The sequence below is a fragment of the Schistocerca serialis genome, chromosome 1, assembly GCF_023864345.2.
Source record: "Schistocerca serialis cubense isolate TAMUIC-IGC-003099 chromosome 1, iqSchSeri2.2, whole genome shotgun sequence".
NCBI lineage: Eukaryota > Metazoa > Arthropoda > Insecta > Orthoptera > Acrididae > Schistocerca > Schistocerca serialis.
Genome location: NC_064638.1, coordinates 244,298,107 through 244,512,780, shown reverse-complemented (window position 1 = coordinate 244,512,780; position 214,674 = coordinate 244,298,107). Strand labels below are relative to the sequence as shown.

Genomic DNA, 214,674 nt, shown 5'->3' with positions numbered 1-214,674 from the left:
TAATATTTTAATTTTGAAAAGGCTAGATTACAACTCACCTCATGGAGGAGATATTGAGTCACAGACAAGCACAACAAAAAAACTGCTACACATGTGAGCTTTTGGCCAAAAAGTCTTGTTCGTGGCCAGACACAGTGCTTATTTGTGAGAGAGTTGTGGTTGCATGAATATGTGTGTGTATTTTCTATGAGAGAAGAAGGCCTTTTGGCCACAAGCTCACATGTATAACAGTATTTCTGTTGTACCTTCCAGTGACTCAACACCTTATCTATATGTTATCAATCTACCCGTTTCTTAATATCATTGTTATTTCATCCTGAATTTTCCATTCTTTGATTTCAATTTTGAAAGTATTTTCACACTGTGGTGCATGTTTGACTAAACAGAAAGAATCCTTGTGATGAAATCATCTTAGCTGTTCAGAACTACACGTTAAGAACAATGTCCAGTAAAGACATAATGAGATAGCTCTGAAAGTTGTCAACACTAGTTGACAACTCAGGCAACCACTGGTACTGTGAAGGATATAGGCAGTACATTATAATAGAGCCAGATTTTTGTGATGGGTGAGAGCCGAGACCATACATTCTGCACATTAATAGAGAAGCAACACAACATAAAATTGCTAGGATGACAATTTCATTAATAAATACTTATCAATCTTCATAGATGATGAGTTTTCCATGGTACCACTTCATATTTCCAATTGGTAATTATTTATTATGTAAAGTGGGCAAAGTATCAACAAGATACAAATTCTGTAAGAACATACCTTTATTGACTCAGTAATATTCTTATAACTACTAAAGACTTCTGAGTAAAACAAATGTGGGAATAAGTTGTGTGTGACCTACTATCAGACGTCTGTAGTTCAAAATAGGCAATCAGCTGGCTTTTTTAGGACGATACACTCAACAATTTATTAATGACAAAGTTTAATAGTTGGGAATGATTTCATTCCTGAATGTGATAGAGGAATTAAAATGCTTACTAAAATGAAATATTAAACTCTGAAAATTTCACGAAAACAAAATCGTTTTTCCTAGTGCATCCAAAATTTAAATTTCTCAAAAGCTTTGAAACACATAAGACAGTTTCGTGGGATTACTCTTTAAGGGAGCCAAGTATTTTAATTGGTGAAACACAATTAATAGTGTGGTTGAAACAAATTACATTACCTGCCAATGCAATTATCTAAAACTGAAAATAAGTGTTTGCTTAGTAAAGGTCACACAAAACAAAAAAGTATCAGGCAAATGCAAAAAATTAAAAAAAAGAATGTACTGTGTGGATTAAATTACACTCTGCTTTAGATGTCAAAATATAATAGATTAGGCTAGGGACGTGAGATCGCATGGACATTACACAAATCAAATCAAAAAACTGGACACCAGAAATATAATAAATTGGGAATAGAACATGCAAATACCATTGATCAAAATATAAGAAATGAGTTATTACATTAACATTGATTCAGATACACTGAAATACATAGGCTGCAAGGTCTAACCTCTCACAGGGATCAGAGTATATGCATAGTTTTAGTTCCATATACATACATATACTGTGAGGAGAACCTCATAGATGTAGACTTCTGCAGAGAACAAATACATAATACATAGATGATTTCTTCTGGATTGTCACAACAGCCTCAATAGATCTGAAGGAGAACATTATTCCACCAGGTTACATTTCAAACTACATTGAGGGACAGCGCAACTCCTGCGAATGTACTGCAATTTGACAGTATCAGCTCTTCAGACCAAAGAAAATAACGCATGACAGCAATGTTAATAATTCAATAGTGCTAAGCTACTTTCAGTGTGGCTACACAAACTCGGAAAAAAAATTCCAGACATGCTGATAAAGTAATGGTAAGAGGGGATGGGGAGAGGGGTGGGCAGAATACCACAATAATGGCTTTTCTTTTATTTCAGTTGCACTATATAGCAACCATAAGCAGTAATTTAGCCACAGTTTTTAAACATCAATAATTTGTATAGAATAATATTCATATCGTTAACACACTTAGGAATATTAAGTATTTTAAAATTTGCAATTTATAAAATTCAATTTCAATGATAAACTGAAATGCAGAATTTCCTTGGATTTTATAAAATTCCTGCAATTCCCTGATTTTTTCCAGGAAAAATTTAATTCCATGAGATTTTCCAGAAGAATCACCACCCTGTACTTCTTAGCAGTTCTATTTTTGTTTATCGTATTGCATACATCACAATCCTTATACATTCTATACATAGAGTAATTACAGATCAACATCAAGACATTTAATATAATCAGTTGCTTCCTCTGTTGCAGTGAGGAAATCGTTGAATGTTCCCTAGTAGGCTCGAACTGGGCATTCTTCCACTATGTGCTGGACTGTTTGTTTTCCAGCATTGCAGTCGCAAGTTGGTGTTGGTATCATTCCCCATTTGTAGAGGACGTCAGCACATCTTCCGTGGCCCGTACATATGCGGTTTAGAGTTGTCCACACTTTGTGTGACTGGTTGAAGCCAGGTGGTTTCTCAGCTGTCATGAGACTTTGGAATTTTGGTGGGCAGTGTTCTTGCCAGTGTTGTTTTCACAGATTTTCGACATCAGACTTGGAGTTCGTCATCTCTTTAGCTCATAGTAATGCTGGTCTTCTTGATTTAAGTCTTCTGCTCTCCAAGTCAGCTATGTCGCTGTGTATGGGCATATATGGGTTATTAATTATCTTATTGAACTCACTGAGAATATCGTTTTTTCGCCGCATTCCGGGGGTGGTATGTGGCTCATTGTTGACAGCCATACAGTGGGCATAGATTTTATTGTGCCACTGATGATGTGCATGGTGTCAATTAGTACCACATCAATCCTACTTGTATGCGGGCTGTTAATCCACACAGGAGCACAGTATTCTGCCACCGATTAGACAAGCCCAACTGCTGAGGTGTGCTGCTGTGGAGTCCCAAGTGGTGCCACACAGTTTATAAATGATGATGTTTCTTGTCCTCATTTTATCTGCAGTCTTGGTCAGGTGCTCCTTGTAAGAGAGTGTCCTGTCCAATGTGACTCCTAGGTGTTTGGGGTAGTTGTTATGGCTAAGACATTTCCCTTCAAAGATGACATTAAGCTCTCTTCTTGCTCAGTGGTTGCAAAGGTGGAAGCATCATATTTCAGTCTTACATTCGGCTGCAGTCTCCGTTTGCGGAAATAGCCACTCAGCAGCTTCAAGTCAGAGCACAAGGTGTCTTCAGTAGCCTCGAGTGATTCATGCTGCACAACTATAGCCCATTCGTCTGCATAATCAAATTTCCTAGATTGTGTGTTTGGGATGTCAGAAGCATAAAGATTGAAGAACAATGGAGCAAGGACTGAGCCTTGTGGTAGCCTATTCTTGAGAATTTTGGTAGAGCTCATTTTTTCTACAGTAATCACTTGAAGAACTCTCCCGGCAAGCATGTTATCGACGAGTCTGATGATATTTCTGCATGGGATTAGTTGTATGACTTTTTACAGCAGACCTTGTCTCCAGACAGTGTCATAGGCTGCGCACAAGTCTATGAATGCAACTGATGTATTTTACTTTTTCCGGTAGCCTGGCTCCATATGTGACGTCAGGCAAAGTGCTCTATTAGTACAGCTTCTATTAGGGCGAAATCTTGATTGTTCATCTAAGATTTGATTCCAGTAATTTTGGGCTGAGTCTGTTATACAGGAGTCTCTTGAGTAGCTTGTATATGACATTGAGCAGTTTTGTGTAGTTAAAAGTATTTAAAACGTGTGCTTTTAAGTGTGAAATTTGTAGAAACTAGTACAATTATCGCAAGATTCTGGGACCAAAGTGGACCCACAGCAGCTGAACGAAAATATAACTCATGTTACAAATAATGGATCTTCATGTTCCTTACAAGTTCTGTGTATTCGACAAGAATTTTACTTCTAAAAGAAAGTAAAACACAACCAATGAAACACTCATGGCATAGTGTGACAGAAAACATTGAACTGTATGATGTGTATATTTTAAGCTGTTTCTAAAAATTTTTGGTTTGATTGTGAGTTGAAAGAGGAAAGGGAATGCACTTCATAACCCAAATTCGTCAAACACCATGCTGCTAAATTTATTGACGATTGCTCAACTTTTAAGTATGTTTGCCTATTTGGGTCAATTTATCTGCAAAGGTAAAGGGACAAAACACCAAATATTGTAGGAAGAAACAAAATCAATGGAAAATGTCCTGCAGAGATGAAAGTCCTCTATTAGGAAGGAAAGTGCCTTGTTAATTTTTGGTTGACTCATGTTGGACACAATTTAGACTTAAGTATCTAAATGTGACACCACAAGAACCAGAGAGCATTTCTGCACACTTTTGTGTGAGACTCCTGTTTTCCATTGTTCTTGACAAATTTTGATCAACAATGCAGGATTCAAATATGGAGATATTACATCTCACAATGCTGTAGGGCTTGCATAATGTTGTAGCTTCTTATAATTTGGCTTCATAGTCAGTCTCACACGAATTATGCAATCACCATTGAAGCTTAAGTACACAAAGTTAAGCAAAGCAGTAATCCATATGTACTGCTTTTATAAGCCATAGTAATCTGTATGTGGAATTAATAAGCAAATTTTCAAGTTACCTGCACCTGGAATTAACAAGGGAAGATTTCATGCAAGTAACAATTAATAATGCACATGGTGAATTATTGGCAAAAATATGGAAATAATTATATTTGTGTTGATGTGACTCTCAGTCTAAATGGCTGTGATTTTCAATTTACGATGATAACAGTACTGGATGATATAAAGTCTCCCTTTTATTACTAGGCTAATTACTATTTAGCTCTACAGGGCCTTTATACTGAAATGGTTCCCCACACTACCTAGTATTGTCTTTCTATGTGTGTGAGTAACTGTATGTTCACTGTTGCGGGTAAATACATACAGCGTACACAGGGCGGTGTGTGCAACTGATAGCGATTACACGCTTCCGCTGTTGTAGAAATCTGCTCCAGATGCTGCAGAAACCGTGTTGAGCTGAAAGTGGTAACCAAAGTACGGAGAAATATTCTTCGGGGCTCTGTTGCATAGCAATCAGATTGCTTTCAGTTCTGAAAAATGTCCAGTTACTATTGTGGATTCGAATGATCCATGAAGTGACTTCTTTTCCGAAGAAAACATCGAACTATTTCACTAGAACTGAACGCTCCCGTCGGAACTGTTCTCAGCTGGTGTTTATTAGTAAATCACAATAGCAGTACATCGTTGGGTGTATAATAAGACGTACCTTCTTGAAATGAACAATATTTTATTGTTCTATTAACTGATTTCCTTCCATATGCACTTATATTTTACAATGTGAATCAAAAACTCGCAACGGCGTCGATTTTTTACATCACAAGAATGGCTCTCATCCCCTAAAATTACTCTTAACAAGAACAAACAAAAACTATCTATCCTAAGAATAATTATGTGAGCACTGACCGCCACAGAGTGATGAACAATATCTTTGTCTCTCTCTCTCGCACTGTCACAGCAAGTTACGCTGCATGATACATCATATATCCCCCTCTTGTGGACGAACGTTTTTGGGCAAAAACAAACACGAGCGTTCACACAACACTATATCGGTGATTGCTTATGACGCTGTATTAAAGTCCACTAGAGTATTAATGTCCACTGTATTTCTTATGATATTTTGGTATTAGTGAATGACTATCTAAACGTAAATTGTAGATTTGGGTGCATATACTGCTGACAAAGCCTGTGCTGAATTCCTGATGCAGCTTATATGCATAGCTTACATGCTTGCTTTTATTCATTTGTCGAGGATGGCATGAGATGTGATCAGAAACCTTTTTCATCATCACTCAAAGCTTCTGTCACTAGCCTTGGGATGTCTCAAATGGATAATCTAGCCATTCGGCCAAGCCCCACAAAGGAAAACCTCGGGGTAGATTTACCATCCTCGTATTTCTCATTTGCAAAGAAAATTAATTGAATTACAATGGAAAATAAAAAAAATATTTACAATATGGATTTCACAAAAGAAACACAACACTGTTAATCTTCTGTGTCTTGAGGTGAACCGTCGACGCGTTGGTTTACGCCCATCTATGATTCCCTTCTATCAGTCATCTCTGGGTAACTGATTGAATTCTATTCCCATTTCACCATCTCCTCGTGGGTATTATGGGTTTCCGCATATGGTTAACATGAAAATAAGAGTCAGTGTAAGTTCCGTGGAAAAGGTGTTTGATCTATGCTGAGCTGAAATAGAATGTAATCTAAAGTTCTTTCTAATTCTCTGTCCTGAATTCGAAATATTCGGAAGTCGTAAGCTGTTCTTCATTTCTATCAACAACCCTAGAATGCACTATACACAAATCCAACTGGTGCTGCCATGTCAACTTATGCTCGTCATGTTTCAGATGGACTTTAACACTTGTTGATATGCTTATAACTGAAAGGCATTCGCTCAGTTGGTAACTTTGCGAGCAACAATTGATATAACATAATTTACATACACAGGTATGTTACAACAATAGTACAATTCTAAAGACAATGTTCATCACAAAAGATTGAAACAAAGTAATAGGCGTCCTTTTAAAACTGAGAACGGGTTACCCCTTCTGAACAGCATGACTTCAGCGCAGCGAGTAAAAAAGCAAATACAAACATACATTGTCATTGTTAAATTGACATAAGGAAAAATATCTTGCCATAGACCAGATTCATTTGAGTCACCATCCCATGGTCATTATGCATTGTGAAACCTCATTGAAGTTATTATCTACAAAATAAAAAAAATTTTTAAAAGAAATCATTCATACTATAGCTAATTCTCTGCATACTGAAAAGAAAACAAGTGATGAGGATACATTCCTTTCACCTTTCCATTCTTCACATCCTTCAAAACATAAGTTCCTGGATGGGGTATTTTGGTAATCACAAATGGTCCTTGATACAATAATTGCCATTTTGTGTTCTTCTTCTGTATAAGTGAAGCCTTAGTATGAGTTTTTACTAAAACTTGGTCTTTCACTTTATATGTTTTTATTTTTCCAAGTCGATTGTCAAAATATATTTTCCTTTTTCTTGCCTTGTCCATTATATTGAGTAAGGATTGTCGTACTTTATTTTGTAGGTCTATTTTGTTAATAGCTACTTTAGGAATTGGTCAAATCGAGTCATTCTGTTCCTGTTTTCCAAACATCAGTTCGTATGGGGTGTATTCTGTCGTAGTATGTGGCATATTGTTTACAATTTCCTGAAAATCGTGAAGATAATCGAACCATTTGGGTTGCTGGTTGTGGCAATATGTTCTCATGAACCGGTTTAATTCACAAAAATTCGTTCCACGGGATTCGCCGGAGGGTGGTACACTGATGTTAGAATTTGTTTTATACCACAGCTGGCTAATGTTTGCCTCCAACGAAATCCAGTGAACATTGACCCATTGTCAGAAAGAATAGCCTCTGGTTTGCCTACTTTGACTATATAATCCTTGAGCAGCTTCTTGGCTATGGATGCAGCAGTAGCTGATTTTAATGGATAAAGTTTGACATACTTAGTGAATATATCAAGAAAAGCTACAATATATTTGCATCCTCCCCTTGATGATGGTACAGGAACACAGACGTCGACCGAAATGATTGACAGCGGTTTAGTGGGTATAATAGGATGTAGGAAATCTTTCACACAAAAATTTCCTGGTTTGGCTAGTTGACAAATTTTACATTTCCTTAACTGTCTGTGCACTTTCCTGCGAATGTTTGGGAAGTAGCAATATGCTTGAATCTTCCGAGCACACTTTAATACTCCAAAATGTCCCCAAGTGATGTGTGTGTACAAAATTAAGTCATTCTCATTCTTCTCGGGAATACACACCTTCCAATTATCTGAATCAAGATGCCCTTTGAAAAATAAGACGTCGTCCTCAACTTTGTACAGTCTCTTCAGATCATCGTTTCCAGGCTTTGCTAAAGTTTCCTTTATTGAATGCCAACGAGGATCTTCATTCTGAAGTTTTTCCATGTTCTTACACATGTCAAGAAAATGTTTCCTATATATTCTATCAGTCATTATAATAATATTAAATTCAGACGGATTGTCCGTGATGTTGATAGTTGACAAATCTCCATCTGGCATTCTAGACAGTGCATCAGCGATGAAATTATCCTGTCGACTTAGGTATTTAATTTCAAATTGAAACTCTTGGAGTGAGAACGTCCATCTTGCTAATCTTGGCTGTAATAATTTACACGTTTGCAAAAAACTTAACGCTTTGTGGTCACAGTATACTGTTGTCTTTGCTCCATATAAGTAATAGTAAAATTTCTTAAATGACCAGACTACGGCCAATGCTTCCCTTTCGGTAGTCGTATATGTTCTTTCACGAGCAGTTAAGAGTCGGCTAGCAAAGGCTATTGGACAGAAAGTTGATTTTCTGTCTATCATCTTTACTTGGAAGAGGCATGAACCTATTCCAATTTCCGAAGCATCTACCATTAAACCGAATTGTTGGCTCATATCTGGATGATATAATATTTGTGAATTGACTAAGGCATGTTTTATTGCTTCAAATGCATTCTGACATTGTTGTGTCCACACCCACAGAGTATTTTTTCGCAACAAGCTGTACAACGGTTCTGCATTAATAGAGTGGTCGTGAATGAAACGCCTGAAAAAAACAGACAACTCCGAGGAAGCCCTTTAACTGTCTTTTTGTTGTTGGAACTGCAAAGTTTTTGATTGCCTTTAGTTTCTCGGAGTCCGGTAAGATGCCTTTTCCATTTATAAGATGACCCAAAAATTTGATTTTATCTCGAGCAAAATGGGACTTTTGCAGATTTGCGGTTATGCCTGCTTCCTTGAAACGTTCTAACACTCTTTTCAATAAATCAACGTGCTCCTCCCATGTGGTCGTAGCTATGAGCATGTCGTCCACAAACAAAGTTAAATTGCTTCGAAGTGCAGGTCCCAATGCATAATCTAGAGCATCTATAAAAAACTCCTGAGCTCACGTTTAGCCCGAAAGGTAAAACCTTAAATTGATAGCTTCTACCCCGCATGTACAAATGCGGTGTACCTTTTTGATGGTTCGTCTAGAGCCACCTGCCAAAATGAACTTCTCAAATCAATATTTGTTAAGTATTTCATCCCCTCGAACTTTTGAATTAGCTCATCGATATTTTCCGGATGAGTTCGCACGGGCACAATAATCTTATTTATCTGCCGTGTGTCTAGCACGAGACGAACTTTTCCTCCCTTTCTCGAGACAACATGAAGCGGACTACAGTATGGACTCGTCGAAGGTTCGATCAGATCCCATTCAAGCATCTGGTGGATTTCCGCATCAACCGCCTTTCGTTGGTGTCACGGTACTGGATAAAAATTACGGCAGAGAACTTGGTGTGGTATCACATCTAAATGGCATGTGTACCCCTGGATTACACCAGGTCTTTCTTGAAAGACTTCATGATATTCCTGTAGATCATATAATTGCTTTCTTTGGTGTTGTTGCAAATATTCAGGTTCTTGTACCTTTTCATATACCATATCTTCAGGGTTTAAAACTGGTTGCAAGTAATTAATTTGGTAATACCGTACAGGTTTGTTATGTATCCACTTTATTTGCAGCTTTCGTCCCTGACAATACTTTCCATGGGTACTATATTCCCTGAGAAGATTCACTTGATGTTTCTGATCCATTATTGTAAAACTGGCACGGCCTAGAGAAAAATCGATATGCCAATTTCTCTCTCTAAATTCATCTATACCCAGGATACAGTCCTCAACCAATTTTTCTATTACAAGGAACGTGCAATTTAAAGCTACATTTCCTATATCTAACTGGAGTTGAGTCTGCACTTTAACCTGAGAAGACTTATGACCAGTAGGACCTACAATTCTACAACATTGAACAGGAAAAATCGGTGGATTTGCTTTCTGAAGTATTCTTTGAAATAACTTCTCAGAAACGACATTTACTGCTGCTCCTGTATCTAAAGTAACTTGCACAGTAATGTCTTCAATTGCCGCCTGAATTTTCGCAACAGGTTCAGTGATATGTTCCTCTTGACAAGGCATCATATACTGCTGAAGTTCTTCTATTAATAATTTGCCATCATTGTACCGAAAAAAATTGACGCTTGAATTTTCGCCCCTGAAAAGTTCCTCGACTGCACCGTCGGGGCTTCTGACAGTCGAGTTTAGTTTGACGATTGTCCATTATTAGTAGATGTCTGCTCCGTTACGTCGGTTATTATTGGTGGTTGATTTCTCCATTCATTTGCATTATCATTTGGTACCCAACCTGAAGTTTGTGGTTGGTTGTGATATTCTTGGGTTGGTTGCTGATATCGGCGTTTTTGCTGATAATTCCCTTCTTGATAGTATCCTTTCCTCTTCTTATTATTCTTCCTCCATTTCTGTTTATATGTTTGTTCACATTGTTGGTCATGATTACACTGGTCGGGATTTTCGTTACCAAATTTCACGTTTTTCTGGAAATAATTCACCTGTGGGTTTGGTGAATTGTGTGCAAAAGGTTTGTTTCCATACTGTTTGTTGTTACTATTGTATATAGCGCACACGTGATTCTTCGAACAGAATGTCTATTGAATCCAATGTGGCTAGAAAATCTTCCACATGTTGTTCAGGCACATGTAGAAGGTTTTCCTTAACTTCAAGTGGAAGTTTGCCCTTTAATATTCGAATGATATCCTGTGTCGGGATTGGTTCATTCCAGTATTTGCTTTTATTTATATACTTCTCGAAATACTTTCTTAAAGACTCATTTTTGAAAGACAAAGGTTGTGGGTCAAAAACTTCCTTACGTAGTCTTTCTTGTACTCCCTTATTCCAGTATTTCTGCAAGAAAGCGCGTTCAAATTGGTCATAATCTTGACACCAATCGGATGCTTCTGACGCCCACATCGATTCATCTCCATGTATGAATCCTGTAACGTACATAATTTTTTGTTGCTCAGTCCACATTCGCGGCAATATCTCTTTAAATTGCTTGATAAATACCACGGGATTGATCGACTTCCTTTCGGGAATAAATATCTGGAATTGACGATATTTAAGCATTTTTTCTTCATTCATAGTCACAGGTGTATTCTGGTGGCTACTTCGTGGCGAATGATAATCTCGATAATTTGTTTCTGGTTGATTACGTAAATATGCACCAATACATGGATATTGTTGCACGGATTCGGTTTCACTGGTTTCATCAGGAATAATGTCTGCTTTTGATAAACTGCAAGTAGTATGTGCCCCTCTAGTATTAACTAGACCTTGCTGGCATGCTTTTAATGTATTTTCTATCTTTGCTTTCCAAGCAGGAAATTCATCTCCTATATTCTCCTTAATCTCTTTAACTTCTGCTTTAAGTTGTTTTTGTGCAGCTTCGTTGTTAACTTGCAAGTTAGAAACCGTTTCTTTCAAGGTTTTGTCAACATAATTTCGCACTGTCTCGGTTTGCTCTTTCGCCCAATCTTCAATGTCCTTAGAGAATGCGATCTTATGTTCATTGAAAAGTTTCTCTATGTGTTTCTCGCCTTCGAGACTGAGAGTGTCTATCCTCCGACTAAACTCAATGACAGCTTGCTCTTCCCTAAATCGCTTCAGGCAAATGCCGGGATGGTTCCTTTTAAAGGGCACGGCCGATTTCCTTCCCCATCCTTCCCTCACCCGAGCTTGCGCTCCGTCTCTAATGACCTCGTTGTCGACGGGACGTTAAACACTAATCTCCTCCTCCTCCACAGCTTGCTCGTTATCGTGCTTAATTGTATTCACGTCTTGCGCAATAGTGTTCTGTACATGAATAACTTCCTGCACTTGATGATTTAGTGTATCTTGACGACATAAGATGTCTTTGTATTTGTTTGTTAATTCCTGATACTGTTGTTCTTGTGTAACTATGAGTTGTGCCTGACTGGTAATCAAGTCACTCCGCTTTGTTTCCAAACTCTGGAATTTTTCAGTAATCTTATCATTTATTTCTTTTAGTTTATTAGATTGCTCCTGAGCCAAATTAAATTGCGCACTCTCCAATACTTGGAATCTACGATTCATATCGTTTGCAAACGTGGATTGTGCCGTTGCAAGATTAGATTGCGATGTTTCCAATGCCTTAATCCCTTGTGTTATGACAGTCAAACTTGACATCAGCTGGGATAACAAATCGGTATTCTCAGCAATTGGGCTTAATGAGGATTGTACCGACACAATTTTCGGTACAGTCATTTCATTTTCGCACGCGTCTGTGTCAGAGATGAAATTCATGTTGTTTGTTGGTTGCTGCATATTTCTCTGGACTTCTTTCGACATATGAATGTCGGAACTAGCAACCGTTTGTGTGGACGGCATGAGCGCATTAATTATTGCTGGTTGCTCAGCCGTAATCGACATATCGCTAACTACGGCGGTATTAAATTATGTGGCACTAGTTGACGATGCATTCACACTATTTAATTCATTTTGTGGCATTGTGATGCGTGCTTGCTTACTGGCTTTGAACGTAGATCTAGTTATCACCATGTAAATGAGCAATTGACAGTTTCTCCTCTAAATAAGTCCTACAAAAGTGACTACTGAACTTTTACACACGCAAAAAAACGTTAATGTCCTAATGCTGTTAATGTACACTTTGCAATGTGACACAAACACAGTACATGGATAACACATAAAATATTGTCTTACTATATCTACTGAAATACTGGATTTCTAGTAAAAGTAATATAGCAACACTATTTATACTTAGAAAATTAATAGATGAAAGGTCACTAAATGCATAAATGCTCCAGAAAGCTAGTAACTCAAATGTTCTGGCCTTTTTGAAGTTTCTGCTCGGCTGCTGGGACGGCGTACTCGTTCTCTTCACAAGATACTCCCGCGCGTTCAGTTAGCATGAAACATACAAAGGACCATAATGTAGTTACTCTATAAAACTAGACATATATACACACACAATGAAACATTAATTACTAAATTACTAACATGGTTATATTTCATGTTCACTATGAGTGTTGTATCAGGATCGTGTCCTGTCTAACGGTAGACATATATAAAGACTCCATTTATTACTCGGCTAATTACTATTTCGCTCTACAGGGCCTTTATACTGAAATGGTTCCCCACACTACCTAGTATTGTCTTTCTATGTGTGTGAGTAACTGTATGTTCACTGTTGTGGGTAAATACATACAGCGTACACAGGGCGGTGTGTGAAACTGATAGCGATTACACGCTTCCGCTGTTGTAGAAATCTGCTCCAGATGCTGCAGAAACCGTGTTGAGCTGAAAGTGGTAACCAAAGTACGGAGAAATATTCTTCGGGGCTCTGTTGCATAGCAATCAGATTGCTTTCAGTTCTGAGAAATGTCCAGTTACTATTGTGGATTCGAATGATCCATGAAGTGACTTCTTTTCCGAAGAAAACATCGAACTATTTCACTAGAACTGAACGCTCCCGTCGGAACTGTTCTCAGCTGGTGTTTATTAGTAAATCACAATAGCAGTACATCGTTGGGTGTATAATAAGACGTACCTTCTTGAAATGAACAATATTTTATTGTTCTATTAACTGATTTCCTTCCATATGCACTTATATTTTACAATGTGAATCAAAAACTCGCAATGGCGTCGATTTTTTACATCACAAGAATGGCTCTCATCCCCTAAAATTACTCTTAACAAGAACAAACAAAAACTATCTATCCTAAGAATAATTATGTGAGCGCTGACCGCCACAGAGTAATAAACAATATCTTTGTCTCTCTCTCGCACTGTCACAGCAAGTTATGCTGCATGATACATCATAATGATACGAGGCAAGGATTTCCATGCACTTTCCTCATTTGTGACAGAATTGACAGTGATGTGTTGCCTGTATTTTTCAACTATATAAAGTCACTGGTTGGACAGTTTTTCCCCAAGGTATTAATGTCAGATCCGTCGGAGTCATACAGTATTGCTTGGAACAGAATAATAGGAGCTCCTAAAATGAGACTTTTCTTTACTTGGCATGTGGATAGAACATGGAGGAACAACACCAAGAGTAAAATTCTTCACAAGGAAAACAGAAAAGAGGTATACAAGCTTGTTAAAATATTAATGCATATGGGAGAAGTTGCTATGTTCGAAGAATGGCTGCAAAAAGCACTCCAGAAGCTGTGTGGTGATCCAAATACATCCGAATTTGGTCATTAATCCAAAATCTACTATGAAAAAAAAAAAGGGAAGTGTTGGGCATATTGCCACAGGATACAAGCTGCAGTCAATAGTGTTTGAGGAATCTGAATTGTGTAATGCATTCCATTTCCTCTTTCCACTTCAAAAATTCTCCTTCATTAGAGAACTCCAGATTTCATACTATTTGCTAAGCAGATTGGAAATGATCGATCCAAAACTCGGCTTCAAATGTACCCATAACACACTACAACTTCTTCTCCTGCTGCGTTACGCCATGAATGTTTTGTTTGTGGCGTTTTAAAGATCTTTTGTGAGTAAAACTCTTGTCGCCTTTGTGGCACTGGTAGGAACATGGAGGTTCATTATTTCTAACATGAGGTACGAAATCGTTCAGATGCTGTGGGTGCGCTTTGTAAATATGCCGCCTCAGAGTCTCCAGGTAATTATATTCGTTTACACAGAATTCACACTTACATGCACTCATTTTAAATACCTTTAACTACACAACACTCCTTGTACAAGCAACCGCAGTAAAATAAGTGGACTGCAAAAAGGCGAGGAAAAAGCAAATTCTTTCTCTGCAACACACTAAAAAAGGCGACGAACAAACGCTCACGCTGTCAAACACGGCACACAAGCAAAAGCTCAGTCAACAAATCACTACAAAAAGCGCACAATAAATAAATGCTCTCGCAATAAAACTAACTTAATAAAAACCGGTGCCCCGCACAGTGACAACGGCCAAATACCATACGATGTGCACTACACGGCCTGGACCAAAGTCTTTACCCTCGACATTTCTAGTTAGCATATGGGACAGGACTTGTTCCATGTCCGGGACTGTCGATAACGTTTCCTCATGCATAGATGGGACTTGCGCAATTATGATTGAACCATCAACTCCGATTCCACCACATTTAATATCTGTGTATCTGCTACAATCTCTCTGCACTGATGTTGTGCCCATTCATGTATGATATGTGCACACATATCGTTGCGTGTGTACCGTGATTTTAGATCGATAATCCATCGTACGTCCTTCCAGTTCGAAAGAAGTATTGCCTATCAATATTTTGTATCGCAGTGCGAAATGAATGCATGAAATTCTATAAAAAAGGTGGTGTGTTAATGTTGTGTACATGTGACAGTGAAAGCTATTACACAAAAGTTATTCACAAAAGTGAGTTCCTTTCGTGCTTTTTCTGATTGAGAGATTCATGAATGACAGATAGTAATTAAGTCTTGAGGAACACTTGTAGCTGTATGAAAATTATTAAGCTTGGAAATAGTTGTTGTTCTGCTAGGAGACTCTGAATACAAAAAGATATTAGGACGATATGTGGCGATGCCTCATTGCTTGCTTGTGAAGACACAGCTTCGTATTCTGTTTGTTCATCTAATGTTTACCTGTAAATATTGTTATCCCACAGGTACTTACTGACTAACTGAATTTTCTTAATTCCAAGTTTCCTTGGTGTGATACAGTGTTGTATAGTTGTTTATGGCCTTCATCCCTATTCGGCAGATGTGTCTGAACGTTTATTCTGGATTATTTGCCCAAATCACTTGAGCATAGTGCTGGAATCATATCCGAAGCAGGACATGGACGATTTATTCTCGCAACCAAGCTGAAATTTATTCCGTATCAGTTATACGTCAGCTATCTATTTTGCAATGGCAAATGGAAGAAATGTGAATTTTTTATAATCTGAGCAACATCCTGAACCCTGACCCTCCAAAAAGATAAAAGGTGGGGTCAACTTATAATGTAGCCCTACAAACTAAAATTAAATCTGAATCATACAGTTCAGTCGACCTGTACAGCTCAAACGAAGCCCACAATACCAAAAAAGCAATAACCCCAACCATGAAAAGTGGAGTAGGACATTTCCCTTAACATACTGTATATAGTTCAAATGAAGCCCTCGATACCAATAAACCAATGCCTACAACTCCTAAAAGCTGAAACGGAAATTTCAAATAAAAAACCACAACCACAAACTACACACTTACATAGCTCACAAAACACCACCAAAACCAAAATCCCAAAGAACTCAAAAACCCAAAAAGCCCCATGTTCACGAGATCAGTTAAATGATAAATGAAATACCATAATTATAAAGCAGACAGAACGTCACATTTATGAAAACACATACACACAAATTCTCCAGAAACACACACAGCCTCCCACCTATAAATGAACACAAAACCAGCTGTTACCGCTCCCCAGAAACAAAAGCAACAAAATAAAAGAACAAATGAAAATAAAAATCAATCACACCTTTAAAAAAGCAAATAAATTGATCCTTTCCTAAATAACCTCTAAACAACCCCCCCTCCCCAAACCATAACTTGCGCCATCAACCCCACAAACAATACCCACAATCTCCCTCCACTCCCCACAAATACACACAAAAAGCCCCTCAAATCAACACACTCAGCCCATACATTCTCATTGCAGGTTGGAGGAGCACCACTTTTCACGCACTAAAACATATTTAATTGCACCCCAAACCCCCTCTATGTATTAAGTCAAGCCTCCAACGTCATTGTCTTTAAATTGAATACTATGGTCAACTGCTAAGTGTTCATAGCTCCTCTTTCTCTAACCCCTATGCAATGAAAATGTGTCTGAAGTAACAATTCTACCCCTCTTAGTGAACCTCGCAAGTTCCCTGCTACTATGACTCCACAAAACCCTAAAAACACAATCAGCATACCCACCTCCCGAAATAACAACTCCCTCCCACACCCACAAACGAAACTGATAACCACCCCTTCCATGCTTTCTCTTACTGAACTGCGACCCATCAATTTTAACAATGACCCCTGGCACACACAACTTCCCCCTACACTTTACATACTTTGAAAACATCTCAACAAAAACAAAACCAACTAAAACGGTTCTAACACTCCCCTCTGTCTCATGCACCTATAACAAAAGTAATATGTACGCAAAAGAATCCCTCTTATGGTCAACCTAGATGTAACATAACATACTGAATGACAGATAATGTTACGCTGACAATGCCGTCTGTATAGCTCTCTGGTCTAAGGTGCCAGATCTCTTGTCAACTTCATGCACTGCCCACAGGCATGGCACCTAAGATATTGTGCTATTAATCCTCAGAGGTTGCAGAAACTTTATTATCAACAACACGTTACCACCCGGAGTGCCATGTAATGAAATGCTGGTAAAGAGAGAGAGAGAAACATATAATAACTCACTGAAAACAAACCAATCACTTCCAAATCCACATTATTGCACTGACTACCTAGACTCAAATAAGCCGATGTTACCACAGTGATAACCAAGACTCAGATGAACCCCATAGCACATGCTAAACTCCACACGTAGCACACACCAGCAGGAGGCACTGTAATATACAACAACACGTCATCTACAAACATGACCAACTCAAAAACATTGCACCATAGTGATGTCACACAGGACAACACCATTCCATCATGGGTCGAAAGTTGTCAACTTCACTCGTTTACCATTATTGAGAAAAGAAAAAAATAATTTAAATCTTCCTAACATGGAAACAGAAATTAATATTAAGATTGGTGATGGTTGGATTCGCCCTAATAGTACACTACTTTATAAGATGGTTAATCAAATATTAAACTAATTGATAATTATGTTTTAAAATTGTGTGGTATTATTAAAATTAAAAAAGGAAATAATATTTTAACTAGAATTGAACATCATTTTATTTCTTATTCAACTCTTATTAAAGTAAAACTAAACAGAATGAAATAATTTATCTTTTAGAATTGTTTGGTGGATATTTTAAAGATTATAAAGAAATTGTTTTTGGAGGTGATTTAACTTGGAGTTCGACAAAAGAATCAAGAAAAGTCGGACTACTGAGAATGATGATTCTACACTTCCAAAAGAAGGTAAAATTGTTATAAAAAGTGTGGAAATTCTTGTTTCTGTTGTTAAATATGAATCAGAATATTCACCTGAATTAGAACAAGAAAGACTCCAAAATCCAAAACTTCCAGTTCTTTTTTCAAACTACAAACAATCGAATTTGCTGGTTAACAGGGAAAATGAAATTTCGAACCAGATATTACTAATTGTTATAATTCTGCAGTATTTCATATGCCTTACTTTACTTTTGTTGCTTTCCAAACTCTGTTTTATTCAAAATGATCTTATTTATGTATTTCATATGTCTAGAAGAATGAATGTTTTAATTACTCAAAAACAACAATGAAAGTATTTGCGTCCTTTAAGGGAAATATCCCAAATGATACAACTGCATATGTTAGTATGTACAGTAAAAAGAAAATTTATAATTATGTAATATTAGAAAAATTAAAGAACTTTTAACTACTTGTTTTCATTTCATTTTGAAATATTTTAGAAAACTAGAGAAGATAAAAACAGAAAACTTTAGTTTTTCAAAAATTAAAACATTCCTGAAACGAAAACATTTGGAATTTATATTTATTATTTTTTTCTATATAAATAGAAAATCACTCAAATGGTAGCATTGAATAATTATTAACTAAACTTAACCATTAGAGCTAAATTATCAGCACTTGAACAAATATAAAACATGTTTCAAAAGCAGAAATTTTACCAACTACATTTGGAGAAAAAGTTTTATTACTTTTAGAAGATAAATTTATTATTACTCTTTCAGATCGTAATATTAAAATCTTTTCAAATTGTGACGATAAATTAGATAAAATTATAGGATTAGAATTTATTTATTGTGGTAAAATAAAACAAATAAAGATAGACCTTTTCATGTTATTGAATTTAAATAAGTTTTTAAATTTTTGTATTTATCCTTTAATTAAATTAAAATTTCCTTAAGCTTTTTTAAATAGCTTAGTTCTGTTGTTCATTTTGTTTTGGTTGTATTTATATAGAATTAGATTGGTATATACTGCAATTGCAACCTGGAATTTTTACTACAAAATGCTTTTTGGCCCAGAACTCTCGTCAATATACTACTAACTAAGATTCGAGTTAAATTTGCAATTTTGTGTGGCTTTGAGAATTTGATCCATTTCATTGACCTCAATTTCAAGATCAGAACACTGTAACTGTACAGTTAAGCTAACTGAAGATCTAAATTTTTATTTTCTTATCATGATTTTCACACCATAATATTGACATACTGAAATTTTCAATTAGAGGAACTTCACTTTGATTTTACGGTTTGGGCATCCACAGCTTCGACACATGATAGAAATGATTTAAATTTTTTTTACGATTATTATACGTTCTAAATCAGTTACCTTTTTCATAGATGTATGCATCTGAGCATACGATTAAATCATCACAAAATCGTTTGTGTATGATCCAGTAATAAAGGAACTGCTATTAAGTACTGCAGCTCCCAAAAATGCATTTCATAAGGTTTTACTAGTTTTTTTAAAAAAATATTTCTAAATAACTTCATTTTGCTGTTGTATTCATGGGACTAACTTTAGCCATCTCAGGTTACATCTGTTTATATTGTTCCACTTCTTTCCCAAGCGACCAATATTAATTACTTAATTAGTCTCACTGATGCAATTTATTAACTTAGTCCAATAACAATTTCGAGCACTTTAAGAAGTGAATTGTGGCATGGACACAAAAGGATTAATTGAAAAAAATTAAGCATTAATGACAAAATATGTTCTCCAAAAGTTTAGAATACACTTAAATTTATTAAAAAAAAGAAAAAAATCGCGCTTGCCACAAACAATTTGTTACCGTCAATCTCTCACTGATGTTTATATCGAAAATCCGTCGAAAGTTCCATCACTTCGGAACGTATATCGACTATCGATATATTTTAATGACACCCGGTACGAAGCTGCGAAGAAGTGCCATGCTTAAATTATGTGTATGCGACAGTGAAAATTTTGCTGTTGTTATAAACTATTTCATCTCATTGAATTGCTTTACATAAGTAAGTTCCTTACGTAATTTTTCCTGTTTGTCAGATTGTAATAAAGTCTTTCCAGAGCTGTAGAACTATTATAGTGGAACCACTTCTGCATGTTTGAAAATTAACTATGAGATAGTTGTTTTTTCGCTAGGAGATAATATAATCTGAATAGAAGAAAATGTGTCGATGGTTTATGGCGAGATGCTTGGTTACTTGCTTGTGAACACGCAAACGTATGTTGTCAAGTCATATCGTTTTACCGAAGGATTACCAATGAATATCGTCATCCACCACCTTCTTCTTAACTAACTGCATTTCCTAATTTGCACGTTTCTTCATCGACGTCGAAAAATGTTGTTCAGGTATGCAGTCGTATTTGGAAGGTGTATCCGCAAAGTTTGTTTCGGATTATTACTCCAGATCACTTAAACGTAGTACTAGTATAATTCCTGAAGCAGGTCATACGCGATTACCTCCAGCAACCAGTCTGTTATTTTCTTGTGTTCGGATACTGTTGTGTAGGTGAAACTTAACATTTTATTTTCGGTCCTCTTTATTGTTTCAGTAGAGTTTCGTAAACGTAATTGTGGTTTGACATGCTGCAATATAAATTTCCCAAAGTGTGTCGCCCATCATTTTCTTTTATGAGGATAAGATTATCCATGCAGTAGAATGGTGCCATTAATACTGCAATACGGATGTGCGCAGTTCGTCCTGTCTGCTTTAACCCGTGACGTCATCAAGATGGCGGACACCCATATTCCCAGCGCATGCGGTATGGCAACAATCAATACACTAACCCCACACGCGGTACGAAGCTGTGAAGAAGTGCCGTGCTTAAATTACGTGTATGCGACAGTGAAAATTTTGCTGTAGTTATAAACTATATAATCTCATTGAATTGCTTCTCAAAAGTAAGTTCTTTACGTAATTTTTCTGTTAGCCAGATTGTAATGAAGTCTTTCCAGAGCTGGAGAACTATTGTAGAGGAACCACTTCTGGATGTTTGAAAATTAACTATGAGATAATCGTTTTTTCCCTAGGAGATAATATAATCTGAGTAGAAGAAAATGTGTCGATGGGTTATGGCGAGATGCTTAAACGTTTCGGATTACCAATGAATATCGTCATCCAACACCCTCTTCTTAACTAACTGCATTTCCTAAATTGCACGTTTCTTCATCGACGTCGAAAAATGTTGTTCAGGTCTGCAGTCGTATTTGGAAGGTGTATCCCCAACTTTTGTTTCGGATTATTACCCCAGATCACTTAAACGTAGTACTGGGATGATTCCTGAAGCAGGTCATACGCGATTACCTCCAGCAACCAGTCTGTTATTTTCTTGTGTTCGGATACTGTTGTTTAGGTGAAACTTAACATTTATTTTCCGTCCTTTTTATTGTTTCAGTAGAGTTCCGTAAACGTAATTGTGGTTTGACATGCTGCAATATAAATTTCCCAAAGTGTGACGCCCATCATTTTCTTTTATGAGGATAAGATTATCCATGCAGTAGAACGGTGCCATTAATATTGCAGTACAAAAGTGCGCAGTTCGGCCTGTCTGCTTTAACCCGTGACGTCATCAGGATGGCGGACACCCATATACCCAGCGTATACGATATGGCAACAATCAATACACTAACACCACCGAGGAACAAAGACATAAACCGCGCGAAATATTTCACTCCAGCAATAATACGAAACTGACGGGCAGAAAGTAGAGGGCTTTTGGCAGGGACGAGCTTAATATAGAACAATAAGAATAGTGTCATTCAAAAACTAACAGAAAATCGAATATTTCATTTTACCTTTATAGCTCAAAGAACGTACCGATACCAGGCACCTCCTCCTCCCTCCACTCCCCCCCCCCCCCCCATCCTCACAAACCCCACAACGTGAAATAACAAATACTGAAACCCACTCCAAACAATACCGCATACACTCATCCCTAGTTTGAGTGACAGAGACATGGCTCAGATCCATAATTTCCATGCACTGCTGACACTTAATACATTCCACCAACTGGTCATATAACTGTAGAACTTTGATTGTATACGCCATATTGTTGCCAATAGCAGCAACCAACCAATTAAATTTCGTTGTTACATCATACATAGCACCAACAGAAATCCTAAAATATGGTTTTCAGACTATTAACAACTCGAACTGACAGTTACAAAATCAAAAATAAATCACTTGCTAGTAACTAACAATACTAAAATAACACACTGCCAAGGCAGCAAATAACTCCCACAATATCGAGTAACACACAGTACTAAGTCCAATGCACCCTGTCACAATTTAGAAACATGAACATCCCACACTGGAGTGCACAAACGCTTACTCTAACACACCCTTTGCAAACACAGACCATTTAGATCACACTGTGCCTCAGTGATATGACACAACACACCACAGTTATGTCAAGAGTCAAAGCAGGTGGGCGGAATCGGACCCTTCCATTGGTTTAACAAATAGAATTTTTTGTGCTGTACAATCAAATGTTTTGGCAAGGGCACAGAATAAATTAACAGAAGACTATAATATTTTGTAATAAGCTCTGCCAGGACTTATGTTTGGTTTTCACCATGCAGTGGCTGATAGGAGATACTGTAAAGGCATTCTCCACTTATGGTTACACCTATCAGCCACTGCACTGACTGTCAACTTAATTTGTGTGGACAGTATAACATTCCCATTGGTGTCACCGGCTAGTGAGAATGTCACATCTTTTGATAATACAAATGTCTGCTCTGGCAGTAAACACAAATGTTGGAGATGGTCTGTGTGGATACAACAAGCTGGACTTTACCTCATTTTTTTTCACAAGATTATAAGGCCAACCACGAATGACTGTAATGCATTCAGGCAACAAATACATGTAAATCTGCTAGCAGCATTTTATTCACTTTAGCAGTCTCTGACTCTTCACTGTCCACTGACGAAGTAGAATAGGTCGTTATCTTTGTTATAGCCATTTCTGTCAACAAGTGTTACACACTGAAGCTAATAGAGACGTGGGATCATCCTTGTATTCGTGAAACAGTTTCAGCTTGGTATTGTCTTCATCATAAGGGGAAGCCAATGTATAGTGGGAATCAGCTCTGAAACAACTGTTGTGATGTCAAAATATGATTTTCAAGAAGTCACGTGAAAAGTGTTACTGACCTCTTTAGCCCCTACAACCTCATCACATGGTCCTTTACCATGCACAGTAGCAAAAAAAATAACGTTCCAATATAACATCAGAATCTTCCTGTTGGTGGGACACATTCATGAAATTCTTTCTCTTTTTGTATTGGGCAGCATATCCATCCAAAATGTGATAAATATGCTTTGGGGTTCGGAAAATGGTGTTTTAAGAAATTGTGCAGGTAAGAATGTACACACCTTGTATCTTGCTGGAGACAGATATTTCCACATATTACACAAGGGGTATTGCATTAGCATTTGAATCTCTGTAGTAAGCTACAAATGGTTGAATTTTAACCCAAGAATTATTCCAATAGAATCTGTGTTCCTTGTCATGGATGATGGAGAAACTCTGCAAAATCTCAAGAAACAAAATATTCATTTATTTTTTCTTTAGTGAATTTAAAGAGGCATGATTGTTGCTGTGTGATAAGTGAGTGTGGTGGGAGCTGTTGTAAACTTGGGCCAAAGTCATGTATTGGACTGCCCCTGAAATCTTTGTTGTGGTGACACTGAGCTGTAGCACTGCCGAATGTCTAGGTTAGGTTGGAAGTTGTCAATTTGTTTGTGTGTTGGTGAAGCCAATGAAAGTGAAAGCAGACAATCTGGTTGTGGTAACTATTTGACCTGTAGTGAAGCCTGATGTTTACGTTCATGCCATATTGAAAATAGAAGGGAGATCCAATGCGTAACTTTTACCCTAAACTTTATGTAAGCATTTCAGTGAAATCATCTGTTGCTGTTGTTATCATCTCTAAAACTAATCTACCTGTAGTTAGCCATCACTTACACTGATCATCCAGAACACTATGACCACCTACGTAATATCCGGTATGTCTACCTTTTGCACAGATAACAACAGCGACATGTTGTGTCATGGAAGCAAGGCTTTGGAGGGAGTCGGCTCCATATCTGCACACATAAGTCACCTAATCCCCATAAATTCCAGGAAGTTGTGATTAGCTTTGATGCAACACTCAATCGCATCCTGGATGTGTTTTATTGGATTCAGATCTGGCAAGTTGGGGGCCAGCACATCAATTGGAACACAGTGGTGTGTTCCTCAAATCATTCCAATCACTCTCCTGGACTTGTGACATGCTGCATTATCTTGTTTATAAATGCCAGTTTCATCATGAGACATGATTGTTGTGAAGAGGTGTAAGTGGTCTGCAACCAGTATACAAAACACCGTGGCCATCGTGGTGGCTTGCATGAGCTCCAATGAACCCATTGATGCCCACATGAATGTTCCCTAGAGCACAATGGAACTGCCACCAGCTTGTCTCTTATCGTGCAGGACAGGTGTCAAGGAGCTGTTGCCCTGGAAGACGACAGATTCATGCTCTCCCATTGGCATGATGATGAAGGTGTCAGGATTCATCAGACCATGCCACAGTGCCAACGTGCAGTGCCAATGGTGATGTGTCCATTTCGGTCGAGGGGTGAACATTGGCACATGTGTGGGTCACCAGTTGCGAAGACCCATCAGTAGGAGTGTTCAGTGCACTGTGTGTTCAGACACACTTTTATTCTGCCTAGCATTAAAGTCTGGTATAAGTGACAGTACATTTCACTCCCTATCCTGTGTTACCAGTCTGCCCAGCCTACAACGTCCGACATCACAATCTCACCTTGTTCAAACTCAGATAGATCGTGTGCCATTCCAATTCTACACACAGACAGCATGCTCAGGGATACTGTATGAACCATGCATGCACCTGACTAGCTGTCATTCCTTTTCAGGTAACGGCACTATCACCTGGACGAGTTATATCAGTAGTAGGTCAGTCATCATAATGTTCTGGCTGATCAGTGTACCTATGTGTAATTTTGTCAATGCCATTCATACTTAACAGTTCAGATAGGTAGACTGATATGATTATTCAGTCATCCTAGAGCAGTACAAGCTGTATGGATGTCATCTAATTGTTGGTACAATGTTCCTTATTAAATAAACATTCATGGATTCTTGCAATTTTGACACTTCTTATAATTAGCCTTAGAATATTTATAATTATGCCATACAGCCCAGTGAAAGAAGACCAAAAAATGTTGGTTTGGTGGGTGGGGTGGGGGGGTAGAGATCGAGGAGTAGTCACAAATTTTTGCACATTACTAGGAGGGAGTGACACAAACAACATACTAAAAATCTAGTGTGGTGTGATCATTGGGATGGGGTTGGGTTTAAACGTAACTTGTTTTATACATATTATTCTCAAATACTCAAAAATTGTAGTTCCTAGCAAAAATGTTTACTTATACAAAATCAGACTACATTCAATTTTCTACAAAATAAACCCTATTCAGTTTTTCCCTAGTTTCCACATTCAGGAGATATAAAAATTGCAATTATTAAAAATATCATTCTGACAGTATAAAAGTAATGTATATCTTTAAATTAAGTGGGTTAGAAACAAATATGAAATGTGTGTACAACACCAAAAATGCAGTAGAGCCATATTGAAGGATAAATTGTGTTCCAGGGTGTAGCAAGGTAGGGGGGAGGGGGGATGTGGGTTGGAAGTGCGAGGGAAGGTAGGTCACCAGATTGTGTTCGTGCAGTTCCCTTCTTCATAATCCTGCTAACTGAAGGTCAAGCAGGAGATTCTCCAAAAAGTTCAAATGGCTCTGAGCACTATGGGACTTAACTTCTTAGGTCATCAGTCCCCTAGAACTTAGAACTACTTAAACCTAACTAACCTAAGGACATCACACACATCTATGCCCGAGGCAGGATTCGAACCTGCGACTGTAGCGGTCGCGCGGTTCCAGACTGTAGCGCCTAGAACAACTCGGCCACTCCGGCCGGCTGTGATTCTCCACTCCACCTACCACACTACATCACAAGAAGCAACTACAGCGTATTTCATGAAGTGATACAGGCTCTCCAAAGAATACTTTATGAATCATTGGCCAAGCAGTGTGCAGACATACCCAGGGAGTGTTTATTTTGCTTAAAATGCATGGACATTACATGGAATGTAGATTTGATAACTAATAACACTAAGACGGGTAATGCAAAATGACAGAATCTGTGTAAATCTCTGCACACAGTTCTACACTGCTAGAAGGAAAAATGATTCTTAGTCATCCATAAGTGTGGTGCTGACAGTAACCTTTGAAAGTGTTGGTGGTAAAGGGATTACATTGGTAAATGTGACACTTCGCTGTTGTGCATCATTGGCAGCATATTGTGAAGCTATGTAATTATGTTGTAGTCATATGTTAGTAAGTTAGAGAATGACCAAAAAGTTACTACACTTCTCTCACCATCAGTTGTGTAACTGGTAGACTGCATAAATCTTTTCCATTCAGGAATTACTGGCACTTGTCGAGTGTACTGAAATGAGTGGAGCCACTTACCACACATCCATAGTGTATCGTCTAAGATGGGCGTGAATATGTCTGATCGAATGGGACTGATCATGTTCAAGTCTAGAACAGTAATCTGCTGTAATGCATTGCTTGGCTTATGTTGGAAATTCTGACATTAGATAACACTTAGAAGACCTACTTCTGTTGCAGAGGGAGACAATTTAAGCCTCTGGGCCTCTTCAGATTTTGGGAGAGCTGATGAGGCTGGATGATGCATTTGCTGTGAAAAGTATTCTAGACAGTGATATTGGGTGACAATGTAATTGACATTATTGGGCACATATTGATGGCTTGCTACAATTGGAAAATTCTCTGCATTGTAGTAGACACTCGACAGCTCCAGCTGTTGAGCTTTTTTACATAGTAGCTCATTTAGCAACAGCAAATAGGTATTCCCGTAATAAACTGAAAATAATTCCACTAGATATATGCGAGCTAAGTGAAATTATTTTGTCTACTCACATAAGAGAACTGGACTGGAAATGCTGGGGCGCTATAGTTCGTCTGTAAACTGAAAAACGAGTAGTGCTCATGGTTGAGGAAGTTCTCTTTATCGGAAGAACACTGCCCCTGGTGCACAGGATAACTAAGAATCAATTTCCCCTCTAGAAATGTAGAACTGCGTGCAGAGATTTATGTAGATTCTGTCCATATGCATTACCTGCATTGTTGTTGTTAGGAACTCAAATCTGCGTTCCATGTACTGTTAACATGTTTTGAGTAAAAAAAACACTTGCCCAGCATGCCTGTGCACTGCATGGCCAGTGATTCACAGAACATGCTGTAGTTGCTTCTTGTGATGTAGTGGAGTAGATAGAGTGGGGAATCACCTGCTTGACCTTCAGTGTCCAGATCTATGAAGGAGGGAAGAGCATGAACACAACACCATGACACATCTTCCCTCAGGCTTCTACCCCACTCACCTCCCCCATCTACCCTGTTATATCCTCGGAACACAGTTTATACCTTACTACAGCTCTGCCACACTTATATGTGGTATGCACATTTGATATTTGTTTTTAGCCTACTAATTTAAAGATAAACATTAATTTTATACCGTTAGAACAACTTTTTTAATAACTGCGATTTTTCCATCGCCTGAACGCAGGAACTACTAGTCCTACAGAAAAAAACGAATAGGCTCACTTTTGAAGTAAATTTAATGTACTTTAATTTTGTACTGGGAAACATTTTCGCGGTTTTTGGGTTATTCGTGAAAAACATGAAGAAGTCACCTTCTGACTTCCCCCACCCCAACACTCACATCTCACTGAATTTTTAGTATGACACTTCCTCCAAACACTGTGCAAAGATTTGTGACTGCACAATTTTTCCTCCAATTTTTCTTCATTGAGTGGACTATTGTTGCTTAATACATGGGGTATTCATGAATATTAAGTAGCTGTCTATAATTATTTTAAATATTCACATACAGTGTAATAGATTTTACGTAATAAATAAATTTTTAGCCTTTGGTTGAAGATATAAAATTCATTTACATCTTTAATTTCTTGTGGTAGCCTGTTGCACAGTTTTAGGCTGTTATGTAGTGTATTATTGTGTTTTTATGACTTGCTTTTCCTGTTTAGGTATAAGTAGCGACTGGATTTAGTTTCATGGTCGTGTTTTGAGCTGTTTGTAATACAAGGGTGAGTATACTCTTTGTGTACATTACAGTGTGGAAAAAATATTCACCTGGGACAATCAGAATTGCTAGCTTTTAGAATTAATTGGTACAATGGGTCCTATTGCTACCATTTGTAACTATTCATACAGCCCTTTTCCATACCTTGAAGACAGTCTGAAAGTTCACACTGAGGACTGAATGTATGTATCCAAAATATGTCACTATGGTGCAAGAATTCGCAAAGCATAACATACTGTGGATAGTCTCTTTGCCAAATATTTTATGTGCTCTGTCCATTACGGCTGACAATCTACATTTAACCCCAATTCTAATACATCATCATTAATTTTTAATCTAGCATCATTGCGTTTTCTGTTTAGTTGGAAGTAAAGCTATTAGTTTTCTTTAATTCTAAAGTTACTTTGTTTTTCAGTGACCCATTGTTTGAGGACTGCATTAGCCTTTTCTTTCACCTGTGTTGGAGTTTTAGCTCTGATCACTATGTTACTGTCATCAGCAAACAATTTCTCCATATCTGACACTCTGTGAGAAATAATTGATATAAATAAGAAAAAGGTTTGGGCCCAATACGCTCCCTGTGGGACACCTATATTAATATATTTTTTAATCTGGTTGCTGTTTTACTAGAAATCCCTGGAAATTCTTTGAAGTACATTAGATCTCAATTCATTGCACCCAGTTTTCTACGTATGACTAACATCACTTCTTAGCCACACCTTATTCCTACCGTTTTTCCAGCTTTTAGGTTTGGTCTCACCTTTTATGCCTTTTACTGTTTGTGTTTAATGTTCATTATTTTATAATTTGACTCTCCTGACTGGATCCATCCACTTTTAGTGGACCCTCTTTCTTCTGTGACTAACTTCGGAATCGTGGGACTGATGACCTCACTGTTTGGTCCCATAATCCCTCTCAATCAATCAATCAGTCAATCAGTCTTATTCCTAGAAACTCTAATTTATGCAATAATATTCTGTACTCAGCTGCGTTGAATGGCTTTGATAAGTCCAAGAAAATTCCATTCACATGACCACCTTTGTCTAGTGCCTCAAGAATGAGTTTTGTAAACTGTCCAAAAGCAGATTCTGTAATTCTTCTGTGCCTGAAATCTTGTTCTTTATTGCAAAGAAGTTTAAATTTGTTTAGGTACTTCATTAATCTGTTTTTCATTAGTTTTTCAATAATTTTGAAAATGGTGATTAGTTAAGAGATTGGTCTGTAGTTGTCTACATTTTCCACATAACCACTATTAAATATGGGTATTACTTTTGCTTGGTTTAGGTACTTGGAAAAACAGCCGGATGAGAATGCTTCATTGATTATTTTTGTCAGTGGAGTTTTTATGGTATTTATACATTCATTAAAGACAAAGGCTGGGATTTCATCTGGACCAGTTGATTTTTTATTTTTCAATTGGTATATAATATGTGCCACCTCTCTGTTGCTGGATAGGGTACCACTGAGTTTGGTGATTGATCGTGGGTGAGTAAGACATATGCATCTGAATTTTTTTTTTTTTTTTAATTTCTTGACAGTCTTGTTGAAGTAAACAATCACAAAGTTTGCTGTTTATTTTTTGTGGCTTCTTTGACTATCTCTTTTTAATAAAGGTAATCGGTCAATCTTGTCACACTTGGACAATAAGGGCGTGCATGTAAGCATTATGCTGGAAAAACAGGACTACACATAACAAATGTTGAAATGAAAGTGTCTAGGGCTGTTCACAGCAAGAAATGTTCACCAATTGGTCAAACCAATAATGACGCTGTTGTCAACCTTTGAGTGTGCAGAGTCAAATGTGACAAGATTTTGAATGTTTGATTGTGCTACTTGAGAGTCAGTTCCAGTGTGTGGTCAAATTGAAACTAACAAGTGGCCCCATGGTTGAGGCTGATTGCAAGAAGTTTTATACAAATATTGGGTTTTATGACATTTGTTTGACTAAGGTGTGAAATAAAACTCAAGACAAATAGTTGTGAAACAATATTTTCTATAATAATTAACAATGGAAATTATAATTAACAGAAATGCCCTGCCCTGAGTGACTATAGTGTAAAATTAGTGTATAGTGAACTACAGTCTGAAGGACGGTAAAACTGGATACATAGCTGCTTACTGTATTTTTTTACTGTTAGTGATGAAGGTGAAATCATTTTTTTGGATATTATGTCTTTGGTGTGTCACTTTGATATTGACTGTGTTTATAGTAACTTACTAAAGCAACAATTCTTTCCAAAAACATTGGAGGTAGGGTGATTAAGATATTCAGGGTCACTCAGTGAAAATTCTTATAAAGAAGCCATGTTGCATCTCAGCGTGAAACTCTACCCATTAGGTTTTCAGTCATATAAATTTCATCGCTGTATATGGAGTAGGAATAGGATAGACATTTAGATTGTGGCAAGGCAGAGGCAGGACAAACGAAATGTGTAACAATTCCGATAAAGACATTCCAAAACAAATACTGATGTAAAAGTCAAGCAAACTCAGTCCTCAGCAGTCAACAAACTCAAAATGAAAAAGTTCTGGCGTCAGAAATTTCACTTGACCTATATAGCTCGAACGAAATCCACAATACCAAAAACCCACAACTTATACTGATACTTGTTATCTAAACCTAACATGACCAAAATATCTGCGTAACAATCAATAACATTATGCAGAGGATACATCACTACCCATCATACAGAGAAGATGTTGAGTCGCAGACAGGTGCAGTGAAGAGACTGCTGTACATTCAAGCTTTCAGCTAAAAGGCTTTCTTCTGAACTAGAAAACATGCACACATCCACACAAACACAACTCACACACACATGACCACAGTCTCTGGATGCTGTGACCAGACCACAGACAGCAACTGTGCCTGATGGGAGCAGCAATCCGACATGGGCGATGGGGCTAAGGCGTAGGTATGAGGCAGGAAGGGGGAGGAATAGCAGAGTAGGGGTGGAGGAAGGTGTAATGCTGCCTATGGGAGCATACAGGGACTTAGTGGGAGCAGGTTAGGACTGCTAGGTGAAGTCGAGGTATTTTTTGGGTTTGGAGGGAGGGGGAGGGGGGTTGGAGGAGTTTGTGGAGACAGAAAAGGAGAGAATTAGAGAAGGGGAAAAAGAATGGGGTGCGACCATAGGTGACAAGGTTGTATGGAAGGGACTTCTTGGTATGGAATGGGTGGCAGCTGTCACAGTTGAGGTATTGCTGGTGGTTTTTAGGTCGGGTATGTCTGGAGGTACTGATGTAGCTATCCTTGAGGTGGTCAGTGTTGAAGAAGATGGCTTGTTGGCTTGAGGAGGACCAGTTAAGCAAATGGGTTAAAAAGGATTGAGGTTCCGGAGAAACATGGGGTAGGGTGTCCTCATCCTCAGTCCAGATCAGGCGCGGCTCGTAATTGAAGGCTCTGAGGCGGAGCCGCCCCAAAATATATGCTAAAGTAAATTTTGCAAGAAGTATTACATAATTTAAATTATCAGGACGAATTTCGCATATTTCCCATTCCGATTAAAATAACGGCGGTCAACGTTTTTGGAACTGTTTGTATCGACAGATGTTTTCCGAACGGTTAGTAGTGTTTAGGCTGCGCCTTGGAACATCTGTAAGCTGCATGTAGTAGCGGTTTGGGGGCATGGCTTCTACATAGTACTGCTCTTTATGGGCGACCCGAAGGCTCAGAGCTTGCAGCCTAAGGGTGTCATACCAACCACCACACATTTTTCAGGTTTCACTATCTATGTAATAAAGGAATGTAGAGTGGCCGAAACTTCGCTATCCAATCTCTGTCTCTGCACATCTCTACTACGCTTCGATGCGCCATTAATCGACGTTTAGTATTATTGTTTTGATAATGTTTTACATAGTTGTTTTGTTTCAGCCATTGGCTATTTTATCTACATTTAGAATAAGTTTGCAAATATCTCGCCAGAGTGCACTACACTACAGTAACATACCAGTACTGCCATCTAGCGAGAGTTTCCTAAGTGGTTAGAGGACAAAGCGCGCGAAATTTGTCCCGTTACTTTACTTTCCTTGCTTGCTGATGCTGACTGCTTTTGTTGATACCGTTTAATATTAGCAAGTTTCTTTTTCGGAATATATTTTGCAAGATTTTAGTGAGTTTTACTTGCTGGTGAATATCTGCGACATACCGCGAGTGTGAAACAAGCGCAATATGAATTCAGTGTGCAATTTAATAGGTAAAAACTTGGAACATGGCCATAGAATGAAAGTGAAAGAACTTTGTGCATCCAGACCCGCATTAAAGATCTCTCCGAAACGTGTCTTTACATATGATTTGCTGCAAAGTGTCAGAAAATGTAATGATGACGTATAAAAACACTTACCAAAGATTTTAACTTGAAGTTAGCTTCTAATGATATTTATTACCTGATTATAGAAGATACAGTATGTAAAATTATGGATAGAGAGTGATCTGCCCACCCCGTCCACCTGAATTCTTAGTTGTTTATGTCAGACTAATCTGTAGCATAACCCGAGGTCTATGTTGGCTCCGATTGATAAATGCTGCAGCCTTCCCCAGTATAGAAACCACGAGCCGCGCCTTGTCCAGATCATGATGTCTTCAGCGAATCTGGAGTAGGTGAGGGGTTTGGGATTCTCTGTCGTTAGAAAGGATTCTTGTAGATCAAGGGTTCCCAAACTTTTCCTCTGACAAAACACTTCGAGAATCCTGGTACTTTGATGGAACACTTGGTTTATTTTGAAGGTTAATAAAATTTTAAAAAATGAGAAAAACTTTTTTACTCAGTGATCACTTCAATTTTAAATACTAACAGACAACTTAGAAATTATTTTAAAAAAATAAAAAATAATTAGAACCCTCAAAACGTTAAAAAAGTTGCCACATTGTTCAAAGCTTTTCATGGAGCACTAACTCAGTTCTTGCAGAACAGCAGCATTCCATGGAACATAATTTGGGAAACCCTGCTCTAGATGGCCCCTGAGTAGGTTGGTATAGGATAGTACCATGTCGGTACTCATTGATGTGCCATAGGTTTGTTCGTAAGTGGTGCCTCCAAAGGAGGCGGGTAAGGTAGTGTTCAAATAACAGCTGCATCATTGTCATTGGAGATGTTAGTGTAGAGGGAGGTGGTATCAACAGTGATGAGGAGGGGTCCTTGTGGTAAAGGAACAGGTACTGTGGAGAGTCAGTGGAGGAAATGGTTGATTTATTACGTATAGGAGTATGGGTTACGGGTAATAGGCTGAAGATTTTGGTCCATAAGAACAGAGAGGGCATGCAGCTTTACTGTATGGTTAAATGATGATGGCGTCCTCTTGGGTAAAATATTCCGGAGGTAAAATAGTCCCCCATTCGGATCTCCGGGCGGGCACTACTCAAGAGGACGTCGTTATCAGGAGAAAGAAAACTGGCGTTCTACGGATCGGAGCGTGGATGTCAGCTCCCTTAATTGGGAGGGTAGGATAGAAAATTTAAAAAGGGAAATGGATAGGTTAAAGTTAGATATAGTGGGAATTAGTGAAGTCTGGTGGCAGGAGGAACAAGACTTCTGGTCAGGTGAATACAGGGTTATAAATACAAAATCAAATAAGGGTAATGCAGGAGTAGGTTTAATAATGAATAAAAAAATAGGAGTGCGGGTAAGCTACTACAGACAGCATAGTGAACGCATTATTGTGGCCAAGATAGACACGAAGCCCACGCCTACTACAGTAGTACAAGTTTATATGCCAACTAGCTCTGCAGATGACGAAGAAATTGAAGAAATGTATGATGAGATAAAAGAAATTATTCAGGTAGTGAAGGGAGACGAAAATTTAATAGTCATGGGTGACTGGAACTCGACAGTAGGAAAAGGGAGAGAAGGAAACATAGTAGGTGAATATGGATTGGGGGTAAGAAATGAAAGAGGAAGCCGTCTGTTAGAATTTTGCACAGAGCAAAACTTAATCATAGCTAACACTTGGTTCAAGAATCATAAAAGAAGGTTGTATACATGGAAGAATCCTGGAGATACTAAAAGGTATCAGATAGATTATATAATGGTAAGACAGAGATTTAGGAACCAGGTTTTAAATTGTAGGACATTTCCAGGGGCAGATGTGGACTCTGACCACAATCTATTGGTTATGAACTGTAGATTAAAACTGAAGAAATTGCAGAAAGGTGGGAATTTAAGGAGATGGGACCTGGATAAACTGAAAGAACCAGAGGTTGTCCAGAGTTTCAGGGAGAGCATAAGGGAACAATTGACAGGAATGGGGGATAAGAAATACAGTAGAAGACTGAGGGATGAAGTAGTGAAGGCAGCAGAGGATCAAGTAGGTAAAAAGATGAGGGCTAGTTGAAATCCTTGGGTAACAGAAGAAATATTGAATTTAATTGAGGAAAGGAGAAAATATAAAAATGCAGTAAATGAAGCAGGCAAAAAGAAATACAAACGTCTCAAAAATGAGATCGACAGGAAGTGCAAAATGGCTAAGCAGGCATGGCTAGAGGACAAATGTAAGGATGTGGAGGCTTATCTCACTAGGTGTAAGATAGGTACATCCTACAGGAAAATTAAAGAGACCTTTGGAGAAAAGAGAGCCACTTGTATGAATATCAAGAGCTCAGATGGAAACCCAGTTCTAAGCAAAGAGTGGAAAGCAGAAAGATGGAAGGAGTATATAGAGGGTCTATACAAGGGCGATGTACTTGACGACAATATTATGGAAATGGAAGAGGATGTAGATGAAGATGAAATGGGAGATATGATACTGCGTGAAGAGTTTGACAGAGCACTGAAAGACCTGAGTCGAAACAAGGCCCCGGGAGTAGACAACATTCCATTAGAACTACTGTCGGCCTTGGGAGAGCCAGTCCTGACAAAACTCTACCATCTGGTGAGCAAGATGTACGAGACAGGTGAAATACCCTCAGACTTCAAGAAGAATATAATAATTCCAATCCCAAAGAAAGCAGGTGTTGACAGATGTGAAAATTACCGAACTATCAGTTTAATAAGTCACAGCTGCAAAATGCTAACACGAATTATTTACAGACGAATGGAAAAACTGGTAGAAGCCGACCTCGGGGAGATCAGTTTGGATTCCCTAGAAATATTGGAACACATGAGGCAATACTGACCTTACGACTTATCTTAGAAGAAGGATTAAGGAAAGGCAGACCAACGTTTCTAGCATTTGTAGACTTAGAGAAAGCTTTTGACAATGTTGACTGGAATACTCTCTTTCAAATTCTAAAGGTGGCAGGGGTAAAATACAGGGAGCGAAAGGCTATTTACAATTTGTACAGAAACCAGATGGCAGTTATAAGAGTCGAGGTACATGAAAGGGAAGCAGTGGTTGGGAAGGGAGTGAGACAGGGTTGTAGCCTCTCCCCTGTGTTATTCAATCTGTATATTGAGCAAGCAGTAAAGGAAACAAAAGAAAAGTTCGGAGTAGGTATTAAAATCCATGGAGAAGAAATAAAAACTTTGAGGTTCACCGATGACATTGTAATTCTGTCAGAGACAGCAAAGGACTTGGAAGAGCAGTTGAACAGAATGGACAGTCTTGAAAGGAGGATATAAGATGAACATCAACAGAAGCAAAACAAGGATAATGGAATGTAGTTGAATTAAGTCGGGTGATGCTGAGGGAATTAGATTAGGAAATGAGACACTTAAAGTAGTAAAGGAGGTTTGCTATTTGGGGAGCAAAATAACTGATGAAGGTCGAAGTAGAGAGGATATAAAATGTAGACTGGCAATGGCAAGGAAAGCGTTTCTGAAGAAGAGAAATTTGTTTACATCGAGTATAGATTTAAGTGTCAGGAAGTCATTTCTGAAAGTATTTGTATGGAGTGTAGCCATGTATGGAAGTGAAACATGGACGATAAATAGTTTGGACAAGAAGAGAATAGAAGCTTTTGAAATGTGATGCTACAGAAGAATGCTGAAGATTAGATGGGTAGATCACATAACTAATGAGGAAGTATTGAATAGGATTGGGGAGAAGAGAAGTTTGTGGCACAACTTGACTAGAAGAATGGATCGGTTGGTAGGACATGTCCTGAGGCAACAAGGGATCACAAATTTAGCATTGGAGGGCAGCGTGGAGGGTAAAAATCGTAGAGGGAGACCAAGAGATGAATACACTAAACAGATTCAGAAGGATGTAGGTTGCAGTAGGTACTGGGAGATGAAGGAGCTTGCACAGGATAGATTAGCATGGAGAGCTGCATCAAACCAGTCTCAGGATGGAAGACCACAACAACAACAACAACAACAAGAGCAGAGATTCTCTCGGTGGGAGCACAGTAACTGGCCACAATAGGGCATCTTGAGTGGTTGGGTTTACGGACTTAAGGCAGCATGGAGAAGGTGGGGGTGATAGGAGTGAGGAGAGGTTCTGTAACGAGCCTAAGGATTTGGGACTGGAGATCCCGTTGGGTTTCTGGAATGGAGTCACTGTGGCAGGGTTAGTAGGCGGACAGATTTGGCAACTGGTATAGTCCCTCTGCAGTTCAATCACAGTGCTTGTAAAAATTTGTAAAATAGGTAAAAAACAGAAAATGTATTTTTGTGCATTTTTGTCTTCCATTATGGATCCTAGATACCCTATCCCTAGCCAGAACCCAGCCCCACATATCATTCCTAATATATTTTTGTGCCTTTCTGTCTTCCGCTATGCATCCTAGTTAACCTATCGGATAGCCAGAACCCAGCCCCACATATTGTTCGCGCATTGGAACCTACCTCATGTATTCCCACACAGACTGCCTGACCATCAGATTACAACCCCTCCTTTGCCAGTGACATCTATCTGTTCATATTCCATCAGTCCATAGCCCTCACCAACTCAGTCTTGCAAAACCATGTAAATCCACCCCTAACCTCCTTGCAACACCTATCCACCATCCGTGTTATTCTCCTGCTGTGCAGTCCCAAAAGGAGAGGAGGTCTTTAATAAGTCCAGCATGATTGAATTTGGGAGTGGGGCAAAGGTAAGGCTTTTGGAAAGGACTGATACTTCTGTGGGACTAAGGCATTTGGAGGAAAGGCTCGCGACTGTTTGAGGTCTGTTTATGTTCTCAACGCTGTATGGTGGGTGACATACACGTAGCAGGTCTGCAAGGCATGGTTTGTCGGCTATGGGGTGATGTGACGGAGATTTGGAGGCTCTTGCAGAGGTGGCGGATAGTGGTAATCCAAGATGGCAGTTGAAACTCTTGCCCTCGAGGAAGTAGAGCAGCATGCACATTGCGGCCTCAAAGAACTCTCCAACCTGTAAACCACCTACTGCCACCTTGGATTACCACTCTCTGCCACCTCTGCAAGAGCCTCCAAATCTCCCTCACATCACCTCATAGCCAACAAACCCTGCCTTGCAGACCTGCTACATGTACGTCACCGTAGAGACTTCTTCCCACCACCATACAGCACTGAGAACATAAACAGACATGAAACAGTTGTGAGCCTTTCTCCAAATGCCTTAGTCCCACAGAAGTATCAGTCTTTTCCAAAAGCCTCACCTTTGCCCCACTCCCAAATTAAATCATGCTGGACTTGTTAAAGACCTCCTCTCCTTTTCACAGTCCGTACAGTGAAAAAACGTTTTTGCCACCAACTCTACCAATAAGACCCAACACGAAACCAATATTGGACCCTGCCTGACTCAGATCATTCTTCCATTCAACTGTGATCCACCCCCACTGACCTCAAACCATCCCTGTTAGCATTTCAGAATTTCTTAACCTTGGACCCTGCCTCACCATCATTTCCTAGATCCTACAACATGGAAACCAACTTAACATCTACAGTAGGAACCAAAATCCACCACCTAACAATTGATCCTGACCTGCCAACAAAGGCTCCACCAATGTGGTTTGAATTGCAGATATTATGAGGTGGAGGGACTCCACCAGCTGTCTGATTCATCCACCTTTAAAGCCTGCCACAGTGACCCAATCCCACAAATCCAACAGGATATCCATTCGCTCCTCAAATCCTTGGGCTGCTCCCAAAACATCTCCCCTGAGTCTCTCTCCCTCAACCCTATCACTCCCCACACTCTTGTCTTCTACATGCTGCTTATAGTCCATAAATGCAACCACCTAGGATTCCCGATTGTGGCTGGTTATTGTGCCCCCATGGAGAGAATCTCTTCTCTCATAGACCAAAAACCTTCAGTCTATTACCCATAACATCCTCTCCTACCATTTCCTCCACCAGCTCTTCACAGTTGCTGTCCTATACCACATTGTGCTCAGCTCATCACAGTTGATGCCACCTCCATCTACATTAAGATCACCAAAGCCCATGGCCTTGCTGCTATTGTACACTACCTTTCTCGACACTTAACTAACTTCAGACCCATAATTCCTTCCTGGTCACCATGACCAACTACATCCTTACCCTCACTTGCTTCGCATTTGAAGATGTTACCTACAAACAAATCGGTACAGAAATTGTCACCTGCATGGCACTATCCTAGCCAACCAATTATGGGGTATCTAGAGGAGTGCTTCCTAACCACCCACAATCACAGATCCCTTATTTGGTTCATATTCATTGATGACACCTTCGTGATCTTCAGAACATCGACTCAACACCTTCTCCCCCATTCACTTCACCTGGTTCTCCTCAACCCAACAAGCCACCTTCCTTGATGTTGACCTCCACCACAATGATGGCTATATCAGTGCCTGTCCGTTTCAAATCTACCAACCACCAGCAATACCTCCACTTTGACAGCTGCTACCCATTCCATGCTGAAAAGTACCTTCCACACTGCCACCTGTGGTCATCACATCTGTAGTGGCGAGCAGTCCCTCTCCCGATAAACTGAGGATTTCTCTGAGACCTTCACAGACCAGAATCACCCTTCCAACCGTGTACAGAAATAGATCTCCCTTGCCTTGCCCCTCCAGTCACCTACCATCTCCCACATACCCACCATCTAGCCACAATAGAGCACTCCTCTTGTGACTAAGTACCACCCAGGACTGGAGCAGCTGAATCACATTCTCCACCAGGGTTTTGACTAACTCTAATGATGCCCTGAATTGAGAAATATCCTACTAACTATCATCCCCATCCTTCTCACAGTGCTGTTCCACTACCCATAGAACCTGTGCATTACCCTTGTCTATCCCTACTCCAGTCCTGCTCCCTGTCCCTCGCCTCATGGCTCATCCTTGCAATAGACCTAGATATAAGGACTGTTCCATACATTCCCCACCAACATCTACTCTAATCTGATCACAGGCATCTCCTGCCCCATCAAATGAAGGGCTACCTGTGAAAGCAAGTATGTTATCCACAATCTAAGCTGCTACTGTTGTGCTGCTTCCTACATGGGCATGACAACTAACAAGCTGTTTGTCATTGTGAATGGTTAGCGATGAATTGTGGCCAAGACACAGCTGGACCACCCAGTTACTGAACATGCTGCCCAACATGATGCACTTCTCTTCAGTGACTGCTTCACAGCCTGTGCCATGTGGATCCATCCCACCAACACTAGGTTTTCTGAATTGCATAGTTGGAAACCGCTCTCTACAGTGTATCCTACGCTTCCATAACCCATTGGCCTCAGCCTGCACTAGTCCCTGTCCTCCATTTACCTAGTCACTTACCTGCTCTCACTCCGACACTACACAGTGTTTGATTTCACTAGCGCATCCTCTAGTCTTTTTCAACTCCTCTACTACATCTCTCCTTTTCCGTGCTCCCCACCCCTCACCATCAAACCTCCCAACTGACTTAGCAGCCTTACCCTGTCCCCACCATGCCCCTGCATGCTCCCATAAGTAGCACTACACTTTCCCCAACTCATACCCTACTATCCTTCCCCTGCCCCATCCCATGCCTCTTCCTTACCCCCACCACCAATGCTAGGCTGCTGCTCCCGTAAGGCACAACTGCAGTCCACAGTCTAGCCACAGTGGCCAGACCCTGTGGTCATTATTGTGTGAAACTCACCCTACTGTTGATACTTCACACATTTTGCCGTGAGGCTACATAACTGCAGGAACTGGATTGTAGTGGCCATGTCATTGACCAAAACGGCAACCAGCATATGACTCATAAATGTATTTATAAGATTCATAACTAGTAACAAACTGAAAACAAAAACTTATATGTGCAACATGAACTAAGTGGTGAACTAACAGTTCCAAAACTGAAAACAGATGTGTAGCCAATTACTAACAACTATAAAATAACTCACTGAAAAGCCAACAAAAGCAAACTTCCAGAACACTGCCTCACTTACATCACTCATATACAACTTGTAAACATAGATACTCAAACCAAGAGAGCATCACTACAGATGACAAAATGCCATCTCCAGACACAATGCATTCCAAATATGTTGCACAAGCATGACATCATGTAACGCAACATATCTGTGTCGTGGGTCACAGCCTAAGGATGGTACTGCAGACTTTGTGTGACCTGGTCCCTATGGCACACTGTTCTTAAATTTATTCACAATTTGCTCCAGACGACACATAATATAAAATGCAGTTATGCATTTCATCACTGGCCACTCTACAGTGACTGCCAGACCATGAACATGTTGCTACGCTCCTTGCACTAATCGCTGTCTATTTGGAAAACTGACTCCGTGTTCATAAATGTGCAATTACACTCCATGCACATCTTCATGTTCTCCCATCTGCCAGAAAAAACTGTGTCAGTGTTCACCCATGATGAGTGAGATGTTGAGCTCAGAAAAATCATTAATGTCATCCTCTACAGATACTGGCACATGATTTTCTTGTAAAACATTATGATTATGATCATGTATTGTAATGTGATAGGTGTTCCTGTTATCACCTTTCCTTATTAACCACCACTCTGAGTTCTTTAAGTAATCTTTAATTGTGTAGTATGCATTACTTATGAAGAATGTTTTGGCTGCCTTTTAGGACAGATATATTTTAGTAACCTTTTTCATTTCGTATTATATAATAAATTGTATTCCTTGATAGAAAATGCTGTTTTGAGTTTTTGTTTGTTTTTCCCTGGTAAACGTAAGTCCGATTCCTTGGTATTTGCCCAACAGATTGGTAGATGTGCTCACTTGGTGCAGTAAGGATATCCAGTTTTTTAAATAGCTATTTACAATAAGCCCTTCTACTACTTTTAGTTGCTATTCTTATAGTCCTTATCTGCAGTTTAAAATGTTTTTGCCATCAGTGCCTAGAAAAGGATCCTGTAGCAAAGAATATAATGTATGTAGGAATAGTATGTCACCACAAGTCATTGATTGCTACAAACTGATGATAGTATCCTTTTTGCCGGTGTCTTTGTGTTCGTTCCACAGTAATTGACACTCAGTATTCACCTCAAAAAAAAAAAAAATTGTGTGTCTGATTCAATCCACAGATTTGTTATCTATTGATAATACCAAATGAGGTGGCGCAGTGTTTAGCACATTGGACTCGCATTTGGGAGGACGATGGTGCAAACCTGTATCCAGCCATCCTGATTAGCCTAAATCGCTTCAGGCAAATGCCGAGATGGTTTCTTCGAAAAGGGCATGGCCAACTTCCTTCCCCACCCTTCCCTAATCCAATGGGACCGATGATCACACTGTTTGGTCTCGTCCCCCACATCAGTCAACCACCCTATTTATAATGCGACAGAATTGTTTTCCCTGAAGTGCATATTCTTTGTTTTCTTTATGTTCAATGTTAATTTTTTGCATATTGCCTAAACATAAATATCTTTGAGTGGTTCATTTGCTTTCCCTAATAGGCATTCAGTTGTTTTGTTAGCAACTATAAAATTACTATCATCAACAAAGATCTCTTTTTTTGGTGTAGATTACAGTGTCTGGAAAGTTGGTGATATGTATAAAGAACAGACTTGAGTCCAGCGCACTAGCATAAGAGATTTTCTTCTCTAACTACTATTTTACTAAAAATTTGTTGATGATAGACATGAACTATCTCTACCTTTTGCATCCTGTTTTTCAGGTAAGACTGGAGCCAACTTTTGCTGTTCTTCTTACGTTTAGTGATTCCAGCTTATTTAGTAGTGTTTTATGGTCAACAGTGTTAAAAGTCTTGGACGAGTCTAAAAATATGCCTGTAACACTGTCATCCTTGTCAAGACCCCCCAGAGGGCTCACAGCTCTTTTGTGAGTTACGTGCTGGGCTACCACATAGCCCCAGCCTTTGCAGCATTACTTCCTTTCTGTGCTGCAAGCTGTCCTTTTCCCATTCTGCCCCTCCATTAGCTGGTTTTCTGGTGCAGATCCCGTGTGGATCTGATTATGATTTGGGACTCAAGTTTCCACTTCTGAAGTTTTCTACAACTTTTCATTACACACACTTGGTCCCCGTTGTTGGGTTTGACCTGCCACCAATTTTCAAAATCATCCAGAAGTATAGATCTTGCAGAGAACATCACCCAATGCAGTGTATGTGCCACCTTTGTGCCTTTCAATATTTGCATCCTTCCCTTTAATAAGGTAATATACCCAAAACCCTGCATGGTAGCCATCCTGTCGTGGGACAGTTGTCAAATACCTGCGCAATGGTAGCCACCTGACTACGCAAGGATCACACTGTTGTTGCCTGAGCTGAAAACTCCCCATGTATGCCAAAGCAGTATATCTCTGTTGTGACTGGAGCATGGGGGATTCCAAGCAATGGATTAGTAGTGAGGTGGTCGCTGTTGGGGCCAAGGGGCTCCCATGGGGGAGAGCCCCCATGTGGAGTGGATGGGACCATGCCGAATGAGCCACAGATGAAGTGCAAGAAGCTATCTCTCACTCGTGGCCATGCGGCCTCAACACTCTATGGAACAAAAGTCCTCTTTTAATGCAAAGAGACCTGACCCTAAAGTTTTCCCTTCCCAGGCTATGCTATGGAAGGAATGTAATGGCCACAAAGCCCTTATTCTCTGTGGAGAACTTAGACAACAAGTTTGGAGAAGTGGCAGCCATCTCTAAAATGAAAAAGGGGCCAATTTTGATCAAAACAGCATCCCCTGCACAGTTGTGGGCACTGCTCACTTGTAACTCTCTGTGTGACATACTGGTGATTGTCATTTCCCATAATAGACTAAATGTGGTTCAGGGCATCATTTGCCACTGAGACCTGCTCTTGCAATCTGATGATGAGCTACCCGCCAACTTGGAATGATGGGGTGTACACTTTGTCCATCATGTACGTAGGGGGTCAAAGGACAAAGGGTCACTACCAATGCCTTCATCTTGGCCTTTGAGGGCGATTCATTGTGTGAAAATGTTAAGATGATGGTATACCAGTGTGATGTGAAACATTATGCACTCTCCACTCCTCACCCCCCTCCCCTATTCAGTGCTTCAAATGTTCGAAATTCGGGCACATGTCTTGGCATTGCTATGCTAGCCCCATCTGTAGAGATTGTGGACAGTTGTTGCATGCGAATGCTCCTTGTGCCCAACTCCCACCCCCAAGTATGTGTGTCAACTGTGGGAAGCACCATTCTCCCTGCTCATCAGATTGCCCTGTTTTCCAAAGAGAGGAGAAAATAGAAGAATATAAGACTTTGGACAAACTTACAAGAATACAAGACTCTGGGCACACTAACTTACCAAGAGGCCAAGAAGTAGTATGAGCCATTGTACCCAGCACGTAAAACACCCACACACCAGGGACATTGGTCCACACCTCCCAGTTGGAGATGAAACACCTTCCTGTGGCTTGGTTTTCACTGGTCTAACACCGGACACCAGCCAGTGGCTGAAGGAGCCACAGTCTGCTGGTCGCAGAGTTTGCAATTATCATCTTTACATGAAACTTATTCAGAGGAGCCCTTGTATTTATTGAAAGGAGAGGAAAGACAAGAAAAAGTCATCCAAGTAAAAGAACATTGCTGTGGCCTCTGCACCACCAGATCTCACCTCTTTCACTCCTGTGGCCAAGGCGGAGGTTCTGGCAGCCTCTGAGGTCCCAGTACACGCCACATGACAGAACCCGGAACCTATTTATATTGATGCTGAAATCCCTCAGCCAGTTGCAGCAGGTGACGTAGGGTTTAACCTATCTCTTTGGTCCCTACATAGTGTCACAGTACATTGACAACATTGTTCTTGAGTAGAATTGTAGTGTTTTTTTTTACCGCCTGCCTGAGCTACGACATCTTTTAAGCATTTCTCCTGCCTTCTGTGTTGCCCTGCAGGAGACTTGATTTCCAGAATGTGGACCCTAGCCCTTTGTGGATACTGAGAATATTAAAAGAATTGTGCCACCTATAACAGGGTGTCAAGTGGAGGACGTTGCACATATATTCTGGACACACTGTATGATGAACTTGTGTCTTTTGATATATGTTCGGAGGCTGTGGCTGTTTGGTTAGGGGCATTTACCATCTGCAGTGTTTATCTCCCTCCTGCTGGTGAAGAACATATTGTTTGCATTGGTTTCTCAGCTCCTCCCACCTTTCGTAATCTTGGGTGATTTCAATGTCTATTACCCTTTGTGGGATAGAACCACGATTACCGGCTGCAGTCAAGACATGCGGAAAGACCTCTGGCACAACTTGACGTTTACCTCTTGAGTATTGGTACCACCGCACATACTTCAGTGTGGCACACACAACCTTCTTGGCCATTGACCATTCCATTTGCAGTCCTTGTCTTCTCCCATCCATTCACTGGAGAGTCCAGTGACCTTTGAGGTAGTGACCATTTCCCAGTCTCTCTGTCCTTCCCTCATCATCACTTCCATGGATGCCAGCCCAGGTGGGCTCTCAACAGTGTTGCTGGGGTATTTTCACCTCTGCTGTTGCCCCGCCGCATGGAGATGTCGATGAAGCAGGTGCAGTAACTACAACCATTCCTTCAGCAGCAGATTTGGCGATCTCCTGTTCCTCGGGCCCAGCCCAATGGAAGACAGTACCTTGGAGGCTCTCCAGTGCCATAAGCGGCACCAATTGATGGAGCACCTCATTGCCTTTAAATGGCTTGATGTCCGGGTCTGCCACCTAATAAAATGATGGAAGTGAGAATGCAGGGAACAGTATGTATCAACGTCGGACCACGTATCTCCCCTTTGTAGGTTTGGGCAAAGGTCACATGTCTTAGGGTACCAGACATCTGCAGACAAAACTGGTACAGTAGAGCGTCGATTATCCGAACGTCGGTCAACCGAACGACCGCTTAACTGAACTGTGTACTCGCTCGCACCTGTTACTCTCTTAAGAAATCATAAGAATATTGACTTGAAAGACGCGTCCTACATGATCAGCGCAGCATGGAATAGTGTAAAGGAAGAGAATTTGAAGAAAGCCTGGAATAAAATTTTTTACACAGAAGAAAATTCACAAGGTACGATTGAAAATGACGAACAGAATATGTCCGAAATTCTCGGTATGCTAAAAGAAATAGATTGCCGCGAATGTGATGAAGAAGAGGTTCATGAATGGATGAATATCGATGATGCAGATCCAGGACACCAAATCATGCAGGACAACGAGATTGTAAACGTCATCACTGATAAAGATGACGCCGCCAGTATCTCATCAATCAGTGCTCCAGAAAGTGAAGATGAAAGTATACCAACCGCTTCTGAGGCATTCACTTGTTTAGATAATGCCTTGCAATGGTTTGAAGCCCAAGATGAAAGTGACCAGTTTCAGATATCTGTAATGAAAAAAGTACGTGACTTAGCTGCTCGTAAGCATGTAGGCTTGCTTAGACAGACCAAAATAAAGGATTTTTTTTAAACGTTAATTTTGTATACTGTGTATTGTTCATGCAAAATGCGTATGTAATATGTATATATTTTTGTTTAATAAATTGTGCCACATACTATATATTCCTACTGAAATTGCCTTTGTATGTTACTTTGTATGTTACTAAAAGAGATGCCTGTTTTTATGAATAAATTTACTGTACAGTACTTCTTTTTGGCAAATAAACATGTACAGTTCGATTATCCGAACAAACCAGTTTTCCGAACACCCATGTCCCCCAATTACTTTGGATAATCGACGCTCTACTGTATTACCTTAAATGTCACTGTCTACACAACCTAGATGCCATAGCCAAACATTTTACTCTGCATTATGCACAAGCCTCTGCATCTCAAAATTATAAAACCTGCCTTTAGTGTCCTGAAACAGTGGGTGGAACAAAAGCAATGACCTTTTACTATATGCCACATGAGCCATATAATTCATCAGTGTTCTAGCCCACTGCCCTGATACAACCCCGTGGCATCCACAATCAATTGATCAAGTACATACCAGTGGATTGTCAACGTCATATCCTTGCCATCTTTAACTGCATCTGGAGTGAAGGAAAGTTCCCATTGCAGTGGAAGGCAGCATCATCATCCCAGTACTGAACCTGAGTAAGCACCCTTTAGAGGTGGACAGTTATTGCCCACTAAATCTCAGAAATGTTCTTTGTAAGTTGCTTGAATGCATCATGAGCCGGCAGCTGTGTTGGCTTCTTGAGCCTTGGGGTCTTCTGGCTCCATCCTAGGGTGATTTGCCGAGGCAGCTCCACTACTGATAATCTGATTTATCTGGAATCTGCCATCTGAACAGCTTTTGCTCAACGTGAACACCTTATGGTCACCTTCTTTGACCTGTAAAAGGCTTATGACGTAACATAGTGACACCACATGTGGGCTACCGTACACGAGTGGCGTCTCCAGGGTCCGATCCTGATTTTTATCCAAAACTTCCTGTTGCATTGCCCTGTATGTTCCAGTTCAAGTTGGTGCTTTCCACAGTCTACCCCCCCACCCCACACCATCGCCAAGAGAATGGGGTCCCAGAGGGCCATCAGTGGTGTAGCAGTAGCCGCGGAGTCCACAGTATCACTCTCTATGTATACTGACGACTTTTTCCTCTGCCATTGCTCCTCTAGTGTGGCTGTCACTGAACATCAGTGGATCAATGGCAAGGTGCTATACAAAAGATACAGCCATGGGCTCTCATCCATGGCTTTAGATTTTCAGCTGCCGAGACTTGCATCATGCACTTCTGTTGACAATGTACTGTTCATCCACAACCAGAAATTTAGCATGATGACCAGCTTCTCAGTGTGGTGGAGACTCATTGCTTTTTAGGACTGGTCTTTGATTCTCAGTTGACATGGATTCCCCATCTTGACAAGCTTAAGCGAAAGTGCTGGCTGCACCTTAATACATTTTGTTGCTTGAGTGACACCAGCTGGGGTTCATACTGCACTACTCTTCCGCAGCTTTACAATACCCTGTTGTAATCCCATTTCAATTATGCGAGTCTGGCATATGGTTTGGTATCGCCCTCAGGACTGTGGATACTGGATCTGATACACAACTGTGGTGTTTGACTTGCAGCAAGAGCCTTTTGAACTAGCCTTGCGAATAGTTTACTCGAGGAGGCTGGGGTTCCTCCATTTTGGATCAGGTACCACCAAGAGCTTGTCAGTTATGCTACACATGTTCGCAGCTCACCTAAGCATCCAAACTACCATCTCCTCTTTCCAACAACAGAAATCCATCTCCTGCATAGTGGCCAAGATCAGGGATTACGATCGAGGTCTGCATCCAGTCCCTCTTCTCTAAACTCCAGTACCTCTTCCACCTCCCCTCTGGGTCCACTCACATACACCTCCATGGTGCATCCCTCAGCCACAGCTTCATCTTGACTATCACAAGGTCTGAATGACTTGGTCCCTCCGGAGGCCCTCTGCCACCAATTTTTCTCCATCCTTTGTGCATCCCGGGGCTCAGAAGTAGTCTTTACTGATGGCTCGACGGTTACTGTCCACATGGGCTTTCCTTATACCCACACGGGGCATACTGAACTTACTGGATGGCTGTAGTGTTTTCACTGCAGAGTTGGTAGCCATCTCTTGTGCTCTTGTGCATATCTGTTCTTGCTTCAGTGGGTCCTTCATCATCTCCAGTGACTCCTTGAGCAGTTTGCAAGCTCTTGACCAATGTTACCTTTGTCATCCCTAGGTCATTGCTATCCAGGATTCCCCGTATGCCCTCAAGCAATGTGGACACTCAGTGACCTTTGTCTGGATGCCGGGCCATGTCGGGATCCTGGGTATGAACTTGCTGATAGCCTGGCCAGACTGGCTACCAGTAGACTGACTCTTGGGATTAATATTCTGGAAGCAGACTTCAATGGTGTTACCTTGTGAAGTTTTAGGAACCTGGAATAAGGAATGGCTCACTCTGACTTCACCAAGCAAACTATGGGTGATAAAAATGACTACGAATCTGTGGAGGTCCTCCACGCAGGCCTCTTGCAAGGACTTTACCATTCCTTACTGGGTCCACATCAGCCCTGCTTGGCTGACTCATGGTCGTCTCCTCTGCTGTGAGGACCTACCCCACTGTTGTTGTGGCACTTGTCTGATGGTGGTCCACATTTTGCTGGACTGTCCCAATGTAGCCACCCTGTGGAGGACTCTTAATCTCCCTGACTTGCTACCACATGGTGTTAGGAGATGATGCCTCAGTGGCTGACTTAGCTTTACATTTTATTTGTGAAGGGGCCTTTACCACTCTTTTTAGGGAAGGGCCACTTAACCTTATCAGCCTATTGAGGTATTGGCAGAAAACTCTGTTGCCTCCTCTTACCAGACTGGGTGCAGCTGTCTGGGCATGGTGGTCCAATACAGTCTTCACCCAACCGGCTCTTCGTACTCTTCTTCCTTACTGTCAGATTTGCTTATCTTTTGTGTCTCTGTTCTTCCCTTGCTCTGTATGTATTGCTAGTCTTTCCTAGGCAATTTCTGAGTGGAGTACCTGTGATATGTTGCAGTGTTGCAGGGGCTGGGGAATGTATGTCTAATGAGTACCTCTGGTAAGTGGCAGGGGCTGGGGGATGTGCCCGCCCCCTCATTGTACTCTGCTTTCGGAGGCTTCCAGCTGCTCCCTCAATGCGGTACCTTGCCTGCCTTTCGTCCTTGTCTCCATTTCTTCTTTGTGTCCTTTATCTTGCCTTCATTGACATTTCATAGACCTGCGTGTTTTCTACCCCTGGGTTTTTTTGCGGTAGGCTATCTCTGATCTGCAGTCATGGATACCTGTATGTCTGAGGAAAAAGGGATTGATAACATAGTATTTTGTTTCCTTTTATAATTCTACCAACAAACCATGCTTGTCAAGAGCTTCAAGTGCCAGTTTTGTGAACTCTGTAATGACTGATGTCATGCTTCTCCTACTTCAGAAAACAAATTGTGCTTTGTTTAGAAGATTGTTTCTATTCGTGTAGCTTTTTAGTCTATCTTTCATGTTTGATTCAGTTAGTTCTGAGAATGCACACAGTGATAAAACTAGCATACAGTTTATTACAATACTACCCATATTGCTTCCTTGCTCCCTTAGCAAGGGCAAAGCTTCTGTGTGGTTTTGGCACTCTGGAAAATACGTGATCTAGAGGACTCATTTATTACATTTGTTAATGAGGCTTGGATACTCTCTATGCATGTCTTCGGCACAGAGACTGGAACCTCATCTATGCTAGCTGAGTTCTTATTTTTTAATTTCTGTATTGTCTTTGTGACTTAAAGCTCTGTTGTGGAAAACAATAATGTTTTGCTTACTATGTGTCATTGTGGATGCTTCATGTATTTTAGTAAGATTTTGCTGCAACTTCTCTGCTTTACCAGAGAAATAGCCACATATAAAATTTGCCAATACTATAGGATTTTCTGTTATTCCACCCCCATTGTCTTTCATTTGCATGTTGTTGTACTAGCATCTGCCTTTTCCTGTTTCGTGTTCTGTGTCATCCCAAATTTCTACACTACTGTTTGTGGAAATTGCAACACCAAGAAGGAAACGCACGAATTCAATTAATTTAATACCACAGGTTAGGTAGATGACAAGTAACAAATGATTACCTTTTCAAATCTGTACATGTTCTTTGAGCTCTACTATTAATATGTTGTGTGGCTTGTATCTGAGCCCACAGATCCGTGACACCAGTTAGTGGAGGACCGTGACGCACCAGGTGCCGTTCAAAGTGCGCACAATATGTACAAGACAAGATCGCTTGTTGTAACCAGTGGCACCCCAAACCATCACACCTGGTGTTTGTCCTCTATGTCGCTCCACAATGCAGCCCTCCAGGTTGTGCTCACCACAGTACCGTAGACACGTATGCGGAAATCACTGTAGGACACATTGAAGCGGGACTCATCTGAAAAGATTACTTGTTGCCACTCAGCATCCCAGTGACAGCGTTTGTGTGCCCATTGCAGTTGGAGGAGTTCATGATTTCTGGACAATGGAAGCCGACATAATGGTATGTGTGCAACCATTCCAACCTGCAGCAGATGGCAATGAACCGTCAATGCAAACAAGTTCACACCTGTTGCAGTGCTTCAGCGACAAGCCAACACTGTGGATGACACTGTACAGTCCGTAATGGCCATGTGGACAAGATGACGGTCATCCCTTGTCGTGCTCATGTTCCATGTCCAGTTCCCACTCGTTGCTGCTTATGACCTTCCTCTATCCACTGTTTCCACACACCTATCACTGTCATAGCGTCATTCTCTGTGCGAGCTGAAATGTCATGGTATGACAACCTTGTTTCCTGGGGACCAATCATTCTGACCCATTCAAACTCACTCACATGCTGACACGGCTCCCTTTGATGTTGGCGAAGCATACTGGCACTCACTGTATTGTTTCCACTTTGTGTGACAGCTCTGCACCGAATGCACTAGACGCAACACCAACCCTGTTGGACCAACTTGAGAGGGCTCTGCTGGGCCTACATGTACCCCATCTTGCTGCAAAATGTATTACGTATTGCATGCACACCTGTCGCCACTTCCACCAAGTGTGACACTATTCGGGTAATTCCTTCTTGGTGTTGCACTTTTCACAAAAAGCAATGTATGTTTTTATTTTCTGCATTATACAGTGTCCCAGGAGGAATGGTCAATATTCAGGGATGTGACAGATATAATCATTTGAAGCAAAAAACTTCATATGGACATATACCTGTTCCCGAACATCTTCCTAAATAGAACTTATTTAATGTACATTGTTATTTATTTTCTGTATTATTCAATACTTCGGCAGGTTTACACATGTACAACAGTTAGTAAATATTACAATATGCAAAGTACATTACACCTGCTGTACAGTTCACCATAAATGTTTGAATATTCCACTGTCAACTTTATGCATTTGTGCACTTTTGGGAGGAAATGTTGTGCTGCTTGTCTTGAGGCTTCTTCATGTTCCCTATTGACAGCAGTAGTGTCCGTGAGGCAACCAAGCAGTTCATCTCAAGTATTTAGCTTTTGTTTGTACATCTCAGTCTTCATCCACCCCCATAAACAGAAATTTAATGATGTAAGGTCTGGCAATCTTGATGGCTGGTTAATTGTAGTACCGTGACCGATCTAGCGATTATGGTAATTGCGGTTGATACACTATGTGATCAAAAGTATCTGGATACCCCCAAAAACATACATTTTTCATATTAGGTGCATTGTGCTGCCACCTACTGCCAGATACTCTATATCAGCGACCTCAGTAGTCATTAGACATCATGAGAGAGCAGAATGGGGGCGCTCTACAGAACTCACTGACTTCGAACATGGTCAGGTGATTGTGTGTCACTCATGTCATATGTCTGTACGCGAGATGTCCACACTCCTAAACATCCATAGATCCACTGTTTCCGATGTGATAGTGAAGAGAAATGTACACCACAAAAGCGTACAGGCCGACCTTGCCTGTTGACTGACAGAGACAGCTGACAGTTGAAGAGGGTCGTAATGTGTAATAGGCAGACATCTATAGAAAACTTAGATTTCATGGATGAGCGGCTGCTCATAAGCCACACATCATGCCGGTAAACGCCAAATGATGCCTCGCTTGATGTAAGGAGCATAAACGTTGGACAATTGAACAGTGGAAAAACGTCTGTGGAGTGATGAATCACTGTACACAATGTGGAAATCCGATGGTAGGGTGTGAGTATGGCAAATGCCTAGTGAACATCATCTACCAGCGTGTGTAGTGCCAACAGTAAAATTCAGAGACAGTGGTGTTATGGTGCAGTCACGCTTTTAATGGAGGGGGCTTGTACCCCTTGTTTTGCATGTCACTATCACAGCACAGGCCTACATTGATGTTTTAAGCACCTTCTTGCTTCCCACTGTTGAAGAGCAATTCGGGGTGGCGATTGCATCTTTCAATATGATTGAGGACCTGTTCGTAATGTACGGTCTGTGGCAGAGTGGTTACAAGACAGTAACATCCCTGTAATGCACTGGCCTGCACAGAGCCCTGACCTGAATCCTACAGAACACCTTTGGGATGTTTTGGAATGCCGATTTCGTGCCAGGCCTCATCGACCGACATCGATACCTTTTGTCAGTGCAGCACTCCGTGAAGAATGGGCTGCCATTCCCCAAGAAACCTTCTAGCACTGACTGATCGTATGCCTGCAGGAGCGGAATCTGTCATCAGGGCTAAGAGTTGGCCATCACCATATTGAATTCCAGCATTACCGATGGAGGGCGCCACAAACTTGTAAGTCATTTTCAGCCAGGTGTCCAGATACTTGTGATCAGATGGTGTATGTTCCCTCACGTGTCTGGTAAAGTGTAGAGGGGCTCAGTCATCCTGGATGTACATTGCAGTCCACATTCAACAAACGAATTTTCCAAAAAATGCGAATAATTCTTGTCTCATCATTCGCTCTTCTAAAATGACTGGCCCTATCAACACGTCACCAATCATGTCGCACCAATCATTGATTGATAAATGAACTTGTTTCCACTGTAGTGTGTGGGTCTCCCTGTGAGTATTGATGATTATTACTTAAGTTGTTTCCATGCTGTGTAAATTTGACTTGATCGGTGGTAGTATTAAAGAAAGCAAATCACAGTTGTCATTTAAGCAGTGACAAAATTCAAGTTTTGTGGCATAGCCTCCAAAGTCAAGATTTTGCATACACTGTATGTTTAATGAACAAGTTTTCTGCATTTAATGTTCACCATACTTATGTTTGTGATATATTGATACATGCAGAAAATTACCATGTGCTGGTAGTAGGACAACACTGCACCATTTCAACACATTTAAACAATGCTTTTCTCTCATACACTCTCAATCCCTCACCCTACTTCACTGACAACACACCATGGACAGCTGTGCCCTCAGCAGGCTAGTTTAATGGCAGAAAGACATCCTGGGCAAAAAGGTTGAAAGGAATGAGGTAGATTGGGCTAGAATAAAATGTCAGAAATTGGTGGGTAAGACTCATACATGTGTGTCCCTCGCCAAGAAAACAAATGTACTTTAAATGTGTTATATCTCAGAAACCATTTGGAATGAGGCATATGTCTATGTGAAGTTTTTTGCTTCAAATGAGAGTTTCCGTGATATCCCTGAATATTGACCATTCCTTCTGGGGCAACCTATATATTATTTTATCAGTGAATAAGTTTTTGCAACAAGCAATAAACTCCTGTATATTTTCATATCCATGATATTAATCTAGGAACTGTGGATTAGTGTAGTGCTTTTGCAAAGAACTGAGAAATTTAAGTGTTTAGAAGGACTTCCTTTCCTAAGCTGCTGTTGGGGAAACTTTTGAAAACATCTCAAAAATGAAACACTTTGAGGAATTTAGAGAACTTAGTATCTACTTTGTTTTCCATACTCACTTAATCCCAGCAGATATGGAGAAAATGTTGACAATGACCAACACAGACCTCGCCCTGCTACATATTGGTTTGTTTAAAAACAATCTTGTTTTGTATTCGCAAGTGTTCCTTCACCAACTCACAATTAAATTGCCACAGTTGTATATAGTGAATTCCACTGACATGTAAACCTATCAATTACTCTTATTCAGGAATAGCAATTTATTAAAAAATTTTCCTTAATGGAACACTAACACATTTTTGAAAGTGAACCAGTCTCTGGTGCATATTCGTACAGTGATGTGATGGTTTATGTAATAAAATAATAAGTTATCCAACATTTGATTAAAATAACATTGTACTACAGGAACCAACTGGGCAGCACAGCTTTTGAGACACTGAACTCATATTTGGGAGGATGCAGTTTGCTCTTTTTGGCCATCCTGATTTAATTTTTCGTAAATCCTTGCTTGCAGATGCCAAATGGTTCTTCAGCAATGCCACGGCCAATTACTTACCCTATCCTTGTAAAAACCTGGGGTACTTATGTATTCTGTTTGTTACTACATTTGAGCATCTGTTTTCGTTGTATTAGTATGACAGCTCCTATATCATTGTAAGATGACCACTGGATGAATAAATTAATAAATAGTTACAGTGACTGATTGCTGTGGTTTAGATGGGTAGCAGTTTCCCTCTCCCCCAAAATAGAAAAACCTTGCTTATTGTCCAAGTTTTACGTGAATACAAAGCTGCACTCCAGGCAAATACCTCCAGAAAAGTCTTCCTAACTTTGAAATTTATATTTGATATTAACAAATTCTCTTCTTCAGAGATGCTTTTCTTGTTGTTGCAAGTCTGCATTTTATATCCTCTCTACTTTGACCATCATATGATATTTTGCTGCTGAAATAGCAAAACTCATCTACGATGTTGTGGTCTCTCATAATCTACTCCTATTCCCTTAGCATTGTCTGTTTTAATATGAATACAGTCCATTTTTGTTCCTCTTAAAACCTGTTTTCAATACACTATCCATTCCATTAAACTGTTCTTCTTAGTCCTTTATCATCTCTGACAGAATTAGAAAGTCATTGGCAAACTTCAAAGTTTTTATTTCTTCTTCCTGCATTTTTTTATTCAAAATATATTTTTGGTTTTCTTCTCAGCTGGTTCAGTGTACAGATTGAATAACATAGATTGGGTTAGATTATATTAGTACTTGTTCCATAGATCATGAATATGACACTTTGCAGTGATGTGGAACACGTGTCAGGTTAATAAAAGGTGTCTATACAAGATATTACATTACACAAAATATTACATGACACTTGATATTTTTATTTTATTTATTTATTTATTTATTTTTTGGTGGGGAAATTACCCACTTACTATATCCAAAAATTCATCTAATGAGTAGAAGGAGTTGCCATTAAGAAATTCTTTTAATTTCCTTTTAAATGCTAATGGCTATCTGTCAGACTTTTGATGCTATTAGGTAAGTGACCAAAGACTTTCGTAGCAGTATAATTTACCCCCTTCTGAGCCAAAATTAGATTTAACCTTGAGTAGTGAAGATCATCCTTTCTCCTAGTGTTGTAGCCATGTACACTGCTATTACTTTTGAATTCATTCAGATTGTTAATAACAAATTTTATAAATGAATATATGTACTGTGAGGCTACAGTGAAGATCTCTAGCTCTTTAAATAAGTGTCTGCAGGATTAGCTCCAGCAATTATTCTGATTACACACTTTTGTGCAATGAACACTCTTTTACTCAACGATGAGTTACCCCAGAATATGATGCCATACAAAGGCAGAGAATGAAAATAGGCATGGTAAGCTAATTTACTGAGATGTATATTGCCAAAATTTGCAATGACCCTAATAGCATAAGTAGCTGAACTCAAACGTTTCAGCAGATCTTCAGTGCGTTTTTTCTAGTTCAACCCCTCATCAATGCATACACCTAGGAATTTTGAATATTCTAACTTAGCTACCAAGATAAAGGATAGGTACAACCCTGTCTCACTCCATTCTCAAATACTGCTTCCCTTTATACGTCCTTCAGTTCTTATAACTGCAGTATGTTTTCTGTACAAGTTGTGCATAACCTTTCACTCTCTGTATTTTATTCCCAATTGCTACTTTCGGAAAGTAAAGAAGTGTTGTCAAGTCAACACAATCAGAAAATTTCTCAAGACCTACGAATGCTATAAATGAAACTTTGCCTCTTTTCTACCTGTCTTCTAAAATAGGTCATAGTCAGTATTGCCTCATGTGTGCCTACATTTCTATGGAACTCAAACTAATTTTCTCCGAGGCAGCCTCTAGCAGTTTTTCATTCTTCTGTCAGCATTTTGCTACCATGAATTACAAAACTGATAGTTCAGTGATATTCACAACTTTTTATAAATAATTACAACTTCAAACAAAATTAAGATATGTTGAACTATGAACTATTGGTACTACACATACATTTAAAAATAGGGAGTGAGGTTGTAACACAATATTACTATATTTATAAGATTGTAGAGAGACAGAATGACTCGCCAAACATATCTTCATGAGGTGAAATTGCAGTCAGCCCTGCAGTTAATAGGCACTAGGCACAGAACACAACAGGTGTAAAACAAAGCCTAAAAATCTAGCTAGGGAGCTGGTAACATAAACACAATAGGCTGTCAGAAGGGCACTACATGAACCCTTCCATGACTACTGTAACAAACTGTAACTAAAATCTCTCTCACAGGACCCAAAGAAATTGTAGCCACAGATGAAGACTAGGGGTGGCATTAAAGTAAGATTCTGCACACTCATAGATTCGGGGTAACTCAGGGGCTGAGATTGAGGATAGCAAAAGCAGAAGTGCTGGGCTCAATTTTAGAATGTTTCTTTACAAAGGAAAGGAATCCAGGAGTACTCCTGCAGTTTTTAATTCTTGTGCTATTGCAAAGATGAGCGATGAAGACATTAGTCTCAGTGGGGTTGAGAAATATCTGAAATCTAAAATTGGACAAGACTGCATGCCCTGATGTAATTCCCATCAGATTCTGTTCAGAATTTGCAGCTGATAGCTCTTTCAACCATAACATATCTGATATCCTCAAACAAAAAACTGTTCCCAGTATTTAAAAATCTACAAGTGACACCTGTCTTCTATAAAGGCAGCAGAAGAGAGTTACAAAACTACTATCAGTTGCATTGCCATCCATCTGTTGCAGAATCATGGAACACATTCCAAGCTCAAATGTAATGAGGTGTCTAGAGGAGAATGACCTTGTCCATGCCATCCAGTATAGATTCCGATACCATTAGTCTTGTGAAACTTACCTCATGCTTTTTTCGCATCATTGTGACAGCCATATATTGAGGTGTGCAGGTTGTAATCTCCCCCTCCTTGCTACTTTCATTGTCCACATTAAACAATAAACTAAGTCTTTTATGAGGATTTGAGAGAAGCAAAGATTACAGTAATCTTTCTAGTTTACTTAGCTTGTCATGTTGAATTGGGTCCAGTTCTTCTTGTCCTAGGGTCTGATTCTTGAAGCTGAAAATCTCACATTTTTGGTCCTCACAGTTGGATTGAACTAAATAAGTTTGAAGATTGTTGTTACAGAATTTTTTTTACATTAATATATTTTCTCACATCTTAGTATATCATACAGTATTTTGATTTTTTGTGTTAGTAAAGCCAAAATTACATTGTTCGCTCAAAAATACACCTGATCACATCAGAGGCATGCTAACAAATCCTACACTGCGAAAGTAATAATGTTCCAAAAAGTTTACAGTTTTTCTTAACAAATGAAGTTCTACCAGTTTCTGTTACCATATTAATTTCAATTATTATATCATAAATGATTACAGAAATAAACGTAGTAAACAGTACAGGATTGTGTAATTAATAAAAGAAATTTTAAATGTGCCAGTAATTCGTAATTTCAAATGTTTGTAAAAAAAAATAATTTTATCTGTACATTCAGAACCAGTACTTATTGATTATAACATCGAAAATGAAATATTTTATAAAATAATTCCTTTTCATAAATTTTAGCTGGAAAATAACATACTATGTATAAAATTCTATGAACGTCTTCAGAAAAGCAACTGATATAATATTGACCTGTCCAAAATTTGAAAAATAATACTGGTATCGACAACTACTGTTGAGGGAAAGTAATGCTAGAGGAGGATGTCCCATTAGAAGGTGGATGCATTATTTGCTGACTTCAAAAAATCATTAACTCATTATTACCACACCAACATTTTCAAGGTGTATTCGTAAAGTTTTGATTGTCACATTGGAAAGAATCAAATGTGTGACCATGGAACTCAGGGTTAGCTTTTGTTCTCCTTTACATAGTCACCCTTCAAATGTCTAAAATTTTTCCTAATGATGGATGACTTGGTGGAGACCTTAGGTGTAGAACTCTGCATTTTGGCTCTTTACGAAATGCTCCAACTCAAGACTCACCTCATTGTTGTTCTCAACATATGTGGCAGGCAGTTGTTTCTTCATCTGAGACACCTGAAGAATTTGCTAGGTAAAAATGGAAATGCTGTTTGGCTGGGGCTTCATGTCGGGTAGACCGTTCACCTGGTGCGAGTCTTTCGAGTTGACGCCACTTTGTAGACTTGCGTGTTGATGGGGATCAAATGGTGATGATTAGGACAACACAACACTCAGTCCCTGAGCGCAGAAAATCTCTGACCCATCTGGGAATCAAACCCGGGCCATTAGGTATGACATTTCATTGCGCTGACCACTCAGCTACCAGGGGCAGACATTTACTGGGTGCCAGCAGGTGTGGAACCTAGTGGCTGGTGAAGTTCGTCGTTTTCAAAATGTTTTGCAAGATGCCGAAAACTGATGCAGCATGAATTTTCACATTTCACAATCACCTTCATTACCAGTATCATAGTCATCCTTCAAATGTCTCACATTTTTTCTAATGTTGGATGACGTGGTGGAGTCCGTGGGTCTTTGAGTGATTCGTGGCTCTTCTCAGAGAGGGCATTTGAAACTTCTTTCATCGTTGTTCAGCCCACACTGGAAACATCTACATGCCTGACCACTGTGTAATTTGACAGTGCGTTATAGCCTTAGACTTTGAACAACTCAGTAGGGGTTGTTGCAGTATTTTTCCCTTTTCAGAGCAACAAATGAATTACATAGTTCTACTGGGGAGAATTTACTTGCAGAAGAGAAGGGTTTAGGTTTGACTCCCAGTTTAATCTTCTGGGAAGTTTCAGAACACTATATATCACACAACAAGGAAAGATTTATTCTTCAAGGAAAGCTAATGTTTGAAGGTTGAAATTAGGAGACACGGAGTAATTTACTTTGTTTTGTTTCCAGGAAATCATCTTAATCTGCATGCTCAGAAAGCATGTTTAATAGGGTAGTCAATCTACTGCCCATTTCCACAGAAAGGATGATTTATAAGGCAGAGAAGTAACTTCAGTTTTATAAAAGCAAAGTTACAGCAATTAAAGCATAAAATAATAATCACTTACCAATACTTTACCAAACTTTCGGTAAGTTTGGCAGAATAAATTTTTATAAAATGACTTACTTTAGTTAAATCTAACTTTTAGCTATACTTTGCATAATTAGTTATGTAATTAAATTATTAATAGGTTCCCATAGGGTGATGCTGCAAAACTAAATACTGTATATCTGGCTCAAATTGTGTAAGGAATGAACAAAGATCTTCTCTTTTGGAATCATTCAGACAGTTTCTTTATTCATATATAATATGATTAACAGCAATAAATAAAGCTTGATTCCACGAGATGTGATGTAGGAAAAGGTATCAATAAACTGAATGTTGTTTTCGACATATAAGATAAGCTTCTTTTTCTGTAGATTTTCGTATCCACCACTACTGAATTTATGTTTACCTTCTTTATCAAATCTCATTTCTAAAACGTCTTCTTGGCAAGTTATATCAGCCTCTTCAATATTTATGATAAAAGGGGTTTTCAACCAGTTACACACTTTCAGTTACAAAATATCTTCAAATTCTTTTTCCGTGCCCAATTTAAGTTTATTGAGGTGGCTAGTAAATCTATCCATATCCTCTGCATCTGAACATATCTTCTAAGATTATAATGCAGGAATCGTGCAAAATTCCATCTTCAACAGATAATAATGAAGTGGTTCAAATTTGTCGATAAAAATGAGAATACTTTGGCAATCTGTAAGAGCTCTTGACTCTGCAGGCTGTCATAATTAAATCTATCGGAAATACCTGCCAAATAAAAGGCATCATTCTATACTGTTTTTAACTATTGACACAGATTAGTCTCTATTGCTTTCAAAAATTGTATGAGCCTATCATAAATGTTACAAAATGAACCAAAAATGTACCCTTTGCCAGACACCAATCTTCTGTGTGCAAAAGTTACCTATTGAAATCTTTGTTACATTGTTGACAAAGCTATCAAAACATTCTATCTGTTTTTGAGTTGGATTTGATCTTGTTTCTGACTCAAAATCATATTAATGATGAATGGTGCCATGAACATAGATGTTTTTCTACAAGATTTTGTCCTTTCACCACAAAATGAACACACAGAACATTTGACACGTCTTCTTCCAAATAAGCAACAAATCCACCATAGTGATGTACCATCGTTATGCTCTATCAGCAGCATTTGCAACAATATTATTCAGAGGAAACAATATTATATACTGATAATCCTGTTGTATCTGTAATGAGGTTTATTGTGAATAGCATTTCTTCTCGTAATATGTTTTCATCATAATAATGCACATGTTGTTGTTGTTGTGGTCTTCAGTCCTGAGACTGGTTTGATGCAGCTCTCCATGCTACTCTATCCTGTGCAAGCTTCTTCGTCTCCCAGTACCTATTGCAACCTACATCCTTCTGAATCGGCTTGGTGTATTCATCTCTTGATCTCCCTCTACGATTTTTACCCTCCACGCTGCCCTCCAATACTAAATTGGTGATCCCTTGATGCCTCAGAACATGTCCTACCAACTGATCCCTTCTTCTAGTTAAGTTGTGCCACAAACTTCTCTTCTCCCCAATCCTCTTCAACAAATCCTCATTAGTTATGTGATCTACCCAACTAATATTCAGCATTCTTCTGTAGCGCCACATTTCGAAAGCTTCTATTCTCTTCTTGTCTAAACTATTTATTGTCCATGTTTCACTTCCATACATGTCTACACTCCATACAAATACTTTCAGAAACGACTTCCTGACGCTTAAATCAATACTCGATGTTAACAAATTTCTCTTCTTCAGAAACGCTTTACTTGCTATTGCCAGTCTACATTTTATATCCTCTCCACTTCGACCATCATCAGTTATTTTGCTCCCCAAATAGCAAAACTCCTTTACTACTTTAAGTGTCTCATTTCCTAATCTAATTCCCTCAGCATCACCCTATTTAATTTGACTACATTCCATTATCCTCGTTTTGCTTTTGTTGATGTTCATCTTATATCCTCCTTCCAAGACATTGTCCATTCCGTTCAACTGCTCTTCCAAGTCCTTTGCTGTCGCTGACAGAATTACAATGTCATCTGTGAACCTCAAAGTTTTTATTTCTTCTCCATGGATTTTAATACCTACTCCGATTTTTTTCTTTTGTTTCCTTCACTGCTTGCTCAATATACAGATTGAATAACATCGGGGAGAGGCTACAACCCTGTCTCACTTCCTTCCCAACCACTGCTTCCCTTTCATGCCCCTCAACTCTTATAACTGCCATTTGGTTTGTATACAAATTGTAAATAGCCTTTCGCTCCTTGTATTTTACCCCTGCTACCTTCAGAATTTGAAAGAGAGTATTCCAGTCAATATTGTCAAAAGCTTTCTCTAAGTCTACAAATGCTAGAAACGTAGGTTTGGCTTTCCTTAATCTAGCTTCTAAGATAAGTCGTAGGGTCAGCATTGCCTCATGTGTTCCAATATTTCTATGGAATCCAAACTGATCTTCGCCGAGGTCGGCTTCTACCAGTTTTTCCATTCATCTGTAAAGAATTCGCGTTAGTGTTTTGCAGCCGTGACTTATTAAACTGATAGTTCGGTAATTTTCACATCTGTCAACACCTGCTTTCTTCGGGATTGGAATTATTATATTCTTCTTGAAGTCTGAGGGTATTTCGCCTGTCTCATACATCTTGCTCACCAGATGGTAGAGTTTTGTCAGGACTAGCTCTCCCAAGGCCGTCAGTAGTTCTAATGGAATGTTGTCTTACTCCCAGGGCCTTGTTTCAACTCAGGTCTTTCAGTGCTCTGTCAAACTCTTCACACAGTATCATATCTCCCATTTCATCTTCATCTACATCCTCTTCCATTTCCATAATATTGCCCTCAAGTACATCGCCCTTGTATAGACCCTCTATATACTCCTTCCACCTTTCTGCTTTCCCTTCTTTGCTTAGAACTGGGTTTCCATCTGAGCTCTTGATATTCATACAAGTGGCTCTCTTTTCTCTAAAGGTCTCTTTAATTTTCCTGTAGGCAGTATCTATCTTACCCCTAGTGAGATAAGCCTCTACATCCTTACATTTATCCTCTAGCCTTCCCTGCTTAGCCATTTTGCACTTCCTGTCGATCTCATTTTTGAGACGTTTGTATAATGCACATTAGCCATCAATAAAGCATTACTATTTGCAGTGTTAGACTCATCCAGTTTCATGGAAAATGATGAGTTCTGGACAATACTTGAAAGTTTTTTTTTCCTTTCCTTTTTTCAATCATTATCTGCTATTTCTTCTATTTGTCACTTTATTATGCTATTGCTTAGGGACAACATTTTTAAACTTTGTGTATATCCTTATGCACTGTCACTGACATAAATGCTTTTACAGAGGGTATTATAACACGTTCTCCAATATAACATTTTGCATTTAATTATGAATTGTGATTGTCGGCAGTCAATCTATCTTCGTTCACTGTATGTTGATTTTTAAATGATGCATTGATTGTTGAACAATTTTTAAATTTTTGTATTTTTTCTGAAAATGTTCAATGGGTTTGTGTGTAATTTGGATGCTTTATAGAAAGATGTTCTCGCAGTTGACTTCATTGCCTAATTGTATAATGTTTATTGTTGCAATAAACATGTTGGATGTTGTTTATAATTTACAAGATTCTGTAAAGTTGCCTTCAGATACTCTTGACAAATAGCCAGGTGTCCACATTATTTTGTATGAAGCTAAAGGCTCACGTTCATTCTCACAAATCTAATTGCATACGACCAGTGTGACCATGTACAAGAGCCTGTGCTGTGAATCTAAGGAGGCTAGAGTAAATGGAGATGGCATTATGTTTGTTGAGAAAAGACATTGGGTGAAGCCAGAGGGTGTGGCAGTCTGCTATGTTGTAAGATCAGGACAAAATTTTCCATTAAAATCCTTTGTGAAAATTGCATTTTTCTACTTAAAGCCACAGTCATAGCTGAGTATGTGCTGAGATATGACATATAGGACTACTCACAATCAGATAGTTGATAAATTAATTTGTTGATGCAAAATTTGATTCGTTAAGCATGGACCACATTATGGCAAAATAGACAATCATTTTAAGTCAAACAATTAGTTGTAATAGTTAATAGTACAAAAGGCACAAGATCCTTCCAGTCGTTTCACTACTAGCATGTATGATTTTCAGAATGTAAGCACAGAAATGGTTCTTTTTAGTCAGAGAAACACGGCAGTATTATAAGAAAATTACTGATTGAGCGTAGGTGCAATTAACCATTACAACTAAAATGAAAAGCGTACTCTTAATGTCAGATGTCTCTTACACTTTTTCATTTTTTTCCACCTTCTAAGAATAGTTATGCCATTCTACACACTGTAAATTTCATTTGAAAATTTTGGACAGTAAGAAATATATATTTCAGTCTAATTCTAACTTACCATTACTATCACTAGTGCACATAATGTGTTATCTGTAAAAAGGAAAATTTATAGACTTAAATAATCATGCTATATGCAACAGAACACAATACTCCTGCACTGTATGAAATGAAATTTTTATTTCACTTTTACAAAAAAAATTAACTTAAAACTTATTAACCCGTGATCATGTTCACAATTTCAGTTCACTGTACTTCAGAGGTAATTACATTACTGTGTTTGCATTTATTTTTGTGCATTCAAGAAAAGACTTTCAGCATTCTCACCGCATTCACTAAATTTCAGGAATAGTCATGTTTATAAACTCTTATTCATAACTTCACTAACCATTAAAGTAATGGAATTCTGTCAGTGTGCATATTGCATCATATGTGGAAGTAAGTGCACCACTTTACCACCAGTTACTTCTTGTGCTGAGACGTGACAAGCAAATATCAAATATAACCCTGATAGAGTCATATGCTCTTGTACAATAAAACGTAAGTGTTGATGGAACAAACTTCAAAGTTGAGCCACATTCCGTAAAAACTGCAGCACATGTCTTGGCAAACTAACATGATAACTCCTCATTCACATGAGACATACTGTTAAACACTGAAGTACTCTCTTCATCCATGAAGTTCTTCTTCTGCAAGACCTTTGTCATATGATTCAAATGACTGTTTCTACACCTGAAATGAGAGTTCGTCGGCTGAGGAAGTGTGATTTTCTTTCTGCATTGGATATTCACTTCATCAACGGGAGAAGACAGATTGCTACGTGCTGTAAAGAAGACACGTCAAGTTGCAGACAGGCACAATAAAAAGACACTTGCATAAAGCCTTCATCAGTAAAAGACAGGCACACACCATTGACACATACAAGCAAGTACACCTCACATATACACGACCACCAACTCCAACATCTCGGGCTGGAATGCAAGTGTCTCATGGGATGCAAGCAGCAATCTGAAGGGGGAGGAGGGGGGAAGGGACAATAGTATGTGGGAGGGGAGAGAGAGGAACACTGCCTGGTGGAGTGGGCAGGGACTAGACTGTCAACAGATGCAGTGTCAGGAGGTTGTGGGGCAAAGAGGTGGGGAAAAAAGGAAAGGAGTGGGGAAAGGCACGATAATGCATTGGCAGAGGGCTGCAAATAAACAGGGTAGGAGATGAGAATGGGGAGAAGATGATGGACAGAGCAGGTGGAAACTGTTGGATGGAGGATGTAGGGACAGTTTGTTACCAAAGGTTGAAGCCAGGATAATTACGGGAGTGGAGAATGTGTTGTAAGTATTGCTCCCATCTGTGCAGTTCAGAAAAGCCGGTGGTGGTGGGAAGGACCCAGATGGCTTGGGTAGTGAATTAACCATTGAAATAAAGTGTGTTATGTTGAGATGCATGTTGGGCCACAGGGTGGTCTACTTTGCTCTTGGCTACAGTTTGGCAGTGGCTGGTTGCTTGTCATATCAATATAAAAAGCTGTGCAATGATTGGAGCAGAGCTGGTAAATGACATGGCTGCTTTCACAGGTGTTGTTAGCCTCTCCATCAAAATCCTCAGATCCACAGAAAATTTGCCCTATCTAGAGGTCTCATCTTTAGCCCTACACCAAAATTTAAGCATGCTGGGCTTGTCAAAGACCTACTCCACTTTTCCCGATCCCTGCTGTGGAAACACTTCTTTGCCACCAATCCCTCCAACTCAAACCATGTTAATTCCAACTCTGCATCTTCCAGTTTGTACCACCATCCAACCGTAGTCCTCCCGCTTCCCACCTAACCACCTGCTGGTCACATTCCAGGAATTCCTTACCTCCAACATAGCCTCACCATCCTTCCCCAAGCCCCTTCCTCAGAACACAAGCCTTTCTATAGAAGAAAGAACAGCCACACACAAACTCAAAACAAATCAGGAACTAATCATGCTACCTGCAGTGAAAGGTTTTCACCACTGTTGTTACGAACTGCAATGACTATGGCAGAAGGCCTCTGAAAATCATCTGACTCCTCCCTCCACCTACAAACTCTGCCAGCATGATCCCATCACAGAAGTCCAATACAAACTCCAATCCATGCTCAAAGCCTTAGGCCCTTCCCAGAACATCTCCCCTGAATCTATTTCCCTCCTCACTCACACACCCACATTCCACATGCTCCCCAAAATCCACAAACCCAACAATCCTGGATGCCCCATTGTAGCTGGTTATTGTGCCCCCACTGAAAGAACAGCAGCCCTCACTCACAAACACATCCAACCAATTTCATGTAATCTAGCCTCGCACATCAAAGACACCAACCATTTCCTTCACCAACTCTCCACCATCCCCACCCCTTCACCTGCTGGATCCCTACTCATCTCTGTTAATGCCACTTCCCCGTACATGAACATCTCTCATCCCTCATGCCCATGGTCTTACCGTTATTGAACACTAACCTTCCCCACATCCTTCAGACTCCAAATCCACTACCCCATTCCTCATACACCTTATTAACTTTATCCTAACCGATAACTACTACTCATTTGAAGGGAAGGTATATAAACAAATCTGCAGCACATACATGGGCATCCACATGGCACCCTCCTATGCCAGCCTTTTTATGGGCCATCTAGAGGAGACCTTCCTAGCCTTCCAATACACCAAACCCTTAGTCTGGTTCAGGTTCATTGATGATATCTTCATGATTTGGACTCAGGAGCAAGACATCCTATCTTCATTCCTTCACAGCCTCAACACCTTCTCCCCCATCCACTTCACATGGTCTCCTCAATCCAGTGTGTCACCTTCCACCTTTCTATATATTGACCTCCTCATCTCTGATGGCTCCATGCACACCTCTGTTCACATTCAACCCATCAAACACCAACATTACCTTTATTTTGACAGCTATCCTCCCTTTCGCACCAAAAAATCCCTCCCATACAGCCTGGGCACCTGCTAATGGCATATATGCAGTGACAAAAGCTCCCTTTTTCTGTATGCTAAGGATCTCACCAAGGCCTTCACAGTCAGGCACCGTCCCCCAGACCTAGTATGCAAAACAAATCTCCTGTGCCACTTTCCTTCACACCTCAATTCTCTCACCACCCCCATGAACCAGCCACAAAGGAGTGTTCCCTTCATCACCAAGTACCACCCCAGATTGGTACAACTGAACCACATCCTATGCCAAGGCTTTGATTATATATTACCATGCCCTGAAATCAGGGATATCCTACCTGAGATACTTCTCACTCCTCGTGAAGTGGTGTTCCATTGCCCGCCCAACCCCCACAAAATGCTAGTGTATTGGTATGCCACTACCAATTCCAGCCCTTCCCACAAGGATCATATCCCTGCGGAAGACCCAGGTGCTGAACCTGCCCATTCCACCCTCTCAGCACTTCCCATTCCAGTCCTGTCACATGTTTATCCTACCTCATCAGGGGCTGGGCCACCTCTGCAAGCAGCCATGACATTTACCAGCTCTGCTGCAATCATTGCACTGCTTTGTATATTGCTGTGACAACCAACCAGCTGTCCACCAGGATGAACGGCCACTGCCAAACTGTGGCAAAAAGCATGTTGTGGTACAACATGAAGCTGAACATTACACACTTGCTTCCCTCCACCACTAGTTTTTCTGAACTGCACTGATGGGAATCATCCTTACAACACATTCTACACTCCCGTAATCACCCAAGGCTCATCCTACAGCAACATACTGTCCCCACACCCTCCACTCAACAGTTTCCACCACTTCTGTCCATCATCTCCTCCCCATTCTTATCTTCCACCCTGTTTATTTGCATCCATCTGCCAAAGCACTGCCCATCTTTCCCCTCTCCTCTCCTCTCCTTTTTTGCTCCTTTTTTCCTCACCTCCCTGCCCCACAACCTCCTGATGCTGCACTTTTTGGCAGTCTAGTCCCTGCACACACCACCAGGCAGCATTAGATCTCTCCCCACCCATACACTACTGTCTCTTCCGCTTCCCCGCCCCCTCCAGATTGCTGTTTGCATCCCACATGGTAGTTGTATTCTGGTCCAAGATGCTGGAGCTGGCAGTCTTGTGTGTGCGAGGTGTGCTTGTTTGTGTTTGTGTGCGTGTGTGTGTGCATGTGTGTGAGTTACTGATGAAAGCTATGGCCAGGTGCCAGGAACTTAACATGTCTTCTTTACAGTAAGTAGTACTCTGTCTTTTCCTACATGTTTGATATTCCTGCCTAATGTTTCCCTTGTTTGATTTTTGCATGTTGACTTCAGACACTTGGAACAACTTTTTCTCAGTATGAACAATAATAGTATCATGAGATGGTGCATTTGGATTGAGGGGACATCCTTTGGCAACACTAGAATACAAACAGCTGCATAACATAACAAAATCAGCATTACATGAAAGTTTTTGGTCCACAGTTATTATTACTACTTTTCTGAGCAACAGTTTGCAAAATAAAGAAAATTTTTTGAACATAACAGTTATCACAGAGGAGAATAATCATATATGCAGGGGAGAGAGAGAGGGAGAGAGAGGAGAGAGAGAGAGAGAGAGAGAGAGAGAGAGAGAGAGAGAGAGAGAGAGAGAGAGGAATTAATGTGTTGAAAGCTATAATCAATAATTTGTTGCCTAGTCACTCACTCAGTTAACTCAAACATAAACATTCATGGACAGCTGATCTGACACCAGCTGTCAACAGCAAAGGAAAAAAAAATTAACACTAAATTCTGACAAATAAATAGGTATCATACAGTGCAGCATTAGTCATTTATGAAGAATCTAGCATTAATTACATTCTGCATGTAAGAGAGAAATGATGAAAAAAATTGCAAAGCTGTGATGCAAACACATCAAATTGAGCTTTGCAGAAACACTTTGAACAAGTACATTATGATGTATTTGGATAGATAAGAAAACTACTTACCAAGCAGTGACAGGAGAAAACACACACAAGGGTTAAAGAAATGTTCAAGCTTTTCAAGCCAGTGGCTTCTTCTGGTGAAAGGGTTGAAGGGGAAGGAAGAGGAATGAAGGAACAGTATTGGTGAAGTTTGGGAAAGGGGGAGAGTTTGTAAAAGTTGCCCAGAACCCCAGGTTGGGCAGACTTACCTGATGGGATGAGCAGGAAAAACTGATTGTTGGGGACACCACTGGATGAGATTTGAAAACCTAAGAGCTTAAAGAATGAAGATAGGGTAATAAGCAACACAGAGATTACTGACAAGACATTGTGGAAGAGTTATGAAGAGTGGAAAGCTAAGTGCATGTGGTAAGAGGTGGGGTGCAGGGAAAAATAGATAGATCAATAAATAAGAGAGATAAAAAACAAAAAGGGAATATGAAAGAAATTAAAGAAAGTAGTTAATGTAAATTAAGGTCAGGTGGATGGCGAGCATCAAGGACATGCTGTGATGGCAGTTCCCACATGCGGAGCTCCGAGAAACTGGTACCGGAGGATGATTCCAGATGACAAATGTGGTGTAACAGGCACCAAGGTCACGACTATCATGTTACAAAGCATAATCTATAAAAGGATATTGTGTGTTGCCAGTATACATCCTCTTCCTAAGCCCGTCCATCCAAACTGAACTGATAAAATGGCGGTAGTCGTGTGAGTGTAAAAATCTGAATAGTGTATACATAACATCTGGTACATGATATCTCACTTAACAGGTGGCTCCCTATTTGATAGCATGTTTTGCCTGATGCAGAGCTGTTATATAGGTTGTGGTAGGAGGCTGCATAGGGCAAGTCTTAGGCAGGGGTGGTCACAGGGGTAGGGCCATAGGGGAAGGAAATGAGTGCAGTAAGGAAATGAGTGCAGAAGGATCATAGTGTCTGATAAGGATATTGTGGAGATTGGAGGGAGGGGGGACGGGGAGGACAATGAAAAACTATTCTAGGTGTGGTGGGAAAAATATGATATGAGATGTGACTTCGTTTCAGGGCATGCTTATAAGAAGCCATAGCCTTGTCGTAATATCTGATTGATACATTAAAGACCAGGATAATACTGAGTGGCAAGAGGTGTAATTACGTCCAGTGAAGGCTGAGGTGAGAATGGAGGTGTATTGCTGTATAGAATCTGCACTGAGCAAATAAGTTTGCCTTGAATGCCAAGGCTGCATGGGAGAGAACGTTGGACATGGAAAGGATGGCAACTCTCAAAATGTAAGTATTGTTGTTTGTTAGTAGATTTAATGTGGACAGAAGTCTGTAACTGATTAGCAGTGAGGATGAAGTCAACATCAAGGAAAGTGGCATGGGATTCGGAATAGGGCCGTGTGAATATTTTTTTTTTTTTTTTTTTTTTTTTTTTTTTTTTTTTTTTTTTTTTTTTTTTTTTTGAGAGTATGTTACGAGATTAGAGATTCCTAAAGTTTTAACAGGTTAGCCTCACCATGAATCCTTATGGCAAAGATATCATCATTATATCTAAACCAAACTTGGGGCTGGAGGCTTACGGGTGTTAGGAAAGCCCCTCCAAGCGATCCATGAAAAGGTTGTCATCGGAAGAAGCCATCCTGGTTCCCATGGCCATGTCCCTGATCTGTGTTTGGGTCTGCCCCTCAAAGGTAAAGTAGTTGTTGGTAAATATAAAGTTGATTAAGATGAGCAGGAAGGACATGACAGGTCTGGAATGAGGTGGGTGTTCAGCAGCAGACGTACTATGTACATATGGGACGTTGGTATAGAGGGTGTGGCGTGAATGGTGACAAGCAGTGTGATGGGAGTGGAACGAGCACAGCTTTCAGGTGATCTAGGAAATGGTTATCTTTAATGTTGGAGGAGAGTCTTTGCACTACAGTTTGCAGGCTTTGATCAGCTAAGCATGTACGAGATCTGTTAAAAAAATTCCGGAACTATTTCCACAGTGTCCTTCCAGCTACTCTCCTCCAAAATTGAGACTCCACTCCCAATAACATTTCCACTTCCCAAAGCAGTCTTGGTTGTTGGATCACGCAGTGCGCCATCTGCGAATGGTCTTTTATCGCAAATCTTCGTCTTTTCAGGGGGTTTTCAGCTTTGGAAATAAAGAAAAAGTCCGCAGGGGTCAGGTCTGAAGAGTACGGACGATGAGGCAGCATTGTGATTTCGTTTCTTTGTGCAATAGTTACACACCAACAGGGATGCATGTGCGGGTGCGTTATCGCGATGCAAGAGCCATGAACTGTCTACATTACACTCCGCAAGCCACCTAATGGTGTGTGGCGGAGGGTACTTTTGGTACCACTATCTGATTCCTCCAATCCTGTTCCATTCACAAATAGTGCATGGGAAGAATGATTGTCGGTAAGCCTCTGAATTGGCTGTAATTTCTCGAATTTTCTCCTCGTGGTCAATACGCGAGATGTATGTGGTGGGAAGTAATATGTTGTCTGACTCCTGAAAAGTGCTGTCCCAAAATTTCCATAGTAAATCTCTCCGTGATGCACAATGTCTCTCTTGTAACGTCTGCCTGTGGAGGTTTTTTTTTTTTTTTTTTAGCATCTACGTAAAGCTCTCACGCCAGCTAAACGATCCCGTGATGAAACGTGCCGCTCTTCGTTGGATCTTCTCTATCTCCTCTATCAGTCCTACCTGATAGGGATCTCAGATATATGAACAGTGCTCAAGAATCAGGCAAACAAGCTCCTTATAAGACATTTCTTTCGTGGATGAGTTACATTTCCTTAAGATTCTTCCGATGAATCTGAGTCTGGTGTCCGCTTTTCTCACTAACTGTTTTGTATGGTCATTCCACTTAATGTCGCTCTGGGTAATTGTGCCTAGATATTTTACGGCAGACGCTGTCTCCAGCTGTTAGTCATCAAGAGTGTAACTGTACAGTAGTGGATTTCTTTCCCTATGTATGCACAATATGTTACATTTATTTATGTTCTGAGTCAACTGCCAGAGTCTGCAACATTCATCAATTCTCTGCAGGACGTTCTGCAAATTCTTACTACCTTCTGGCGTTGCTACTTTGGTATAAACAACTGCATCATCTGCGAATAACCTTAAAGAGCATCCTACGCTTTCTACTATATCATTTAAATACACTCCTGGAAATTGAAATAAGAACACCGTGAATTCATTGTCCCAGGAAGGGGAAACTTTATTGACACATTCCTGGGGTCAGATACATCACATGATCACACTGACAGAACCACAGGCACATAGACACAGGCAACAGAGCATGCACAATGTCGGCACTAGTACAGTGTACATCCACCTTTCGCAGCAATGCAGGCCGCTATTCTCCCATGGAGACGATCGTAGAGATGCTGGATGTAGTCCTGTGGAATGGCTTGCCATGCCATTTCCACCTGGCGCCTCAGTTGGACCAGCGTTCGTGCTGGACGTGCAGACCGCGTGAGACGACGCTTCATCCAGTCCCAAACATGCTCAATGGGGGACAGATCCAGAGATCTTGCTGGCCAGGGTAGTTGACTTACTCCTTCTAGAGCACGTTGGGTGGCACGGGATACATGCGGACGTGCATTGTCCTGTTGGAACAGCAAGTTCCCTTGCTGGTCTAGGAATTGTAGAACGATGGGTTCGATGACGGTTTGGATGTACCGTGCACTATTCAGTGTCCCCTCGACGATCACCAGTGGTGTACGGCCAGTGTAGGAGATCGCTCCCCACACCATGATGCCGGGTGTTGGCCCTGTGTGCCTCGGTCATATGCAGTCCAGATTGTGGCGCTCACCTGCACGGCGCCAAACACGCATACGACCATCATTGGCACCAAGGCAGAAGCGACTCTCATCGCTGAAGACGACACGTCTCCATTCGTCCCTCCATTCACGCCTGTCGCGACACCACTGGAGGCGGGCTGCACGATGTTGGGACGTGAGCGGAAGACGGCCTAACGGTGTGCGGGACCGTAGCCCAGCTTCATGGAGACGGTTGCAAATGGTCCTCGCCGATACCCCAGGAGCAACAGTGTCCCTAATTTGCTGGGAAGTGGCGGTGCGGTCCCTTACGGCACTGCGTAGGATCCTACGGTCTTGGCGTGCATCCGTGCGTCGCTGCGGTCCGGTCCCAGGTCGACGGGCACGTGCACCTTCCGCCGACCACTGGCGACAACATCGATGTACTGTGGAGACCTCACGCCCCACGTGTTGAGCAATTCGGCGGTACGTCCACCCGGCCTCTCGCATGCCCACTATACGCCCTCGCTCAAAGTCCGTCAACTGCACATACGGTTCACGTCCACACTGTCGCGGCATGCTACCAGTGTTAAAGACTGCGATGGAGCTCCGTATGCCACGGCAAACTGGCTGACACTGACGGCGGCGGTGCACAAATGCTGCGCAGCTAGCGCCATTCGACGGCCAACACCGCGGTTCCTGGTGTGTCCGCTGTGCCGTGCGTGTGATCATTGCTTGTACAGCCCTCTCGCAGTGTCCGGAGCAAGTATGGTGGGTCTGACACACCGGTGTCAATGTGTTCTTTTTTCCATTTCCAGGAGTGTATATTGTGAACAGCAACGGTTCTATTACACTTCCCTGTGGTACATCGGATACTACCTTTACATTTGTTAATTTAGTTCCGTTAAGAGCGACGTGTTGAGTTCTTTCTGCAAGAAAGTCTTCAATCCAATTGCAGGTCTGCTCCGATACTCCGTAAGCTCATATTTTTTTCATTAACCGGCAATGCGGGACTTTACCAAATGGCTTACTGAAATCAAGGAACATGACATCAACCTGGGCGCCGTTGTCCACTGCGCTGTGAATCTCATGGAGGAACAGAGCGAGCTGAATTTCGCAGAATCTCTGTTTGCGGAATCCATGTTGATTTTTATAGAGGAGCTTTTCATTTTTCAAGAACGTCATAATTCTTGAACATAAAACATGTTCGATAACTCTACAACAAATTGACGTCAACGATATAGGTCTATAATTGTGTGGATCTGTCTGACGGCCTTTCTTAAAAACGGGAATGACCTGCGCTTTTTTCCAGTCATTAGGTACCTTTCGTTGCTCAAGCGATCTACGATAAATTACTGCTAGAAGGGGAGCAAGTTCTTTCGCGTAATCTTTGTAGAATCTTATAGGTATCCCATCTGGTCCTGAAGTCTTTCCACTACTAAGCGATTGTAGCTGCTTTTCAGTTCCGCGATCATCTCAGTATCTGCCATTTCGACGTTCGCACAACGATTGAAAGGAGTGACAGTGTTACGATCTTCCGCGGTTAAACAACTTCGCAAGACCGAATTCAGCATTTCGTCCTTCTCTCTGATCTCCAGTTTTGGTGCCGGTGTGGTCGCTGGGAGAATGAATAGATGATTTTGACCCACCTACTGATTTTACATATGACCAAAATCTCTTAGGGTTTTTACTCAGTTCGGTTGACAACCTCTTACTTTCAAAATCATTGAACGCTTCTCTCATTGCTCTCCTTACTCTCATTTTCGCTTCGTTCTGCATTTGTTTGTCAGCTAGGTTTTTACTTCTCTTGGATCTTAGATGAAGTGCTCATTGTTTACGTTAATAAACATCTCGTTCTCATTTGCACGATCCAAAACCCCTTCACAGATTACGAGGCAAAGATCTTTCTTGTCTTGACTCAGGAGCCGTGGAACGAACTTGACGGCAACAGAATGCATTCCAAAGACACTGTGTCAGGATTTCATGACATGATCCACTGAAATGTTACATTCTTATGCAGTGTCTCGGCCAATCAGCCTTTGATTGGCACACACAACTTCGTTGACGTTCCTGACATGAGCGTTGTCGGTACACGTCGAAGGGCGTCGCGAACGAGAAACACCTTTAACTTCCGTCTGGGCATTTTTAAGTCGCCAGGCTTCCTGCATCACTTGGTGTGTCTCTGTAAATGTTTTCTTGAGTTTCTCGGAAAAGTTGATGCAGATGCGTTGCTTCTCTAACTTGGACATCGCGAAATTCGCAAACTGGGCAACACAACGTTCTACCCAACACAGCACTGAACAAAACTAAGATATACAACAATGAAACTTCCGGCAGTTACATATTGAACACAGGTGTATGCAGGGGTGCCAACCGCATTTTGCACCAACCACGGCCGCCTGTATGGCAGCCGTGCTCCAACACGCCACTACCGCAAAATTACGAATGTTCCTGTGGTTTTTTTTTTTTTAACAGACCTCGTATACGTTCGGTGAGTAATTTGAAGTCAGCAACTATAGTGCTACCAGGGCGACTGGGTTTGTGGATGTTAGGAAAAAGTTAAAAGATGAAAGTATTTGGTTTGTGTGGGATAAGAAGTTCTAGGTTTGAGCTATTAGTCGTTGTGAAGGAACTGAGATTTTAATGAGGGGCTGTAGGTCAGTTTGTATTGACCATATTGTGCTATATTTAACTGGTGTTCCATATTTCGACGTAATGCCTCAATTCACTAGCTTTTCTTTGCACTGTCCTTCCTGGCCCTACAAGCAACCATTTTTACACAAATTTACGTTTGTATTTCGACGCCTAACACTACACCACTGATCACAATTTTCTGGGATTTGTGGCCGGCCGGCGTGGCCGGGCGGCTCTAGACGCTTCAGTCCGGAACCACGCTGCTGCTACGGACGCAGGTTCGAATCCTGCCTCGGGCATGGATGTGTGTGCAGGTTAGATGTTAAGTCCCATAGTGCTTAGAGCCATTTGAACCATTTTTTTCGGATTTGTGACTGCATCAGTCACTGGCTTGTTTATGGCATTAGGGTATCGCCATAGATTTTAACGTCCTTGCTTTTATCGTCATCTGCTCATGTGTCGCACTCATCATGGACCTTTTTCCTTTTTTTTGGGGGAGGGGGGGGGGGGCGTGGTAAGTTAATGATATATCAGTAGTAAAAGCATTCAGTTGATTGTAACAGGAAAGACAATGTCAGATGCCGTACGTGTTCACTCACCTTAATGTAGTGGATAGAAGCATGGAGCTATGAAGCAGAGATAAACATCTTCCCAACCTGCAATATGCTAAAATTTGATTAATACATTTTCATATTTGTAACATATTTCGGACTTTCTTATTCTATTATAAGCATGTTCTGCAGTATTCGATCTCATTCACATAAAGAATTCTCTCCCTCAAGAGTGAGTTTGTTCGATTTTGTGATCTCACTCTAATTCAAAAATAAAAGACGAATAGCAGTGATATTTATATTTTTGCTTGTTACAAATATTTGGCTGTTTTTTCTGAACATGTCACGATTCCTGAGGGTGTGTTTAGTGTAAGCTCTCACATCTTCATAATTTCAAGAGAACTGACCATGATCCTAATGGAGAATGACTGACTTAACCCTCGATCACATAGAAATTTATATGAAAACCTAACTATATTTGACATTACTTATCATTTGCTGCCCAATTTACTTTAAATTTTGGCAATGCCCTTCTTACTTTTTATTTTTATTCAATGTGCTTGTTCAACTTTCAACGATAGGAAACATGCCTATCTGTTTCACATTCATTCACTTTTATGAAACTGACAAATTCTAAAAAGATACTCACTCTAAAAAGTCATGTACGATTCAGCATTTCTATTCCAGTGCAATATTTCTTTCAAGGCACTCTTAAACTCTTTATAATTCAACTTAGCATATTTCTGATTCACGATTCTTTCACTACATATTCACACGACCGCCCCAACTCCATTGCCTACGCATCGTCTCCACTAAATGACATTGTCGACGCAACACAACAAAGCCCTATTCAACGGAAAAGATGGGACACTACAGAAAGTTCTAGAAAAAAATCGTTCAAATGGCTCTGAGCACTATGGGACTTAACATCTATGGTCATCAGTCCCCTAGAACTTAGAACTACTTAAACCTAACTAACCTAAGGACATCACACATATCCATGCCCGAGCAGGATTCGAACCTGCGACCGTAGCGGTCACGCGGTTCCAGACTGAAGCGCCTAGAACCGCACGGCCACACCGGACAGCAAAGTTCTAGAAGCTATAGCTTGCCAACTAACGCCAGCTGCTGGGTAGCCCTGTGGGAAGGGTATCGATCATGGTATCCTTATGTTGTTTTGAAAAATGCAAATTTTAGCCAAAATTACAACTCAAAATCCTATGACATTTACAAACATCTAATTTAGATTAAAAACGACAATTAAAACCGATACACTCGCACAAATGTCTATGGCTTTACTACATTTTTCAATAGAACGACACTCCAATTCATTCATATACCAAAAGCTTACTGAAATTAACGACTTTGACTTGCATTGATTTAAGTTATTGATATCCGGTGGGCTATGTGATGGTAGATATCAAGCAATTATTGAACACAAAAACTGCGCCAAAATTAGATAAATGACAATCATACAGAAAGATTTACCATTCAGTAAAAACTCAGACTGTATTGGCCCCGTGGTGTTGAGGGTCGCTCAGTGTGCGGCCCCGGTTTCGCCCGCTGCTGGCTAAGTTTCATGCACAAGCACAAAACCAGTCGTACTTGAAAGGGGCGCAGGGCACCTCCGTTGATGCGTTCGCTGAGCTGCCATCGACTAGACCTTTGTTGTCGCCGAATGAATAAGAGGGCGTTGCCATCCTGCAGGAAGGCTGTTTGATTGGGTAGCAGCAAGTGCTGTTAGCTGTAGATTTGCAGCTGCCAGTTAAGGCCTGGCCAGACAAAATCTGGCCTGCCGCTGAGACGGACGGCGCAGCAGGTGGCAGGACCCGTCGGCGGCCAGGGACGCCACACAGGCAACGGCCGGCCGCAGCGACTGTTGCTGCGTTAGCTGTTACACTGTGGAAGGGGCCGAACCCCATTATTAAGCTTGAATTCGTAGCGCGATTGTCTTGGCGTTAGAAGATTTGGAATCTTCACGCGGGACACGTTATGTTTGTGCGAAGTCTTTTTTTTTTTTTTTTTTTTTTTTTTTTTTTTTTTTTTTTTAATTGCAGAAATGAGTAGCTCGCACTAGCGATACGAAATGGCATCAAGAAGAGGAGATTTTGGTTGCACGACATTAATAGCAAGAGAGAAAGCTTAGGAGAATACCATCGTCTGTGTATTGATCTAGAGTCTGACGAAGATAGGTTCTTCAAATATTTTCGTATGTCACGAGAATGTTTCGAGGAAATACATCACCCGATAAAAAGGTAGCACCGAGAAGTGCACAACGAACTGGAGGAAGCCAATTGATACAAGGGACTGACTAGCCATTTGTTTGTGGTAAGTTTTACCGTTCGTGGCTCTTTGTGCTTCAAATGTTGTTGTTGTTGTGGTCTTCAGTCCTGAGACTGGTTTGATGCAGCTCTCCATGCTAATCTATCCTGTGCAAGCTCCTTCATCTCCCAGTACATACTGCAACCTACATCCTTCTGAATCTGCTTAGTGTATTCATCTCTTGGTCTCCCTCTACGATTTTTACCCTCCACGCTGCCCTCCAATGCTAAATTTGTGATCCCTTGATGCTTCAAATAGAAGTCATATAAATTATTCCATTTCAGTTTTGCTGTATCATAGGAAAGGTTCGGCGGAAGAAAGTCCTATCCCACAACCTAGTTACGAGGGGAGTGATAAATTTATCTGCAGTGTTTACGAATACAGCAAACGATAGTAACATCTAGTTCCGTATGTCCCGCTAGAGAGAACTTTCTACTTAATAAATTGTTTTGTTTCATTGTATTCATAACATTGTTATTGAATTTAAACAAACATATCTTTGGTCGTGAACTTATCTATTCGTTTTATCGGCATAATTGATTTTAATCTTTTCCAGATACTTGACTACAGGTGACAGTCACCAGACCATAGCGTTTTCTTTTCGGTTAGGACGTTCAACAGTCTCAGATATTGTGAAACAAGTGCGCCAGGCAATATGGACTGTTCTACAGCCCAAGTATTTACCTACTCCAACAACAGAGATGTGGAAGAAATCTAAAGAGGGATTTCTAGAACTGGGGGTTTCCGAACTGCCTTGGAAGCGTAGACGGAAAGCCTATCAGGTTAAAATGCCCGAAGGATAGTGGATGCCAGTTCTTCTGTTACAAACCATTCTTTTTGCTAGTTCTCATGGCGATCGTTGATCCATACTACCGAGTTTACAGTAGTTGATGTTGGAAGTTATGAACGTCACAGTGACAACACTATTTCGGAGAATTCAGCTTTCTATCAAGAGTATATTGAGGGCAAAAGTATTCTACCTCCAAATCAGGATCGCGTGTATCATACAAAAAGTTGTATTGTCTCACCTCCTCTATAAGTCATTCTATGTCCATGATGCATGCACTACGAGCTGCAAGACAAAGCCCACCTCACGCCGCTGCTTCCAGTCTGACCACCGAGTAGTTGATTGCGCCAACAGAGGCAAGCAGCCACTCCGGCTTGTGTCGAATCTGTAAAGGCCTGGCCAGACAGAATCCGGCCTGCCGCTGCGACGGACTGCGCAGCGGGTGGCCGGGGCCTTCTGCGGCCGGGGACGCCACACAGGCAACGGCCGGCCGTAGCAACTCTTGCTGCCTCAACTGTTACACTGTGGAAGGGACCGAACCCCATTATTAAGCTTGCATGCGTAGCATGATTTTCTTGGCGTTAGACGATTTGGAAATTTGGAAGCTTCACGGGGAACACGTTATCTTTGTGCGAGGTTTTTTTTTAAGTGCAGAAATGAGTAGCTCGGACGAGGAAGGACTCCTCCTCGCACTAGTGATACGAAATGGACCTAGAAGAGGAGATGTTGGGTGCACGACATTAATACCAGGACAGAAAGGTTTGGGGAATACCATCGTCTGTGTACTGAACTGGGGTCTGATGAAGATAGGTTCTTCAAATATTTTCGTATGTCGTGAGAATGTTTCGAAAAACTGCATCTTCTGATTTTTAGGTAGCACCAAGAAGTGCATAACGAACTGAAGAAAGCCAATTGATACAAGGCACAGACTAGCCCTTTGTATGAGGTAAGTTTTACCATTTGTGGCCTCTTTGTGCTTCATACAGAAGTCATATAAATTATTCAATTTCAGTTTTGCTGTATCGCATGAAAGGTTCGGCGGAAGAAAGTGCTGTCCCACAACGTAGTTATGAGTGGAGTCATAAATTTATCTGCAGTGTTCATGAATACAGCAAACGATAGTAACATCTAGTTCTGTATGTCCCGCTACAGGGAACTTTCTACTAAATAGATTGTTTTGTTTCATTGTATTCATAACATTGTCATTGAATTTAAACCAACATATCTTTGGTCGTTAACTTATCTATTCGTTCTATCGGCATAAGTTTTTTAATCTTTTCCAGATACTTGGCTACGGGTGACAGTCACCACACTATAGCTTTTCTTTTCGCTTAGGGCGTTCAACAGTCTCAGAAATTGTGGAAGGAGTGTGCCAGGCAATATGGACTGTTCTACAGCCCAAGTTTTTACCTACTCCTACAACAGAGATGTGGAAGAAATGGGAAGCAGGATTTCTAGAACTTTGGGGGTTTCCAAACTGCGTTGGAAGCATAGACAGAAAGCATATCAGGTTAAAATGCTCAGTTCTTCTGTTATAAACAATTCTTTTCGCTACGTCTCCTGACGATCGCTGACCCATACTACAAGTTAACAGTAGTTGATATTGGAAGTTATGGACGTCACAGTCACAACACTATTTTTGAAAATTCAGCTTTCTATTAAGAGTATATCGAGGGCAAAAGTATTCTACCTCCAAATCAGGATCGCGTGTATCATACAAAAAGTTGTATTCCCTCACCTCCTCCATAAGTCTTTCTGTGTCCATGATGCATTGACTATGAGCTACAAGACAAAAACTGCCTCAGCCACTGCTTCCAGTGTGACAGGCAGAGCAGTTGAGTGCGCCAACAGAGGCAAGCAGCCGCTCCGGCTTGCTGCGAATCTGTAATCTGTGACAACCCGGCGGCGGTCGGTGCGGCAGGCCATATGCCGGTGCGTCAGAGCCGCACTCTGTGTGACCGCCACCATACAGTAACGAGCGATTCAACAGTGCGGCCTATCGGCTGCAGTTCAAGGCCACAGGCCGGACGGCCAGGCCGCATTCTGTCTGGTCAGGCCTTAATCTGTAACAACCTGGCGGCGGCCGGTGCAGCAGACCCCATGCCGATGCGTCAAAGCCGCACTCATTGTGACCGCCGCCATACAATAACGAGCGATTCAACAGTGCGGCCTGCCGGCTGTGGTTCAAGGCCACAGGCCGGACAGCCAGGCCGCATTCTGTCTGGCCAGGCCTTTAGTCCGAACATTGCATACCTTCCGTGTGCGTAACATCATGTCACTCCTCTACTGGTCTCTACGAAACCATCATGGTGCCGATTGGTTGAGACACTTCGCATCTCTGTTCCTGACTGCGCGAACTCCAAATATTGCCGCCTGTGCTGGCGCTGCAGAACTGTCGTTGGTGACGTTCACATGACATCTATAGAGCTGTGACTGGACCTACTTGTTGCTTGTTTTCTTCTATGCGTTTTAAAATCTTTTTTGCGTGGTCTTCCATTTTGACAATTACACAGTATTATACATCGCTGGCACCATGTTTATTACGCATTTTATTAATGTTTTTTCGCTATGGTATGTCTAAATATCTGTTTAATTCTAGCGACTTTTCTAACATGCCAAAAAGCAATCCCTCCCATCTGTCTGTTATATGCTCGTAGTTTCATTTCATCCTTCACTACTTCCCGCTTTTCCTGTAACCAATATTTCTCAACAAACGCCTTCTCAAACTCATCATACGTCATCCTGTTTAAATTTAGGGAATCAGCCCAGGTTGGAAGCCCCGTCTTCCATGTGCCTCACTGCAAAATCTATCAATTTTGTTTCTACCCATTGATCTTTCAAGTCTGCCCAAAATGAAATTAGGTGTAGTCTCTGCTGGAATCTATTAAAATTCCTAACAAAAGCTTGTACTTCTTGCAAAGCACTTATGGTAATACTAAGTTTTTCACTCCTGTATTGAGGTTTCCAGCTTCTGTCTGTAAAATATACATTACGAAATTTCCATAGTTGTTATTGTTAGTTGACCCGTTGCTACCAGTTCTTGATTTCATCTTGACCTTGTTGATTTCAGCTTCACTTCTTTCACTAATTGTGTTTACCTTTTTGCCACGTTTTTGCCTTTTCTTGTACAGAGATTAGTTGTGTGCTGGGGTGGCTATAATTCTCGGCGTAACCCGTCAAAACTACTTCAGCCTCCACAATTCTTAGTTCATACATATGATGTCATTCCTCATATTCTTCGATCCGCTAATTCCACTTAGTTATGAAGTGCTTTATATGCCCATCCTAAAAAAAATTAAGAAATGCATCTTCCGTTAATTGTTGTTGACTCTTACTTACAACGTACTTTTTAAAAAGATATTGATGTGTAAATAAGGTCCTGAACCTGAATTACTGAATGTGAAAGTTATTGGAGAAGTGACATCTACTACCACGGCTTAAGGTTTTTCGTTATGTTTAAGTGAAAGATTTAAGACATTTATGGAATCTGATGAAATAATTCATTAAAAGCAATAAATATATTTTCAGAATTTTGGAATATAAAGTACGAAAAACACAGTTTTAATCTGCCAGGAAGTTTCATATCAGTGCACACTCCGCCGCTGGAGAGTGAATATTTCATTCTGTATAAAGTAAGAGACTGGATTAAAATGTTCTCAAAAAAGGTGGGCATAAAGTACCCCACCCCCACCTCCTTGGCATTGCAAGGGTTAAATCCGGCATGGCATGGTACGCCAGGTATTGACTCTCATCCCTTGTAATTTTAACACTTCGCTCCGCAGTGGTATTCTTACAATACCACCATTTTATAAGCTTCTGTGCCTTTTCAACATTGTGGTATTGCCTGGCTACCACGTTCAGTAGCTGCCAGCAGGTGCCTTGTAGTGGTGTTTCTTGGAACTACGTCGTAAATTTCATGGCTACTGTTCGCTTAGCAGTTGTTCCGAAGTGTGCGTTACTAGTGAGTGCCTGTGCCTGCGTCTGTTGATGTCATGTGGAATAAATATCTACATATCTGTTGTTAATACTGCTAGACGTTAGTGGTTTGCATCATTTATTGTTAATGTACACAAGAATAATATCCAACACTGATATTTAGAATTTATGAACGCATTTTGTTTTTCTGTTCGGAATCATGGGTGGTATCACTACAATACCAGTATAACCTATTACAAATATCAACAATATTTTCCGAAAATAAGGTTTAGAATGTCATGCTTTTGATCATTTACAAAGTATCATACAAACAATATGTATAACTTAGTTGATATATATGTAAGTGTGTATTACATAACTGTAATGATTTTGTAGGTCATTATTAGACATGTCGAAGCTAAATAGAATGTCTTAGAAATTTTGTGAAATTGATGAAGCCTTTGTGGAGGAACTCTTTGCAAATATACCCAGTGAGGGATCAGATGATGATCTGTTATCATGTGATGATGAAGAAACCGCAAAAACGAATGAAGCAGTTTCATCACCTTTGATTTTTTATGAGAACCCTGAAGCAATAACTGGTGATACATCTATCTCTGTTGGTGATTTAGGCCTAGGTGACCCAGTTCCATGCATTCCAGTTACTGTAAATCACAATAACTCAGTCTGTAACACTACTGTTGATGCGTCTGTAGACATGACAGATGATTCAGAGACAGACTTAGATGATTTGCCACTAATATACAGGATAGATAGTGATAAAATATGGGCACAAGTAAACAACACAAAACAGAAATTCCTTTTCACAGAACTGACTGGGCCGTCAGTCTCTGATGACAGAATATCCTGCTGAAAATTTTCGTTTGCTCTTTCCTGACATCCTAGTAGAAAGAATTGTGTACGAAACCAACGTGTATGCAGCGCGCAGAAGAGTGGTGGCATGAATCGAGTTCCCACAAACTGCTGTACTGAAATAAGATCATTTTTGGCAATTAATATTCTTATGGGACTGAAAAAGGTTACCTAGTTTCAGAGATTACTGGTCGTCTAACATGAAACTCTGAGACTCGTGCCTAAGCAGTTACATGTCTGTCAACAGATTTTCATGGCTTCTATCCCACATTCATTTTAATGATTTAACTACACAACCTCAAAAAGGCTCTCCTCACTATGATAAACTGTATAAAGTGAGACCTGTTCTTGATGTCTTGCCAAAAGCATTCAGGGGTTACTACAAGCCCCCCCAACAACAGTCCACTGACGAAGGAATGATTAAATTCAAGAGCAGATCGTCCTTGAAGCAATACATGCCAGCTAAGCCTATCAAGAGAGGTTATAAAGTCTGGTTGCTTGCAGACCAAAGAGGATGTGTGTGTCAATTCGAAATTTACACTGGTAAATTAGGAGAGGCCACTGAGAAAGACCTAGGAGGACGGGTTGTAAAAACACTCTGCAGAGTCTTAGAAATGAAAGTTTATGAAGTGTAATTTGACAAGTAATTCACCTCAGTTCTATTGATGGAATATTTAAAACAAACCAGATTCATGCCTGTGGAACTGTTGGGAAGGAAAGATAACACCTGCCAAAAGATCTAAAATATGACAAGGAACTACAAAGAGGAGATTCAGATTGGTGGAGTAACCCAAGAGGAATTCTCTGTCTCAAGTGGAAGGATAGAAAACGGATATATTTCTTGAGCAATTTTCATGCACTGTATGTGAAAAGTGTACTACAACCAGACGACAGAAGGATGGAACAGAGCTGTCAGTGAACGGCCCATTGCTTGTCAAAGACTATAATGCTCATATGGGGTATATATACAAAAGTGATATGCTGAAATCTTGCTATGAGATTAACAGGAAGAGTAAGAGATGGTATTTACATATCTTCTGGCACTTTGTGGATGTAGCAGTTCTCAGGTCATATATAATATTTTCTGAAAGAAGTGATGAAAACTTGATGAGCCTGAAAGACTTTAGATTAGCTGTGGTTGATAGACTTCTGCCATCGAACACATCAAAACAGAGGCAAAAGATGAAGGCAAAAATCAAAAAATTTAAGCCCAAGATTCTACAGGAGGTGAGATTTACATAGAATAAGCACCTACCAGTCAGAGGAACATGGAAAAGATGTGCCAACTGCAGTTTATCATCAAATCGGCAGCATTCATAGTGGTCTTGTGAAACGTGGTGTTGGATTGTGTCTCTGAGACAAGAAAAACTGGTTTTTAGATTATCACCGGTAATAAACTATTTTTACATTTATTTAGAAGCAGTGACATTGCACTTCAGATTATAATATGGTATGGCATATGTTTGTAAGTGTAGGATTTTAAGGCACTAATGCCATAGTGGCATTGTGAGAATACCACCTATACTTTTGTAATTATGTGAAATTAATATCTGAAAATAAATTTTCATATAAACATTAGTGGTCTTTTTTGTTACTTTGTGCATAACAGCTGCTGATTTTCAGGAAAGTCTAATCTTACGTGCATCAAAGGGTTAAGAGATCTGACCGTGAACCTAGTGGTTGGTTATCGGACTACAGGAGAGGTGGCCCAGAATTCGTCTACAAGCCATACTTTGGCAGGTGTGTCATAGCTCTCAATGCACATTTACTCCACTGCCATGCTATGTTGTCTGCCCACATGGAGTGGGAGAGGGGGAAACTGCGAACGTACCACATTTAAATGGCAGTGTAGTCGCACAGCTTATGACTTGGATATCCCACATTTCTCAACACCAACGATCAATAACAAAACAGATTTTCAGCTTTTTTTATTTTTGGCACGCTCAGGACATTAATTTTTTTTCTGATACGTACTTTCGGCATACAGACAGACAGACAAAGACCATTTCACAGATTTTTGCACACAGGTTGGCACGTAATCGTGACTGACTAAATTCCGTAATCTAAAAAACGCCTTTCACACACACATGTTGATCGAAATATTGTAGCACTTTTGCATCCCCATTATGGAGACGTGGAAACTCTACCCGAGGAAAGCAATGTAGTCGTCCTAGATAGTTTTAACGTTCAAGGTGTTTGTCTGTAAAACAGGAATTGCCTTGCAGATCAAACCGTTACATCTGCACATGCACAGGTACACTTTCAACTGAATTGGCAAACGGTCCTGAAAACAACTTTAAAACAGATGGCAGGTTGGCAGTGTCCTCAAAACGTTTAGGAAACTATCGTTGTAATTCTTTCAAGTACACAATGAAATTTTCAAATTTCGCGTTTTCTTTAACACCAGTGAGCTTAGGGAGCTTGAGTGTTTTTTTTTTTTTTTCAGAATGTGTCCCTTCTACAATGAGCTTTTCACCTTAAGTTCATGACCATCAAATCAGAAAGAAGTTATCTTGCAGTGTCTTACTGTGGGCAGTGTGTAGTCAAGTCCAGTTAAAATGTGAAGTCTGCAATCCATTCCAGATGTTTTGAATTTTGTTCCTGCACCCCTTTTTCCTTCATAAATTCAACAATAGCGATTTTGAAATCGACAAATTGTTCCACGTATGCGCCTTGACTTCACCAACGTACTTTGCAGTAATATAGGCAGTCCCCATACTCTCCGTTCAGTTCTATTGAAAACTGTTGCAACTGACTGTGGAATGATGCGTGCGACTTCAGAAGTTTTACTGTTAGTACCACCAATTTCTTCACGTGTTCCATGCCTGCAAATTTAGCACAAAGTGCTTCTTGGTGTGCAGAACAATGAACACCGTCTGTGGATCATTGTAATTTTTTGCGCTTTCATTGTCAACTAAATCTTTAAGTTCTTTCTCCACGGTATTGTAATGCCGTTTCATAGCAAATATGCAGTACCCGTTCCTTACGTGAATTCTCAGTTCTCGTTCCTCTCTTCTGTCATTTCCATTTATTTTAAAAGATTGTGACAGTAATTCGCTAGATTGCCTCTTTTTGTGTGAACAGCTACTGGACCTGCGAACGTCCTTCATACCATGAACAAATAGTGAACAAATAGTGAAGGATAAACAGTGCTAACAACACGATTCTTCCGAACTCGAAGGTCTGTGCTGTCCGAAAAAATGCCGCACCGCAATTTTAAATTAAATGTCACGCTGTTTCGAAATGTCATGCTGGATACTACAGAGGCCCTAACTACTTTTTGATTTGACTGAATACAGGAAGAATCGTACCCCAAACTATATTTCTAAAATTAAATTTTACGAGATTTTAAATTGTCACCCAGATTTTACCAAATGTATGGGCTACAGGCTTAGAGGCAGCCGTCTCGTGCTTACACTAGTGCGAGTTGGCACTCTCTTGGAATGATGAACTATCTTGTCAGTATCCACAGAGACCCCCCCCCCCCCCCTCCACACACACACACACACACACACACACACACAATAGTGGATGAGTCACTGGCCACTTGCATGCAGCAGGGCTGTTCTCCAACTCGCATGGTTTCTACACGGCTCACAATGGAGTCTTGCAAATTCGTATTTATCTGTGATAGGACGACAGACAAAGGTATGACGGATCAGCGTAAAGAGTGCGTTATGATCATAAACTGTTTTTATTGAGTAAAGTGCTGGAGGTTAATTACTCGGTGTTCACGTATTTCCGTACCTTACGAACACAACGCCTGCATAACCCTGACAAATAACACGGGAGGTCGTCAACTAAGGATACTAAACCAGTAACCCCTAATAGAAGTGGTGTCAGTAATGGGATCAAATGTTAAAATCCTACAGTCCTATGGAGGTGCAGTGAGAATTCTGAGTGCTCCTGCCATCTGTCAGTGGCGCAGCAGAAGCGTGGACATCAGCTGACAACACGGGGACATCCAACGCTGAAAGTCAGGGTGGTCTGCTCAAATTTGGCTAAAATGAGGAAGGCAATGATTGATTTGTTGAACTTTTTCCTGTACTTGAGTGATTAATCAAAATGGCGGAATTCAATCCAGTAACACGGTCGATCTCCAACCATTATAAACGATTTGCAAAGAGAGAGACAGCAATTCAGACTAGAGAAACGAGTGCAGCCTCCCAAATGGCTTGTCAAATATAGCTCATGCAGTGCTGGTGCAATAAAGAATTTTTCCTAATTGCCATCAGTACCATTGTTTGCAGGAAACTCGAGGAAGACATGAAAGTATTCTTTTGGAAACTCGAAGGAGCTGCCTTATTGGGTTAATGGACTGATTCAAATAGGTTAGCAGTTGCTAAATTAAGGATTCAAGTATCTGCGTTAACACGAAGCCAACTTGCATGAAATCAGAAGAGTACAATGAATTTAAAGTGACAGTTGATCGGAGACTCAAACACAAAAATGCTATCACGTTCTACAGAGAGGAACTTCATAGTCTGCGCATGCGACAAGAATCTACTGAGCAGTTTGCCGACATAATTCGAAACGTCAACGCAAAAACATATGAGCTGGGAGAAGACGAGAATGAGAATCACATTTAGCTGTTCGAAGCTGGTCAGAGAGGTTTAGACACAAAGGTTGTATGGAGAGGAAATAAGCAAAGCAGTTAGATTGGCGCGATGTAAGGCCATTTGGAAGCAGTATATGCAGCTATTGGCTTCGTGGAAGCATTTATTGTATGTCCTTAAAAGTATTGCGTTTGTAAAAGAGAATGATGAACTGAATGTAATGAATAGAGACATACAAAATTACAAAACACAAACTAGATGTGATTACCATAGGGTACTGACTGATGAGATCTGTTGATCACAGTCCACTTGAAGCTGGGAGACAGTTCTATAATAGGTTGCCAAAAAATATAAAGAAACTCTGTAGAAATCTTTTTAAAGGAAAACTGAAACAGCTGTTAATTCAAAAATGTTTATTATCATTCAAAGATTTCTGACAGTTGACAGTTCTAGTTTGTATACTATAGTATATTAATGTTAGTATACGTTTATATAATGTATTACTTGTTATACAAATTCATTATATGTATGGCATTACATCTTTGTAAATGTACAAATGCTGATAATGTCCAAAACTGTAAAGTTATTATTATTACTACTACTACTACTACTACTACTACTACTACTATTAAAGCAGCCGAATGATAATGCGAAGAGAAGAGCGTCGCATGTTCAACACAAATGTAGTGTGCTACAGATGTAAGAAGCATCGTCACAAGCATAAGAGCTGTAAGGAGAAACGAATTTACTACAGTTGTCGAATACAGGGTCACGCATCGAGAGATTGCCGGAATTAAAGAAAAGAGCAACAGGCAACTCAGTAGATCAAACGAGTACGCGGACGTACGTGCCACCCCACCGTCCGCCCCCTGCCTGAGACAATAATTCCTGTTAGGTCCACCGAAAATCAGATCCAAAAATGACTTTGATAGGTGCTGTACATCGTGGATGACAAATCAAGCTACTTACTGACACGGGGAACATAGTCGTCACTAATGTGATGTTGCATTGATAAAAGGGTAACTGAAGAACACCATAGTTAAAGGTGCATGGGTCAAACGGCGGGGAGTTATGTACCACAAAGAGGTTGACATAGAATTATGTTAAGGCCAAGAAAAATACACAGTGATGGTGCAAGTAGTTTCAAACAATGAAACATGTTAGAAAGATGTACTTTGAATTTGTGCCTTAATCTGGTTGTTATTGTTACTACCTTGTGCTGCAATTTGTGCAGACGAAATTTTTAACAAATCGGTCATATTCAGTGGTTTTTCGCTTTCTTGTTCTAAGGTGTCCTCATACCCAGATTCTACTTCTCGTGTTTTGCTCGGTTCACTTTCGACTTTCGATGAATTGATTATATCCATCGAGTCATTGACATAACCACTGTCTTCATTCGTGTCATGTTCCCCACCTTGTTTTATTTGAGACGAGCTCATCATCTGAAACTAATCGTTGATGTGCGTATGGTTCGCAATGTAAGCCTGTTGCCATCCTATGGCGTCATCTCTGCTCTCGTCTAGTGAGCTGCTGCGACCTAGTATACAATTTTTTTTTATGTTTTGTTCGTTTAGACCTCCTGTCGTCTTTGTATCCATTTTAATTTAGTTAACACTTTATATTTTATCTTTTAAAGACCTGCAAATTTTTCTGTTAATTATTTTGCCCGATCTATTGCAAGTTCGCACCGCTGGACATTCAGTGCTCGTCTTGCAATTGTTTTACACCCAATATTTATATTATAATCTGTACTTTAGTGAGTAAAACTGACAAATGTCCTGTCACGCAGCACCCTGTATAACACACTACCGTGTTTATGTCACTCTTCCCTAACAACCGAACCATTAGTCTTGTCACGGGAAAAGCCCCATATATAACACTAACGTGCCGTGAAACACGCTAATGTTACCCTCTGAGAGGATTTCCAATTTTGACTGCGCGTGTGTCTCATGAACAAAGGTATCGGACTATAATTTTGAATATGGAGAAATTAACAGAAAAACTAAACGGACTTTTAACCTTGGGAGTTAATGAAAGTGGTAAAATCATAACACCACTTTGGATCAAAGAAACATAACTCCAAAACCAGTGTTTTGAGATAATTTGATGTAAAGGTTTCGTTCAAAAATCTGAGTACTTTCTTAAAAGTTTTTCACCAACATTTCTATGGTAAATAAAAAGTGTACTTCATTGACTGCTGTTTTCTACAAGGTATTGAATATTCTAGTCGCTCGGTGGACACTAATGAAAATATGTATAAAAAATAGAAAGAAACATTCCAAATGGGAAAAATATATTAAAAACAAAGATTCCATGACTTACCAAACGGGAAAGCGCTGGTAGATAGACACAATAAAAAAACACACAAACACACACACAAAATTTCAAGCTTTCGCAACCAACGGTTGCTTCATCAGGAAAGAGGGAAGGAGAGGGAAAGACGAAAGGATGTGGGTTTTAAGGGAGAGGGTAAGGAGTCATTCCAATCCCGGGAGCGGAAAGACTTACCTTAGGGGGAAAAAGGACAGGTATACACTCGCACACACACACATATCCAGACACAAGCAGACATATTTAAAGCCAAAGAGTTTGGGGGCCCCCAAACTCTTTGGCCTTAAATATGTCTGCTTGTGTCTGTATATGTGTGGATGGATATGTGTGTGTGTGTGTGTGTGTGCGAGTGTATACCTGTCCTTTTTCCCCCAAGGTAAGTCTTTCCGCTCCCGGGATTGGAATGACTCCTTACCCTCTCCCTTGAAACCCACATCCTTTTGTCTTTCCCTCTCCTTCCCTCTTTCCTGACAAAGCAACCGTTGGTTGCGCAAGCACAATAAGCTGGTCTACGCCTCTAAATGGGTTCATATTAGTTCTGCATGGATGAAATAGTCTTTCTCTTGCTGTAGATTTATGCTTACCATATTCACCTACAAAATCTTGACCGTGTCCATGATATAGTAATCGAGTCTTCGTGATAACTTTGAAGTACACAGGTGGGCATCTCCAATTCTTCTATATTACAGTACTACTTGGAAAAATAACTCAAGTTTTCACTAACGAAATACGAATGTGTTATTTCTTCCAAATACATCAAAAATAGTCTTTTCACTTATTCTCATAATCAAAGCTGTAACCACAGATTACACTCTTAAATAACGTGTGTCAACCTTCATTCATTAACAGAGAGCAAGCCCTTCCTTATACTGCGGAACAGGAAAAACATCTTATGTTTTTTAACATTTGAAAATAAAAAATACATGATGGTAAGCGCAGGGTCTACGCTGGGCTACCGCTCCTCCTTTTCTCTTTGCCTTTAAAGAAAACGAAAACATAAAAGCAAAAAATGTAAAAGGTACATCACAAATGCCCCCCCCCCCCTTACTGCATACTGTCTAAAATAAGTCTCTTTTATTTAGGGGGACAGTATACAGTATACTTATTTATATTGGGGCTCATAGTTTGGTCACGTAGTGCACGTCAGTGGCGTTTTAATATCCTTGTGCTACTACTAGTGTATCTACAAAGCTTCATTTCTTTGTCCACTGCAAATTTATACACATAAATACATTCACATATATTTATATACATTCACATATATTTGTATACATAATAATATAATTTTGTTATTTATCCTTACATTTGTTCAGTTGTATGGGATGAACAGGGAAAAAGTGTAAATTACTTAAATTGTCATTTCACTCTGTTTTAAAAATTGTTTTTCTCACTTGCTTTCGGTTCATTGGCAATTCTGATAAAGTGTCCTTTCGGCACACGCTATCTCATTGTTCGCTGTATGGCCAGCAGCAGCTCATTGTTTAACGCGCCCGCCGCAGTAACACAAGCGCCACGTGAGCACCAGCACTGCTCGTGCATCCATTGTAATGTCGCTCCAGGCTAATGAAGTCGGTGTTGTGTATGCCCTCCAGCCCAGAAACTGGATACGACGGATTCAGCTCCAACGCCCAACCTGAAGATCACCAGTAACTCATCTCGCACCTGGACGAGGTTTTCGGCCAGTGAAATTGAAGGTAAGCGCCGCACTGCAGGACTCGGATTATCTTCCGATATGCATGGTAGTTCAGTGGTCCTCACGCATCAATTAGTGGTTATACGGATTTCCTCTGATTTCTCCGTCGCACACGCATCACACTCACTGTATTCACTTCGCTAAATTGTAGCGTTTATTCTTATCACGGCTCAGCCATTATTTTCACTATTATCAGGCCGTAATATTTTTGTATCACTTCCCCAATTCTATTCAATACCTCCTCATTAGTTATGTGATCTACCCATCTAATCTTCAGCATTCTTCTGTAGCACCACGTTTCAAAAGCTTCTATTCTCTTCTTGTCTAAACTATTTATCATCCATGTTTCACTTCCATACATGTCTACACTCCATACAAATACTTTCAGAAACGACTTCCTGACACTTAAATCAATACTTGATGTTAACAAATTTCTCTTCTTCAGAAACGCTTTCCTTGCTATTGCCAGTCTACATTTTATATCCTCTCCACTTCGACCATCATCAGTTATTTTTCTCCCCAAATAGCAAAACTCCTTTACTACTTTAAGTGTCTCATTTCCTAATCTAATTCCCTAAGCATCACCCGACTTAATTCGACTACATTCCATTATTCTCGTTTTGCTTTTGTTGATGTTCATTTTATACCCTCCTTTCAAGACACTGTCCATTCCGTTCAACTGCTTTTCCAAGTCCTTTGCTGTCTCTGACAGAATTACAATGTCATCGGCAAACCTCAAAGTTTTTATTTCTTCTCCATGGATTTTAATACCTACTCCGAACTTTACTTTTGTTTCCTTTACTGCTTGCTCAATATACAGATTGAATAACATCAGGGAGAGGCTACAGCCCTGTCTCACTCCCTTCCCAACCACTGCTTCCCTTTCATGTACCTCGACTCTTATAACTGCCATCTGGTTTCTGTACAAATTGTAAATAGCCTTTTGCTCCCTGTATTTTACCCCTGCCACCTTCAGAATTTGAAAGGGAGTATTCCAGTCAACATTGTCAAAAGCTTTCTTTAAGTCTACAAATGCTAGAAACGTAGGTTTGCTTTTCCTTAATCTTTCTTCTAAGATAAGTCGTAGGGTCAGTATTGCCTCACGTGTTCCAACATTTCTACGGAATCCAAACTGATCTTCCCTGAGGTCGGGTTCTACCAGTTTTTCCATTTGTCTGTAAAGAATTCGCGTTAGTATTTTGCAGCTGTGACTTATTAAACTGATAGTTCGGTAATTTTCACATCTGTCAACACCTGCTTTCTTTGGGATTGGAATTATTATATTCTTCTGGAAGTCTGGGAGTATTTCGCCTGTCTCATACATCTTGCTCACCAGGTGGTAGAGTTTTGTCAGGACTGGCTCTCCCAAGGCTGTCAGTAGTTCTAATGGAATGTTGTCTACTCCCGGGTCCTTGTTTCGACCTAGGTCTTTCAGTGCTCTGTCAAGCTCTTCACGCAGTATCGTATCTCCCATTTCATCTTCATCTACATCCTCTTCCATTTCCATAATATTGTCCTCAAGTACATCGCCGTTGTATAGACCCTCTATATACTCCTTCCATCTTTCTGCTTTCCCTTCTTTGTTTAGAACTGGGTTTACATCTGAGCTCTTGATATTCATACAAGTGGTTCTCTTTTCTCGAAAGGTCTCTTTTTTATTTTCCTGTAGGCAGTATCCATCTTACCCCAAGTGACATAAGCCTCTACATCCTTACATTTGTCCTCTAGCCATCCCTGCTTAGCTATTTTGCACTTCCTGTTGACCTCATTTTTGAGTGTTTGTATTCCTTTTTGCCTGCTTCATTTACTGCAGTTTTATATTTTCTCCTCTCATCAATTAAATTCAGTATCTCTTCTGTTATCCAAGGATTTCTACTAGCCATCGTCTTTTTACCAACTTGATCCTCTGCTGCCTTCACTGTTTCATCCCTCAAAGCTACCCATTCTTCTTCTACTGTATTTCTTTCCCCCATTCCTGTCAATTGTTCCCTTATGCTCTCCCTGAATCTCTGTACAACCTCTGGTTCTTTCAGTTTATCCAGGTCCCATCTCCTTAAATTACCACCTTTTTGCAGTTTCTTCAGTTTTAATCTACAGGTCATAACCAATAGATTGTGGTCAGAGTCCACATCTGCCCCTGGAAATGTCTTACAATTTAAAACCTGGTTCCTAAATCTCTGTCTTACCATTATATAATCTATCTGAAACCTTCTAGTATCTCCAGGGTTCTTCCAAGTATACAACCTTCTTTCATGTTTCTGGAACCAAGTGTTAGCTGTGACATACTCTGTGTGCAAAATTCTACCAGGCAGCTTCCTCTTTCATTTCTTACCCCCAATCCATATTCACCTACTACGTTTCCTTCTCTTCCTTTACCTACTCTTTAATTCCAGTCACCCATGACTATTAAATTTTTGTCTCCCTTCACTACCTGAATGATTTCTTTTATCTCATCGTCTATTTCTTCATCATCTGCAGAGCTAGTTGGCATATAAACTTGTACTACTGTAGTAGGCGTGGGCTTCATGTCTATCTGTTGTTGTTGTTGTTGTGGTCTTCAGTCCTGAGACTGGTTTGATGCAGCTCTCCATGCTACTCTATCCTGTGCAAGCTTTTTCATCTCCCAGTACCTACTGCAACCTACATCCTTCTGAATCTGCTTAGTGTATTCATCTCTTGGTCTCCCTCTACGATTTTTACCCTCCACGCTGCCCTCCAATACTAAATTGGTGATCCCTTGATGCCTCAGAACATGTCCTACCAACCGATCCCTTCTTCTGGTCAAGTTGTGCCACAAACTTCTCTTCTCCCCAATCCTATTCAATACTTCCTCATTAGTTATGTGATCTACCCATCTAATCTTCAGCATTCTTCTGTAGCACCACATTTCGAAAGCTTCTATTCTCTTCTTGTCCAAACTATTTATCGTCCATGTTTCACTTCCATACATGGCTACACTCCATACGAATACTTTCAGAAATGACTTCCTGACACTTAAATCTATACTGGATGTTAACAAATTTCTCTTCTTCAGAAACGCTTTCCTTGCCATTGCCAGCTTACATTTTATGTCCTCTCTACTTCGACCATCATCAGTTATTTTGCTCCCCAAATAGCAAAACTCCTTTACTACTTTAAGTGCCTCATTTCCTAATCTAATTCCCTCAGCATCACCCAACTTAATTAGACTACATTCCATTATCCTTGTTTTGCTTTTAGGCCACAATAATGCGTTCACTATGCTGTTTGTAGTAGCTTACCCGCACTCCTATTTTCCTATTCATTATTAAAACTACTCTTGCATTACTCCTATTTGATTTTGTATTTATAACCCTGTATTCACCTGACCAAAAGTCTTGTTCTTCCTGCCACCGAACTTCACCAATTCCCACTATATCTTACCTTAACCTATCCATTTCCCTTTTTAAATTTTCTAACGTACCTGCCCGATTAAGGGATCTGACATTCCACGCTCCGATCCGTAGAACGCCAGTTTTCTTTCTCCTGATAACGACGTCCTCTTAAGTAGTCCCCGCCCAAAGATCCGAATGGGGGACTATTTTACCTCCCGGAATATTTTACCCAAGAGGACGCCATCATCATTTAATCATACAGTAGAGCTGCATGCCCTCGGGAGAAATTACGGCTGTAGTTTCCCCTTGCTTTCAGCTGTTCCCAGTACCACAACAGCAAGGCCGTTTTGGTTAGTGTTACGAGGCCAGATCAGTCAATCATCCAGACTCTTGCCCCTGCAACTACTGAAAATGCTGCTGCCCCTCTTCAAGAACCACATGTTTGTCTGGCCTCTCAACAGATACCCCTCCGTTGTGGTTGTACCTACGGTACGGCTATCTGTATCGTTGAGGCACGCAAGCCTCCCCACCAACGGCAAGGTCCATGGTTCATGGGGGGTACCCCATTCATTTAATTTGGAAGTGACTTCAATTTACCTGCGATATGTTAGTGAAAATACATAATTAAAGTCCACAGTAGGCATAAACGGCAGTCCAAAATTGCTCTAAATGCATTCTCTGAAATTTATTTTAAGCCCACATGAACTGTAAATGGTTGCGACAACATACTAGACCTTGTGACAACAAACAATCCGAAGCAAATATGAGCTACAGACCCAGGTCCTACATATGACGTCAACTCGTAAACATACAGTGTGGCCTTCACAACTACACATAGAAAATTCATTCCAGCACTACTCACTACATGGAAAAAAGAGGATTTGCTAGAGTCTGCTTCAGAGGTTGCTTCTAAACTTGTAGTGCGTCATTACTGTACTTATTCTATCCTTGGCATTTGATAAATTTTCATACTATGTACAATATTGATAAGTGCTCGTTTGTAAGGAGTATGGGGATTGTTTAATTCTTTGACGATCCTGACTTTACACATTCGTGTACACATATTTCAAGCCGTATACCTGCTTTACTGGTGCGACGACATATAGATGTTTACCTTCATAACATGTGACCAGTAATTTTACTGTATTTTCGTCATGTGTAATTCCACTCATAATTCATTCCAGCTATGGAAGAACGTGCTTATGTTAAAGTACTGTTTTCGCTTCTGCATGTGTCAAGAACTCAGTGTAGAAAATATTGTTTCATTGCATTTTATGTTCATCCCTTGTACGAATTGTATATCATATTTTCATTTATATTCACCTTATAGTTGCTCACGATGTAACAGTTAGTCACTAAGGAAATATTTTTTATACATTCTGATGTATTTTTACATTCTGATGTATTTGTAGCAAATTACTGTGCTGTGGTGTACGTTAAATATACCATGTACCTTTGTTACTATTGACTTCACTGTTTCTTCTTTACTCTTTACTGCTTCTTCAGGATGTTCATTTTCACAATTATTTCTGTACATGTAACTTCATACTTCGCTTTCCACGCTCATACAATCATTCATTCTGAGACTTAAAACTGTATAATCTATTCTTTCTTACGTCGCCTTCGTGGCGTTTTCGTAGGTACCCCTGTAATATTCATCTTCATACTCATCGCCATATACCCATATAATGATTCATTAAAAATCTTCCACATAAATCGTACCTGTTGGTTTCTTAGAGTAGCACCACCACCCTATTTATTTCTTCCCACAAATATAAATAAACTCATATTACTCTAACACACTTTCATCTCTTTTTAGTGTCACTCCATGTATGATATGTCACCACAAACGTGGATTAACTAATTGATATCTCCAATTGAATCAAAAATTTTTACACTCTATTTCCTAGTATTATCCATCTGTGAAATTCATTTATTTCTCCATATTGCTTTTTAAACATTTCGTGTTCAAAGTTTTATTTTGCTGCTTATGCTTTTCCTATAAGGTACCATGTAATTAATAACTACTAACATAAGCGAGTTCTGTAATAACAAATTTGTGGGTATGTATCCTCCCTGTACATTAAGCTCGCTACTTCTAATGTTGTCTGTAAAGAAGTGTAGTTCTGTAAGCGCACAGCTGCTCCTCTCGCTAAATCTTGTACGATATGTTATAGTTTCCGTCTTAGTCACACTCATTTTTTCTGTGTGTATATTTCATTCTATCTTTCCCATCGTCACTCACTTGCATGCTGTATGTAAGTCGCTTAGTTCTCAAGTTCTGTGCTAATCGCGTTCTTTTAAGTATACCTGTTGTAACTTCTCTTTCAGACCTATCTTAATCCTGTGTATATACTCCTCTACTTTTAATCCTTATACTTATTTCTAACTCTGGACATTCAGTAGCGTATGTTAACTTCACAAATTTATCGTATTCTACGCTCCTTAGTTTACTTGCGCTGATGCGCTCCTTTTCTTAAAACTATGTATGCTTAACCTAATGATATACTCTTAAAAGTAGTACTCTTTATAGTATAGTCTCCGACTTGGGAATAAATGTCTATATTCGTTTTGTTTGTGTAATTGATTTACGTTAGAGTAGTCAGCTGATAGGTACTCTCATTTCCCATCGCTTCTGTTTTGTCCAGTTGGCTGCGCACCATGGAGCAACTTCAATTCTAAAATGGTTTCCGTCGCTGTGTGCAGTGTGTCTTTGCGCATCTTAGAGGGTACACTGAGTGTATCCTTGCATTTTGCATACTCTGCCCCCTACGATCTGCTGTTAGCCGCTTTGCATATAGTTGTTAATGTACGCTGCACTTTAAGCGCGGCTGCACATCTTAGTACATTTCACCGCTTATGACTCTCACTTAAAGCTCGCGCACTGCGAATTCCTTTCTTTTCCATCATTGTTATCCAAGTTTCTGCGCCTGATGTAGTATAACTACGTCATCTAATGGTTTCCACTCGTTCAGTATTGTGTGTAGTTGTTTTAGTTCTTGTTGTATATTCTCGTGTTTCCTTAAGGAATATCAAAAGGTTTCCTTTGCTTCTTTAGATATTTAAGTCTAAAGAAAGTACAATATCAGAATACAAGGAAAATTTCTATTCACTAAGTTGCATCTCATTCTTGGCATGTTAGATACTAAAAGAAAATTGAACATTCCTCATTAGCTAAACAACAGGACAGTAAGAAGAGGGAGAGGAGAGGATATCGGAAATATGAGTATTGTACCACCTAGCTGGAGAGGAACCGAGCGTCAGTAAGTTTATTTGTCAAAGGGCGACAAACCTCCTCCGGTCATGTGTTTTATTGATACAACACTCAGGGAAAGAACGAGACTTGAATTTTAATTTAATAAATCTTTATTTGGATACATGCCTTTTATTTTACCATTTTTTTTATATTTCTTATCAAGTATCACCCAAGATATGGCTTGTCAACAACGATATGTGGACCAACATATAAAAATTGCCATTTTTTATTCAATGCTTTTAATTCGATGATTCTGGAGGAGTTCTTAGTAGTACCTCCTGTCCAGTTTGGAATTCTGTTACATTTTTCGGTTTCCTTTTGTAAATTCCTTTCCTTATTTGAACTTGCTCTTCCAATGTTATTAGTGCTCGCTGTATTTTCTTATCTAAGGCTATGCCTTTGTGCCCTAGTTTAGGTACTGGTTTTGCCCATTCATCTAGTTCTACCTTTTCAAACATAAGTTCGGCTGGTGTGTAGGTGATTTACTATTTGCTGAAACGGACCCAGGTATTTTATCCATTTCTTTTGATTCTGTGGTATACATGGTGGTTCATTAATCATGACCAGGCCAAATGTCTCACGAAATAAGCGTCAAACGAAAAACTACAAAGAACGAAACTTGTCGAGCTTGAAGGTGGAAACCAGATGACGCTATGGTTGGCCCGCTAGATGGCGCTGCCATAGGTCAAACGGATATCAACTGCATTTTTTATATAGGAACCTCCATTTTTTATTACATATTCGTGTAGTACGTAAAGAAATATTAATGTTTTAGTTGGACCACATTTTTCACTTTGGGATAGATGGCGCTGTAATAGTCACAAACGTATAAGTACGTGGTATCACGTAACATTCCGTCAGTGCGGACGGTATTTGCTTCGTGATACATTACCCGTGTTAAAATGGACAGTTTACCAATTGCGGAAACGGTCGATATCGTGTTGATATATGGCTATTGTGATCAAAATGCCCAACGGGCGTGTGCTATGTATGCTGCTCGGTATACTGGACGACATCATCCAAGCGTCCGGACCGTTCGCTGGATAGTTCCGTTATTTATTTAAAAACGCATTCTCAAATTGGTCATATGTCTCACTGAGTTCCGACATCTCTGTAGCCCCTTCTATGTGTCCTACCACATATTTGATCTTTTGAGTTTGTGTCCAAGTCCTTAGGCAGTACATTCCTAAGGGCTTGGACAAACACTATCGAGTGCGTTCGCTTTGTTTCATTTGAAAATATAGGAAACTGTCGGTGTTTTATTAAACTCTCGTCCATTAACAACGCTGTCCAGCAGGATGAAACAGCATTTACATGCGGTGATGACATATCCGTCTCACAAAAGTTTTGCCCGTTGCTCGCGTCGTGCGTCGGCATGCTCTCGCGCGGTGTGGGTTGGGCATTGTTGTCCGCGCCACTGATTTCTCTCACTGGCGGACGGCTGTTTACAGCTCCACATAGCGCCCCCAGCGATGATATTACCGTATATTGATAATTTTCACTTATGGACCGTCTGACAGCAACTGAATAAAACACAATTTTAGTGCCATACGCGTTTCGCCTTTATTTTCTGGAAGGCATCATCAGTGGCAGGTTGCGTAGACAGTTTCTTACATATTACGCTCCTGTTGCATTTTTGGTGTTGTTCTTCTTCCTATTGGCGCTCATAGGAAGAAGAACAACACCAAAAATGCAACAGGAGCGTAATATGTAAGAAACTGTCTACGCAACCTGCCACTGATGATGCCTTGCAGAAAATAAAGGCGAAACACGTATGGCACTAAAATTGTGTTTTATTCAGTTGCTGTCAGACGGTCCATAAGTGAAAATTATCAATATACCGTAGTATTACGCGCAACTGAGGAGGACAGGACCACAAAAGTTGAAGATATTACCGTAGTTTATTTGCTAACTATTTCGTCCATTAATCTTTGTTCTACCAGATTGTTATCATGTTCGACGTGTTTTAAAATTTCTTCTTCCTTGTCCCCCCCGTTACATCCTTTTACTGCCTCCACATAAGTACGCTATTCACGTACACATTTTTCCGCGAACGTTGTGTTTTCATCTTTTGTATTGCCCTTTACTGTTTCCGTAAAATTGCACATTGTCTTGGTTGATTCTTTTATGTTCTAACTTACGTAATCCTATCTCGACTGTGATTTTCTCTACATTTTCTGTTAAGTCGTCACAGAAAGAATGCAGCTTCACTACTTCTGATTGTACATTATCTATGTCAACCTGCGTATTCTTTTGCATTACCTTTAAATTACCCTGAGTTTTTGTGATTCCGAATAGCTCCTGTCCATACGTGCGTGTGAGTGTTTCAAATTTTTCTTCCACTGTGCCTTTTAATTTGTCACTCATATCGTGAACTTAAGTTTGTACTTGTTCGTTAATTTTTCTATCCACTTCCGTGAACATTTGCACAATCTGCTGTGTGAACTTCGTATCCAGATTATTGAGTTCTGTGCGCACATTTTTTACCTCGCCCGAAATGTTTGTCGTGTTTGTGTTTACCTTCCCGATCTCGGACTTTGCTGTGGTCATGTTCAAAAATGCTCAAATGTGTGTGAAATCTTATGGGACTTAACTGCTGAGGTCATCAGTCCCTAAGCTTACACGCTACTTAGCCTAAATTATCCTAAGGACAAACACACACACTGATGCCCAAGGGAGGACTCGAACCTCCGCCGGGACCAGCCGCACGCTCTATGACTGCAGCGCCGTAGACCGCTCGGCTAATCCCATGCGGCTGTGGTCATGTCTGCTTTCATATTAGTCGTGTCCACTTGCATTTTTTCTAAACTCGACATTTTTTAATTTACTGTGTTCAAATTGGTCTCTAAACCCATTTTTGAATTTATGTCTGTTAAGGCTCGAAATAAGGCTTGCATATCTTCCCTAGTCACTTCTGGCCTACGCCTGTCAGCATCTGCGTTTGTACTACGCGTACTACTTTTATTTAAAATATTCGTTTGCCTTGAAGTGTCATTAATTTCATTTACTGTCATCATTGTTACGTTTTGCAATTGGAAGTCTACTACATTGGCATTTTGATTTGGAAATGACATTTCCTTATTGTTTTGTCCATCCATTGTAGAAATCTTTACGCCTCTGCAGTTACCGAAATTAATATTTTCTCTGTTTGGATTTTGCTTCCGCACTATTTCTCGCGCGACAGACTTCACATACAGCAATATGTAATTGTCATCTCAATAGTTGTTTACTCAATACGTTTTTCGTACTGGTAAAGTAATCTCATTCTCTCTACTTGATTGCAATTGCGTTAACCTCTGAAGCTTTAGGTTCTGGATTTTAGGAAATAGGTGCTTGGATTTTCTAATAGTTCTAGTAGGAACGCATTTTCTACACGCATTGGGCGGTTCTGTCTTATTGTTGTCTTGTGACTGGTACTTCCCTTTATTGTAGTTTTAGTTGTCCACTCCTGGTATTGTTGTCTTCTTCCTTTTAATTTATTTATTGTTTCTTTTTCTTTCAGTTAATATTTTTCCAGTGTTACATCATCATCTTCGTCATGTCATCAGCGTTTGTGGAACATAAAGAAATTATTAACATACATGTATATTCATTGTGTTAATAATATTAGTACTCACAGTTTTGCCCACTATGTATCGTCCGGTCATGGTTGCCACTTTATATTATAATAAAAAATGTTAAGATATATGAAAATAATATGATTAATTTTTCGGCACTCGGACAAGCACAATAAGCTGCGCTATGTCTGTAAATGGGTTTGTATTAGTTCATATTAGTTCTGCATGGACGAAATAGTCTTTCTCTTGCTATAGATTTATGCTTACCAATTAATAATACAACGTCAGATCACCATATTCACCTACAAAATCTGGACAGTGTCCATGATATAGTAATCAAATCTTTGTGATAACTCCAAAGTACACAGGTGGGCTTCTTCTATATTACAGTACTAATTGGAATAATAACTCAATTTTTCACTAACGAAATACGAATGTATTATTTCTTCCACATGCCTTAAAAATACAATCTTTTCACTTATTCTCATAATGAAAGTGGCTACCACCAATTACGCTCTAAAATAATGTGTTTGTACCTTCATTCATTAACAGAGAGCGAGTCCTTCCTCTTACGGAGGAACAGGAAAAACATTTTATGCTTCTTTGCCTTTTAAAGAAAACGAAAACATAGAAGCAAGAAATGCTAAAGATACATCACAATACAACACAGACATTTCAACGAGCCAAAATTAGTGGTTTACATGAAATGAACTGGCAACAACGTTAAAGGAGACAAAAACAGAAAATAAACATGAAGTCTATTCCTGTGATTCTTCCACATATTCTAAATTGTTAGCATCATTGAGTACTTGATATAATGAGGAGGTATAATACCCTTACTACATACATCTATAAGATCTTTTTTCTTTTCTTTACGTATGTACAGAGGACAGAGTACTGTCTTCAGGTCTTGAATTCGAAGAATTTTGTATAGGCCAGGTCTTTTCTTGGTGTGCAAAACCAGAAAGTCACAATCATCGTAGGAATATTTGAAAAACGTCATGTCAGGCTGATTTTTCCTGTATTGCATCCAAAAAATCTTAAGCCATTTCACAGTTTCTCCATCCTCTGCAGTTTTCCTATTCTGAATTATTGTCTTCTGAAGCTGGTTGAAATCTAAAATTTGAGTGTTATCCATTTCTGTCTCTCTGTACTTGTTGGAGGTCATTCTTCCAATTGTATACCAGCCAATGGGATCAAAAACATCCACGTATTTACTTTTTCTTTCGATGCTCATACGCACTGAGTCTATTTCCATTTGTGAATGTCCATGCTCAGAAAAGCATTGGTCTATAGTTTGAATGTCCGGTGTATTCACTGCATGCAAACACATCATCCCACAGACATGAAGCCACCTCTATGGATCCCCTTTTTGCTGTTGTCTCGTCCCACATGTAACATTCGGTTTTGTTTTCTCCTACACTGAGAACTATGAGGTTATACATGGAGAGAGTTCTTTTATAGAATACTGCCTTTGAATTCACTTTAGGGCAGTAAAGCACAGCTTGTAAATCAAATTTAGCTAGGAAAGATTCATCTTTTCTTGCACTTACTTTTTTAATGTTCTTAAATTCCCTTGCCATTTCTTTCCTTTTCAAATGCTCTTCCTGTTTCCTTTTAAAATCTTTGTCTTCCTTTTCCTCACCCGAAAGGTGTGAAAACTTTGAACATTTATCACACATATCTTTTAGTGGCCTGTGGAATTTCAGATTAAATTCCTTTGCGAATATCTCCCTATACAGCCATAATTTCTCAATTGTATTTCCTTCTTCATAGCATTGCTCCCGATATAACTTATTATCTTAATACTCATATCAGCAGGTAAATAATCTGCTGTACATTCTTTCCTCTTGTAATGACAAGGAAGGGTAGGAAAACTCTTAATGTGTTTCCTTATAACTTCTTTACTTTCTTTGGGTCTCTTTACACCTGGCTCATGACATCCTTTTTGCTCTTTCTCAGTTACGTGATGTTCATCTCTTTTTTAATAATATTTCTTACAAAGATTTCAGAAATGTCAAAATTCTTGAGAAAAAACTGCATACACACTTGAATCTTATCAGATCCCTGTATTAGATACAATTTCTTGGTCGTATTCCTTCGTGAGTTATCCGATTGTGTCAAACTTCGTTTCTCTTCTTCGACTAACTTATTTAGAAACTGTCTTTGTAGCTAGCTCAACTGATCCAAGATCGCAGTAGGCTCTATGGATATTTTGTCTGTCCTGCTCGGTAAACTTACTGGTGCGCTGTCATGGACATTTAGAGCAATCTTTTGGCTTCAAATTTCTTGCAGGAACTTCACAATTTTTCGTAGTAATATATGCCCTATCATGCTGTCGACTGATTATTCTTTGATTTCTTTTCCATTCCTCTTTAACTGCTACCCTTTTTCGTTTTCTTGTTTTGTTACTATTCTCAGTACCAGCATTGTCATCTGTGGTTTCCTCATCCTGATTGTGATGATTTACTTGGGCATTAGTTGCATCCTCAGCAGTTTTTGTGACACTCTTTACAAGGGACGTTCCATGTTCAACACTGCTCTCCGTAACAATAACATGACAGGTATGCAGAGGAAGGGAAAAGAAAATTAACTGGAACTGCTGTAGTGTCTAGTAATTGTTTGGCTTCTCACCAGAATCTGTACTGTTGTCTGGTTCATAGGAAGGATCATCATTTGTATCTGAACCAATGAATGCCCTGAGCATCTCCACATCATGTTCTTCCACAGCTATGAATATCAACAATAATAATAATTATAATAATAATAATGACAACAGTTGTAATAGTAATAATAATAATTATCTTTATTATAGTACTTACTACCGAAATATATACACTAAGAAACAGGTTCTCATATTTACAAGATTCCACTAAATTCTGTTCCTTCTCCAGGCACATTTTCACCATGCTTCTTTCTCCGCACTGCATAGCGCTCCTACTTGCTTGTAAACCCATTCACAAATGGAACAGTATTTATCTTCCTTGCCAGGAAGTCGCATTTCATTGTTGTCGCAGAGCGACGGCGACAGTGCTTCTAAATAGAAGTAGCGGGAAAAGCGATTTCTAACAGTTCTATTAGGATCAGAGAAATTTAAGAGCTGTTCCGTTTCACAAATTAACATTGCATCCAGTGGTCTAAAAATAGATCAGCTCTTCCGTCTGTACGATCCTTACTATTTTTCATAAAATGTAGATATGTTGACAACTGAATGGAAACCACATAAGATAGGGTTACACTTGTTTGATTGTAATGTAGGTCTTGACTCCATGTACCTTATGGTACTAACAACTCAAAAGTGGCAAAAATGCAGTTACGTCCGTCTGATCTTAAATGGGCAATAAGTGAATGAAAAAAAAAAAATGAACAGTCACTATCTCAATGAGGCACATTAATTTGGAAATAAATGTTTAAGAAAATTGAATATCAGTTATTGAAGTTACTTTCGTTGAGATTTCCCTTTGAATAGCAAACAGGATACAAACTGATACAGTGCACTCTAAACTGTGTGCAGCAGCAGTTACCAATAATGCACACACCAGTAAATTATAGGGAGTCGATTTGCACCAGGTTCATACTAAAGGCAGCTACACTCAAAAGCATTACTCAATCAAATACTGAAATGTTACTGCATTAAGTGCAGAACTAATTTTGGGCATTTCAGATATGAGGGGATTTTATCATAACTAATATGAATAAATAAATAAAATAAAGATGAATAATATCACAAATATACTGTTTAAACTCCTCTATATGTATCAGTTTTACTTAGCAACAGTAATAGTTCAATTTTCTTTCTGATAGGCGGAGAATATGATGGAGACCCATAAACTAGTATAGTTTCACTGGTCAGTGCTCTCTGATTATTACAGTAGAAAAGTCTAATTCGAAAAGCTAATCATTCACTTCACTTGGAGCAGTTCATAATTTACTTTGCAAGACAATAAAATATAACATTGGGCTTAATTAACTTCAAAAAAGGAACCATGTTTTTTGCTCGCGTATCAGGCCGTTTTTGGAAACCCAGAATCTACTCTGTAGGAATCAACATGGATTCCAGAAACAGCGATCGTGTGAGACCCAACTCGCTTTATTTGTTCATGAGAGCCAGAAAATATTAGATACAGGCTCCCAGGTAGATGCTATTTTCCTTTACTTCCGGAAGGCATTTGATACAGTTCCGCACTGTCGCCTGATAAACAAAGTAAGAGCCTACGGAATATCAGACCAGCTGTGAGGCTGAATTGAAGAGTTTTTAGCAAACAGAACACAGCATGTTGTTATCAATGGAGAGACGTCTACAGACGTTAAGGTAACCTCTGGCGTGCCACAGGGGAGTGTTACGGGACCATTGCTTTTCACAATATATATAAATGACCTAGTAGATAGTGTCGGAAGTTCCATGCGGCTTTTCGCGGATGATGCTGTAGTATACAGAGAAGTTGCAGCATTAGAAAATTGTAGTGAAATGCAGGAAGATCTGCAGCGGATAGGCACTTGATGCATGGAGTGGCAACTGGCCCTTAACATAGATAAATGTAATGTATTGCGAATACATAGAAAGAAGGATCCTTTATTGTATGATTATATGATAGCGGAACAAACATGGGTAGCAGTTACTTCTGTAAAATATCTGGGAGTATGCGTGCGGAATGATTTAAAGTGGAATGATCATATAAAATTAATTGTTGGTAAGGCGGGTACCAGGTTGAGATTCATTGGGAGAGTCCTTAGAAAATGTAGTCCATCAACAAAGGAGGTGGCTTACAAAACACTCGTTCGACCTATACTTGAGTATTGCTCATCAGTGTGGGATCCGTACCAGATCGGGTTGACGGAGAAGATAGAGAAGATCCAAAGAAGAGCGGCGCGTTTCGTCACAGGGTTATTTGGTAACCGTGATAGCGTTACGGAGATTTTTAGCAAACTCAAGTGGCAGACTCTGCAAGAGAGGCGCTCTGCATCACGGTGTAGCTTGCCGTCCAGGTTTCGAGAGGGTGCGTTTCTGGATGAGGTATCGAATATATTGCTCCCCCCTACTTATACCTCCCGAGGAGATCACGAATGTAAAATTAGAGAGATTCGAGCGCGCAAGGAGGCTTTCAGACAGTCGTTCTTCCCGCGAACCATACGCGACTGGAACAGAAAAGGGAGGTAATGACAGTGGCACGTAAAGTGCCCTCCGCCACACACCGTTGGGTGGCTTGCGGAGTATAAATGTAGATGTAGATGTAGCATTAGAAATCACAACCACACTATTTTGAAAATGAGCTTAACTTATTTGCCTTTTTATCATCTGTGAAGCAGGTATTCTAGACAATAATATTTACACCATATTGCACTGTAATCCTACAAAAGTATATTTTGTAATAAACAAAGGATACTTTAGCAAGAGCCCATCCAACTTCACTTTTGTGGTTTTAACTTTAACTTTTACTACTCCGTTTATATTAGACAAAAAACCACTTATAAACACTGGAATGCAAGAATTGTTCATTTAAATCAGGAAACTCAGTTTTAGTAGCACTTAGGTGAGGACCCTGCATAGGTTCATGATCAGGATAGAATATATGGTTCCGGACAAGGATTTATACTGTTGTAATAATTAGTAAAACAGCACTCAAATTGACTGGTCCATGCCCATATACATTACTGAGTGTGTGAAGTTAGTGAAGCAGTGACGAAGATTGGTGGCATGCGACATGGCAGCTAACTGTATTCATGGCTGTTGATGTTCAAATGCTCTATAAATCTGTTCTTGGCATCAGATTTTTAACATATTAGAGCCATTCCTATCCTTTAATAAAGCAGCTTCCAGTTGCCTCTCTTAGCACTGTCGAAGTGTACGTGCTACGGCTAGCTGCATACTGCATACTGTTCACACGAAGGAGCTGCTCAGTTCGACCACCAAAACCACCTTTTACATCACACCATTCCACTGCCGTAGTGGGGGGACTTCCCTACAGCTTTTACATGTTACAAATACAAGTGCCCTAAGCATGAACCAGCTTTCAACAAACATTTTCTTTTTATGGACATGCACATATTATAATAATTTATCATTTTAACATATCATTTTGCTTTTTTCGTATATACATTACAAAACTCTTAATTTTCTTGCCACATATCAAGGATTTTAACTAAATCAGAATACACACTCCACAATTGCAGATACACAGCTGCATAATATAAACCTGCTTCTAATCGATATAAGTGTTACAAAGGGAATGTCTAGAGTGGAGACATCAATATGCCACCTGGACGGCCGAAGAGCAGGCCTATGTTGTTTTCACCAATGAGTCGCGATTTATTCTGAAGAGTGATTCTCGATGAATTCTCATCTGAAGGGAATATGGAAACCGATTTCGAGACCCAAACATTGTGGAAAGTGATCAATATGACAGAGGGTCCCTAGGAGTGTGGGCAGTGATTATGTTTACTGTTTGAACCCTTCTCCAAGAAATTGTAAGGGTGAATTGGCAGGGTTTAATTGCCGTCAGGTATCATGATGAGATCTTGAGACCTCATTTGTGATTGTTGCGAGCTGCTGTGGGGCCAAACTTCATAATGATAGTTAATAATGCTCAACCTCATAGAGTACAGGTAGTCGAATTTTCTTCGAAGGCAGATGTTGCATGCATGATATGCCCTGTTCGCTGTCCCAATTTGAATCCCATAGAGCATGCCTGGGATGCACTAGCGAGATGGCTTGCATCACATCAGCATCCACCAACCATTCTCCAGAACTGTGAGCAGCTCTGGAGGAAGAATGGGCATTACTGCCTAACCTGAGATTGATGATGTTTTCACAGCATGCCCCATCATTGTCAGGCCTGTGTTGTTGCCAGAAGTGGTGACACCCCATACTGAGCACATTAACTGGCTGTCGGAATTATGTGCAAATTCATTAAGTTGGAAGAAATTAAGAACACTTCTGTCTACCACCATGCATGTCGCAGTTGTTTACATTCTGTATTCTATGCTTTGTTTCTGCTTTACTGTCACCTGTTTATACTGTTTTGTGGCAAAATAAATGCAACCTTGCAAACTTTCCATTTGTTGCTTTAATTTTGGACACCAGTGTAGTTGTTGGACTCATTGCCTTTGTTTGCAGTAACACATAATAAGTCCCGGGTAACCACAGTGCAGGCTGACTGGTATGTCGTCCTCCGTCCTCCAAAGGTCTGTTATTTTGTGAGGTTTTTCACTTGGTAGAGATTTTGGCTGTGTCGGCATTGGTTGGGTGCTAGGTCGTTGTTTGATGCCAGCGCCATAAGTTGGAGTTGATCGAGTCCATTCATCATGGTGCTTTCAACTGGTGGTGGAGATTAGTGCCAAAGATCAATACCCTTCTTCTTAAACATTTTCTATTACATTGTGACATATGTGGTCAACATTCATGGTCACTGTCTCTTGTGTACTCAGTCTGATAGTTCTGACTGCCATGAAATGTTTTAGCTCTTCTCTTACAATCTGATATATGAGAGAAGCAAGGTCCCAGTGGTCTTTCACAGTTGCCATGGGGATCATATTCAGGAGTCTGTATTCTATGCTTTGTTTCTGCTTTACTGTCACCTGTTTATACTATTTTGTGGCAAAATAAATGCAACCTTGCAAACTTTACATTTGTTGCTTTAATTTTGGACACCAGTGTAGTTGTTGGACTCATTGCCTTTGTTTGCAGTAACACATAATAAGTCCCAGGTAACCACAGTGCAGGCTGACTGGTATGTCGTCCTTCGTCCTCCAAAGGTCTGTTCTTTTGTGAGGTTTTTCACTTGGTAGAGATTTTGGCTGTATCGGCATCGGTTGGGTGCTAGGTTGTTGTTTGATGCCAGCGCCATAAGTTGGAGTTGATTGAGTCCATTCATCATGGTGCTTTCAACTAGTGGTGGAGATTAGTGCCAAAGATCAATATCCCTCTTCTTCAACATTCTCTATTACATTATGACATATGTGGCCTACATTCATGGTCACTATCTCTTGTGTACTCAGTCTGATAGTTCTGACTGCTATGAAATGTTTTAGCTCTTCTCTTACAATCTGATATATGAGAGAAGTAAGGTCACAGTGGTCTTTCATAGTTGCCATGGGGATCATATTCCGGAGCCAATTATGTGTCTTTTGTTGACTCTTTTATGTTGCATTTTCTTCTTTCTGTTGCATTTTCTTGATACATTGGCATACTTGATGAATTCTTCTGTTGTTGTGACAGCCTTTAGCAGAACAGCATGTTACATGTGTTCTGTAACTCCATCATCAAATGTGAGATTTTGTCCATTTCCATTGTACTGGGATTTACAAGCTTCCAAAAGGTCAAAACAGTCTGTATGTGTGATTGTGTCATTTTGCCATGATGTTAGACCCTGTTCAGTTGTTGTTCTGTTAATTGAGTTTCTGTTGATTGTCATCAAATGATTTCTTCAGAATGGCCTGGAATTTGTCCAAGCTGTTGAGTTTCTCTTTGTTGCTTTTGATCTTTTGAACAATTCCTGCACTGGGCCTTCCAAACATATCATTTCATCTCACCTGTTGTATTCAACTGCTCTTTTTAATCTTTTCAGCCATACAGCTTACACTTGTTGTTGAAGCAATCTCTGTTTATACAGGGTGTTTCAGAAGTGATGGTCAATATTCAGGGATATGACAGGGATGATCATTTGAAACAAAAAATTAAGTAAACATGGGCTCCAAAACACGTACCTTAAGAACTATGAGCACTTATTCATCTTCACCACTTTGAGAAACAGCTCTTCTAATGAACAAGCGCTCATAACTTTTTGAAACCAATAATTGGAATTAAGGTCGTAAAATCAAGCATTCTTGGCTTTCACAAAAATATATATACTTTTCAGCTGTTTCATCATGTCGCCAACGGAAAACACTAATGGGGGCCTGATGTGCAGCTGATTTACTGCTATTTTGCAATCCATCTTTCTCCTGCATGTACAGGTCTTAAGGATGATGTAATGATTGTAATCTGGTTTTTACCTGTGTAGGCAATGACTTTTATATACGAATGCCTGGTATCGTGATAAAATTCTCTAGAGCTTCCAGTCACATCAAGTAGTTTAAAGTACACAAGCCATTGGCTGAATACTCCTTGGCCATTGTCAAATGGTGACTGTCTTTTGGTTGCTGCTACTGTCCTTATATATCTGCGCTGCCATCTGTGACATCAGAGCACCATATAATGTAATGTTTTCACTGCACACCCGCCATATTACGGTCATCTTTGATGTGGTGTCATTATTCGTGTACGTTCCCATCCACGATTCTATAGATCTGCTCTCCCAGTTATTTGACAACGCTGTCATCAATTTAGTTAAGCACACTCCGATGTCATTGTATTTTTTTTTTTTTTTTTATAATGGAGAATATTTTAATCAGATGGATAGCCTCATGATTGGGAGCCCATTAGCTCCAGTTATAGCCAACCTGTTTATGGAGCACTTTGAGGACATTGCCTTGGACAGGCTTCCTGCAAAGCCTAATTGATTTTATCATTATGTTGATGACACATTCATTGTCTGGTCTCATCGCTGTGAAAAGCTGGGAGAATTCTTGGACCACATCAACAGTATCTGTTACGACATCAAGTTCACAATGAAGGTGGAGACTAATGGTGCTTCACCATTCCTTGATGCACTCATCCACCATATAGCAAATGGGTATCTCAGCCACAGAGTTTGCCGGAAACCCACCCATATGGACCAATATCTGCACATTGACAGCTATCACTATCTGTCACAGAAACGTTCTGTTCTGATAAGAGAAACACCCCATCAATTTCCCCTCAGATTTATTGGTAAAGTGGCCCAGTGGATAGTTCATCGAAAACTGAACACAAATCAAGCTTGAAAACAGGAAGAAGATGTACTGAACTATGAAAAAAGAAGCAAAGTAGAAACAGTGAATGGTTCAAGCTCAAGAAGTGCACCATCGGGTGATCTGCAAGAACAACGGAGTCATGATATATGATCACGGTGCCTCTTTTTTTTTTTTCACTGAATTATGAACCTTCCATACGGTCATTGATGTGTCCATTCTCCTTCCATAGTCTTGGCAACTCTCATGCTATACATTGGTCATAGAATATGAGTCATGTGGTAAGAACATATTTATGTTGCAAGTAAATGTGATGAATAGTGAGAGCAGGAGAGATGTCACATAGACCTCTCTCAGAATTGAAAACAACAAATACACTGGTGCAAACTATGTTACAAGGAATTCAAGAGTCAGAACTTCCAAAATGGAAGGCAAGAGTCATAGCACATGGAACTTGCATATAACAAATAAGAGATATCCAGAATGAGATTTTCGCTCTGCAGCAGAGTGTGTGCTGATATGAAACTTCCTGGCAGATTAAAACTTTGTGCTGGACCAAGACTCAAACTTGGGACCTTTCCCTTTTGCGGGCAAGGTCATAGAGCACTTGCCCGCAAAAGGCAAAGGTCCCGAGTTCGAGTCTCAGTCCAGCACATAGTTTTAATCTCCCAGGAAGTTTCATATCAGCGCACACTCTGGTGCAGAGTGAAAATCTCATTCTGGAAACATCCCCCAGGCTGTGGCTAAGCCATGTCTCCACAATATCCTTTTTTCCAGGACTGCTAGTTCTGTAAGGTTCGCAGGAGAGCTTCTGTGAAGTTTGGAAAGTAGGAGGTGAGGTACTGGCAGAAGTAAAGCTGTGAGGATGGGATGTGAGTTGTGCTTGGGTAGCTCAGATGATAGAGCACTTGCCCGTGAAAGGCAAAGGTCCCGAGTTTGAGTCTCGGTCTGGCACACAGTTTTAATCTGCCAGGAAGTTTCAAATAAGAGGTATGTATGTCTGGAGGTCCCATCCTTACACCTTGGTGTTGCAAACGGAAGTTACACCATGACAAAGACATAAATCTGAATACAGGGAACAGACATGTCAATGACCGGATGGATACTTCACAATTTTGTGGAGGGTGGTTGTGGTTGCGACCTCCCTTCATGTCTTCTCAGTCTAGGACCCCATGACCACTCCCCCATGGAAAGATCACCCTTTTTTCCAATTTTTAGATGTGCTCTCACCTTTTACGCCTTTTACTGTGAGTGTATCCATCCACTTCTAGTGGACCATCTTTTTTCTGTGAGTAACTTCGGAATCACAGGACTGATGACCTCACTGTTTGGTCCCATAAACGCTCTCAATTAATCAATCAATCAGTTTTGTGGAGGAGGGAAAAGATAAAAGGGGGGCATGAGGGAGATTTGAACACAGATATCCGCCTTTGCGGTCCAATACCCTACCACACAACTATGACATGCTGGCTACTTACATTCGCTCAGTGTTGCACATTTTAAGCTCGGACCATTCACAGTTTCTATTTTTCTTCTTTTTTCGCAGTCCTAGTACACCTCCTTCCTGTTTTCATGCTTGATCTGTATTCAGCTTTTGATGGGCTATCCTTTGGGCTACCTTACCACTAAATCTGAGGGTGTGCAATGGGTAGTTTCCCTTATGAGTACCTAGGTGTATCAAGTGAAAGCTGCCTCACATGCTGTAAACCTGCCGAAGGAACTGAGCCACTTACAGAAAGTGTTCGAGGAAATCGGCAACAACCACCACCAGATTTCTAAAGCCATCTGTCCAAAAACACAGAAGCAGAAGGACTCCGAGGAGGACTCAGAGAAGCTTGCGTCTTGCTGTTCTGTGTCTCAGTAACAAGAAAGATTAGCTAGCTCCTAAAGAGGCATAACACTGATTTGGTCTTCATAGCGCCAACAAAAATTCGATGAATCATAAGGCCTGTGAAGACAATGTAAGCCTCACAGCACCATAAGTGTGTAACATACCGAGTGGTTGTGGACAGTTTTATGTTGGACAGACCATGCATGCTATTGAACAGGTGCTTTTGCCTTCAGTAGACTGAGAAATCAGCGGTAGCAGAGCATGATCTAGAAAACAGACATCATGTTGCATTTGAAGAAACAACTGTTATTATGTGGACTAATAGTTTCTGGGATACCATAACTAAAGAAGCAATAGAGAGAAAAATTTGTGACAACACTCTCAATAAAGATGGCGCATGCAGCTAAGCACAGCTTGGAATCTGGCCATGGGGAGGTTGAAGCTGACATGATGGAAGCACAACGAAAACATTACCTTATGTGGTGCTGGAGTGAGGGCCAGTGATGTCACAGAAGGCAGTGTGGCTGTATAAGGACAGTAGCAGCAACCAAAAAAAGTCACCACTTGACAATGGCTGATGAGTACTCAGCCTAAACCTCATGGATTTAAAACCCATTGATGCAGCTGGAAGCTCAAGAGAAAGTTCCCAGTACCTCCACCAGTGCCACATCAAAACCCCAATCGAGTCCAAATCCGAAGGCAGGAATGTTAACTGAGTTCAGCACTTAGTACTGAACGCATGTTTATTACTGACACCAAAATAGTGCTCAAATACATTGACCTCCTACACGGAGAGTGCAGCTATTGATACAAACATTAGATATTCCAGAATACAGGTATTTATATAGACATCAAACAGTCCAGAATATAGAAACACTACAAATGCAAAAAAAATTCAGTTCAATGATAAATGCTAAGTAACAAATAATTGCTGGTGGTCAGTTTGGAACCGGTGACCTGTGGCACACCAGGCAGCAACACTAATTACTATGCCACACTGCATGCACCACAGCTTGTGGAAATATTTAATAACCATTTCCTGTTAATATTTATAGTTAAAATCAAAATTCTATTTGTACAGGAAATTATTCATAACATTTGGAAGCTGGTGTTCTGAGACAACTATGTGACTTAAAGCTACAAGAAACAAGCATGGAGAAAACTGGATCAGTTACTAAATTACTGAATAGTAAAGACCTGTGATTATGACAAAATGTCAAGTATAGACATGGAGATCACAAGCAGAGTTGCTCTGTTCTTGTGATTGACAGAATATCAAGTACACACATGGAGGTCACAAACAGAGTTGCTCTGTTATGCCATCTCTGTAACGTGTCTTGCAGGTACAATGAGTTTCCATAATATTAAAATACTCATTAGTAAAACCATTTCATAAAAATGGAGAAAGATATGATGTACCCACCGGGGTAGCTGAGAGTGCTAATGCGCTGCTTCCTGGACTCGGGTAGGCGCGCTGGCCCCGGAGCGCATCCGCCTGGCGGATTAACGAGGATCAATATGCCAGCCAGCCTGGATGTGGTTTTTAGATGGTTTTCCAAATCCTGCTAGGTGAATACCAAGCTGGTCCCCACGTTCCGCCTCAGTTACATGACTCTCAGACATTTGAAAACATTCGCACTATTTCCTGGCTTACACCAGATGCAGACAGCTGGGGTACACCACTTCTGTCCTGGGGGTGGGGGGGGGGGGGGGGGGGGGGGGAGTTTGGGGTGGCGCCAGGAAGGGCATCCAACCACCCTCTGCAACTGACACCACCAAAATCCATAGTAACAAGGCCGACCCCGCATTGTAGCAGGACAAAGGCCCAAAGAAAATGATGAAGGATGATGGAGAAAGGTACGATGTAGATAATCACAGATCAGTAACCTTGTGATCAGTTTTGTTGAGGGTTTTGAGAAAGCCTTGTACAAGAACACAGTATCGCATCTCAGTACATGAAATATCAGACTTGCAGTTTGGCTTCAGTAATAAGAGTGTCGACAGAAAATATGGTTTCTTTTGCAAGTGAGGTACTTTCAGGTTGAAATGACAAGTTAAGTGATGGGTATCTTTTTTGATATAACAAAACTTCTTTTTAAGATGGAACACTATGGAATGAGGAAGGAATTTGAACAATGATAAGAAATAGAAGATTTTACTTCATTGCCAACAAACAGACAACAGTATAACAGACAAAGATGCTGTGAGGTGTGCTGTGTCACAGGATTCTGTTTTGTGTCCATTTACTTTCTTAATATAAACTGAAGGTCACTAAAATTGCAACATCATGAAAGCAGCATGTGATGAACATCAAACTGTTATGAAATGTACTACATGCTTGGATATGCAAATGATTAGCACTTCAGGACAACTGCACGAGACAGTTAGGAATAACACGGTCTACATTCTGTATGTAACAGAAAATTAAGCAGCAGGTTTCACATTCAGAAATCACATTTAAGAGTGGATTCTTTGTGAGGAGGTCATGTTATACCTTGTGTAGGAAGGAGAAATATGTAACAGGATATAATTTAATGTACAGTATAATGTAATTGTACAAATAAAAAATCTACTCACGAAGGGGCAACAGAACACACACACATAAGAAGGTTATAATTAGGCAATCTTTCGGACCCAGTGGCTCCTTCAGAAATGTTGAAATGGAAGGAAGAGGGTTGAAAGAAAAGGACTGGAGAGGTCTAGGAAAAGATGCAGATTTCAGAAAGGTCACCCAGAGCCATGGGTCGAGAGAGACTGACCGGACGGGATGAGAAGGAAAGACTGAGTGTTGGGGACAGCACCGGGCGAGATTTGAGAACCTGAGAGCTTAAAGGTGGAACACAGGGTAATATGCAAGACAGAGATAACCACTAAAATATTGTGTACGAGTTAATAAGAGTGAAAAGCTAGGTGCATTGTATGTAACAGGGGGGGGGGGGGGGGGGGAATAGACAGGTAAGAAAATGAAAGATGTAGAAAACTAAAACGAGTGAAGAAAGGAGTAGTTACTGGGAAGAAATGCTGAGACAGAAGAACTTAATGAAAATTAAGGACAGGTGGATGGTGAGACCCAAGGACATGTTGTAGCACTAGTTCCCACTTACGGAGTTCTGAGAAACTGGTGTCTGGGGGAAGAATCCAGATGGCGTGCATGGTGAAGCAGGCACCGAGGTCATGATTGTCATGTTGTAGAGCATGCTGTGCAACAGCATATTGTGTGCTGCCAGTATACACCCTCTGCCTATACCCATTCATCCTAACTGATAAATTTGGAATGGTCATGCCGATGTAAGAGGCCAAAAAGTTTTTACAGAGAAACTGGTATGTGACATGTGTTGTTATATATGTTTTGCCAGTTACAGGGCTGTGTAACATCATAGATTAAGGGTCGACCTGCAACAGCAATCGCACAACTTGCGTACGGGCTGCTAGACGCTGCCGCGAGCGCTAAGAGTGCATTGCGATCACAGGCACACGTGTTGCGTACAGGCTGCAAGGTACCGCTACGAGCACAACCGTATATAAGTGCCGACGGTGTTTGGCCAGCTCTCATTTGGTTGGCATCTCATTTTTGCCTATTCTCTTATTTGCTTAGCTCTTATTCGTTTATGGCTCATGTTAATGTGCTCTCCTTCAGCCATTCTGATTGTTTTGATTTACTCCCAATTGAGAAGTGCTCATTTTGGCATTTCACTTTTGCATGTTTCTCATTTTGCTAATAATATGCTCCTTAGCTTTTTACAGTTGAATTGATTAACATAGTCTCATGTACAGTTTGTTCATTTCAGCCTGTTCATATTTTGATGTTCTTTAAATGCTGTAATAATTATCGGAAGCATTTCTTCCCTTACACTTGTGTAAAGTATTCTCGATGTAGGATTTGTTCTGTGACACAGGTGTAACGTTTTGAATATAAATTATATACGAAACTGTGCTTTAAAAGGAATTTATTTTTTCAGTTTGTACTACATCAGATGACAATTTTGTGATATGAGGGAGAAATTTGGGGGGCGAACCCATGGAAATAGTCGTAAGTGATCCCCTTTAAAAATAAAAATTGGTGTGACACTGAAAGACGTGACACTGTAGGCACCGAAAATTTATATATATAAAATTATACGTCACACTGGAGGCACCGGAGGGATTTCGCTTAAGCCTATTTCTATAGTAAGTTCACAATATATTCATCAAAATAGGAGTTATATGTATATCTCTATTTTTCTGGTAAAAACTGGCATTCTGCTAATCTATGTCTGTTTTGTTTTGCATGTAAACGAGTGTATGAGCAATTGTAAATATAAATGGATTCTTCAAAATCGACAGTTCAGCTGGTTAAACGAGGTATTTGGTGAGCAACATACTTTATTTTGTCCTAGTGGTTTATCTACCTGTAGAACACCCAAGTGTAATGAATAGTTTCCAACCGATACTTAGTGAACAACTTTCCTGTCCTATGGTACGTAAGTGAACAATTTTCCTTTCCTACGGTACGTAGCATAGCGGGTAGTGCTGTAGATAAGTGGAAACACGGCCAAGTGTAATCAAAACAGGCCGCCATGTAAGCATGAGGGACATGCGTCCCCGAATATTTATTCGTATTTCGTGTGACGACTAGCCTAAGATTTGAAATTGACGTGTGTAATCATGGATTTAAAGGAAGCAGGTGAAGTACAATTGGGGACTAGTGAGACTGAGGAATTAGAAGTTGCTGAAAATCTTTCCAGTATACAAAAGCAATTACGAATCATGACGAGTACCACCTCCGCTATATTTTTTCAAGTAGGTGAGATGAATAAAAAACAGGAAGCCGTGTCGATACGAGTAGATGACATACATACACGAGTAGATGACATACATAAAAGTCAGGAATCAATGTCGGCACAAGTAGGCGAAATGTCTCGTAAGATAGGGCAAATTTCTCAAAATCAAACACAAATGGCTCAAGAAATAATAAATCTCAGACGCGAACACGAGGACGCGGTCAGAGACTTAGATTCGGATGTAAAACAGTTAAAAGGAAATCAAGGCACTCTCGAGGTCATAGTAAATAAATTGTCTACGACACTCGACATATTGTCATTAAAGCATACGGAAATATCTGTAGAAATAGATCCTCGGGTAAAGGAAGCTGTAAATTCCATTTCAAAAGAACAAGAAAGACAATCGATAGATCCAGCTGCTCAGATTTCTGAAGTAAAAATGCAAATTACTCAGGAATTATCTCAGTGGTGAAGGGGAATAAATGAGCAATTAAACAAATTTAGTAATGAGCTTACCGATATTAAAGAGGAAGTCAAGAGTGATGTTTCCACGCCGACACGTGGAGAGAATGTTGTAGATGCTAGTACACAAAAGCGGGGGCAAGCCACCGAAGTAAATTCTGAGGTAACTCGGGATGAGGTATCATATTCTTTACTGGGGCTACGACACCTTATGTAAATGTCATTATGGAGGAAAACATTATCAAACACAGGAGGAGTCAGTCATTCTCACATGACATGAGTGGGGTGCGTCCATTCGTATTTATTCATTCTTTTCGTGGCGTGTTACCCACAAAATGGACGGAATTACAAAAGTTGCATTACATAAGCGGATTGATGTTAAATGATGCGGCCTTGTGGGCCACTGAAGTCATTGAAAAATGTTCCACATATGACGAGTTTGAAAAAAGGTTTCTTGCAAAATATTGGTCTTTATGGGTACAGCAACGACTTCGTGAGGCTGTATTGAACCCCGAACACTTTAGTTATAGCAAAGGAACGCTCCGAAAGTATTTGGAGAAGTATCTGAATAAAATGAAATACTGGGACGAGCCAATTTCGCATAAAGATTTGTTGTGCATTCTTAAGAGTAAGATGCCTATTGATATATGCAAAAAATTAATTCACGCCCCAGACGCAAACATAGATGAGTTTATGCCCATCCTAGATGCAATTGATTTGATGCAGGAGGATGTGCGGGCAAGATCTCTAAATCACAGTCAGTCATGGAGGAATGGAAATATTCAGCGTCGCGAGCCGGCTGGCAGAGAACCCAGCTCGGTGTACCAAAGCCAAGACAATAACAACGCGTACGGCTATGGTGGAAGAGGCTGGTGGGAATGAGGTACTGCGGATAGGAGGCAGGTACGTAGGTTCACTACAATAATAACGAAATGACACAAAACAGAAATCAAAGGAGACAGAATGCCCAGACACAAAACCCGATAAATCAAAACTGGCGACAGCATCCACCACCAATAGTAATCGATGAAGTAAGTGATACCGAAATGCGGCCGAGTTCTCAGCCAGCGGAAAACAAATTACCAACGCATTAAGTCCCAAAGTGCAGGCGGGTGGGTGAGAGAGGGATGATTCTGATTTAAGATTAAAAATGTTAAGGTAGAATGATGGCACTGACATGAGAAGTGAATTGTATAACGAGGACACTAAATACAGCACCAATCATCCAGCAGAAATAAAATCTGCCATTAAAATATTAATCGAAGGTATTTCAGTGAATGCAATATTTAATACTGGGTCTGATTTTAATGTGATATCTATGGACTTATTTAGACATATCACTAAAGCAAAACGGGTGCCAATATTGCCGGTTAGCAATTGTAAGGTTTTGGGAGCGATTGGAGGGAGAAGTAGAAGTGTGAAAATACAAGCCCTATTAGAGATAGAATTTGGAAATGTAGCGATTGAATGCATGTTCCTCATAATTGATGTGCTGATAGCAGACTGTATTTTATGGTTTTATTTCTTGCAAGAAAAGGATGCAAAGATCGACTTTTCTAACGGGATATGTGAGTTGAAGGTCAAACCGACACACATGGAAGGTTTTGCCCGGGTATACAAATGAAGTTCATTTCAAAAAATAAAACTACAGGCTCAGGGAATTAGGTTCAAGAAATAAAATCTGACCGACATGAACAAATGTTAAAAATAGTCTCTGAATCTGCTCAGCTACACTGGACTCGCATTCGGGAGGACATCGGTTCAATCCAGCGTCCAGCCTTCCTGATTTAGGTTTTCTGTGATTTCCCTAAATCGCTCCAGGCAAATGCCGGAATGGTTCCTTTGAAAGGGCACGGCCGACTTCCTTCCCCTCCCTAATCTGATGAGACCAATGACCTCGCTGTCTGGTCTCCTCCCCCAAACAATCCAATCCAATCCAATCCAATCTGCTCAGCTGTCCTCAGAGCATCGTTCTGAATTGTGTAAGGTTCTCGTGAAATACGAACGAGTATTCGAAGAAAAACCTGGTGTGATTAGTGGATATGAATATAGGATGAACATGCCACATAAAACCTTCTGTCATTGTTCGTTCCAGGTACCATGGACAAAAAGAAATGCAGTTAGTAATGATATTCAAAAGATGATTGCATGGAACATCATAGAACCATCTGACAGTCCCTATTCGAGCTCCTTACTTGCTGTAGACAAACCAAATGGACAAGTACGACTAGTTCACGGCGCAAGAGAAATCAATAAAATTATAATACCAGTGTGAACAAGGCCCGAGAGTACAGACGAACTGATACAGAGATATCATAGCATAAAATATTTTTCTAGCCTCGATCTGAGAGCTTCCTACTGGCAAATTCCTACTGCGACACAATCTAGGAAATATACAGCCTTCATTCATGCAGGAAGAAGTTATCAATTCAAAGTTTTACCATTCAGTTTAAATATAAACTCAGGTGTCTTTATTGCGGCACTTGCTGAAGTGTTGGGTCCTGAACTTGTGAGTAAGATATCACTGTTTGTAGACGACATTTTAATCGGCAAAAATAGTTGGGAGAAACATATGGAAATACTGGAGAATGTATTAAATAAGTTTTTGTGCTGGTATTACAGCTAATCTGTGTAAATCAAAGTTTGCACTAGAGAAAATTAAATTTTTGGGCCATATGATTGATTCGTATGGTATCCTCCCGCAATTAAAAGCTTTTCTGGGACTGGCGTTATTATATCGTCGATATGTTCCAAATCAAATACTAAATGCGGAACCGTTGATACGTCTTCTCAAAAAGAATACGTACTGGAATTGGTCTCCGGAATGCCAGTTGGATTTTGAAAAAATCATAGAGGATTTATTAAATGCAAAATTACTCTATCATCTTGATACGAGTATTGAATTTTGTTTGTATGCAGACGCATCAAATGTGGGATTAGTATCATGTCTGTTCCAAGTTCAAAATATTGATGGACAACCCACCTTTTGCACACTTGCATTCGCAAGTAGGACTTTAACCTCATGTGAACGATCTTACTATACTACAGAATTAGAACTACTTGCGTACAGGCCGCGAGGTGCTGACACGAGCGCAACTGTATGTAAGTGCTGACGGAGTTCGGCCAGCCCTCATTTGGTTGGCATCGTATTTTTGCCTATTCTCTTATTTGCTTAGCTCTTATTCGTTTATGGCTCATATTATTGTGCTCTCTTTCAGCCATTCTGATTGTTTTGATTTACTCCCAATTGAGAAGTGCTCATTTTGGCATTTCGCTTTTGCATATTTCTCATTTTGCTAATAATATGCTCCTTAGCTTTTTACAGTTGAATTGATTAACATAGTCTCATGTACAGTTTGTTCATTTCAGCCTGTTCATATTTTGATGCTCTTTAAATGCTGTAATAATTGTCAGAAGCATTTCTTCCCTTAAACTTGGGTAAAGTACTCTCGATGTAGGATTCGTTCTGTGACACAGGTGTAAGGTTTTGAATATAAATTACATACGAAACTGTGCTTTAAAAGGAATTTATTATTTCAGTTTGTACTACACCAGACGACAATTTTGTGATATGAGGGAGAAATTTGAGGGATGAACCCATGGAAATAGTCTTAAGTGATCCCCTTTAAAAATAAAGATTTGTGTGACACTAAAAGACGTGACACTGTAGGCACCAAAAAAAAAAAAAAAATTGTACGTCACAGCTGGTGTAGGTGGTAGTAGGAGGGTGCATAGGGCAAGTCTTGCAGCAGGGACAGTCCAGGAGTAGAAGCCATAGGGTAGGGAGATGGGTGCAGAAGGAGCATAGAGTCTGACAAGAATATTGCAGCTATTGGGAGGGCGACAAAAAGCTATTCTAGTGGGGAAAATCTCATATAGAATGTATCTCACTTCAGGGCATGATTTTTAGGAAGTCATGGCCTTGTTGAAGTAGCTAATTAATCCATTCCAGATAATACTGAGTGACCAGTGGTGTGCTCTGAAGTTGTTTTTTGGAGGGATCAGTAGTACCATGATTGGATGTGATGGCTTGGGAAATCTGCTTTTAAACTTGGCTGGTGGGGTAATTATGTATAGTGAAGATAAGGTGAGAATGCTGATGTATTGCTGTAAAGAATCTTCATCCAAACAAATAAATTTGCCTCGAATGTCAAGGCTGTATGCTGCCATCTGCTTCACATCTGCTGTGCAGCGAGCTACGTTAAGTATTAACTGTATTTTTCTTACTTGTCTTACTTCTTTTTGCATGTTTTTGCTTTTCGGAAGCTTTAATTTTCGAGTACTATTAATAGTGTTCCATAGATTTCGTGTTTGTTTTGACTACAGTCAGAGAGAGTCCCTTTATTCAGCTGTAGTGCCAGTAGTGCTAGTGTTTGTTTTGAATACAGTCCACAGATAGGTAGTGCTTATTTTCATTGTTTTCAACAAGAAGTGTCTAGTAACCACAGTTTAGTCAGCTATCAGCCACCTTTAGTGAATTAGCAGTCTAGTTAAAAGTTGATTAACTCTCTACAGTAAATTGTTGATTTCTTAGGAAGGATAGGTGTGAACAGCTGAACGTGTTGATGGCTGCGGTCAGCCAATCTTCAGGCTCCTGCCTCGGAGTGTAGCGGCATTGGGGAGTCTGGTGCGTCGCATGGTACACCCCAGGTCTTACATGCTTCACCCACGGTCCCTGTTGTCGAGACATCTTCGTGGGTATTGGGTGCGGTTGGGTCACCTTCTCCCCAAGGGGAGTGGCGGGTTCAGCGGCGTTCGCGGCACACGAGGCAGAGGGTCAGTGTGGAGTCTGGCCATGTGGCATCGCCCGCTCTGCCTGTGAGTGGACGTGTGGCCACTCCTTCAGCAAGGTCTGACCAGGCACATGGAGGGGAGGGGTTTATTAGTGATTGGGAGCTCCAACGTTAGGCAGGTGATGGAGCCCCTTAGGGAAATAGTGGAGAGGTCGGGGAAGAATGCCAGTGTTCACTCTGTCCCATCTGAGATGTGGAGAAGGTCCTGCCGGCGGCGATAGAGAGCACTGGGTGCACCCAACTACAAATTGTTGCGCATGTCGGCACCAATGACTCCTGCCGTCTGGGTTCAGAGGCCATCCTCAATTCATACAGGTGGTTGGCAGAGTTGGTGAAGGCGGAAAGCCTTGCTTGCGGGGTGGATTCTGAGCTAACTATCTGTATTATCGTTCCCAGAACCAATCGCGGTCCTCTGGTTTGGAGCCAAGTGGAAGGCTTAAACCAGAGGCTCAGACGATTCTGCAGGGATCTGGGGTGCAAATTTCTCGACCTCCGCTATCGGGTGGAGAAATGTAGGGTCCCCCTGAATAGGTCAAGCATGCACTACACGCAGGATGCGGCTACAAGGGTAGCAGAGTACATGTGGAATGCACATGTGGGTTTCTTAAATTAGAGAATTCCCTCCCTAGGCCCGACAAGACACCTCCTGAGACGTGACAAGGTAGTAGTAGGCAAAACGCAACAGGGAATAACAATATTAATGTGGTAATAGTAAACTGCAGGAGCATCTGTAGAAAGGTCCCAGAACTGCTCTCATTAATAAACGGTCACGATGCCCACATAGTACTAGAGACAGAAAGTTGGCTGAAACCTGATGTAAACAGTAATGAAATTCTAAACTCAGATAGGAATGTATACCACAGAGACAGGCTGGACAGTGAAGGGGGAGGCGTGTTTATAGCGATAAAAAGTGCAAAAGTATCTAAGGAAATTGACGGAGATCCAAAATGTGAAATAATTTGGGTGAAGGTCACGGTTAAAGCAGGCTCAAACATGGTAATTGGATGTCTCTATAGGCCCCCTGGCTCAGCAGCTGTTGTGGCAGAGCACCTGAAGGAAAATTTGTAAAATATTTCGAGTAGATTTCCCGACCATGTTATAGTTCTGGGTGGAGATTTTAATTTGCCCTATATAGACTGGGAGACTCAAACGCTTATTACGGGTGGCGGGGACATAGAATCCAGTGAAATTTTTTAAGTGCATTATCTGAAAACTACCTTGAGCAGTTAAACAGAGAACCGGCTCGTGGCGGTAACATATTAGACCTTCTGGTGACAAACAGACCAGAACTATTTGAAACAGTTAACGCAGAACAGGGAATCAGCGATCATAAAGCGGTTAATACATCGATGATTTCAACCATAAATAGAAATATTAAAAAAGGTAGGAAGATTTTTCTGTTTAGCAGAAGTGACAAAAAGCAGATTTCAGATTACTTGACGGCTCAATACAAAAGTTTTGTCTCAAGTACAAATAGTGTTGAGGATCAGTGGACAAAGTTCAAAACCATCGTACAATATGCATTATATAAGTATGTGCCAAGCAAGATCCTAAGAGATGGAAAAGAGCCACCGTGGTACAACAACTGAGTTAGAAAACTGCTGCGGAAGCAAAGGGAACTTCACAGCAAACATAAGCATAGCCAAAGCCTTGCAGACAAACAAAAATTACGCGAAGTGAAATGTAGTGTAAGGAGGGCTATGCGAGAGGTGTTCAATGAATGTCAAAGTAAAGTTCTATGTACTGACTTGGCAGAAAATCCTAAGAAATTTTGGTCTTATGTCAAAGCGGTAGGTGGATCAAAACAAAATGTCCAGACACTCTGTGACCAAAATGGTACTGAAACAGAGGATGACAGACTAAAGGCCGAAATACTAAATGTCTTTTTCCATAGCTGTTTCACAGAGGAAGACTGCACTGTAGTTCCTTCTCTAGATTGTCGCACAGATGACAAAATGGTAGATATCAAAAAAGATGACAGAGGGATAGAAAAACAATTAAAATCATTCAAAAGAGGAAAGGCCGCTGGACCTGATGGGATATCAGTTCAATTTTACACAGAGTACGCGAAGGAACTTGCCCCCCTTCTTGCAGCGGTGTACCGTAGGTCTGTAGAAGAGCGTAGCATTCCAAAGGATTGGAAAAGGGCACAGGTCATCCCCATTTTCAAGAAGGGACGCCGAACAGATGTGCAAAACTATAGACCTATATATCTAACATTGATCAATTGTAGAATTTTGGAACAAGTATTATGTTCAAGTATAATGACTTTTCTGGAGACTAGAAATCTACTCTGTAGGAATCAGCATGGGTTTCGAAAAAGATGATCATGTGAAACCCAGCTTGCGCTATTCGTCCACGAGATGCAGAGGGCCATAGACACGGGTTCCCAGGTAGATGCCGTGTTTCTTGACTTCTGCAAGGTGTTCAGTACAGTTCCCCACAGTCGTTCAATGAACAAAGAACATGTGGACTATCAGACCAATTGTGTGATTGGATTGAAGAGTTCCCAGATAACAGAACGCAGCATGTCATTCTCAATGGAGAGAAGTCTTCCTAAGTAAGAGTGATTTCAGGTGTGCTGCAGCAGAGTGTCGTAGGACCGTTGCTATTCACAATATACATAAAGGACCTTGTGGATAACATCGGAAGTTCACTGAGGCTTTTTGCGGATGATGCTGTAGTATATCGAGAGATTGTAACAATGGAAAATTGTACTGAAATGCAGGAGGATCTGCAACGAATTCACGCATGGTGCAAGGAATGGCAATTGAATCTCAATGTAGACAAGTGTAATGTGCTGCGAATACATAGAAAGAAAGATCCTTTATCATTTAGCTACAAAATAGCAGGTCAGCAATTGGAAGCAGTTAATTCCATAAATTATCTGGGAGAAGGCATTAGGAGTGATTTAAAATGGAATGATCACATAAAGTTGATCGTCGGTAAAGCAGATACCAGACTGAGATTCATTGGAAGAATCCTAAGGAGATTCAATCCGAAAACAAAGGGAGTAGGTTACAGTACCCTTGTTCATCTACTGCTTGAATATTGCACACCAGTGTGGGATCTGTACCAGATAGGGTTGATAGAAGAGAGAGAGAAGACCCAATGGAGAGCAGCGCACTTATTTAGAGGATCATTTACTAATCGCGAAAGCATTACGGAGATGATAGGTAAACTCCAGTGGAAGACTCTGCAGGAGAGACGCTCAGTATCTTGGTACGGGCTTTTGTCGAAGTTTCGAGAACATATCTTCACTGAAGAGTCAAGCAGTATATTGCTCCCTCCTACGTATATCTCGCGAAGAGACCATGAGGATAAAATCGGAGAGATTAGAGCCCACACAGAGGAATACTGACAATCTTTCTTTCCACGAACAATACGAGACTGGAATAGAAATGAGTACCGATAGAGGTACTCAAAGTATCTAACGCCACACACCATCAGGTGGCTTGCGGAGTATGGATGTAGATGTAGAAGGGAATGTTTGACATAGAAAGGATGACAACTGTCAAAATGTAAGTACTCTTGTCAGTAGGTTTAATGTACACAGAAGTGTGTAGCTGGACTTAGGTGAGGATGAGATCAGCATCTAGGAAAGTGGCCAGGATTTGGAATAATACCATGTGAAATTTAATTGAGTAAATATATTTAGAGATTCCAGGAATTTCAACAGGTCAGCCTCATGATGAGCTCCTATAGTAAAGATATCATCAATGTATCTAAACCAAACCAGCGGCTGAAGACTTATGGATCCCAGGGAAGCCCCCTCCAAGCGACCCATGAAAAGGTTGGCATAGGAAGGTGCCATCCCGTTTCCCATGGCAGTACCCCTGATCTGTTTGTATGTCTGCCCCTGAAACATGAAGTAGTTGTTGGTAAGTTAAAGTTGGTTAAGGTGAGTAGGAAGGATGTCTTAGGTTTGGAATCAGGTGAGCACTGACTAAGGAAATGTTCAGCAGCAGACAGACATGCATGTGGGGGCTAGAGGGAGGTGGCATCAACGGTGACAAGCACGGTGGGGGGGGGGGCATGGACATGGATTTCGAATGATCTAGGAACTGGTTGGTATCTGGATTCTCGCCACCAACTTGGCCTTATTATAAATTAATTTCTTCCGTCTCAGCATTTCTTCGCAGTAACTACTCCTTTCTTCACTCCGTTTTAGTTTTCCACGTTTTCATTTTCTTAGCTGTCTTATTTTTCACTGGACCCCTCACACGTCTGTTACATACAACGCACTTAGCTTTTTACTGTTATTAACTTGTACTTGATGTTTTAGTGGTAATCTCTGACTTGCATATTACACCGTGTTCCGCCTTTAAGCTTTCAGGTTTTCAAAACTGCAATCCCCAAAAATCAGCCTTTCCTTGTCATCCTGTCCGGTAAGTCTCTTCTGGCCCAAGGTTCTGGATGACTTTTCCCAAATCTACCCTTTTCTCTAAACCTCTCCAGTCCTTTTCCTTCAACACTATTCCTTCCTCTTCAACCCTTCTGCCTGGGTCTGAAAGCTTGCCTAATTATAACTTCTTTTAAGTGTTTGCTCTGCTGCCACTTAGTGAGTAGATTTTTTGCTATTCAATTACTTTATAACGGCATGTATTGAAATTTGACAGTGTCAGAATTGTCACTACCGAATTGCAGTTTATTGTTTTGCTTTGTTGCTGGTCATGATTCAATAACTGTCTCACAAATGTGGAGCCAATGTGTCTGAGAAGGCCACACTCAATGCTATACAGGGTGTCAGTGGTCTCATGCAACCAGCCTCCTAGAGGACAGACATTTTGTTCTTTTGGACAGGCAGGATTGTATACTCAAGACACATGCTCTAAGTTAAGAAATTGGCTTGTTTGCAGCAAGGCAATGTCCATTTATATGGTGTGAAGATGTCTTAGAGCTCCACGGTCGGTGATTACGGTGATTGTTGTTGTGCATATGTGCCCTGGTTCTGTGTACAATATCACACTGAATATATCCATGTCTGAAGACTTGAAGAGGAGAACCATTGACAGATTGCATTCATCTTAGTCATAGGGGCCCTTTCCATTGGATATATAAAATGTGCACCTCTGGTTAGCATAGCTGGTAATTTGGACAGCTGTTGTTACATTTCTAGTGTGTTAAGTCCAGCGGAGACATCTTATCTTCGAGACCTCCATTACATCTTTCAACAGAGTAACGCAAAAACTCATGTCGCATATGTGGGCCTGAATACATCAATACAGATAGTGTTAGATGTTGCCCTGGCCAGCACATCTTCAGGTTTGCTGACCCGTCGAAAACCTCTGGTCATAGGTTACTGAACAGCTGCTGTGCCACATCTCGCCAGCCATTATGATTGACGAACTCTGGCATAAAAGTAGAAGGAACTTTTAATTATGTACCCATATCTGTCATGAAAGCTGAGTTCACATGATTCCCAGCTACATTAGAGCAATCATATTTAGAATCCTGTATTCCCTCAAATCACCTTCAAATGTAGTCATGTATTCTTCCTAGTATGCAGTACGCGCACAATAAGTAAAAGTTTGTTATTTGCTGTTCTTCCTGGTGTTGCTGTTTTGTTGTCTGTGTGTGTGTGTGTGTGTGTGTGTGTGTGTGTGAGTGAGTGAGTGTGTGTGTGTGTGTGTGTGTGTGTGTGTGTGTGTGTGTGAGTGACAGACAGACAGACAGAGAGAGAAAGAATCAATGATCTGACACTAAAGATGATTCAGAATTTTTGTGTGCAAATGACTTAATTGTCATATTGAACTACGTGGAATGGAATGTAGTTGATCCAACATTTTATCTCTTAATTTTTCTCTCTGAATTGCACTGATAGTAATTTGGGTCATGGTGGCTATAGTATGATTAAAATTACTTGATAGTTGACACTTCACACATTGGAGCTGGTTTCCTCCAATCAGAGTGCTCAACGTCATGCCCGAACCGTTTGCCATTGCCAAACTGCCTCAACAGTTGGTTGGTTCACTTCCAATTTCTTGTCTGGCATTCTTTCTTTGTGTGTTTGGATCCTGAATCACGGGTCTGGCACTTTTATTTCATATATTATCATACATAATGACACCCCCCCCCCCCCCCCCCCCACACACACACACACACAATGATGCTAATAAAATACACACGTCATACACAGCACTAATTAAAAACACTTCCGGATACTTCCGCACAAGAAGCGATTGAGCATCATGCGTGCAATTATCATAATCACAGAAATTGGCTTACATCAGATAAACTTTGCACAACATTGTGTGGAACCGGGTTTTTTAAGGCTGCAGTTCATCATTCCGACTGGATGATCACAGTTAAAAATATAACAATGTGACTTATTGTTGTACTTTAGTGCAGTGGTTAGAGTATTAAACTTCCATGCTGAAGGTTGTAGATTCGAATCTCGTCAAATGTTTATTTATTTCTAAATCTAATCAAAAGAATTTGATTATCATTTTCATTCAATTAATTGCTTTAAATGTAGTTTTTATATTTCTAATTATTTGTTACATCATTTTCATCATCACATTGATTTTTTATTTGCTCTTATTTTTTTACATATTATTCTTTTTTTGTCTGGAATCTGCCTATTTTGTGTATAATTTGCAACCAAGTGCCAACAAGGACTGCTCATTCGTTGGTAATGTGGCAGTTTGTGTAGCCAGTGAGAGGATAGCTTCAGGTAACCTATGATAGCAAGAAACTAGTTTGCTTTTAATTCTGAAACTGAACTTTTTCTGTCTTGAGTGATCGTAGAGGTTAACTTTAACAGCCATGAACAAAGTGATCATGATTTTTGTTCTGCTGCAGAGTGTTGACCACCGCTTTTGCAGATACATTGCACATAACAAGGTTGTGTGTAGGACTCAAGTTTAAATTCAGGGCTACAAAACACATCTCCTGCCACAGTTTAGTCATCGGTCACTTAAAATCAGCTGTCAACAGAGCATCTCACATTTGTGACATACCTTGTGGCAGCATCTTCCAACAATGCTCCACGTTACACATTAACATCATTTGTGAAGTGACTTGTCATGTTTCTGTGTTTCCTGAAACAGAGCAGTAGCTGGCAGCCGATGTGGCAACACTGTAGCAGCAAGTGAAAGACCTCAACTATCAAGTAATTTTAAATGGACTATAGCTTCAAATGTGTCCATTCATTATTACCAGACTGGTTCTGAAACGATTACTGAAAAAAGATTTATGCCTTTTGAGCTATTCATAACTGTTTAACTTTAAACATTCTGTATACATAATTTAAGTACCTATAATTCACTGTATAACTGTTAATTATCATAGTTCTGTGAGTGAACTAGTATTCAGATAAAGCACAGTGGAATATGTCTGAAAAATCTCTCTACTTTTTCAGGATTCATCTCTGCAGTCTTCAATGCCAGTAATTTGCTTGATTTGACACAATGAATTACCAAGAAACAACAGAAGATTTAAATACATTTGTCGACAAATTAGCCAACCTGATAAATGATACTTTCAAATCCTGCATAAAGAACTATGATACATTACTGCCGTTCCTTAGTAAAAAGGAAATAAATGCTAAAATACATCACAGATTAGTATTTGTTAATATACTGTTGAACAAGTTAAATGAAGAACTTTCAGGACTTATAACTGAATATGTAACTGTGTCACCATACGAACAAAAAGAGGAGACTGTTCTGTTTGAAGGAGGGAGGAGGAGAAGAAAGTCCCATATGCTGAAGTTAGACGGACAACAGACTGAAAGTAAAAAAAGTCCATATTCCAATAATAGAAAGTGTTCCATTGCTTTAACTTCACAAACTGGAATCAATATACAATCAGATAATTTATTATTAATTGGTACTGAGAAAGCAATTAATACACAGCCACAGAAATTGGACATGCAAGAGAAGAAAAATGTAAAAACAGAAACACAAGATTCAAATAAATTTGAAGGAGGTACGAAGAGAATAATGTCTGATGTGGTTGATTTAGACAGACATGAGACCAAAAGTATAAAAATGGAATTGCCATTTTCCGATAATTCGAAGTGTTCCATTCCATTAACTTCACAGACTGGAACCAATATAAAACCAGAAAATTTGGTATTAAGGGATAATGAAGAAACAAGTAACACACAAGCACGGAAGGCGGACATGCAAGAGAAGAAAAATATAAAAACTGAAGCACAAGAGTCAAATAAAGTTGAAGAAGGTAGAAGGAGAATAATATATGATGTGCTAGATTTAGGCAGACATGAGACCAAAAGTATAAAAGTGGATGTGCCATTTTCTGATAATGCCAAGTGTTCCATTCCATTAACTTCACAGACTGGAACCAATGTGAAATCAGAGAATTCACTGTTAAGGGATAATGCACTGAAGTTGGATATGCAAGGGAAGAAAAATATAAAAATAGAAACACAAGATTCAAATAAAGTCAAAGGAGGCAGGAAGAGAATAACAAGCGATGTGCTTGATGTAGGCAGACACGAGACCAAAAGTATGAAAGTGGAAGTGCCATTTTCCGATAATACCAAATATTCCATTCCATTAATTTCATGGACTGGAACCAATATAAAGTCAGAAAATTCAGTATTAAGGGATAATGAACAAACCAGTAATATACAGGCACAAAAGTCAGACATGCATGCAAAGAAAAACATAAAAACCGAAATACAAGAATCAAATGAAGTTGAAGATATACATGAATTCCCCATAACTAGTTGTCAGATTCCTGTGGCTCACAACTTGTATGACACTACAAATAATGGAGCAACAGTTCATTTTGCTGGTGATGGGGTAAATGCATCTGTTGTAGATAGACATGTAGTGGGTAATGTGTGTAATACACCTTTTGACACTCTTACTCACAGTGAAAATAATGAAATGTGTGCTCCATTACTAAATGTAGGAAGTGAGACTAGCAGTCAGGAGAAACGTGAAAACACTGACAATGTTCTTAGTAAAGATCATGACATTTACAGAGGACTGCGAGAAGAAGTTGGCTGTACCACTTCTCTTTCTGCCCATGCAAAAAGATCATTTGACAGTAAAGAACCTCCTGTTACTTTCAGTACTTGTGATAATCAATCTGCTGTGTTACTAGGAGGGAGAGAAAATAGCTTTTACGGGGGATGGAGAGAAGCTCCTCATTGTCCTAGAACATATATAAACGGTGATGTCCCTGCTCAGAGATCAGAGAAATGGTGTAGAGCAGAAGATTCACTATGTGGTATCATAAAGATCAGAAATGGGATGTATAGATCTTCACTTTTTTGTGACATGGCAGTGTTTGGTCATGTGAGAGGAAAGCAGTATAAAAGAGCACGAATAACTGCCAGGAGAGAGAGAAAATTGGAGAATTTGATATTAATTGATAGAACAGTAACAAGTGATACAGAGGAAGAGAATTTGTTGTACATGCTTGCAAAGAAAAGCATAAAGATGAAACTACAAGATTTAAATAAAGTTGAAGGAGATGAGAAGAGAAGAATGTCTGATGCACTCGATTTAGGCAGACAGGAGACCAAAAGTATAAAAATGGAAGAGCCATTTTCTGATCATAAAAAGTATTCTATCCCTTTAACTTCACAGACTGGAATCAATATAAAGTCAGATAATTTGGCATTAATGGATAATGAAGAAACAAGTAATACACAGGCACAGAAGTTGGACATGCATGTGAAGAAAAACATAAAATCAGAAGTACAAGAATCAAATGAAGTTGAAGGAATACATGAATCCCTCATAACTAGTCATCAGATTCCTGTGGCTCAGAAATTGTATAACACTACAAATAATGGAATGACCGTTCGTTTTATTGGTGATGAGGTAAATGCATCTGTTACAGATAGATATGTGCAGGATAATGCATTTGATAAACGTTTTGACACGTTTACTCACAGAGTAAATAATGAAGAGTGTATTCCATTTCGAAATATAGGAAATGATACTAGCAACCAAGAGAAATGTGAAGACAGTGGCAGTGTTCTTAGTACAGATTATGACATTTACAGAGGACTGCAAGGAGAAGTTGGCCGTACCATTTGTTTTTCTGATGAAGTAAAAAGACCATTCGACAGTAAAGAGCCTCCTGTTACTTCCAGTACTTGTGATAAGCAATCTGCTGTGTTTATAGAACAGAGAGCAAATAGCCGTATTGAGGGAGGGAGAAGAGCTCCTCATTCTCGTATAAAATATGAAAAAGATGATGTACCAGTGCAGAGATCAGAGGAACGGTGTAGAGCAGAAGATATACTATATGGTATCACAGAAATCGAGGATGGGTCATATAGATGTACAGTGTGTGATTGTAAACTTGTTTGTGGCATGTCAGTGCTTGGTCATGTGAGAGAAAAGCAGCATGAAACAGCACGAATAACTGCCATGAAGAATGATTGTACCAAAGGGCCTGAAGTTCCAAATAACAGTTGTGGAGGTGAACTTGTTAACTACCAGGCAGAGGAGGATCATATGAAAGGAAAGAAGCATAAAATAAAACAAGAAACTGCTGAAAAGAACAATTGTCCCAAAAAGTTTGAAATTTCAAGCAACAGCTGTGAAAGTACTACACCTGTTTCTTTGTGTTCAGCTGTTTCTTGCTCACTTGCTGACAGTGTTGCTATTGTAGAGGATCGACATCAGGCAATGTCAGTGAAACGTTCAGTTATGTTAAATGATATATGGACATATTTTTATGCACCATTCCACATTAACAAAAAATTCATCAGGTTTCATTCAAGGCAAATAATCTGCTCCCTTTGTTGGGAACAACTAGGAAGATACATATTAAATATAAGGGTACACATTTCTAGCTTAAGTCATCTTGATCGGGTAAATATATTACGAAATATTGAACTGAAAAATAAGTCATCCAATAAACAACTATTGGATATACCAGGCAGTCTAAAGAACATTGTTCCTGCTACTCAGTTTAGCTGGAGAAACAATGGTTTCTTTTGTAGTGTGTGCAACTGTTTCTGTGAAAAAGCACTTATATTAAGTCATATGACAGGTGCAAGCCATGGCAGAAAGCTAGATGAAATGAAAAACTTGGTAGAGCTAACAACTGTAACAGTGTGAGAAAGTCGAAATGATGAATTAAAAATGTGTGAGATTATGATGTTAATTTTACTGTATATATATTATTTCCTTTGATTGTTTGTTAATGTAGTGTGATGACTATTGATTAAGCTGCCAAGGCAGAGATTGGATAGCTCCAGAGTCCAGTCATCTAATATTAAGATTTTTTTATTACATAAAAAGAAATACTCTTCTGTAGCAAAGTTTTATATGGCTCAACTGTTTAGTCGGAGGAAAGAACTCCTGTGGTATTATAGCCAGAATCAGGATTATTTTGTCCTCCCCCCTTTTCCTTCTTTCCATCACCCCTTCCCACATCTCTCTCTCTCTCTATCTATCTACCTACCTTTAAATTTACAACTGCGTACCATGGAAATGATAACAGGAAGATCAGTGTACAGTTATTTAATTTGTCACATGTTGTAAATGTGTATTCAATCAGTCTGCTGATATGTACTGATTATTATTAGAGATTGAGTGTCTGCCAAAGAAAAGTGAAGAAAGAATTGCATCACACAACAGTTATCCAAAAGTGTCACCAAGGGTATCATTTTTAAGAAGGCGCCATTGGGTAAAGTGAGATGAAAATTTACAATGAGACAAGTATGCAAGATAAATTGAAAACATCAAACTTATTTAAAGGGAAAAAGTAATTTACCAAGGAACAGCTGATGGATATATTAGTTAAATTTTTCAAGCGCAGTACCTTGTCAACAGCAGGTTTAAACATGTTGTAAGGAGTATGTCTGTACCAGTTTCATGTGACTCTTGCCTTGCATATTGCTTATTTTTCCTGATACACACTTACTTAAGTTCATATCACTGTGTGTTGTTTAAATTAGTTTGTAGTTATTTGCTTGGATGTTCCAGTGACCATATATTGTAAGATTACTCTTTATAGATGAATTTGTCATTCATTTAGTTAAGATAGTGTTTCCCCCTTTTGCCGGTGTTGCTACATTCCAGCCATTTGCTCAGATATCTTATATGTATAAACTTATTATCTATTCAAAATTCCAGTTTTCAAGAAAGAGGATTCCTGAGTTGGAATGCTTTCAGTTAGTCTGTAATGTTATTTTTATTAAAAAATTTATTATTTGGAAGGTAGAAGATGACAAATTGTTATAGTTATGTATTCCATTCCTTTTTACAACATATTATAATGATAATTGTGTGCACCCCTTCTCCTCATATAATTCCTTAATTTCATCTAAATATCATTGGCTTGCCCTGTCCTAAGTTCCATCTGACTTATCAGTGTAACTTTCCACCCCGGCTTTATATGTGTACTCTTTACTATTTACCTTTTCTTCACCAGTCGTTCATGACGAGCAAAATGCCCCAGTAGTTACAGCACTGGACACACGTTTGGTAGTAGCGGAGTTAAAATTGCATTTGGACCACCCTGATGTAAGTACTCCGCACCTAACATAAGTACCTTGAGTAACTGCAAGGATTGTTCCAATCTGAGTGTGTGCCAGTCTTTAATGGCCTCATCAGCTGGATTTTAGTCTCTAATCTCTCTTTCTTCCCATTCTTCCTGCCATCCATGCTTTCTGTATTATACCCTCACATCGAGTTCTTTCCTGCATATGACATGCTGTTCTTTCTACATTCTTAATCATTCTGTTCATTCTCCATTCACACTGTTTCTTGATTTAAACCCAAACACCCCACACCCCTATATTGGGCTAAATGCACAATGAATTTGTTTCACACACAATATTAAGCAATCAAATTTAGACACAAAATAAGTGTCAAATTTGTTCACAAGTCATTGTATAAGTAGTAAGTCATATTTGCACTGTATTTTTGAGTGATTCATGATTATTAGAACCACTAGATCAAGTCAAGATATTTTTCCCTCCTCTCAAAGCATCTGTCAGAGAAGCAGTTGTACCATGTAATGAATGTAATGATGGTGTTGCTAATGTAAACAATGTCAGTCTCCTTACAATTCATATTTATGTAACCAAATTGAGTGCTATAATACATAGAATAAGAATATGGCTTGTATAATGTCTTTTTACTGTGTGATTCGAAGACAACATATAGAGGGTTTTAATTCTTTATTTCTGGTGGAGAGCAATTAGAATTATCACAATTGGTTTTAAAAAGACAAAAGAGTGAAAAATACTCAAACATTGTCAAATACAGTGATAGTGGCTTCATGGCATTGCAGTCAAGCGACATCCCACACTATAGTCAATAAGACTGAAAGGGAAAGCAGTGAATAAGCCCACAGTGTAGCACTCATCAGAAACAGCAACAAAGTAGACATGATTATTATTATTATTATTATTTTAAGGAGACAGTCATCAAATTGTCAAGGACAGACTATGTGGTGGTGACAATGGTCGTGCACACACTCTCTAATGATGGAATGTGGCTGATTCAAACTCCTCTGTACTACTGAGATGGTGGATGCAACCACAGAAGAAAAATTAAATTTGTATCAGCAAATTTAACTGTGTATCTTGTGTGCTTACTATGTGGTAACTTTAAAGACAGAGTTTAGTTTGTTATTATGTGAGACAATAAATAGATGTTCAAAGCAGTCAAAAAGACAACCAGTTTCAGTGACTCACAAGCAACATCTTCAGTTCATACTGTCACCTAGAACCCTTTCAGTTTTCCATTGTTCACACATTGTAGTCTGTAAATTTAATCTTGAAATAGAGTATTCGGGGGTACAAAACGAGTCATGTTACACATTAATGTGCAAAAGTAGCTGCACCTCACTACTTCTGTGGAGTATACTAATAACAATTATGGCAAGTCCTACTCAACTGATGCCAATAATTGTTGCAATTATTTTATGCAAATTAGCAGAAAAAGCCTTGCTGCTTCACCTGTACCACTCAGGTGCTGTTTTTATTTCATTCATTGAACAAGCAGTTACGTAATTGTGCAATCACAAGTGTCAGCTGTTTATGTAATGGCAAATTTAAGATCTGATTCATACTAATATTAGAGTTACATGAAATTTAAATATTCATCTCCACAATTCTGATAAAATGCAGGAAGAATGGAAATCGAGGTAGTCTCTTAATTCTTTTTTAATACCCAGGAGTTTTCAATTCCATGTTTGATATCTACTGGCAATCAGTTCTAAACATTTGGAGCCAAGTATCAAATTCCATTCTGAACCCTACATAGTATTATTTTTACTCCTAGTATTGTGACTGTGATTCAGAGTTCTTAGTGTATTCACTTTTGTTGTTAAATATTTATCGAGTTTGTGTATTGCAAGTATCCAGAGGCTCTACAAGATGTTGAATGCATGTTGGATGCTTCTACAAAATGTTTGATTATCAATTTTGTGTGAAGTTCTTATTGCATGTTTCAGTAGGATAAATATCTTTCTGCCCTTAGCTACTTTACTCCAGCATCTTATGCCATAGGACAGTACCAGAATGAACGTGTGCTACTAATCTTGTCTGCAATGACAGGTGAGCAACATAGGATCTGATAAATGCCAACTTCTCCACAGGTGCAAAAATCACAATTATGTCACAAGTGTTGCAGCATGTAACTTGGTTTTTGATATTATCAGGGGACCCTAGATATGTATGAATACCAGTAGTTTTGCTTCATCAGTGTAGTGGGCCATCCTCTCTGCTCAACATGAACACAAAGCAAGAATGTATCTGGCATCTAATTTAAATTTACTATGTGCAGCAGACAGTTGTGATCCTGAGGTCTTTACATGTGCAACACTTAATGCTTCCGATTACATCTTCGGCAAGAAACTAGGCAGTTTCTAGAGTTTCAGAAGCCAGGCACAACGTTGACAACAGAGTAATGGGTTAGGTTATCAATGCACACTGTTATCCATTTAATTTCATTTGTTACTTCCCGAACAGTTCAATTTAAGGGGAGACTGAAGGCAGTTTTTATCCCTATTCTGCCAATGCTATTTCTTCCTTTGAATAGATAGACTTTTCAACAGAACTGTTAGTGTTAGAACAGTGTAATTTTTACAGAATGTATATAACACATATGCCTGCATTTACAAGCAAAATGAACAAAATTCCTTATATGGATTTGAAGGGAATTTATTTTTTTTTTTAATCTTTCACTAAGAAAATTTCATGTTACTGTTTCTGTTGGGTTACATTACACCTAGATATTTAGTTGACTTGATGCACTAAGCAGCACACAATTAATACTGTATTTGAACATTGTGGCATTGTTTTTCCTACACATGTGCATTAACTTGGACTTTACTATGTTTAGACCTAGCTGCGATACATCACACCAACTAGAAATTTTCTGTAAATCATCTTGTATCTTCCTACAGCCACTCAGTGACAGCACCTTTCCATACTTCATAGGATCATCAGCAAACTCCTGCAGCTTGCTGTTCATCCTGCCCATCAGATCATTTACCTATATAGAGAATAACAGTAATTGTATCACACTAACCCGGGACATTCTAAACAATACTCTTGTCTCTAATCAACACACTCCATCAAGGAAAATGTAGTGACTCCTATTATATAAGAAGTGTTTGAACCATTCACATATCTGGGAACCTATTCCATAAGCTTGTATGTTCATTAACAGTCTGCAGTGTAGCACTGTTGAAATTTAATAGTGAAACAGAGAGAGTGTCTAATGGCTGTACTGAGCCCAGGATTCATGTTGCATTTCAGTGACTTGTCACACTGATGCTGCTTGTGAACTTATACCTTGGCTGTTTTCTTGTGGTCATCTTCATGTGTTTCTAAATGCTGTGGATCTGCTATGGAATACCAACAATGCTCAATGTGTAACTTGACTTCCATTTGCAGAGGGTCGTGGACTGTAAGAGACCTTTATAGTCTTGAAGCTACTAAACAGCATAATTGCCTTTTAAACTCTTTTCTATTTTGTTGTTCTTGTCTAACATTCATATACATTGGGTGAACAGATTTCATATGAACTAGAACAAAATTTCTCTAGCAACTCTCATAACATCACGGAAGAAAGTGACATTTTTCTTCAGCTTTGTTCAACTGTTTCTGGGCACTGGCATTGTAGGCAGTGCCTCTTTCTCTCAGCCTTGGAAAACAGTGCAAAGCCACAGTGGCAAAGCATAAGTGATCTTTTCATAACAGGTGGAGACAACAGATTACTGTCACGCTTTGCCGATGTCGTGTGCCCATCTTCATCATCATATCTGCAGGTATGTCAATGCAAAGCACGCACAGTGGAGATTATCTAAATGTGAACTACCTTTACAATGTTTTTATCTAACGCCTTTCATCTGACTGCAAGGAAGTGGTGGAACAACCTGATCTACCATAGATCCCCCCCCCCCCCCCCACACACACACACACACACACACACACACAGACACTAAAGTGACAGATGTTGTATAAGTTAACTTAATTAACTACTTACAACTGTACTACGATATTGAGCTTTTTAATAAATTATTACCATTATTAAAATAAAGGTCTTATGAGGCTGAATTCAGTTTCCCCGCTCAATATAACCAGATTCCTCATACGTCTTAAGTTTGTCTATTTGTTTACCAATGGTAAATATCACAGTTTGCATTTGCATTTTTTGGTAAATATTTATTACTCAGTTTAATTGATATAAGATTGTCTCATCCTTCGATGTCTTCACTCTTAATGTAAAATCTTTACATTAATAGTAAATATTAATTTAAACACTAAGTTGTCATTTTTGTTACACTCTAGTAAACAGTTTTATCTTTATCTACTTTACTACATTTTTCTAAACAGCCAATTACGTTGATCGTATGTCACTGCATTCTCAAAACCCATAGGAAGTTGTTGTCATGATCGATCCGTCTCTACCATGATTTCATTATTCTTAATCAGCTTATAAAAACAAAATCTCGTCAACTTTATTGAGATGTACAAGGTGCAGATATTCACCTACCATAAGGAGTTACATGCTGACTCTTTCCTCTATAGTAATTTCCACAATTCCATGTCTTAGATTTGTGACAAGACAACATCTATAGAACCAAAGATTTAAAACATCAATCATTACCCAGGTAAGTCTGTTTGCTTTTAACTACTTTTGAGAATGCTTCAACAGTGTGACTAACTGTCACTGTATAGTTTTATACCATTCTAAGTAATATACTCACACCTTGTCCTTTGAGCCGATACTGTGAACGTACATTGTCATTTGTGCAGTATGGGTATCTCTCTCCTTAGTCTTCTCCATAAAGAGATATAAGCCATCCCTTCTAAGGGTCCAATCCATCGATAATATGGTACAGTTTGTCACAAAACAGCGGGTTGCTAGACTCCTGAACTCGACATTGTGTTCTAGTCACAGTGACTCAAAAGTTACTTCTACATCTGATGATGGCTCTCAAACCAAAATAACATGCTGCATCCTCCCTACTAAAAAGTCCTCAGGCCACTCATAAATTTCACTTGATACACCATATGATCGTACTTTTGACAGTAAGTGTAGGTGTTGTAGTGAGTCGAATGCTTTTCAGAAATTGAGAAATACTGCTTCTGACTGACTGCCTTGATCCAAAGCTTTCAGTATGTCATGTGAGAAAAATGCAAGTTGGGTTTCATGTGACTGATGTTTTTGGAATCCATGCTGGTTGGCACTGACAAGGTTATTCTATTCAAGATACCTCATTATATTTGAGTTCAGAATATGATCTAAGATTCTACAACAAATCAATGTCAAGGATACTGGCTGGTAGTTTTGTTGGTCTTTTCTGCTACCCCTCTTGTAAATGGGTCTCACATGTATTTTTTTCAAAGGACTGGTCATGGTTTTTTGTTTGAGGGACCTATGATAGATTGTAATTAGAAGAGGGGCTAACTCAGCCAAAATTCAATATAGAATCTGGCAAGGATTACATCAGGTCCTGGAGATTTGTTCAATTTTAACAATTTCAGCCATTTATCAGCATCTCTGACACTAAAACTTATTTCATTCATCTGCCAGTGGTACGAGGATTAAATTGGGGCAGTTGTCTTGGGTTTTTGCTTGTAAACGAATACTTGAAAATGGAGTTAACCATTTCCTCTTCTGCTTTATTATCCTCTCATATTCAGTTCCTGCCTCATTCACTAGAGACTGAACATTAACTTTGGTGCCACTAATGGTCTTTACCATATGGCTAGAGTTTCTTTGGGTTCTGTGAAACATCATTTGACAATATTCTGCTATGCTAGTCACTGAAAGAATCACGCATTGCTCTCTTGACAGCCAATTGCGTTTCATTCAGCATCTCTATACCTGCAGCCCTACGCTTTGTTTTACACCTATTATGCAGTAATCTCTGTTTCTTTATAAGTTTCTTTACAATGACTGTATACCATGGAGATTCTCTCCCATTATGAACTGTTCTATTGGGTACACAACCATCCAGTGCATGGTCAACTATTCTTTTAAACTTGAGCCATGCTCCTGCCCTGTGCTGAAAGTTTCAAATTCCTTACTGAGATATTACACTACTGATTTTTTATCTAGTTTACTGAACATGTACATTTTTGTGCTTACTTTAGTTGTCCTTTGGACTTTGTAATCATTGTTACCGCAACTGCATCATGGTCACTGATACCAGTTTCAGTGTGCACATCCTCCAAGAGGTCAGGTCTATTTGTTGCCATTAGATGTAATATATTTCCATCGTGAGAGGGGTTCCTAACTATATGTTCTAGGTAGTTTTCAGAGAAGGCATTTAGAAATGTTTCATAGGATGTCTTATCACATCTACAACTAACATAACAGTAATTTTCCCAATTAATTGTTGGTAAATTTCCACCAATGATTACAATATGATTGGAGAACTTACATACAAGTGAACTGAGGTTTTCTCAATAGTTTTTGGTTACATGAGGAGATAAGTCTGGTGGCCAATAGAAGGATCCAATTATTTTATGCTCACCCCTGATACTGAGTCTTGCTCAAAGAATCTCACATGCAGCTTCAATTTCTGTCTCCATGGATTTAAGTTGCTTGTCTACTGTGACAAACACAGCACCTCCATTTCCCATTTGCCTACCCTTTCAAGATACACTTAAGACTTTTCCCAAAAATCTCACTGCTGTCAATTCAAGATTTCAACCAGCTTTCTGTACCTAGTATTATGTGAGCTTTAATGCTTTTCATGAGCACTTCAGATTCTGGCACTTTGTTGTGAATGCTTCGGCAGTTTGCCATTAGGATTTTAATACTCTCTCCTGTGTAAGGAATTTCTTTCAGTCTTACACTGATACTTCTGTGTTTCCTAGATCTATCATTATCTGGATTAGATGGAAAGTCACCTAATCCAAAAAATACCTTGTGTGCACCCCACAAAGTCAGCTACCAGAATAGCAACCTCTGATCGTAGTGCACACCTGATCCATGTAGAGGGACCCTACAGTTCACAACCCAATGACTCAAGTCCAGGAAGTCATTGCCTATCTTGTCACAAAACCTTTGAAGTCTCTGGTTCAGTCCTTCTATTCAACTCAGAACCAAAGAGCTACAATCAGTTCAGGGAACAATGCAGCAAATTGTGAGCTTTGTTGAAACTCCATGTGCAAGGCTGGTCTTCTCAATCGTCTATGACTGTCACTGGAATGACCCAAATATGACTTCAGAGCACAGCCGACAGACATCGTTTGTTCCAATATGCACCACAATCTAGTTGGTTGCCCCCTGTTCCCTCAATGGCTGCTGGAATAGCCTTTTCAACATGTTGAATAAGGCTCCCAAGTTTACACACTGATAAATAAAAAGCACCAGTTTGCTTTTGTTCTACATAAACACTGAGTTGCATCTGGTGTCCTTTGCTGTCATTTCCCTAAGGGGAAACACATTTGCCGTATGTTTGAACTGCTGACAATTAATACACCCCATACCTTGTTGCATTTCCTCCTCTTGACACCTGACAAAACAGGTTTCCCTAAAACAGGTGAAGTGAGTCCCACTGGCTCAGTTTCAGTGAGATACAGAACCTCAAACATGATGGTGGGGAGGAGGGGGGGGGGGGTTGGTAAAGCACTCTAGTCCACTCTGGTGCCCGTCCACCCTGTACAGGATGCCTGGATCTACTGTTGACACACCACTTGCATTCAAGTGGACAAGTAATGAGAGATTGTGAACTTTCTGCAGTGGATACAGGACCTACAGAAGAGGACAGGACTTGAGGTACCTCGGATATTGGTATCACAGATACACAACTCTCAGGAGCTGTTTCAACACAAAGATTTGTAGCAGTTGCCAATCGTTTGACAGTACCGTAGTCATGCCAATTTCCAGCTGCTTACAAAAGTCAACCAATTCATCCTGTGTTTGAGAACAGTATTCCCAGTGGGGATGGATTTTGGTTGGCACAATGTATTACAAGTCAGTGAAGAAATAACTTTAAATGTAGCCTACTCATTTTCTTTTAATCTGTTGAGCTAAAAAGTTGCTAATTCCCTACAATAATTGAAGCAAATACACAAAACACAAAAACCTGTGGGAAAATTACTTGCTTCCTTCAATATTTTGAGGTTAATTATAGGTATATGTATGTTTTTTGCCTTTAGCAAAATACAGTTTTTGTTTTTTTAACCAAAACATGTTTTACTGCAGTTGCAGCATCTTCAGTGGGCTTTTATTATTTTCCATCTGTTAAAAATAAGTGTTCTTTGCTGTTTGTATACATGTAGCTATTAGTTTTTAAATCGTAATTACAGATATTTGAAAAAACACATAAATTACGAATTCATAGCTTTTTACCACCAAGTGTGGTTTTTCTGATGTCTGGTTTCTACAGTGACCGTTCCCCCCCTGTAGTTTGTCATCTGCTGCAGACACTTACCACTTATACCTTAAAGTAGACAAATTGTTTAATCCAAAATTATGATTTGAAAATCTATTCAAAATTCACCTGGAACTAGGAAATCACATTAAAATCTCTGAAATATTTAATGATATTATGAATACAGTCAAACAAAACACAGAAAAACAAATAAATTCAAAATGGCAGGTCGAAAGACACACAAACAAACACAAACATACACACAAAATTCAAGCTTTCGCAACAAACTGTTGCCTCATCAGGAAAGAGGGAAGGAGAGGGAAAGACGAAAGGATGTGGGTTTTAAGGGAGAGGGTAAGGAGTCATTCCAATCCTGGGAGCGGAAAGACTTACCTTAGGGGAAAAAAGGACGGGTATACACTCGCACACACACACATATCCAGACACAAATATGTCTGCTTGTGTCTGTATATGTGTGTGTGTGCGAGTGTATACCTGTCCTTTTTTCCCCCTAAGGTAAGTCTTTCCGCTCCCGGGATTGGAATGACTCCTTACCCTCTCCCTTAAAACCCACATCCTTTCGTCTTTCCCTCTCCTTGCCTCTTTCCTGATGAGGCAACAGTTTGTTGCGAAAGCTTGAATTTCGTGTGTATGTTTGTGTTTGTTTGTGTGTCTTCCGACCTGCCAGTGCTTTCGTTGGGTAAGTCACATCATCTTTGTTTTTTGATAAATGTTTTTTGATAAATTTTTCCCACGTGGAATGTTTCCCTCTATTATATTAAATTCAAAATGGGATAAACAACAACAAAAACTAAACACTCTTTTAAAACAGAACAAAGCTTTTGCACATAAAAATAGAAAGCAAAAAAACCACACATTCCACAAACGTCTGGTAAACCTTACTGACATACAACTAACCAACCAAGAAATAAGTTTTCTAGAAAAAGGCCCAAAATATAATGTGAACACACACATCACACACAAGACAATGGAGAATCTTATCACGGAAAGTGAGTACATTATAAAACAACAAGAAAGAAACAATAGCCCAAACTTCAATTCAAGTCTGACAAGAGAATTAGTCACAGAAGAAATAAGATGCATTATAAAGGAAAACAAAAACAACATAATGACAGGAACAAAAACTGAAGAAGAAAAAACCTCCAGAAAAATAAAGGACAAACTTAAAAACAATGAGGCACTTATTACGAGATCAGATAAGGGCATCACCATGATAATAATAAAACAGGATGAATATAAAGAAAAAAAACCTTAAAATTTCTGGAAGACAACAACATAACAAAGCTAACCAGTGACCCAACAGAAAGATACTAGAAAAACACACTAACACTCCTAAAAAATATCTCACATATTCATAAATCAGAAAAGCAAAATGGTTGAAACAAAAGAACCCCCAAGCACCCACACTGAACAGCCTACTAAAGCTCCACAAGGATGGCATTCCGATACGCCCTGTAGTCAATTTCAGAAGTGCACCCACATACCACTTAGCCAGAGAAATGCACACATACTTACAGAAACATTACATATACACAAATAACAGAAGCATACATAACACTGAAGAGCTGATACAACAAATCAAAGACATCAACATACCTACAACAGTCACACTCACAGCATTTGACATCACATCCATGTACACCAATATCCCCACCACAGAAACCATCAACATCATCAAACAACAATTAGAAGAACAAGCCAAAATTCCCAAACCCCACATAAAAGAAGTAGCTAGCATTCTAAAACTAATCACAGAGCAAAACCATTTCTCATTTGACAAGCAGTTCTACTCACAAGAAGATGGGCTCCCAATGGGGTCACCAGTCAGTGGACTCCTAGCCAACATTTTTTTCAATCACATTGAAAATAAAATATTTGAAACAATAATAAGACCCAAACAGTACCAGATAATATATTGGTAAGAAACTGTGTGTTAATCTGCTGAATGCCATCAAAAGTCCACTGGTAACAAGAAGTCCCATAAAACGTGTTACACCAGGACATCAAACATGTTTGTGGTCCAATGAAGCTAATTTGGTGGACAATCTCAGAAGAATGAGCAATACTGCAGCTGAACCAACAACAACACCAGGAGCTGAAGAGCCATCAATAACAACAACAAAAGTGAATATGCAGTCAGGGTCATCAAGGAAAACATCAGAAACAGTTTTAGAAAAGAAAAAGATATCCACAGTCAGCACCAAGTCACCACCAACATCCTCTGCAAATATCTCGTCAAGTGCCACAAATCAGTCAGCGTGCAGCCACACTCCAAATCGGTACCACTGGAAACTGTGACAAGATCTTCAACACGAAAACGCAGACCTCCAGCCTACAGCCAGGATTTTTTATGGGCAAGAACACCAATAGCTCCCTGCTAGCAGCAAACCAAAGGAAAACAGATGCAGAGCAAAATCTTCATGAACCAAAACTACAAGAAAACCTGGTGAGTGGTGTCAAAAATCATTCCATTGGAAAACAGTCACTATTATCCCTTAAAATATTACACCATAATGTGCAGTCAATGTTTAATAAGTTACTAGAAATAGATCTCTTCCAAAAAACAAAGTCACACTTAGATGTTCTCTGTATTACTGAACACTGGTTAACAGAAAACAAAATAAAAAAAAACGCCACTTGGCGAATTTACTCTAGCTGGTTATTCTTGTCGGAACACGTAAGGGAGGTGGTACAGCAATCTAGGTAAAAAAAAATTTAAGATACAAAAGCCTCACAAAGTACAATAATATGCAAATAGAAACAGACTTTGAATTCTCCTTAATTATCTTAAGAGACTATAACCTATTGATACTGAATGTATATAGAGCCCCTGATGGGAACATCCAAACCTTCAAACACTCCCTCGAAGACTACTCACAAAAATTCACTCACTAAACAAAAGTCTATTAATAAGTTGAGATTTTAATATTGGCTTCCTCACACCTGGAAAAAAACCAAGATGAATTGTTGAATATTACAAATTCATTCAACCTATCCCAAACTGTAAACACACCAACCAGGATCACAAAAAATTCAAAAACAGCTCTAGATCAGATTTTCATAAACGCAGACAAACTACGCCACTCAATTGAAGTCATCAGCACAGGTTACAGTGACCGTGAAGCCCAAATACTAACAGTGAACTTAAATTACATAGGAAAATATCCCACAATAACTAAAATGCAAAGTCAATTTAATGATGATAATATAAGGCTTTTTAACTATCTGTTAAGGGCTGAAAACTGGGCAGAGGTCTATAAAGAAAATGATGTAAACTACATATTTAATTCCTTCCATGAAACATTTCTCCACCACTTCAATACCGCATTTCCACTGAAATCCAGGAAAATTGGAAACAAACACACAAACTCATGGGTAACAAAAGGGATAAGGATTTCCAGCCAAAAAAAGTGTGACTTAAAAAATCACATGAAACACCATGACGTCGATGATCATTTTAGGTCATATTGTAAGGCATATTTTGCAATCTACAGAAAAGTTATCCAACAAGCAAAAAAATTATACAATGATAAATTTATAAAGGAATCTAACAATAAAATGAAAGGCTTGTGGACAGTTGCAAAAAATGAAATAAACAGTAAGCAGCATGTTATAAACAAAACATTAAAACTAAACCTAAATGATGAAGTCACATCAGATCCCCAAAAAATAGTAAATGGTTTAATGACTATTTTAGCAAAATAGCAGAAAACCTGATAAAGAACAACTGCCACAGACCAAATACTCGACACCAAACACTAATAGAAACCATACCAGTACAGACATCAATGTTTCTTCACAAAGTCTCCAATACTGAAGTACTTACAGCTATAAAAGGACTAAAAAATAAATACTCCAGTGGTAGAGACAACATTCCTGATTTAATTGTAAAGAAATGTGGAGAATCCATTGTAGAACCCCTAACCCACATAATAAATGCATCCTTTACAAATGGAGTTTTCCCTGACCTACTAAAGACTTCTAAAATTACGCCACTTCACAAAAAGGGCTCTAAAAATGATGTAGCCAATAACAGGCCCACAGCACAACTCAGCGCATTCTCAAAAATATTTGAAAAATTATTTTACACCAGATTGGAAGACTTTACTAATAAACTATCCTTATTAACAAAACACCAGCATGGATTTAGAAAGCAAAAGACAACAACTGCCACAGCTATTTATGAGTTGTTGTTGTTGTTGTGGTCTTCAGTCCTGAGACTGGTTTGATGCAGCTCTCCATGCTACTCTATCCTGTGCAAGCTTCTTCATCTCCCAGTACCTACTGCAACCTACATCCTTCTGAATCTGCTTAGTGTTATTTATGAGTATCTCAACAAAACCTTAAAAGCACTGGATAATAAGGAAATCACTACTGGTATCTTTTTAGGTTTATCCGAAGCCTTTGATGTAATTGACCATACCATACTCCTTAAGAAGTTAGCAAATAAAGGTATAAGAGGAATTGCAAACAAATGGTTAGAATCTTACCTGTCAAACAGATTTCAAAAAGTTGAAATTAATTTTGAAAAAAAGAATACAACCACCCATCAATCTACTGTCCACTCCTCTGACATAATGCCTATTAGATATGGTGTTCCACAAGGCTCAATCCTGGGACCCATACTGTTTCTGCATATATTGATGATATAAGCACGAAGCTTGCTGCAGGACATACCACACTATTTGCCGATGACACGAGTATACTAATAACAGGTACTGATACAGAGGACCACAACCAAACAATTAAACCGCTTATGTCGTCACTTAGCAAATGGTTCAACGAGAACAAACTGATTATAAACATACAGAAAACAATGTATATCAACTTCAGACTCTCATCCCAAAAACAAGAAATGCCTGATGTGATTCTAAATAACCAAGAGCTTATGTGTGTGGACTCTGTCAAGTTTCTTGAAGAAAATCTTAAGTAGGAGGCTCACACAAATTATATCTCAAAAAAGCTATCAACTGTGCGTTACATTTTAAGGATACTCAAAAGATCAGTCACAAAATCTGTTCTCATACATGTATATTATGCTTGCTTCCATTCTACATTACAGTATGGAATCATATTTTGGGGGAACTCACCTGGAGGTAGATATATTTTCAAAATGCAAAAAAAGGCAATACGCATAATATGTAATTTAAGAAATAACGAATCATGCAGACAACATTTCAAAACAAATGGCATTATGACACTGCCCTCTGCTTACATTTATAATATCGTCTCATTTGTCAAGTCATACCTGTTAAACAATGACTGCACACTAAAATTCAATGGAGATATTCATAACTATGCAACAATGCAGCAATCTGACCTACATACGATTCAGTCCAGAACTACCTGCTACCAAAAAAAGTGTTTTAAATGTTGGAATACAGATGTATAATAATTTACCAAATGAAATCAAGGCAACAAAGAACCCAAGAGCCTTCACACATAAGTTAAAAATATATCTCTTGGACCATTGCTTTTATGAAGTTGATCATTTTTTTGAAAGGGGTTAAAAATGTTAACAATTTTATGATAAATGTTCAATTAGGTATGAAAATTATACACTGTGCATGTCTATGAAATACACTGGATTATTATATACTGTGCATGTCTATGAAATACACTGGACTACTTTACTATTACATTTATATTGGCTGTTTGTATTTTATCATACAACATTTGTATTTACAGTTTTGTTAAAGATAGCTAATTTCCTCATTGCAAAATAATGTAAAATCAATTTATTAAAAATTACTTGCAAATATGTTCTCTTGATCTGTCCAATATCATATGTACAACCTCACAATTCTATGATTTGTATTAACTGTTTTGTTTAAGATAGATAATTTCCTTGCTACAAAATAATGTAAAAATCAATTTGTAAAAATTACTTGTAAATAGCTCTCTTGACCTGCCCAATATCATATGTACAGCTGTACAATACTATGACTGCCTGGATCAATACAAATACAAATAAAAATACAAATATCATATGCCTTATAGATGAAACACCAAGTCGCATCCAACAACTCCACAGTGATATAAGTACAACCAAAAACAAAATTGACTGTAGAAATAGAACATGACAAAAGATTAAACTTTCTTGACCTCACAATATACAGATACAACAACCAACACCAATTCTCTATATTCAGGAAAGTGACCACCACTAGCACAGCCATTCACAAAGACTCTAATCAACCGATTACACACAAACTAGCCAGTTTCCAATATATGCTACACAGACTGAACAAAACCCCAGTCACTGAAAACAACTACAAGAATGAATTGCAGACAATCAGACAAATAGCAGCAGAGAATCGATATGACACAAACACTATAGATAAACTGAACCACAAAATTAAAAAGTACACCCAGCACACAAAAACAAAATCCACCTTATCAACTTACAAACACATAGAATCCACTCATGAGCACACATGAACAGGAAACACCCACAATGACAAACAGATGGTTCACTCTCACCTACAACAACAAGGCAGTCCACAGAATAGGCAACATACTCAAAAAAAACAAGGGGTAAAAGTAGCCTACAGGACAGGCAACTCAACACAGAGAAAACTAAGAACAACCAACACAAGCACAGACAAACACAACACATCTGGTATTTACCAACTAACATGCCAGGACTGAAGCAGTTTATATAGGGCAGACAAGCAGAAACTTTAATACCAGATACACAGAAGAGCATTAAAAAGTAACACCTGTCATTCCACATTTGCTGAACACCTCATGGACATGAAACATAATCCAACAAACATCAGTACGGATTTGAAAATTCTCAAATTCAGCAACAGCCCCCCACAAAAGCTAATAATTGAAGAAAATTATCAGATACAAAAGGCCAAAGTGGAAGGCAAACAAGTGATAAATGAATACACGGCTCTCTGCAATGGCACTCTGTTCTCTGCCCTCAAGGAATTATTAGACAAGACCAACCAATAGAGCTCTCACCCCCCCCCCCCCCACCATCCCCACATACACCCCCACACACAAAAATAAATAAAAAAAATAACTAAACCTAATGCCACCCTCTCTCTCTCTCTCTCTCTCTCTCTCTCTCTCTCTCTCTCTCTCTCTCTCTCTCTCTCTTCCTGCCCCCTCCCTTTTTACACACACACACATACACACAAATAAAAAAATAATAAAAAAAATCCCTAAACCTAATGCCATCCCCCCCCCTCTCTCTCTCTCTCTCTCTCTCTCTCTCTCTCTCTCTCTCTCTCTCTCTCTCTCTCTCTCTCTCTCTCTCTGTGTCCCTCTCTCCCTACCCCTCCCCCTCCCTTTTCACACACACCCACACACACACACACACACACACACACACACACACACACACACACACACACACACACACACACACACACACACACACACATATAAAGGAAAAAAGAATGTAACACCTCTGAAAGATTCAGAACAACCGCCAGGAACACCTTCAACTTTTCCACTGTGAGCCATCTTGTTTTTACGTCTTCAATTGTTCCACTGCCCGCCATGTTTGTTTTTACAGCTGGTAAAGCAGTGAAACAGTTACAGTGACAGTGACAACTCAATATACACGGTAGTCAGAAAATGCCTGAAACGCTTGTCGTGATGTTGTAGGGCAAATTGTACTGAGACATAAATGTTAAGAAAAAAATGCGATACGTTGCGCCGTTTCCGAGTTATTTAACATTGAAGTTAGCCAATCAGATCGTCGCGCGCGTAAATTCAAGTTTCAGCAAACGAGACAAAGCACTCGTTGAGCAACACCGCCCCAGGCAGACCGTTTGTGTATGAGCGCGCAACGCCCCGATTGGCTAAATTCTATGCTGAATAGCTCGGAAACGGCGCAACGTATCGAATTTTTTTTTAACATTTATGTCTCAGTACAACTTTCCCTACAACATCACTTCAAGCGTTTCAGATATTTTCTGACCACCCTGTATAGTGTTCGACAGTGATGAAGATGATTAAAAGGAAAATGTAAGTGAAGCATTATGTAAATAGACACACACATAGAATTAAATAATTTCAGACATAGAAATAAGTTTTCAAATCGTAATTTTGGCTTAAACAATTTGTCTACTTTAAGGTGTAAGTGGTTGCAGATGACAAACTGTGCAAAAAAAAAAAAAAAAAAAAAACGGTCATTGTAGAAACACAACACATCAGAAAAACCACACCATGTGGTAAAACGGTATGAATTCGTAATTTATCTGTTTTTTTTTTTCAAATATCTGTAACTACGATTTAAAAACTAATAGCTACATGTATACAAACAGCTAAGAACACTTTTTATCTTTAACAGATGGAAAATAAAAGCCCACTGAAGATGCTGCAACTGCAGTGAAACATATTTGGGTTAAAAAACAAAAAATGTGTTTTTCTAAAGGCGGACCCTATTCTAAAACATAGATATTGTTTAAGCAAACACAGAAGAAAAGAGCTTCAACCCCAAGATGATTATTGATAGCTGTTGGCCAACTCGAAAACAGTTAATTTACAATAAATGCAGGTAAAGTATAGGGCTACTCCTCTTCAAGGGTAAACTAGCCGTAACACAATATGTTAGAAGTTCTGCTACAGTAACTTGCTCATAGATCATGCAAAGGATTTATTTAGCAGCTTATGATGTGCATCTATGGAGTAAGTCCAAGTACATATTTTCTGTGTCAGTTTTGCAATAAAATACATTACTTTTACTGATTCTAAATACAGTTTTGCTGAGATAACTAATAAACGTGAGCCACAACATTTCTGGAAGTTAACATCATAGTTACAAAATTTTTGGTATTGTAAACGGAACGGATTCTATGAGGCATACATAATCTATATACCTAAATTACAGAACATTTAATTGCAATAGTTCTATGGTTGGGTCCATCATTTTATATATCTGGTATAACACAGTCACGTAACACATACATATTCTAGATCCCGTTTTGTTTACATTTATAAAAAAAATTTAACAGCAATAGTACTGTACAAAAACCAAATCTTTAGATAAAACAATGCTGTTAAGAAGTTAACACATTTTACTTTTTCTCTATACCTGTGTACATTTTTCTTTTAGTGTACTTTGTCTCTTTGCTTCTGTTATTTTCGTTTGAAAGAAATTCTCTGATTGAATACAAAGGGGTTTCTAATAGCAGTTGTTTGATTGACTGTCTGAACTTATCCTTCGATTTGGCATTAGTGATGTGTGGTGGTAAAGAGTTGTACACCTTTACTGCCATGTAACCACTGCTCATATTGAGTTGTGTCATGCTGCGGAACTGGTAGCTTCCGAAAATTCTCAAAAGAGCACGTTTATTTACGTCGATATACAGTGACATTCTGAGGTGATGAATTCTTTGGCAGAACTGTGCAACACAAACGCCGGTTTGCAATGAAATAAACTACGTATCCAAATCACTGCTACTGGTAACTTACGAAAATATAGTTTTATAGGCGCCCGAAAATTATCAAAATTACGTAATTATACAATGAAATTAGAGAACGATTGTTTTGTTCGAGGATAGGCGTAGTGTTTTCAAATTTTTTTAAAGGGTCACATTAAGTTTAAGACTATAATTGACTATAACAGTACGAGTTTATCGCGGCACTCTCGAATGTTCGAAATTTCGCAGTATGCGGTATCACAACACAAACGGGTATTGATACAATCAGTGTAAGAGAAGCGAAGAGAACAGTAAAATATTCAAATCTACAACTTCAAATCAGTACGGTAGTTGATTTTGTGCACACTTCAACACTGGAGTCCCGAAGAACACTGAGTTTATGTCGGTCAAAATCGCTAAAATGTGCAGCATCAATAAAGTACGTCTTCTGCCTGTTGCAGCTAACACTAACGTGTTGTCCCACTTGAAACCTCACAATAAAAATTGGCATTCGCGGCTGGAATGTCGACCGACTGAAGTTGAAGACCAAATGTGGTACCTTTTAAAAAATTCACAAGTTCTCAGTTAGAATCTTGACTTGACCTCCCTGTGTAAAGTCAATTGTTTTCATGATACTGCTCACCCAGAGCAGGCTGTCTGCCAGTACATTGTCAGTTCCTTGTAAGTGCCTTACATCGGCGGTTTAATTGTGCTGTGAATTCCAGGTGATGTACTGTCTCGAGGAACATAGTCTGTATAAATGATGGATCTCTCGCTTCCAACTGTGTACGAAAATATATAATAGACTCTTAAACTGTCAACAATTCACGATCGTAAGCACTCAATTACCGCTGAGCCAGAGAGTTTTCGTTGAAAGAATGCGACAGGTAGCCAGGCCTCATCAACATGTTGTTGCAATGTGTTCTTTTCGAAATAATACTGGCTTTTGCAACAGAAATAAACGGGGTGTGGCAGCATACATGATCGTAGCTGTAAAATTTTTCATTTGAAACCCTATAATGTATATATCAATGTAATCAGGAAAGACTATAGAATTTAAGAAAGTCATTTTCCCATCATTTATAAGAACCCTATATCCTTAAACAACTTGCTAGTTCATATAAGCCTCATGAAAGAAATTCGACATTAGAAGCTTGGAAATATGCATAGTTTACTTGGTGACTGAATGGAAATATCACATTGGGTTTCCCTGGTATCATCTTCATTACTGTTCATAATATTGTGAAGTAAGCTGTCAGGACGGCAATCTGTAGTACAATGTTTGGAACGTTATTATTCCGATATGTTGTCGGCTTCTACTTAACTGTACTATATTTTACCTGTGAAAATACCAGGACTCCTGAAAAGCTGTAATAAACTAATCAGCAGTTTCTTAAATATTGTAACGTGTGGGACTCAGTATGTAAAACCCGGCTCTACTTAAATTTCTTGTAGAAATTACACGGAAGTGTCAAGTCAACCCTCCATTACTGTAATTGATGTGAAAGGTCTGTGGTCTTCAGTAACTGAGCTTTGATTTAGTGACACCTGTTTTACAAAACATATTGATACTGGGAATGTGTTACATTTTTAAACACATGTTTGTATGAAAAGAGCATAAGCAGAATATCTAATAATATGAGCAATACATTCACAACAGTCTTAAAATTTATTTAAATTTTTGGCGAAAAAAGAAAAAGAAACTTTCGTTTGTTTCATTCATTGTGCTGCGGCCTGCACGATTTTAAGTTCCTACTCTGTGCTATTGAACAGTACATGCATTGCAAATTTTATATTAAACTTCTTAACTAAGCTTTTTTTCTTTGAGGAAAGGTTATTTTTATTTTATGTTGGAACACTAGGTGCATTTGTGTGTAGATGTAACAGCAGTGTTCACACAATGGCAACACACCATGTCAACTGCCAACAAGGCTACTTAAACTTTGTAGTCTGTCTTCTCTGACCACAGAAACCGCTAAAATGTTATAAGAATAAGTGGGATAAGAGTCGATCCAGCACACTTCACTGCAAGAAACTGCAAAAATTATTTGCTTTTTAACCCTAGTGAGACACATTTAGTAAATGCTAACACAGCAGGCACACCGGGGTGTTAAACATCGCAATTTTAATTTTAACGGTATGTTGTCATATAAGTACATATAACTTTAAACCAACTACTTATTATTTGTTTGTAGGTTATTGTTGTTGTGTGTGTGTAAAATTATTAGATTATAAGTAATACTCTATGTATTATTATACTAATAAACCATTAAGTGTACAATTTTGCACAATATGTACATGGTAAATTTTGGATTTTTTTGTAATTTTTTAAATTGGTTTAGGGCAATAACAAATTGATAAAAGTATGTAATACAGAGTACATTTACATAAAAATACGAAAGTTCAAAGGTATAAACAATAGTTTGGCTTATGCTGGCCAATAATTATCCTACATTTTCAATTCTCGCACTCGCAGCAGTGTCTGACACGATGTTCGTCACACATATACCTTTTGCAGGAAATACATCTAGTCTTTGTTTTTCTGTCTCTATTTCTGGGGCAGAAGTTACATCGTCTCTGAAGAGCTGGTCCTTCATCTTGTGGGCGAATCACTGCTTCATTATTTTGCACACCTAGTATTTCACAAATTGAGTTACGGTACTTCGTCTGAGTGTACGAACTTCCAATTTTGCTTGGATATATGCTTTTATCATTGACAGTGACAACTCTATTAAGAACTTACGTCTCTTCATCTTTGTGTTTTGTGGCTGCAAATTGTAAAGAACCATGGCATTTATACCATTTGGTCCATCACTCCATACCACATTTGTAATGGCCATCTGTTGGACTTACTGCTAACTGTGTACGAATGACATAATTGATCAAATGAATCAGTCCCTCCTTTTGTTGAATTATAAAATAAAACAACTTTTGGTATTTGTGTGGTTTCATCAATCTCTTTGCTGAGATGCATAGAAGACGACAACAAAAGATTTTTGTTAGGTTTTGGGGAATATGAAACAAGCATCTTTTCATTATCAAAAGCAAAGTAAGAAAGTCCTCTGGTTTTCTTGCCATGAACGATGGAATATTTCTGCTTTATTTGAGCTCAAGGTTCCCACCGTAGCTAATTTATGATCTTGAAGCATATGGTGGAATAAAGGCACAGAAGTGAACCAGTTATCAACTGTTGTATTACGATTAGTTCCATGGTCGGGCTCAGACAAAGTTCTTACATAATAAGGTGGTATTGGTACTTTATTTGTGGGTTTCAATTTCCTACATATGGTGATGCATTTAGCATATAAAATGTTTTAGCATCGTTCATCATAACAACCTTCAGGTCATATTTATCAAGCTTATTTCTCATACACACTCTAAATGAACATCTGCCTCTAAATCCTAGAAGCTGTTCATCTATTGTCACATACTCTGATGGTATATACAAGGATTTACAGTTCTCTACAAAATTTTCCCAAATAGCACATATTGCTGTAAATTTGTCTATCGATTACCTTTCTTGTCTTGTGGCTTTGCCATCAAACCGCAGGCATGATGCTATAAATTTGAAATGGTTCGAAGACACAGTTGAGCGGTAATCAGATGATCCAAAAGCAACAGACCACAGTTCTTCTAAATTCGCATGGCAAACTCGTTGTACCCCAGACAAATAAAGTAAACCTAAAAATGCCAAAAGTTCTTCTTTGGCTACAATACCATGATAGCTTTGTTTTGCATTAATTTCTTGGACTTTTCGTTCTATGTCTTGATTTGTTCTTAGTACAATTTCGTCTAAGATTGTATTATCTATTAGTAAATTCCAAGATGAGAGAGGACTACTTACATCCTTAGCCAGTGCTTTCGCTCCAGGCAAGTGTATGACCAAATTTCTAACTATTGTTCAGCCTCATCACTCAGGTCCCTGAACGCTCCAAATATGTCCATTTCTTCCAACGCAAGCAGCTGCATTTCTAACTCTTGCAAGTGACACTGAAGCATTCAAAAGTCCAGGCACTAACTGTTTGTTGATTTCATTTTGTGGTTGTTCTGGGTCAGCTTCTTCATAGGCCATTTCTTCGTCATAAATGTCACTTTCTTCAAACACAAAGTCTGGATCTTCATCTGTATCACCACCACCAAAAATGTCCTCAACACTTTATCGCTGTTCTCGTCCATGATCAAGTCTCTGCTGCTATCACTTCATAAAACCATATTACCACGAAAACTACACTAAACACACTATAAGGATAATGTTATGTAACAAGACACACTGGTGTGTTCGATACCTGACTATTAGTATGTAAAGGACACACTGGGGTGTACAAGACACCTCAAGCGAAAAACAATAAAAGCTGGTGACTCAGAGAAAGCGCGGTGAACAATGATAGTGGTCAGTGGCTGTAGGCAATGGTACCAACTGAATTTAGAGTGGGACCAAAATTTCCTTCTTCCTAAAATGTGGAGCTATAAAAAAAAAATGTTGGTGTGTTTAACACCCCAGTGTGTCTCTTTATGGTTAAATTAGAAAGACAGTGTCAAGAATATTCAGAACATATTTGCATCCCAGCTAAAATTCCGGCAGCAAGGGAAACAGAAGCCAAAAAAGGGACTGTCCTGCTTCCTTTACGAGACGAATTCCAGCCAGCCGGTGTGCTTCTACTATTCACTGACAACAGAAAAACAGGTGACAATGAAATTAAATTATTCTGGTTTGTCGTTTTTTCATAACACGGTTACGTTGAGTAATCCAAATTGGTCAGTTCATCACTCCATATTTAAAGGAAAAATCTTTGTGCACGTGTGCCATGTTTAAAAGTAAAAAGCTTTAAGCTCATGTGCGGTGTAGTACGATTGGCGCTAGATACAGTCTTTCCTTCTTTTCTTTTACAAATTATTTTCTTTTGTTTTGACTGTTGGTTGACAATTTTGTAAGTACCTTGACATGAATAACAGTGAAAAAAGCAAACTTGCGAAGTTAAGTGGGGTGGCATTTCGGAAATTATCGAAGGAAAGGAGAGAACGAGAAGCAAATCTTCTTAGACTGCTTGGCAGAGTAGGTAAATTTTTCGCAAAAGATGTTGCTAGTTCGACTTCGTGCTCAACTAATAAGGATGATATTTCTGGCACTGCAGCTGTTGTAAAAGAAGTAAATACAGAGGAAACAAAAGTTAAAAGTGAAGAAAAGCAAATTGTTCCTGATTTCGAGTTTCACGAAAAACTAAGGGTCGAGTCAGAAAGAACCTCATCCATGATGATCCTGCAGAATGGTGTGTCAATGAATCAATAATCGACATCCTCTTACAACGTGGCATTAATCAAAATCGTAACAGTGATTTTTCTAATCCAAGAAGATCAATAGGCGATAAAACCAGATATTTGAACAAAAATGTATTTTACTGTAAACTTTTAAATGGTGACTCAACTTTGCGTGATTTTCTAGTATACTCCTGCAGCACCGGTTCTGTTTTTTGTGCACCATGTAAATTGTGGGGAGGTAAGGTCGGGATTGCTACTAATGGTATTGCAGATTGGAAAAATATTTCTAATATTTTATCTCGTTATGAGACTTCACTCGAACACAAAAATTCTGAGTTATCACTCTTAACAAGAAAAAAGTCACTTGGAAATATAGATAACCATTTCCAGTCATATGTTGAATCAGAAAAAATGTACTAGTGCAGTGTGTTGAAAAGGGTTTGCAGTAATGAAGAAGCTAACACGTCGTGAACTTCCCCTGTGTGGGCACATTGGCACTAGTACATTCATTATATAATGGTCAATTTATGATGTCTCTCGACTTATAGCCAAGTTTGATCCTTTTCTCACAGAGCGCATTGAATGATATGAAAATACTGGACAGGGACATATAAGTTATCATTCTTCAACAATTTGATGAAATAATAGAGCTTCTTTCTGAACGAATAAAAAGAATTATCATAAGTGAAATAAAACAGGCCAAATATTTCTCTATAATAGTAGATTCTATTGCATACATTGCATGTGTTGATCAATTATCTTTCATGTATGTTAATGAGAATGGTGAACCTGTTGAACATTTCCTTCTGTTTTTACCAAACTTGGGACACAAGTCCGAAAACTTAGCTCAGACCATACATAAAATCCTGTCTACAAATTCCAGTGATATTACTGACTGTAGAGGCCAGTCAAAAGACAACACAAGCAATATGTCAGGAAGGTACAATGGTTTGCACACACGCGTTAAAGAACGGAATCCGAAAACGCATTATGTGCCTTATGCAGCACATTCCTTGAATTTAGTTGGCACTAGTGCTGCAAGCTGTTGTCGGGAAGCATGTTCATTTTTCGATGTAGTGCAAAACCTTTACAATTTTTTTCTCTGCTTCTCCACAGCATTGGGATAAACTTCTTTCTTTCATGAAGCCAGGAAGCAAAACGGTAAAAATTTTATCAAAAACACATTGGTCAGAAAGAGAGGAAGCGTGTGTAAGTCTTTATGAAATCTGGGAGGGCGTAATCAATGCCCTCACACATATTGCCAATAATACGTTTGAAAAAAACCACTCATGCGAAATGAAGCATCAGCTTTATTGAATCAACTCAGCAGACTAGAAACAGTATTCAGTTAGAAGGACATACTCCAGAGATTTAATAGTGTATATCTGAAATTACAAAGTGATATTGATATTAAAATAGTGCATGAATTATACGAATCACGTGAAGGATTTATTGCATCTACTCGTGGCATGTTCGACTATTATGAAAATAAATCCATGGAGATTGTGACTGATACAGACTATGAATTCACCAATAAAAGATCACGAAAATGCAAACTTCATGATGACAAAGAAGCGGACTCAAGAAATTTTTCTGACTGGAAGGGAAAAATGTAGAGTTGAAACATTTTCCAAGTACTCAACAACTTGTACACCGAATTAGTGAGGAGGTAGGAAAGCTATAGGACACTGTTGGACTCCTTTACAGTTTTCAGTAACCTTAAGAACAGTTCATCTGACGGTATTGGTGAATGTGCAGCGAAACTCCAAGTGTCTTATGACACTGATTTAGAGCTTTCCTTCCCTAGTGAATGTGAGTAGTGGGACTACCTTTGTTCTGCGCCACTCTGCATTGTTGCCAAATTTATTCAAGATGGCGGCGATGACGTCATCCAAGATGGCAGTGTGTAGACTTGGCAACAGTGTATGACGTCATTCAAGATGGCGGATTTGAAGGGGAAAATAGGTCAGTTGGGCTATGTCCACTAACCTAACCCCCAGAAAAAATTGGTGCCAAATTCAAATTCCAACAGGATAATAGCTCAAAACTGTACTTGTCTTTATTATTATTCATTATTATTTATTATCATTTATTGTCATACATTATCATTTTTTATTATTATTGGCCTACCACCACTAGAACATTGTGCCAAATTCAAATTACAACACTATAATGTCTCAAAACTCTACTTCTATTTTTATTATTATTATCATTTATTATTTATTCAAGATGTCCGATTTCGGCAGGGAGGAAGCCATTTGCGTTACTTCCATACCAAAAATCTGTCACAAGTACAAATTCCAACACCATAATCGATCACACGTACGAAATAGTCCACATCCTACGATCTTTGACTGTCACTTATATTTTTTCACTGCTAACCTATCAAAATGCGTCAAATAATAAACTGCACTTGTACTAACGTATTGCACATCCTCTGATTTTGCAAGGTAAAAGGACTGAAGTCTTTATTTCAAACAGTACCATTATCACTTGTTCTCCAACAGGCTTAGTACATATCTTCGAGATGGGGACACCCAGTGCACTCGCCATTAGGTCCAGACTCCAACTGATTTAGTTCAAATCGTCGCCAGCAGAGGAGGCTACCCCTGGCACCACTAGTCGGTGGTAGCCCACGCGCACGCCACTGGTCCAGCGCCCACTCGGACTGCATGGGTCCACCGACGTAAACATGTTTTGTCCATTCGAACCTGCCGATTCTGACGTCACAGTAGTAGGTTGTCTGTTCACCACATGTATTCGTCCCTCCCACACGTTTCGCGCCAAAATTATGGCCTGGGAACAGAATCTTCCCCCACATCACACAGTGGTCAGCTGTTTGGTCCAGCACACAGTGGGCAAGGAACACCCTGCTACACTTTTGGCGAGAAAGCTGTTTTCCTGGAGAGTGGAATCTGCCCTGATATCACACAACCACCGGTCCACCACATGGCGTGCTCGACAAAGAACGCTCTCGCTAAGTTAACTGACTCAAGATGCTCGCCCTCTCTCTCTCCCTCTCTCTTGCGCGTGGGCGTTATAACCGGACACGCGCCGTGCCACCACTCTGCGGGCGTCCGATTGCTTACATCACACAATCCTTGATCACCACCTCCATACACGTGCCAGACATAGTCTTCTGTAAATATGCTAACACCCACATTGTGCATCTAACCTATCAATTACCTAAGTACTTACTTCCATTTCAATTTTAATCATACTAAATAATTCAACCTAAAATTTCATATAGCTATGAAAAGGTGTTCAACTACCTACTTTCAACTACTTTTCAAGGACCAGACCGCCACTTCTTCCTAGGAACCCTAGCCAAGTTTGAATTCTGTCTGTAAAGAAAGGTCACTTGCACTTTCGCTACCAACCTAAGAAAACTGCGCATAAAGAAAGGACACTTGTACTTACCTCAGGAACCCCAACCGCCACTTCCTTCTAGGAACCCTCGTCGAGTTTCCATTCTGGCAGTAAAGAAAGGTCACTTGCACTTTCGCTACCAACCTAAGAAAGCTATGCGTAAAGAAAGGACACTTTTAATAACCTCATCCACTCGACTGCCACTTCCTCATAGGATCAGGCGCCAAGTGTGAAATCTGCCAGTAAACAAAGCTGACTTGCGTTTTCGCTACCAGCGTAAGAAAACTGCTGCAAACGAAGCTCACCACTTCCTAGGGTGTTGGTGGCAAAAGGACTCAGCCCGCACTAGACTGATGGAGGGAGGAAGGAGTGTACTTTATTTATTTGCGAGCAGTTTATTTAGCGATGGAGTATATGTATCACAGAACACACCCTCTGAGATGCCCCACAGCATACAGAACTGCAAACCACTGCTACGTAACTCATGTATAAAGCTCGACACACGCTCTTCCTAATCGTAAACCATCAAAAATAACACATTGCACAGCCTACAGACATGCGAACCACTCATAAACAATGTACAGCATTTACGTCCATATAGCCAAACAACTCCTAAATTGTCAAAATAATAATCCATGTAAAAGACAACTGTCGAAATCATACACCAGCTTTTATTTAAACAATTAGAGGGAAGACCACCACCAAGTGTATTCGCCACTGAGTCCATAGCCCAACTGACTTCGTTCATATCGATGCCACTAGAGGACACTGCAGTGATGCAAGTACCATAATCTAAGATGGGGCCACCTAGTGTGTTCACCACGAGCTCCAGACCCCAACTGTCTTAGTACATTTCCTCGTCGACGGAGGATGCCACAGGGACACCAGCTGATGATGGAAGTACAGTTATCCATGATGGTGGTAAACAGTGAGTTTTACACAAGGTCTACGACGCTGTCGTCCGTTTCGAGATGTTGAAACACGTATGTAACATAGCAGCGATGGCGAGGCATTGTAGCATCTGTGACCAGAGAGTATGCGCTTGACCGCGCGAGTGTTGCGAGCGGTTCTCAGTCTGTCAGTCAGTCGTTGCGAGTCTGTAGCTCTGTCTAGTTGAGGGCAGTACTCTGTCAGTAGTCGTCGCGAGCAGTAGCTCTGTTCAGTGGCGTGCAGTACGCTATTAGTCGTCATGCAGAGCGGTCGGTCAGTGGTAGCAGTCCAGTGGGATTGCGTGATGTGGTCTGGCGACAACACTGGTCAAGATGCTGAATGAGGTATACTGTTAATTAAGATAATCATCGGATAATGTAAAGTTTAATTATTGTAACTAATTTTCAACAAGTGCCCCCAATAATAACTTTGATTTCAAAAGCAATTTTACATAAAATTTTCATTTAATTGAAGTAACTATTTCGTTCCACTTCCCCTAAACAAAAGTTTCAGTTTTCAATTAGATTACAAAAAAAAAAAAAAAAAAAAAAAAAAAGGGAATATTATTATTTGCAATGCAGTTCCTCCAAGCGGTGCGCAACAACAAGAGCAGAAATTTGACTAGGTGTTGCAATGAGGTAAGAATTTAATTTTGATTTTTGCACAGGGCCAAAGACCGATATTTCGGTTTAATTGAATTATCATTATCACTGAATGGACTTTAATTTTTTATGAAGAACTTATACTTGAGTCAGATTGCGATTCTCACTTTTATTGTCATTAAATTTAATTGCAGGGAGGTTACGTTTGGCTCCTATTCATTTATTATTTCTGTCTTTAAAAATTTCAGTGGAGAGGTTATACTTAGCGCAATGTCCATTGGCATTCCATAAATAATATTTATGTCGTGTAAAATTTTGTGGGGAGGTTACACTTGGCGACACCCAGTCCAGGATCGTATTTCGTTGAGAGTCTTTTGAACAACAGTCAAATATCTGCTCTTATTTGCTTAGATATAATTAGGATTTGGCGCAACGCTTTTACTAATCTTGTGACTTTCTCTCTACAGGTCAACGGCAATTCGTTGCTCTGTTGTATTTGTGTTGCTTTTGCATTGTGCTTATTTATTTTGTGAAAAATTTTTGACTATTGTAAAAATGCCGCGAAAGACTGTGAATAGTGTATCGCGAGGTATTATGAATGAAATTACCGACTCAAACAACTTTACCGATCGGACATATGACACGCAGTGTAATGATGACAATCCTGCGTTCACTGACAATCAATGCATTCCAACCACTAGTGATGACTTTTACCCTGATAATGAACAAACAAACTCAATTGTCTCGTCTGTTAATTTGACGACAATTGATGACGCAGAACGCTCTATTGTAATGAGCGCTGCCCAGCTTAACACACCCGATTCGGAAAACTCAAGTAATGTACAGACAAATTTGTCTAATGAAAATGAACAGATCACACAAAGTAGGACAGATTTATTTAATTCCGAAACAATGACTGATAGTATACATTTGACTGACAAACCTTTTTGTAAATTTCAAAATGACCAAATGGTTACAGAAAGTGAAACAATTCCAGATCCACTATTGAACAGCACAGAGAATAGAAATGCTGACCTTGAGTCGAATCCAATTATGGCTTTGTTGCGACAAATGAGCAAACAACTTAGTGAACAGGACGAAAAATTTAATAAAATTAATGAAAAACTTGACAATAATGACGTAAATATCAAACAACAGAGTGAGAAAACAGACAACAATTTCAGACAACAGAGTGAAGATTTTAAACAACTTAGGGAACAGAACAAACAAGATAATGAAAATCTCAAACAACACTTAAATGAAAAATTAGACGACAATTCCAGACAGCTTAGTGAACAAATTAGAGCCGTTGCCGCGCAGTGCCATGACACTAAGGAACAGTTGCGCGTGGAAATTGAGGCTTGTTCACGAAAAAATAGCGAAGAAATTAAGTCTGTTGCGCAAGAATTAAGGGAAATGCAAACAGCCGCAACAGAAACACTCAGAGACGAAATTAGCGGAATCGCTAAATAATGCTCTGAAAAAGCTACACAATTACGGGACGAGTTTAAAGCAATGACGGTAGAACTTTCGCGCACTATGGACGCAAAGATAGACGCGAAATTCGAACAGCAAAACACTCAGATTAACGAGCGCTTTAATCAGCACATACAGAACAGTGATACGCGTTTCCGTAAATTTATTCAGGATCAAAACAAAGTAAAACGACAAGTAATGGAAACAATCACAGCACAGAGACAAGAAGACAAACGTAAAATGTTTGCGAAAGCGAAGACGTATGTAGACAATAATATTACTACAGTGTCCGACAAAATTAATACCATAGAACAGTTGAACGCGGAATTACGGGATGAAATTTCTGATCTTAAATCAAAAACAGATACACACACAGTAAATATTCAAACAGTGACAGACAGATTCGAACAATTAGATCTAACACAGGATTGCGATGTCATCAAAGCTGATGTTAAAAAACTGAGCGAAACTACGCGTAAGTTACAAAAACAGATTAATGCGTCTGATTCTAAAACCGATGATCAGGTTAAAATACTGTCTGAAAAATGTGATGAATTGGCCAGTCGTATTGATGTCATCGAAAATACTAATGACAATAAATCAGACGATACAGCACCGATTTCATTTATCCAAACACCTGAATTTCAAAATTTACAGCAGACAATTAATGAGATCGATTCATCTAACAACACGTTACGTAGGAAGTTATCAAATTTACAACAAGAAGTAACAGAGATGAAAAACATTTCAGTTAATAACATGCCACAACAGACGCCACTTTATGAACATTTGTCAGAGTCACGCAGCGCGTATCATGTGAGCAATTTACAGAGACTACGAGACGTAAAATCCGAAAAGCCACGCGACTTAAAATCTGAAAAGCTACGTAACTTGAAGTACGAAATGACACAGACGAACAGATTCACATACAAACCTGAACGTGTTCTGAAATTCGGTGATGAGAACATAGATTATGAGCAATTTTTATCCGCAAGAAAATGTAAAGAATTTAATAATGACAGAACACAGGTACACGCTTTGAGCTGTATACGACAATTTGTTTTTATGCTTTCACCGCTATTGCCTGTAATGCAGAAGCTAGCTTTGAACCAGATGCGACAATTTATTTTTGTATTTACAACAGCATTGCCTGTAATGAAGAAATTTGAATTAGCACGGATACAACAATTTGCCTTTGAAATTTTACCGCTATTGCCTGTAACACAAAAGCTAAAATTTATTTGCAGTGCGTAAAAGACCTCAGGGGATTCATTACGCTTTAATGAATATGTGCCGTAGCGAGCATAGGGCCCCGAGCTGTAGTAGCGCTGTTTCATCTTTAGTTTTCTGCACTGCTGCCTTCTCTTCTACTATCCTTTATATCTATCAAAACTGCTCTTTAACTATTGCTCTTTGTAGAATTAAGAAACGTATGTAATGAAAACCCGATACGACAAATCTTTTACCGAATGTGACAATTTTCAGTAGGCACTCCAGAACCAGCGTAATTTTAATAACGGATAAAATCGCAATCATCAGTATGTGTAAAATTATCAGCAATAGCAAACCACATTTTAGTAACAATAGATGTTTTTCACTACAATAGCATGAAAGTCAACCGCTTAGCATACCTAACCCACAATGCAGTCTACAAGGTCAACCAAACTTTAATGTTTCGCCGCGTGCACGTATAGTGCCAGCCCCAACAAATAGTAACGCATGGTAGCAAAGAAATAACTACGTACAGACAACACTCTATTTCAACTCGTATCGCAATACACCGTATAGGAATGACTATCACGACAGACGTAAAAATAATGAGCACAATTCTCGGCGTACATTTAATAACAGTCGATCTTATGAGCAGCAACAACATCAGCAACAACAAATAATCATGAATGAAACAGACAATAGGTGTCATCCATAGCGTAACACGTCAGTAAGAAATAACAAAGCAGTTCATATAGTGGATATGCCACAACATTCTCGCGTAAATAACAGCACGTACGATAGAATTTGACCAGACACAGTACAGATTGCATATTCCAATAACGTAAGCAATAATTTAGGCACGCAGAATCTTGTTCACGAAAATGTTATTAATTTTGACGCCATCCGACACACGTTTGCATTAAAGACAGAATCACGACGTACTTAGACGACATTCTTATTGCAAAAACTAACTGGTCTGAACACAATATGATTCTTGAACAACTGTTGCAAACTTTTCATGCTCAAGGACTCACAGTTAATCTTAGTAAATCGCACTTTGGCAAAACTTCTATAAAATTTCTTGGACACGTAATTTCAGCAGAAGGCATTGCACCTGATCCGGAAAAACTTCAAGCTCTACGTGACATTACTGTTCCTACGACAAAGAAACAACTACACTGTTTTTTGGGCTTAATTAACTTTTTTCGTAAATTTATTCATTATTCCGCTTTAGACACGCCTAGACTATGCCAATTAACAGGTAAAAACACTATTTGGTCTTGGGATAAGCAAGCACATTCTGAATTCATGAACCTGAAACATGCTCTGTTGAATGCTCCACTTTTATCGCACCCCGATCTTACTAGAAATTTTTCCATTGCTACCGACAGTTCTAACACCGCTTTAGGCGTACATATTTTCCAGGAAATTGAAGAAGATGGTTCAACAGTTATTAAAAACATCGCATTTGCAAGCCGCATTCTGTCACCTGCTGAACGAAATTATTCCGTCACAGAACTTGAAACATTATGTGTTGTATGGGCTTTTACGAGATTTAGGCACTTTCTTTATGGCAGACATACCACCGTCTACACAGACCACAGAGCAATACAATTTTTACTTTCGGCCAAATTTACTCACGACAGGTTAAGTAGATGGAAACTATATTTACAAGAATTTAATTTTACGATTGTTCACATTCCCGGCACACAAAATGTTATAGCAGACGCACTATCGCGTTCTCTCGGCAACAATCAGCAAGACGTAGCAACCAACTTCTGCAAAACAAATTTCAGTGTCATGTACATTCAGCAAGTTGCATTTGAAAACTTTATTTCATCGTCATTACAGGACATAGCACAAGAGCAAAATAAAGACAATGTGTGGAAAGAAATTAAACACCTTTGGCAAGATAGGAATAATGTTACGATTAGAAACCATTACACTGTACGCATGACATTCTGTTTCGCCGCTCTCATCCTGACAGCAACAATTGGTTATTATGCATTCCTGACGAACTGGTTAACAAATTAATTTGGTACACTCATTTAAGTTACGCACATTACGGAGCACGAAAATGTTTTCTTATACTGAGACAGAACTCTTATTTTACTAACATGGAGAAACGTATACGACGAGTTTTAGCGTCTTGTAAAATTTGCCAGAAAGCTAAATCAGACACCACTTCACATATTCCTCCATTATATCCCATTATACCTGTTAAATTAAGACACATGGCCGCAGTAGATATTTTTGGTCCGATTCCGAGAACTAACAGAGGTTTTTGCTACATCTTTGTCGCTGTTGAACTCACTTCAAAATTTGTTACTTTCACTCCGTTACGTAAAGCTACTGCTAAAACTGTTTCGAAAGCATTTGTAAAACATTTTCTATTTCATGTAGGGCATGTGATGAAAGTAATTTCTGACAATGGATCTCAATTTCGTAGTAGTGTATGGACACGCATGTTACGAGCCAGAAACATTTCTCCGATTTATATATCCAAGTACCATGCTTCTTCGAACCCCTGTGAAAGATTAATGAAAGAAATTGGTAAGCTGTGCCGAATATACTGCCACAAAAGACATATTGATTGGGATACACACATACTCTCATTCCAAGACGTAATTAATTCCGTTCCAAATGAATCCACTATGCTATCTCCGTCTATTATACTGAAAAACGTTGAACCACCAAACAAAATTAAAGAACTAGTAAACTTCCCTAAATGTCGTCGACTAAGACACCACGAAATAATTGACATTGCGCTGAACAACATCAAACGTGCCGCAGAGCGCCGGAGAAGACGGCAAAAACAGGTTTGTAGACGCCGAGACTTTCACGTTGGACAGAAAATATTAGTACGTACACATTATTTATCCAGTAAATTAAAAGGTAAGTGCAGTAAATTTGAACTTCTATACGCAGGTCCATATCGGATTCGCAGCATCCCTCACCCCAATGTTGTACACGTCGAAACTTTGAGAACTAGAAAATCGAAAGGCAACCACCATATCTCAAACATTAAACCGTTTATTGAATGAAGACACTTTATGATTCAACACACTATGATGTCATTTATTAATGCAATTATTTCACTTGACTAATTACTGATGATTATCGCATTTTTTCTTGGCAAGTGCCCGGCAAGGTAAGGTTAGCAGGTCGCTTTTCTTGTCGTTACACATCAGACCGTGCACATTTTCCACTTTTTTTTGTGTATATGATTGTACTCCAGTTTTGTTTATATGCACTGTGAAATAGGTAAGATATAACACACCTGTTGACTTTGACATTTTTTGCCTTATGACATCTCAACATCGTGACTGTTTTACATTTTTGCTGCTGCATTGTGATATTATCTGTACATTTTGCCTCTGAACACTGTCAATGCCTTTGACATATTACGTTTTCTGTCATGTTATGCTGTATGGTTAATTATGTTACCATAAACCAGTCATTATTTAGTGGGTATATGATTTAAATGCAAGACATTAATCTTTGTTCATCAATTTCAGTAAGAAATGGTGCGTGTAAGAAATAAATTCAACAGAAATGGGAATTTCACCTACGGAATAAACGAAAGAAGATGCAATAACTTTATGAGGAAGAGTAAATGGATCAGGATTAACAAGCATTAACAAGAATATACTATACTCATCATAGAATAGCAGCCTTAGCTAATTTTTTCTTTCAGAATACAAGGTGATTGATGCAGGCTGTCAGACTGAACTACGCATCTTAGTTTTAGTGATGAAATATGCTAGAGATAAGGAATAGTTGTATAATGAGTAATGAAGTGATTTTTTGCAGATGATAATGAATACTGATGAATAATGATGAAGGATATGGTATTATGAATAATGAAGTTTTTATTTACAGGTGATGATAATAGTGAAGTTATGATAATATGGATAATGAAGTGATTGATAATGAAGTTTTTTCTTTACAGATGAGGATAATGTTGGAGTTTTATATTTATGCTATGTACTTATTTAAGTATTTGTTGCAGTTTGTTTTGACAGCAGGTGTTATATTGCATAGTAGGATGACGGAAAGTTTTGGAAAGGACAGCTATGGAACACATTTTATACACATTTCACTACTTGTTAATTCGAATTTACTACTTTTCAGCATAGTGTGCGTTTCTTCTTTCAGGTCAATAATCCATTTTGTATTTTTTCCAGGAGATGCTTGTCATGATACTTACTAAAACTGTTACTTATTATACCTGTTCTAGTACTTGCATTTTTTTTTTACCCATTTGTGTTTACCACTTATAAATGTAATCACATATACTGCCTTGTTACATAACCTTGCTACAGCTGACTCATGACGAATGACGTTACCTATCCTCATTTGCAGCAATAGGTCAAAAGCAAGAAGTGTTATGCCTCAGCAATTAATTATCGATCCCAACGCAATGCATTGCTAAAAAAAAAAAAATGTATTACCAGTTCCAAATAGTGATACCAGTTTGAGAAAATTCTGAATAATACTGATTAGCTCTGAATAGTATGTCACTTGAGTAATGACTTCTTAATGAGACAACAAAAATACACATATATATATAAAATAATGCTTAGTAACTGGCTAGTAACTGCCACTGTTATTGTAATGAGACTACTTATAATCCCTATGATTATTAATGCTATGACTATAATTAACTGATTTTTAATAATGACTTCATAATGATCTGAATAATACTGAATGAGGAACAATGCTTTATACTATTCGATACCTGATGGCCACTGAGTGCCAATAATTAGTGTCACTTAATGAATTGTTATTAATTATGCCATTAATTAGCTCTTGTTTTCAATGTTCATACTTTGTAATTGGAAATGAATGTGACTGTTTAATAATGCTTTGTAATTAGAAGAAGGCTAATGATTCTTACTAGATTGGAATGACACATAATTAATTAACTATGCTATTGTTTCATAATGCTTTGTGATTAGGAAAAAGCTAATGATTATTACTATTGGAAGACAAATGATTAATTAATTATGCTATACTTTATAACTGGAAATGAATGCGATTGTTTCATAATGCTTTGTAATTAGGAAAAAGCTAATGATTATTACTATATTGAAATGACCAATGATTAATTAACTATGCTTTATAATTGGAAATGAATGTGACTGTTTAATAATGCTTTGTAATTAGGAAAAAGCTAATGATTATTACTATTGAAATGACAAATGATTAATTAACTATGCTTTATAATTGGAAATGAATGTGACTTTTATAATGCTTTGTAATTAGGAAAAAGCTAATGATTATTACTATTGAAATGACAAATGATTAATTAACTATGCCATACTTTGTAACTGGAAAAGAATGCGATTGTTTCATGATGCTTTGTAATTAGGAGAAGGTTGATGATTAATACTATATTGAAATGACAAATGATTAATTAACTATGCCATACTTTGTAACTGGAAAAGAATGCGATTATTTCATGATGCTTTGTAATTAGGAGAAGGTTAATGATTAATACTATATTGGAATGACAAATGATTAATTAACTATGCTATGCTTTGTAACTGGAAAAGAATGCGATTATTTAATAATGCTTTGTAACTAGGAAAAGAAGATTACTGATTCTATGTAAAACAATTAATGAACATTTTTCTGTAATACTACATACATGGTACAGAAATGTTCAATAACTGGGCTATGAATGCCGCAAACTACTACTGTAATTGACAATATTATGTGACTTAATGTCCTTCACCTCATGAGCTAACTACCCTGAATTACTCCGATGTCCATTTGTCCTGTTTATCCTAGTGATCATGGAGCACTATCTTTGGTTTTGCACTAATTCTACATTGGTGTGCCTTGTAAGAGCGTGGTGTTGACACGACATGCTGTCCACCACCGTGAGCGATGAAGACGTTATTATGGTCCCACTGTTTGGTGTACCTAATGTACTGCCAAAATGAAAACATGGAATATTACTACGACAGTTCAGTGTCTTGGCTACGCTGATAAATTCTGAGGGGAAAAGAACTTCAAGTTGTGTCACTTGGTGTTGTACTTCTGTGGAAAGATATGGACTTTCAAAACAGCTGTGTGCAATCTAAAGTGCTACAACCATGATGCAATCCTTCCCTTTCCTATCCTAATTCTTGTCACATAGTGAAAATCATTTTTTGCTAACATTATTTATGTTCATGGGTTATACATTTTTTTCGATTCGCTAAACTCCAGTGCGAGTACACTTATGTCACTGGTTGACATGATATTTTTTTGCTATTATGTTTATTTATTGCCAAAATGCTAAAGACATTTTTTTGGTTTGTTCTGAAGTACAGTATATGTGCACTATTGTCTTTTATATTGTATATACATTTTTTATTTTCTGAACTACAACTTTTCTCATTTTTCAATATGATTTCTACTATTCTGTATATTCAATACTTTAATGCGTATGCACTTATGTCATTTGTTACTGATTGTACATACATTTCATCAATTACTGATATGTTCTCAACTGCAGTGCATGTGCACTCATGTCACTTGTCAACATAATATTTTGCCAGTCTGTTTATTTGTTCTGAATATGCTAAAGAATTTTTTTCAGTGCCTGTGCACTTTGTTATCTGTCAAATAATTTGTATATACATTTTTCTGATTTGCTACTATGTTTTGTACTCACATTTTGTCTTTGATATATTTTGTACTTAGTGCGTGTGCACAACATTTAAATATTCTGTAAGTTGTAGAATTTTGTTAATTAAAGAAAAATTTTGCCGCGCTTGGCAAGTCCAAATGACTCACCATCGCTGCCAAATTTTTGCCCCCCCCCCCCCAGTGGAGGGTTATGAAACACGTATGTAACATAGCAGCGATGGCAAGGCATTGTAGCATCTGTGACCAGAGAGTATGCGCTTGACCGCGCGAGTGTTGCGAGCGGTTCTCAGTCTGTCAGTCAGTCGTTGCGAGTCTGTAGCTCTGTCTAGTTGAGGGCAGTACTCTGTCAGTAGTCGTCACGAGCAGTAGCTCTGTTCAGTGGCGTGCAGTACGCTATTAGCCGTCATGCATAGCGGTCGGTCAGTGGTAGCAGTCCAGTGGGATTGCGTGATGTGGTCTGGCGACAACACTGGTCAAGATGCTGAATGAGGTATACTGTTAATTAAGATAATCATCGGATAATGTAAAGTTTAATTATTGTAACTAATTTTCAACAAGTGCCCCCAATAATAACTTTGATTTCAAAAGCAATTTTACATAAAATTTTCATTTAATTGAAGTAACTATTTCGTTCCACTTCCCCTAAACAAAAGTTTCAGTTTTCAATTAGATTACAAAAAAAAAAAAAAAAAAAAAAAGGGAATATTATTATTTGCAATGCAGTTCCTCCAAGCGGTGCGCAACAACAAGAGCAGAAATTTGACTAGGTGTTGCAATGAGGTAAGAATTTAATTTTGATTTTTGCACAGGGCCAAAGACCGATATTTCGGTTTAATTGAATTATCATTATCACTGAATGGACTTTAATTTTTATGAAGAACTTATATTTGAGTCAGATCGCGATTCTCATTATTACTGTCATTAAATGTAATTGCTAGGGAGGTTACACTTGGCTCCCATTTCTATTAAGTATTGTCATTAGAAAATTTATGTGGGGAGGTTACAATGTAAATCAACATCGTGAGGGAAGACGACTCAGCCTGCTCTGGGCTGCTGGAGGGAGTAAAGCACGAGTTCACGCTATTTAGTTTCAAACATTTTCTTTAACGATCGAATATATCCATCACACTGATACAAAACAGTTTCCTCCTCCTCCTCTCTTGGCAGGTCCCCGGACTCGCACACGCATAGTGAACATTTGCGTGCTGGAGATCATCGCCATCAGTGTCTCATGTGTGTGCCTTCGTTTGTGTTTAGTGTTTGTTCGCCATCACGCCGCCACTGTTCCCGTGTACCGTCGCCATCATCCATGTTATGCGCGCCGTGTCAACTAGTGTCAGTGATGTTTTCTCGTCCAGCGTGAACGGCTCCATGTTTTTTGTTTTTTAGTGTCTACATTGTTTTGCCCGCCGTTTTGATTGTATTCTCTGTGCCCCCTCTCTGTATTACTTATTGTACAACTCAAGGCTGAAGAGCGGCGTACTCTGCTGCTGACAGCCCGCCTTGTGTAAAGTGATAAAATCACAATAAAGAAAAAAAAACAAAAAAAAAACAGCCACCCTAATGTGAATGGCGTCACAATATGCAGTCTGCAGACACGCAAACAAACTCCTAATTTCAGTACACAACAGCAAACTGCTGCTAAATAATGCAGCACACGTATCTACAAACACGATCAGTACTTGTAAACTGTCCAAATAACGCAGTGCATAGCCTACAGGACTGTTCGCAAAATAACGCAACAGATGCGCCCTAGCACCCACCACCACACCCTCTCCCCCACAAAGTCACATGCCTGACAGCCCTCAAACTTCGCACCAGTCCCTGCTCAGCTTCCGTAAAAATGAGGTGGCGACAGCTGCATTCATACTCCACACCCGTGAAATCCCTGTCCAAATACGCATTCACCTAGACAGCTCCTGGCGTGACCGGCCAGGGACGTGCGCTCCACTGCACCCGCCAGCCACCACCACCGAACACTGGGGAAAGTTGCATCCCACTATACAGTCACCGTTATACTGTCATAGTTCACCAAAGTGCGTTCACGCCAGTCTCATATTCGAGGCATCTCCAGGCGCTACTTGTCTTACCATTTAATGCAGAGCAGCACAGAGCATGTTAACACACACGCTCAACCGCACGTACCCGGCCCCCCAGCATGACCGATGCAACACCGCCAAGTGCGTGCGCATAATTATAAACTCATCTAACAGCCTTCCCAATCTTATTGTTACATCACATCTATTTGTAAAAAAATAAGAGCCAAGTCGATCTCTCGGGAACTGTATAGTGCCCCAGGAATAGTTATCGCCCACTTTCTTCATGCCTCAGCTTGTATGCATGGAAATTCTCACCCTAACAGAACCTGTGTACCAAAATATCGTCTAATCCAGGCTTCCTCCCAGACATAACGTGACAGCCATGCTGCGCAGAAGCAGTCGAACTAACAATTTACAAAAAAATGGGTTCAAATGGCTCTGAGCACTATGGGACTTAACATCTATGGTCATCAGTCCCCTAGAACTTAGAACTACTTAAACCTAACTAACCTAAGGACATCACACAACACCCAGCCATCACGAGGCAGAGAAAATCCCTGACCCCGCCGGGAATCGAACCCGGGAACCCGGGCGTGGGAAGCGAGAACGCTACCGCACGACCACGAGCTGCGGGCAACAGTTTACATGGGAGGGAATAACGCTCCACCACAAACGCACAATATTCTCAAATTTACACTTGATCACGAAAGCAGCCCAGGACATACTTAGTTCGCTATTTGGTCGCCTAGAACATGGTAAAGGTAACTAGCAAACATTCCTACACTCCAACAGGCCTCTGCATTCGGAAGACCACTACCATTAACGTGGGAAGGCGAATCAATACCACCACAGACTTTGCATACACGAACACATTCTGGAAAACGCCTCACATATTTCTTCATTATACTTACAATTAACTCTTACGATCTAGGTCTCATCTGAAAGGTATTCGGCAATGAGCGAAGTATTGGAAATACACTCTGTTCAACGCTGTGGCTCTGGAAATACCTGTACCTTCCTTAGCACTAGACATACTCTTACCTTCGCTATCACAGTACCTTAAGTCAAATCCGCCCCCTCCCCCCCCCCTAAAACATCACATAGGCATTTCCTTTACACAAACAGATGTACTTTGTAAACCTGATCCTCAAATGTGGACATATCTCACACCTGCCTGATGAATTTTAAAAGTCATTCGGCTAAGGAACGCAGTATGTGACCGGTATTTGCAACTCCCTCACGCCACTAGATATTTATCCAGTATGTGTAACGTATTCTGTCTCGATACCATGTCAGATGTTCCGTTATATATCCACTGAGTTAAAGGCGATGACTCATTGAGAAGGATCACAGCCACAAATGATTCATAACTCGAAACGAGCCACCTTTCTCGAATCTATCTGCTACAGTAAAAATCCAACATGGTCTTAGTCAGTCCATCCACATCTTGCAACTGTTCCTATTTATACATTTGCGCATGTGATCATCCATTTTAAGTCGGGACTGAGCAGAAGTCAGACAAAGCCATATCCACCCCCTTCTGCAGTCCGTCTAGAAACAGAGTGAACTGTGTTACTGCGACAGGACCGTGTTTTGACCATTCGGCGGAAATGCGCGCATTGTGGTGCGTCCCCAATCTACATACAAGAAGTACTACAGAACCACGTCCATTCAAATCTGTCCAGTCGTTGTTATGCTCGAGGAGCTCAAATAACTGCATCCGATATAGAACTCACACAGATGCCATTACTCGCGCGTTGACGCAAAGCTGCGTTGGGGGTCCAGTGCGGAGAGAGAGAGACAGAGACAGAGACAGAGAGAGGGTGATAGAGAGGGGGGGGGAGAGAGAGATTTCGCAATGCTTCCCAGAATAGCACAGTGTGCAGCCCTAACGGCATACTTCGCCCCTCACTGAATTCACCCCTCAAACTGCTGCTGCTACTGCTCCCTGGGTCGAACAAACCTATTAAATACACACTTGCAACAAAAGGAAACTAGAAGAGTTTGGCAGCATTGTGGACAGGGATTTCAAGGGGTGGAGCATGAACGCGGCTGTCGCCACCTCATGTTTGCGGAAGCCGAGCAGGGACCCATATTGGGTTTGAGGGCTGTCAGGCATGTGACTTCGTGGGGGAGTGGGGGAGAGGGTGTGATGGTGGGTGTTTGTGCGCGTCTGTTGCGGTATTTTGCGAGCGGTCCTGAAGGCTGTGCACTGCGTTATTTGGACAGTTTACGAGTACTGAGCGTGTTTGCAGATATGTGTACTGCATTATTCAGAAGCAGTTTGCTATCGTGTACTGAAATTAGGAGTTTGTTTGTGTGTCTGCAGACTGCATATTGTGACGCCAAGCACATTAGGGTGGATGATTTGTATCAGTGTGATGGATATATTCGATCGATAAAGAAAATGTTTGAAAATAAATAGTGTCAACTCGTGCTTTAATCCCCAAGCAGCCCAGAGCAGGCTGAGTCGTTTTCCCTCACGATCTTGATTTACGACACGAAACGGACGACAGCGTCGTAGACCTTGTGTAAAACATACTGTTTCCCGCCATCATGGATAACTGTACTTCCGTCATCAGCTGGTGTCACTATGGCGTCCTCTGTCGGCGAGAAATGTACTAAGACAGTTGGCATCTGGAGCTTGTGGTGAACACACTAGCTGGTGCCATCTTAGATTACGGTACTTGCATCACTACAGCATCCTCTAGAGGCATCGATGTGAACTAAGTCAGTTGGGCTATGGACTCAGTGGAGAATACAGTTGGTGGTGATGTTGGCTCTAATTGTTTAAATAAAGGCTGGTGTATGATTTCCACAGTTGATGATTAGCAAGGAGAGTCTTTTACATGGACTATTATTTTGACAATATAGGAGTTGTTTGGCTGTATGGACATAAATGCTGTGCATTTTTTATGAGTACTGACAGAATTCAAACTCGGCGAGGGTTCCTAGGAAGAGGTGACGGTCTAGTCCTTGAAAAGTAGTTGAAAGTAGGTAGTTGAACACCTTTTCATAGCTATATGAAATTGTAAGTTGAATTATTTAATATTATTAAAACTGAAATGGAAGTAAGTACTTAGGTAATTGATAGGTTAGATGCGCGATGTGGGTGTTACCATATTTACGGAAGACTATGTCTGGTGCGTGTATGGAGGTGGTGATCGAGGGTGTGTGACGTAAGCGGTCGGACGCCTGCAGGGCGGAGGCGCGACGCGTGTCCGGTTATAACGCACACTCGCAAGAGAGAGAGAGAGCAGACCATCTTGAGTCAGTTAACTTGGCGAGGTCGTTTTTTGTCGAGCATGCCATGTGGTGGGCCGGCGGTTGTGTGATGTCAGGGCAGATACCACCCTCCAGGAAAACAACTTTCTCGCCAAAAGTGTGGCAGGGCTTTCTTTGCCCACCACGTGCTGGACCGAACGGCTGACCATTGTGTGATGTGGGGGAAGATTCCGCTCCCAGGCAAACAATTTTGGCGCGAAAAGTGTGGGAGGGACGAATACATGTGGTGAATGGACAACCTACCATTGTGACGTCAGAACTGGCAGGTTTGAATGGGCAAAACATGTTTACGCTGCTGGACCTACGTGGTCCAAGCGGGTGCTGGACCAGTGCCATGCGCGCAGGCTGCCACTGACCATTGGTACCAGGGGCAGCCTCCACTCCTGGCGATGATTTGAACTAAATCATTTGGAGTCTGGACCTAGTGGCGAGAGCACTGGGGGTCGCCATCTCGAAGATGTGTACTAAGTCTGTTGGAGAAAAAGTGATGACGGTACTGTTTGAAATAAAGACTTCAGTCCTTTCACCTTGCTAAATCAGAGGATGTGAGTTACATTAGCACAAGTGCAGTTTATCATTTGATGCGATTTTGATCGTAGGATATGGACTATTTCATACGTGACAGATTTTTGGTATGGGTGTAACACAAATGACTTTCTCCCTGCTGAAATTGGACATCTTGAATAAATAATAAATGATAATAATAATAAATAGAAGTACAAAGTACAATTTTCGAGACGTTATAGTGTTGGAATTTGAATTTGGCATAATGTTCTAGTGGAGGTAGGCCAATAATAATAAATAATAATAATAAATGATAATAAATGGTAATGAATGATAATCAATAATAATGGACAATTAATAAAGTGCAGTTTTGCAGCCATTATCGTGTTGGAATTTGAATTAGGCACGAATTTTCTAGTGGAAGTAGACCAATAATAATAAATAATAATAATAATAATAATAAATCATAATGAATAATAATGAATGATAATAAATGATATTAAATGGTCATAAATGATAATGAATAATAATAAAGACAAGTACATTTCTGCAGCCATTATCCTTTTGGAATTTGAATTTGGCGCCAATTTATTCTGGAGCGTTAGGTTAGTGGACTTAGACCAGTTGACCTATTTTCCCGCCAAAAATTCAAACTTCCCGCCATTTTTCTGGGCGTTAGGCTAGTGGACAGAGCCTAATCACAATCTAACATAACAGTCGTGGCACTCACTGCTGTATAAGTTGTTACCATTTACAGATGGAGTGACACTAGTGATCCAAGCGGCGAGTAAGGTGAACATCAGATGCGTCAGAAGCGTAATGCTCGTTTTGCATCCATTTCCTACGTAATTTTCGAAATATTTGAGTTATTTTCTTGCCTCCAAGGGTTTGTGTAGTGTCAGAAGGCATGTATGTTTCTAAAAATGATTCTAAAATAAGCTTAAGTATGGACAAAAACGATGAATCGAGTGGCAAGCTACAACACATTCATGAAGAAACACTTGAGACGCTGGATAGAATTGCAGTTTACCACATTGATATCAAAAGAATATAAACACACAGATTCGCACATAAGAAGCACAGACATGTACCTCTACATGTAAAAGCGATCGACAGCTCATTTATCGTTTTGTAGGCCTACTGTGTTTCTCATTGTCATCTGTTGCCACAGATATGACCTTCATTTTCATATTATTCTAAGTGGGACAAGCAACTGTCTAATAGCGGGAGAAATATGTTGAAAACATTATAATGAGCTGATTACATTACATATCATGTAAAACCAAATATTTGAATAATTTTCAAACAATCTGTCAGTGAACAAGGTGCTAACAAAATAATGTCATCACACAAAGGAAGCAACGGAAAATAATTAACAGCAGAAATTAATGAAATACATACCTACAGTCTTCAACTTGTCCTTGTTCACTTGATCTTTCTTATAGTTTCTGTTGCTGTCTGTAAGCACTTTCATTGTCCTGTAATAGTTTTGCTTCAAGTCTAGCGATCTGCACATTCTGACACTTCACACACTTTTGTAAGACACGAATAACTGCACTTAATCCAACCACATCGTTGTCAAAGCAGGTCTGTGTTGACGATTCACACGAATCTGGCACTGATTCATGGAGAGTTGAACTGTCTGCTTCTGTGTCACAGGACTGTTTTACAGCTTTAGATGGATGGTCGAATCTTTGGGGCAGTTTCCTCTTCATCGTCAGTTGAGGTGGCTTATTTAGGATGTCAAACAGTGTGGGTACTACATTCCACGCGAGTTTATTATTAACCGCATTCATGAACTGGTTTTGTTCGAAATTTAGCGAACAAAACCTAATATTATTACGCAGGTAAAAATGGTTCAAATGGCTCTGAGCACGATGGGACTTAACAGCTGTGGTCATCTTAAACCTAACTAACCTAAGGACATCACACACATCCATGCCCGAGGCAGGATTCGAACCTGCGACCGTAGCAGTCGCGCGGTTCCGGACTGCGCGCCTAGAACCGCGAGACCACCGCGCAGGTAAACTGTGTCTTTTTTCATAAGGTCTTCTTGTCTGCTATTAACTAGCCATTTTCTGCTCCTAAAACGAAATACTAATCATTAATACACATGTAGTTTGCAAGTGAATCCTGATGATACAGTTTAGTAACATGATGATATATACCTCTCAGGATCCTTAGGAAACCTAAAAAAAGACAGCTGTGGTGTTGTTGCTGCAATTTATTGCGCTACAAACGCTCCCACCTGTAAAAAACATTGTATAAATCAAAATAAACAAGCACTATTCGCTTTCACGATCGTGCCAAACTCACAGTTTAACTTACTGGCCACTTGGGGCGCTGCTGTCGTGGTTGGCAGCAAAATCGACACGAAGTGTCACAACTGTTATGTTAGACTGTGGCCTAATTGACCTATTTTCCCGCCAAAATACCCCATCTGGAATGATGTCATGCGCTGTTGCCAAGTCTACACACCGCCATCTTGGATGACGTCATCTTGAATAAATTTGACAACAGTGCAGAGTGGTACAGAATTAAGGTAGTCCCACTACTAACATGTACATTTTGCAGAACTTTTGAAATCTTCTAATATAGTCATATACCAGTTGAAATGAGTAAATTTTTACGAAAAGAGAGGTTACAGTCCATGTTTCCGAATGTTGACATTGCTCTTAGACTATTTCTCTGTATGGCACTTACAAATAGTTGGGCAGAACGCTCGTTTTCGGCTCTTAAAAGACTAAAATCGTACCTACGTTCTAAGTTATCTGAGGAGAGATCGAACGCCTTGTCCATTCTTCACATTGATGCCGACCTCCTCACTGATAACCGTCTGAACTATGAAAATATGATCAACGAGTTTTCTGCCGTCAAAGCCAGATGCAAATTTTGCTGACTGGCGATTTTCTTTATTTATTCGTATTAGTTTTAAAAATGTAATATTATAATGTCATTTTTATTATAACTTTCATTGAATTAACAAACTTCGTATTACCTGTTTATTTTACATTTGCCAATGTCAGAACACGGAACTAAACCTTGTTTACATGCAGACGAGACCGAAGGCATCCGACAATGCTAAACAATACCCGAATGACCCAGGCCGCTCGGTGGTGTACAGTCAAGTCATACTGATACTGTAGTGTGTTACAACTGATGCGTATTCTTGGCCTCTGCTGAAATGTCTAGTTATCGCCGAAATATATGTTATCAGAGAGTATGCTCAGATGAAAAAGTGTTAATAAATAACGTATTTCAGTTCAGTCGATAAATACGCAAACGATTTGCTACTGAAACATTACTGTATCTCATTGCTACCTACCAGAACCCCTCAGAGAGCATTAAAGATAAATACCAGTCCTAATTGTCCGATTGTAAAGTGATCTGCTTCCAAATTACATACAAAATAACCACTATTTCAGTATATGTATAATTCGAAAACGATGCTTTGCTGATTAACATTGTTCTTATGTGAGAAACATAATATAAATGTGAAATTAATCATGTAACTTATCGAAAGAAATGTATCACATGGTCAGGATGTACCAGTAAACCTATCAGTTAGAGATGGGCAAACTGAAACACCTAACTGTTTCGAAACAAATTAAACAGTACAATGTAATGTTTCGAAACGCTGTTTCGAAACAGTGAAACAGTTTGTGTCTTATAATTGTATAGGCCGTCACATTATATAATCTTGAGTGCCTACTGTATAAATATTGTCATAAAAACACATATGAGGTGCGAGACCACCAATCATATGGCAGAAAGTGTGAAACTTTCACTTAGGCGTCTTTGCAGTTCCATATTTCGTGTAGCAGCAAATGCACTGCTTTCGTGTAATGTGACTTTCATATTTTCCAATCGGCCGAGGTCAGACTTAATATGTTTGACATAACAGATTTTGCCAAACTCATTTCCCTGTATTCTAGTGCATAATTTTGATAGGTTTTATGAGTGATAATCTGTATGTGCTCTTGAAAAGGCATATCATGAGATATAATTTATTGAAATAACATCCTGGAAGCGAGGCACTGAATTAACATTTATGAGTATGCCACTCACACTTTTACTACCCGCAGATAAATTTTCCATTGTTTGTCACACAGAGCAGGATGCAAAGTGACTGATGCACACAGATCAAAAAATTACTGTAACAGACTGGAGGATATAGTGCAATGGTCAAGTATGGCAGTTTCTCATCAAACATTCACAAGTTAGCTGGATACATCTCATAGTAAGTACACTTGATAGAATAGGAAAACATTTCAAGGTAACTGAAATGCAGAGATTCGTATGTTTCTTTGAAGTATAAAATCCAGACGAAAATTTACAGCAGTTCCTACAGTGTAATGACTTTGTGATACCTGTATCAATGCAAATCTGCCTCTACACCACTTATAGTTCTTGCTAAAGAAGTTTGTTTGAGGTACAGGTACATGGAGTTCCCTCAAGTAGTCACAGCAAGCAGATGTATTACCATTTTATTATATACTTGCCCAGGAAATCAGAGATGAAATTACGTTGTTGTAGAAATGCAATTTTTATCACTGAATCTGAACGCCAAAAACAAAAGTATCGTACAATTGTTGATTTGCCTGAGAATTTTTTTTCATACACAAGTATCAAGATGCCTATAGTGTAATAACCAAACACAGCACATTTACAAAAATATACACACAAACATATACAAGGGCAGTTCAATAAATAATGCAACACATTTTTTTTCTCGGCCAATTTTGGTTGAAAAAACCGGAAATTTCTTGTGGAATATTTTCAAACATTCCCGCTTCGTCTCGTATAGTTTCATTGACTTCCGACAGGTGGCAGCGCTGTACGGAGCTGTTAAAATGGCGTCTGTAACGGATGTGCGTTGCAAACAACGGGCAGTGATCGAGTTTCTTTTGGCGGAAAACCAGGGCATCTCAGATGTTCATAGGCGGTTGCAGAATGTCTACGGTGATCCGGCAGTGGACAAAAGCACGGTGAGTCGTTGGGCAAAGCGTGTGTCATCATCGCCGCAAGGTCAAGCAAGACTGTCTGATCTCGCGCGTGTGGGCCGGCCGTACACAGCTGTGACTCCTGCAATGGCAGAGCGTGCGAACACACTCGTTCGAGATGATCGACGGATCACCATCAAACAACTCAGTGCTCAACTTGACATTTCTGTTGGTAGTGCTGTCACAATTGTTCACCAGTTGGGATATTCAAAGGTTTGTTCCCGCTGGGTCCCTCGTTGTCTAACCGAACACCATAAAGAGCAAAGGAGAACCATCTGTGCGGAATTGCTTGCTCGTCATGTGGCTGAAGGTGACAATTTCTTGTCAAAGATTGTTACAGGCGATGAAACATGGGTTCATCACTTCGAACCTGAAACAAAACGGCAATCAATGGAGTGGCGCCACACCCACTCCCCTATCAAGAAAAAGTTTAAAGCCATACTCTCAGCCGGTAAAGTCATGGTTACAGTCTTCTGGGACGCTGAAGGGGTTATTCTGTTCGATGTCCTTCCCCATGGTCAAACGATCAACTCTGAAGTGTATTGTGCTACTCTTCAGAAATTGAAGAAACGACATCAGTGTGTTCGTAGACACAAAAATCTGAACGAACTTCTCCTTCATGACAACGCAAGACCTCACACAAGTCTTCGCACCCAGAGGAGCTCACAAAACTTCAGTGGACTGTTCTTCCTCATGCACCCTACAGCCCCGATCTCGCACCGTCGGATTTCCATATGTTTGGCCCAATGAAGGACGCAATCCGTGGGAGGCACTACGCGGATGATGAAGAAGTTATTGATGCAGTACGACGTTGGCTCCGACATCGACCAGTGGAATGGTACCGTGCAAGCATACAGGACCTCATTTCAAGGTGGCGTAAGGCCGTAGCATTGAATGGAGATTACGTTGAAAAATAGTGTTGTGTAGCTAAAAGATTGGGGAATAACCTGGTGTATTTCAATGCTGAATAAAACAACCCCTGTTTCAGAAAAAAATGTGTTGCATTACTTATTGAACTGCCCTCGTACATACACAAATCAGATAATTATTCTCAAACACATAAATGAATAAATAACATACTAAAAAAAATTAAACTCACTGAATGGTGAGCAAAAACGTGTCTTCTGTGTGCAACAAATTTGAGAAAAATGTTCTTGTAAGGTAGCTACATACACAGTTTAGTGGACTAAACAAAATACACTCCTGGAAATTGAAATAAGAACACCGTGAATTCATTGTCCCAGGAAGGGGAAACTTTATTGACACATTCCTGGGGTCAGATACATCACATGATCACACTGACAGAACCACAGGCACATAGACATAGGCAACAGAGCATGCACAATGTCGGCACTAGTACAGTGTATATCCACCTTTCGCAGCAATGCAGGCTGCTATTCTCCCATGGAGACGATCGTAGAGATGCTGGATGTAGTCCTGTGGAACGGCTTGCCATGCCATTTCCACCTGGCGCCTCAGTTGGACCAGCGTTCGTGCTGGACGTGCAGACCGCGTGAGACGACGCTTCATCCAGTCCCAAACATGCTCAATGGGGGACAGATCCGGAGATCTTGCTGGCCAGGGTAGTTGACTTACACCTTCTAGAGCACGTTGGGTGGCACGGGATACATGCGGACGTGCATGTCGTGTTGGAACAGCAAGTTCCCTTGCCGGTCTAGGAATGGTAGAACGATGGGTTCGATGACGGTTTGGATGTACCGTGCACTATTCAGTGTCCCCTCGACGATCACCAGTGGTGTACGGCCAGTGAAGGAGATCGCTCCCCACACCATGATGCCGGGTGTTGGCCCTGTGTGCCTCGGTCGTATGCAGTCCTGATTGTGGCGCTCACCTGCACGGCGCCAAACACGCATACGACCATCATTGGCACCAAGGCAGAAACGACTCTCATCGCTGAAGACGACACGTCTCCATTCGTCCCTCCATTCACGCCTGTCGCGACACCACTGGAGGCGGGCTGCACGATGTTGGGGCGTGAGCGGAAGACGGCCTAACGGTGTGCGGGACCGTAGCCCAGCTTCATGGAGACGGTTGCGAAAGGTCCTCGCCGATACCCCAGGAGCAACAGTGTCCCTAATTTGCTGGGAAGTGGCGGTGCGGTCCCCTACGGCACTGCGTAGGATCCTACGGTCTTGGCGTGCATCCGTGCGTCGCTGCAGTCCGGTCCCAGGTCGACGGGCACGTGCACCTTCCGCCGACCACTGGCGACAACATCGATGTACTGTGGAGACCTCACGCCCCACGTGTTGAGCAGTTCGGCGGTACGTCCACCCGGCCTCCCGCATGCCCACTATACGCCCTCGCTCAAAGTCCGTCAAATGCACATACGGTTCACGTCCACGCTGTCGCGGCATGCTACCAGTGTTAAAGACTGCGATGGAGCTCCGTATGCCACGGCAAACTGGCTGACACTGACGGCGGCGGTGCACAAATGCTGCACAGCTAGCGCCATTCGACGGCCAACACCGCGGTTCCTGGTGTGTCCGCTGTGCCGTGCGTGTGATCATTGCTTGTACAGCCCTCTCGCAGTGTCCGGAGCAAGTATGGTAGGTCTGACACACCGGTGTCAATGTGTTCTTTTTTCCATTTCCAGGAGTGTACAATCAAATATAAATTCAGTGCACTCTGTCCAGAGAAGAACAAAATCAATTGAAATTTTCCTGTTTCATTTCTGAGTAGATCTGCTGTGACTATTCTAAGTTGAAGTTTAGAACTATCATTTTTGATACTTTTTCGCTTGAAAGACGAGATCGTCTGTCTGTTATTGTTTGCCCCTGCTTTGAAAATATGCACTCACGTGGAACAGAGGTGGCCATAATACAAAGATGTCGTTTCATTATTTCAAACAGTGTAGGAAACAACACATGATTTTCTTTCCACCACAGCAATGGATCTTGTGATCTGTGTATCAGTGGCATCTTCATATATTTATCAAGCTAGACTATACTTGCAGCACGTGGATTGTCTACACTTTGGATCAAGCCACCTACAGCTTGGTCAAAATCTTGCCAATTGTTGCCAATGCTAGAAGTGAATGTGCTCACCTCAACTGGTTTGGCTGGTGGCGGATTTTCTGTAGAACACCGAGTAGGTTTCTGTCGTATTGCACAGCACTTGTTAATTATGGCATCTTTTGTTTCTTTTAATCGATGCCCAGTTTTTGGAAAACCATGCTCCCTGAAGCGAGGATCCAGTAATGTTGCCTCACAAGCAATTGCAAACTTTTGAATGAGGCGGGTACAGATTCCATCCTCAAGTTTAGCAATTACTGTATTAATGGCTTCATTGCTGTGATCCGATTTTTTTAGTCTCAGGCAATGACTTTGTAAACCTTTGCTTAATAAGACAACTTTTGACAAGGTTACATTTCTTTCACTGCTAATTTCTGTTGTGACTTGTTCAAAAGGAGATAGTATTTCACATGATTTTTCAATAACTAACCAGTTTTCATTGGACAGTTTTGTTTGTGAATCCACACTGAGGATGGCAAGGGTGCTTTGCAAAGGCTCTTTGATTTTCAAAAGCCTGTCAAACATTTCATATGTGGAATTCCATCTCGTAGGGCAATCTTGTTTCGGTGTTAAAATAGGAACGCCCATTTGCTTCTGAATATTGTGTAATTTCTCAAGTGCTTGAGGACTTCTTTTGAAAAATTCCACTATTGACTTCACCTTTGCCCTTGTGTCTGTAATTGGTTCAAGGCTTGCTTGCACGATTAAATTCAGTGTATGTGCAAAACAAGGTACATGCCACCATTTGCACATCATCACTGCCTTCACCATATTAGGTGCGTTATCTGTAGTGCAAGCTACAATTTTATTGGTGATACCCCAAGTTGAAGTCACATTTTGTAATTCATTGGAAATGTTTTCTGCTGTATGCTTGTCATGGAATTTAAAACTAGATAACAAATATGACTTCAGATTGCAGTTTTCATCAATGAAGTGAGCAGTCACTGCAATATAATTCTCATTTTTCAAAGATGTCCATCCATCAGTTGTAATGCAGATGTAGGATGCAGCTTGCATTGCAGATCTTACTCGCACTAGTGTGCTGTCGAACACTTGAGAGAGTAAACTGTGGGAGAGTGTTTTTCTACTTGGTGGTACATAGTTTTCATTTAATAAATAAGTCATTTTTCTAAACTCTACACTCTCAAATACATTAAATGGAAGGTATTCTTTAACAACAAGTCTTAAAATCTGTTCGTGTATTTTGGCTCGTTTGGATGAAGGCACTGGTCTTGATGCAAATCCAGTAATCTTTGTTCGTTTACCACACCTACCCAGAACTGAACTGGTGGAAGTGCTGGGTATTTCTTGCACAGATTGTTCGTCTTGACGCACAGGCACTGGAATGGCAGATTCCTGAACAGTTGCTGTGGAAACTGAACTGGTTTCGTCACTGCCCAGATTCATAAAGACTGATTTCGAACGAGTTTCACTTAAATTAACTGTTGGATGCTTATGTCGCAAGTGTCTGTTTAAGCAAGAAGTTGAACTACTTTTAAACGACAACACTGCCGAGCACAAGTTACATTTAATTTTCTCAGGATTTATCTTCATAAAATAATTCCACACCGGACTTCGTAACGCCATAGCTGAAGACAGAAGAACTAACATGAACTGTACTGGAGGCGGGAAAAAATTGCAGAAACAATGGATACGCTACTGGGATTCCCACATTTCGTTAGTATGGATAATATATACCCGGCCTGCTAATATCCATACACACAAAAGAAATCATTGTGGAGAATAGGCACATTGACTATAGACTCACAAATAAAGCCACATAATTCGAATAAATGACAAAATATAAGAGAAAAAAATTTTTGTCCCTTGAGGTGTTTCAAATCATTACTATAAATCCCCCATGCTTCTCAGCCCTTCTCGTTCACCATTACATCATCAATGATCCGTCAATCATATTGCTTTTCAAGTGCATCCAATTTACGTATACGTCTAAAAATAGCCACTCTACGCCTTTTCTAATTCAAAATGTTGTAGGTTTACTTGAGTTTTTTAATATGATCACTGTACATCAACAGATAAGCATATGTTATAGGAGATGTGTAATTTAACTGAATGTTTTTCACACTTTTATTATTTTGAATGCCAATAGTGTGCTTTATTTTATTGTTTGTTAGTGTTTATAAAGTATATATTACGCCATTTCGGAATAGAGAAATCAGTTAGAAACAAAGCTTTATTTTCGTAAATCTTAAGCTTCATGCTGTTGTGTGTCAAAAGGATTTCGACACTCTTGAAAGAGTTCGATGAAGTAGTATATTAAACGTATTTCTGTATCTGTGCCGTGCCCGAATCTCGTCCGAGACAAAGCGAAATGAAACATCACTGTTTCGATACAGTTAGTCCGTTCCAAGCACAAGTGGACTGAAACAGCGTTATTTTGAAACAACGATACAGTTTCTATGGCTGGCTCGAGATCGAATCAGGTAACTGAAATGAAACATCACTGTTTCGATACAGTTAGTCCATTCCAAGCACAAGTGGACTGAAACAGTGTTATTTTGAAACAACGATACAGTTTCTGTGGCTGGCTCGAGACTGAATCAGGTCCCGTTATCCGACACAGAGCGGAATGAAACACCACTGTTTCAAAACAGTGAAACATAGCCGTTTCGAAACAATGAAACAGTCCCACGTATCGATACACTGTTCCGAAACATAGAAACAGTAGCCAAGTCTACTATCAATATAAAATTACTACAGCAAATTAAATAGAACATATAAATAAAGTATGTTAATTGAACCTCAGATATATGTTAGCACTAAAATTCAGGCACTAGTTGATTTGTTATAAACAAATTTAGAAATGTAATTGTTACCTGTAACATAATTAGTCAGAAAATGTTATATTAACTCGTAACTAAGTTGAAAATAGGTTCACCTTGTTCAGCACTGAGATTGTAAATTTTTAGCAATGTGTAGCTCATATTTGGTTTAACTTTTAATTGTAATTTTACATAAAATTGTAATTTTCATTTTATGTAATTGTTAACAGAAGTATAAATAGAGGTCATGCAGGTGCCTTGGGGCACTCGTTTTTTGGCTAGGGTTGCGAGCAAATGTATTGTAGGCTCACTCGTTTGTTGATTGTTGTGAACTCGGTGTTGTTTGATGTCAACTTTGGGTACATGTGATGTAACTGGTAGAGTTCACCAGGCTCAGACACCAGAGTCCTGGGAATATATTGGTATTAAAACTGCACTGTACTTTGGAATTTATTTGGGAGTCTTCCGAAATCCTTCTCAGAGGCTGCACAGCGACGAGGCATGAATCCAGGAATTTTACAAAACCCCGAGAACTAAACAACTCTTGAGTGTTGGTGTGCCTAGGGGCGCAAAATTTTTAAATCCGCCACTGATTGACATTGCTGGTATGACTGCCATTTCCCTAATTTCCGATTCTTCGATGTTTACTGCAATACTTGTGTGTTGCTCATTTATTTCCTGTAGCTGCGATCACGTCGGGGTCATTACAGTTACAAGACGGTGGATTGCTAGACTTGTGAACTCGATATTGTGTTATAGTCGCTGTGAACCACGAAATTCAATGTACTCGGTAACATAAAAGCAAAAGGAATCAAGGTTTTGCTAGACAACCAAGTGCTTGAATAAACGAGGAAGGTAGAAAACAACTCAACACGGAACTCCACGCTGCAACAGCACGGATAAAGCATTTCACAGTACTGTTGGCAGCCAGGGCGTCAACCCTGTTGAAGTTTGCCAAACAATCAGTTGGTCACTTGATGTCTGTCATGGCTATCACTTATCGTTGCTACAAGATCATTGTTTCCATGGTTTCACCTGACCAAAGACTTCGTCATGCCTCCTAAGGCTCAATTATCCTTCCTCTCTCCCATACATAAAACTGGATGCACCTCATCTTAAAATGCCAAATTTTAGGCGTAGAATTTCCATCATGGAAGTTTCTCCATAGTATAGTGATTTTTACCCAGCTAATTAAATCCCAAGTTTCCTGCCTCCTTCCTTTACACTTGTCACAGCACTGTAACTCATGTATATTTCATCAGAGTATATTATAAGAAGCGTTCACACATGTACCAGCCTTTAAGGGATGTTCAACGAGAACTCGTAATATTGTTCCTTGTTAGTTACACAGTTACGTCCCATTAAAAAAATTGGGGACGTGAAGGAAAATGTTATTTTTTCCCTTTCGATTGTATGTACAAATACTAACTTCATATATTAAACTATAGATACTTAGATCCTGTTAACAACACTTCTTCATTGGCTGTAAATTTCTATTTAATCTTTTTTATGACCACAATATACAAAGCATTTACTTAATAGCTCTTTAATTTTTCTTTCTTAGTTGAAAGACTTATATCCATAACGTTATTGCGGCTTTCTTATACTCACACAGACCCTTCTGGCACTAGTGCACTGCACTGAGATCATAAGAAGGACGGGAACACAGCAATCAGTCGGAATCCCGTTGTTCTTTTTTTTTAATTATTCTTGCCTCTCCAGATTTCAGCTATAAATAGCCATCTTCTTCTGTGTGCTCCTATCCTTACTTATAATAATATACAGTCTCTATGCACAACTGTTCCCTATAGTATCAAAGTTGAAGACGCTTCTGAGATAACGCGAGTTTTTTGGATCAGTTTCTCTCCTCATCTGTTAAACAAGTCCTCCACATATTCTTATCTGCAATAAGAAAACTCGTTTGTTGAACATGGACTGCAATGTACTTCCAGCATGACAGAGCCCCTCTACATTTTACCAGACATGTAAGGGAACATGTGATCAAAAGTATCCGAACACCTGGCTGAAAATGACTTACAAGTTCGTCGCACCCTCCATTGGTAATGCTGGAATTCAATATTGTGTTGGCCCACACTTAGCCTTGATGACAGCTTCCACTCTCTCAGGCGTACATTCAAACAGGTGCTGGAAGGTTTCTTGCGAAACGTCAGCCCATTCTGCATGGAGTGCTTCACTGAGGAAAGGTATCGATGTCGGTTGGTGAGGCCTGGCACGAAGTCAGCGTTCCAAAACTTCCCAAAGGTATTCTGTAGGATTCAGGTCAGGACTCTGTGCAGGCCAGTCCATTACAGGGATGTTATCGTCGTGTAACCACTCCGCCACATGCCGTGCATTGCGAACAGGTGCTCGATCTTGTTGAAAGATGCGATCGCCATCCCCGAATTGCTCTTCAACAGTGGGAAGCAAGAAGGTGCTAAAAACATAAATGTAGGCCTGTGCTGTAATAGTGCCATGCAAAACAACAAGAGGTGCAAACCCCCTCCATGAAAAACAGGACCACACCATAAAACCACCATTTCCGAATGTTACTGTTGGCACTACACACGCTGGCAGGTGACGTTCATTGGGCATTCGCCATACCCACACCCTGCCATCGGATCGCCACATTATGCACCGCGATTCGTCACTCCAACAACGTTTTTCGACTGTTCAGTCGTCCAATGTTTATGCCCCTTAACACCCAGCGAGGCGTCGTTTGGCATTTACCGGCGTGATGTGTGGCTTATGAGCAGCCGCTCGACCATGAAATCCAAGTTTTCTCAGCTCCCGTCTAACTGTCATAGTACTTGCAGTGGATCCTGATGCAGTTTGTAATTCCTGTGTGATGGTCTGGATAGATGTCAGCCTATTACACATTACGACCCTCTTCAACTGTTGGTGGTCACTGTCAGTCAACAGACGAGGTCGACCAGTATGCTTTTGTGCTGTACGTGCCCCTTCACGGTTCCACTTCACTATCACATCAGGAACAGTGGACCTAGGGATGTTTAGGAGTGTAGAAATCTCACTTACATCCCTGTGACACAAGTGACACCCAATCACCTGACCACGTTCGAAGTCTGTGAGTTCCGCAGAGCGTCCCATTCTTCTCCCTCACGATGTCTGATGACTACTGAGGTCACTGATATGGAGTACCTGGCAATAGGTGGCAGCACAATGCACCCAATATGAAAAACGTGTTTTTATGGGTGTCCGGATACTTTTGATCACTTAGTGTATATTATTTATACTCAGATAACAGGCTTTCCGTGTTACCTTCATGTTGTAAGGCAGGACAATAGTAGAGGGACGTAAATTGTACTCAACAGGATAGTTGAAGACATAGAAGTTGCTTCTCAGAAAAATATATGTAAGGAAGTAAACCAAGTAACTCGTAACTTCGCTGTTGTCATTGTGCCTAATCTGTGAAGGTAACAGATCCTCCTGAGGGTTTATTCGTTTGTCCAAACAAAAATTAAATGAGTGTATGAAATCATTTTGCCTCCCTTTAATTCACAAAGTTGTATTTGTGTCCTATTAACTACTAACATCATTCAGTTCAATGTACTACCATACCCAAAGGTATCTGCATGACCGGAATTGCGTTTCGCTTGATTTGCAAGCAGCCCGCATAATGTAGCTGTCTTGAAGCTTCTCTAATCTCTTTGCAGTGTAGTCGTTTGACTATACAAAATGCATACCACACGAGATCAGTATAGAATATTACTGTTTCAGGTAATAATTCCCGAAGTATATCAGTACCACAATATTACAAATACTAGGAAACACGTCATTAGAGATGGGACAGTCCTTAACGCTTGAAAGCTCAATTTTATTACAGTAAGTGATATTCCAAAATCAGTACCACACTCATTAGAATTTAAGTCATTCCAGCAATCTTTAAGTAAAATTAAATATTTTATGAACAAGGGATCTTGAGACAGCATCTGCAATCCTAAAGTTCTATGACAATTCGAAGTATTTTTGCTCTTTAAAAGGTTTTCCCTTACCTGTGAAACGTCACTCCTGATACGAGTTGTTGGTCATACACTGGATGTTGGGGTCTACTTTAGCAGGGGATACAACACAGAACACCAATATAGTAGAAGTGCAAAGACCACGTTATTATATGGAAACACAGAAAGACACCAGCGCTACTTGTGGCCTGGCTGTGAACTTCAATACGAAAAAATATGGCGCGAAAATCTCTTATGTTTATTTCTAAATACGCGAATTAGATGACAATATTTTTCATTTACTCTTTGAATGTGGGCCGCATAATGCAGTAGTAAAGGTTTTTGAGATCTTGCAAAGTAATATATAAAAGAAATCTCAATCAAAAACACACATTAACTACTCGTAGCTGCAGTTTACATTGCAAAAATTTTCGTAAATTACGACGTCACCTTTTGACTGTGAAATTTTTTTGTAACTCAATATTGCGATTTTGGCCATGTGGCCGTTATCATGTGGAAATAAACGAGCTTTAGCACATACCAGAAAAAAAAAAAAAAAAAAAATCATCTGACATTGCATGCATATATAAATGATTTTTACGTTTCCACATATCCTAAAGCACATTATGTCCACTCGCATGATCGAAAGTGGAATAGTAGGCTACACAAATAAATAACTACACAGCTAATGGATAACCAAGAGGTCATTTACAAAAAAATCTGTGCTACAAACCAAGGATGTACTGTAAAGTCTACAAAATCCGATTTATTATTTTTTCTGTTGATTGTTATTTATGGATATTCAGTCATCTGAAATTGAACTTCTGCACAGTTCAAATAAATTTATGAAACACACAAAATGCTACTTTACATCAACTGAAAAACAAATTGGGAGCAGAGCAGGTAGACACTCCATGAATGCAGCCAAAATGTTTTTGCCAATGAGACATACAAAGAAAATTAACTGCAACACACAAAATTTTTTTTCTTTTTTCCCCAACTTGGCTGTTATTTTGGCAACACCCATCACGTTTAAATAATGAAAGAAGACACTGGTACAACATTTATTTTTAACATTTTTATTTATTTACTTCCTCTTTGAAAACACTGTTTGGTACACTACTGAAAATTAACACAAATTCCCCCTGACAGCACTTTATTCATTATACTTTTAGAATCCATTCATCACATCTAGAAAGTGTTAAGTTATGTGCCTGCTGAATTACCAGATTTTGTCATAACAAGTCAAAGGCATGATTTTGATACAAGAACATTTGTATATGTATAGGGAGCTTACTCTCATTGTACACATAATAAACAAAATACAAAGTCTTTCAACATGATTTGAACTTCTTTTTGAGTTGTTGCATACACAATTTCCTCTTGTTTGTAAATTTCTTTTCTTTCACATACTTGTATATTATAAATGGAATACTTGTCTTCAGAAGTCTCTCTTCAATGTCATGTTTATTACAAATTGTTGTATGAGACAGAACAAATGTTTTTTTTTTTTTTTTTTAAATTATCATGTAGTTTTGTTGTGTGACCATGACTATTTAGATACTCATACAGCTGATCATGGAGTGCCCTTAGGAAAATCATGACTCTTTCACTTGCATATTTCAAATGAGAATGCTCCTCACTATTCTCTTTAAATGAGGTAAACAAATGATTTTCAGTCACAACAGAGGAATAGAGACTGGTATTACATGTTTCACAATCATCTGGTACATCTATGGCTTTTAGTACATAGCCTGCTACATACGCTAAGGATTGTTGATCTTCTACAGACTCAATGATACCATCTGAGTAAGAATAAATTTGCTCAGGTGTATCAGTGTCTTTCATCTCACATTCATTTAAATGTTCACTCCTACCACTAGGTGCCAAAAAGTGACACAAACTGCTCAAGGGAGTGTAATCATCATTTTCACAGTTACTTACACTCATGGCTTTGAAAGGCAAAGTCATGATTGACAGCGCAAGTCTTCAGAGCTTGTACAAACTGAAAACAAGTTGGGTTTGTATTAGCAATACCAAGTTGTCTTATACAACAAAAGAAATTTTCTAAAGCATCTTGATTGAACGCCTTTAAATTTAAGTACTTAAAGCCAACCACTTTCAAGGTCTTCCACAACAAAATAATAGACTGTAATGTAATCTGCCAACCTTTTATGAAGCTAAACATATTAGTCTTGTTTCTTCCCGTTTTTAAATCTATTATTTGCCAGCTGCCTATTTCCTTCAATATGCTATACCATATTTCTAAATGTGGCGAATTTTCTGATAAAGCACACCTAAATTGTTTTTCATCCCTGGGATATTGCTCATTACTGTTGAGTGAATCAAAGAGATTATCTACCTTTTCCACAAACTCAGCTGTGTGTACAGCTTCAGATGGTAATGTGTGAGTAGAAACATATGTTTCAATTGCAGCTGCAACTGCTGTGTTGGCTGAAGAGCCAACACCGTGTTGCTAGAGGAGGCCGAAATGCACGCGTTTACGCTCACGCAGACTGGCGTGAGGTCTGGAACAAGTAAAGGAGTTGAGTCTAATAAATAAAGAACGTAGTTCTTGGAATACTTTAATCCATAATTGGAGAACATCGCTCTTGTTGATACATTAATAACAATCTCAATATAAACTGGTAATGGTGCCTTGCTAGGTCGTAGCAAATGACGTAGCTGAAGGCTATGCTAACTATCGCCTCGGCAAATGAGAGCGTATTTGTCAGTGAACCATTCCTAGCAACGTCGGCTGTACAACTGGGGCGAGTGCTAGGAAGTCTCTCTAGACCTGCCGTGTGGCGGCGCTCGGTCTGCAATCACTGACAGTGGCGACACGCGGGTCCGACGTATACTAATGGACCGCGGCCGATTTAAAGGCTACCACCTAGCAAGTGTGGTGTCTGGTGGTGACACCACAGCAACAGTATGGCCCATTTGTGCAGCAGCAACTTTTACCTTCATTTTGACATGGGAATCAGAAAAGTTAAAGTGTTGTGCTTTTAATTTGGGCAGAGTTTTGAACTTTTTTTTTATTTTTTAATCCAAAAAGAACACTGTACTGATGTACTCAAACTTTGCTGCTTTGTGAGGTTCAAATTGAATTTTATTATCTATCAAAGCATTTCTAGTGTTTTTGAGCAGATGTGGTACATCATAAATGGTAACAATTGGTTGATTATTGACGACAAAATGAAATATACTGGGCTTCAACAAATTTGCTTCACACAGTTGCTTAAGGGCCTTTTGGTTTGTTGCATTCTGGTCACATACAGTACAAACCACTTTGAACCCAATATTCTGTAGTTCACTTATGATGTGAACAATGAGTGATTTCAAATGGGTGTAGTGGAAAGTGGTTGCAGTAAAGTAATATGCTAGAACTTGTTTCCAAGTTCTGTGAATGCCTTTCAGCATAAAAACCAATGCTTGACTAGCAGCTACAGGTGAACGTCCTAAATGACCCAAGTCCTGATACCCATAGATTAGCTGTTTGTGTGCGTCATAGTACATACCATCATCCAGAGACATTTCATCAAAAAGTAGAGCACAATACTTGTCATTTTCTTGCATATTATTACTTCCCTTGCTAAAAAGTTTAATAAAGCTGGATTAAGTCCTGTATCAAATGGTATGTGGGAAAGCACTCCCTTGAGCAGCCTGACAGACGGAAGGGAGAAGTATGTGGCCAAATATCTGTACAACCGGGGACTACGCTTATAAATAGATAAAGTAAATGCCTTATCTTGTATAGACCACCGTACTGCTGTGGCCTGCATATTGGCATTTCTTATCTGACTATTAATAAAAGTTTTAGTCACATCATTCAACTCTTCTTCAATTAACTGAAATTTCCTGTCATCATACAACTCTTTTAGAATTTTCAATTTATTCCTCTCATTCTGTAGCTGTTTTTTCAATTTACACACTCTGGAAACTGTAATTCTATGCAATTTATACATTTTGTGTTTTCTTGGAGTTAAATCACGTTTAGAAATGCCAGATCCCATTACACCTGCACTACTTTCAACATCATAAACAGGTGAGGATGAAAAGCTGTACTCACCATCAGCTGTGCTCTGTAAAGGGGGACTGCTTCGTTGCATTACTGTAGATTTTGCATTGTGACCTGTCTTGTGCACACTTATATTTGCACCCGATGTGGTGAAACCGCCGCCACCACCACCACCAGTGTGACACAGATGGGTGGGGGGGAGGATGATACAACACCAATTCCATGTGCTTTGGTATAACACCAGGATTTAGCCTGTGTCTAGTAAAGTTCACAAAATCTGCTTCATAAAAATGATCCTCACACACATAATAATAACTACAGTTGACACCTTCATCTATATTACAGATCAATTTCCACTTCTTTAAAGTCTCACTTTTTGATGCAGCTGGAAATTTATAGAAATGTTTATTCTTGTGTTTGGAATTTATTTTTACATAATAACTACTCCTGCATCCAGGAAACTTGCACGAGTATTTCAATTTCAATCTCAAACTGGATTCTTCTCTTCCTGTATGATCCATCCTCATGTGTGTGAAATGTTATTCAAACCAAAAATTAGGAACGAGAAAAAAGATCAGGTATGGTTTACACTGATTAATGTTAAAGAAAACTCAATGTGAAATTAATTTCACTATCAAAAATCATATTAGCTTATGTCTAAATGCAGCTATCCTGTACTGAAGTATTGATAACTGCTATCATGGCTTGTAATCTGATGTGTTATTGCTACAAAATAGTGAAAAAACGAAACAAATTCTTATTTCTACTACGGATATGCACATCACTCTATACATAACTGCGTGAGCGTAGTTGCAGTATATTCTATATTCAACACTACTTAGTTAAACAGTGCTACCAGGCGGTAGAAACACTGCTTATTGTACCATTTCAGTATATTTCAGCATCTAGATACCATGGTAGATACCAAATTCAACTGTACATTATCAGTAACAGTTACAGCTGTAAATCTGTATTACATTGTGTTGATCATTAAAGTGCGAGAAGATTTCTACTGCATTGGATATTGCCACAATAATATGTGTAAATGTTCAACTGCTTGAAGGACCTGCTTTGTGTGACTTCGAAACAAATGTCTTATTATGTGAGAACACAACCTTTGTCGATACAACAGCAACAAATACTTTTTACCTGGATAGAGTGTTATGTACTGTACAGAATATTTACTGTCGAAAACGGGAAATAGAAGACACTCAAGGCATTACGAATCAATTGTAACACGTCCAATATTTGGTATGTAGTAAACGGCACAATAAATGGTACTTATTATGCCACTAAGAGTACTTCGTGGCAAAAAGGAAGACGAATCAAAGCCAGAATTATATTCCATTACAGGATTCGGAAAGTTGAATACAATCTATGTCAAAAGCTGCTAGCATGGGATTCTCTATGAAATACAAGGAAATATTAACAGAAATAAGAACTATACTTACCCTTTAAGTAAACTGAGCAAAGGAAATTGTATTTCTTTGCAGGAACAAATATACAAGAGTCCACAGAACGTAATGTGATGATACAACCTCGTGTTTTATATGAAACAACAGTAAAAAAGTAAATACTGAATCATCACACCATCAAATATTACGAATGCATCCAAAAATTAAGCAGAATAATAGCAACATACTTACACTGCAATTTAAACGAAAAATCACGATCACATTGCTACGATACCAAAACAATTATGGAAGACTACGTCATCCAATAGGAACACGAGACTATAAATTGCTAAACTTGCAGCGCTCCAAGTGGCCTGGGACCAAACCAACGTCGTGTTACCAGAAATCCCTATATGAGTTTCACCCCCCTGGGATACAACCCGTCGGCTTTGACCAATGACGTCAGAATTCGCCAGAGAGCACGTATTACAAATATGAAAGAGCTGAGAAGAATGTTCAGAAACAAAGGAATGCGAGAGAGAAAAACTATTTCACATATGTAAGGGCCAGTAGTATTTTCACGTTAACGATATCGGGTGTTTATATCTTAGTATTTATCCGCAAAATACAATGGAAAGAAATGAATGAAATATGTTACTAGCAAAGAATACATCACGTGAGATGTATGTCAGTTGTATCTAGAAACTCTTTCGAACTATATAAGTGCAGTACGGGATACAAGTTTAGCATACGTCGATTTCTTAATTTTAAGTAGCATTACTGTCCTGTTGTTCACTTGAACTATGTATCACCTGTTTCACTAAACTGTAAATGAAACATCACATACAAATTTAAAGCTCATTCGAAGTGTGTTGCCTAAGTACAGTACGGAATACGAGTGTGTTGTAAGTCGATTTATTCGTTTTCATTAGCATTACTGTTGTGTTCTTCACTTGAACGATGTATCCTCTGCTTCAGTAAACCCTAAATGAAACACGGGATACAAATTTTAGTTGTGACGGGGGTTTCGCAAACATTTAAACGGGCAATATGTCCGCGGAATACTTTGTCTCCATGAATACTCATCTAGATGGCTTTGAAGCGTCGGAATCTGACGTTTCCCTTTCCCTATAAGAGATTTTACCGCTGACCAGTACCCCTCTATGCTGTTAGTGTAGGCGCCTGTCGATAGAGATCTAAATTCAATGTTGTGGTTTAGTACTAGATGTTGATAACCCCTATCCCCTAAATCACTATATGAAGAAAACCCATCTGAAATAATAGAACCCTCTGCAACCTGATCTTCAATTAACCTAACCAAAACTTCCTTACTTCTATTTCGTACTACTCTGAACACTACATCGTCACAATGCTGACCTGAAACTACTGCCCCCCCACACCCCTAATCCCACAGGAGGCTCCCCCCTATTGTATTTCCTTTTCCCAAAATGCGATTAGTCAATTTCGACCATAACACCCGGCCTCCCCAATAGCCCTCTACATTTCATATATTTCCCACAAACTTCCCTACAAAACGAATACCAGTCTACCACCGTACGCTTACTCACACGACATTCATGCACACAGAGGCACACACGATATCTTAAACACCAACAGTATGTGATTTTCATTATGTCTCTCAGGGCGAGCTTAGATTTCTCGAACCACGTTCCCCTCCTAATGGATAGCCATAATCGGTCTCTGCTGCAACTCCATACAAATAAGTCGTGAATACGGCGACTTGATACACTCGTGAAGTGCATATGTTCGCCGCACTCACGACATTGGACGTATTCCGCAATGAGACCACACATTTGCAAGTCACAAATTGTGGTCAACATGTTTTGGCCCATGGCTTCTCTTAAATCGTCAAGATTCATGGGTATAGACGAATCCATTCCTATAAACGAAAATAAGACACTAAAAATTGTTCTACAATAAAAAACTAATACTCCACATTACCTCAATATCATTACGAAAAATATTAAGTACCGTCTGAATAAGAAACAAACAATTAACTTAATTAAATCACACTTTTAATAATTTAACGAATATCAAGCGATCGGTTTTAGATTCACATTCAATTATTTTAATGATAGCGCTTATTAGAACACAGAACTGTTTTCTTATCTATGCCTCGAAGTGAAGACATTACTATCTATGACTAAGGTGTGACGTCATTGGTCTAAGCCGACGGGTTGTATACTTGTATCCCCTGCTTCATACTTGCGTCTAGGGCAGGCTCATCTAAGAATTGCGCCCGGCGGGCGCGCCAGCGCCCCGCGGGCACAAGGCGGTGTAGTTGAGCGCCCCGTCCGCGACCGTGTGTCGCTAGTGTCGGCATAGGAGCGAGAGAGAGCTGCAGAGCGAGTGGAGTGAGACCGCACAGCAATGCTCTGCACTGGACTGTCCCGCGGTCAGATCTAACGTAAACAAAATATTCTATTTTAGAATTAATTTTATGTAAGGGATATAGAGTCTCATTCTTAATGTTAGTAGTTACAAGTAAGTATTTTTTGTTATACTTCGTGCTACAATTTTTTATATCCCTTTTCAGAGTTTAGAAATCGGATCCTTAGTTTGCTGTTTTGTAGGTAATAATTTTAACTGACCAAGTTTGAAAACTTATTAAAATAGAATTAAGGTTATAAAGCTCTTTAATTCTTACAGTCAACATTGTTAAAGAAGACAATTAACATTTTACACGTTTTTCTTTTTCGAGGAAACCATTTTGTCCAGGCTTGGTACAATATTCCGTGAGACTGCTAACCTCAAAGAATTGGTCAAATTTTTATCGCCAAGGAATGAACGGTTCTTAGTTTTAGCAAGCTTTAAAAGAGAGAAAAGCGCTCACAAATATACGTGGAACCAAACATTGAGAGAACTTTGGCCGCGTGCTTGTGCAAAAGAGGATATTTCTCTCGTGGAAGATAGTTGTAAAAGCCATCCAAAGTTTTACACATAAGAAAGTGGTCCTTCAGGCGGATATGGCACTGTAGGTCAATCAGCTCTAGTTGAAGCACTTGTGAGACGTCCTCTGTCCGAAGGGAAAACGGGCGAACAAATATATCTATCGGCTGGCGTTAGGGCGGACCGCACGGCCAGCTAAGCGGCACGGCTCGGCCACTGCAGCAACATACGAATTCGCACGGGGCACTTGCCGCGGGCGCTAGCGCCCCAGGGGCACAGGTTCGACGAGCCTGGTCTAGGGGACGCCAAGGTATTGGGTTTGGTGATTGGCCACGTCGTGCCATGACGTCGTCTCCCACACCAGCCAATCAGATCGTTGCTACTTTCTGAAACGCGCTGTTCTTTAAACGGGGCAATTTGTCTGCCGATACTCGATACGTTGTGTGGCTAACTCGTTATAGTACTTCACTGTTGTATGTTCTAGGCCTATGTAAATAATGGCAGATTCCAACACGTGTTTTTTGTGCGATAAAGCATTTCAGCTTCGAAGAACTTTATACGAGCACATCAGGAAAATGCATAATGTAGGGCCAAATACAGAAGGTACGATTAAGTGCCCAGAAGACGACTATGGTTCGAACTGAGGATGAGAAGACTGTATTCCAGTCAATGGACGGTAAGAAACACCATGTAATAATTAGTATTTACTATTCAGTAGTAGGAATGTTTCTGGTAAAACTAAAGAAATTCGTTCTTTGTGCATTCAGTAATCTGGTGCAATGTTGTACTGCAAAGATTCTTTCAGTTCATATGAAAGGATTATTTGCATTAAGGGTCTTGTCTTAGAAGACATTAAAGTCACAATCATTATAATCCACAATGGGTAATTAATAAACTTTTTTTGCTGTCCATAAATTGTGTATAAACTGTTTTTTTCGTGTCGCTTAAATATTTGCTTTCAGTAACATTCTTACACACACGAAAACTTTTGAATATTTAGAATTACAAGCCATTTTAGCTGTTCTTTTTTACAGCCAAATAGGTATGAATGATTTACAGTGAACAACCAAGGCTTTCAAATAGTACAATGTTTTTCCTATTTGATGTTTCAGACTTTCTAAAATGGAAGTCCAACGAGGAGAAGTTAGCGAGATGTAGCCTTGTAATGCATGGTGGTGTTAAGCATGTGAAGTGTCACCAAAATCATTTATGTGTGTCACACATCTGGCATATTCGTATCTTGGTCAAAGGGCAAGAGGCTGCTGAAGTCCAGTAACAAAATGGGTGGCCACTGCACGTCTACCATTGAGCTCAGCCAAGATAAAAATGGAACGTGTAGGTCTATTTGTGTTTATTTCAAAACACATTTCGGCCATGAACTGAATACTGGTTTTCTGCACCTTAGTAATTCTGAATGGGAAATTATTGCGGGTGAGTTCAACGTTAGAATAAATGTTTTTGCTATGGCAGTTTTTATAATTTTTAAGGCAATTAAATTTAGTTGCCTATCTGGAATCAACTGTATGTAAAGGCAATGTGTTGTATTATTCATTCAAAAGAGATTTCTGTGGGTTTGTATGTATGCATTATGTAATGTTGGACCAGAAATTATGCATTATTTTCGTAACAAATTTTGTGGAAGTATTACCATCTGATATGTCCGTATTGATTGGTGTTCGTGCTTGTGGAATTCACATGAGGAATGTAGATAGTAATCGACTTAAATCATTGTGTGATGATGATGCTATTTTCTTGGAAATGAGTAGTTCCAGTTTTCTACCAACGGGAAAAGTCTGGGAGCACACTTCGAATAACCTTTTAGGCTACTTGAATAGGTTGTGAGGCTAAATTTTACAGTGAGCGATTCACACACAATTCTTGCTTGTTGACTTCAACTTGTAGTGACGAACTAACCTGTAGCACAGCCCGAGGTATAGGTAGGTTGGGTAAGGTGACTATTTTGTTGCAAGTTGGCAAAGCCAATGAGTGTGGTAACAAAATTGACTAGTTAGTGAAGCCTTCAGCAATAGAGCCTCATTGATCAACAGATGCACAGATGACCTTAGTCACATTTTAAGCTCCTTGCCTTTTAACAGATTCTATTTGCAACTGTTATATGTACAAAATGTGTGTGTTTTTTATTTATTTATTTTTTGCATTGTTTCCCTGCATGTACTAAGATGGAGTAAAAGAAAACACTGATACATCTTTGCTTTTAAATGACGAAACACTGACAATACTTGTCCATCAACAGGGCTAGAAAGAATAGGTGCTGTACATGCCATTATGCAGTAAAACTATGTCACAATGATACTGCTCTGCAAATCCATTCACTAACCAAATGCTAAACTAACAAAATTCTGAGTAATGGCACAATGCAAGTGTGGAGTCAGAACTAAATACAGTGAATGTGTGATGTTAATATCTTTCTCATAAAATATTGCTAATTTTTTGATCATGAATTTTTCATAAATTTCTATCAGATTTTTGCTATCGTAATTATTACTAGGTCTGTAGTTTCCTCCACTGCTATTCAAGAATGGGCTACCTGGTTCTTCCTCTTACACACGTTCCCTGTAATAACAAATTCCTTCCTGAATTTTTTCTGTGGCTTCTTGGAGAGATGTCCAGGAAGTATCTTTCTACTATTCTTTTCCTTTCTTGGTGCATACACTCGAATAATCACATATTACTGGGTCAATCATGACATTTCAACTGGAACAATATATTTACTGATCAGTTCCCATTTTTTAATTCTTTGATATTTTCTTTCTATATCTTTGATATAATTAATACTGTCATATACACTACTGGCCATTAAAATTGCTACACCAAGAAGAAATGTAGATGATAAATGGGTATTCATTGGACAAATATATTGTACTAGAACTGGCATGTGATTACATTTTCACACAATTTGGGTGCATAGATCCCGAGAAATCAGTACCCAGAACAACCACCTCTGGCCGTAATAGCAGCCTTGATACACCTGGGCATTGAGTCAAACAGCTTGGATGGTGTGTACAGGTACAGCTGCCCATGCAACTTCAACATGATACCACAGCTCATCAAGAGTAGTGACTGGAGTTTTGTGGCGAGCCAGTTGCTCGGCCACCATTGACCAGACATTTTCAATTGGTGAGAGATCTGGAGGATGTGCTGGCCAGAGCAGCAGTCAAACATTTTCTGTATCCAGAAAGGCCCGTACAAAACCTGCAACATGTGGTCGTGCATTATCCTGCTGAAATGTAGGGTTTTGCAGGGATTGGATGAAGGGTAGAGCCACGGGTCTTAACATCTGAAATGTAACGTCCCCACTGTTCAAAGTGCCGTCAAAGTGAACAAGAGGTGACCGAGACGTGTAACCAATGGCACACCATACCATCACGCTGGGTGATACGCCAGTATGTCGATGACGAATAACACGCTTCCAATGTGCGTTCACCGCGATGTCGCCAAACACGGATGCGACAATTATGGTGCTGTAAACAAAACCTGGATTCATCCCAAAAAATGACATTTTGCCATTCATGCACTCAGGTTCATCGTTGAGTACACCATCGCAGGCACTCCTGTCTGTGATGCAGCATCAGGGGTAACCGCAGCCATAGTCCATGCTGCTGCAAATGTCGTCGAACTGTTCATGCAGATGGTTGTTGTCTTGCAAACGCCCCCATCTGTTGGCTCAGGGATTGAGATGTGGCTGCATGATCCATTACAGCCGTGCAGGTAAGATGCCTGTCATCTCGAATGCTAGTGATAAGAGGCCGTTGGGATCCAGCACAGCGATCCGTATCACCCTCCTGAACCCACCGATTCCATATTCTGCTAACAGTCATTGGATCTCGACCAACGCGAGCAGCAATGTCGCGATACGATAAACCACAATCGTGATATGCTACAGTCCGACCTTTATCAAAGTCGGAAACGTGATGGTATGCATTTCTCCTCCACACACGAGGCATCACAACAATGTTACACCAGGCAACACTTGTCAACTGCTGTTTGTGTATGAGAAATAGGTTGGAAACTTTCCTCATGTCAGCACGTTGTAGGTATTGCCACCAGTGCCAACCTTGTGTAAATGCTCTGAAAAGCTAATCATTTGCATATCACAGCATCTTCTTCCTGTCGGTTAAATTTCGCATCTCTAGCACGTCATCTTCGTGGTGTAGCAATTTTAATGGCCAGTAGTGTACATTGCATGGTAACCTAATATATTGTACTAATTCAGAATGTAATAAATTTTTAATTTGAGGTGACAGAAGCGAATGTTCCTTGTGGAAGTTTTCTGAACAGTTGGTTTTAAAAGCACAGCTGACTGGCAATTTTAACACTGTGCCATGACTCAATGTGCCAGCTTGTGTATAATAAAATGTTGGCAATGAACTTTTGGCTGATGTTTGAGGAAATACGTTGTTGTTGTTGTTGTTAGAGAATGGACGTGCATTTCATTTCATAGTATGTAGGAGATTTCTATTGTTCGTGTTATACACATGTAATCACTTTTCACCAAACAGCTGTTGCAGGACATTTTTAGTTCATCCACGCTGTAGTAATTAGGTGCTGCTGTGACCTTAGAAGTTTTGCCCACCACCTGTGGTACTCTTCACCTGGTACATTATACACAATTGAACACATGCTGTCTGGATACCTTACCAATTTAAATTAGAAGTAAAGATATAGTTTAGATCTGTGAAAGGTGTAATTTCTATATACTTGAGTTGTAATGACTGTTTTTGTGACCGTAACATCATAACTTACAGCAATGATGATACATTGTGTTAACTGTTTATTTACTGGCAACCAGTATTTGTTCTGACAGAATTGTGCAAACAGTGAAATATTAGGTATAGGTAGTAGTATTTGTTTAATGTTATGGTTGTAGTTTTATTCATAGTGGAAATGTTGCAGGGAAAATGGCTGAGGGTGTGATGTTCCAGAGGATTTTGGATGATGTGAGAGATTCCATACATTGTGAGGAGGTTGAGAGACAGCACTTTCTTACTTGGATGGATCTTCACAATATCAATAGGGAATTAGTAATTAAGCCTCACCAGTACCATTCTAGTGATGAAATTTGTGTATATATTTTTTTTTTTTTTTTTTTTTAATAGAAAGAATGAAAGACTGTGTTCTGATGCACAAACAAGGTGGTCAAAACATGGGAAATTTATCAAGTGAGGACACAATGATATTTTTAATGACAGCATTACAAAGCGAATTGCTTAGAAAATACGGTTCCAATATTGTTTGTGTGGACTCGACCCATTGCACAAACGTGTAAAAATTATTAGTGACAACATTGTTGGTTATAGATGAATTTGGGAGTGGTATTCCAGTGGTATTTTGCATTTCTAATAAAGAAAATACAGCCATAATGACACAGTTTTTTACTTGCATCAGGGAGAAAGCAGGAGTGATCAAACCAACTGTGTTTATGACGGATGACACAAATTTAAATTTGATGTGCTTGGGCAGGTGTAATGGGCCTGGCAGAACACAATTTGCTATGTACATGGCATACTGACCGCAGTTGGAGAAGCAACTTGAGGAAAGTGCATGGTGACCCAAACACGCAAATGCAAGTTTACAAAGCTTTGCGTATGCTGTTAGAAGAAGCAGATATAGAAAAGTTCATTGGGTTGCTCGAGTTATTAGAGAGGGAGCTTCAAGAGGATGAAGACACAAGAGAATTTGAAATGTATTTCACAAATCATTACGGATACAGGCCCCAACATTGGGTGTATTATCATTGTAATTTAAACATAAACACAAACGTGCATCTGGAAGCCATGCATAGAGTATTAAAGTACTGCCACCTTGAAGGCAAGACCAATAATAGACTTGAAAAGTTGCTGCTGGTACTAATGAAATTAGTAAGGGACAAATGTTTTGAAAGAATAATTAAGCTTTACAAGGGTGGACATACTCATCAAATAGAGCAAATTCAAGAACAACACAGAGAATCTAAAAAAATTGAGAGGCCAAATCACAGCCAATAGATGTGGCAAACAATTTTATGTGAAACTGATTTATTGATCCATTTTGACTTTTGTTGTTGTTGTTGTTGTTGTTGTGGTCTTCAGTCCTAAGACTGGTTTGATGCAGCTCTCCATGCTACTCTATCCTGTACAAGCTTCTTCATTTTGATTTATTGAATCTTAATCGATAAGTGGTATCATATACACTGTTACTTTACAATCACTAGAATGTAACCTCAGTTGCAGACTTTTGTGTTGCACTTGTAATATTTGCATTCATAGTTTGTCTTGCTGTTGTCCGGACAATTTAATAAATTTGAACATTTGTAAACACATTCATGCTGTATCAATGACATAGGACATACATTTCAGTAAAACAGTCAAAGATAAAGAAACCACTTCGACAGAACAGGCATCTGCTATTTTGTCCTCGATGAAAAAGCAAAATGGTGAGGCAACTGCTTCATGGAGAACACAGTTGAATGCTAAATTAAAAGCCCTGCTAAACCATGTTGATTCATTAGATATTGAAACGGAAGAGACAGTGGAAAAGCAATTGACCGTTTGCTGTCACTTGTTAACTCTTGCTCCAAGAAAGAAGGTCCACACTGTGCCAGCAATAAGAAGGTGAAAGTGCAACAAACATCTAATAAACAGCACTTCAGTCCAAAAAGTGTCTTTGGTAAACCAACCCTGGCTGGAAAGTCAAATGTTGGAAGTGCTTTGGTGCAACCTGATAGTGAAGTGTTGAGTGTACAAGTTGGCTTTGATCACATATACTCTAAGAATTAAATTTATCTGTCCTATAGTTGCGTGTGCATGTTTGTGTATCATGGTTTATAGGCCTAGTGGGGAAACTCGCCATGTAAAAAAATGAATAACGCATCATACTCGGTACCTCAGGGTGATGTGGAAATCAGTGTTCTTAATAAAGAAAATGTCACTGTTTGTGTGTTTCTTTTGACTCATTTATCCTGTTGCATATAGTTAACAAAATGCAACTGAAATATCTACTAAACTATAACATTAATTGGACTATGTACATAGTCCTTTCAAACAGTTTTGCTATTTTGTACTGGTAAAGTATGAGTATTCACCGGAATTATCCGGTACAAATGTTTTCCAGTTGACAACTGAATGAAGTGAAAAAGCAAAATTTGCTTGGACAAACAGAAAATTCAGTTCCAGTTATTATTTTTTATATTACAACAGTCCCCAAGAATTTATTTTGCTGACTTTCTTGGTCTAATTTACTGTATTTAACACGTCGGTTACGACATGCTTGGTGATGGATGTTTAGTCACCAGGATTATGGCATCAGGTGTGTGGCTTGTAGTGACAGTACTGTAGTGTATGTTTTAACAGCTTTTTGGGACCTTGAGCATGAAGTATATGCATCTAGAAGTCTTGTTTAAAAAGTGCAGCCAAAATTCTGATGTCTGTCTGAGGAATTTTCCTTTAATGGAATGTTTTTTCCCAATAATTCAGTAAATGTCTGCTAATTACTTAAACATGGTAAGTGCTGCGAGGCCAACACCAGCCACAGCAGAGCCATTTGCCATGGCTGCTGGCAACTTTATGACTTAAGGGATAATATACAAAAGTGGGCTGTGAAAGAGGTTCAACCTAGTTTTCTTTGGTTAAAACAATTAAAATCAAACTTGTGAAGCATGTTAGAAATCGCATACTCCTCACCATAATTTAAATGTTTACATTGAAATGGTTCTGGCATGTGCATAATATATGGAAATGTTATATTTTATTGAAACCTTAAGAACCAAACCTGTCGGATGAATTAACATATGAGTAAACCCATCACAACAGCACTATGTTATGCATCAATTACTGTAGTTACAGGATAGGTAAATATGCACAGAAAACTTTTCATATAAATTTTATTATAAAGCTTGCAAAAGTTATAGAAAAGATGGACAACAAGATAAACTTGGGTAGGCATCATTATAAATACTTTTTACTTTAAGCTGAATAGGATAATAATCACAAGAGTGCCTTGAATTGTATGACATATCACCAATCAGGTATTTTCTGTTGGAGAAATAGTCTGGTTTTTTCAGAATTTTTTTTATTTGTTTTTGTGGAAAACCTTATATCAAACAGCTGTTTTTCTACGATCAATCCATTATTACATGCATGTAGTTTCGGTGACTGAATGGCAGCCATCTTAAGGCTCAATGCAAACCACCAGATAAACATGTCTACATAGTTGGTTTGCATTGTGCAGGTCTCAGCAATTTTTTTTATTAGATTCTGTGAATGTCTCCTTCAGTTGCATGTGGATGCCTCTGACAAAAGTACTATGATAATTTTATTAAATGCTTTCTTGCTGTGTTGACCTATATCAATGGTGACACAAGAAAATTTTTACTGGATTGGGATTTGAACCCATGTCTCCTGCTCTCAAGGCAGTTGCACTGACTACTTCACTACCCAGACACAGTGCCCATCACGACTATGTGGATTACCTCAGCAAGTCTCTCATCTGACCCAAAATTCCATATGTCACTACTACTGCGTTAGTACCCTCACTACAGCAGTCCATCTCACTCCCCATATCCATGAGATATTCCTGCATATGGTTCTGACTATATGAGTGCATCTGAACTGAAGAAAGTTCCCAAATGCAAAGCTAGGCTATGTATGGATACAATTGTATGCATTGTGACTGTTCTTTCAGATGTCTGAAAGAATGGATACCATGCATATAATTGTATAAATATAAATAGTTGTCTTATGACTGAGGTGTCCATGTCAGTCTGAAGAAGTCCATGGACTCTAGTAAAAACACTGGTGGCACCTCCACAATACAGACCAACTATCTGATATATTTATCCGATGGTTTACGTATAGCCTTAACATTAATGGGATGTTGAAACTAGTTGCATATAGTAAAGGATTTATAAAAAGAAAAACAGCTGTTTGGTACAAGGTTTTTCACAAGAATTTGAAGTCAGCTGCAGTCCTATATCCCACCTCTGATGGATTCACAAAAAGAAAAAAAAAAATCATTCATTGGCCTAAGAATTTCTCCGAAAATATTATGACCAGATGGTGTGTTCAGAACAATAATTTTGGAGACCTATGCCTGATAAATGATAGATCAAATTATGACCACTTCCAACACCACTTCATTTTCTACCTCGTTTCCATTTTCTTCTTCTTCACCTAACCCTGAATTACTGTCATGGCTGCTATATAATCTGGATAAAGGTCCAACTCAGAGTTGTAGATGATTACTTTCAGTAGAAGAGGACAAAACGAAGGCATAATTCCTAAATTTTGCATTTAAGAACTCGTTCACACAGGGTGATCATACAGACGTACTTGATTTTGCCCATCACACAGACTGACATGTGATTGAACTTGAATGTGGCACCAGAGCTCACTCCCCAGAATTTACAAGAATTAGGTGACTTGTGTGTGCAGATGTGGTGCCAATCCCTCCAGTGACCTATTAAGGCTTCATTGATTCCATGCAAAAATGCATCGTCACTGTTATCCGTACTGAAGATAGACATACTGGCTATTACGTAGGTGGTCAAAATGTGGTTAATCAGTGTGTGTAGCTGTACTTAGCCAATGATATACTGTAGCCATTCATCGAATTGATTACTTATTTTCATTTCTTTACGAGAATATAACATTGTTTCAATCTATAGGAACAGGGAACAGTTCGTTAGAGAAATCCCACAAGCAGTATGCTCTAAACACAACCGCTTGGTTTTATAGTTCAGAGTGCAAAGTATGCAAACCTACAGCAGTGCAATTTTACAAGCATTCAATCTAAAGATAAACAAAATTCCCTGGCATCCATATGACCCCATCACACTGGTTATGGGTTAGACAGGCTACGCTCAATGACTTGGCAGACATTTATAAAAGAATGAAATGAAGGAAGTTAACTGAGGTGATGGAAAAAGAAGAGGAAAGTGAAAGAAAAGAATTAGTATCATTGAAGTAAATATGCACTTGAAAATTGCATAAAGGAAGTAAATTTTGTGAATTAATTGGAATATATTTCAAAATCTTGCAGCGTACAGAAACAAACTTTCAGTTTATTTAAGTAATATTACTATTTGCCTAAATAAACACTTGCATAATATTGTACATAAATTTTCAATAAAAATGTTTTGGTTGCCAGCAGCTTTTCAAGAAGTGATGTATCTTATACAAATTCATCCCACCAAATACAGTAATAAATTCTAAAGTGAAAGAGTTAAAATAATTGTTTCGATAGTTTTCTGTAAAGTGGTCGGAATAATGGTATTAACTCATTCTACAGAAATTCTGGATGTGCTTCTTAGTATTACAGCAGGTTATATGATTCATGTTTTATGTAATTTTAAATTATTCATAATTTAAGTGAACACACTGAAAACAGCAAAAAACATTACAGTAATTCAATTAAAAATAAATACAAACTGAAACACTAGTAGGACCATGAAACAAAAAATAAAGATTGAATTTCCAAGTACAATGTACCATTATATCTGTATAGGAACAGACTTTTATTTTTTTTTAAATAAATGCAATAGGAAATAGTGTGCAAGGATTAAATTATTATGGATAAATCACCAGAAAATGTTAAGCAAACAACAGTATATGTTTTAGCCACTTCTGACCACTACTTAGTAATGCATTTCCGACATTGCCCATCATCAGAATATCTGTCCAGAAAAATCACAAAATATGTATGACACATTAAGTGTACTTAGATTCACAGGCAAATCAGTTAACATACCAGATAAAAAAACTTTACTTCAGAGTATCATGCCAAGTGTTACGATAGATAACATTGGAGCTCTCAACTCACAGCATTCTGCCATTACATATTTAGCTGTTATAACAAACCACTAATTGACTTGGTTGTAGAAGTGCTGAGTTCGTTTGTCATATTTTGACAGATAATTAACAAAAATCAACTGAAAAACCATAAAAACAGTAAATCATGCTAAATGACTTTTTTTTTCCTTTAGGAAAACTAATAATCACAATTGAGAGTGCAAAGATCACATTGGAACAAAAGTACAGTACTAATACGGGTGGTATGGGCAAGAGACGGAGGGAAGGGAAGGGAAGGGAAGGGAAGGGACAAGGGGGATGTAGTGAGAGGGTTCCAAATTAATCTCAGCTTATGTAAATGAGAACCAGCAATCTCTGGTATCAATAAACTTAAAATAGGGAATAGAGGCTTACTATAAGTCTATTAGGTTTTGCGCATTCACATAAGTTGAAGGTGAAATTTCTTTAAAGTCCATAAACAGGTTATTAAATTATTCCCACACTTAGGTAAGAACACACAGACATATTCAATATAATGTTATTTGAGCGAGTACAAGCCATCAGCCTCTGTCAAACAGTAGTCAGTGACATATTTAGCTTTTTTTTGTTTGTTTTCATAGTTTGTCTTAAGTTAGAAATGATAGGAAGGATAGGGTGCGTGTTGGACACAAGAGGAGCTGGCTGCAGTTCATGATCGGTTGAAGGTGCTTTTAACTACGGTCAGCTGTCTTCAGGCTGCTGCATTCAGGTATAGTGGTGGCAGAGAAACTGGCGTGTTGCTTGGAATAGCTCAGGTACCATTTGTTTCACCATAGGCTCTGCTGTTGAGGCACCTTCTAGTGTATCTGATGTGGGGGGTCTGCCCTGACCATAGGGTGAGTGGTGGTTGATAATACATTTGCATTGCTTGAGGCAAAGGGTCAGTGTTGAGACAAATCATTGGGAGGGGGCTTGGATTGCACATGGTAAAGTGAGCATTCATGATTAAGGAAAGATGTAAGCAGAACACAGATTAAAGGGTCGGAGGAAGGAGGGTTGGGGCATGGAGGTGTACAAAATAAGAGCAGAAGTGAGGAATATCTTTGTTTGATTGTGGAACTACACTCCAGAAAATACCCTCTATATGTTTTGATGGCTATCAATGTCAACACTGAGGTAAATTTGGATATCATCATATAATGATTGGTATTGGCAGTCATTAGGTGTAGTATGATGGTCTTTGTGATACTAGTCTGCCCTGTGATTTTGGAATCAGCTGAAGGCATTTTTCCTTCTACACTTGTTTTGATGTATACACAGGGTGAGTCGCATAAGACGTAACACCCCCTTTATTCCGGGGGCGATTGCACGTATCGGCAAGCAGTTTACG

General features: G+C 39.5%; 1 protein-coding gene across 4 annotated transcripts; it reads left to right on the top strand.

The window, feature by feature from the left end:
* Positions 1-20,011: 20,011 nt before the first annotated feature.
* On the top strand, positions 20,012-135,548 carry LOC126466965 (uncharacterized). 4 transcript variants are annotated; one of them, XM_050096426.1, is made up of 4 exons: positions 20,039-20,115; positions 28,254-28,313; positions 91,970-92,071; positions 131,274-135,548. In XM_050096426.1, the coding sequence occupies exon 4, from the start codon at positions 131,323-131,325 to the stop codon at positions 134,965-134,967; it is 3,645 nt and encodes a 1,214-aa protein (XP_049952383.1). In that variant the 5' UTR covers positions 20,039-20,115; positions 28,254-28,313; positions 91,970-92,071; positions 131,274-131,322; the 3' UTR covers positions 134,968-135,548. The 4 variants fall into 4 exon arrangements, with proteins under 4 accessions (XP_049952382.1, XP_049952383.1, XP_049952385.1 ...); XM_050096427.1 differs by lacking the exons at positions 20,039-20,115; positions 28,254-28,313 and adding exons at positions 49,067-49,089; positions 59,270-59,448; XM_050096425.1 differs by lacking the exon at positions 28,254-28,313 and having other exon boundaries at positions 20,012-20,115.
* The last annotated feature ends 79,126 nt before the right edge of the window (positions 135,549-214,674 follow it).

Bases quoted from the DNA above. Each gene is read 5' to 3' on its own strand.
- LOC126466965 (XM_050096425.1), top strand. From the start codon at position 131,323: ATGAATTACCAAGAAACAACAGAAGATTTAAATACATTTGTCGACAAA.